At 44.9% G+C, this 288358-nt stretch overlaps 2 protein-coding genes across 2 annotated transcripts; both read right to left on the reverse strand.

The window, feature by feature from the left end:
* Nucleotides 1-36289: 36289 nt before the first annotated feature.
* ORC5 (origin recognition complex subunit 5) lies at nucleotides 36290-153113 on the reverse strand. The gene is made up of 14 exons (XM_082259410.1): nucleotides 152994-153113; nucleotides 140992-141084; nucleotides 122536-122739; nucleotides 121074-121148; nucleotides 105119-105230; nucleotides 100569-100699; nucleotides 96644-96692; nucleotides 80637-80727; nucleotides 73650-73702; nucleotides 72916-73028; nucleotides 70546-70593; nucleotides 40256-40366; nucleotides 39074-39186; nucleotides 36290-36427 (listed from the first exon to the last, which is right to left on the reverse strand). Exons 1-14 carry the CDS (start codon nucleotides 153102-153104, stop codon nucleotides 36382-36384), a joined length of 1350 nt encoding a protein of 449 aa, XP_082115536.1. The 5' UTR covers nucleotides 153105-153113; the 3' UTR covers nucleotides 36290-36381.
* Nucleotides 153114-198067: 44954 nt separating this feature from the next.
* TRAM1 (translocation associated membrane protein 1) lies at nucleotides 198068-266921 on the reverse strand. The gene is made up of 11 exons (XM_082259670.1): nucleotides 266688-266921; nucleotides 239512-239575; nucleotides 236243-236361; nucleotides 225223-225339; nucleotides 222599-222657; nucleotides 218876-218960; nucleotides 214394-214464; nucleotides 212773-212877; nucleotides 211142-211285; nucleotides 205654-205802; nucleotides 198068-199405 (listed from the first exon to the last, which is right to left on the reverse strand). The coding sequence occupies exons 1-11, from the start codon at nucleotides 266808-266810 to the stop codon at nucleotides 199332-199334; spliced, it is 1110 nt and encodes a 369-aa protein (XP_082115796.1). The 5' UTR covers nucleotides 266811-266921; the 3' UTR covers nucleotides 198068-199331.
* Between the last annotated feature and the right edge of the window lie 21437 nt (nucleotides 266922-288358).

Here is a 288358-nt window from a genome sequence, read left to right on the forward strand (position 1 = left end):
TTCAGACCCATGTCCTGGTCTGTCCATGTCCCGGGAAAAATCATGGGAAATTGGCTTTGTCCCCCTTGATAGCCGAAGTTTCCGGCTCTGAAAACATGACCGCGGGATCTCCCTTTGGCTAGCAGGTCACTTTCCTGTGTACAGTGGAGAGGGGAGGGGCCTCTGACCCAAGCAGCTAATCATTTCCTCTCTTCAGTGTACAAGCAACTCAGTTCAATTGTACACTGAAGCCGATTAGCTGCCCAGGTCGGAGGCTCCTCCCCTCTCCACTGTACACATGGAAGACACCTGCTAGCCAGAGGGAGATCCCACACGGGCACCACAGAGCTGCCGCCTGCGCCCCCCCCCCCCTCTCAATTATGAGCTGAAGCACCAGCCCGCCTCTGTCTGAGCTCCATGGCCCCAGGATAATCCACTTCCTTCTGCTTCTTTTGCTGCTTCCAGAGGCCGGTAAGTAGCCCACAAGGTCATAGAGAATGGTGCATTATGAATGTGCAGAGCTTTGGACATCAGTGGGTACAGAGAGCACTGACACTGAACACTGACACAGGAGTAAAGAGTGCAATCCCAGCACAGTATGCACCAAAACAGAATACACAGAATACAAGCAGTGTGTGGCTCATTGTGTACAGGACACAGTGTGTGGCTCGATGTGTACAGGTTATGCTGTGTGTATAGCATAGAGTATGTGGCTCAATCTGTTCAAACTACAGCATGTGGCTTGCTGGGTAAAGTATGCAGGCAATGGGCGACTCAAGTGTACATCATACAGTGTGCATCTCTATAATTACAGAATACATAAAATTAGTGGCTCAAAGTGTACAGCATGAAGTGGGTGGCTCGGTATATACAAAACACTGTAGGTAGGTACTAGGTGTGACCATACAAAAAATGTAATATTTAAAAATAAATAAAGTGCAAGGTGTAAATAAGTACAATAAAATCTAATTATACCAGATAGTATTTATTTATATTTACATATTTTGTATGGTCACACCTGAGCACATTTGACACTTCAGAATTGCAGGGAATTGTGATACGAATTTTAAACTATAGGCAGAAGTAGTGCAGCTGAATGTTAGAATTATTCCAACTCTGCTACTTTGGCCTTAAGTTTCAAATTCTCTTTTCAATTTTCTGTAATTCTCTCTTTATTGAGAAGACCCTATAATCTGATAAGTAGGCAGAGATTATGCCCTCCAGGCATAAACGCCCACTGCACAACCCAGCACATAAGTTTAGTTTAAAAGCAGTGAAGACAACAGAACCAACCCCAAACAGAGGAGCGGGTGCTGCGTCTGTCGATGGACATCTGAGAAAAAGATTTTACTGTAAGATCTTACAAAAATCTTATTTTCTCTATCGTCCATCGACAGACGCAGCCTCATCTCCATAAGCTTAGTGGGACATCCCAAAGCAGTATAGGCATTAAGGGTTGGCAAACAGGAAACAGGAACAAACACTGTTGAACAGCAAAGCAGACATGCAGTGCACTGGTTAATATAGACTACCTGTGATGACCTGGGTGGGGCAGGAACAGGAAGTAGAGGTGATAAAAAGGAACCAGAAGTGCAGTCTGACCTCTAATACAGACATGAAGGGACAGGTAAGCTTGCCAAACTCTATTGCAAGTCCATGACAGTACCCCCCCCTCTTACGAGGCCTCCCCCTACCCCGCCTGGGCCCGGGTTTAGAGGGAAACTTCAGATGAAACCTTTTTAACAGACGAGGTGCAAGACCTCCGATGCAGGAACCCAAGACCTCTCCTCAGGACCAAAGCCTTTCCAATGAACAAGGTACTGAAGAACACTTCTACAGAGTTGGGAATCCAGAACTTGACTGACCTCGTATTCCTTAGGAATGGGCAAAGGCATGAGGAGACCAGCAGGAGCTGGTGTGGAGGATTTGGACTGAGCACAGACATGACAAGCCTTGACATAGTCTTTGACCTCCGAGCGGAGAATCTTAGCTCTGAGCTCAGTGGGGACAAAGGTCTTACCAGGCGGAATTTTTTGAGTCCAGGGTGGTAGAAAGGGCAACAATGCATGAAGTTGAGATGATCGGCTCAGGTTCAGGAGTGGACTCCTTGTCCAAAGTGTCAAAGGAGGATGAGGTGGGGAGGAATCACCTCATCTGATTTCTTACAAAACACATCCCGGTAATCGCTGTATGCAGCGGGAAGGTCAGAAGATACCGATGTGGTAGCAACCAGAAGTCTCTCCTTTGGAGTCATCTTGGAAAGGCATGACAAGAGACATGAGGGGCCCCAAGCCAGGATCTGCCCAGAGACCCAGTCCACATGGGGAGAATGGAGCTTTAGCCAAGGAAGGCCCAATACAATGGGAGTAGAGGCTTTGGGTAGGATGAGAAAGGATATCCACTCCTGGTGGAGAATCCCCACGACATCCTAATAGGTAGTGTCTGGAAGTGAATAGGGCCCCCTGGAAGAATAGTGCCATCGATTGCCGAAACTACTAACGGCGTAGAAAGGGGTGAAAGGGCGAGCTTCATAGAAGAAGTTCTCCAGTCCATAAAGTTGCCGGCAGCCCCGAAATCCAGATATGCAAGGGTTGATTGGGGAGAAGTGCTTACATGAAGGGACACCAGAAGAAGACGGGAAGGCGATGCTTCTGGGTTCAATATTCCACCTTCTAAATGTATTACCCGAGCGTTTCCTGGGTGAAGCGAGCAAGAGTCACGAAAGTGGCCCTTGCCTCCACAAGAGAGGCATAAGCCCAAAGTTATGCGCCTAGCATGTTCTTCGGGGGTTAGTCTGGTTCAGCCCAGCTGCATAGGTTCCTTAACAGGCAGAGGATGCTCCGCGGAATGATTTGAGGGGAGCTCACACTGGCTAGGACCTAGGGAGTGCTGGCATCTTTTTTCTATGGGCTGCATAGGTTCCCCAACAGGCAGAGGATTCTCCATGGGATGAAGTGAGGGGAGCTCAGACTGGCTAGGACCTAGGGAGTGTTGGCGTTTTTTTTTCTATGGACCTCTCCTGAAAACGAATACCGATCTGGTTGCATAAGGAGATGACATCGTCCAGACCGACTGGAATGGTTCTTCCCGCTAATTCGTCCTTCACTCGGTCAGAGAGACCCTGCAAAATGTAGCGACCAGGGCCTCATTGTTCCAGCTCAATTCAGCTGAGAGGATACGGAACTGGAGAGCATATTGTCCCACTGAATGGGAAAAGAGCACTTGCCACTAAAGAAACCCAAGCCGGCTCCTCAAAGATGTTACGAAAGAGGTTTAAGAAGTCGGACAGGTTGGAAACTACCGGATCATTCTTCTCCCATAGGGAGGCAGCCCAGGCTAGAGCTTCACCGGAAAGGAGGGAAATATAGGCTACCTTTGCCCGATCTGACCGGAAGTTTTGCGGCTGAAGCTCAAAATGGATGGTGCATTGGCTAAGAAACCCCCTGCAGGCCTTGGAGTCTCCAGAAAAACAGATTGGAGGAGGTAGTTGCAGCGAATGCAAATCTGCGACAGGCCCAACCACTGTTTGCTCTTGGGGTTGCGGATTCGGGGTTCCCAACGAGTTCTGAAGCTGTTCAAAGCTGGAAGCCAGATCCTGTAGGAATCGCATCACCTGAGTTTGATTAGCTTCTTGCGTCTCGAGTCTGCGAACTAAGCCCTGTAATGGATCGTTTGGAGGGTGCGGCACGTCGGCCGGGTTCATGGCTGTTCAAACTGTTGGAGGCAGGGGCGCAGCGCCAGGTAGTGAACCCGATAGCAGACTGCTGCGGATGGAGCGGAACGTGAGCCCAAGATTCCCCAGGGCACGGAGTCTAAGACCCAGCAGGTGTTCACCAGAGCCTCTAGTGGTGAGGATGGACTTGGCTGCAGCTGGCCCAGGTCGCGGCCCCTGGGGTCCCCCAGGTCACGCTCCGTAGGGAGAGAAGGGAAGCAGCCACTCAGGACACACGGAATGGTGATAGGTAGGGATGCACCAAAATTTCGGCCACCGAAATTATCGGCCGAAATCTCATTTTGGCCGATAATGGGTTAACATTGCTGAAAATAAATATGGCCGCCGTGGGGAAGGAGGAGGGCGCAGGGCAGGTTTTAAAAGTCCCGCCTCTGGCCGGCCGTCCGCCTCTCAATGACGTCCCTACTACGATCTGTGCAATATGAATGTGTCACGTCAGTTCTGTTCTCATTCACACATAGTCGTGCTGAGCTGACAGGGATGGATCACATTAGTTCTCTCTATAGCGGCCGCTCGCCCCGCCCCCCCTGCCTGGTATGTCCATTCATTAATGCACAGATCGTAGTAGGGACATCATTGAGAGGCGGTGCCGCTGGCCAGAGGCGGGACTTTTGAATGAAGGACACCCGAGGAGGGGGACGCTGAGGCAGTGGGGGGGGGGGGAGATGGGGGGGGGAGCTGAGGCAGCTTACCAATGGTATTTGTATTATGAAGCATGAGGGGTTAATGTATTGTCACTGCTGGTCACTCATCTATTAGTGACTGACCAGTGGCAGGTAATTAACCCCAGTATCAGTGTTAATTAACACTGGTTGCACTGATACTGGTTGCACTAATGCAGCACAAAAGGGTTAATTAACTGCCACTGGTCGATCACTAATAGATGAGTGACCAGCAGTGACAATACATTAACCCCTCATGCTTCATAATACAAATACCATTGGTAATTAAATTAACCTCTTGCCAACCCATCACAGTACATATACTGTGACAGGGTGGCAGTGACAGGTGTACGTCACTACCTGTTTTTGGTGTATGCCCCTGTTATCCATTTTACATTTTTTTGGGGGAAAAAGCAATTTTCGGTTTCGGTTTTCGGCCAAGGGCATCCTGCATTTTCGGTTTCGGTTTCGGCCCAAAATTTTCATTTCGGTGCATCCCTAGTGATAGGTAAGCCGAGGTCGGGGTAACAGGCAGACAAGGGTAACCAAGAGACAGGCCAAAAGGTCAGGGTAACAGGCAAACAGGAATAGTCATAGTCAGAGACAAGCCAAAGTCGGTACACAGAAAAGTAGATCAAGCACACGGCAAACGGGAAACAGGAACAAACACTGTTGAACAGCAAAGCAGACCTGCAGTGCACTGGTTAAAATAGACTTCCTGTGATGACCTGGGTGGGGCAGGAACAGGAAGGAGAGGTGATAAAAAGGAACCAGAAGTGCAGTCTGACCTCTAATACAGACATGAAGGGACAGGTAAGCTTGCCAAACTCTATTGCAAGTCCATGACAACGACCAAATCGCTGCCTTACAAACTTGTACAACAGAGGCCGGATGGCGAAAAGCCCAAGAGGCACTCAGTGCTCTAGTAGAATGTGCCTTCACAGGGAAAGGAGGAACCTGAGCCTTGATCGAATAAGCCTGAACAACCGTCTGCCTGATCCATCTTGAAATGGTCGCAGCGGACGCAGCCAAACCTTTGCGAGGATTGTCTGGAAGGACAAAGAGAGTCCGACTTCCTGAAGGACTCAGTAACCGTCAGATAAACCCTTATCGCCTGAACCACATCCAGAGAGGGCAAAGCAACTTCCTTGTGATGTTTAGGCTTAGGACATAAGGAAGGCAACACAATGTCTTCATTCAGGTGAAAATCCGACACCACCTTAGGAAGAAAGGACGGATTAGGTCGGAGGACCACTTTATCCCTGTGGACCACCAAATAAGGCGAACGACAGGACAACGCCGCCAACTCAGAGACTCTGTGGGCAGAAGTGATAGCCACCACCAAATAAGGTGAACGACAGGACAACGCCGCCAACTGAGAGACTCTGTGGGCAGAAGTGATAGCCACTAGGAAGGCAACCTTCTGCAACAAAGAAAGCAGAGAAATCTCCCTAATATTCTCAAAAGGAGGCTTTTGAAGAACAGACAAAACCAGATTAAGATTCCCACGGCGGTAATGGCGATCTCCTCGGAGGGGCCAGATGAGTAGCCAATGGACGTTGGAAGTAAATAGCCAAGGTCGACACCTGGTCCTTGACAGTACCCAACACCAAGCGCTGCTCAACTCCTTTTTGTAAAAAGGCCAAAACCCTAGCCACAGAAAACAAGCGAGGGTGCAGATGCAGTGATTCACACCAAGAAATGTATGATTTCAACGTTCGATGATAGATCTTCCTAGATGTCGACTTCCTGGCCGAATCAGAAAGACCTCTATCCCTCAACACCTTGCTTTCAACAGCCAAGCCATTAAAGGCAGCGACTGTAGGTCCTTGAGATAGTAGATCTTCCTGTAGAGGAAGACGCCATGGAGGATCCACGACCATTTTGATCAGCTCTGTGTACGAAGACCGCTGAGGTCAGTCTGGTGCCACCAGAACGACTGGAATGCCTTCCATCGCCACCCTGTGAAGAAACATTGGCAGGAGAATGAGCGGAGGGAAGGCATAGATCAGGCGATACTGACTCCAAGGAGCCACCACCAGAGCATTAGTGGCGTCGGCCAGAGGATCCCGAGACCTGGCCAAAAAGCTCTGAACTTTCATGTTGAGGCGAGATGCAAACAGATCCACGTCCAGGGTCCCTCACCGGACACACAGGAGATGAAACACCTCCGGATGCAGGGACCACCCCCCGATCCAACACCTGACTCCTCAGGTAATCCGTTTGCCAATTCTCCACACCTGGGATGTGGACTGCGGAAAGAGCCGGAACTTTGTGTTCCGCCCATACCAGAATCTTGGCAGCCAGAGCACTCGTGGTGCCCCTTGATGATTGATGTAAGCCACGGGCCTGGCATTGTCTGACTGGACCCGAATCGGAGAGCCATGTAGCCGACTCGTCCGGAGAAGTAGGCAGAGCTTGATCGCTCTCAGCTCCAGAATATTGATCGGCAAGGAAGACTCTTTTGACGCCCAAGTCCCCTGAGCACAGAGCTTCCCCAGCACTCCACCCCAGCCTGATAGGCTGGCGTCCATGGTGACCACCATTCAAAACAGTGACAGGAAGGACTTGCCATGGCACAGGACAGGTGATTGGATCCACCAAGAGAAAGCCGACTTTGTGAGATGGCTCAACGGAATCTTCTGGTCCAATGACCGAGGATCTTGTTCCCTTGTGACAGAATCTTTCTGCAGCTGTCTCGTGTGAAACGCAGTCAAACGGGACTGCTTCGAAGGCCAAGACCATCAGACCCAGGGCCCTCATGCAAGCCCGCAAGGAGGACTGATTGGCCTCCATCAGCAATTGGACCGCCCTTTGCAACTTCTGAAGCTTGTCCAAGGAAAGGAAGACCCTCGCCAGAGTATAGTCGAGGATCAGCTCCAGATAGGTGACCCGCACAGACGGAGTCAGGGCAGATTTGGTGACCTTGATCATCCACCCCAAGTCCTGATGGGTCCGAATCGTGATGGAGAGGTTTTCCAGCAGATCCAAACAGGAAGCTGCTCGCAACAGGAGATCGTCCAGATACCCCACAATGGAGATACCTCGTCGATGCAACAAGGCCAGAACAGGGGCTAGGACCTTGGTAAAAACTCTGGGAGCTGAGGCAAGACCAAAGGGTAACGCCACAAATTGAAAGTGCTCCTCTGCCACCGCGAAGCTGAGGAATCGCTAATGTCCCTCGAATATGGGGACGTGGAGATACGCATCTTTGAGATCGATGGAAGCCAGAAAATCCCCCTGATTCAAAGATGCCACCTCCAACCGAATGGACTCCATTCGGAATTTCTGCACCTGCACAAAGCGGTTCAGAGCCTTGAGGTCCAGGATTGGACGCACCATGCCCTCCTTTCTGGGCACGGTGAACAGGTTTGACTAGAAACCTTGAGAGCATTCCTGTTGGGGAACTGGCAGAATTACCCCTTGAGCCAGGAGATCTCGCACAGCCTCCCGCAGATCCTTCAAACGCTTCAGAGACCGGTGAACATTTGACTAAAAAACCTGTCCCCTGGCCCGGACCAGAATTCGATCTTGTTCCCAGGACAAACCAGTTTTCGAACACATTCGTACTGAATGAAGGAAGTCCAGGGTTCCTGAAAGAAGCGCAGACGTCCCCCCACCCCTAAGACAGGTGAGGGCTCCCCTTCATGCTGAAGAGGACTTGTCTACAGCACCGGACTGACCGGCCTTGGACTTGCTCCAGGGTTTCTTAGCACCTCCAGAAGTTCTGAATGGCTTACCTTTTTCTTGCGCCCTGGAGGCACGAAAAAACGTTTATGAGCAGAAAAGGAGGGACCCCACTTAGTAGGGGGTGTCTTACCCTTGGAGGATTGAGGAAGAAGAGTACTCTTCCCACCAGTCAGGCCCTTCCTTATCCAATGAGTCACCAAATAACCTGTCTCCCAGAAAGGGGAGATCAGCTAAGGTTTTTTTAGAAGCTTGGTCAGCAGACCAGCTCAGCAACCAGACCATGCGTCTTAAAACAATGCCCACGGCCGAGACCCTGGCCACCAGTGGAGCTGCCTCCATAGACGCATCACACAGGTACACCAGAGCCTGGATCACCTGGTCCAAAAGTTCCAGCTGTTCCAGAGAACAGCCTCGGGGTCCAAAGACTCCCGCAAACCCCTAATCCATTCCGTCACCGTCTGTGAGACTAGCACAAACACAAAAAAACAGTTTCAAAATGGAATCCGCCAGCACGTGAAGATGGTGGGAAAAGGATTCCACTCGCCTGTTCATTAGATCCGTAAAAACTGGGGAATCCTCCACAGGCACAAGAGTAGATTTGTTTAATCTGGAAACAGGATGGTCAACTTTAGGTGGCACCGTCCAACAGTTGGAAACCTTTTCAGCAAAAGGATACTGACATTTAAAGAGTTTTGGCACCACTAACACATGCTTAACGCGCCACCATTGGTCATTCACAATATCGTGAAAAGTGTCGGGACAAGGGAAAACCTTGCCAGCTTTTGGAGACTTCTGGGAGCCAAAAGCTACCCGCGTCCCTACCGGCATGGGCTCATCAGCCAATTTGAAAGTATCCGGCAATGAAATAATCAGGGCTTCCACCAAAGCGTGTTCCTGTGCTGCAGCTGAAGAAGACAGGTCCTCTTCACCATCTGACTGTGAGGACAGCGACCCCTAAGGAAGGGGAGAATCCGGGGCAATCACATCAGCCTCTGAATCCACAGATGGAGAAGGCAGCGGCCGTTTACGGCTATCAACCTTTTTCATGAATAAATCAACTTTAGTCGCTAGGCTTTCCAGGGCAGCTGAAATCACGGGCGGCAGCAACTGCGATCCGGATTGTCCGGAAGTCTCACAGAGTGGATCTGAGGGTGAAATTTCAGTTTGGGACTCCATAGTGCAATTTGCAAAAAACTGAGTACTGTAGCTCTAATAACGCTGATCGCTGTATCCACCACCGCTCGCAGTGGTCTGCAGGGAGCCCCTTTCAACCAAACTGATAGCAGAAAGTGCAAGGATATGCCCGCAGGGACCCTCAATACTTTACCACCTCAGACACACAGCCTCCTGAATCTTCCACAGTATGGACGGAGAAGCAGGAAGTGACCTTAGCTCAGCAGCAGAAAATAACCACACAGGAAGTGATGTCGCCTGATAGGGATACACTGCCAAGTATAGCACCAGGGCTACACAAACATGGATGCCCATACAAAACAATAGGAAGCTGCAGGGAAAATGGCTGCCCCCTACAAGTCTATGGGGAAAAAATTCCATTGCCCACACCTAAGATGGCGGCCCCCACAGCGCACCAATGCGGACTAGGGACCCACACATGAAGGCCTCAGGAACCACAACAGGGACCAGCAAGCCCAAGGTACCATGTCACCCCCCCCCCTGTTCCTCGAGCGCCAGAGCACTCCAGACACACAGCCCCCGCAGGCACATGTGAGAGGGAAGGACACACAGATCGAGCACCGGGCAGACCATGGGGATCTCTTGGGAGGCACGATCCCATTATCCCCAGGGGAGGGCCCACATCCCCCCAAGGCCAGCAGAGGCAAGGGGGGGAAAGTTACTCACTATACCATGGACCGGGTGGGCTCCGCTCTGGGCAGACTGTACAAGGGGTACTGTCAGAGAAACGGCCATGCTGCAACTGGCAACTCCGCCAGTACTTCCAATGGCCGCAATGGACTCAGGCCATAGACTCATTGTAAGTGAAATGGCTGTGCTGCAACTGGCAACTTTGCCAGTACTTCCCATGGCTGCCATGGACTCAGGCCATAGACTAATTCACTGGCCTATAAAAGGACTCTGCTCAGCCCATCTGATTGCTGGATTGTCTTCAGCTCTTCCTGTGCATGGTTACTTCCTGGATTCCAGTTTAACCCGGCTTGTTCCTGACCTGTCTGCTCTCTCTCCTGGCTTTGACCCTCGGCCTCATCTGACCATTCAATCCTGCTCCAGTGTTTGACCCTCGGCTTGTGTAACCATCCTGGCTCTTTTGCCCTCTGCCTGACTTCTAGTGTACCGATCCCGGCTTGCTCAACGGACTTGCTTCTGCTCAAATCCCCTTGTCTTGGCGCCTGTTTGGACTGATACCTGTGTATGACCCTCGGCCTGGCTTTTACCTGCACATTGCTTGATTCCCTGGAGTTCCTGAGAGTTGTTCCGGATACCCTTGTGAACCTCTACCTGCACTCCACAAGCATCCAGTGCTCCCTGGGACGCGTCACCTCCTGTCCCACTTCCAGGGGTGATTCGCACCGAGCTGCAAGGGAAGCCCTCTCAGCATTTCGGCTTCTACCAAGAAGGGATCTGACAGGTACGCTGCGACTTAGGGCGTTCCAGGTTGTTGTGTCCCGGCAAGGCATCCACTTGCAGGCTCGTCCCCCTCCGGACAAGGGGGCACCGTCGTGGCTAGGCCTAGGTTGGAACTATAACCTGTAGGCCAGACTAGGGGAGACGATATGGATCTAGATTATCCAGTACGAAGCCACAGCCGGCATCGTTGCTTGTAGATCACCAGGCAATTCTTCCCTGAATACTAGCTAGCAAGTGAGTAAAGAGAAATAAAAGAAAATATTCTGAAAATAATAAAAAAAACTAAAACCGGAGTCCCAGCAGGAAACCTGTATTCAAATTTTCCTGCCTAGACTACTCCTGATGCGAGGAGCATAAACCCACTCAGCTGATGGGGATGAGGCTGCGTCTGTCGATGGACGATAGAGAAATGGTGGTTGTTTCAATTTTTTATGTCACAGGGGATTTGCGCAGCGGTTTTATAAACCAAATTTTTTTTTTAAAAAATACACTTTGAATTTTAATGCGAAAAACACTATAGCCCAACTATTTTGAGAAAATATAAAAGATGATGTTGTGCTGAGCAAACAAATACCTAATATGTCATGAAATTATGCATGCTTGTGGAATGGCAACAAACTACGCTACCTAAAAAAATCTCCATAGGCGACGCTTTAACATTTTTTACAGGTCACCAGTTTAGAGTTACTGAGAAGGTCTAGAGCTAAAATTATTGCTCTTGCTATAATGGTTGTGGCGATACCTCACATCTGTGGTGCGAACACCGTTTACATATGCGCACGCGACCTATGTATGTGTTTGCCTCATTGCTTCCAGTCTCCTAGGCCATAGAGATGATTGGTGACGGTCTGGTCCCTGATCACCTCTATGGCCAGCGTAACACCGCTATGCATCAACAGTCGGATCATATGCCAGGCTCTCTGGAATTATGGAAACTCACAACTGCAGCCATGGCCCCGGTATAACACAATGACATACATGTACATGACATCAAGTGGCTAAGGCCCTGTTCACATCTAGAGATTTGGGATCGCTAACAGATTCGCTGTGATTCTGCCCACGATTCCAAACCACACTGTAATTTACTATGGGGGAGGCAGCTCATGTGTTCAGAATCACATGTACATGTGAATATACAGGTACACGATTCTGCTCTTCTGGGTCTGGGGCGCATGACCCGCTTCCACTGTGATTGGACACAGCAGGGGCCAATGAGCGGGTCCAGAGGACTCTATGTCTGCCAATGGTTCCTGAGAGAGGCAGAATGGAGGTCTGCCTATGTAAACAAGGCAGATCGCCGTTCTATTAGTAGGGTGATAAAATACCACCAAAAGAAAGCTCTATTTGTTGGAAAAAAGGACATCAATTTTATTTGGGTACAGCATTGCACGATCGCGCAATTGTCAGTTTAAGTAACGCAGTGCCCTATTGCAAAATATGGCCTGGTCGTGAAGGGAGTGGGGGGGGTAAACCTTCCAGAGCTGGTGATTAAGTGATAATTGTGTTGTCATGCAACACTGTACCAAAACAAAATCTATATGATTTTTTTTTTCACACAAACAGAGCTTTCTTTTGGTGTTATTTTATCACCACTAGGTGTTTTAGGGCTCTTTCACACGGACGTTCCGTATGTCCGTAAATCACCCCATCCATTTGCGGGTGATATACGGACATAATGAATGTCTATGGGATTGCGGATGTCAGCGGATGCAGTGTATAGCGGATGACTATCCGCTGACATGCGATTTTCGTCCTTTCAGTTCTGTTCCGTTTTTTGGAACGGAACAGAACCCTATTACTGTTCCGTTTAAAAAACGTAACGGATGCAAAATCAGATGTCAGCGGTGTCATCCGCAATGCCCATAGATATACAATATGTCTGTATATCATCCACAAACAGATGGGATGATATACGGACATACGGACCGGATGACACAAGTGTCATACGTGTCCGTGAAAAAGAAAGTGCCGGAGCGGATCGCAATACGGTCCGCTCCATGTGAAAGAGCGCTTATTGTTTTATTGTACCTGTTATTTTGTACTTTCTGCTATAAAACATATCCAGAAAAAAAAAAAAAGAAAATAAACAAACTTTTCACCAAAATTTAGGTCAACATGTATCCGCTATGTTTTGGTAAAAAAAAAAATCTCAATAAGCGTATATTAATTGTAGGTGCTATAACTTTCACTCAAACCAAACAATGGTACACAGTATTTACTGAAATGTTTATTTTTTAATACTACTAATGGCGGTGATTAGCAGACATCACATGTGATTCGGAACGCACTGTTTTAAAAATCACATGCAATGTCTGTGCGATGCAAATTCAGCCATACAGATTGTATGGCTGAATTTGCATCAGATTCAGACACAACGCACACAGGATCCTTTTTTTGGGTCCGCAGCAGAATCGGATCGCATGGTAGTTCGCACTGTGATATGGGAACTGATCTGGGGGTGTCGTTAACTTTGTATTGATACCCCCAGCGATTTGCATATGGCAGTGTGAACTGCCTGAGATTTGAATGCGCAGTGGATTCGCAGGGTTCCCGCATCGCATATATGTGAACCCGGCACTTATAGAGGGACTGTGATAGTGTGGTGGGCAATCTGACACTAACTGACACTTTGTGGGAAGTAACTGTCACTGACATCACCAGTGCCACTAATAATACTGTACACTGTCACTGTTCTAATGACACTGGCTGGGAAGGGGTAAACATCTCGGGGTAATCAAGGAGTTAAGTGTGTGCCTAACAAGGTGTTCATGTGTGTATTATTTGCTGCTTTTTACTAAAAATATATTTTTTCCTGCTCCCTGTACCCGGAAGGGGGCAAGTAACATACAGGTGTGTCTGCATGAGCTGCGCGTCCGCAATATAATGGGGAAAGGGAAAGCCTCATCAGTGCACATCATTGAAGGAATAAAATTGCCTGTTTGCAAAATTTTATAACAAACGTTTTTTTTTTTTTTATTTCACAATTTTTGTTTATTTAGCAAACAATAAAAAAAACTCAGTGGTGATTATTTACCACCAAAAGTAAGCTCTAAAAAAATGATAAAGATTTTGTTTGGGTAGTGTAGCATGCCCGCGCAATTGTCATTCAAAGTACACCAGCGCTAAAAACTGGCTTGGGCAGGAAGAGGGTAAACGTGCCCTGTAGCCAAGTGGTTAAAACACCTATCCGGCATGCTGCTAACTTAAGCAAGGTCCCAGCTCTGATGTTAAATTGTCCTTCACACCTATCCAGGATAAGTGACCATTTGTAGTGCCATGAAACACATCAATGGTGTCTTCTGAATGTTTGGCCTGTACAATACCTTCTGGAAAAACATTGGTTCTCCAACCATTTTGTTTTGTTCACATAAGCGGCTCTGCAAAACTCTTCTTCTGTTCCATCTCAAGAAATGAAGAAAAGATCTACCTTGCAAAATCCGTCGTGGAAGGAAAAAGACGGTTCCATATTGGTGATTACTGTGTACTCTACAGTGGTGGAAAACTTGAGACAAGCTTTCTCCAGCATAATTTAGAGTAAAAAGTTGGGTTTTGTGCCTGTAGATGAAAAAGTGGTAGATTCACCTGGAAGGATGTATATAGACGATTTCAGGTATCTACAAAGAAATGTGAGGTGGAGGAAGACTTTCTGGCTGGAAGCTGTGTATGTAAGAGAGGACAGGAAGATTATAGACTAATGACAGGAAGTCTGCATGTAGAAAGTAAGAATGAAAGCAATTGACGTGCAGTGAAGATGAAATTAAAACTCGGCAGCACATATTTCCTTCATGGGGCGCACACACAGGACTCAGTGGAATGGAATTGGATCACATGGCAAAAGAAAGCAGATACAAGTCAACAATTCAGAAAGGGGATATATATATATATATATATATATAGAAAGAAATATAGTGGGATTCAAATCTCTACATCAGGCCCAGACAAAAAAAAAAATTGTAATAAAACATACAAAATATAATCCAGAGGGAAGAGGACATATGGGTGGAATTAAAAAAAAGAATGACAAAATCTTAGAAATAAAGTTTTTTGTTTTTCATTTCGCACATAGGAACATACAATAACGGACATGTAAGTTGAATCCTCTCACCACTGCTGCCGAGTCCTCCCCACAACACATTTTCTAGCACTAAGGCTGGCCGTACATGTTCAATTGTCTTGCACAATTTTCTGTAAAGGCCCGTATACACGTGCCGATTGTCAGCCGAAACTGTTCGGCCGCCGACCGATCGGCCGATTTTCGGCTTGTTAGTATGATGCTTCCCGACAGCGCACTTTCGGCCGAACAGAATCTGTCGTGCAAGCATTAAAATTTTGTATGCCGACACCAGAACGGCCGATTGTTCGCCAGTCAGTACAGAATTCGGCCGACAGACAGCAGATTTGCAAGACTGGGCATGCTCAGAAAAGAAAAAAGACAAGGAAAGTTAACCATCACATGACATCACTTCTGCAGTCGGCTGTTGTTGGCCGACAAAATTCGTGTGCAGTCTTTTGCACTTTTCAACAGTCAAGACAGCCCTCGGACAAAAGACGGCCGATCGTTCGGACGACGATCGGTACGTGTGTACGGGGCTTTAGATTTACCAAAAACCATAAAATATGAGGTCAAAACGAAACACCGTTTTCAATTAGGCAGGCCTTTGTACTACATAGTTGAAGGTATATTTAGTGCCGGTTCACATTTGTGCGATCACAGAGATTGCATGTAATTTGTAGCGCACTGCTCATAAAATGCAGTTTGTATGGCAGAATTCGCATCGCAATCACACTGAAACACGCACAGGACCCTTTTGTTTGGTCCGCAGCAGAATCGGATCGCATGGTGGTTCACACTAGTGTGATCCGATTCTTTGCGAACTTTCAGATCGCACTGCGATATGCGATCTGATCTGGGGGTGTCATTAACTTTGAATTGACACCCCCAGCGTATCACATTTGGCAGTGTGAACTGCCTGTTGTGCAGATGTGATGCGGGAACACGCAGTATATTCGCAGCATTCCTGCATCGCATAAATGTGAACTGGCACTTAAAGGAAATTGTAAAGGAAATTGTAAAGAAAATTGTATAATGTATGGTCAGCCTAAGATCAACAGCTGTGAGTGTGAAAATTTTGCACCATTACCTGTCTTCTCCATTCATGAAACTTACTGGGGGTTAATTACTAAAACTGGCATAAAACAATCAACTTCCAGATTTTATTGCCAATTACCAGAAAACTACACTGGGTGCAACTCCTGTCAGCTAAGAACAAGAAACGGAGGTTACAATTTGCACAGTCACCAAAATTGGACAATAGAAGATTGGAAAAACGTTAATTGGTCTGATGAGTCTCGATTTTGGGTGCGACATTCAGATGGTAGGGTCAGAATTTAGCGTAAACAACATGAAAGCATGGATCCGCCCTGCCCTGTATCAATGGTTTAGGCTGGTGGAGGTGTAATGGTGTACCACAGTCAGTACTATTCCCACAGCTCCTTTAACCACTTGTTGACCAGCAGGTTCCCACAAAACAGCGTACCCGTATGGCGCTTCACGAGAGCGATCATGGGGGCGCGCCATTCGCCAGCGGGGAACCTGATCTGCGGGGCCAGCAGCCACAATTTCTGCCCGGCCCCCATGATCGCTTTCCGTGGAGACAGAACGGTTGTCTGCTGTTGTAAACACAGCAGACCGTTGTTCTGTCAGCAATCAACACAGGGCTCCTGTGTTCCACCTATTTAGGAACACAGGTCCCTGTGTTGATTCCATAAGCCCACCCCCCCCCCCCAGTTAGAAAACACCCCCTAGGCTATCATTTAACCCTTTGATCGCCCCTGCTGTTAACCCCTTCCCTGTCAGTGTCATTATTACAGTAACAGTGCATATTTTTAGCACTGATTACTGTACTAATGTCACTGGTCCCCCCAAGTGTCAAAAATATCAGTTAGGCCCCTTTCACACTTGTACAACTCCAAAGTTGCGCCGACTTTGGAGTACAACTTTGGTGCAACTTTGACACAACTTTGGATGGGTGCAACTTGGATACGACTTTAGCTTTGACCAGTTTTAGCAGACAATTGTTTTACACAAGCTGCATTGTATAACATTAAGGTATGACTTTCACGGAACTTCTGAGGGTTAACATTGAAGTCTATGACCCTCAAGTTGCATGAAAGTAAATGAACTACTTTGAAGTTGCTGCAACTTTAAGTTGCGCATATATGAATGGGTATCATTGAAAAACATGGGGAACGACATGTCATGCAACTCTGATGTCCAAAGTTGCATGACAAGTTGCACAAATGTGAAAGGGGCCTTAGGGGTCCGATCCGTCCGCCGCAATATCGCAGTCCGACTAGAAATCGCTGATCGCCGCCATAACTAGTAAAAAAATAAAAAATTACATAAAACTTTCCCCTAGTTTGTAGACGCGATAACGTTTGCGCAAACTAAAAAGACGCCTATTTGGATTTGTTTTTACCAAAAAAAATGTAGCAGAATATAAATTGGCCTAAAATGATGAAAAAATATGATTTTTATATTTTTTTTTTATTGGGAACGTTATCTAGCAGATAGTGAAAAATATTATTATTTTTTTTTTTTTCTGAATTGTCGCTCTTTTTTTGTATATAGCGCAAAAAATAAAAATCGCAGAGCTGATCAAATACCACCAAAAGATAGCGCTTTTTGTGGGAAAAAGGACATTAATTTTATTTGGGTACAGCGTCGCATGACCGCGCAATTGTCAGTTAAAGAAACTAAGTGCCGTATCGCAAAAAATGGCCTGGTCATTAAGGGGGAAAATCTTCCAGTCCAGAAGTAATTAATGTTGCTGTAGGCCTCTTGGCAGCCTCCCTGACCAGTTTTCTTCTTGTCTTTTCATCATATTTGGAGGGACATCCAGTTGGTGGTAATGTCACTGTTGTGCCATATTTTCTCCATTGAAGATGACGGTCTTCACTGTGTTCTATGGTATATCTAATGCCTTGGAAATTATTTTGTACCCTTCTGACAGATACCTTTCAACAATGAGATCCCTCTGATGCGTTGGAAGGTCTTTGCGGACCATGGCTTTTGCTGTGGGATGAGACTAAAATGTCAGAACTACAAAACATACTAAAACAGCTGAACTTTATTTGGGGTTAATCAGAGGTACTTTACCCACTTCCCACAAACTGACATACCTGTACATCGGCTTGAAGAAATGGTTGCGATGTCTGAAGCTAGAGGCATCACCCCAGTATCATTTTTTAGAGCCAGCGGTCGGCTTTCTGGAGATATCAGCCGTTATCCCTCCCCTCCTGACACTGCCCTGCCCGGGTCTCCCGCTCCACCAGGGGACCCAAGCAACCAGCCGGCACCTCCGCCAGCTGGTTAGAGTACCGAACGAAGGCAGATTTGGCTTCAATCTGGTCTCTGATCATGTAACCCGGAAGCGACGACACTTCCGGTTTACTCGGCTGCCAACAGCGCCGATTTGAATAAAGTGTCAGTATTCAAAAATGCAGATTTCACCATTTTGAATACTTTGAAATGCAGTGGAGGTGTTTGGGGTTTTAGACCACAGATCCCTCCATAAAGAGTACCTGTCACTTTCTATTACTGTCACAAGGGATGTTTACATTCCCTGTGACAGCATTAAAAGTGATCCGTTTTTTTTTTTTTTTTTTTTTTTAAACAGTGTTAAAAATAAAATAGGAAAAATTTTTTTTAAAGCACCCCCATTGCCGTGAGCTCACGCACCAAAGAGAACGCAAAGTTGCGCCCGCAAATTTAAACGCTGTTCAAATCACACATGTGAGGTATCGCCAGAGCGAGAGCAATAGTTCTAAGCAAAAGCTCCTCTAACTCTAAACTGGTAACTGTTCATTTTAAAGCTTCGCCTATGGAGATTTTTAGGTACCATAGTTTGTCGCCATTCCACAAGTGTGCGCAATTTTAAACTGTAACATGTTAGGTATTTATTTACTAGGGTGACATAATTTTTCACAATATACAAAAAAATTGGACTAGCTTTACTTTCCAAAAAAATAGCATTTGAAAAACCACTGCCCGTGACAAAAAATATTGCAAAGACCGCCATTTTATTCTCCAGAGTCTTTGCTAAAAAAATACATATAATGTTTGGGGTTTCCCCCCCCCCCCCCGGAAAAAAAAATAAGATTTCAGTTTGTTTTTCAATTGGGTGGTACAGTTTATAGGTTGCATTAAAGGTGGAAGAAGTTCTGAAATGATTTACCTTTGTCTAATTTTTTTACATCACAGAAACCTTAACAGGGGTGTGTAGACTTTTGGCACTTTTCCACTGCAAGTACCGGCTCGGCTCTACTCGGCCCTGCTTGGCCCTGCTTGGCCCGGTTTGCTTTTCCACTGCTGGTACCGCATGGTACGGTGTTGGAACGGTTCAGTACGGTACGGTATGGTTTGCTTTTCCACTAAAGTAGTACTAAAGTTAAGTGGGTGGGATAACAACGGGGTGGGTGGGATTCTCTGACCAATCAGTGGCTAGTAGTGACTGCATGCAAAGGATTGTGGGATATGGTACCGGGTATGGTACCTCTTGGAACCACAATCGAGGTGGTACTGTTTTTGAGAGCCGTACCGTTTGGTTCCATGCAGTGGAAAAGCGCCGCCGTACCGAACCGTTCCTACACCATACCATGCGGTACCAGCAGTGGAAAAGCACAAAAGCGAGCCGAACCGTTCGGTTCCATGAAGTGGAAAAGCGCCATTTGTTATCCATTGTACATACTACCTCTACTCATTCTCCCACAAAAAAAGTTGCAACCTGGAAATAAAGACACCCAAATATGTGACTAGAGTTTTAGTAAAACTATACAAATCTCCAAAAATGTTCCTTGTAGCAAACCCTTAGTCAATCATGATGGCTGCCCACTCGCCGAAAAAAAAAAAAAAGAAAACAACGCCGCACATGGCAGATTTCAGACAGTAACACTAGCCGACTGACAGCTCCGTGCGCGGTCAGCAGCTATATCAAGGGAGGTCCAGAGATAGTGGTGAGATAAATTGCCCAAACATGGCCATACTTCGGCAATGATGGAGGGGTCCATTCCCCGCCCATTTGCTTACATGACTGGGGATTCCTGGCCATGTAAGCAAACGGACCAGGTGACATCAGTGGTTGGTAAGAACACAACAGCGGAAGCATCCGCTGCTTCCTTAGCAACCATAGACAGATAGAAGTTGTCCCTTTAATCCATGCCGTACACCCTAAACTTTTGGATTGACCACTACGCTCATCCCTATTCATTATAGGTATGTCTTTCCAAAGAAACAGACACAGAGAGCTCAATACTTTAAGTCCAGCTGTAATAAGTACAGCAGACAACACCTGAAAGACATATGGTGGCATAGGAAATGCAAGAAAGCAGAACAAAAAAAAAAAAAAAAAAAACAGGGCAAGCAGAATAAATAAAACTAGGTCAACAGTGGAAGAGTAAAAGTAAGCAAAAAGAGAAAATATAATATGGAGAGCACAGAATGGGAAAACTCTCAGGAAGGAAAGAAGTAATAGTAAAAGGCAAAACAGGATGCAAGGTTATCTGTAAGGCCTCAATAACACCGGGAGGTACATCTGAGCATGCATGCTTTTTTTTGCACGTTCCCACATAAAGGTGCCAGTGCGATTTTTACTGTGGTATTATGCATTTTGGCAGGTGTGAAAGGCAATGCTGGAAAGCCTAACTAATAATCACAAAAATAGTCAATAGGTTAATACCTACTCACTCTCAAGAAATCAAAAATTAATCTACAGAGTTATACTCGTATGGCAAAAAACATATATGTAGAAAAAAAGGGCAAGTAGAGAGAGATGCCCAAAAGCACCAAAGCATGCAGAGTATAGAAGTATATGACATAGAATTTTCCAGAAAAATACACCCACAAAGTTCCAAATATAAAATATAAATGTAATGAATCAAGGAACAGGGGAGCTAAAATTGAACAACAGACCTTCCACCACACCATCCAAAAAGTTGACTACATAGTCACTAAAAAACACACACACCCCATACACCAGCTGCGATTAATCACTGATACAAAATCGCAAAGGACCTAGAAATGTAAAAAAAATAGGGTCCAGTTACTGGGCAGGGTATCCCCACTGGACAGCAGCAACAATGGGGGTGGTGCTGTCCTCATGTACTCAATGCCCAAAACTGGAAGGAGAGCAAGACTGGTGGGACACGTCACGCCAGCCACCTGCTGCTGTTCACCTGGAACTGGGTCTGTGAGGTGCATGGGAGAGCTCCATCAGAGGACTGTGCTACATGGGAGATCATTTCCAGTGATTTGTGCTCGTATCAAGCGGTTATTTAGGCATTGACTGTGGGGCCATTCAATCTAGCCTTGTGGTTGGACTCTATGTTTGCATCTTTGGGATTTGTTCGCCGCTGCATCTTGGAGTGGGGCCTGAGGTATGGAGCGATAGCTTGAAAAGGCATCAAGGTATTGACTGGGCGGAGCCTAACGGCGGCCCGGCGACTGCACGTGTCTGAGCCAGCTACACACCATCCACTGCCTGCTCACCATCGGAGCCCCTGCCGGGTTACACTACCATCAATAGCAGCTTGGATTATCACCTGCTTCTTTCTATGGTGAATGTGAAAAGGATCTCATCCGATTTTTTTCTTTTTTGGGACATTTGTTCCTAGACTTCCGGGTCGTCAGCAACTTCAGATCATGCGTGGTCTTTCGTATCTGATTTTTCACGGACGTACTGCATACACATTAAACAAAAATTGGTCGTCTGGGGACGGACGATAAAAATTTTGGTGTTTGTCCCTCCGTTTTTTTTCATTGAAAATGTCGGCATCGGCTGCTGAAAGTTGTGTACACACTAGCCGAAAATTGTACGATTTTACCTCAGATGGGAATTTTTGGCAGATTTTCTACTAGTGTGTACCCCACTTAAGACTATAGGGCCATACACACTATAAGATTTTCTGAAGACTTTTTCCTTCAGATTTACCTTTTCTATGTAGTTCAAGGGCCTGCCAGATTGCATACAAATTGAAAGTGTTTAGGTTTGACCTCATATTATATGGTTTTAGTAAATCTAAAGGAAAATGTCTTCAGAAAATCTTATAGTGTGTATGGCTCATTAAGGTCCATCTGCTTCACTGAATTGTGCTTTTCCCCATGCAGTCCCATTTACTACAGCTGACTGATCGGTGCTGTGAACGCTCCCAACCCTTTGTAACATTTTGCATCCCATTGATTTATTCAGATTGCACCATTGACTGCTTATTATTACAGGTCTTCTGTGGGATTCATCTGCCTATGGGGAATGTTACCAAGTCTTCCTATTATTGCCTTCTTTGCTGATTTACTGTATGGCCCATGTATACTTTGCATCAGTTCCCCATATTTGCATGCTGGTGGGATCAAGGTGTTTCATAGACACTCTATAGTCAGTGCTATAAGCCTGATTTTGGCTGCTCCTGTATGAGCTGTATAAGGATTGTCAGTCCTTTTGAGCCTATTCATATATATATATATATATATATACACACATATGTACATATATGCCACATATGTACAAATATGTTTGCGTTTTTTCATGACACCCCTGTGTCCCACTGGTCTTGCTCTCCTTCCAGTTTGGGCATTGAGTACATGAGGACAGCACCACCCCCATTGTTGCTGCTGTCTCGTGGGGATACCCTGCCCCGTAACTGGACCCTATTTTGCTTCCTTTTATTTTTTTGACATTTCTAGGTCCTTTGCAGTTTTGTATCAGTGATTAATCGCAGCTGGTGTATGGGGTGTGTGTGTTTTTAGTGACTACGTAGTCAACTTTTTGGGTGGTGTGGTGGAAGGTCTGTTGCTCAATTTTAGCTCCCCTGTTCCTTGATTCAATAAATTTATATTTTATATTTGGAACTTTGTGGGTGTATTTTTCTGGAAAATTCTATGTCATATACCTCTATACTCTGCATGCTTTGGTGCTTTTGGGCATCTCTCTCTACTTGCCCTTTTTTTCTACATATGTGTTTTGTCATACGAGTATAACTCTGTAGATTCATTTTTGATTTTTTGAGTGAGTAGGTATTACCTATTGAATATTTTTGTGATTATTAGTTAGGCTTTCCAGCACTGCCTTTCACACCTGCCAAAACGCATAATACCACAGTAAAAATCGCACCGAACACTCATGTATTTCCTAGATGCATGTGGAAAGCCATTAAGAATTATGGGCACCTGCATGTGTCTGCAAAAGGACAGCGCATATTTGTGCAGTGTAGGAAAAATGCACAATTCTGCACCGTACCTGGTGTGAACAAGCCCTGAAGGTTTTCAGTTATTCACATTGTGGTGTCATTGACTTGTTCTGTAATGTTGGTGACATTATGCCACTCATACAAAGTAGCTTCCTCAGTTCAAATAAGTGTCAAGGACATGCCCCAATTTTTCTCGCCATACAAGTAACTCAGTCACCTTAATCCAATCACCATATGTTTTTCTTTTAGACAATCTGCATTTTCTTTGACACATCCCTTGGTGAACAGTAGAATATTGCAACTACCAGTGCCCATCACAATTGATCAAAATCCATCCAGTGCTGTTCTTAGTAAATCATTTTGATTGGTTGCTATGAGATTTGAACAGTTTACTGAATAATCCCTATAGAGCAGTGGTTCTTAACCTGGGTTCGATCGAACCCCAGGGGTTCGGTGAGTCAGTCTCGCGGGTTCGGCGGAAGTCATTTCTGAACTGGTCTCTGAAAGACAACAGCAGAAGTCACACTGATTTGCAGTAAATATTCATTATTATGTTTTTGTGTGAAAATCATGTTTTTATGGTTTTGTTCTATGTTCTTAATGGTTTTGTTCTTTAACCACTTGCCGACCGCCGCAAGTAAATATACTGCGGCGGTCAGCCCCTCACAGGCAAAGTGACGTATATAAACGTCACTAGCCTGTGAGGCTCTGGGGAGCTCCCGCGCGGTCACGGGCCCCCCGCACGTGTGACCGGCGGACCCGATGTCCGCCGGTCACTCGGCGGTCGTCGGGGGAGAGGGAGAAAGTCAGGCGGCTAGTGTAAACAAGCCGCCTGTCAGTTCTCCCTGTGTAGAAACAATGATCATACGGTTCTACTATGTAGGACCGTTGATCATTGTTCCTACAGCTCAAGCCACAGCCAATCACAGTTAGAAGCATGCCCCTAGGGACACACACAGCCCCTCCCTCTCAAAAAAAGTTAACCCCTTCACTGTCAGTGTAATTTTACAGTAACAGTGCATATGTATAGCACTGATTACTGTAGAAATGTCACTGGTAACCCCAAAAGTGTCAAAAATGTCAGTCAAGGGTCCGATCTGTCCGCCGAAATGTCGCAGTACCGCAAAAAAAATCGCAGATCGCCGCCATTACGCGTTAAAAAAAACAACAAAAATGACAAAATCTTTCCCTTTGTTAGTAAACGCGATAACTTTTGCGCAAACCAATCAAAATACGCTTTTTGCGATTTTTTTTACCAAACATATGTAGCATAAAACAAATTGGCCGAAAATGTAAAAAAATTTTGATTTTTACATTTTTTTGGGGGGAATTTCATATAAAAAAAATGTGAAAAATATTGTTATTTTTGCAAAATTGACGCTCTTTTTTGGTTATAGCGCATAGTCAAAAAATCGCACAGGTGATCAAATACCACCAAAAGAAAGCTCTGTTTGTGGGAAAAAAAGGACGTCAAATTCGTTTAGGTACAGAGTCGCACGACCACGCAATTGTCAATTAAAATCACGCAGTGCCGAATCGCAAAATACCCCCTGGTCGGAATGGGGGTAAAATCTTCCGGGGCTTAAGTGGTTAATGGTTTTGTTCATTTTGTGCACCTATGTATAAATATATACCTAAATATATACCTCTGTTTTGAATTTGAAAAAATCATATTTTATTTTTCCAATTAAGAAGGGTTCGGTGAATGCGCATATGAAACTGGTAGGGTTCAGTACCTCCAACAAGGTTAAGAACCACTGCTATAGTGTATGAAGCAATATAGGGATGTGTTCCACCATAAAAAAACACAGTGAAGTGCTTATAGAATACCAACTAGGACAATTCTCCCCATTACAAGTTTTTTTTTTAATCTTGCAAATTAAAAGTGGAATTTTACCCATAATAACTTGATAAAAAAAAAAAAAATGTTATTTAGCAGGAAACATACATTTCACAATAATAAATATGCTACCTAAATTAGTGTGTGATGTTAATTGCCTCCAGCATTGCTCCTGTTTCTTCCTGCTGGAGGCTGCCATTTTCCTGAAGCCCAGAGCCCATGAGCAGCAGTAAAACTTTAGACTATCAGTAAATCGGCTTCTAGTGGCTCCAAATCTTTGGCACAGTGCAAAAAAAAGAGAGCAATTGAGCATGTGCAGAGCAGGGTGAGACAGTGTATTATCGGATTTTAAACAGTACAGGCACTTATTTTAAATGTTTTACAGGTCTTAATTTTCACTTAAAGTTCCACTTTAAGCAAAAAAAAATAAAAAAAATTATAAACTCCTCCTCAGTTTTATCCTACTTGCATGACTGCAAAATCAGGTACAGCAGATCTTTAAATGAGATAACCCAGTTATGATATTTTTGTTGAACTTAAAACGAAGTGTTGGAGCAGTGGATTTAAATTCAGTATTTAATTTTTGGTCCTCTTTTTGTCACTAAACCAGGTACCAAACCCCCCCCAGAGTACTGAGACTTTACAGGCAGGCTCTGCCTAAGGTAGGTCATACATGGATCAAATTTAGCAGTCCTGGGAGGCCCTGTTGGCCTCCACAAACTTCAAATAGCAAATTGTATGAGCAGGGACAGTGACTGCAGCCAATCTCAGCAGTCACTGTTCGGGTATCATGAATACCAAAGCTGGCTTATAGCCGCCTGTATGGAGATGCCTCTCCTCACTCATCAGGCCAGCATGACGCTGGTAGGGACCTGCATGTGCTCGAATTCCCACACAACATGACTTCATGTTATACCTCTTTGCAGCCATATATTTGGGCATACGACACTATCTCTCTACCCACACTAGATAAACACTTGGGCACTTCACGTTCACACCACGGCTTCACTCTGTGCACACATTGGGTGATGGCTGCACTATGATGCACTTGTTACGTCTTTTTCATATATTTTTATGTTTCAATCGCTGCACACTTCCCATGGATTTGGTTTCTTATTCTGATCCACATGAATACTATGTCTACATTTATTTCATTATTATTTATTTTAACAGATATCTGTGATTTATCATTTTTATATTCTATCCAATACCATGGGAGATCACATTTCGGGCTACCCTTTTCTTGCGCGTCCACTCTACAAGAGGGTCCATATCTACCTCAGCTCCCGGACAGAACGATATCAGCAACAACATATTGGTGGAACAGTAGCCTTATGTAAGTCAGTAGGATTGGATAACAGTCCTCTTTTTTTCTTATTTACTTTATATTTTGATATTCTAACTAACCATTAGATTTATTTCTATGTTCATCTCTCTGTAGATACTGAGCATCAGCTCCTGAAGAAGTGATTCGTATAACGAAACATGTTGAGCTTTACATGATGCAGCCATACTTACTTATTAGAGATTTCCAGATGTAGCTACATATATATTATATCCACCAGTAGCGGAACTATCAGAGTCGCAGCGGTCGCGCTTGCGACCGGGCCCTGGAGTTCCGCCACTGTGGGGGGGCCCGCCGGCCTCCGCTCTTCTACCGTGGGGGGCCCGCCGGCACCTGCCAGTTCTGGATGTGCGAGTGAGTGCCTCCCTCCCTCCTCAGAATCAGTCAGATAGTTGTGCCGCGCGGGGGGGGGGGGGGGGAGAATGCTGTGGCCGTTTGTCAGGAGGAGGCTGAGCTGAGCTCTTACTGTGATGAATGAGAGAGCCAGCCAGCCAATCCATGTAGAGAGCAGGGAGTAGAGAGGCGGAGTTTCACAGGCACTGGAGAGTCAGCCGTCCAGAAGGGGGTGGATCTCTCATCCACATGTGTTTCACAACATGCATCCCTGGACGGTGGAGGCCCTTTTCGTGACCAGTGAATGAGGGAAATCGACTGAAGGACATGTAAGTGTCAGTGACAAATTGCTAACCTCCACCACTGATCTCAACCACCACCATTGCTGCCTCTTACTGATCCCACACTACAGATTTCATCCCTATACCCCCCATCACTTCTACAACAGAGATCCTTGGTGTGGGGGATGGGTGGAGATGGGATCAGTAAGAGGCGGAGGAGGTTGGCACCACCACTAATCCCACCCCTCCTTAACCACTGATTCTCCCCCCCCCCCCCCCCCCCTCACCACCATCACTGATCCCCTCACCACCATCACTGATCCCCCCCCCACCACTGATATCACCCCCCCACCATTGCCGCCACTGATCCCCCCCCTCCATCACTGATCCCCTCACTACCATCACTGATCCCCCCTCTCACCACCATCACTGGTCCCCCCCTCACCACCATCGCTGATCCCCCTCCCCCCCTATCCCCCTCTCACCACCATCACTGATCTCCCCCTCCCCATCGCTGCCACTGATCTCATCTCCCCTCCCCACCATCGCCGCCACTATTACTGGTCCCATTCCCTCCTCCCCACCAGTCCTGCCACTGATCCCATACACCCCTCTCTCCAACAGCACTATTACTGGTCCCATTCCCCAGGTCATATTTTACCGATCCCGAGGTGGAAAAATCAAAGAAATTACATAACATTAACCACTTAAGGACTGCCCACCGCAGTTTTACTGTGGCAGGCAGCCCCTCCTGCGCAAACTGACGTAATACTACGTCAGGCACTCGCCTGGTGCTAGGGGCGAGCGGGGATGCCAATTCACGGGGGCCTGCAGCCGTGATTGCCGCTGACCACCCATGATAGGTCCCCGCTGAGAGAGAAGGACGTCGGATGTTGTAAACACATCTGACCGTTCTTCTTCCTGAAATGATCACAGCGCGCCTGTGATCCTTCTATATAGAATCACAGGTCTCCATGATCATTTCACAAGCCCCTCCCCCACAGATAGAAACACTCCCCTAGGCTTACATTAAACCCCTTGATCACCCCTCGGTTATCCCCTTCCCTGCCAGTGTCATTATTACAGTTATTACAGTTATTACAGTAACAGTGCAGCACTGATTACTGTAGTAATGTCACTGGTCCCCCCAAAAGTGTCAAAAATGTCAGTCAGGGGTCTGATCTGTCCGCCGCAATGTCGCAGTCGCGCTAAAAAGTGCAGATCGCCGCCATTACTAGTAAAAAAAAAAATTACATAAATCTTTCCCCTAGTTTGTAGATGCAATAACTTTTGCACAAACCAATTAAAATACGCTTATTGCGATTTTTTTTTTTTCGAACAAAAATATGTAGCAGAATAGAAATTGGCATAAAATGATGAAAAATTCGATTTTTAATTTTTTTTTTGGGGGGGGATGTTATATAGCAGAATGTGAAAACAAAAAGTGTAAAAATCATGCTTTTTTTGGGGGGGCCCTTCATGATTTCTTGCACCTGGGCCCTGAAAGTTCTAGTTACGCCTCTGATATCCACTACCTTTGGATATCATCAAACTCCTGCCAATTGCAACTACCTCATTACATAGAGTTCTACCATCTCATGGTTCACATATTGGCATACGTAATTTGCTGCTACTTTCATATATATATGAATTGCATTTTATCTTTGTACTTTCACATGATCGTATTGATATTTGATATGTATATACTGTTGTGATAATATATGCCATTAAATTCTTGAGATGTATTACATAGACTATTGTCAGTTGCCTCACTCAAAGTCCCAATTTCCCCCTTTTTTATTGTTCAAATTTAGGGATGGAGGTACACTTGCACTTCATTTAAAGTCCCACAACCCCCCTCTTTCTTCTTGTATAGCTGGCATGGAAGATTCCTTCATCCTGTGGGCTGAACAAGAGAAATACTAATGTGTACGGCTAGCCCAAGTCCACTAGTTCCATCTTCCCTTCTAGCTCTGCCTTGGCTACAGTTCTGCAAGATAAAAGCAGGACTTTACAGAGAAAAAAGGTACCGCATACCCTGTCCCTCAAAGGCACTCCTAGCTGAATGTTCCTACTACACACACAAGCAGGATCCATTTGGGAGAAAGCCAGTTGATGCATCCACTGCAAGACCTAGAGGAGTTGGGGGTAGATCCTCCACCCCTCCCTTTCATTCATACTTTTTTAAAGCGGAGTTCCGGCCTCAAAATCGACATAATCGATTTTGGGCCATCCGCTTGCTTTTGGTCACCTGAAAAAGAAATGGATGGTTACGATTTTTTTTGTTTTTGTTTACTTACCTTGGTATTGAAGAAAAATATACTAACCTTTCTTCCACTTCCTCCCTCTGCAGCCGCGGCCGTCACTTCCTCTTTGCATTGATTCCTGGGAGATGAACGTCATCGCTCCCAGGAATCAATGCGCCTGTACTGGCCCTGCTCGTCACTTCCGGTGCGAGCGCTCATTTCCTGCTAAACAGCTTCTGGGCATGCCCAGAAGCTGTGGAGGGATGACGCGCCCTCACCAGAAGTGACGAGCGGGGCCGATGCAGGTGCATTCTGGTAGAAGAGGACGCGCTGGCTTCAGCTGCCCACATCCGAGATGGCAGCGCTGGAGAAGAAATTTTCAAGGTAAGTATTTCTTCTAAAAGGTAAGTGCGACCAGGGACAGTACAGAGGCTATCCATTTTGGAATGTACTAGCCCTGACTGTCCTAGGGGTATTTTTATTGAAAAAACATTTTCGTGACCTGAACTCCGCTTTAAACCTCTTCCCCTCCCCTCTTTTTTCTACTTCTTCCTTCATTTCTTGCTATCCTCTCTCCCTCTCAACCAGGCAGATCTACAGTGCATTGAATAGGTATTCATACCCCTTGAAATGTTACACATTTTGTCATGTTACAACAAAAAACGTAAATGTATTTTATTGGGATTTTATGTGATAGACCAACACCAAGTGACACATAATATATGAGGATCTGAAAAAAAGAATTGTTGCTCTACATAAAGATGGCCTAGGCCAGTGATGGCGAACCTTGGCACTCCAGATGGTTTGGAACTACATTTCCCATAATGCTCAACTACAATGCAGAGTGCAGGAGCATTATGGGAAATGTAGTTCCAAAACATCTGGGGTGCCAAGGTTTGCCATCCCTGGCCTAGGCTATAAGACTGCCAAGACCCTGAAACTGGGCTGCAGCATGGTGGCTAAGACCATACAGCGGTTTAACAGGACAGGTTCCACTCAGAACAGGCCTCGCCATACTCAACCAAAGAAGTTGAGTGCATAGGCTCAGCGTCATATCGAGAGGTTGTCTTTGGGAAATAGATGTATGAATGCTGCCAGCATTACTGCAGAGGTTGAAGGGGTGGGGGGTCAGGCTGTCAGTGCTCAGACCATATGCCACACACTGCATCAAATTGGTCAGCATGGCTGTAATCCCAAAAGGAAGCCTCTTCTAAAGATGATGCACATGAAAGCCCGCAAACAGTTTGCTGAAGACAAGCAGACTAAGGACATGAGTTACTGGAACCATGTCCTGTTGTCTGATGAGACCAAGATAAACTTATTTGGTTCAGATGGTGTCAAGCGTGTGTGGTGGCAACCAGGTGAGGAGTACAAAGATAAGTGCGTCTTGCCTACAGTCAAGCATGATGGTGGGAGTGTCATGGTCTGGGGCTGCATGAGTGCTGCCGGCATCAGGGAGCTACAGTTCATTGAGGGACCATGAATGCCAACATGTACTGTGACATACTGAAGCAGAGCATGATCACCTCCCTTCGGAGAGTGGGCCGCAGGCCATTATTCCAACATTATAACAACCCCAAACACACCTCCAAGACGACCACTGCCTTTCTAAAGAAGCTGAGGGTAAAGGTGATGGAATGGCCAAGCATGTCCCCAGACCTAAACCTTTTGAGCATCTGTGGGGCATCCTCAAACGGAAGGTGGAGGAGGGCAAGGTCTCTAACATCCACCAGCTCCGTAAAGTCGTCATGGAGGAGTGGAAGAGAACTCCAGTGGCAACCTGTGAAGCTCTGGTAAACTCCATGCCCAAGAGGGTTAAGGCAGTGCTAAAAAATAATGGCAGCCACACAAAATAGTGACACTTTGGGCCCAATTTGGACATTTTAAGTTAAGCGCGTGCTCACTTTTGCTGCCAGTGGTTTAGACATTAAGGCTCCGTTCACATCTAGGCGTTTTGGGGCGTTTTTCTGCTCTAGGATCAGCTCTCAAAACGCCCAACAAGACAAATCCTATTCATTTCAATGGCCCCTGTTCACATCTGAGTGTTTTGACGCTGTAAGCAAAACGCCCAACGCTCAAAAAAGTACATGAGCTTCCTTTTGGGCAGATTACAGGCGTTTTCCATTGGTTTCTATTCAATCTAAAAACGCCTACACAAAAAACGCCTGTAAAAACGCCTGTAAATCGCGGTAAAAAACGCGTGAAAACGCTACGCTCAGGTGTGAATGTAGCCTAATGGCTATGTGTTGAGTTATTTTGACAGGACAGTAAATCTACACTGTTATACAAGCTGTACACTCACTACTTTACATTGCAGAAAAGTGTCATTTCTTCAGTGGTGTCACATTAAAAGAAATAATAAAATATTTACAAAAATGTGAGGGGTGTACTGACTTTTGTGTGATACTATAAATAGCAAAAATGACACCTCCAAATACATTCTGCAACTGCTCCTGAGTATGGTGATACCAAGTGTGAGTCTTTTACACAGCCTAGCCACATACAGAGGCCCAACATGCAGGGAGAACTGTCATTTCCTGACTACTCATTGCACTTTTGTGAGGCACTGAAACACTGTAGTGGCACAGATGAGCACTGGCATGGCCTGGATGAGCACGGACGTGGCATTAATGTGGAACGGATGACATTGATGGGGCGTGGATGAGCACTAAGGAGGCAGGGGGTGGGCACAAATAGGTATTAATGAGACATGATTGAGGCACAGATGGGCATGACTGAGGCAGGTGGGAGTGGTCTCTCTCCACTCCTCACATGCTGTACTGATCAATGTATACAACATGCGAGGAGAGGAGAGAACTGAATGAGACATGCGCCGGTTTGTTGACAACGGAGCTGTCAGTCGCCCTTTACAACGATCCGTGATGCGGAGAGAACGGACACCTCTGTGTGCTGGCCACAGAATGTCATTGCACATCCTCACAGAATAGGCTGACTGCCCTGTAAACGTCATTTGGCTATGGCCCGGTTGGCTAGTGGTGAATAACATTTAATTACAATATGACTTGTGTGGCAATTGTATATGCTATTTTTTTCCCCCCCACTTGGCAGACCTTGGCACTTAGCAGTGATGGCGAACCTTGGCACCCCAGATGTTTTGGAACTACATTTCCCATGATGCTCATGCACTCTGCATCGTAATTGAGCATCATGGGATATGTAGTTCCAAAACATCTGGGGTGCCAAGGTTTGCCATCACTGGTCTACAGTATTCAACATTTGTGGTTTATTTGTGCTTCTTCAAAAGAGCTTGAACAGAACATCTTGAATACTAAGTCTTCTTTGAAATGTTCCTGATAAGAGTCCATGGAGATACAGTATATCACCGACCTTGTATCTAGTTGCGGTGATGAGTCTTGCTATGGAGAATGACCTGGGATATGAACCCATCTTCCACAACCTCACCTTAGTAGCCGAGCTTGGCTATTCCTCACCCAGTTTTAAGCATCCTAAACAGCTGTTTGTTTCAAACTACATATGAAATTATCATTTACACCTGCTTGGTATAAATGGTGAATCATACACCTGACTACTCCTACAAAATCCCTGACTTTGTGCAAATGTACTAAGTGTATAAGTGTAAGAATTGACACCGATATAGGTTATTTTTCGGTTTACTCACTTAGCATTTTTTTTAAAATTGATAATAATCAATTCAAATATATTTACAAAGTAATCATTCTTGCTTTACTGTATTTATTCACACTCACACCAGCCTAAATCTTTTGGATAGTACTGTAGATATTCCCACAACACAGCAAGGAGGAGAGGGGATTTTTCTGCCCATTTTTTGTTTTGCAGCGGGTCAGTCAGCCTCAGAAGTGACTTCTATGTACCTCCCTTCTAAGGTTAAAGCAGCAACAAACCCAAAAAGCAAACAAACATTTACCATATTGCAACTTGCTAATTCTTAGATTTGATAGCAGCATTTATTTTATTTTTTTAGGGTTGGTTTCCATCTAGTGATCTAGCCAGTATATCAATTGTTCTTCAAAAGAGCAAGCGGTCCTGTAGATCTAGCAGTTTAGAGTGATGAGACAAACCATTTACCACTGATAGGGGTGCTTACAGTACAATGATTTTCCCCCACCATCCAAAAAAAAAAAAAAAAAGTGCAGTGTGAGCTTGAGTTTGGCTTCAGGTTGTACGTGTATCTAGATCTACCAGTACATCTAACAATTCCCCTCCCCCTAGAGTGACAATGCTGCTGTCCAAAGCGGTCCCTTATTACTTATTGGTGATGGTATTTCTAAGAGCCTTTCAGGACAGCAGCTGAAGAGCGCGCAGCTCCACCCAATTTTCCCAGGAAACACTGCAGGCCTTTAAAATCCCTCCTCTTCTCCATGCCTTCAGTTATAGAGCAGCCCCCCGGCCTGCTGGAAAACAGAGCACATAACAAACAACCTTAAAAGACCACCAAGTCATATTTTAGGAAAAGCCAGAGAGGGTAGCAGTTGGAAGTTCTGAAAGGCTTTTGGAAATACTGTCACCACTAAGGCTGGCCATACATGTTCAATTATTGTTGTACAATTTTCTGATAGAGTTACCACAAACCACATAATGTGAGGTCAAAGCTAAACAACACTTTCACTTGTATCCAATTAGGCAGGCCTTTGTACTACATACTTGGAGGTAAATTTCAAGAAAATTGGACAGAAAATTGTAAGAAAATTGGATCATGTATGACCAGTCTAAGTCTAACTAAGGTTTTCCTAATTTGCCTTTCAGGACAGCACCTGGAGAGGATAATCGAGAAACTTATCCTAGGGTGGGACCACTGCTGCAGCACCTTCCTGCCAAAGACCTGATCTGCAGCCGACAGTAAGTCCAGCCCGAAGCGCCAAAGGAAAGTAGAAAAACTGGACCAGGGAGCTGCCTTGTAGGTGAAGCACCGACCCTTTTCGGCCCAGGAAGCCACCACTGACCTTGTAGAGTGGGCAGCAATACCCTTATGAGGTTCTTCCCCTTGGGGGCTTCTTTGATTGCCCATTTAAGCCACCTTACCAAAGTACTCTTGGAGGCCTTTTCTCCGGTGCAGAATCCCATGAAGAGTGCATTTGATTTCCTGAATTCCTTGGTTCATGTTCGATATTGCACCAGAAATCTTCTCACATCTAAAGTATGAAAGGTCTTCTCCTTAGCATGAGCTGGGGCCAAAGAAAAAGTTGGCAATACCATTTCCCCAAGTACGATGAAAAGCCAACTGCAACACCCTACGTGCAGAAATAATAGCCACCAAAAAGCCCCTTCTGCTCTTAGGACAGCTAGTCCTTCCTTCTCCTCAGCCAGCCCGCCCCTTCTGCTCTCGGCGCTGCTTCCCGGGCTTTTTTAAAACAAATTTGGTCAGTTCCAATGGCACTTGCGAGGCTGCATATTTGGACATTGCGCTTGCGAGGCTGCATATATGGACACTGCTGGTGGGCTGCATTTATGGACACTGCTGGTGGGCTGCATATATTGAGGCTGGATATACGGACACTGCTGGTGGGCTGCATATATTGAGGCTGGATATACGGACACTGCTGGTGAGGCTGCATATATGGACACTGCTGGTGAGGCTGCATATATGGACACTGGTGAGATATCATTTGATTTAAAAAAAAAAAAAAAATGTTCCGAGTTCAAAGCTGTTTATTTTAAAATTTAAGCTTTTTTCCTGAAATTTCTCTCCAAATATTTGGGTGCGTGTTATACGCCGGCGCGTGTTATACGCCATTAAATACGGTAGATCCTGACGAACGAAAGGACCTCTTATGGTCCAAGAAGAAAGGGCCACGTTTGCGACGAGACTCTTTGCTCCTGATAGTCTATGGAAGAAGAGTACTCTTACCTCCAAGTAAGACCTTTAAAGATCTCTTCCATAGAAGCTCTGAACAGGCAGTCTCCCACAAAAACGGGAGATCTGTCGATACCTTCTTGGAAGTCTGGTCCGCAGACCAATATTTCAGCCATATCATGCGACAGAGAGTCACTGCTGTCACTGACACCCTGCAGGCTACAGGGGCCACATCCAGAGAGGCATCACAGATATAATGCAACCCCTGGACCAACTGGTCCGCCGAATCCGAAGAGAAAACGGCCCCCCCTTCCAAATCCTGGCGCAGGAGCTTAGCCCATTCCATTAAGGTTTGGGAAACCAAGGTTATGGCAAAAACTGGCCACAGAATAGAACCGACCATGGTAAAAAAGGTATCGGACCAGAGATTCATCCACTGGGAGCAGGGTGGCTTTATTCAACCTGGAAACCTAAAAGAGTCCACTACAGGTGGCACTGTCAGTTTCTTCAACAGGGACTCTTCAAAAAGATACCTTCTAGCAAAGCGTTTAGGGACCCGAACAGTGCGTTTTGGGGAACCCCACTGACTTTTGACAATGTTGTCGAAATAGGCCACTTTGACACTTTAGAAATTTGGAGGTACGAAAAATTGTACCTGTGCAGCTAGCTGACGCAGCAGTAGCTGCGTTCTCCAATTTCAAAGTTTCCCGCACTGATACAATCGGTGCATCCACCAGCACCTTTTAACGCGCAGCTGTAGTGGAAGAAAAATCATCCTCACTCCGGGCGCATGGATGCAGACCCAGTAGGGTGACTCACGTCCGTAGTGACCAAATCAACCTCAGAGTCTGAGGAGGCAGAGGACGCAGGTGAAGGCGGAAGATGCTTTTTGCTCGTCCTATTTTGGAGGGCCATATCTACCTTGGACACTAGCGACTGCAGGACCGCCGTCAGGAGTGTCCTACTCCTGTAGGGGGCAGCATAGACCCAAGAGTCAAGAAGAAATGGAGCCGTGGCCATCAGTGAACGAAAGAGAAATGACAGTTTTTCTGGTTTAGGGCATGTATTCATTTACACAACCTAAATATACATCGCAAGAAGGTTTTTAAAATAGAAATTGCATAATCATACCTGTTTTTCTGCTGGTTAAACCAGCTTCATGGAAGTAAAGTGGAATATATTACATTGCACATAAAGTCATCAGCAATGACACTAATTGCAAGTGTGATGCTAGCCCTATAATTGTATGTCATTTTTCTTAAATCAACCTACCATATTATGGAAAACAGAAGAACAGTAATTACATACATAAATGGATGTATGAAGTGCACACTACACAGAATGATACATACAGTCATCAACAAATCTGTACCTTAAATACATGATTCTAATCTCTGCAATAGGATTTCAAAATTCTCCTGTCATTAAATAATACATTTTCGTATACTCTGCTACTTTTACATGAATGTAGAAGAATTAAAATGTAGGCACACATAACCGAGATACTAGTGTTTTTGAATAGTTTAATTACAAACCCATAGAACACTATCAGATAATGCAGTCTACTGCGAATACACATTCATAGCATGGAAATGCATGGTTCCCTTCCATATTCCTCCAAAGGAAAGCCTTTGTCATAGAAAATCATACAAGTACCTAACAATATCAAAGTTCACAGTCCTAAAAAAAAAAAAAAAGAATTAGGAGGGAAAAGAAAAGTCAAGATAGAATCATAGCAAATCGTCACTTTAAGGAAAAAAATAGTACTGATCTAATCAAATTTGTATAGTCCTTTTGAGTAATTTCACTCTTTTTATTGAACATAAAACAGCGAATAACCAAATTGCACAGACTATTTAAAACACAGTAGTACATGACTGCAGAAGTCCTAGATTGCAGTTATGGGTGTTCTGCCTGTTGAATGCAAGTGTTAAAAATGCACTTTACAATATTTTAGATTTACCTGCCATTTCCCCACATGTACTGAAGATATAACTTTCAAAATACTGGTCATTGTTCAGGGTAGGTTATAATTTGACTGATTTGTGTGTTTTTGCAGCTGGTTCTTACTGTATATGTTCCTAAAACTATATGTAATCAGTTTTAACAAGTTTGAACCGAATGGGCAGATAAGGCAGTGTGGGTGCAATCATTTCCACCCACCTAAAGTGGTTGTTAAATCAGAACTAATATCTTCAATTAAAAAAAAAAAAAATAAATACAGCAAGCAGGCAGAAGAGACATACAATGTCGTGCAATAAAAAGAAAAAAAAAAAAGAAAAAATGATAAAAAAAAAATCCACACTGCTCCCCTGCTTAGTTATCTGTAGATTGTACACTGGGCTGCGCAATGCTTGTGTGCTGGGATGTCTGCGCTTCTGCGCATTTGCAGAATACGGTCATCCCTCAAATAAGATGGCCAAAGACTAGCACTCGGAAGACGACTGGGAGTCAGACCGTTGAAGCAGAGGATAGGTATTGCTGGCTTAAGTTTTAACTGTATTGTACTAACTGCTATCTAAAGGAAAGCAATATTAGGTCTAAAAAAATATATATCTATGTATCTATAATATATTGTTGTTTACCAATAACTAGATATGGTGGCAGCATTTGTTTTATTTAATTGCCTTTATTTTTCACCTTGCAATCCAGCCAGTAAATACATTTCTGTCTTAGGGTGTTTCTGCCCTGGACAGAGAAGCAATGGAGACACCTTTGTACTGCAGCACTGCTCATCTGGGGAGAGGGTAGTGTAAGATTCACTTTACTAACAATTTTAAGGTAATTTTTCAGCACAATGACATTTTTAGCACACTAACTCAACAGGAGGCGAGGTGGTATCTATTCAGCTACTCACCACCTGTCAAACGCCTCCGAAAAGCAATTGAACAGATCTTTTTTCAGAGATGCTGCAGTTTAGAAGCAAAACTTAGCCTCAGTTTTTTTTACTTGAAGTATAAAGTTTTTATCCAAATAAATACCAGCTGACCACTGTAAGCTCCCATGTTAGTCTAAATCCTCAAACGTTTACTTTGCTTGGACAGGTTGGTCTGTTAAAGGAAGCTGAAAATGAACAGACCTACTGGCTGAATCATAGGGTGAAAAAGTAAAAAGCCAAAAAAATATATAAAACTAATAATACAGCCACATATAGGAATTGGTAAGCTGCAATAAATCACATTTTTTTTTTTGGCTAAATTCTGCTTTAATTTACACATGGCCATGTTCTGTAGTCACCAGCCCATCCAAGAGACATGCTCTAGAAATTATTGGCAATATACTGGAAAGGCATTTTTACATCCCTTGGCCGATTACGTTTCTGTATGTTTCTCTGTTCTTGATAAATAATTTACATTCCAAAAAAAAAAAAAAAAAAAAAAAAAAAAAAAAAAAAAAAAAAGCTTATAATCATGTACTGATGCGCTTTAAAGTGAAGCCTACAGTATACAGTTCATTTTACTTAATTTAAGATTCCACAAATTATAAATCTGTTGTATATGTATTTGTACTATATGTATACAATCTTTACAAACAAAATGTAATGCATGACAAAGGATTCCCAAAGCGCTATGGTTTTGCCAAGACCGCAAACCAATAGTTGATTGCTTAACAACCACCTTTATCTAAAAAGAAACCCCAGATTGAGCAGTCTTATAAAAGGCATCGGTCCCTTTTTTCAGGGTTCTGTAAATAGGAATATTTCAGCATTGTTTTAGCAAAACTACAATTCTAAAATCTTTAAGTGAGACTAGTGCGCCATCTTCTGGCTATAATAGAAAAATGCATGTAATAATTATGTAAAATATTTTATAGTTATCTGACCAAAATAAACATTTATTTTTTAGTCAGGAACATAAAAAACAGAAAATATGTAACAAAATTAATTTAATTTAAGGGTCCTTTCACACAGCACAGTCCTTTTTTCTTCCGTTCGCGGATGAAAAACTGACATAATGTAGGTCTATGGGATTGCGGACGTTAGCAGATGACATCCATTTTTGCGTCCGTTCCGTTTTTTAAATGGAAGAAAAATAGGGTTCTCTTCCGTCTCAAAAAACTGAACTGAACGGACGCAAAACGGATGTCAGCGGATTGTCATCCGCTAACGTCCGCAATTCCATAGACATACATTATGTCCGTTTTTCATCCGCAAATGGATGGGAGGAAAAACGGACATACGGAACGCCTGTGTGAAAGGACCCTAAGACTTTTGAAAAGCTGCCTGTAAAACGGAGTTATCACACATTGCTATATATTTTTTACTTCGTGTGGACTCACACTAGGTAATATTTATCATGTTTCATTTACAGTTAGGAAGATACCTACCTGGCCACAGCCCTAATAAAATCCAGAGATACAGTACATTTGTATTTTGGTCCATCCAGCTGATCATCATGACCCACCAGGGTTAACAGCTGAAGCGTCACAAGAGAGGAGATCTAGTAACATAAAAATAACAGTTTAAAAATAATTATAAGAACACTTGTACACAGGATGTAGTACATGTAGCACTGTCCCCGTAGGGCTTGCAGTATAATGACTTCTTGGGCCTCTTCTGATTACCTGCAGACAGTCACCTAGGGAACAGTTCACACATCCCTCCTTACTCCCGATGGCTCGTCACACAAACAGTCCAGGGGTTTTGGTTTTTAGTGTTTATTTAGGAACTTGGATGGGAGAAGGGAATAGCGGGATTCCCCAACTAACTATTCACAATGGATAAAGACAACTCTCACTTGGCCTCACCAGATTGCTTGTGGAAGCAACTCCACTGATTAATCCATACTGCCACATGTATGGAAAGGGTTAAGTCTCCTTGCTATTTTCTCTCCAGCAATAGACTTGGTGAACTTACATTATCGTCAGGATACTCACTAGCATCCCCTTTACTGACACCCATCCACTGATTCTTTTAGCTGCAGGGGTGGCCCTCCTCAGGTCAGGCACCTTGACAGATCTGTACTCACTGTACTGCAGAATCAGATCCTCGAGCAGATGTGTTCCTGGCTTTTATACAGTATCCCAGCATGCACCGAGGCACCTTCCCTTTGCCAAATCACCAGGGTTGTATCAATAGCCTGTGCACTCTTTCTTCAGGTTTTTCAGGTTTCCTCCCACTGTCCAATATGCCTCCCTATTGGACCAGTGTGAAACATTCTGCAGACAGAACAAGTTGCACCTGAGCACAATGAGCAGACCCCACTACCAGATCCTGCTCTCTGGTAGGCAATATAGATTTACCTGCAGTCCTTCTGGTCAGCATACAGGACTCAAAACTATACTTTCTCTCTAGCACCTACCTAGAAGGGTGGTACATACATGTAACAGCACAAGCCTACTGAATAACATTCATAGATAAAGTAACTGCTCTATTCATTTTTTGCGGCTTTGCTGTTTAGAATTTCCATTTGAACAGCTGTGACACCACAGTCAGCTTAATTCTAGTTTCCACACATGTTCAAAGAACTGTTAAACACAGATGTGTTATTAGACATATTGACAGCATACCTGGCAGAAGATGTTTGCAGTTGGAGCAACCCTACTGTCCACTACGCTGTACAGAATGGCCAGAAGTCTATCCAGAGGAAAGGGCTTGGGACCAAGAAGATGGTTGCTAGTCTAACAAGAAAACAAAATATACGATTATGGAATACAGGTGCAGGAAATGCAGCCTAAATTTGTTGGCTCGGCATAATCATCAAGAAGCGATTAGTCATAAAACTCTGATACTATGAATATACTGTATAAATACATCTGGTTAAAAAAAAGAAAAAAGACCAAAAAACACACAATATCAAAAATTACCTGCTGTGTCAAAGGTGGAGCGGAGCCCCATCCCTGTGCTACCAAAAATTCTAAGAAAAATTATCTTTTTTTTCTGGTTCTGGACATGCTACAGAGTTGAAACTTCACAGGTATACTTTTTAGATCCCCCAGACACTAAATCCAAAAAAAGTCATGCCTGCCTCCAAAGACGCCCAAAAAATGCCCGATAAATGCCTGCAACAAAAACATCCAGGTGGAGCGGAGCCCTATCCCTGTGCTACTAAAAATGATCTTTTTTTCTGGTTCAGGACCATTTTAATGGAAAGTCGGATCACAAGTCGCTTCATATAAGATAAGGAGGCGACTCCCATTGAAGTCTATGGGACAAGTCGGATATAAGTAGCCTTAAAGTAGTACAGGACCCTTTTCTGAAGTCGGAGCGACTTCAGTAGTGCCAATTAAGATGGCATTCATTGATTAACATTGCTTTTGTTATGTCAAGCGACTTGGGGCGACTTGAGGGCACACAAGTCGCCTCACAAGTCGCGGCAGTGTGAATGGACTCTAAATGTACAAAATATCGGCCGATACGTTGTGACCAAAATATCAGTATCCGTATCGGCCCTGAAAAAAAACATAGTCTATCCCTAGTTCAAACCAAACATGAAGTATCGCCGCAATTGTTAAGGCATGAGCAATAATTTAACCACTAGACCTCCTCGTAGCTCTAAACAGGTAATCTGTAAACATTTTTTAAATTTCGCCTGTGGAGATTTTTTAAGTACCGTAGTTTTTCGCCATTTTAACCACTTTACCACCGGAGGATTTTGCTGTCTTACGTCTGGGCCACTTTTTGCGATTCTGCACTGTGCGACTTTAACAAACAATTGCGCGGTCATGCAACACCGTACAGAAACGAAATTTACATTCTTTTTTTTCCCCACAAATAGATCTTTCTTTTTGGTGGTATTTGATCACTTTCTGATCGATTTTTAATTTTTGCGCTATAAACAAAAAAAGAGCGACAATTTTGAAAAAATAACAATATTTTTCACATTTTTTTTCTATGAAATCCCCCCCCCCCCAAAAAAAATGCAAAAATCAAAATTTATAATTTTAGGCCAATTTGTTTTCTGCTACATATTTTTGGGAAAAAAAAATTGCAATAAGCGTATTTTGATTGGTTTGCGCAAAAGTTATTGCGTTTACTAACTAAGGGACAGATTTCTGTCGTTTTTTTTTTTTTAACGAGTAATGGCGGCGATCTGCGATTTTTTTTGTGGGACTGCGACATTGCGGCGGACAGATCGGACCCTTGACTGACATTTTTGGGGGTACCAGTGACATTACTACAGTAATCAGTGCTATAAATATGCACTGTTACTGTAAAAATGACACTGGCAGGGAAGGGGTTCATTTTATTGGTGAGGGAGGGGTTAATGTATGCCTGGTGCTTACTGACGTGTGGGGGGAGGTGACTGAGTGACACAGGGACAGATCGCAGGTTCAGCTATGCTGAACCCTGCAATCTGACACTGCCTATCACTTAGGAGATCCGCCCGCTTTGTTTACACAAGCGGGCGGATCTCCAGACTCGATTCCCCGACGATCGGGAAAGAGCAGCGGCTGCTCCTCCCCTGGCGCGCCGCCGAGAGAGGGGAATGTCTGGCGACGTAGGTCTACGTCGCCAGACGTTATCGAACCACTTTGCCGCAGTAGAGCTCTAGTGAGCAGCGGTAAAGTGGTTAAAGTGTGACATGTTAGATATTTATTTACTCGGTTATACAAAATTTTTGTTTAGATGCAAGTTATACAAAAAATTGGGCCAACTTTCATGTTTTTTTTTCTAATTCATTAAAGTGTATTTAAAAAAAATTAGTTTGAAATACAGTGTGACATAAAATATTGCAATGATTTGGGGGTTCCAAGTGTATTTCTAGCAAAAAAATCGGATTTTTGTAAGATCTTACCGTAAAATCCTTTTCTCTTAGCTCATTGACAGACGTAGTCTTCTTGATTCACAAGAACTGGGTTATGTTGTCTCCGCAGGAGTAGGACTAGGCAGAAAAGAAAAGACGTTCTGGCTCCACCCTAGGGGCAGTCCCAGAGGGTATATCCTCCCTCTCTCTGCTACAAGGCATCAGTTCTGTCACAAAGCAGCAACAGAGAATTTAACCCAACCCAACTCAATGATAGAGGGGCGGGTACTACGTCTGTCAATGAGCTAAGAGAAAAGGATTTTACGGTAAGATCTTACAAAAATCCGATTTTCTCTGTCGCTCATTGACAGACGTAGTCTTCTTGATTCACAAGAACTGGGACATCCAGAAGCAGTGCCACAAATGAGGGGTGGGATTGACAGAAATCAAAATCCAATCTAGAAGGCCCAACCGGAGCCAACCAGAAGTATCAAAGGACTCATCGAGTAAACAGATGAGACCTACCCCACAAATCCTCGAGGTAGACCAACAGTCTCCTCAAACAGTGGTCTGCAGGAACCTTGCGGCCAGAAGAGGCATCTGACGATGCCATCACATAAACCTTATACAATATTGTAAAGGTATGAATCGACGACTAAACAGTCGCCTTGAAAAACTGATGCCTTGTAGCGGAGAGAGGGAGAATATACCCTCTGGGACTGCCCCTAGGGTGGAGCCAGAACGTTTTTTCTTTTCTGCCTAGTCCTACTCCTGCGGAGACAACATAACCCAGTTCTTGTGAATCAAGAAGACTACGTCTGTCAATGAGCGACAGAGAAATACTGATTTTTACTTGTAAACAACAAACATCAGGTTCAGCAAGTGGTTAAACAAAAAGTATAGAAGTCCCTTTTTTTCCCCTCAAATATGGCTGACCACTTAACACCAACTCTAAAAAGATTAGATCTAAGTGCCAAAATAAAATCTCATGGGAGTTTTAAAGAAATAACTGCATTTAGCTAGGTGTACTACAAAAGACCCAGGCTCCTAAAAAAAAAAAAAAATAAATAAATAAAATGAACGTTGCTTCCTTTGCCAGCAGACAGTGCAGTGCATATTGAAAATATATAAACTACAGCAGTAATTGGAGAGAAAAAACATCCTAGACATGCAGGGATAATGTAATTCAAAGCTCCCTTTCTTTATTTTTCTAGCGAGAAGCCGTGACTAAGCCAGCAAGGGGCGGTTTTGGTCATTGGGTATACCAGTGAAGTTGATTTGCATATTAGGAAAGTTGGCAGATCTCAGTAGAAACCATAATTACTACAGTATTATTTGTCCATGCTTACAAAATGGTCATGCAAATATACATTTTTTTTGTATGGTTCTACAGTTCTGACACACTTAATGGGACTGTAAAAAATTAGCAACCATTAGTATTTACCCCTCATTTTATTTTTGATCAGGAATCTAATGTAGGTCCAAGTTCCAGTACCTGCTCTCACTCTTCTCAAAGGAATGATCAACATACAACTTCAAGACAAGATTGTTTAAGCACTGCTTTATCATTGATCACTGTCCCATACAGTACTCAACAGTTTAGCAGTTTTCCTAATGCCCAATAGTCTACAATGGTACCCAAGCAAACAATGCTTGGGGGCAGAGTACATGAGGCATGCATCTCATCCAGGTAAGGAAATTAAATGAGTACCTATACCTACATTGAGGACAGAGATTATATTTATGATAATGCAGCCCATCATTTTACAAAGTACTACTGACAGAACTGACGCAAGGCCTACACTTAGTATATTGCATTAGTATTTTTTTTCTACAGGTTTACCCATTTACATAGTGTTATAATAAAAATAAAAAAATAATTTCCCTTTTTATATTTCATGTGGCTAGAGCATCCATGTCCTGCAACTTAGTTACTGTGTTTTTAAAATTGTAGGATGTGCTGTATTTGGAGTGTTTATGCATGTTAAGCATGCTCACTGAAACGAATAGGAAGTGCAGTTTTATTGCACTTTAACCAGGAAAAAAAACAGGTTCTGAAAAGGTCTCTCACTTTGTATAATGAATGGCCAAAAACAAAAATCTCCTACAAATCCCAACAATATTGTTCATAAAAGCGCATAAAGTGTATAAGGTACCTGATAGATGGCAATCAAGCTTAACCCCTTGCCGACTGCCTAGGGTACTATTACTGCGGCAAGTCTGCTCCACTATGCAAAATCACGTACCTGTACGTCATTGCGTGCAGGACCTCCAGGGGGCACGCAGGCGCCCCTGGAGGCGCGATCGCCCGCTGATTGGCTAGTGGCGGAGCCAATCAGCAGATCCGGTGGCCTGAGTGTCCACCAGCCAACTGCGATCATTACGGAGAGACAGAATGGCAGTCTGCCTACGTAAACAAGGCAGATCGCCATTCTGACAAGGAGGAAGACAGATCTTGTGTTTCTGCTAAGTAACAGTGAATATTATTTTTAGCACTGATCACGGTAATCATTCCACTGGTCCCCAAAGGTGACAGTTAGGGGTCCGATTTGTCTGCCGCAATGTTGCAGTCCCACTATAAGTCACTAATTGACAAAAAAAAAATTCCATAAAAATATTCCACTGTTTATAAATGCGATAACTTTTGTGCAAGCCAATCAATATACACTTATTGGGATTTTTTTTTAACCAAAAATATGTAGAATACATACTGGCCTAAATTTATGAAGAAATTTGATTTATTGGATGTTTTATAGTAGAGATTAAAAAATAACTGTATCTTTGTCTTTCTGTAAAATCCTTCTCTGAGGTTCACTGACAGACACAGCTTCAATTCTTCAGACCATTGGGCTTATGCTCGCGCTCTCTAGGAGTAGGACTAGGCGGATACCTTTTTGGTTATGCCCCTGGGGCAGTCCCAGAGGGTATATCATCACTTCCTGCTGAAGGACACCTGTTTGTAACAAGCAGTGTCAGAAGAACAAAACTCAACCCCGGCAGAGGGGCGGGTGCTGTATCTGTCAGTGAACCTCAGAGAAATGGATTTTACAGTAAGACAAAATTCCTGTTTTCTCTTTATTTTACCGACAGCTTTAATTATTTAGACTATTGGGATGTCCCAAAGCAGTGTCAATATGAGGGGTGGGGGGGGGGGGAAACACAGCAAACGCAGAATTCCCAACAAGGCTAAACATAGCCAACCAAGCAACAAGGGCTCAACCAGGAACAACTGGAGCTTACCACCAGGAAAAAAATTTCACCCTCAAGAAGCAGGAAGCCTCTGCAACCGCAGCCTGCAAAACTTTGCGGCAAATCCACCTTATAAAATTTTGTAAATATGTGTACAGACGGCCATGTAGCTGCCTTGCACACCTGAACCACTGACGCCTGTTGACGTAAGGCCCAAGAGGCACTAAGCGCCCTTGTAGAATGCACTTTAACAGGGAAAGTAGGAACCTGACCCTTAATGGAGTAGGCCTGCACCACCATCTTCCTGATCCACTTGGAAATGGTCACAGGAGATGCGGCCTGCCCCTTACAAGATCCAGCCATAAGAACAAAGAATCTGATTTTCTAATCGGTTCAGTCACCGCCAGGTATAACCGAATCGCTCTGACTACATCTAAAAAATGTAAGACAATTTCCTTAGAATGATTCGGCTTTTGTCTGAGGAAGAAACCCCCCGTGCTGAAACTGAATCCAGCATCAGACCCAAGTAGTCCAGCTTTGTGGACAGAGACCGTGCTGATTTCTGAAATTTCAGTGTGCACCCAAACTCCTGCAGGGTGCACACCATAACGTCCAAGTCGGCTTCTAGAGCCGAGGAAGACTCTGCACACAGAAGCAGATCTCGTCCAGGTAACCTAGTATCGCAATCCCCTTCTGCCGTAACAAGGCCAACACTGGGGCCAAAACCTTTGTGAACACATTAGGAGCTGAGGCGAGACTAAAGGGTAATGCCACGAATTGAAAATGCTCCTTGCCCACGGCAAAACAAAGAAAACGCTGATGCCAGACATATATTGGAATATGAAGGTAAGCGTCCTTGAGATCAGAAGCCAGCAGATCTCCTTGATGAAGGAAAGTTACTACTGTGAAGATGGACTCCATCCGAAATTTCTGAACCCGCACAAAGTGGTTCAGAGCCTTGAGATCCAAGATCAGAGGAACCTTGCCTTTCTTCTTGGGACCTGTGAACAGATTTGAATAAAAACCTTGGAAACGGTCCGACTCTGGAACCGGCACAATAACTCCTTGTGCTAACAGGTCCTGCACTGCTCCGTAGAGGCCCTGTAACTGATCTGGAGACAGGGGTAAGTTCGAAGCAAAGAACCTTGCCGGGGGCAAGGACCAAAACTCGATCTTGTAACTGAACCAAATCGGTTCATGGACCCATTTGTACTGAATGAGCAAGTTCCACGGATCCGGAAAAAAACAAAGACGTACCCCCACCCCAGACACGGGTGAGGGTGCCCCTTCAGGCTGAGGAAGGTTTGTCTGGGGAACCAGAAGTGCTCACTTTGGACTTACCATTCCAGGTTCTCTTGGAGCTTCCGGCAAAGTTATGGATGGATCTCAATCCTTTTGCTGCGAACCAGACAGACGAAAAGGGCTGCTTGTGAGCCTAAAGAAGGGACCCACGAGGTTCCTTGCCCTTAGTAACCTGCGGAAGTAAAGTACTCTTGCCTCCCGATAGACCCTTAATATCTCTTCCACAGAGGCAACAAACAAACGGTCACTTACAAAAGTAAGTTCAGTCAGCACCTTTTTAAAAGCCTAGTCAGCCGACCAGTATTTCAACCAGATCATCCGACGAAGGATCACCGCTGTCACAGAAACAAGGATGCATCATAAATATACTATATCAACTGATCTTCCAGCTCCGAAGGGTGTTGACTCCCCATCCAGATCCTGGTGCAAAATCTTAGCCCATTCCATTAAGGTCTGGGATACCAAGATGATGGCAAACACCAGTCTCAAAATGGAACCAGCCACAGTGAAGAGGTACCAGACCAGAGCCTTAGCTCTTTTGTCCATGGGGTCCTTAAAAGATGGGGAATCCTCCACCGGCAAAAGTGTGGCCTTATTTAGCCTGGAACTGAGAGTCCACCAACAGTAGAACAGTTAGGTTCTTTAGAAGAGACTCCTTCAAAGGGATATCTTGTAGCAAAATGCTTCGATATACCAACCATGCATTTCAGGAAACCCAACTGACTAGTGACAATCTCGTCAAAATAGGCAGGAAAGGGAAACACCTTGTTCACCTTGAAAGATTTGCTGGTGCCAAATTGCACCGGCGTGGCCGACTAAGCAGCAACAGAGTCCTCCAACTTTAAAGTTTCCCGCACTGATCTAATCAGGGCCTTCACCAGCCCTTTTTGATGCGCGGCTGCAGAAGGCGATGACTCATCCTCACTATTAGAGCACTCATCGTACATGGAAGCAGAGCCAGTGGGCTTACTCATCCGTGGCAGCCAAATCCACCTCAGCATCTGAGGAAGCAGAGGATACAGGTGAAGGCTGGGGGTGCTTCTTTCCAGGTCTCCTTTGCAGGGCCATATCTACTTTGGCTACTAGCGACTGCATGGGAGACTGAGACCCAGTGGGTCCACCAACAACTTCCAGGAGTGGATCGGGTGGTGAAACATGCTCCATGACTAAGGGGTTAAACGAAACCGCGCTTAATTTTTTTTGTTTTTTATGGGAGGCCCCTCCCCCCCCTGTGCACCACAACAATCAGCGCACCCGCTGCACTCATATATATACACACACACACAGCAGAGGAAGGAATATATACTCCCAGAGACTCACCACCCTACCTGGAGAGCGCCAAAAACAGTCTGCAACACTGCAGGAAGAGGAAACGCTGACCTGACACTGGAGGCTCCCACAGCTCAGCACTGCATCCGACTACAAAAAAAAAAAAATGTCCACCAATGAAACTCTGGGGAAATCAAAAACGTTGCCGCTGGAATACACAAACATGGCCGCTAAAGCCAGGAATACAGAGACCACGGCAAAATGGTGGCACTGCACGGGAACCCTGGACCCCACGGAAAAATTCAGACCCCAGGTACGGACATCCCCTAGAGAAGGCCAACAGCGGCAGCACCCACCGCTCCTCCAGCCCAGCACCATGTAGCCCTCCCGCCCAATTTCACCCATGGCCGCAAAAAGGGGCCGGGGGGGGGGGGGGGAAGGTAAGGGCACAAACTTAAGGGGGAACCCCGCAAAGGAGAAGGGGGAAACACAAGGGGGGAGGAAGGACCCTGGGGGCCCGCGACCAGCCCAGCTATTCCGCAGGAAAAGAGGGGGGGGCACTACTTACCATACCACGGACACAAGGCGGGTGCCACTGCCAGCCAGGCCTGGATTGACTAATCGGGAGCACCGGGAGAATTCCCGGTGGGCCGGATTGGTCGAGGGCCGTTGTCATTTCTTAGTGAAGAGGACACGCTAGCAGAGGCAACCAGTCCCAGGATGCTCACTAAACTCACTTCCAGTACATGCTGCTCTTCAGGCCTCATCCCGCTCCAAAAACACGCCCCGGGCCGCTCAGCACTGCCGATAATTGGCTCGCAGGCGATACACTTCTAGTAGGAGGCGTGTAAGAAGAGATGGCACCCTTTAACAGGATGGCTCAGAGAGTGATTGTAGAGCCATCAGCTGTGTGGAGACGATGGAAGAGACAGGAGCTCTGGCCACTCCTCCCTCTGGGGAATTCAGCTGAGGGGCGGGGCCACACATCACTGCCTCGGGTGAGGGAGCTGGAGGCTACGGAGTGCAGAGTCACCCCGGAGGTAGCCAGCCTGACCTGCCTTGTGTGTAGCAGCAGGTCAGTGTGTAATAATGACAGCAGTTTAGTGTGTTGTGTGGTCTAATCACCAGCAGGACTGACTGAGTGTTCCTTCCTTCTTTCCCAGTGCCCTTCTAGCAGCCGCTATTCCCCAGTACAGTGAGTCCCACTCAGTGTCATATATAGGGAATAGCACTAGCAATAGTTATTCCCTATATATATATATCTATATCTCTATCTGATATCTGTACACTAAGGGCTTATCCCCAACACTCACATCTGTACACTTCAGCTGGAAGAATGTCTCTTAGTCCCAGTTCACACATATGCAATGCGGGAAACCTGCGAATTCACTGCGGGTTCCCGCAACGCATTCAAATTGCAGGCAGTTCACACTGCCATATGCAAATCGCTGGGGGTGTCAATACAAAGTTACCGACACCCCCAGATCAGTTCACATATCGCAGTGTGAACTGTCAGTTCAGACATGAATTGGATCGCAAAGGTGTGAACACACCTATCCAATTCTGCTGCAGACCCAAAAAAGGGTCCTGTGTGAGTTGTGTCCAAATGCGATGCAAATTTAGCCATACAATCTGTATGGCTTAATTCGCATCACACAGACATCACGTGATTTTCAGAGCAGTGCGCTGCGAATCACATGCAATGTCTGTCATCACACTAATGTGAACCGGGACTAACATTGGTGGTCAAGTAAGGGTGTTGAAAAAAAATCGTATAATCAATGCATTACAATTCAGCCTTAAACAATTCTCCATCAATACAGGGAACAGCTGAATCACAATTGAATCAATGACGTCATTCTGGGGCGCCCCTGTCAGAGTGCTCCCCTTCCTCCTCCTGTCCTTGTGTATGTCACACAGAGCGACGATCTCCTGCTGTGTCACGGAACTTGGATCTGAATTGTTCCGCAGTGCTGTAACAAAGTCCCACATCCTAGACCGTCTCCTATGATAGACAGCACACTGATCCAATGCTAGGAAATTGAATCAGTGTGTATCATAGGAACCAGTCTAGGAGGTGGGACTTTGTTGACAGCGGCCGGCGGGCAATTTAAATTCAAGCTCCGTGACACAGGGAGAGATCACTGCTCTGTGTGATTCAGGCACGGATAAGGCTGCATTTGATGGGCAATGATAAGCCGCATTTGATGGGCACTAATAAGTTTGCATTTGTTGGTACTGGTGAGGTTGCATTGATGGGCACTAACAGACTGCATTTGATGGGCACTGGTCAGGCTGCATGTGATGGCCACTGATGAGCTGCATTTGATGGCACTGATAAGCGTCATTTGACGGGCACCAATAAGGCTGCATTTGATGGCACTGGTGAGGTTGCATTGATGGGCACTGGTGGGGTTGCATTTTATGGGCACTAATAAGGCTGCATTTGATGGGCACTGGGAAGGTTGCATTGGTGATCACTAATAAGCTGCATTTGATGGGCACTGGTGAGACTGCATTTGATGGGCACTAATAAACTGCATTTGATGGGCACTGATAAGCTGCATTTGATGGGCACTGATAAGCTGCATTTGATGGGCACTGATAAGCTGCATTTGATGGGCCACTGGTGAGGTTGCATTGATGGGCACTGATAAGCTTAATTTGATTGGCACAGATAAACTGCATCTGATAGGCACTAATAAGGCTGCATTTGTTGGCACTGGTGAGGTTGCATTGATGAGCACTAATACACTGCATTTGATGGGCACTGGTGAGGCTGCATTTGATAGGCACTATTGATGCTGCATTGATGGGCACTAATAAGCTGCATTTGGTGGGCACTGGTGAGGCTGCATTTGATGGGCACTGATGGGGCTGGGTTTGATGGGCACTGATAAGCTACATTTGATGAGCACTGGTGATGTTTCATTAACCACTTTACCACCGGAGGATTTTGCTGTCTTACGTCCAGGCCACTTTTTGCGATTCGGCACTGTGCGATTTTAACAACCAAAAAAAAGTAAAAATCTAAATTTTTTTTACATTTTTGGCCAATTTGTTTTCTGCTACATATTTTTGGTAAAAAAAAAAAAAAAAAATCGCAATAAGTGTATTTTGATTGGTTTGCGCAAAAGTTATTGCGTTTACTAAGGGAAAGATTTCTGTCATTTTTGGTGTTTTTTTTTTTTAACGCGTAATGGCGGCGATCGCCGCTGCTCCTCCCCTGGCCCGACTCCCGCTGTGACTGAACACAGCGGGAGCGAGCCTCCGGCGGCGCGCGCGCCGCCCACAGGGGGAGGAGTCCAGCGACGTAGGTCTACGTCGCTGGACGATAACGAGCCACATTGCTGCAGTAGCAAGTGGTTAATGGGCACTAATAAGCTGCATTTGATGAGCACTGGTGAGGCTGCATTTGATAAGCACCGATAAGACTGCATTTGATGGGTACTGGTAAGGCTGCATTTGATGGGCATTGGTGAGGCTGCATTCATGGGCATTGATAAGCTGCATTTGATGGGTACTGATAAGCTGCTTGAGTTTGAGCCGGGAAACATGGACGGGGGACACAGGGGGCCCCATGATCCCCTACTGACCGGGGGCCCCATGAGCTGTCAATCCGCCCCTGAGCCAAACTGCATGTTTTAGTGAACATGAAAGGATTAGTTCATCTTTTCCAAAAAATGCCAATACAGATAAGGGGGGGGGGGGGGGGGGGTAGTAGATAAAATTAAATTGTAAAGCTCTGACTAAAGATGAATAAAGCCCTTGTCATAGGTATAGGTAAAGGCCATTTATATACCTCCTGAAACCTGACTAAAAAACTCCCAGAGATGGTATCCCGCCTTGTTGGTAAGACACGCCCAGCTGTTACTGTTCACTTTCACCATCACATGAGTGACCTTTTAGCTCACACCTACTGCACTAGGGGAGAAAAAGCGTGGAGACGGAGCTTACCATTATGATGGTGGAGGTGGACAGCTGGGAGTGTTGTAGCAAAGTCTTAGCAACAAGGTAGGATGAGATGATGCCATGTGTGGGAGTTTTTCAGTCAGGTGAACTTAAGTGGGCCGGTATAAGGCATGAAACTCCAGGGCTGAAAATGAGTCCCACTCCGGCCCTGCTCCCAGCAGTCCACCACATGTTGGAATGGGGGGTGCTGCAGCATGAGGTACGCTGCCACTTTGTTAGTGACTATTGTCGTGACGAGTTGAACTGGTGTCCTTAGGCAGGAAGTGATGGTATATCCTCTGGGACTGCCCCCCAGGGGCGTAACCAAAAAGGTTTCTGCCTAGTCCTACTCCTAGAGGGTGAGAGCATAAGCCCAATGGTCTGAATAATTAAAGCTGAAGTGTATCAGCGAACAAAAGTTTTTTTTCAAATTAGTCGTTTTTTTTATTTATTAGTACAAAAAATAAAAACTGCATAGGTGATCAAATACCACAAAAAATAGCTCTATTTGTGGGGGGGGGGGGGGGGGGGGACTTTAGTTCTATTTGGGTACAGAGTCGCACGACTGCGCAATTGTCAGTTAAAATAACGCAGTGCCATAGCAAAAAATGACCTGGTCATTAAGGGGGTAAAACCGTTCAGGCCTGAATTGGTTAAAGCAGAACTAAACTTTCTCAATCAACATTGCCTATTTTTAATCCTTATGCTGCTAGCATTAGGTAATACAAAAGAAAGGTATATCATATTTACTGGTTTTAAACTTTTTTTACATTTGATCAGTTACTTCCCAGTTTCCAGGCCTAGGCAACATGTCATACATCCCAGGAGTCTTTAGAAGGGGGGGTTTATTCAGCTAAGCACACTCCTGCCTCATGCCTGAACTATTGGCAGATGGATTCCAGGAAGCTATATCAATGGATTCCAGGATGCTAAATCAATCACCTGCCCTTATTCGAGATGACCAGAAATGGAAGGTGGGTGTTTTTGAAATTGATTTTTTTTAACAAAATAAAGCATGGAGACATGGATGGATTGAGTTTGTACTGGATATTAAAAATTAAAAAATTTAATTTTTGTAAGAACATACCTTAAAATTATTTTCTCCGAGTCCTCTGACAGACGCAGCTCTGGAAGTTTCTTCACTAATGGGTTATGTGCGCCCTCTTCAAGAGTAGATAGGCAGTGAAAGCTTTCACTAGGCATGCCTTCAGGGGCCGTCCTATCCACATGACCCCAAACACACCTGAACATAGAATCATTTTCGTAGCAAAGCAGTGAAGGAGACCACAACCAGCCCCAACATAGAGGGGCGGGAGCTGCGTCTCAGAGGACTTAGAGAAAATAATTTTACGGTAAGTTCTTACAAAAATTTAATTTTCTCTTACGTCCTCTGACAGACGCAGCTCTGGAAGTTTCTTCACTAAAGGGACGTCCCATAGCAGTGTAGGCATGAGGGGTGGGAAGAAGGCAACCAACAACTGATCACATATCAACAAGGCTAAAAAACATAGCCAACAGGGCAACAGAAGCTCAACCATTCCAACAGGAGCTTACCCCAAAACAAAAATTCACCCGTGAAAGAGAACACTCAGTCTCTTCGTTAAACAGCAGCCTGCAAAACCTTGCGGCCAAAGGAAGCATCCGAGGATGCCATCAAATCAATCTTGTAGAATTTTGTAAAGGTGTGTACAAACGACAAGGTCGCCGCTTTACACACCTGAGTAACAGAAGCCTGATGGCGAAAAGCCCAAGAGACACTCAGCGCTCTAGTAGAATACGCCCTCACAGGGAAAGGAGGAATCTGACCCTTCAATGAATAGGCCTGAACAATAGTCTGTCTGATCCATTTTGATATGGTTGCAGCAGACGCAGCCGAACCCTTACAAGATCCCTCAGGAAGGACAAACAGGGAATCAGACGTCCGAAAGGATTCCGTGGCCGAAAGGTAAACCCTGATCGCCCGAACCAAACCCAGCGAATGCAGGGCAAATTCTCTAGGATTCTTGGGCTTCGCACAGAGCGAAGGCAACACAATATCCTCATTAAGGTGGAAAGCCAACACCACCTTGGGGAGAAAAGATTGGTTAGGTCTTAGAACAACCTTATCCCTATGAACGACCAGATTAGGCGAACGGCAGGACAGAGCCGCTAATTCAGAAACCTAGCGAGCAGAGGGGATCGCTACCAGAAAGGCAACTTTCTGAGACATCAAAGGCAGAGAAATTTCTCTAATATTTTCAAAGGGAGGTCGTTGTAGAATGGACAAAACCAAGTTCAGATCCTACGGAGGTAAAGGGGACCTCCTTGGTGGAGCTAGATGACGCACCCCTTGAATAAAGGTGCGAATCAAGGAGTTAGTGTGTCAGTTGTGGATTTTTTTTTAACTGATTCATGACAAATGTTCCCATACATGTGTAATAATCTCTCTCACCCACAGGTGGTTAAAGTCCCTTATATAAAATGCCGCATATTCAATGAGCCATGTGCAGCCATGTGTTGATGACCTCACTCACAAAATGACTGAGGAGTGGTCAAGAGGAATGACCACATTCTGTGGATGGTCTTTTGTATACAGACTATAAAAAAAAAAAAAAACTGAATTTTTGTAAAATCTTACCGTAAAATTCCTTTCTCTGAGTCCTCCGACAGTCTCCGCCCACTCACAAGTTTTCACCAATGGGTATTGACCTTTGCTCCGTAGGAGTAGCTAGGCAACAAGAATTGTTAATACAAAAGCTTTTAGCATAGACACACCCCTAGGGGCTGTCCCCTCAGTCAATACCTCCCTGCACCAGCATTCCCAACTCAGTTTGGTAGCATAGCAGTAAGAGTACACAAAAACCCCAAAAGAGGGGCGGGGAGCGGCGACTGTCGGAGGACTCAGAGAAAGGAATTTTACGGTAAGATTTTACAAAAATTACGTTTTCTCTTACGTCCTCCGACAGTCGCCGCCCACTCACAAGTCTTCACCAATGGGATGTCAAAAAGCAGTGTAGACATGAGGGGTGGGAGACGCAACCGTAGAAAGGCAACGCAGTACCCACAACAGAGAAAGGAACCTTACCACAGTAAGAGAACCAACTGGGCAACAGGAAAACATGCTCAACAGGAGCAACAACCCAGGAAAACAAGTAACCCAGGGGTAAAACACCCCAATATCCAAGGGCCCACAAAAACAAGGGTCCATAGGAAACTGCCGCACTGAGAACTTTACGGCCAAAGGAGGCATCAGCCGATGCCTGAACATCCACCTTATAAAACTTTGAGAAGGTGTGAACGGACGACCAAGTCGCCGCCTTACACACCTGGGCCACAGAAGCCTGATGACGGTAAGCACAAGACGTACTCAAAGACCTGGTAGAGTGCGCCTTCACAGGGATGGGAGGAACCTTCCCCTTCAAGGCATAGGCTTGCTCAATGATCTGTCTGATCCATTTGGCGATGGTCGCAGCCGACGCTGCCATGCCCTTCCGAGGTCCCTCAGGAAGGACAAAGAGGGAATCCGACTTGCGAAAAGATTTAGTGGACGACAGGTAAACCCTGATCGCCCGGACAACATCCAAGGAATGTAAGGCAACCTCCTTCGGGTGCTTAGGCTTCACGCAGAGCGAAGGCAAAACAAATGTCTTCATTCAGGTGAAATTCCGAGATCCTTTTCGGAAGAAAAGATGGGTTAGGCCGCAGGACCACCTTATCCTTGTGGACCACCAGGTAGGGAAAATTGCAGGACAAAGCCGCCAGCTCCGACACCCTGCGAGCCGAAGTGATCGCCACCAAAAAGGCAACCTTCTTGGATAACAGACAACGAGATCTCCCTGATCTTTTCAAAGGGAGCCTGTTGCAACACGGACAGAACCAAGTTCAAGTCCCATGGAGGTAAAGGGTCCCTCCTAGGAGGGGCCAAATGTCGCACCCCCTGAACAAAGGTGCTAACCAATGAATTAGACGCCACAGGGCGTTGAAAGAGAACGGCCAGCGCAGAAATCTGACCCTTGATCGTGGCCAACGCCAAACGCTGGTCCACGCCCGTTTGAAGGAAAGCCAACACTCTCGACACAGAGTATGAGCGAGGGGGAATACCCCCTGGACTCACACCAGGCAAAATATGCCTTCCAAGTACGGTAGTAAATCTTCCCCGAAGAGGCTTTTCTAGCCTTGATCAAAGTGGGAATGACCTCAGGGGAGAGACCCCTATCCTTCAGGACCTGGCTTTCAACAGCCAGGCCGTTAAAGCCAGCGACTGTAAAGCAGGATGGAATATCGGTCCTTGAGACAGAAGATCTTCTCGAAGTGGCAGACGCCACGGAGCGTCGACCGCCAGATTTACGAGGTCTGCGTACCAGGACTGGCGAGGCCAGTCCGGCGCCACCAGAATCACCGTGTGCGGTTCCGAGGCTAACCTGTGAAGAAGCCTGGACAGCAGCTGAATCGGTGGAAAGGCATACATCAGACGATACTGATGCCAGGGCGCCACTAATGCGTCCGAGGCGTCTGCCCGAGGATCGCGCGTCCGTGCCACGAACCTTTCCACCTTGTTGTTCAGACAAGACACGAACAGGTCCACATCCGGGGAACCCCACTCCACGCACAACATCTGGAAGACATCCAGGTGAAGGGACCATTCTCCCTGGTCCAGGGTCTGGCGACTCAGATAATCCGCCTGCCAGTTCACCACCCCCGGAATGTGAACTGCCGTTATCGCCGGGACGTGCGTCTCGGCCCAAGACAGAATGTCGGCTACTTCCCGAGCCTCTCGGGCACTCCTGGTGCCCCCTTGGTGGTTGATGTAGGCCACCGCGGTGGCATTGTCCATCTGAACCCGAACTGGACGGCCCCGAAGCCGGTCCGTCCATCTCAGAAGGCAAAGCTTTATCGCTCTCCATTCCAGAATGTTGATCGGAAGGGAGGACTCCTCCTCCGACCAAGTTCCCTGGGCGGACAGAACGCCCAGAACACCACCCCAGCACGACAGGCTGGCATCCGTGGCGAGTACCGTCCATATTAACGGACGAAAAGACTTGCCCCCTCGACACCGCCGGGGACTGGAGCCACCACAGAAGATCCCTTCTGGTGTCGTGGCTCAACGAGATCCGCAGATCCAGGGATTGTGGCCGCCCGTCCCACTCGGCCAGAATCTCCGCTTGGAGACCCCGCGTGTGAAACTGGGCAAAAAGGGATCGCCTCGAAAGACGAGACCATTAAACCTAGACATCTCATGCATGTCCGGAGAGACGAGTGCCGGTTGTCCCTGAGGGACCTGACCTCGTCCTGAAGAGTCCGAAGTTTGTCCTCCGGCAGGAAGACCTTCGCTTGGACAAAGTCCAGAATCATTCCCAGGTAGGGAAAACGAACCGAAGGACACAGAGTCGACTTCGGAATGTTTATGGTCCAACCGAACTCCTGCAGAGTCCGCATCGTGGTGGACAGGTCGGTCACCAGGCTCTGACTGGCGTTTGACCTTATCAGGATATCGTCCAGATACCCCAAGACAGCAATGCCCTGTGCTCTCAACAGGGCCAGAACTGGCGCCAGCACCTTGGTAAAAACCCGCGGAGCCGAAGCGAGACCGAAAGGTAACGCCACGAATTGGTAGTGATCCTCCGCAATGGCGAATCGAAGGTACCTCTGGTGACCCTCGAAAATGGGGATGTGTAGGTACGCATCCTTCAGATTGATGGAGGCCATGAATTCCCCCGGACTCAGGGCAGCCACCACTGAGCGCAGGGATTCCATGCGAAACTTGCGAACCCGCACAAAGCGGTTCAGAGCTTTCAAGTCCAGAATCGGACGCACTTTGCCCTCCTTTCTGGGCACAGTGAACAGATTGGAGTAAAACCCCCGAAATCTGTCCCGATGAGGCACCGGGACCACCACCCCCTGGGCCCGCAGGTCCAGCACCACTAGGTGCAAATCCTGCAAGCACTCCGGAGACAGCTGAAGATTTGAGGGAAAAAATCTGCCCGCCGGCCGAGAAATTCGATCTTGTAACCAGATCGAACGATTTCCTGAACTCATCTGTCCCGAATGCGGGCCAGCCAAGGTTGTAGGAAACCGCGCAGACGTCCCCCCCACCCCAGAAACGGGTGAGGGCGCCCCTTCAGGCGGAAGTGGTATGGGAAGCTGAACCGGACTGGCCGGACTTCTGCTTCCCCGCTTCTTCTGGGAGCCTTGGCCTTTGAAGGGCTTGCCCTTGGACTGCGACCGAAAGGCACGAAAGGACCCCTGAGAGGGCCTAGACGAGGAATTCCGTTTTCCACGGAAAGACTTATGCTTGTAAGACTGGGGCAGGAGAGTACTCTTGCCCCCCGTAACCCCTTTTATCAGGGTATCCAAAGCCTTGCCAAAAAGGCGAGATCCCACGTAGGGAAAATCCGCCAGCGTCTTGCGAGAAGATTGGTCGACCGACCAATTCTTCAGCCAGATCAGACGATTCAGTATCGCCACGCTGGACAGGCGCGCAGCCAAGGGAGCTAAATTCAAGTCCGCATCGCACAAGTACATGACACCCTGATGGATCTGGTCCACCATAGCCAACGTGGTAGGTGAAGCGGAATCAGCGCCTGAGCATCTTGCTCCAATCAGCAACAGCCTGTGCCGCCATAATGGAAGCAAAAATAGGCTTCAGCATAGAACCAGCCACCATATAGGCATGACGGGCAAGAGACTCTATTCTCCTGTCCGTAGGGTCCCGGAAAACCGGGGTATCCCCAGAAGGCACCGCAGTAGCTTTGTTCAAAACGGCTACTGCGTGATCCACCGGAGGCGCCACACACCAACGCTCGTCGGTGGCAGGAGCAAACGGATAAAGCAATTTAAAACTTATTTGGCACAGGAAAGGGCTTCTTTAAATTGCGCCACTGTTCATTAACCATATGGTGAAATTCAGCAGGGCAGGGAAAAACCTGCGCTGATTTGCGAGTCCTCTGTGTCCCAAAGGAAGACATCCTAGCAGGAGGAGTAGGCTCATCCTCCAGGTGCAAGGTGTCCTTTATGGAAGCAATCAGCTCATTCATGAGTGCAAGCTCTTCAGGCGAGCCAGGAGGAGAAACATCAACCCCCTCCACCTCAGGCTCCCCCTCAGACCCCACAAGGTCCAAAGATGAGCGGGACCCCGAGAAGGGCACGCCAGCCACAGCAGCCACATCGCCCTCTGAATCAGAGGAAATGGATAACCTGGCCCTTTTTGCGGATCGTTCAGCCAGCAGCATCTGCACCTGAGACACTAAGGAAGCCACTACAGTGGTCAGATCGGCCCCCTCAGGGGGTGCAGCAACCCCCTGGTCACTCACCAGGGCGGGGGGAAACTTGCTATCCTGAGAATCCATGCCCAGTACAGAAAAGTATAAAGGTACTGGCCCTTTAATACCACGGCGAGCGCAGCCCACCGCACACTGCTGTATGCACTGACCCCGCAGGGATAGACAATACTGAGCAAGGAATGACAGGACAAGAAGGTAAAAACCTGGAGAGAGCACACCAGACTGCTGCCACCGATCGCTGTTCCCAGAGAAAGAGGAAGTGATGCAATGCTGACTGACTGATATAGCCTATGGAAGGCTCCAGCAAAATGGCCGCTCGGCCGAGGGAAAAGGCTACAATAAAATGGCGACGCCATGTGCATGATGAGTACCGCCCGCCAAAATGGCGGCGAATGGCGCCAAAACACGGCGCTGCATAGGGACAGGGCCGGTCACAGTATACAGGCAAATAAAATGGCGGATCGCCACAGCGACCGCCGCACACACACGTCTGCACACAAACTGCACCCAGAGCATAATAAACAGCAGAGCAGGATGCCCCCCCCTCGCAGCCCACAGGCAGTGCAGCCACACAGGGATCTGACAGGGAGCCCGCAGTTACACAGACATGGAGGGTAATACACAGCCACAGACTGACACCCATACAGAAGGTCCCCACACAGAAGGTGCTTACCGTACCAGATGGCGTGGGGAGCCGTCTCCAGCGACAAACCGCTATCAGGGCAGACAGGGAGTGCCGCAGCCAGGACGCTTGTGGACCGCAGTCATGGCGTCCAGTGAGGTAGGCACCTCACAGGCAGCATCCCTGCAGCGAACAGGGATGGGTCGTTCAATGTGCCAGGGTAAAACCTAAGCTGAACGCTCGATGGCAGGCTGGGGATCCATCTGGCTCTCAGCCCTGGGATCCAGGGCGACCAGTCCGAGACCCAGCTCCGCATGATGATTCTTCATCAGAAGATCCCTAAACTAAGGCTGACAAAATAACAGCTAGCAAGGAAAAGAGAAAAATACTTGAAATAAAATCAAAGAAAGGGTAGAAGGCTGAGACTGAGCCCCAGCACAGGATAGCCAGCTACTCCTAAGCTAGGCAAGATCAAACTGAGTTGGGAATGCTGGTGCAGGGAGGTATTGACTGAGGGGACAGCCCCTAGGGGTGTGTCTATGCTAAAAGCTTTTGTATTAACAATTCTTGTTGCCTAGCTACTCCTACGGAGCAAAGGTCAATACCCATTGGTGAAGACTTGTGAGTGGGCGGCGACTGTCGGAGGACGTAAGAGAAAAGAGTAATTAGCATGAGAAAAGGCCTCTTTGGGTCTGATGCAGCCAGGATTTCTCAATGCCTTGCTTTCTCCAGAGATCCATTGGAAGCTGTTGAATTTCAACTATGTCGCTTTGTTTAAGACGTGGTCATTTTAAGCGTATTTCTGCTGTTTACAGACTGTAGGCTGTTCATTTGTTAGGCATTGTTATATCTGCCAGTCTTGTATTATGTTCCTAATATTGTAATAGTTTTGTATGTACAGATTGCTTTTGTATAGTAAAAGCACATTTATACACTGCAGAGGTCTGAGCTTCCTTGTTTATACAGCAAAGTAACCTTGCTAGATAGCAAAACAGTTAGTCACCAAGGGACGTTGGAAATAAATGGCTAAGGCCAACACCTGACCTTTAATCGTGCCTAGAGCCAAACGTTGCTCCACTCCTTTCTGCAAGAAAGCCAAGACCCTCGCCACCGAAAAGGAATGAGGATGCAACCCTTGCGACTCACACCAGGCAATATACATCTTCCAAGTACGATGATAAATTTTCCTGGAAGTAGCCTTCCTAGCTCTCAACAAGGTAGGAATCACAGCATCAGAGAGACCTCTGTCTCTCAACACCTGGCCTTCAACCGCCAAGCCGTTAAAGCCAGCTACTGTAAAGCAGGATGGAAGATCGGTCCTTGAGACAGCAGATCTTCTCTCAGAGGCAGCCGCCATGGAGGCCCGACGGCCAACCTCACCACGTCTACGTACCAAGACCAGCGAGGCCAGTCTGGCGCTACCAAGATCACCTGTACCATCTCCACCGCCAACCTGTGGAGGAAGCGAGACAATAGTTGTAGCGGAGGAAAGGCATAGATCAGCCGATAACGGCTCCAAGGCACCACCAGTGCGTCCACGGCGCTGGCCAGAGGATCTCAAGCCCTGGCCACAAACCACTCTACTTTTCTGTTTAGACGAGATGCAAACTGATCCACCTCCGGAGTTCCCCATCGGGCACACAGGAGGTGAAAGACCTCTGGATGCAGGGACCATTCCCCCTGATCCAGAGTCTGACGACTCAGGTAATCCGCCTACCAGTTCTCCACCCGTGAGATGTGAACTGCGTAAAGAGCTGGAACGTGCGCCTCGGCCCAGGTCAGAATCTCAGCCACTTCCTTGGATGCCCGAGGACTCTTGGTGCCCCCTTGGTGATTGATGTAAGCCACAGCCGTGGCATTGTCGGTTTGAACTCGAACCGGGAGAACCTGTAACCATAGGCGCCCAATGGAGCAGACAGAGCTTGATCGTTTGGAGTATCAGGACATTGATCGGTAGAGAAGACTCCACCGTCGACCACGTTCTTTGGACGCAAAGTGTGTCCAGTACTCCACCCCAGCACGTCAGGCTGGCATCCGTGGTGATCACCGTCCACAACAGCGACAGAAAGTACCTGCCCTGGCTCAGAGGGATAGAAGCCACCACGAGAGCTCTGACCGAGTGAGACGGCTCAGATAAATCATCCTGTCCAAAGACTGCGGATCCTTGTTCCACTTGGCAATAATCTGCTTGCAGAGGTCTCGTATGAAATTGGGCATCGGAGGCCGACAACATCAGCCCCAGAGCCCTCATACAGGTCCGCAGAGAGGAGAGATCGTTGTCCTTCAGGATCCTGATCTCGCCCTGCAAGGTCCGGAGCTTTTCCTCCGGGAGAAAGACCCTCGCTTGAGATCATGCCCAGATAGCTCAGTCGTACAGACGGAGTCAGCGCAGATTTCAGAAAGAGTGACACAAGAGCTTACCCTTAATAGGAGATCGTCCAGATAACTGAGGACCGCAATCCCCTTGAAGAGCAAAGCCAACACTGGGGCCAAAACCTTGGTGAAGACCCTGGGAGCGGAGGCTAGACCAAACAGTAATGCCACAAATTGATAGTGCTCCTCTGCCACCGTGAAACGGAGATACCGTTGGTGGCCTTTGTAAATAAGGATGTGCAGATATGCATCTTTTAAAATGGATGGAGGCCAGAAAGTCTCCTTGTTGTAAAGACTCCACCACCAACGGAATGGATTCCAACCAAAACTTCTGTACCCGCACAAAGTGGTTCAGCAATTTGAGGTCCAGAATTGTACGCACTTTGCCCTCCTTCCTGAGCACCGTGAACAGGTTAGAGTAAAAACCCCGAAACCTGTCCGGCTGAGGAATCGGGACAATAACGCCCTGTGTAAGGAGATCCTGCACTGCCTCCCTGAGCTCGGCCAAACGATCCGGAGACAGATGGAGATTTGATGGGAAGAACCTGTCTGCTGGGCGAGATCGAAATTCGATCTTGTACCCTGTACAAATCAATTAGTGAACCCATTTGTCTGGGATCAGAGACGCCCAGGGTTCTCGAAAATGACGCAGACGACCCCCACCCCTGAACCGGGTGAGGGCGTCCCTTCATGTAGAGTTGGACTTATCCGTCGAACCGGACTGACCGGCCCTGGGCTTACCCGACCAAGACTTCTTGTTTCCTCCGGAGACTCTGAACGGTTTGCCTTTTTCCTGCGCCCCCGAGGCACGAAAAAGCCCCCGGTGAGCTTCCAGTCCTTCCAGTTTCAAAAGACGCGCCTCTGGCCGGCGGCCTGCCTCCCTGTGATGTCACTACTACTACAATCTGTGCATGAATGAACTAACACACCGGGCGGGAGGGCGGGCGAGCGGCCGCTAATAGCCATAACTATGTGAGCGCTTCACTTCCCTGTCAGAGGAGATACCCGCCTGACAGGGAAGTGAATAGCTCACATAGTTATAGCTATTAGCGGCCACTCGCCCGCCCTCCTGCCCGGTGTGTCAGTTCATTCATACACATCGTAGTCGTAGGGACATCATTGAGAGGCAGGCGGCCGGCCAGTGGCGGGACTTTTCAAACCTGCGCTGCGCCCTCCTCCTTCCTCACGGCGGCCATTAATTACGGCATTTTTAACCCATTTTCGGCCGAAATGGGATAGGCCCATTTTCGGCCGAAAATTTTGGTGGCCGAAATTTCGGTGCATCCCTAACATATATATTTATATGCTATAACATATGATGTTTATCTTATACTTCATTATTTTGTAACATGAATATATTGTGATACTTACAATATATACCAATATTTGGTACGATAATGTAATGCAGCCTAAAATCAGTGACATGGTCCTTCATGCAGTACACCTGTCTCCCCCGATGCAGCGCCCAGAACGGTAAGCCCGGGTCGCGCATGCGCGGCTGCCACAATTGAAGCCCTTCCGCCCTGATGTATAGGACCGCGATGCGCTGTACTGCGCATGCGCGGCCCTAATAAAAGACGCCAGGAAACCCTGGAGAGTGCCATTCTTCTCTGAGCAGAGGAGGAGAAGCACCTCCAGGAGGACCCACTACCAAGAGGAAACATTGCATGTCTGGACCCACTAGCCACCAGGTACTTTCTCTACTTTTAGAAGGGGATCACAAATTGCAATCTTAGCAATCCTAAGACTTACCCCACAAATGTGTTCAATCTAGATTGGCCTAAACAACCACAGATATTGAACCAGGATCCCTTTAAACGGTCCAGGCAAAAAAGCAACCACTAGCAACCAAACCTATGGGAAATGGAATAATTAAGAACTGTATACATCTTGTATTCATTCAGATTGGCAAGTATTACTGCATAAAACGGATTGAGGAATTGATTCCTCAAACCGTCAGCATAAGAGGAGATTTATATGGAAGTCCCCCCCCCCCCCAAGTAAGAATTTACTTATCAATCACAGCGAATGGACTATTTATAACCCCTTACACAACTTTACTGAAATTACTCTTATCTGGTGTCCTCCAACTTTTAGGGATTTTGCTGCTGCATAGGAGAAGAGTGTTATGAAGGTACCCTATAAATCCTGATTTTAGTACATCTGCACTAAGTCTTTATGCCTAGCTACTCCTGCGGAGCAGAAGTCAATACCCAACAGTGATGACTTAGAGGCAGCAACTGTCAGGGGACGTAAGAGAAAATACAATTGTAAGTGATCTCTGTATAAATACACTAAACCACTAACTATGTCAACAGAAATACATACATCTAACAATGATTTAATATACTCAGATATGGTGAAATCCGTGAAAAAAGGCAAGAGCCGAAACGCGTAGGACTGGGATGTCCTCTGTAGAATCCAGAAATCGCATAGATAACAGAGCATTCTAAAAAGTCACCAATCTCACATATGTCACTCCTATTCTCTCACCACTCACCCTTGGGCCACTTGCCCAAATGAAGCACAGTTTATGATCTATGTTACCACTAAATAAACTAATATTTTTTTTATAAAAATCGCATTATACTTTTTACTCATTTATCACCGCCTTAAAAGTCCCATTTTCTCCGTTGGCTTGAGGAACCAACAAATGTTACAACCAGTGATAGTGAGTAAAGAAAAATAAACAAAAATGGCTCAAAAGAAATAAAAACGGAGACCGAAGTCCCAGCAGGGAACCAAGGTCCTACTCCTAAGCTAGGCAGCAAGAAACTGATTTTATGAGCAGGTGTGTCTGGTGTCATGTGGATAGGACGGCCCCTAAAGGCGTGCCTAGTGAAAGCTTTCACTGCCTAGCTACTCCTGAAGAGGGCGCGCATAACCCATTAGTGAAGAAACTTCCAGAGCTGCGTCTGTCAGAGGACATAGGAGAAATAGTGTTTTCACTTTGTGGTCAGATACAGTTTAGTTCCTTTTTAATGTGCTTCTAAATGTTAAAGGAATTTTACCTTCATTCTATCAATAAAGGTAAAAAACTGTGCTGCAGCCTCCTAGGCCTCCCTAATACTTACCTGAGTCCCACTGCAATGTGCAGGAGAGCCTCGGTTCTCCTGAGAACTCAACCTCCTCATTGGCTGAGACAGCAGAGGGAGCCATTGGTTCCTGCTGCTGTCGATCACTGCTGGTGAGCCACGGCTGTGTGTGTAAATTGACACACAGCAGCAGTTAAGGAGCGAGTCTGCTTGGGTGATCCCACAGCAAGCTGTTCGCTCTGGGGGCACTTGGCAGGAGGAACAGGCCAGGAGCGCCAGTGGGGGACCCAAGAAGAGTAAGATCAGGGCTGCTGTGTGCGATACCACTGCACAGATCAGGTAAGTATGACATGTTTGTTAAAAAAAAAAAAAACCCTTGTACACGGCTGTACAATTAAACGTGTTTGCAACATGTGCAAAACAAGAATCTCAATTCATCACTTGTTACAGGAAAATAAAAAAAATTGGGAATTGTTTACATGGCTCATGCTCCTAGTGCTCGAAAATGGTGATACAAGAGGTGACGACATGTAGTCGAACAAGGCTAACAGAAAAGATTCTTGAACAAAATTAACAGATTGTAGAAAACCCTATTGAAATAGCTATGATTTAAATTACCAAAAAAGGTTCTACTTGACCAGCACACAATGTAGATTTTGTTCTATATGAGCAAAAGCTAGCAAAGGGAGTAGGGGGGAGTTTGGGAGGGAAGAAATGGAAGGCAGGTCAGTTTAGGAGGGGAATGAAAATGAAAAAAGGCAATGCAGAATGGGGCGAGGGGATAGATGGGTGGGGCTAGTGGCTGATCCTGGGTTGGTTCCTCTATTGGCATATCATAGAACACCACAGTTTAAAGAGGAAGTAAACCCTCTTCTGACACTTTTAACTATAGGTAAGCCTATATTAAGGCTCCTAAATGTACCGTTTAGGAGATATTTACCTTACATGCAGCCAGTAACGTCACTGGCACATGCGCTCTGAAGGAACGGCCGCTGGTGCGCTGTTCCTTTACATTATTAAGTGTTCTTGCACTTAAGTGTTCTTGCATGCCAAGACCACTTACTGTTATCTCACATATATATTCTTATTATAGCCAAATTTACCACCCTAACTCCTCCTACAGTTTTTACACTAATATACCGAAACGTGCGGACTGGTCCCCGATTGGTGTGCTATTACTTTGTGAAACGTTTCGCCGAATGGTTCACGAAATATCTGCATTTTTGTGGCAAAATTGATCCCATAGGAATGAATGGTGGAATGTTCAAAACTAGAGTGGGAGCTGAAAAAATCAGGACATGATTTCTAAACTGCCACCATTCCCTCATTTTTATCTACACAAATCTTATATCAAAACGTTCAGCTATCCCTGCTGCCACTAAAAATGTCCATGGCTAAGCCATAGTCCTGATATTTTCACAATATGAACATTTGTTTGCAACTCACACTGCCCATTGACAGTCATTGAAACTCCGCTCTAGCCACCTCTAAGGGAAATTTTTAAACTGCGACTGTGCCTTCATTTTTAATATTTCAGAGACATTCTATGCATCAAAATGTAGGTCTGGGTCTTGTGATTCTCACAATATAAAGCTCTTTGCTGTAGGATTTATAGTTTGTTTCCAACTGCCAAAATTTCTTAACTGCTGCCACTCCCCCACACACCCCACATTTACTTCACACAATTTCCCTGGAAATTTTACGATTTCTAGTTATCAATGCTATCAAAGTGCTTTCAAATGTGCTAAATAGCAGCAATACAAAATATCTTACATAAGCAAACCCTTATGTACAAAGAAAGAACATCCATCATATATGTGTGAACCACAATAAAGTGCAATGTGATCGAGAATATATATTATATTATATATATATATATATACATATATACACACACATACATATATATACACACACACACACACACACACACACACACACACACACACAGTATCTCACGAAAGGGAGTACACCCCTCACATTTTTGTAAATATTTTATTATATCTTTTCATGTAACAACACTGAAGAAATGACACTTTGCTACGATGTAAAGTAGTGAGTGTACAGCTTGTATAACAGTAAAAAATTTGTCATCCCCTCAAAATAACTCAACACACAGCCATTAATGTCTAAACCGCTGGTAACAAAAGTGAATACACCCCTAAGTGAAAATGTTGACATTGGGCCCAACGTGTCAATATTTTGTGTGGCCACCATTATTTTCCAGCATTGCCTTAATCCTTTTGGGCATGGAGTTCACCAGAACTTTAGAGATTGCCACTGGAGTCCTCTTCCACTCCTCCATGCAACTCCCCAGTGCCAAAAGCACTCATGCAGCCCCAGACCATAACACTCCCACACCACCATGCTTGACTGTAGGCAAGACACACTTGTCTTTTTACTCCTCACCTGGTTGCTGCCACACACACCTGACACCATCTGAACCAAATAGGTTTATCTTGGTCTCATCAGACCACAGGGCATGGTTCTAGTAATCCATGTCCTTAGTCTGCTTGTCTCCAGCAAACTGTTTGTGGGCTTGCTTGTGCATCATCTTTAGATGAGGTTTCTTTCTGGGACGACAGCCATGCAGACCAATTTGATGCAATGTGCGGCGTATGGTCTGAGCACTGACAGGCTGACCCCCCACCCCTTCAACCTCTGCAGCAATGCTGGCAGCACTCATATGTCTATTTCCCAAAGACAACCTCTGGATAGGACGCTGAGCATGTGCACTCAACTTCTTTGGGCGACCATAGCGAGGCCTGTTCTGAGTGGAACCTGTTCTGTTAAACCGCTTTATGGTCTCGGCCACTGTGCTGCAGCTCAGTTTCAGGGTCTTGGCAATCTTCTTATAGCAGAGGCCACCTTTATGTAGAGCAATTCTTTTTTTTTCAGATCCTCAGAGAGTTCTTTGCCATGAGGTGCCATGTTGAACTTCCAGTGACCAGTATGAGAGAGTGAGAGCGATAACACAAAATTTAACACATCTGCTCCCATTCACACTCGAGACCTATTAATACTAACAAGTCACATGACACCAGGGAGGGAAAATGGCTAATTGGGCCCAATTTGGACATTTTCACTTACGGGTGTACTCACTTTTGTTGCCAGCGGTTTAGACATTAATGGCTGTGTGTTGAGTTATTTTGAGGGGACAGCAAATTTACACTGTTATTCAAGCTGTACACTCACTACTTTACATTGTAGCAAAGTGTAATTTCTTAAGTGTTGTCACATGAAAAGATATAATAAAATATTTACAAAAACGTGAGGGGTGTACTCACTTTTGTGAGATACTGTACATTCCAAAGTGCTAGTGCAAAAAATGATATGCATTTCATACAAAAAGTCCAATAAAATTGTGATGTGATAAACTCGGGCAGATCCACTGCAAGCTGTTTGCACCGACTTCAGTGTATCACCACCAAGACAAATCCCATACCATCTGCTTACCAAAAAATATGACTTGATAAACATATGAGCTCATGTGTGCTTGTTATCTGCCAGATATTTGCAGCCACTTCACTCGAAAAAGAGACAATGCAGGTATAATAGCTTTCTCCCAAAAGTGGCCTTTTGCCACTCCATCCAGTCAAATACCAACCACAGGAAACTCTTTATATGCAAAGAAATAAATCACTCTATAGTGTATTAGCAGGAGAAACTGTGCTGCTTTATTTAAGTACTGTACTAACAGCAAACTTTACTAGGCTAAAGAGACAAATATAATTGGCTTGGTAATGCACTAGATCGTGATTTTTTTTTTTTTTGCACATACAGGGTTTCTTGTGGTTGGTACTGGACTGGATGGAGTGTGGAAAGACCGATTTCGGGAAAAAGCTATTATACCTGCATTGTCACTTTTCTGAGTGAAGTGGCTGCAAATATCCAGCAGATGACAGCACACATGACCTCAATTTTAAGGAGGACGACACCTTTTTTGGTAAGCAGATGGTATGTGCTCTGTCTTGATGATGGTACACTGAAATTGGTACAAACAGTTTATCACAATACAATTTTATTTTATTTTGTATGAAATGTATGTATTTACTGCACTAGCACTTTGGAATGTACATATTTTAATTATTCTCAATATCTATCAAATTGCACTTTAGACACTTTTATATGAGCAGTCCAGTTGGATCTGTCTGTCTCTTTTTCAGGCAGACCCAATTGGACCCTCCATTCTCTTCTATGAAGCAGCAGGTGTAATCCAATCCGGTCCAATAATAACAAATGGAATGATGGATTGGATCAAATTGCAGTTGGGTATACACAGACAGCAAGGTCAGGGCTCTGATCCACTCTGCTCAGCGGGGATCAGCTCACAGATCTCCTGCTGAGCAAAATGGCGTATACCCCCCCCCCCCCCTTCATGTGTCTTCTGTTCTGTCCCCATCGCCTTTGCTCTGACTCCATGCAGCTTCTCTAAGAGAAGGGTCCCCATGTACACGCAGTGGGCTGTACACTAAAAATACACACAGTTATCTAATCCATGCCCTACTTTCCACAAAGGATCGTCATCTATGCTATTCCATCTCCTGTGCCTGATGGCCCCGCCCCTTGGTCTCATATGGCTCCTCCCCCTGGTCTCCCAGGCTCCCTCTCATCTTAATTACCTCCAGTTCAGCGGGATTTGTATATGTAATGGACTTTGTTGGGGGGGGCTATGGGGAATGGTGGCAGGAGATTGTAGCGATAGCTGGAGGGAGAGAAACATACAGCCAGGGAGAGGAGGAGGGGATGGGGGAGCAGATGGAAATGGGTGGAGGCAGCTTTGAAGTTCACAGTACCGAGAATGTGCTGCCTGTCACTGCGCGCTGCTGTGCTGAGGGAGGTAAACGGAGCAGGGGGGAGAAGCCCTGGCTCTAGCGCCCCCCCCTCTCCTGGCGCCCTCAAGCGCCGGCTTGACTGCCTTATGCTGGTGCCGGCCCTGCTCATGCTACCAAATTTTCTCCAATATTTTACATATCACCTAGGAGCAGGAAGCAAGGAAGTGGACAGCATTGACAGTATAGCTTTAGAATACATTTTATTATGTCTGAATGGATTACAAATGGTGATTATTAAATGTTCCATAAGAATTAAATGGTTTATATGAAGTCATTACCTTTTCATGTTTTTTCAGGAAGTCCGTTTTCTTAATTTTTCCATGATGCTTCAAATAAAGAAAAAAAAAAAGTTAATTTTTGCCATTTGGTATCAGAGGAACTGGCTGTTATAAAGGAGCCTCCGGGAAAAAACACATTCAAGGATGTCAGCCTTCTCTTGGTTTTACTACCAAAAGAGTTGCTGACATGAAACCGTAAAGTGTGAAAAGTGTAAACTCAACACGCTTGTTCCAGGCCACGTAGTTACCAACTAGGGAAGTCATGAAGATGTCCATATACATAAAAAAAAAAAAAAACAGTAAGGCCAGGTTCACATCAATGCAGTTTGCTTTTGATCCGTTTCTGCACACACTTTTTTATGCTTTTTTTTGGCCAATTTGTTGTTTGGTGGATTAAGAAATGCGAAACGCAAATAGCTGCGAAAAACAAACTACATGCAGCTGCATGCTTTTCCACTGAAGGCTATTGAATCAAAAAGCACAGTTTTGCGTTTAAAAAAGTCCCGGTCGCTGTCCAAAAATGTCTGCAAAGTGCATAGATCTTAATGTGTCCCACAGGGATCCATGTTAAATGGACTGAAGTACATTTCTAAAAAAGCACTAAAAACGAATAGGTATGAACCAGGCAGCTCCTGCCTTTCTATTCTCACAGGAGTTTAAAAGAAAATATTGTGTGAATGTATTAAATCTGCTAAATATCATTGGCTACAGCAGGCATTCAATTTTACCCTTTGCAGAAAGTGCTTCTAATTGGATTTAAGCATTGTTTAAATGTTATATCGATCCCCTTTCACAGACAGCCAATGCTATTAGGACACGTGAGGTGTTCATTAAAATAACAGATGGGTTAACAGGCAAATAGACGGTGCGCTTTGCAAGTGCAGTTGCACTCATTTTCCCCAGAGCTTAATGAATGTGGTGAAGCTCTGCTGATTTCCATCATTCAATCAATCACATGCAAGCAAAAATTATGTTTTTTTTATTTTCCCTTGCACGCAACTGGATATTCTTTACAAGTGAAGCTTCACCACATTCACTAAGCTTTGGGAAAAAAAGACTATAACTGCACTTGCAAAGTACAGTCTATTTGCCCTTATAGTACATCAACCCCAGTGCGTTATTTTTTTAGCGCAAGTTTGTAATTACTGTTGCATTATTTACCTTAAAACTATTTTTGGAGGTACCTTTCACATTTTGCACGTTTGTCACTGGACGGGAGCCTATGACTATGCAAAGTAGCCATAAATTCAGGTGCTTTGTGGGAGCTTTGGGCGGTGCTGAAGATACATCAAAAGCCAGCAATACATGGATCAAAGTTCAGCCGGTTCAGGAGGAACTAGCTAAGATTCGATCCATCTATGGGCAGGCTAATTGTACCCAAGTCGATCCATCGATCGACTTGGGTATAACCAGCCTGTCCGATTTTTTTTTTTAATGAGATTACGGCTGGCAGCTATAGGCGCTAACAGTAAACACTGTGTTCTGATGGCCAGGAAGGCTCCACGCACCCTCCTGGTGGCAGAACACCATAGCGCTGCATGAGACATTCCCCCATCTAGCATTTTTCTTTCCTTCCACCCATGGTGGAGGGAAAGAAAATCAAATAAAGTATAGGCTGCTTTAGGTTTTCAGCTATTAAAGCTTTTATTTGATAAACATTTCCCCAAAGGTTAGTTCAAATTGTTTTTTTTATGCTTCTACAGATTTCCTTATTTGATAAAATGTTTTCACTGTACATATGTCTTGGCAGTAATCCTCTGCAAGGCCTTGACTAGCTGTCTCAAGTGTGCATTAGTATGGCTAGATATTTGGAGGAATATCACTGAAAAGTATGTATGACGGAAAAAACAAATTCTCAAAGGACAATCTGGTTTCTAGAGAACAATTAACTGTAAACAAAAGATCACTGCAGACATTAGAAGGATCCCTATAATGACTGGGAGTGCGTGCACTGTAACAGATCTCATGTTATTAGAATCTCACTGCTTTGTTTTTCTAGATGTGTGCATACTGAATAAGGCCAGCCATAGACGGAGCTCGACTTTCCCTATCAACACTGATTGTGTTGATGGGGGAATTGAGCGATTTTCTTTCCTGGGAATACCTCTCGTGGAGCAATTGTGTTCTATAGCAATAATAGCATGTAGATCCTTACAGGCTGGCTGTACCAAAGTAGATCAACTTGGGTACATTTAACTTGCCCATACATGGTTTGAATCTCAGCCAGTCCCTGCTGAACTGACCAAGATTTGAACCGTCTATGGCTTGCTTAAGTGCTACAAAAATGGGATCTACCAGTTCACACTCTTTTACACTCCTATAAGCACTAGTAATTACCTGTTTATATAAAAAGGTAATCCAACAACATACCTTGAGGAAAAACCTTTTGTCAGTCCTGGCAGGGTTATACGAGGCTAAATATCCAGCAATTAGTAAAAATTTGGAGTAATAAGGCAGTTCCACATGAGCATGGGCAGACAGTCCTAAGAGAATGGATCACAAGCATTAATTTTCATTAATTGTACAGATTTTTTTGAAGGTGCAGTCAAAGTAAAAAGTTATTACAAGGCAGTGTATCAATTCACCCAATATGGATATTACAGTATTAGGTGAGCTGATTTATCTGCTGCTTCTTTCATCTCTAAAAGACTCCAATCTACCCATCTTCGAGCTTAGCTCTGCTACCCCGTCCCTGCATTGGATTCTCCCTTCTCCTGCTGTAGTAAATAATCCCCCTGCCCATATACAAGGCAGGAAACAATGCAGTCTGAGCTAGTCTGGCTGTATTGCAGGGTGTTCTCAACCTAAGATGTTTTCTAGCACTGAGATGCAAAATGGTGGATATTAAAGAGTAGCTTAGAAGAGGAGAGGAGTAAAGAGGACATAAGCAGTGTGATACGATGCTTTCATTTCTCAATAAGCTGGGCAGTGGTAGTGAGGTGACACAGGAAGCCGCAGAGCTGCAACAATGCATAATAGTGTCACCATTACAGCAATCACGGTGTGCGAACAATAGCTGGGAATTACTTTTATTTTGACAGGTTGAATAATCTACAAGTTTTCAGCTGTGTACTTAGTGCTTAGATTGAAGGATAGATAGATACCTTTGAGTTGTGATGCTTCTCTGTCCTCCTGCTGTATCCTTTCCCACTGTGAACTGTGGATGAGGGAAAAAAAAAAAAAAAATGGTTGACGTGCCTTCAGTGACTGAAAGTGATATACATTAGTTAGACTGCGATTTAGAGGTTTTTGTTCCTAGATAGAGATGGATGCTTAAATTCCTAGAAACCGTACACTAGCGTCATTCCGAGCAGAGATGCTGAAGTGGAGGATAGAGAGTCATATATTTAGAAAAATAACCTATCATCCAGCGGAGAAGCAGAGACTCAGCATTAGGAGAGCCTAATCTAATTAGACTGAGTGATCGGTGCATGACTCTAGCTCAGATCCTGATAAAAGCGAGCGCTTTCCAACCTTGAACAAATCCCTCCCTTTGCTTTTCTAAGAGGTATTAAGTGCTTCTAATGCAAAAATAAGCCACGGCAGCCAAGCTAGAAAAAACCTCAATGGAAATAACAATGGAAATAAAATAAATTTAATTGAAATTCATTATGTAAAACAATCGGGGCATATTGGCATCTTATAAATGTATTGGTATTCTTACCTTCTTAATTATCAGCTACTAGTTCAAGAACGGCCCTCTTCCCTGGCCCGCTATACCCACACACTGACTAACCAAGTCATGTAAAAAAGGGCATGTTCCCTCTCAGAAGCTCAGTGGGAGGAACTGTACTACAGTGGACTCTAGAAAACCTCTTGCCAGAAGTTAATGTTGAAGAATCTCATTTTTTTAACCCCTTTGCACCTAAGGGTAAAAAAATTTTAATGCCCAAGGCCAGTTTTGCAACTTTGACATGTGTTATTAAACCTGTACATATCACAACTACTTTGTGCATTCAGGTGGACTATTACCTTGATTCTTTCAGGACAAACTGGGCTTTTACTTGGTGGTAAATGGTAATGATAGCGCCTGATTTTTTTTTTATTTTTTCTTTTTTTTTTATCTAAAAAACCTGGCCCACGATAGTAAAAAAAAAATGTTTTTCTTTAAAATGTAACTGTATATTTCTTATTACTGACATAACCCACCGAAGAACAACCTAAAATAAATTCTTCTGCTCCTGACGATCACAGCGATACCAAACTTGTGTATATTATTTGCAATAGCAATACAGCCCAGAAACAATGTGCGCATTTTGCTTTTTTTTTATCCTGCCGAAAACACACAGGACACTGACACAGATTCTAATGAAAAAAAAAATCCTGTTCAAAAAATACTAACCCTGACCCAAACACTAACCCTGGAGCTGATCTAGAGCAAACCTTGATCTAGGTATTTCTTTACACTTTTTTTTTTATTTCGGGTCTCTGCAAGGACAAAAAGGTCTCATCCATTCAAGAGACAGAAAACACAGGGGCAGGCTTCACAATGACTGATTACTGTGACAGCCAATCTGAGGCTATCACAGCAATCAGGTGACCCAGAAATGGACTATCCGGGTCCCAATCATTAGAATGTGTCCCAGGTCTCTCCCTGCGCAAAGGAAGATCCGTAAATATGCGGCCCCACAGAAAAAAAGCCCAGTCCAGTGGGGCCACATATTTACATACGGTTGGCGTGAAGGGGTTAATGGTTTTTATGGAATATAAAAAAAGCACAGGGAAGAAGAAAACATTTAAAAAAAAGTATTCACAATGAACCTTTTAGGCTTTGAACATATTGGAATGACGAGTCATCCTGATGGTTTATAACTATTAACCACTTCCGGACCGCCCGCCGCAGTTTTAAGTTGGTACTTTGATGTTAAATAGCTGGGTTAGAGCAGCAGATAGCTGCCATAACCTCTGTATTTTTTTAAACTGCGGGCGGTTAACATAAGGGTGATCCCAGCGGCGGATTCGCCGTGGGATCACCACCCTTATGGGTGGCGGGATCACGCGTCACTTATCACTCAACTCTATGGCCTTGGAGCACCAGAGCGATGTCATACGTCGTTTCCTAGCAACCGATTTAAAGAGCCCATTTTTTTCCAAGATCAAAAAAAAAAAAAAAAAAAAAACTTTTTTAGTGTAGATGTGAGATCTGAGGTATTTTTGACCCCAGATCTCACATTAAAAAAGGTCCTGTCATGCTTAGTAATATTACAAGGGATGTTTACATTCCTTGTAATAGGAATAAAAGTAAAAAAAAAAAAAGTGATAAAAATAAAAAAAATAGGAAAAAAAAATAGAATCTTTGTAGGAACTAATTATTTTCCTCTGACAGATGTAGCCACTTCATAGCTTTCTCACAAATGGGTAATGCGCCACCTACAGGAGTAGACTAGGCAGTGAAACTATTCAGAAAAACTTTTCACTAGACATACCCTTAGGGGCTGTCCCCTCAGACATTACCCCAGACACATCCAGCTTACTAATCCGTTTCGTAGCAAGCAGTGAAGGAAAAAGACAACCAACCCCAATAGAGAGGCAGGGGCTGCATCTGTCAAGAGGACTCAGAGAAAATAATTTTACGGTAAGTTCTTACAAAAATTCAATTTTCTTTTGCGTCCTCTGACAGACGCAGCCACTACACAGTTTTCTCACAAATGGGATGTCCCAAAGCATGAGGGGTGGGAAGAAACGCAACCAAACGACAAAGATCCTTTAAGGCCAGAAAAAACATAGCCAACAGGGCAACAGAAGCTCAACCAACAAACCATGCTGGCCAAGGACTGAGGGTCCTTGCTCCATTTGGCAAGAATTTCTGCCTGCAGAGTCCTGGTGTGAAACTGAGCAAACAGGATGGCCTTGAAGGCCGACACCATCAGTCTAAGTCTAAGACCATGGCCAGATAATTAAGACGCACTGACGGGGTCATTGCTAACTTCTGGACGTTGATGGTCCACCCGAACTTCTGGAGAGTCTGAACCGTGACTGTCAGATCGCCCCACAGAGTGGCACACGAGCTTGCCCGTAGCAGGAGATCGTCCAGATAACCGAGGACCACAATCCCCTTCTTGAGCAGCAGAGCCAGCACAGGGGCCAAAACTTTGGTGAAGTCCCTGGGAGCCGAAGCTAGACCAAAGGGTATTGACACAAATTAAAAATGTTCCTCCGCAACTGCAAAGCGGAGAAACCGTTGGGGACCTTCGTAGATAGGGACGAGCAGGTATGCATCCTTTAAATTGATGGAGGCCAGAAAATCCCCTTAATTTAAGACTCCACCACCAACCGGACTGATTCCATCTGGAACTTATGCACCCGTACAAAGTGGTTCAGAGATTTGAGGTCCAGGATAGGACGCACTTTGTCCTCCTTACTAGGCACCGTGAACAGGTTTGAGTAGAAGCCTCGAAACCTGTCCAGCTGAGGAACCGGGACAATGGCGTCCTGTGCGAGAAGATCTTGCACAGCCCCCTTGATCCGGGGACAGGCGGAGATTCGATGGAAAGAACCTGTCTGCTGGACGAGATTGAAATTTGATCTTGTACCCTGTATGAATCAGTTCGTGAAACCATTTGTCTTGAATCAGATGTCCAGGTTTCCTGAAAGTAATGCAGACGTCGTCCTAACCCTGAGCCGGATGAGGGCGTCCCTTCATGTGGAGGAAGACTTGGCCGCTGCACCAGACTGACCGGCCTTAGGCTTACCTGACCAAGCCTCCTTATTTCCGCCGGAGGTTTTTCTTTTTCCTGCGCCCAAGGCATGAAAAAGCCCCCGGTGAGCCTTGAAGGAGGGACCCCGCTTACTGTGGGGCGCCTTGCCCTTCGCGGACTGGGGCAGAAGAGTACCCTTACCCCCTGTGAGACCCTTACCCATTTCATCCAAGGAGTTACCAAAAAGGCGTCCCCCCCCAAAAAGGGGGGGAATCAGCCAGATCATGCGGTGAATTGCAATCCCCACCGCAGACAATATCACGACCAGGGGAGCCTCATCCAGAGCCGACGCGCACACAGATACACCATGACCCACCTCCATCCTGGTGACGCACACAGATACACCATGGCCTGGGCCACTTGGTCCGTGAGCTCGATGTGAGCCGAGGGAACCGACTCCGCCAGTAGGTTGCTCTTAAGCACCTTAAGCCATTCCGTGACCGTCTGAGAGACCAGCACAGAAGAACACAGGTTGAGGAGCGAGCCCACTACCAAGTGCTGGTGGCGGGAAAGAGATTCCAGGCACCTGTCCACTGGGTCCTTCAACACCGGTGAGTCCTCCACGGGAACCACAGTGGATTTATTCAACCGGGACACAGTGTGGTCCACTTTAGGTGACACCGTCCAACGAGTGGAAATGGCGTCTGAAAAAGGGTAGCGACGCTGAAAATGCTTAGGCACTGCAAGCATGTGCTTAATGCGTCGCCATTGCTCATTCACGGTCACGTGAAACTCCTCGGGGCAAGTCTCCCTGATGGAGCGAATCAGTGCTTCCACCAAAGCGCGTTCCCGCGCTGCAGCTGAGGAGGACTTGTCCTCCTCGCCGTCCGAGTGTGAGGACAGGGATCCCTCAGGGAGATTAGTGTCCGTGGCAACCACTTCTGGCTCAGAATCAGAAGATTGAGAGGGCATCGGCCATTTTTTAATAGGAACTTGTGACATGACAAGATCAACTTTGGAAGCCGGAGCTTCCACGACTGCAGACAGGGATGCTAGGGAATGAGATCCGGATGACTGTCGCCTATGGGGATTCTTAAGTACCAATGTTTGTCGCCATTCCTCGAGAATGCGCAATTTCGAAGCATCACATGTTGGGTATTTACTCGGTGTAACATTATCTTTCACATTATAGAAAAAAATTGGGCTAACTTTTCTTATTTTTTAATTAAAAAAAAGTGATCTTTTTCCCAAAAAAAATTGCATTTGTAAGACCGCTGCGCAAATATGGTGTGATAAAAAATATTGCAACAATCTCCATTTTATTCTCTAGGGAAACATGTTTTGCCACGATCATGACCTTTTCTTTTGTGGTGAAAAAATGGATGCGGGCAAGAACATCCTGGGGTTTGGATTCGGAGAGGTAGGATGGTTTCGGAATTCTATGGGCCCGGTCAATTTCCAGGTCGCGGCTCGTAAGTTCCGGCAGGACTGATCGCATTAGGGCCTGTATGTATGTAACCAGGTCTTGCGGTGGAATTGTTTTCGGAATGTAGGGGAATTTAATATTGTTCCAGCGGGAACGGTCTTCCTGGTCCACTAATTTAAGTTTAAGCATCTGTATTTCACCTTCCTGTTCATTGTAAACCTCAATGATCTCAATATGCGCTGTGTAAAAGGTCAGACATTTTAGTTTCTACACGATGCAGGCATCTATCCTGCGCTTGTAGTGAGTTGCTTAACCGTTTGCCGACCGCCGCACGACTATTTACGGCGGCGGTCAGCCCCTCACAGGCAAAGCGACGTTGCTAGCCTGTGAGGCTCTAGGGAGCGCGCGCAGCCGGAGGCGCTCTCCCGCGCGTGTGCCCGGCGGACCCGATGTCCGCCGGTCACTCGCGATCATCCGTTACACCGGGAGAAAGGCAGATGGCGAATGTAAAAAAAGCCGCCTGTCATTCTCCCTTGTGTAAGAATGGTGATCATACGGTTCTACTATGTAGGATCACTGTTCTTACACATCAAGCCACAGCCAATCACAGTTAGAAACATGACCCTAGGGACACACATAACCCCTCCCTCTCATAAAAAGTTAACCCCTTCACTGCCAGTGTCTTTTTTACAGTAACAGTGTATATGTATAGCACTGATTATTGTAGCAATGTCACTGGTAGCCCCAAAAGTGTCAAAAATGTTAGTCAAGGGTCCGATCTGGCCGCCCCAATGTTGCAGTCCCGCAAAAAAAAAAAAAAAAAAAAAAAAAAAAAAAAAAAAAAAAAAAATCGCACAGGTGATCAAATACCACCAAAAGAAAGCTCTGTTTGTGGGAAAAAAAGGACGTCAAATTCGTTTAGGTACAGCGTCGCACGACCACGCAATTGTCCGTTAAAGACACGCAGTGCCAAATCGCAAAATAGGCCCTGGTCAGGAAGGGGGTAAAATCTTCTGGGGCTTAAGTGGTTAAAGAGGTAATTGAGGCTGAAAGGTCAGAGTATAGGGTATGTTTGAGTGACATCAGCATGTTCTTCAGGGTGATTTCAGATAGCGGCTGGTCTGTGGCAGGGAATGAGTCAAGTGGTGAAGGATGTGGGGAGGTCGAGTTGGAGGTGGCAGTGAAGGGTTTAATATGCTGACTGAGGTCTGTGTCCTCTCTGCGGGGTTTAGATTTAGCAGGGCTGGCTGTGGTAAGTGTAGCAGGGGGAGGACTCACCATCCAACGTTGTGAAGGAGAAGGAGTGTTGCTGCTGCTGACTGAAAACGAATCCTGCTTGTGAGGAGAGGAGCCGCTCTGTCTGTGTGAGCCGTCGGCGCCATCTTGCCCTTGGCTCGAGTCTGACAAGGGGAAGACGTTTGTGAGCTTCTGGGGCCCTTTTTGGAGCTTCCTGCACCTGGGCAGTATCCTGGAGGGCGGTGTGGATCTCCTGGGGCGGTGTAGGGACACTTGTGCCTTCGGTTAGAGCCGCTGTTAGCTGGGGATGTCACGGAGCTGCGGTTTCAGGCTCCGTGCCCCTTCTTTATATTTTTTGTTGTATCTTTTGTACATTATTTGTTATATCAATTGTATGTTCATAATATAATAATACAATAAAATATTTTGAACGAGAAAAATATAAAAACTAAACCAAATTTTTTTCTTCGTTTCCGAAAAGAAGTCATAACAGACGCAAAAGGAAATCTCAGAATTTAGGGAAATCCACTTTTACGCAGTTACAAAAAATGTTCTATTGAAAGATTTCTTCCTCTGCCTATTCCAATGACAAGTGAAATCTGTATTCTCTCATATTTACAGTCATAGTGACAACAGTCCCCGGCAAAGGCAGCAATAAAAAAATGACAGGTATTCTAAATCTTCCCCATCACAAAAAAAAAAAAATAATCTCTAGCATAAATGACTCTTTATGGAATAGGGTCATATAAGGGTTATTGATCATGGAAATTACAATAAATTTGGGTTTATACCTTGAAATCTCACGGAGATAAATAGTCTGCATGGCCCTCTTCAAATGTGGCTCAATGTTTCGCCACAACTTGTGCGTATCGCCTTCCTTTGCTGAAAGTATATAAACATATTAAATATAACGGTCTTGCTACTTCGATAGTATTAAGGTAAAGGCGAGTTCATGCAGACTCTCGAACCAGATTCTGCCTCCCTCTGTTGCAGAATCTTGCAGCAAGGAGTTTAACCTCCTTAACTGTATTACCCAGTATAATTGGATTTTTCCTAAATTCTTACCAGTAAAATCAATTTCTTGGAGTACATAACAGGACACAGAGCAGACCATAATAATTACTATGTGGGTTATACGCCACCTATAGGTGATTGCACACTAGCAAACCAAAAAGAGGAAGTTCCCCTCTATATAACCCCTCCCACACAGGAGGTACCTAAGATTTGTAGCAAGCAATTAAGATCCCAGAAAAGAGAGAAGGGACCTCTGTGTCCCATGATGTACTCCAATAAATGGATTTTACAGGTATGAATGTAGGAAAAATCCAGTTTTCATTATTGTACATCATGGGACATAGAGCAGGCCATTATAATTACTATCTGGGATCTCCCACAGAAATGCCCTTCTAGGGTAGAGAGACCGTGATCATGAAGAACGCCAACAGACAAAAGGACCTATATCGCTGCTTGCAGCACACTGGGGCCAAACGCAGTATCCTCTTGGGCTCAAACATCCACCTGATAAAATCTCGTAAATGTATGCAAGACCAAGTAGCGGCCTTGCAAATCTGAGCCATAGACCCTTGATGATGAACTGCCCATGAGGCACTTACCCTCCTGGTAGAGTGGGGCTTCTCTATTTAAAACCATAAGCAAATAATCTGGCGGATCCAAAGGGAAATGTTGGATTTTGAGGCTGCCTGCCCCATCTTGGGCCCTTCTGACAGCACAAAGAAAGAATCGGTTTTCCAAATCTGAGCTGACATCTTCAGATAGACTGACAGTTCTTACTACATAAAGAAAATGTAACAAATTCTCTTTTGCCAAACAAGGATTTGGAAAAAAAGGAAGGCAGTGTGATATCTTGATTCAAATGAAAGCTTAAACTACCTTGGGTAAAAAAGCTGGGTGAGGTTGCAACACCACCCTGTCCTGGTGTAGGACTAAAATGGTCCCTTAAAAGACAGCCACCAACTCAGACACCCTACTAGCCAAGGTTCCTGCAACCAAAAGGGCCAGAGGAATATGCCTATTGGGCTCAAAAGGTTTCTTCTGAAGGGGCAGCCAGTACCAAAATTAAAATTCAAAGGACACAATGGTGGCCTGACTTGTGGAACCACGCAAATCACCCCTTGTAGAAAAGGCCAAACTAAAGAATGTGAACCAATCGGCCGAAATCTGACCCTTAATTGTTCCCAAAGCCAGCTTCATTTCTACCCCCAACTGTGAAAAAAAAACAAACCTCTCCAGATGACATTTGCAGGGATGCCACTTTCTGGCCTTGCACCAGGAAATTTAAGATTCCCAGACTCTGTAGTAGGATGTTCCTAGAGTCCAGCTCAGAATCTTTGCTCGTTTACTGTATTTACATTTGTTATACTTATATGCATATAATATATATATATATAATATGTTATTACCATTTTTACTACCATGGCTTTTGTACACGTCTCATTCAAAGCCTCAACCCTTCCTTTTTTATACATATTTAACCGGGATGGAGATGTTCATTCATCTCATCTAAAGTCCCAAAAAAAAAAACCCTCTTTTTTGCTATGCAGCACAGAGATGGAGACGTGTGACCATGATTTGCCTTATACCCTCTGACTAATAGTGATTTACCATTCATGGCTTTCACTAGTCAGATACCTCCTTTTTTATTAGGTGGTCTTACTAATAATTACCAACATACATAGTCTTTTAGGTTTGACAACATCCTTATTTAATTTTCTTTTTTACATTTGCTTTAGTCTTTGATACTTTTTTTCCATAATCTTGCAGTCATGGGGACCACTCTTGCTGGGATGGTTTGACCCTCTTGTCCTCTGGAGCTGCGACGCACACCGTGACTCCTCCCCTTCTCCCTAGCCTATCTGGGCGTGGTCGATGGGGTGGTCGACCCGCTGTGCGTCGGCGCCACGCTTCACGCCATATCTGTGATGCAATTTCCTGGCGCCGCGGGATTGGCTGCATATTTTCCATCTGGCGTGTTTTAAGGTACCCTTCCGGAGGTTGATCGCCAGCTGGCGTCCACTCCGTAGAGGTATGCCTCCTCTCTACACGCCTGTGTGGCGCTGGGTACGCTGAGGGGACTGATGGCTGACACTCCCGGCGCATCTTTCTCCAGGATTCCCACTCCAACTCTTGTTCCATTGTCCCATGGATTTGGCACTCTTCACGATACTACTTCAGCTATAACCTATGGTATGTTAGCCAATATGGCTACCTCCAAGTATTTTTCTACACACCGATCAAACTTTTGTTTTCCTCACGGTGTTATCCTGGGAATTCGTTTCTTTATCTTCCTCTGTTAACACCCTCCCACTTTTATTTCTCTGGGGCTACTTTGTATCTGTTCTTGACACCATTTTCGCATTATTCTCATTTCGGTACATACTAGGATCATTTTTCTATATATATAGTTTTTGACTCTATGCTATTCAGCGATACTCTGTATGAACTCCATTATTAGTCCACCTACTAGTCCCTAGGTATGTCCTAACACCATCCTTTCCATTGCTCCACACCCTTTTTCTCTCTTTTTTCCCCCTCTATGCTCTTTCTTTGTTCTTTTATTCACATGCGCCATGTTTCATGCCTGTTTCCGCCCCTTCCTTTGTGTCCCCACAGCTCCCGGTGAGACTGTTTGGTCGACCATTGCCAGCACCATGTACCCATATGACTTGCCACGATTTGAGCTGCCCTGTAAGTAGATCTGGGTGGAATCTTTCCATTTTTGATTTTATTTCTGGTACATCCTTTTATTATTTTTTCTGTTTTACTTCTTTTTGCATTCTTTGCGATATATGTATATTTTTTTTTATATATACATATATTTTTTGCAGATTCGCATCATACGCTCCTGATGAAGTGGAATACCAGTCCACAGAAACGCGTCGAGCCTATCTTGATGCAGACCATTACTTATATTATGGGTTACTCTTACATACTTATTCTGTACAATTCTGACCAATGTATTGTGCAATTTCGATGTAGGTCTGTACTCCAGCTCAGAATCATTGCTCTTTTACTGTATTTACATTTGTTATACTTATATGCATCTATATAATAAATATGTTATTACCATTTTTACTATCATGGCTTTTGTCACACGTCTCATTCAAAGTCTCAACCCTTCCTTTTTTATACATTCCTAGAGTCCTGACGTGTAGCAGATTAGAAACCACCAGACCAGAGACCCCTCAGTCCTTTAACCTTCCTAGCGGTATTCCCGAGCGTGACTCGGGGTTAGATTTTAGAGCCAAAAGCGGTAACCCCGAGCCACACTCGGGGTAGCGCTAGGAAGATCACTGGATCCTGGTAGAGGTTTTACTTACCTTTTTTCCGGGATCCAGCGAAGAATGCGGGCGGTATGCGGCGGAGCTTCCTCCCGATCGTCTGCGAGCCCCGGCTTCCGTCTCCGGCGACGTGACAAATTCGAATGTAAAACACACCAAACACACTGATGCCATTCAAAATAAAATAAATTAACATTACATTGCCCCCCAGTGCCCTTTCCTGCAGTTTTACTGTACTTTTTATATATTATATATATATATATACACACACACACACACACACACACACACATACATAATTCTTGTGAATGAGCAGCCCAAACCAACTGTATACATTATAATATATATATATATATATATATATATAATGTATACAGTTGGTTTGGGCTGCTCATTCACAAGAATTACATGCAAAATAATGGTACCGCTTTCAGCACCTAAAATCCAAAAGAATCATACCGCCAGGGAGGTTAAAATCCAGGCTTCAATAGCCAAACCGTCATTTAGTGACTGTAAAGCAGGATGGAATATCGGACCTTGAAAAAGCAGGTCTGGACGGAGTGGAAGCGGCCATGGCTTCCCTACTGCCAACTTTACAATTTTTGCATTCTAATTCCTTCTGGTTTTCCTTCTACTTGGATCTTGCGCAAAAGCCACGGCAGGAGCTAAACCGGAGGAAAAGCATACATCAGGGAAAACCGACCCCGCATCTGCTTTGATTGCGAGCGGATCTCTGGTTCTGAACACAAATCTTGTTGTTGAACCTGGATGCCAACAGATCGTGTCCGGGGTACCCCACCACTGCAAATTGATGAGAAAATCTCAGGATGAAGGGAATGTGCCCCTGGAAACAACTATTGGCAACTTAGAAAGTTTGCTTGCCAGATCTCCACCCCCGGAATGAATAGGGCTGACAGAAACGGCACACCTTTTGGACTGTCTGACTTTTGGCGCCCCCTTGGTGGTTTATATAGGCCACAGACATGGCGTTGTCAGATTGGATCCTGACAGAGCATTACTATAGTCTGGCAGTCCAGAAGCCTAGAGCCAGACAAGCTACCCGAATTGCTAAGATATGATATTGATGTGCAAACTCTTTTCCATCAAAAGGCCACTTCCCCTGGACCGTGGCTTCTTCAAGAAATGACCCCCCCCCCCCCACAGCCTGAGAGACTGGCGTTCGTGGTCACTACCTTCCAGACTACCGGTAGAAAGGATTTCCCTTTCTCCAAAGTTCCTGCCTACCAACCACCAATTGAAACTGTCACACTCTGGGGGACAGGCACATGTGACAATCCAAAGCTTGGATCTTTTTATTTTTATTCCAAGCAGACAGAATATTGCTCTGCAAAGGTCTCAAAAGAAATTGCGCATAAGAAACTGCCACAAATGAACATACCATCTTCTCTAGCAACCTCATGAAAAGGCGTATAGAGGGGTACTTTTTCCCTCCTACGATCCAGATGAGATTCCTCACAGTCTCGGCCTTCGCCGGAAAAAACATTTTTGCCTAAACTGTGTCCAATATCTGACCCAAATACTCTTGGCACTGAACCGGCTGTAAGGCCGATTTTTCTAGGTTTAGAATCCAACCAAGGTGTTCCAAGGACTGAACTGGCAGGGCCACATTTTGCCCTATGCCTGAAATGGATTGATCCTTGAGTAATAGATTGTCCAGATTTTCTACTAACGATATTTCCTGAGATCTTCGCATCGCCAATACCGAAGCCAGGATCTTTGGGACTACTCAAGGGGCTGTGGCTAGCCCAAATGGGCAATGCCACGAACTGAAAATGATGCTCTTCCACTGCGAATCGCAGAAAACTTTGGAAAGACCGGTAAATTGGCACATGCAGGTAAGCATCTTTGATGTCTAAGGATGCTAAAAATTCTCCTCCCTTCAGAAAGGCAACTACTGAACGAATTGACTCCATGCGAAAATTGACTCAGAGCGAATATTTAGAAACAAATTTAGGGCCTTGAGTGGGGGGGGCGCCCCTTAAGATGGGCTTAGAGCCTGCATTGGGAGGCCTCTGGCCCCAAGGCTTTTTCTGCCCTTCTCCTTGAGGTTTACCTCTAGACCAAGACATCTGAGGCCGTCACAACTGCCTTGAAGCCGAGGTACTAGATACCAGAGTGCTAGAAATCTTAAAAGATGACTGTTTATTCCTTGTTTTAACTGGTAGGAGTGCATTCTTCCCCCCTGAAATCCTTTGAATATAATTATCCAAATCCTCCCCAAATAGACACTTCCCATGAAAGGGGAAAGCAGCCAGTAGCTTTTTGTAAGGTAATTCCACAGACCAATTTTTTTAACCACAAGATCCTGTGCATGTGCACAGATAACAGAGCAAAACATGAAACCTGCTGTATAAGGGCATCTACTGCGAAGCACAAGGCGTAAGGTAAATATGCCAACTCCTCAGCAGATTCTCCTTGAACAGTGAGACTCTTAACCAACCGGTTAAAATGGTCCTTTAAAGATTGGAAAAATAGAGTTTTTGTAAGAACTTACCGTAAAACTCTTTTCTCTTACGTCCTCTGACAGTCGCAGCCCAGTCCAATCAGCCTTCACTATTGGGTAATGGCAACCTCCGCAGGAGTAGCTAGGCAGTGAAAAAGTGAATACAACCAGACTTTTACACTTGACACACCCCTAGAAGCTGTCCCACATACATGACCTTTGCTTGGACTGAGTCCAGGACCATCCCCAGATAAGTGAGACGAACTGATGGGGTCAATGTAGACTTCTGAAAGTTTATGGTCCAACCGAACTCCTGGAGCGTCTGAACGGTAACCAACAGATCGCTCGTCCAGGTAGTCGATGACTGCAATCCTCTTCATGCGCAGCGAAGCCAACACTGGAGCCAAGACCTTGGTAAACACCCTGGGAGCCGAAGGGAGACCTAAGGGTAAGGCCACAAACTGAAAGTGCTCCTCGGCCACTGCGAAGCGAAGATACCGCTGATGACCTTAGAAGAAGATCGGGATGTGCAGATATGCATCCTTTAGGTCGACTGAGGTCATGAAGGCTCCTGGACTCAAGGATGCCACCCCCAAGCGGACAGACTCCATCCTGAACTTCTGCAACCGCACAAATCGGTTCAGGAACTTGAGGTCCAGAATCGGACGCACCTTGCCCTCTTTTTGGGGCACCGTGAATAGGTTGGAATAATACCCGTGGAACCTGTCCCGCTGAGGAACTGGCACAATCACTCCTTGGGCAACCAGATCCTGCACCACCCCCTTGAGATCTTCTAATCAGTCGGTGAACCCATCTGTCCCGAATCTCGGACAACCATGGTACCTGAAAGTAATGCAGACGTCCCCCCACCCCTACAACGGGTGAGGGCGTCCCTTCAGGCGGAGGAGGACTGGGCCGCCAAGCCAGACTGACCCGTCCTGGACTTACCAGACCAGGGTATCACGTACCTGGTGAAGACTAGAATGTTGTGGAGGCCTCTCTTTCTCCTCCCGCCTGACACTCCTGAAGGTGGGAACAGAGTGTAAGGCAAGGAGTGGCACGAGTGCCGTAGCGGCTAGCTGGTGGTGTTCACTCCGTAGGTGGGTACAGCTGGTAGTTGCAGTCCTTGGAACAGGGTGCAGTGGCAGCTTGGCACCAAAGCGTGGGAGCAGTAGCCAGCGGAAACCGGGCAGTGAGGTACAGAATCAGCAAGCAAGTCCAGAAGATAAGCCAAGGTCGATAACAGCCGGGCAGCGCGGTACAGGGTAAGCAGGCAGATCAGATCCATTTAAGCAAGCCAAAATCAGGGTAGGAAGCAACAGAGCAGAAGCACGGGCAGAGGCAAAGTCCAAAGGCAGGCCGGGTCATACACAGGTGAGAAGTAACAACAGATCAGGTCTCAGAACCACGGGAACAAGCTGAAGACCATTCAGCAACTGCTCACAGTACTAGAGCAGTTTAAATAGGCCACTGGGAGCCAAATGCTAATTGGTGAGTGCAGGTGTGCAACGTGCACGGGTGTGAGCCAAAGTCCGTACTGGCCTTCTGGTGGAGGAAATCCGGTTTACCTTACACAGGGTTTCTTGGTCGCCCCGGGGACCTTGAAGGATTTTCCTTTGTCCTGTGACCCTGAGGCACGAAATAACCCCCGATAAGCCTTGAAGGAAGGACCCCCTCCAAGGGCAGGGCTGCCTACCTCTAGAATTTTGGGGCAGTAGGGTACTTTTACCACCCGTAAAACCCTTGATCAGTTCATCCAAAGTATCCCCAAAAGGTTGATTCCCCATAAATGGGACATCTGACACAGTTTTCTTGGAGGCGTGATCAGCCAGCCAACTGTTTAGCCACATAATGCGACGGATAGCGACCTCCACCGCAGACAGCCTTGCGGCCAAAGGAGCCTCGTCCAAAGCCACATCACATAGATGCAATACGGCGTGGGTCATTTGATCCACCAGATCGAGGGCCGCAGGGGGGGCGATTCCACCACCAGGATGCGCTTCAGCTCCTTGAGCCACTCGGTAACCGCCAGAGACACCATCACAGAAGCGAAAACCGGTTTGAGTAGGGAACCCGCCAACAAAAAGATATGGCGGGAAAGCGTTTCCGTGCGCCTGTCTGCCGGGTCTTTAAAAACCGGGGAGTCTTCCACGGGCATTAATGTGGACTTGATCAATCTAGAAACCGTATGGTCCACCTTAGGCACCACTGTCCAGCGGTTGTCAACTGCATCCAAAAGGGATAACGGTACTGGAAGCGCTTAGGTACTGTCAGCATATGTTTTATGCGACACCATTGTTCGTTCACTGTGTCCTGAAACTCCTTGGGACAGGGAAGGGAAAAACCTGACCCGACCTCTGGGCCTTCCGGAACCTGAAATAAACCCGCTTACCTGACAGAGGGTTCTTCTACAATATTTAAGTCTCCCTGACAGAAGAAATGAGTGCATCCATCATCGTTCCCGCGCCGCATTAGAGGGAGACTCCTCCCCATCTGAATGCTAGGACAAGGACCCCTCCAGGGGGGACATTGTCCGGGGCAACCAGGTCAGGCTCTGAGTCAGAAGACTGAGAGGGCATCAGCCATTTTTGAGTAGTGCCTTCTGACATCAACAGATCCCCCTTAGATGCTAAAGTCGCAAGTGCAGCAGATAAGGAGGCCATGGAAGAAGATTCAGGTTACCCTGAAGCCCCAACCAGGCCTGGAGGGAATTTGCTGTCCTGTGAGTCCATGTGCACACAAAAAAATTTGTTGGGACACTGGCCCTTTAAATCGGCGGTACCCGTGGTTCCCACTGCAAATCCACACTGCTGATAGAGATCCCCTGTAAACTTAACTAGAGCAGAGAAAGGAAAGTATTGCAGGGAAAATGCCAGGGAAAACAGCAAAAATCAACCCCCAGTGTCACAGTGTACTGTACCAGACCTCCACGTGCTGCTGCAGTGAAGAAAGGGAAGTGATGTAATGCACTAAGGCCGCCCCAGCCTTGCCTGTCTATCAGTAAGGGAGATGAGAGATTAAAGATGGCCGCTGCCCTCACACAGCAGCTGCCCAAATCCAAGACAGCGCCAAAGGGCAGAAAAAAAATGGCTGCTGCCCACACAGTGAGGCTAGAAGCCTGCCATTACCCAAAAGGTTCGGCGCCAAGTTCTGACCGCACAAACACACTGAGCACAACGGGGATAGCTGCCAGGGACCCCCCAGACATGAAGCAAGCCCCCACACTCCCCCACGCACTCTCTCATCAGCGCACATAGTGCCCCCAGCGGGGCCGGCTCAGAAAACGGATGGGCATGTGGATATTACAGAGACCACAATGTCTGTCATCACCTAGAAGTGGGCCCACATAACACCCCCGCAGACTGTCCCAGGACAAGGGGGTAGCATCACTCACCATACCACGATTCGCAGGCTCCTCTCCAAGACAGGAAACACCTCCCACCCTAAGTGGGGGTGCCATCAGCCAGGAAGGGACGCTAGCAGCCCAGGCCGTACCAAAGTAGTGACATCCCGGCGAAGAGTGGCACAGTCGTGGCGAGGCCTGGGCGCACCGCAGACCTGCGACGCTCAGTGGCAGGCTGGGACACTATAAGGGTCTATATTACCCAGTGCGAGGCCCAGCTCTGCTGTCGCTTGTAGTCCTCCAGGGATCCCCCTGACTAACTGGCGATAGTGAGCGAATGAAAGAAAATAAAACACTTCTAATAAAAAAAAAAAAAAAAAAAATGTAGAAAAACTGAGACGTAGGTCTTAGCTGGGTAACCTAGATCTACTCCTAAAGCTAGGCAGCAAAAAAACAGAGCATGAGATGAAGTGAGCAGGGTAATGTATGTGTGACATCCCCTAGGGGTGTGTCAAGTGTAAAAGTCTGGTTGTATTAACTTTTTCCATTGCCTAGCTACTCTTGCGGAGGTTGCCATTACCCAATAGTGAAGGCTGATTGGACTGGGCTGCGGCTGTCAGAGGACGTAAGAGAAATTCCTACTGCCACCACAGCCAGCTGTGCTGCAGATCTGGCAATAGTAAATGAAGCCCTTAGTAACATAAAATTCAAATTTTTTTATCTGCAGGATTCTTAAGAACCTGGGCATTGTCTACTGGACAGGTTAGATTTCTATTCACAGAAGAAATTGCAGCATCAACCGTTGGCAAACTCCATATCCTTGTAAATGTCTCCTCCAAAGGATATAAAAGATAGGGTTTTTGTTCCTCACAAAAGGTTCTATCAGGGTGATCCAAGTCAGTATATACCATCTGCTCCAATAATGGGTGTAACGGGAAGGCCCGAACTTTGAAGAGGCCGCAATGAAAAAAAGTCTCAGAAACCTCTACAGGGGGCAGGGCCGATCCTAGGGTCACAGACGCCTGGGTGCAGAAATTTTTCTGGCGCCCCCACATGGGCGTGGTCATCTTACTAACTCCTCCCCTTTACAAATGTTTCTATGGCAATGGCTCAAACACAGAGATGCTCCCCTAAGAAGTCTATCTTATCTCTTAACAATAAACAAATTACAGCAAGAGAAGCAGAGAACTGGAGGGGGGGTCTCTCTAATGGACACAGAGGGCATCTGTTAGAGAGTCTGTTAGACAGAACCCCCAGACAGGAGATGGTAAGAGACTGCAGGCTTGATACAAGAGATGGTCAGAGACTGCGGATATGATACAAGAGATCAATGCATTGTTGCAGCCTCATCAGTGCCCACCAAATGCAGTCTACCAGTGCCCACCAAATGCAGATTACCAGTGCCCACCAAATGCAGCCTACCAGAGCCCACCAAATGCAGCCAACCAGTGCCCACCAAATGCAGCCAACCAGTGCCCACCAAATGCAGCCAACCAGTGCCCACCAAATGCAGCCAACCAGTGCCCACCAAATGCAGCCTACCAGTGCCCACCAAATGCAGCCTACCAGTGCCCACCAAATGCAGCCTACCAGTGCCCACCAAATGCAGCCTTAACAGTGTCCACCAAATGCAGCCTTAACAGTGCCCACCAAATGCAGCCTTAACAGTGCCCACCAAATGCAGCCTACCAGTGCCCACCAAATTCAGCTTACCAGAGCCCACCAAATGCAGCTTACGAGTGCCCACCAAATGGAGCCTTAACAGTGCCCACAAAATGCAGCCTACCAGTGCCCAACAAATGCAGCCTACCAGTGCCCACCAAATATGCAGCCTACCAGTGCCCTCTAAATGCAATTTACCAGTGCCCACCAAATGTAGCTTACCGATGCCTAGATTACAAAGCTGTGATCTCCCGCTGTGTCACAGAGCTTTTGAATTTCCCAGGCAGCCACTGTAACAAAGTCCCGCCTCCTAGACCAGGTCCTATGATACCCATACTGATTTAATTTCCCGGCATTGGATCAGTGTGCCGCCTATTACAGGAGCCAGTCAAGGGGGGCGGGACTTTGTTACAGTGGCCGCCAGGCTTTTCATACTCAAGCTCCGTGTCACAGTGGGAGATGCCCATTATGCAGTGGCGCACCTAGACCATTTGGCACCCAAGGCGGATCCTATATCTGGCACCCCCCCCCCCCCTCCAACTTTAAAATGTAAAAAACACCTACAAAAAATTGTAATGTTTTCAATAATATTTATGGCACACATTTCACACCCCCCATCACAGTGCCCCCTGCAGTCTGCCCCCCCCCCATCTCTCTAATCACAGTTCCCCCTTTTGCACTCTCTACCTCCCCTGCACAGTCCTACCTTTGGCATAAATAGATAGCTAATATTATTAGAAATGTGTTTAAGTTTGAGTAAGAGATTGGAGACATGCTAAGGGAGATGGTCAGAGACTGCGGACATGATACAAGAGATGGTCAGAGACTACAGACCTGATACAGGAAATGGTCAGAGTCTGAGGATATGATACAAGAGATGGTTAGAGACTGAGGACAGGATACAAGAGATGGTCAGAGACTGAGGACAGGATACAAGAGATGGTCAGAGACTGCAGACATGATAGAAGATAGAAGAGCACTAGGGGGGCCGGAGAGCACATGAGAAGCAGAGAGCACTGGAGGAGCTGAAGGGCAGGGGGGAATGGGGGGGGGCTGGAAAGAATTAAGGGGGGTTTGGAAAGCATTGCAGGGGGTGGAGAGCACTGGGGGGGGGGGCAGGGAAACCAGGGGGATGGAGGAGCACGAGGGGAGGGGGGAACTGGAGAAAACTGGGGGGAACTGGAAATCACTGAGGGGGGAGACAGGGAGCACAGGGGGGTGGAAGATTAAAAGCACTGTGGGGAGCTGTAGAGCACTGGGGGGGGGGGGGGTAGGAGCACTGGGGGGGGGGTAGGAGCACTGAGGGGGGGGGTAGGAGCACTGAAGGGGGGGTTAAGGGCACTGGGAGGCCAGCAAAAGAAATTGTATAGGAGGGGGATGGGGCAGCTGCATATGGAGGAATTCATCTTTCCCTATTCTTCCTGCAGCGGCTGAGAGGAGAATAATCAGACAGACATTCAGCGGCTGCAGGAAGAATAGGTAAAGATGAATTCCTCCATATGGAGCTGCCCCATCCCCCTCCTATACAGCACACACACTCGGCACTCACCTTCTTCCCGCTGCGGCTCCGCGCCCTGCCCCACGAGCAGCGCGGACTGAAGGAGGTGCCTTCTTCACACTGAGATGCGGGCAGGACACCGGCCGTATCCACCCCCGCCCGCTGGTGCGGCACGGCCGCTGGAGGAGGGGAGGACTCTGCCACTGGAGCTTCGGCGCCCCTCCTGCGCCTCAGCTGTGCACCCACCAAGGATCGGCCCTGACAGGGGGGTAACAAAATCGGACCATCTCTGTAAGACTGAATCAACAATCTCTGGGACTGAAAATTTGAAAATGCCTAGTCAGATACAGACTCCCCAAAAGACTAATCTTTAGCCTGACCTTCCTCCAGGTCATATAAGGCTACTTCTTCCACCATCCTCCGCCCACTTCTGCTACAACACAGGGGGCTCAGGAGTGGGGGGGGGGGGGGGTCTTTCATGCCCCTCCACCCCCCCCCCTATTAGAAACAGGAGCAATCACACCGGCTATTTTGCCCTCTAGGCCAGCAAATGCTTATGCCAAATCGTCCTTTGTGATGTAGGCAGAAGCACTGGAAGTAGCTACAATGCCTGACTAACGTAATGGCTCAGATGGGCCAGTCACCTCTGGCCTTTTAGGGGAGGTTAACACAGTGGAAGCGCAACTAGGATCCTCTAATCCTGGCTGTGGTGCACTTGCTCCCCTTTCTGCTCTGCCCCCCCCCACTCCTTTTTTTGGGAGGACATTGCTCTAGGCAACAATAATTGAGGTACAAACCCTTGTGCACTCAATCTCTTATGCCAAGCTGTACTCTGAGGCTTCTAGCAGCTGTCACAGCTCAGCTTACACACCTGTACCAGTGCCTGTCCATGCCTGCATCCATACACCCACAGTGACTCACGTGCCCAGCAGAAGCCTGCTCTGTGTCCCATCGGGCTACCTCGCAGGAGCCCCACATGCAGGGAACACTTCCTTTAATATGGCCACTTCCAGCCCTTACTGCACCTGTGCAGCATCCTCCGTGCATGGTCGCTTGCCTGCTCCACATGCACGCTTGCCGTGCACACCTCCAGGGGAGGCTGCTTTCTCACTTGTGCGTGCCCTGGTCAATGCACTTATACAGGGGAGGAGCTGACAACCGTAGGAGTCGTCGGGCGTGAGACTAGGTGCCCAGGCCAGGAGTCTGTGCCGCACGGAAACCTTTCCATTAACTGTGGAATGAAAGATATGCAAAGAATGCATACCACAGCCTGGACACTGACACCTAGTGTGGAAACAAGGCAAGGCACCCTGGTTACTGTTAACCGCTTGCCGACCAGCCGCCATAGTTTTACAGCGGCAGGTCGGCGCTGTACATCACTTAGCGGGACCGCTGGTGGGGGCACGCGTACGTGCCGACTGACCACAGGGGGAGCCGATCAGCGGGCCTGGCGGCCGCACAGCTCCCGCGGTCGCACCCCGTGGAGACAGAACCGTTCTGTCAGTAATGAACACAGGGATCCTGTGTTCCTCCTATTTATGAACACAGGTCTCTGTGTTCATTCAGCAAGCCCGTCCCCCACGCAGTTATAAAAGAACCCCCTAGGGACACATTTAACCCTTTGATCCCCCTGGTGTTAGCCCCTTCTCTGCCATTGTCAGTACAGTAACAGTGTAGTACTGATTACTGTAGTAATGTCACTGGTTCCACCCAAAAAAGTGTAAAAAATGTCAGGTGTCCAATCTGTCCACTGCAATGTCGCAGTCCTGCTAAAAATCGCTGCTCGCCGCCATTCGTAGTAAAAAAAAAAAAAAAAGACAAATCTTTCCCCTAGTTTGTAGACGCGATAACTTTTGTGTAAACCAATCAAAAAATAACCAAAAATATGAAGCAGAATACATATCAGCCTAAAATGATGAAAAAAAAAAAGATTTTTTTATTGGGAATGTTATATAGCATAAAGTAAACTTTTTTTTTTTATAGTGCAAAAAAAAAATAAATACATTTTTGCAGAGGTCTTTAAATACCACCAAAAGAAAGCTCTATTTGTGGGGGGGAAGGACATCAATTTTATTTAGGTCCAGCATCGCACGACTGCGCAATTGTCAGTTAAAGGTAACGCAGTACCATATTGCAAAAAATGGCCTGGTCATTAAGGGGGTAAAACCTTCTGGTCCAGAAGTGGTTAATAGTGCACAAATATTTTCCATAGAGAAAACTTACCAATCCCGCCGCAGGACTCTGGATTTTAAATCTTCACCCATCACGGTGGGCCCTGTCTCTTATGGACTTTCAAGGATCAGGTCCACCATGTAATTTTTGTGGTCCACTCCTTTGGACCTGTATAGCACCCTGGTGAAATACCTTTGGAATTTTTCTTTACCAAGGATCTGATACCCATATGTAGAGGGGCTTCCTGTCTTTTTGGTTTGCCAGTGTCCATTCACTTATAGGTGGCGTATAGCCCAGATATTATTATGGCCTGCTGCTCTGTGTCCCGTGATGTACGATAAATAAAAATACTAAAGTTGAACTCCGGCACAAAAACATTTAACTATATTCCTCAATAGCACAAAATATATACAGTAAGTCCACTTGTGCACACCAAATGACTTTGTCAACCCAGGTATTACTTTTTAAATTTGAAGTGACACCACTGTGCTGCACATAGTCTGTGCACAGAGCAGAGCTTAGGAGAGACCCAGCAAGCTCACCCACTACAAGTTGCCTAAAGAAAACTACCGAAAGGGGCAGATACAAACTAGTCATCCTGCATAGGGAGAGAGCAGCAGTCTCCTATGCAGGTTGACTAGTTATTGCAGGAAGTTATTGCGCAAATTTTCTCACTAAATTTTTACACAGATATGGAAGAAATACACAAAGCACACCAAGATTTAAGAATAGACATGCCTAAATTTTGACAATATTTGCCTATTGTGGAGTTTGAGAAAAAAAATCGAACCCATCACTAAAATCTCATGTAAGCTTTAACATGTGAATGTAGTTCTAAATGGTACTGTTGCGCTTTCTGAGCTCTGAGGTGTGGTTCAGGTGTGAATTTCAGGCTCATTGAGTAAATTGGGAACAGTTCTGAATTACACGTGTTCAGTTGTGTTTAGTTCAGAATTTCAGCACGGATTGCTCTATGCACTGGCCAACACAGAAATTGCAGCTGTGACAAAAAAAAAAAAAAAAATGGTCCTGAGGTTTACAAATTCGTATCAGAACCACATTAAAAAAAACAAACAAAAACAAACCACACACCTGAACCGCTGAACAAAAGCCTTTTCATTTACGGTGAAAAAGGACATCCAATTTGCATCGGACATCTGTGAACCCAGCCTTAGAGTGCTTTTATCCTATACCTGAGCTAAGACATTTTCTCCATACAGGAAACCTGCTGAAAACTCTGAAGATGAATGTATTGGCCCAACCAGGCCAGCTGACCATTATTCCACATATCCTACTCTGAAGGTCAACTCTAACAATATAAAATAATTCTTGATAGCAATAATAAAATTACTTAAACTTGCCTTCTCCTTTCATCACTGGTCCACAAAATTTTGGAAAGTTCAGAGCAGCCTGCAAGAAACGCAGAAAAAAATGCGTACAAAACAAATATAAAAACCCAAACAGAATAACTTCACTGTTGTGTTAGAGACGAAAAATTGAAATATCTCACTCATAACAACCAATCACTTTCCTGGTTTTATTTTCTAGCCAGAACAGAAAAATGATCCAAATTTTGACTTGTTATGCCTCCAAATAATAAGGCTAACCATGGCCAGTGTTTCAAAGCAATCTAATTTTTATTTGGAAAGATGTGCAGCACAATGATTTGAACAAACAGTTTAGAGGGAATCGCAGTCATTCCAGTAATCTTTACACCAGTTAGATGAACAATAATGACATTTGTAAACTATCCTTCATGTAAAAAAACAGAGGCATAAAGCAAGGAACAGTCACTGCAGCTGAATCTCTCACTGCAATTTAAAACAAATGTACCAAGAAGATACACCTCCAGTAAATGTTTGGTGAATGTCACATTCACTGACTTTTAAATATGTATCTATGAAGTACACTTGACATAACATAATAAATGAATACTCCAACCAGGGGAAAAGTAGATAAAGTGTTAACATTTTTCCCAATGATTTTTATTGAAAATACGTTTTTGACAGACAATAAGGTTCTTACACAAGTATCATTTCAACAAAAGGGTTACAAGAACGGGTGTCACATCAGTACATTTTGGTCATTGCACAACTATACCATAGCAAAGTTGCAAACCATGACCGTCCCTTTCCCTAAGAACAAGGTGAAGAAGAAGACTCAGGAGATGCCTAGAACTCCCTATAAGCATAACATTGTTGAGAAGAGGAAGGAGGAGGAAGGAAGGAAGGAAGGAAGGAGGGAGGAAGAAGGAAGGAAGGAAGGAGGGAGGAAGAAGGAAGGAAGGAAGGAAGGGAGGAGGGAGGAAGAAGGAAGGAAGGGAGGAAGGAAGGAAGGGAGGAAGGAAGGGAGGAAGGAAGGAAGGGAGGAAGGAAGGAAGGGAGGAGGAAGGAAGGGAGGAGGAAGGAAGGGAGGAGGAAGGAAGGGAGGAGGAAGGAAGGGAGGAGGAAGGAAGGGAGGAGGAAGGAAGGAAGGAAGGGAGGAGGAAGGAAGGGAGGAGGAAGGAAGGGAGGAGGAAGGAAGGAAGGAAGGAAGGAAGGAGGGAGGGAGGGAGGCAGGGAAGGAAGGAAGGAAGGAAGGAAGGAAGGAAGGGAGGAGGAAGGAAGGAAGGAAGGAAGGAAGGGAGGAGGAAGGAAGGGAGGAGGAAGGAAGGAAGGGAAGGAGGGAAGGAAGGAAGGGAGGAGGAAGGAAGAAGGAAGGAAGGGAGGAGGAAGGAAGGGAGGAGGAAGGAAGGGAGGAGGAAGGAAGGGAGGAGGAAGGAAGGAAGGAAGGGAGGAGGAAGGAAGGGAGGAGGAAGGAAGGGAGGAGGAAGGAAGGGAGGAGGAAGGAAGGGAGGAGGAAGGAAGGGAGGAGGAAGGAAGGAAGGAAGGGAGGAAGGAAGGGAGGAGGAAGGAAGGAAGGGAGGGAGGGAGGGAGGAGGAAGGAAGGAAGGAAGGAAGGAAGGAAGGAAGGAAGGAAGGAAGGAAGGAAGGAAGGGAGGAGGAAGGAAGGAAGGAAGGAAGGAAGGAAGGAGGGAAGGAAGGAAGGAAGGAAGGAAGGAAGGAAGGAAGGAAGGAAGGGAGGAGGAAGGAAGGGAGGAGGAAGGAAGGAAGGAAGGAAGGAAGGGAGGAGGAAGGAAGGAAGGAAGGAAGGAAGGAAGGAAGGGAGGGAGGGAGGGAGGGAAGGAAGGAAGGAAGGAAGGAAGGAAGGAAGGAAGGAGGGAAGGAAGGAAGGAAGGAAGGAGGGAAGGAAGGAAGGAAGAAAGGAAGGAAGGAGGAAGGAAGGGAGGAGGAAGGAAGGGAGGAGGAAGGAAGGAAGGAAGGGAGGAGGAAGGAAGGAAGGAAGGAAGGAAGGAAGGAAGGAAGGAAGGAAGGAAGGAAGGAAGGAAGGAAGGAAGGAAGGAAGGAAGGAAGGAAGGAAGGAGGGAGGGAGGGAAGGAAGGAAGGAAGGAAGGAAGGAAGGAAGGAGGGAGGGAAGGAAGGAAGGAAGGAAGGAAGGAAGGAAGAAGGAAGGAGGGAGGAAGAAGGAAGGAAGGAAGGAAGGAAGGAAGGAAGGAAGGAAGGAAGGAAGGAGGGAGGAAGGAAGGAAGGAAGGAAGGAAGGAAGGAAGGAAGGAAGGAAGGAAGGAAGGAAGGAAGGAAGGAAGGAAGGAAGGAAGGAAGGAAGGAAGGAAGGAAGGAAGAAGGAAGGAATGAGGGAGGAAGAAGGAAGGAATGAGGGAGGAAGAAGGAAGGAAAGAAGGAAGAAGAGGGAGGAAGGAGGAAGAAGGAGAGAGGAGAGAAAAGGAGGAGAGAAAAGGAGGAGAGAGAAGAAGGGGAGAGAGGGGGAGGAGAGAGGAGGAGAGGGAATCCTGCGGAGGGACTCTTGTGTAATGGAACCATTACATAAAGCCACAATAAAAACACATTACCCAGTAATATCTAGGCTTAGTGCAACATTAAAGCCCACTGTCAAATGTGTGGCAATCCAAACCAGAGCAAAGTGAGAAATTGCATGGTATCAGAGAGGGAGAGGGGGAGAGGGGGAGAGGGGGAGGGGGAGGGTTTCCATGCTCGGGTTATGGTGATTTTGGCTGCCAAAATGATAAAAAAAAAAAAAATGGAGGGTCCTAAGATGTCTGGGCAGTTCACTGAATAGATCAGAAAATGAGACGGTCTTAAGTTTTCGGGTATATTTAATCCAGTCACAGAGTAAAAAACAAAATTAAAAATTCTTATCCAAAATGGTTTGACTTTCGGGCACCCCACCAGATGGGGAGCACTGTGCCCTCCTGGCCACACCTCCTGAAACAGAGAGGAAATTGCACCAGAGTAGATTTTAGCTAGCCTGGTCGGAACGAGGTACCATTGTGACAATACTTTATAATTCACCTCCACCCAGGAAGTGATTAGAATTCCCTTAGACACCGTGGGTCGACCACATGGACCAAACGTTCTCATTCATAGTCTCCCCCAGGTCCGCCTCCCAGGCTAATTGATAGTCGAGTTTGGAGCCCTGATCCGTTAACAAAATATACAACTTTGAGGTACTACCCCACATCCCAGGACTGCTCAGGAATTTGTTTTCATAAAAGATTCTAGAGGTGAGGTCCCCCCTGATCTCGACATAGTGTTTGTAAATAATAGGTAAACTACTCCGTCGGGGCATTTCCAGAGAAACTCAAAAGTAAGGCCTCTTTCACACGGGCATTCCGTATGTCCGTATATCACCCCATCCGTTTGCGGGTGATATATATGGACATAATGCAAGTCAATGGGATTGCGGATGTCAGCGGATGACATCCGATTTGCATCCTTTCAGTTATGTTGCGTTTTTTGGAACGGAACAGAACCCTATTTTTCTTCGGTTTAAAAAACTGAAAAAAGACGCAAAATTGGATGTCAGCGGTGTCATCCGCTGACATTCGCAATCCCATAGACATACATTATGTCCGTATATCATCCGCAAACGGATGGGATGATATGCGGACATACAGATCGGATGACACAAGTGTCATCCGTGTCCGTAAAAAAAAAAAAAAAAGTGCCGGAGCGGATCGCAATACAGTCCGCTCCATGTGAAAGAGGCCTAAGTAGGCTTTCATCATCTAACTTCTGTCTGTGCTAGGCTAAAATGGTGATCAGTTAGAGAAAAGGAAATGTGCCTGGTATGACAAGTAAGCTTTTCACTGACCTCATCAACTCTATAAAAAGCTCTAAAATATTTAACTAGTTCACAGTAAAACAATTTAGAGTTTTCCTTTCAATTGACAAATCAAAATGTGGTTTATAGCTATAGGAATTGTGCTTTTTCAGATAAAACATCTTACCAAATGTCGGAGTTCCTTAATGTCCCTGCACACAGTATAGAAGACACCCAGGAGAATATTGATGTACGAGGCATAGAACTCTGGCGAGTACTCCTCAGGATAGTCACTGGATAGAATCTTTTGTAGTTCCACTATAAATGGGAAGTATAGAATGATAAGTTCATGTTACAAAGCACATCCCAAGCAACAGGTAAAATCTTTTAATGCCATAAATGTGATCTGCTTTTCATTCACAAAAGCTATATTGAATTTTCAAACATCAGGTTTATTATCAAGGTGCCAAGGTCTATATTCAGTTAGAATTCAGATAATACATGTACATTTTATAAGAGGAGAAAATAGTTCTTAGAATAATCATGAAACAAGTGGATATGGTGATAAAAGAACAAATTGAAGTCTTTAATAAAAGGTCTATAGAATCCATTAGTGCATTTACCAGTGTACAGAGATTCTATTGTTAATATAGATTTTTCTTTACTGTCTGTATAGTGTAGCGTTACAATATGAATGATAAGGAGAGAGTAAAAGAAAATGGATTACGTAAAACTATTAGCAAACCTGAGTTTGGGGTTTCCTTTTAATGATTGCATACGAGAGAAAAAGGATAAAAAACAAAAAAAGGAAGAAAAAAGTAAGAACCTTCAGAAGGGACTAGAGATTGAAATTTGGAAGCGAAAGGTACAAGTGAGGCAGATTGGGTTAAGAGGGCAGGGTGGGATATGGGGAGAATGAATAGGGGTGAACCAAGCCATGGGTACTGGCCGAACGTGCACACAATACAATGCCCTGACTCGTAAGTTAAAGTGAAAGGAGGGAGCAATTGATAATCATATGGTTGTAGCCAAACCAGGGTGCCTAGATTTTGCAGAATTTGGAGTGGGTGTCGTTAAGTACTGCCATGAGATTTTCAAGGTACCAAAGTTCGCAATAGTCGCTGTTTAACTTCAGGAAATTGATATTTGGCCTTCTGTGCCTTTTGCCTGGCTGCAATGAATACAAATCCCACCCACATTTGTTCTGCCTTAGATAAGTGACGTATTGGTATATGTAGCAAGGCTTCCCAAGTATTCTGTGTTCGGTCACAGTGCAAGACAGTCTGTACCACATTAGGTTGTATACTGGAATCCAGATGCCTTTAACTCTGGGGCAGTGCCTCCAAATATGTGAGATTGTACCATGTTCTCTACAGCCCCAAAAACAAGAGAGTGAAAAGCCCAGAGTGACCCACTTTTCTATGGGATGAGATAAGGCAGAGTATTTTTAACTGAACCTTCTGCAGTAGCCACTGGTCCTATCATCTTCAGGGCTGGAATATGGGCAGAGACTTCTACATTATTAGGTAAAAGAGGTAACCATTAGTCATGCATTGTATGTGATGACTTTGAAGGAGAGGGATGGCACCCAAAAGTATTTGGAGACCAGCAAAGAGTGGCTTTAGGGCACCAGTCATTAAAAATTGGAAACAGCAGGGATGAAGACTATAGGATCCTGGATTAAGGTAGGTGTAGCGGTGGGCAGAAGAATTATTTTTTTGTTTTGTTGAAATTAACAGTGTGTAAGGCTCCATTCACACTTGAGTGTATCAATTTACTGGAGCTTTTAGGGCTTTTTTAAAGCGTTTTAGAAGCATTTTTACAGCCTCAGGCATTTTTGTTTAGCCATCAGAAAGCACTTGAGGGAGGAGAGGTAGAGGAAATTAGGGGCTGGACAGCTGCTATTTGAGCAGAAAACGCTCGTAAAATGCTTAAGTCTATAGGGCCAAAAAAACACTTGTAATCTGCCAAAAAGAGGCTCATGTACTTTTCTAAGCTTCAGGTGACAGAACACTCAAGATGTGCACAGAGGCCATTGAAATGAATGGGACTTGGCTTGTTGAGCGTTTTAGAGCTACAAGCTGAAAATCTCTCAGGTGTGAACGGGGCCTAAAGCTTGTCTGCTTAATTAATGTATGAGATTCTATGCCCCACAGGGGGTGCGCATTGAGGTTGATTTTCACAGGAAGGGCAGACAGCATGGTGTCCTGTGGCTGGACAGGGCCAGACTTGCACTGGGTGTTGTATGCTAGTCTTAGCTGAATTCAAAGTAAAATTTAATTTCTCTATGCTGGCAGAACGTGTCAGATTTTGGCTGCATACCGCACTAAAAGGAAGCTGAAAGGTGCTTAGAACTGCTCAGTAGAGATGAGGAGCTACTTTCTGTATCTGGGACTGTTGGGACATATAGTTTCAAATTGTCTGCGCTGCGGTTCTGAGCTGCGGCCATACCCCCACAGCCCCCTTCCAAGAGCACATGGACTTTACCCTACTGTGAAAAAGGCTTTAACCCCACTGTACCAAACACTGCTCTGCCCATGAGCCAAGGGCTTTAACACTGCTGTACCCAACACTGCTCTGCCCTGTGCACCATCACCCCTTTGCTGTCCCATATTGCTGTGCTGAGAAGCACTCTTCATTGCTGTGTCTGTTTTTTACTGTGAACTAATTTGCCTACTGCCTGTACCTTGAGCCCCCCAATAAATGCCCGCACGTTGAATTCCTTGTGATTTGCCTGTGTGCTCTCTCTCTGCGCTCCTAGTTCGTCACAGTAGATAATACTCTGTTTGACCTTGTCTCCTATACAGATCTAAAGCAGAATTCCAGGCCTATAACTTTCATTTTATTACAGTATATTCCCTAATAGCTACAAAAAATATAAATATACTTTGTGAGCATCAAATGCCCTTAGACACCTAGATTCTTGTAAAAATAGCAGTGACCTCATCGATGTGTCGCACCTAGCCTGTGCAAAGAGCAGAGCCCTCCTGCATAAGGAGAAATAACAACAGTGACTAGTTTTAATATAGGAAAATGTTCACACTGGATTACTGTCAGATCTGAAAGAAATACACAACACACCAAGACTGAAATAAGAATAAACATACTTTTATTCAGACAATCTTTGCTTATCCTGGGGGTTCAGCTTTAAAGTGTAATTAAAGTCTGCAGATAGTCAGCTCCACTGCAGCAATGTGGCGCTGACATATTCTCCCTATCTTCTTCTAGGTGTTGGATTTTTGGCTGTCTTATTTGGCTGGCAGGGGGTGACGCAACTCCCTGCACATGAGCACAGGAGTTCTGTCATTCCAGCCCCAAGACATGCTGAGAATTTTAAAGAAGATTGTGAACATGCAGGCTAGCTTGTTTTATTGCATGCCTCTTCTGCAATAAAGAGCCTGCCTGCTCAAAATGCAACTTTACTTTAGTTTTAGGTTCCCGCATTTTTCTGTAACATGTGCTGCTAGGTGGGACTCCAGTTTCTTGTGCAGTACCATCTTATGTCAGTCAACAAGGACTGGGTACACCTGGTGAGTAAATTTACGAGTATACGAGTCAGTAAGTATATGAGTAATATGAGTTCACAGTCCCATAGCCAGCAAAACTAATTGGGCCCAGCTTAGGATACAGTCATGTTCAGCATTATCAGCACTAACCCTGTTTTCCTGCAATTCTTGATTTCATGTCAGCTGGGATGAGATGGGTTACATAGTAGTTGAGGTTGAAGAAAGAATAGTCCATCCAGTTCAACCTGTGTAGGCGCGCATGGCCGTAATCATCTCTCATACCCCTTAATGTTCTGATCCTTTAGATGCAAGTCCAAGAGTCTTTTGAAAGTAGCCATACTTCCCGCAAACTACCTCTTGTGGTAGAGAATTCCACACTTTTGTAGCCCTAACAGTAAAGAACCCCCTGCATTGCCTGAGGTCAAAACGCTTCTCCTCTAATTGCATTGTATGCCCTAGAGTCCTCATGCAATCCTTGCGACTGAATAGCTTTTTTTCTATGCTGAGATCACCATTGAGGTATTTATAAATTGCTATCATGTTCCCTCTCAGGCGTCTCTTCTCCAGGGAGAATAAATCAAGCGATTGCAGACGCTCTTCATAATTAAGGTCCTTCAATCCCCTAATTAGTTTAGTTGCCCTTCTCTGGACTCTCTCCGGCTCCAACACATCCCTTCTGAGGACTGATGACCAGAACTGGACAGAATACTCCATATGTGGTCTGACCAGAGTTTTATAAAGTGGTAGGATTATAGTTTTATCTCTGGAATACATCACTTTCTTTATGCATGCTAATATTCTGCCGGCTTTGGCAGCTGCCGCTTGACATTGCATGCTATTGCTTAGTCTATCCTCTACCAAGACTCCCAGATCTTTCTCCATTTTTGATTCCCCCAAAGGTTCCCCCCCGAAGTGTATTGTGCTTTTATGTTTTTAGTCCCCAAGTGCAAAACCTTACACTTCTCCACATTAAACCTCATTTGCCATGTCGTTGCCCACTCTTATTTTGTTCAGGTCATTCTGTAGGATTCCTGCTTCATGCTGTGCAGTTATTGCCCTGCCCAATTTTGTGTCATCTGCAAAGACTGATATAGAAATACTGATCCCGTCCTCAATGCTGTTTATGAACAAATTGAAAAGGGTTGGTCCCAGGACTAACAAAGGGTAGATATGTGTTGTGTCAAAAAGCAATAAAGCATGCATGTATAATGCAAATAAATGAGGAAAATACCTTTGCTGTAGTCAGTAAAGTAAATGGTTATAGGCTCAAAGCATCCAGTGTTTGGTCGGAAGGTTTCCCAAACTATTTCAGTCAGGAATATCACCGTCACATTACTCTGGGTCTACAAAAAAGGGAAAGAGGGCCAAATATTACCATTTTTGAGATATACATTATACACACAGGACATATACATGGAAATAGAAGAGCAGCACTTTGAGATAAACTCTCAAATTTTATAAAAATGACTAAAATATAAAAACTAGTATTAATCTCCCAGTAGGGCTGCTCAGGCCATCCACACACAGAGCAAATTTCTTTCCTGCAACCCGTGAAATTTGCTTGATTCTGGGAATCCCTCCTACCGGGCCATTATCTTCTTCCGCCGGGAGAAGCCAGGGATCATCACTAGCAGCCGCTTGCAATAATCGCAGGAAAATCCTGCAGGCTGGTTGTACCCAAGTTGATTGATCAACTTGTTACAATCAGCCTGCCCATTAACTGTTCAAATCTCGGCTGGTTCCTGCTGAACTGGCAGAAATTCGAACAGTGTATGGCCGGCCTTAAGCTTAACGGACAATTAGCAAACCTATTGTTTTTGGTAGGCCAAAAGATTGTACAACACAGTGCCCAACTGATCAGATAAATTGAATGGCTTGTTTAACCACTTGCCGACCGCCTGCCACAGATCTACTGCGGCAGGCTGGCTCGGCTGCACGAACCGCCGTACCTGTACGACGGTTCGCGGAAGCGCTCCTCGGAGCAGGCATGCACCCACCCCTACTAAGCAGCGGAGATGCTGATCCATGGGGCCACCGGGCACCCACAAATTGCTCCCTGCTGAGAGAGAACGATCCTCCTATTTAGGATCACAGGTCTCTGTTGATTCCACAAGCCCCTCCCCGCATACAGTTAGAAAACACTCCCCAAGGCTCACACTTAACCCTTTGATTGCCCCTGGGTTAACCCCTTTCCTGCCAATTATTACAGTAACAGTGCATATTTTTAGCCCCGATTACTGTAGTAATGGCATTGGTCCCCCCAAAAGTGTCAAAAATGTCAGTTAGGGGTTCGATCTGTCCGCCGCAATGTTGCAGTCCCGCTAAAAATCGCAGATCGTTATTACTAGTAAATTAAAATGAAAAATCTTTCCCCTAGTTTCTAGACGAACACCTTTTTTGCACAAACCAATCAAAATACACTTATTGTGATTTTTTTTTTTACCAAAAATATGTAGCAGAATACAAATTAGCCTTAAAGGATGAAAAAATTAGATTTAATTTTTTTTTTTTTTTTTGGGGGAATGGTTATATAGCAGAAAGTGAAAAATATTGTTTTTTTTATTAGAATTGTTGTGCTTTTTTTGTTAATAACGCAAAAAAAAAAAAAAAAAAAAAAAAAAAAAACGCACAGGTGATCAAATACCACCAAAAGAAAGCTCCATTTATGGGGAAAAAAGGGCATCAATTTTATATAGGTACAGCATCGCACGACCGCGCAATTGTCCGTGAAATAAACGCAGTGCCGAATGGCAAAAAATGGCCGGTCATTAAGGGGGAAAATCCTTCCGGTCCAGAAGTGGTTAAATAGACGCTCACACTACATAGTTGATAAATGGATATTTTACAGATTACAATTTGTTTGGCTTACTGCAGGCCTGTCATAGCAGTGCAGATGTCTCACCAAGAGCCAACAGACTGTGGGACAACAGCCTAAGGTTGTTTGCAATGTTCAAGACCTGCCATGATCTTTTTTCAAAAAGCAGAAAGGGAAACATTTGTATATAGTAAAGTACGACACATTTAGAAGATCTCTCTGTGCTTAAGACTTAACAGAGAAGTACGGGTTTCATTAAAAAACATTTTTACTCACCTGGGTGGATGCAGCATCGATCCAATGCGGCATCCATCCCCTGCTGCTTCGAAGACTAAGAACTGAGCGATCAAAGACCACTAATCGTGTAGTTCTCAGTCACCAGTGAGCTGGTGGCTGTCAGTCACTAGCTCACGGCTCTGCCCTTCCAGAGCTCACTGGAGTGCTTGGTTGCAGAGGAGGCAGGCTTTAGCCTGCTGCAGCCTTAAAACAGGTCACAGGAGTGCAGAACAAACTGCAAAATCGATTTGGCCATATTTCTCATTTAAAAAGCTTACAACACCCTCCATTTGGCCTAAACGAAGACACATTTGGTTTCTCAATTGTTTCAATAATGCTTGTAGCTACTGGATTGTTTGCAACCAGCATACTATATATTGCTTCCTTTGGACACTCCCTCCCCTTTAGAAAGGGCATCTGCACAATGTATTGGCAATGACGGCACAAATTAACAAATTTCACCAAATTTCACCATATATCGCAAAATGGCAATGGCTAAATATGACCAACTGGATGATTTTTTTTGCCACAAAGCCACAGTAACATTATCCTTCGTTGAATGGCTTAGAGAAAAAGCGCACAAAGCATGAGCAGGCCATAACATAACTGCAAAAAGATTTTGGAAAAAAAAAAAAAAAAATGTATATTCTTTGGTGGAACCATCAAAACATGCTGAAGAAACGAAACCACCAAGACCTTTTCTTCAAAATGCCTTCAGTTGTGCAGGTCTGACCAGGGAGTTAAAGAATACCCACCAAGGAATTTTATTTTTTTTCTACAAAATCTCTTTGCAGTTATGTTATGGCCTGCTCATATGTACAGTAAATGTTTGCTTTGTGCGTTTTTTTCTCTAAGCCACTCAACTGAGGATAATGTTACAGTGGGTTTGTGGCAAGAAAACATCCAGTTGGTCATATTTTGCCATATATATATATATATATATATATATAAATAGATATATATATATATATATATATATATATATATATATATATATATATATATATATTAACACACACACACACACACACACACACATACATACACAAAAAATTAATAGAACACTTTTTGATAAGAGTATAGCATCAAGTCAATTAAACTCCTGGGATATTGATCAGGTCAGTTAGGTAGCAGAGGGGGTTGTTAATCAGTTTTAGCTGCTTTGGTGTTAATGAAATTAACAGGGGCACTAGATGGGCAACAATCAGATGCCCTCCACAACAGAATGGTTTTACGGGTGGAGGCCACTGACTTGTTCCCTACTCTTTTCTGAATGTTTTTCACTTGTTTTGCATTTGGCTAGGGTCAGTCTCACTACTGGTACATCAATAAGGGCCATTGCCAAAAGGTTTGCTGCATCTCCTAGCATAGTATCAAGAGCATGGAGGTGATTCCAGGAGACAGGTAGTTACTCTAGAGAGTTGGACTGGGCCAAAGAAGGTCCTTAACCCATCAGCAGGACTGGTATTTGCTCCTTTGTGCAAGGAATAACAGGATGAGCACTGCCAGAGCCCTACAAAATGACCTCCAGCAGGCCACTGGTGTGAATGTCACTGACCAATCAGAAACAGACTTCATGAGGGTGGCCTTAGGGCCCAATGTCCTCTAGTGGGCCCTGTGCTCACTGCCTGGCACTGTGGAGCTCGATTGTCATTTGCCATTGAATACCAGAATTGGCAGGTCTGCCACTTGGTATCCTGTGCTTTTCACAGATGAGAGCAGGTTCACCCTGAGCACATGTGACAGACGCAAGAGGGTCTGGAGAAGCCATGGAGAACATTATTTTGCCTGTATCATCATTCAGCACGACCCGTTTGCTGGTGGGTCAGTGATGGTCTAGGGAGGCATTTCCATAGAGGGACACACAGACCTCTACAGGCTAGACAATGGCACCCTGACTGCCATTAGGTATTGGGATGAAATCCTTGGATCCATTGTCAAACCCTATGCTGGTGTAGTGGGTCCCTCCTGGTGCACGACAATGCCTGGCCTCATTGTGCAAGAGTATGCAGCCAGTTCCTGAAGGATGAAGGAATTGATACCATTAAATGCCCCCCAAGCTTGTCTGACCTAAATCCAATAGAACACCTCTGGGACATAATGTTTTGGTCCATCCGATGTTGCCAGCTTGCACCTCAGGAGATCAGTGATGCCCTGGTCCAGATCTGAGAGGAAATAACCTAGAACAGCATCTGTAGGTTGAGGATTTTCTTTTCCATCAAATGATGTGGCATCCTTTTGTTCCTAACACATTACCCAGTCCATATCAGTATAGATATCCAGCATGAGATTTTTCCCCATTCAGATCTGGTGTGTTTTCTCTGACAGGTCTGTCTCTGCACAGTGAGGATCAGCAGAGCCATCCCCGCTGAGCAAGCAGAGTCTGTCAAACGGACCTGCCCCGTGTGAAAGAGGCCTAACAGCTTCCGATACGGACATTTCCTGGATCTTACCATTTATAAAATAGTCATCAACAACACAATCTTGGGGACTCAGCTATACCGCAAGTCGACAGACAAACAATTTGCTTCATGAGCATACTGCACACCCCCCCAGCACTAGTCCATGGAATTCCATATGCCCAGATGCTGTGTGTAAAAAGAAGCAGCTACAACCCCAACACAGCTGAACTACAAATTGACAATATAATGGAATGATTTTCTGAACGGGGCTTTTCAGGAAAACTCCTCCACAAACAGACAATGAGTAATGAACGCTGGGGAGTCCCAATTGTGTTCCACATCCCAAAAAAATCGAACTTTTTTTTACAACTTGTTACTCAGGAGAGAGCCATACAGTAAAGGATGGTGTCAATTCCCGTTTGCAGATCGTTTCAAGCGATCAAAGCTTAACATTAGCCAACACACCTCCCCCCATCATGAGCTATCGGAAGGGAAGAAAGTTGAAAGATCTCCTCATGCACCTAGAGTTACCACCCATTACTAAAACATTCACCTGGCAAACCCGCCTGTTACCGTTGTCCAGATTGTACCACATGTTGCCATAAGCTTACTGGTCAATTATTTCTACACCTGCAATCGGGCAAATGCATGTATATCAAACACAGATTTCTAGTACGTCAGTATATGAAAGTTACTTGCTTCACTGTCCCTGCAGTCTGTATTCTGTAGGCAAGATTATCACATTTTTTAGGGATCGGCTTAACAACTACAGATCTGCTATCTGGTCGGCAATTGCTTCTCAGACTTTTAACCAACCGGTGACACACCAATTGTTGGAACAAAACCATTCTATACCAACTTTAAAGTGCATGCTGACTGACCATCCTCCACCCTTACCTTGAAGGGGGGCACTATTGCCTACTGTTACAAAGGAAAAGGATCTATGAATTACAAACTTTGGCCTTAATGAACAGCTAAGCCTTCAATTGCTTTCTAGGATATTTTGGAACTTCTGAATGACTACCTATTGGTGCTTTTGGCACCCTGATTCTTGGAGATTTGATAGGCAGAACAGTTAGCAGTATACAAACTCCCTGTCTAGATGTACATCCAGGTGAAGGCCTTCTTTACACACGTGTTCTGATCTCTGGCAAGGCCTTTGACAACGTCCTATTTGCGACGAAACGCGTCAGAAACGCCCGCACGTCGATACGCTTACTCTGGCTACCTGAATATTCCATGCGCTGTTGGTGGACATGCGAGTTGCTATTTTTACTTTGCCTTTGTATATACACAGGTCCCTCTCAGGTATCAGGAATAGGAGACGGAAATCACCACGTGCACCAAACAAAGATGTCCTCTTACCAGAACCAATTGACCACCGGTTAGGGTAGGTCAAAATAGGCATATGTTCAAATGATTCCCTGAAACAGGCAAAGCAAACAAATCAATGCAGGTAGCGATTCCAAGATTCCACTCGGGTGTAAAGCCTTACATGACCCATATACCTCCAAAGATAGAGAACAAAATCCAATAGCATAGTAAACTTCTTTATTACAGGTCCCTCTCAAAAAATTAGCATATTGTGATAAAGTTCATTATTTTCTGTAATGTACTGATAAACATTAGACTTTCATATATTTTAGATTCATTACACACAACTGAAGTAGTGCAAGCCTTTTATTGTTTTAATATTGATGATTTTGGTATACAGCTCATGAAAACCCAAAATTCCTATCTCAAAAAATTAGCATATTTCATCCGACCAATAAAAGAAAAGTGTTTTTAATACAAAAAAAGTCAACCTTCAAATAATTATGTTCAGTTATGCACTCAATACTTGGTCGGGAATCCTTTTGCAGAAATGACTGCTTCAATGCGGCGTGGCATGGAGTCAATCAGCCTGTGGCACTGCTGAGGTGTTATGGAGGCCCAGGATGCTTCGATAGCGGCCTTGAGCTCATCCAGAGTGTTGGGTCTTGCGTCTCTCAACTTTCTCTTCACAACATCCCACAGATTCTCTATGGGGTTCAGGTCAGGAGAGTTGGCAGGCCAATTGAGCACAGTAATACCATGGTCAGTAAACCATTTACCAGTGGTTTTGGCACTGTGAGCAGGTGCCAGGTCATGCTGAAAAATGAAATCTTCATCTCCATAAAGCTTTTCAGCAGATGGAAGCATGAAGTGCTCCAAAATCTCCTGATAGCTAGCTGCATTGACCCTGCCCTTGATAAAACACAGTGGACCAACACCAGCAGCTGACATGGCAACCCAGACCATCACTGACTGTGGGTACTTGACACTGGACTTCAGGCATTTTGGCATTTCCCTCTCCCCAGTTTTCCTCAGGGTCCGGCCACCTCTTCTCATTGTGCAGCGTTTTCTTCCACACTTTTTCCTTCCCACAGACTTCCCACTGAGGTGCCTTGATACAGCACTCTGGGAACAGCCTATTCGTTCAGAAATTTCTTTCTGTGTCTTAACCTCTTGCTTGAGGGTGTCAATGATGGCCTTCTGGACAGCAGTCAGGTCGGCAGTCTTACCCATGATTGCGGTTTTGAGTAATGAACCAGGCTGGGAGTTTTTAAAAGCCTCAGGAATCTTTTGCAGGTGTTTAGAGTTAATTCGTTGATTCAGATGATTCGGTTAATAGCTCGTTTAGAGAACCTTTTCATGATATGCTAATTTTTTGAGATAGGAATTTTGGGTTTTCATGAGCTGTATGCCAAAATCATCAATATTAAAACAATAAAAGGCTTGCACTACTTCAGTTGTGTGTAATGAATCTAAAATATATGAAAGTCTAATGTTTATCAGTACATTACAGAAAATAATGAACTTTATCACAATATGCTAATTTTTTGAGAGGGACCTGTAATAAAGAAGTTTACTATGCCATTGGAGTTTGTTCTCCATCTTTGGAGGTATATGGGTCATGTAAGGCTTTACACCCGAGTGGAATCTTGGAATCGCTACCTGCATTGATTTGTTTGCTTTCCGGGGATTTGCCTGTTCCAGGGAATCATTTGAACATATGCCTATTTTGACCTACCCTAACCGGTGGTCAATTGGTTTTGGTAAGAGGACATCTTTATTGTTTGGTGCATGTGGCGATTTCCTTCTCCTATTCCTGATACCATCTCCTGGTGCTGGACTTCTTGAGATCTGACCTTTTGGATTATATCTGCATTTTTGTTGGACTATACATTAAGCAGTGTGGTTTACCTTTATGCTTGATATTGGTGCTGTACCACTATCACTTATTCTGGCAAATTCTTTGATTGGATGTGCTAATTGTATCGTTTGCAGGTTTTGCCACTTATACAGTGGGTATATAACCACCATCTTTTAACCACCACCTTTTAAAATAGTCACATTTTGTGGTTTTGTAGCCTGAAATGAAGACACAGATTTTGGTTTTATTCAGCTGCATTTAGGAGTGCAACTTGTAACATCCAAGTAAAAGATGACACCAACATGTCAGAAAAAATAAAATCAAAAACAGATTAACTGAGTTAGTAAAAGAAACCCCCCCCCCCCCCCCCGTCAGTGTTTTGTTGGACCACATTTTGCTTTAATTACAGCCTTTAGTCTGTTGGGATATATGTCTCTACTAACCACTTTTCTGTGCAGAACTGCTAAAGTTCAGTTACATTTGATGGGGATGATGTGGGCTGCAGTCTTCAAGTCAGTCCACTGATTTTTAATGGGGTTTAAGTGTGGGTTCTGACTAGGCCATGCAAGGACATTCACCTTTTTCTCCTCCCGACCACCTTAAAATGCACCTTGACGATTGAGGCCACATGGAAAAAACTGGATTACTGTAAAAACTGGATTTTTGTAAGAATTTACCATAAAATCCTTTTCTCTGAAGTTCGACAGATGCAGCTCCATCTTCATTACTAGTAGGGTTATGCTTCTCCCATCAGGAATAGGCACTAGGCAGGCAAAAAGCTTAACCACACCTATGGGGGCTGTTCCTGCAGGCATAACCCCTCACACTCTGCTATCCTTAATCAGTTTAGTTGCAAGCAGTGTTTAGTAGACAAAAAACCCCATACACTTAATCCTCCAGGGACCATACTCCCGAAGCAGAGAACCTGCCGAGGACTCCTCCCCACACGGACAAGCTGGCATCCGTGGTGACAATTGTCCAGTAGATGGGGAGGAAGGATTCCAGCGCAAGACTCCCCAGGCTCCCGGCCCAGTCGGATCCGCAAGTCCAGAGAGTTTGTATTCCAGTCGCCTTCGAGAAGGATTGCCTCCTGGGGGATCCCAAAGAGGGATTGAGCGAAAGGGACCGTCTTGAAAAAAACACCACCATCAGTCCCAGAACTCGCATGCAGGTCCAAAGGGAAGACCATGTGTGGGACAGCAACAGTCGACCGCAGTCTTAAGTGACCAGAGTTTTGACCCCAGAGGGAGAAACACCCTGACCAAGGACGAGTCCAAAGTCAGGCTCAGAAAGACAAGTCTCATGGAAGGGACCAGGGATGATTTCTGAAGGTTCAGAACCCACCTAAACTCCAGAGTTCTCATGGTGACAACCAACTTCGTTGTCAGCACCGTAGGGGACTCTAAACGGAGAACCAGAGTGGCCAGGAAACCAGGGCTGATATGCCCCGCTGCCGCAACAGCGCCAGGACCGGAGCCAATACCTTCGTGAAGACCATAGCAGAACAAGCGAGACCAAAGCGTAACGCCACAAACCAAGAGATCCTTGCCCACGGCAAAAAACGCACAACCCGTAGCTGTCCAGAACATAACGGAATGTGAAGGTAGGCAGCTTGATGTCTATAGAGGCCATTAAGACCCCTGATGTAGAGAAGCCACCACCGTATGGACCAAACCCAACTTGAATTTGTGATCTGCACGGAACCATCAAAAGGACCAGTGGGTCCAGCTTGTTGAACCAGAGCCTGAACTGCCCCCCAGTGCGCCTGTAAGCGATCCGGAGATAGCTGTACATTGGAAGGGAAAAACCTTACCGGAAATAAACGGATTGAAACTCGATCTTGCAACTGGACCGCACGACCTCCTGAACACAGTAGCCTGGGATCCGGGCCAGCTGCAGGTCCTCGACTGGCAAGAACTTTCCCCAACCCCACAGATGGGAGAGGAAGCACCTTCAGGCCTAGGAGGCCTTGTCCGCAGGTCTGGAAAAAAACAAACAACACAAACAATCTCATGTATGCCAGACCAGGGTCATCTGGAACCACGCGGAAGTCTGGAAGGACTTTGCCACCTCGACTGACCCCGAGGGAAGAAGAAACTGTTTGTGAGCTGAAAGGGAGGAACCCCGACTGCGACGAAGGCCCTCACTTTTGACAGCCTGTGGAAGAAACAACTCTGCCTTCCAGCGAGACTCTTACATGTCATCCAGGGCAGCGCCAAACAGGCGATCCCATTGAAAAGGGAGATCCATTAAGACCTTCTTAGAAGATTGATCCGCAGACCAACACTCCAGTCAACCACCGCAGAAAATGACAAGGTGACTATACAAAAGAGCCTCGACCAACGTGGCATTGCAAACAAAATGCAGCCCCTGCCCCAGCTGCTCCAACAGCTCCCCCAGGGCAAGAGGGACAAGCCCCACACCAAGTCACAGCGTTGGGACTCCGCCCATCAGGCAGAGTCTGCGTGGAAAGGGCAAAACAAACACTGTTCCCAGTGCAGCTACACCAGAGAGCATAGAGCGCAGGCCACAGCCCGCGCCATCCTAGCCCCCCCCCCCCAAGTCCTTAAAGGACGGGGATTCCTCCACCGGAACAATGGTAGCCCCATTCAGCTAGAGACCGTACGTCCACCAAAGGGGGAACAGTCCTCTGTACCAGAGACTGCCCCAAAAGGGCAACGTCTAACGGCCGCTTAGACACCCCAGGGGGAACGTCTCAGACTGTCCCCTCCTAAATGAGCAGCCACTAAAAAGAGCAGCTCCAGATGACATGCGAGTGCCAGATACCACCTGCGCCCTAGACGCAGCCACCGCTGCGATCCCCAAATTGCAGGGTGCCATGCACAAAAAACAGCCAGTGTGCCCACCAGCACCTGTTGCGGCAGGGGAGGTGGAAATGTCATCCTCATCATCCAAGGAGACAGGGCGCGAGGTTACAGACCCAGCAGGGAGGCTCATGTCAGGCACACGTCTGCGGCGGCTGAGCCAGACTCCGATCCTGAGACATCAGATGAGGCAGGGGTAGGTGGAGAAACGTTTTAGCCTACCTACCACCACCCCCCGGGCCCAAATGCGTCCTGAACTGCCGAAAGGCATCGACGGACAGTGGAGATCCGCCTGCAGGGCCTGCAGGGTCCATACTTAACATGAGGAACCCGCCAGCAAATTGTCAAAAAATCGGATTTTTGTAAGATCTTACCGTAAAATCCTTTTCTCTTAAGCTCATTGACAGACGTAGTCTTCTTGATTCTCAAGAGCTGGGTTATGTTGTCTCCGCAGGAGTAGGACTAGGCAGAAAGACAAAACGTTCTGGCTCCACCTTAGGGGCAGTCCCTGAGGGTATATCCTCCCTCTCTCTGCTACAGGGAATCAGTTCTGTTCTAAAGCAGTAACAGAGAATTTAACCCAACCCAACTCAATGATAGAGGGGCGGGTACTACGTCTGTCAATGAGCTTAAGAGAAAAGGATTTTACGGTAAGATCTTACAAAAATCCGATTTTCTCTATCACTCATTGACAGACGTAGTCTTCTTGATTCTCAAGAGCTGGGACATCCAGAAGCAGTGCCACAAATGAGGGGTGGGATTGACAAAAATCAAAATCCAATCTAGAAGGCCCAACCGGTGCCAAACTAGAAGTTTTAAAGGCTCATTATAAACAAAGAATGAGACTCAAAAGAAAAATTTCCAACGGAAAAAAACCCTCGAGGCAGACCACTGGTCTCCTCAAATGGCGGCCTGCAAAACCTTGCGGCCAAACGAGGCATCAGACGATGCCATTACATCAACTTTATAATGTTTTGTAAAGGTATGCACCGACGACCAGGTAGCCGCCTTGCACACCTGGACCACTGACGCCTGATGGCGAAAGGCCCATGACGCACTAAGCGCCCGAGTGGAGTGCGCCTTAACAGGGAACGGGGGCTCCCGACCCTTAATAGAATAAGCCTGTACCACCGTCTGTCTGATCCATTTGGAAATGGTCGCGGCAGATGCAGGCAACCCCTTTTTGGGTCCATCCGGGATCACAAAAAGTGAATCCGTCTTGCGAAACGAGTCTGTCGTTTTTAAGTATACCCTGATCGCCCGGACCACATCCAAGGAGTGTAAAGCAAACTCCCGAGGATGACTAGGCTTAGGATACAGGGAAGGAAATACAATTTCTTCATTCAGATGAAATTCTGAAACCACTTTTGGTAGGAAGGATGGATTCGGACGAAGAACCACCTTATCTCTATGAACCACCAGATATGGGGAACGACAAGATAATGCGGCCAGTTCTGACAGAAAAAAACTGATTCCCTGTAGCAGAGAGAGGGAGGATATACCCTCAGGGACTGCCCCTAAGGTGGAGCCAGAACGTTTTGTCTTTCTGCCTAGTCCTACTCCTGCGGAGACAACATAACCCAGCTCTTGAGAATCAAGAAGACTACGTCTGTCAATGAGCGATAGAGAAATTACTTTTTTTTTTTAAATAAAAAACGGGCCCACAGCGCTACAGTGCCCCCCAGAGGTCAGGCACGCGTTAAGGGACCCCCACAGAGAGGGAGAGACTACCCTCAAGACTCCCTGTCCTTCAGGCACTCCCACCGGCCTTCACAGCAAAAATCAACAGCAAAATGGCCGAAAACAGGTGTACCAAGATGGCCGCCTCCATAGAACCAGACAGAGGCTACAACAAAATGGCGGCCCCGTACGGGAATCGGGACCCACAAGAGGACCCCCCAAAGGCCCATCCACTTCAGAAAAACCCCAAGCCCCCCCCCCGCCGATCGTTGAGCACTGGATGGCGCACTCCCCCGGCCCTCGATGCGGCCTGCACACTTGGCCCCAGGCTCAGGTAGGCCCAAACAGTCCCCCACGTGGGGAGGGAGGTAGGGGGGTGGTCGGTCACAACAGGGCAGAGGGAAACCCAGGAGTGTGAGGGTCCGACTGTCCCAGGGAGAGGGCCCGCGTCCATCCCAAAATCAGCCGGGAGGGGGGGGGGTGGGTGCGGGACATTTACTCACCATACCGGGAAACACAGGCGGGCGCCATCTCTTGACAGGACCCCACATCACCAGAGTAGGGGGGCTGTCAGCCAAATAGGAACGCTGCGACATTGGTCTCAACCCTGTTGTGTGAGTCCTGGCGAGACGTTTAACTATGTCGCGGCCGACCCAGCCCGGAGCTGAAGTCTGCACACTCTCAATGGCCAGACTGGGGTGACCACTGGATATGGGGGTCCAGTCTGTCGCCCAGCCCGGCATAATTGCTTGAAGATCTCACAGGAAAAAAAGTTCCGGAGAAAAAAGGCTAGCTAAAAAAAAAATCTATGTAAAAAATAAATACTTTAGCAAGGAAATAGGTCCTTACTCCTTGCTAGGCAGAAAAAAACTGACATCCTATGCAGGAAGAGAGAGGGTGTACCCTCCGGGACTACCCATAGGCGTAGCCAGAACTTTTTTCTGCCCAGTGTCCTACTCATGTAGGAGGCAGTATTACCCTACTGATATGCATCAGAGACTGCATCCGTCAATGAACGTTCGAGAAAATCAATTCCCCCACCCGAAATAAGAAATTTGATCTCGGAGTCTGATATTTACCAGATTCAACCTCTAATATTATATACAGTATATCTCTTCTGTCTATTCTCAGAGTGGCACAAAATAAAAAAATGTAAATACCGCGCTAACTTAAAACAGCTGCTAGCACAATCAACTGACAAAAAAGTGGTGTAGAAATAGGTATTAAAATAGTGCAGCGCTAGTGTATAAACTAGTGAACCCAATGCTTGATGTAACAAGATGATGTATAACTACACACTAAAGCATGGGTGTCCAACCTTTTGGCTTCTCTGGGCCACATTGAGTGTAGAGAAATTTTCTCGGGCCACATATAAAATATAAACTATAATTAAGGTATATAAGTAATAAAACGCCGCCGAGCCCTTCCCGCGCTGCTGCCCCCCCCCCCCTCCAAGCACTAATTTAACACAACTAGAGGATGATCCCTTCCGAAGCAGCCTCTGCCTACAGTTAGTTGTAAGCCGCTGTGGGCGTGCCCCCGACCCGACTTCCTTCTTCCCCATAAAAAAAAAAAAAAAAAAAACTAACTGTCAGGGGGCAGTGGGCTGCATTGCCTGGGGCTCTGGGCCGCATGCGGCCCCCGGTTGGACATGCCTGCACTAAAGCTATAATAAAACATCAAAATAGAGTCCCATATAAAGATAGTGTCCAAAACAAGAAAACTGATGTAGTCCAACCAGAAGATAAAATAAATGAGTGTTGATCAAAACTGATGGATAATTAACATTGAGAAGGAATTGAATCTAGTGGACCTAGCATATGGAGAATTCTGTATAGAGTTTAAAGTCCAACAGATGTATAGAGGATAGAGATGGAAATAAAATCTTTTCCACCACTTGTAATGCGATATATATATGCGCTTGCCACAAAATATGGACTCGCATTACCTTACGGTAAGCAAGTCAAATGGGCCAGTATCTCTAGAATAGAAGTCCTCAACCAGATAATGTGCATCACATACATTATATATATATATATATATATATATATATATATATATATATATATATATATATATATATATATATATATATATATATATATATATATATCTATCTATAGTGATTTTATTCATTTTTTTTAAATATGTAGATCAAAGTTTGGCCTAAAATTATGAAGAAATTTGTTTAATTTTTTATTGGATATCTTTTATAGCAGAAAGTAAAAAAAAAATTGATTTTTGACTTACTGTAAAATCCATTTCTCTGATGTTCAGTGAGGGGAACAGCTCCTCATCTTGACTAAGTGGGTTATGCGGCCCCCTACAGGAGTAGGACACTAGGCAGGAAAGAACTTGACTAGGCTTATGGGGCAGTCCCAAGGGGTATACCCCCACTATCTGCTATAGATACTCAGTTTTGTTACAAGCAGTGTCATGAGGGGTGGGAACAGCAAGAAAAAAAAAAAAAAAACTACCTAAGGCTAAAAATATAGCCAACCAGGTAACATGGAGCTCAATCATAAAAACAAACACTGGAGCTCGTCTGAGAAAAAAAATTAAAAACACCATCAAAAGAGGACCAAATCCTCTAAACAGCAGGCTGCAAAACCTTGCAGCCAAAAGGAAGCATCCGCAGATGCCAACACATCTACTGGATAAAACTTTATGAAAGTGTGCACAGATGACCGGGTAGGCGCCTTGCAAACCTACATCACTAATGTGTGATGACGGAAGGCCCAGGAGGCACTAAGCGCCCAAGTAGAGTGTGCCTTAACAGGGAAAGGAGGAACCTGACCCTTAATGGAATAAGCCTGAGCCAGTCTGTCTGATCCAACTGGAAATGGTCGCAGCAGAAGCAGCCAACCCTTTGCAAGGTCCATCCGTGAAGACAAATAGTGAGTGTGACTTCCTAAAAGACTCCATAGCTGCCAGGTACACCCTTACTTCCCGAACCACATCCGGGGAATGCAAGGCAATTTTCTTAGGATGCTTAGGCCTGGGACACAGGGAGGGCAACACAATGTCTTCATTCAAATGAAAACCAGAGATGACCTTTGGAAGGAAGACTGACATGGATGAAGAACCACCACCTCCCTGAAAACCACCAGGTAAAGCGAACGAAAAGACAGCGCCGCCAGCTCCCACACCCTGCATGCAGAAGTAATAGCCACCAAAAAAGGCCACCTTCTGGGACAAAGTAAGCAGGGGAACCTCCCGAATGTTTTCAAAGTGAGGCTTCTGGAGAACTGACAACACCAAATTAAGGTCCCACAGAAGCAATGGAGACCGCAGTGGACAAACCAAGTGTTTTCACTCCCTGGAGAAAGGTACACACCAAGGAGTGTGTGGCCAACAGACGTTGAAATAAAACCCCCAAAGCCGAAACCTGGCCCTTGATGGTACTCAAGGCCAGGCACTTCTCAACCCCTCGTTGTCACCAAAAAGGAGCCATGAACTCTGAGCGATTCACACCAAGCAATGTACATCTTCAAAGTACGATGGTAAATCTTCCTAGTAGATTTTCTAGCTTTTAACAGCATAGGAATCACCAGGTCAGACAACCCTCTATCCTTCAGCGCCTGGCTTTCAACGCTTTGGGTTTATTGATCTGGTTACTTCCCTGTTGTAGCGTCCTGAGAAAGATGGACCAAGCTTCAAGCTTTTGAAAATGTCGACAATAAAGAGTGGCCATTTTGATAGATAGAAAGATCAGTTTTATTTATTTTTTTATGCTGACAGTTGATCCTATAATCAATCTCTCATACGGCAATGAGCTGTAGTATCTACATTGGAAGGTTTAATTGCAATTTTCTAATAGCATCTGGTTGAAGAGGTGGGCAAAATCACAAGGGTATTAAGAAATGGATAAAAAAAATGAATCCTGACAATACGGATATATAACAGAAAAATGCATGTTGCTTCACAAGCCTTGATAAAGCAGGCTTTTTCCTTTAATATCACTGTGATTTTGTTACTTATTTACACCAACTGGCTGAGAAGCGTTTACCTACCAGTTCCTGAAGTCTGAGGAACGCAGGCAGAATGTTTGCCTCCATTTCCCGAAGGAGTTCCGCTTTATCGAAGACCTAAAGAAATCAAGAGCATTATGGTAACATGAGACACTAACACAAATGAAAAATGTAAACTGCTAAAAAATATATATATTCTATTGGGTCTGTTGCCTGTGGAAAGATGATGATTAGTTTATGGCAGCGCCACTTTGTCTGCTACAGCTCTCCACGCAAACACAGCCAATCATTTGGTTGCAGAGTTAGTTTAAAAAAATGGCAGTCCCAAATCTGCTAGAGCACTTGAAGTGGTTCTAAAGGCTAGACTTTTTTTACCTGCATTAGGGGGAAAAAAAAATGTTCCACTAGTTGTATTGCCCCCTCTCCTCCCTTTATACTTACCAGAATCCTCTCTCCATCCAGTCCTGTGCCCTTCTGCAACAGCACTAATCTCTCTCCTCACAGGCTCATAGACAGTAGCTGTTAGCATCAGCTGCTGTCAAACAAATCATTTGAGCAAAGAGTTGGGATCGGGCTGGGCTGTGTGTCAATGGATGCATACAGCCCACCTTAGGAGCGAGCCTGCAAGTGTGCCACCATACGAAGGGGCTGCCTATGGTGGCACAAAGAGGAGGAGCCAAGGGCACCAGCAGGCGACCCCAGGAAAGGAGGATCTGGGCTGCTCTGCGCAATGCCACTGCACAGAGCAGGTAAGTATATCATGTTTATTATATTATAGTGAAAAAAAAAATACCCTTTACAAGCAGTTAATACGGAGGGACGAATCTTGTGCCCCAAGGTCTTCACACGGGAGAGCATGCATTAAGCTACATTCAAGTTGGATGGGGGACTCACTCCTGAGCTATTGGGTCCTGAAAGTGGAGAGACTTCCCCGCTGTCAAAATACGATTAGTGTTGCCGGCTATAGTGTTCATTGTTTGGGAAAAATCAGACAGGCTAGTTGTACAACCAGCCTGCCCATCCAGGGATAAAAATTTGGCCAGTCCCTGTTGAACTGGACAATTTTAGATCCATGTATTGCTGGCCATACAATATTGATTTTTTTTTTAAAAATGGGACAATTCCCCCATCCACACACTCGAAGTGGATGGGGGAAGGTTTCCCATAAAGCTATTGTATTCTGACAGTGGAAGACTTCCCCACTGTCACAATACAGTAATCAGTGTTGCTAGCTATATCAGGCAGCACTGATCGTTTGGGAAAAACCTGACAGGCTGGTTTGTACACAAGTGGTTTAAAAAAGATAGACTTGCGTACAACCACCCTGCCCATACATGGATCAATAGGCGGCCAGTCCCTAATGAACTGGCCGAATTTCAATCGGTGTATGCCCCCCTCCCCTTAACACACAGTGCCTATAAGGAGGCCCTAAATCAGGAATAAGGGAGACAAAGGTTTATTTGAACAGATAACACTGGCACACTTCACATGTCAATATACTCACAATGTAAACGGTTTCATTCCCAAATCCTTGACTTGAAATTGCCTTCTTATACAAGCGGATGAACTCGTTAAATGTGTCACATCTCTCATAGGAGGAATACTCATTGTCAGGAGCTGGGCGGTGATTGTACAGCTGATTAAGTATTTGTTCAAACAGTAACCGTGACGTGAAGCACTCCACACAATTTACAATGGCATATGGCAGCTGTAAAACAGAGATTGCACATAATTACTATGAAGTATACATTTACTAAACTCACAGGTTTCTAGCAGATGGCTTTATGAATCCTTTTATCACATTTCAAGATAATTTGACAGGCTACGCTTACAGTATAATGCAAAATATTAGGCTATGGTCAAATTTATAATAATTCCTTTTATGCATTCATTTCATCAATGTTTCTGCAATCCCTGAAAACTCATCTTTTCAGAAAGGCCAATCCTGCCTCCACCTAACAAAACTTATTGTTCTCCATCAGATCATCCCCCACAGCCATTCCCTTTTGAATCACTAAACTCTCCATCTTAGATTGTAAGCTCTAATGAGCAGATATTGTAAAAACATCCACTAAAGACACTATGTAGTATATATTTTGTAAATTTTTCAACAAAGATTCATACAGCTTTACCCAGGATTCACACATTTTGCAATTTATTCCAAGAAATATGTGAATCTTAGGTAGGGATGCACCGATCCGATATTAGGATCGGATATCGGCCTCGATACTGGCAAAATAGCCAAATCTGGGATCGGTAAAATGAACAGATCCACGGGCAGATCCGGTGCTGCTATGTTCAGTTGTATGTTGCATTGTAAATTCCTGTTTGCAGGATTTTGCACTTTATATTTTTTACAGGTTTACGGTTTGATTACTATTGTATGTTCAAGCAATAAACTTTTTTTTCTTGTGGCTACATTTATTCTTTTTAATTTTGAGTTTGACTTGGATTACATAATATTTTAGATTTTGAATGCACAATTGTTATAACAAAACAATAGTACCAGATCGGTATCGACAGATACGCAAAGCCAGGCATCGGTATCGGGACTAGAAAAGTCAGATCGGTGCACTCCTAATCTTGCGTAAAAGTTGGGTGACTCGTGTGAATTATACTCAGACCCATATTATATGTGATATGCAGGGGGATGAAGCAGAAAACTCTTTTGTTTCTTTGTAGGTACTGTAACAAATGTAAAAAAAGAGGGACTGGGGGTGCAAAGCCTTGTTTACCTAAACGTTAGTAGGAGTAAAGGTCCACTCTACACAGAATTAATGTTAGCTCTGAAAAGACTGGGACAAGCCTCGCTATATCTGCTGCAGACATTGCACTAGGGACAGACAAAACACTTCTGTGCTTCATGTTACTGCCCAGGAGGATAATTATCCAACAGCTCCCTGTATACTATGTGCCCTGCTTTCCCTTCCTCCTTGTACAAGCATTTATTTTTTTAACACAAAAATATTTAGGGGAACAAATGGCATGACTGAAATTGCCATAAGCTCAAGAAATTCTGCAACACTGGTTCCCCAACAACAATGTACTATTGATATCCCTTTCTGTAAACACTCATCGGCTATTATTATTATATACACCTGTTCAATTGCTTGGTAACACAAATTGCTAATCAGCCAATCACATGGCAGCAACTCAATGCATTTAGGCATCTAGACGTGGTGAAGAAAACTTGCAGAAGTTCAAACCAAACATTAGAATTGGGAAGAATGGGGATTTAAGTGACTTTGTTTGTGCCAAACGAGCTGGTCTCACTATTTAAAAAACTGCTGATCGAATGGAATTTTCACGCACAAACCATCTCTAGGGTTTACAGTGAATGGTCTACAAAAGAGAAAATAGTGAGCGGAACTTGCGCAAACGGTTCGAGATAATAGAAAGGAAAAGCTGAGTTAGACTTACCGATAACTTCTTTTCTGAGAGTCTTCCAGGACAACCCATGCGACCTAGGGCTCCTACCAGGACAGGAAACACATTAACCCCGCCAGATAAAAGGAGGTCCTCTAGTCCTCTCCTTCAGTATTTTGAGAACTGTAGGACGTTCCTGTAAAACAGTGGCCCTCAACTCCGGTTCTCAGGGCCCACTAACAGGCCAGGTTTGCAAGATAACTAAATTACATCACAGGTGATCTCATTTGCTGCTCAGTGATTGCAGTATTCTAGTCTGCATCTCCCCAAGGGAATACTTAAAATCTGGCCTGTTAGTGGGCCCAGAGGACCGGAGTTGAGGACCAATGCTGTAAAACATATGCATAATACAAGAGATCACCGGGTGGGAACCCAGCTGTCCTGGAAGACTCTCAGAAAAAATAGTTAACAGTAAGTCTAAAGCTGGATACACACTATACAACTTTTGCTGTTAGAATTCCTTTAGATTTACCTTCAACTATGTAGTGCAAGGGTCTGCCTTATTGCATACAAATTTAAAGTGTTTAGGTTTGTTCTCATATTGTATGGTTTTGGAAAATCTAAAGGAAAAAAATCTAAAGAAAGTTGTATAGGGTGTAACCAGCTTTTCTCAAGTCATCTTCCAGGACAGCCCATGAGACGATGAGCCAGAACTTACCAGTTTAGGGAGGGACCACTGCCTGGAGCACCTTTCCGCCAAACCCCTTCTCCTGGGAAGAGAGGAGGTCCAGGCGATAATGTCAAACAAAGGTCAAAAAATTAGACCAGGTGGCTGCCTTACATATTTGTTTTGATGAGGCACCAGTCCTTTCAGCCCAGGACGTGTACAAGGCTCTTGTTGAATGTGTGTTGACAAATGGTAGAGAAACATTCCTAACTCTATAGGCCTCAGCAATTGTCTGCTTTATCCACCTGGCTATGGTGGCCTTAGAGGCTCCATTACCCTGGTGTGTCCCAGAAAAAACAAATAAGGCTTCAGATTTCCTAAAGGAAGAGAGGAGAACGACTAGCTCTCAAGAACTTCACCCAGAACCCTGAACTTATCATAAAACCCGCAGACAAAAGGTGGTGGCATTATCATTCAAAACAAAACAGAATAGATCACTGAAGCCCTCAGACTACTTTCTGATAGAAACACTTACCTGAAACTGCCCAAAGATCCACTACCCACTTTCAAAATTGAGGCTGAACTACTTATCACCAATGCCAGTCATCGACACATCATTGAACCTAAGGAAGCATCATTCCTTAGGAGAGACTATTACAAAACAACCTATTTTTATCATCTGCCCAAAATACACAAACATTCCAAACTACCCCCGGGCAGACACATAGTTGCATCAATGGACAGTGTCACTAGCGGCTTTTCCCAGTATGTTGACATCTTTCTACAACCTCTTACCCAGTCCCTCCCATCGTACATACGCGACTCCACCCATATCATGGAACTCTTGGGACCATATACCTGGGAAGAATAATAACTATGGCTGTCGATGATCGATGACATCATTTGGGATGGCCCACCCACTACCATTAATGACTTTGTCCACCACTGCAACAATAACCCCCTTCGGCCTATCCTTTAACTCTGCTTGGCATTGTGCGCATCTAGCTTTTTTGGATCTTGAACTAGGCCACCATGGTGGCCCCATCTTCTCCCGTAACTACTCCAAACCCACTGCCGGCAACTCATACCTACACTATGGACAGCTGTCACCACCAGTTATGGGTCAAAAACATTCCTAAAAAGATCAGTTTTGCCAGCTAAGACAAAACTGCACTAGAGACTCTGATAACATCACCCAAACATCACCCAAAGCAACCATCTGAAAAATAAATTAGTGGACAAAGGTTACCCCAACACACTGATCGAACAATCAAAAAAAACGAAGAGATTTCCAGTCACACTGATCGAACAAGCCTACAACACCTACCTCCCCGGTAAACCCCCCAAAAAAGAAAATCTCATGCCAGATTCCACAATCAGATTACCAGAATTCATGGACGACACAAAAAAAAGGAAAGTATTATCTCTAAACATTGGGGAATCCTCAAACAGGATCCTCTCCTCCAATATTGATAAACCCCAGATCACCTACCACAGGGCCCCCTATTAAGAATAAAATCGCACCTAGCAAACTAAAATTTCCCACACCCAACCCACTCTGTCTTGTACCACTTAAAGGGATGTCCTTTGCAAGACCTGCAAATTTGTACAACATGGTCAAGTCATTCTCACACAAAGACAAAACATATAACTTTGATAACTTTCACAATAGTTCTACTGACCACGTAGTCTACTGTCTTTCTTGCCCATGCCCACTCCTATATGTGGGACGAACCATTTGCCACCTAAGACAGCATTTCGGTAGATATTGACGCTTTATCGAGACTGGCTGTGATAAACACAGCGTCCCTCGCCATTTCTTGTTCCACCAACAATCCACTGCTGGACTACGTGTTTGGATTCTAGAATCCATCCCCAAGCACTTACCAGCAGCAGAGCATTTCTCGCTACTATGTGAACGAGAGACGTTCTGGATATATACCTTAGATTGCCTCAACCCCAATGGGTTAAATGTGGAACTTGATATCAACACCATCCTATAGTCCATTACTTATCTTTCCTGCCATCACTACTTCACCTAACCTTGTTTTGTGACCTTTTTCAGGTTTTCTTATATTGTATGTTGTAAGTATAAACTATTCCCCCCCCCCCCCCATTCCATACTCCACACTTCTCATGTCCCCTTACATCACATGATGCCTTGTAAGATAACAACTGTATACCATATACATCCTCATGGAACACCATCCTTTACATACATGGTCGTTTAGTCAATTCACCGAGTATACCAGGTACGCTGACATCTATTAAGGTCCACATCCCTATCCCTAGTTCCTCAACATAGCTATGCCAACCACGGTGATCTGATTCATGTAATGGTTCATACATCTTCTTTCCACTTATGTATTCGTATCACCACTGCGATTGTTGCTACTATTTCTGCTAGTATGGTTTTTATCCCCCCATTTTTGCTATTCTTACCGCCATTGTTGTTTTTGTTTTTATTTCCCCTTCTCTTGGTCCATTTGTACCAACGTATTACCCCCTGTTTTCCTTGTATGGTGTGGCCATCAATATTACTGCAGCCTCCAGCCTTCTCATGTAGCAGATTGCCGCTTTAAGTCTAAGTTTACCTTCACCATTGCCGCCTTAAATGTACTCACACGCCCCCCCCCCCCAGTGGACTATAAAGACTGTCCTCTTCCTCTCAGCCTTGACACTTGAAAAAGGAGTGTGCATGCCCGACCCGGGTGTTCGCGCATGCTCCGAAACGCGTTGTGAGCCCAGTTGCCATTCTTCCTGCTCCTGACGTCAGACGCTGCCGGCCGCCGCACAGTGTCCCCGCCTGTCCACCCGGAAGACGAAAGAGCGGCTCTCTCAAGTCTCCCTGGACCTGCCGGACACCGCCGAACACCACGGACTGCCATACCATCCTCCCGGAGCCTGACTTATCTACATGCTCATTCTCGAACCTCCATGTGAGTTACTATGTTTTTATCGCCATATTAAAACTTTTATTACACTCAGAGGCGCTTTCCTCCCTTCCTTTATTCCTACATGCAGAGTTGACTTCACTCCACCGGACAGCCTGCCCTGAGTGCCTTCCATCCATCCCTGGAACCATCCTAGACACCCCCCCCCCTTCCCCATTGGACTCTCAGATAGTCCATTTAATGCCTTCTTTTTCCCAGGGACTTGCACATGGACTTTTAATCCCCCCTTGTGCCTTGTATACTTTTGATGGATAATTGTGTCTTGTTTACATACACTGACACTAATTCGTACCCACTGCAGCAACGTTGTTTGCACTACTTCTGAGCACCAACACCCCATATACTGTTATCAGATTTCCTAAAGGTCTTGGTAACCTCTAGGTGTGTGAGAAGAACCCTTCTGACATCCAAAAAACTAAAATCCCTTTCTAGCTCATCTTTTGGAGAAATACAAAAAGGTTGGTAACACAATGTCCTGTGATCTATGAAAGGATGTGGCTATCTTTTGCAAAAACCCTAGGTCGATTTTTAACACTACTCTATCGTCCAAAATTGTAAGGATTTTGAGGCGAGAGCCTGCAATTTGCTGACCCTGCGAGCTGACGTAACTGCGATCAGGAACACAGTTTTCAATGTGAGAAATATTACTGACAAATTCCTCAGGGAATCGAAAGGAACAGTCACTAAGGCCTGAAGGACAAGAGATAGGTCCCAAGTAGGACACGATCCGACCACCATTAGTTTTGACCTGGCAATAGCCTTGGAAAACCTCACTATAACAGGCTTTTCCAAAAGGAAGTACTGAAGGAAAAACACTAAATGGCCGCAGCCTGAACCTTTAAAGTACTAAGGGATAGACCCTTGTCGGCACCCTCTTGAAAAAATTCCAGATTAGATGGAACAAAAATCGGGAAAAAAAATCTTTTATTTTCAGACAACCAAAAGTTTTTTCCAAATTTTGTAGTCTATAGGTCTTGCTACAGGCTTCCAGGAACTAACTAGGGTCTTCACAACCTTCACTGAGATCCCCTGAGAGCTTTGTATCTGCTTCTCAGATACCACGCCGTTTAGTTTAAGGATGCCACCTGAGCATGAGATACCGGGCCCTGAGGCAACAGGTACTGTCTCATAGGGAGAGTCACTGTAGATTTTGAGGCTAGTGCCTGCAGGCGTGAAAACCATGGCCTTTTGGGCTAAAAAGGGGCTATAAGGATCAAATTGGTGTCTTCCAGAAGAAACTTCCGGGGGACTTCCAGGATTAGTCTTATAAGAGGGAAGGCTGGTCCCTTGGGTCCAGGGAAAAGAATTGGTTTTGCTGTTTGTTTGGGCTGCAAAAAAAAGGTCCACCTCTGGGGAACCCCACCTGCTGGTAATTTTTCGCAAACATTTCTGGGTTGAGGGACCAATTGTGCCGACACCTGGTAGCAGCTGAATTAATCTGCCAAACAATTCTGAGTTCCTTTCAGATAAAGTGCAGAAATTGAGATTCACTTCAGCCCAAGATAGAATCTTTTGGGCTGTGAACTGCAAGGTCTGACTTCTTGTACCCCGTTTGTTGAGGTACGCTACTGATGCAATGTTGGACCGAATCTGCAGATGGTGTCCTCTTACCTCTGCCTGAAAACCCTCTAAGGCTCTCTGCACTGCCAGAAGCTCCCTTTGATTTGATAATGCTCTTGCTTCCACCGGGGACCATTCTCCCTACGTCATCTCGTTTTGAAGATGGGCTCCCCATCTAAAAGAGCTTGCATTCCTTGTTATTTTCTGAGATAATGGACAAACCCATTCCAGCCCTCTGGTCAGATGAAGTGGCGACCTCTACCACCACAGGGCTTTCTTTACTTTGGAGGGAATTTGTACCTTCGAGTCTAAAGAACTTGGGGACCCGTCCCAGTTCCTTAGAAGGAACTGAAGAGGATGTTGGCGGAACCAGCCGGAAAACAAGATGTCATGAGGCCTACGATCTTGAGACATCTTTGAGCGAGACCCTCTGGTTGCCCATGCATGGATACCATCATTTGGAGTTGTTTTTGAAACCTTTTGATCCAGTGAGGAAATCTCATACCAGAGATCTGTCACTCTTTGGGAAGGCTTCAGAGAAAACGTCTTTGTTGACTATCCAGCATAACGACTGGAGGAACTCCTGCACTGTCTGGAGATCCCTCTCTAGCTTCTGACACGAATCTGCCACTACCAGGAGGTCGTCCAGGTAGGGGATGATCATAATTTTTGTCTTAACGGGACCAACGCTTCCCCCAGGACCTTTGTAAAGATGCGTGGGGCTGATGAAAACCTGAAGGGCAGCGCTTGGAACTGGAAACGCTGTATCTCCGATCCCAAATTTTTTGCTAGCCGTAAAAACTGTTGGTACGCTGGGTGAACAGAGGATGTGCAAGTAGGCATCCTTTAAGTGCAGCGTTGCCATAAAGCACCCCGGGTAAAGCAGATTTCTTACGGAAAATATTGATTCCATGCGAAAGTGCTTGTATCTGATCCAGTGATTTAGAGAACGAAGGTTCAATATCAGGCGGTAAATCCCTGAGGGCTTCTTTATCACAAAGAAATGGGAGTAAAAATCCCTGACCTGCCTTTGGAACCAGGACCAAAATGTTCTGATCTACTAAGTATCTGGAGATTCAAGGCAGTAGCCTTTACTCAATCTCTGGGCAGGCTGGTGACTAACAATCTCTCAGACGGCTGGGAATCGAATTCCAGTCTGTTCCCCCTGGTCACCAGATCCAAAATAAATGGGCTTGAAGTGATCCCCTTCCACTGTGGGAGGAAGGCCCTGCCATGGGAGTCAGTCATTGTACATTGGCGAGTTGTTAAGGCGGGTTAGACAAGACTCCTACCTCTGCCTTTGTGGCCAGTGCAATGGTTCTTGAGTCTGGCCTCCTCCTCCTCAAGCGGACCCTGCTGTCTGCCCCCCTGCCCTCGAAAAAAAAACGTCAAAGTTTTTAATTCCTAGGAACAACTTCTTTGCGTCAGCCGCCCATTCCACAGCTTCTTGTAACCCGGTGCCAAAGAGATGGTCGCTTGTTAGAGGAAGACTACACAGGGGCAACTTAGAAGAAGAGTCTCCTGACCACGTTTTAAGCCAGAGACTTCTTCTGGCTGAATTAATCAAAACCGAGGTCCTAGCTGCCATCCTAACCGACTCAGCACATGAATCAGCCAAAAAACCTACCACCCACAAATGAAGTGGGAATGATTTAATGATCTGATCCCTTGGTGTCCCATGAGACAGGGGAGCCTGTATTTGTGAAAGCCATAAATCAAGGTTTCTGGCTACACAAGTAGACGCAAAGGCCGGTTTAAGGCCAATAACGGATGCCTCCCAGGCCCTGTGCAACAAGATATCCCCTCTCTTATCCATGGGGTCTCTAAGCGTACCCATGTCATTAAAGGCTAGATCCAAAATTCTTGGAAAATTTTGAAAGAGGCGAGCCCAACCTAGGATACTTGTTCCACAGCAGCGCCGTGTCATCATCAAAATGAAACCTCCTTCTCAGGTTGCTGGAATAAAATGGTTTCCTTTCAGGATTCTCCCATTCTAATCTAACTTTATCTACAAGGGAGCTGTGCACAGGAAAAACCCTGGCCCTCTTATGCATTCCTTCATACACAAGATCGTGTTTTAATAATTGAACCTTCTCTTCAATTTCAAGAGTAACATAGACCGCCTTTAACAATTCATCAACGTCTTTTTTTATATAAACATTTTATAAAAATTTTCTTTAGCATATAAAAAACACAATATACACCGTTATACAGGAAGAGAAAAAAAAAAACATTCCTATATAACTATCACGTGAGCTTCTATACTGATATCCCCCCTCCTTCCCACTCTCCCAAAAAAAGAGAAAACAAAACAACAAAATTAAAACACCCCCTCCTTTTCCATTCTAGCCCTATTCTCTATCATACCCTTTCTCTCTTGTACATCATCATAGTTCCCAACCTTGATGCTGACCTCTTAGGCCCAAATTTCTCTATTGTGAAAAAAGATAGGTGCGCTAAACAGAATAAAATGAAATTGACCCTACTACTGTGTAACAAAACAGTTGAGTGGGAGTGTTATAAACACAAATAAATAATTGCCAAATAGTGAAATCAAAAAGTCCAAAGTGTTCTAGATGTAAAAATCAATTAACATATAAGTGGTCCAATGACCAGTGAATGTCCACAAAATCCAACAAAATGGGTTGTCTCCACCGTGTGACTTCAAAATAGTGATAGTGAATGGTTGAGTGCTGGAAATCAAATCTAGTGCCGTTAAAACGTTGTGAGCAGAGTGACTCCCACCATCACCAGGCTTTCCTCCTTACCGGACAGATGTATAGTAAGGTGCAAATAATATTCAATTGAAGCCGGCTGTAAGGAAGAAATCTCCCACTGCAATACCACCCTGTGTCAAATACACCTAAGGGCCTCTTACCAGATGGTGTAAGAAATGCACTGGAAAAACTCCTCTTAAGATCTAAACTCAATCAGCTGGCTGGATACAGGTGACCAACTCCACGGACATATATGTCTCATTCTTCTTATTCACTCTGTTGATGAGTTTTGAGAATGATCTTCCTCTGGGCCGTTCCCAGTTCTAGGTCTCAGTAATTCCTCTGCGCTGGTGACTCTCCACGTGTTGTTATTTTGGGCAGAAGAATATTCCAGACTGCAGTGGGATTCAAAATTGCAGTCAAAATCCTGTTTGGGTCTAGGGCCATTGTATGAAAACGCTTCCCTCATAATCCATGATATATTCCAGGTGTAGAAGTTCAGAGGATTGCTGGACGAGGTCTTCACATAATGGAAACCTCTATCCCCTTAAGTGCCTCTGCTTTGCAGTTTAGGGCCCTCATGAGGGATTCCACTAGAATTTCTTGGTCTAATTGCTCCTAAGGTACTGGTCTTCCGCACAGAGAATTACCCTGCTTAAGGTCATCACTTCCCCATCCCTGGTAACCCTGCTGACCCCTGTCTAGGGCTATCAGGTCCTTCTTCTGCCAAGCGGGAATCTGCTGACATATAGCGCTGTATGCCTCCTGGGGTGGTGGTGGGTTGGTTTGCTTTATTAGCTTTTACTTTGCCCATCTTTAAATTCCAGATGATCTCGGATCAAGGAAAAGCAGCGTGTAAAAAATAAATAATGTATTCACTGCTTCTCTGCAGAACAAAGGGAGCTCAGACATGGTAAATACAGGAGAATGTACCTTGTAGTAGAAGGAGAGCCTTCAGTGTAAAACAACGAACGGTTAGAAAGTATAGCAGCAATAGTCCCTTTAAAAGTTAGAATTTATAAAAAGTCATATGTCTCGGTTTGGTGTTTTTAACCCCAATGGCTCCAGTAAATATGTCACCTATTCTCACATTGTAAGGGGGGTCCCCTAAGATGGGGTTGGAACTTGGCAGGGAGATGGTATATCAAGCTAGATCAGCAGATTGTCCCCCTCATACACTCACAGTCCCCTTCAATTAGGGCCCTCCTTAAAGCAGGCTTACCACTCTTAGGAGGTGGTTCAGGGAGAGCAGGATATCTCGCGGTACACTCCTTCACATGGAGGACCAGCACTGATGCAGCAGCATAGGAGTCCATAGCCAGGGTCGCAGTGGCGGCAGGAAAGGGAGCCAGGAGGACCAGGTGGCAGCAGCACGGAGCTCCCGACCGAACCTTCAGACGGCCGGGCGGTGACCTCCTTCGGTGTGTACCACTGCGAGCATCAGATGGCGGCGACCAGTGTTCAAGCGGTGGTATGCCTACTCCGTGGGCATCATTACGTCATGACATCAGGACTCCTCCCAGCATCAACATCTTCTAGTGACAAATTGTACCTAGAGCCCCTGATGGATTCCCTATCCTTAGGCTCTTCCCCCGATCCCTCCTGTGAAGAATAGGGAGAAGCAGACTCCTCTCCTGGATGCTCACATTCCACACCCTGTGGCAGAGCTCCAGCCATGGTTCTAGTCTGCATTTGTCAATAAGGGTCTAAAAAAAAAAAAAAAAAAAAAAAAAAAAAAAAAAAAAGGTATAGGAAAGCGCATCTCTAACTGAAGAAAGCATTTTTTCAGAGGATATAGCTGGGTCATCCTTCACTAAGCAGTCTATCCAGAGCGGCAGACCACTTTACTCAAACTGCACATTTCCTTTTGGGTGGTTGCGCCTGGACCTTGTGCGGAGCCTTGGTCTGCAAACAAATCATAAAAGAAAAAAGAAGAATCACACCACCCAGGTTTCCAAACACACCCCAGTGCAGGAGAGAGGAAAGGTGCCCCTTCACCAAGCCCCACACAGCTATGGAGGAGAAAGCCCCACAGGATATGCAAGAGGGAAGAGTTTCCAGGTTTATCTGAGAGGTGCTGGTGCCAGAGCCTGCGTCCGCTGCCTGAGCAGTTACTGCAGAGGAATCTATCCTGCTCTTACTGTGTTCCACCGCCTCTGCTGGGTGTCACAAATGACACCAGCCGCCCAGCCATCTCCTATTCACGCTTTAAGGAGACTGAAACCAGTGTCTCCGGCACCTGTAACTGGAAATGACCTACGCCCCCTCTTTTGGGCCAGGGTGGAACGCAGGAGCTCCGCCCCTTCTGCCCTACACGCCGAAGCTGTGCACAGGACACCCTTTGAATCGGCAATTCACTCTCAGCCACGCTGCCTGCAAGGACGCTGCCACGCTGGGTTGGACAGACTCCCTCCTGCTTCCCCGGACGCCATCAGCAGTCTTGGCCTGTCCCAGGCACTGAGGACAGGAGAAAAGCAGCCACCACTAACCTGCAGGTATGAGGTACTCTCCTGCCTGGAGAACTTTCCTACCGAAAGTTTGATCTTGACTGGACAGACGGTCAATGAGAGTGCCTTACGAAGGTCTTAAAGCTCGACCATGTCGCTGCCCTGCAGATCTGCTCCGGCGTAGCCCAAGCTCTGGTAGAGTGAGCTGCGATACCCTCAGACCGACGTAAACATTGGGACTGGTATGCCAGCGAAATGCCCATTTTAATCCATCTCGCTATAGAGCTCTTATTAGCTTGATGACCTCTGTTTTTTTCCTGAGTATAGAACAAGGAGAGAGGATGTCTTGCGCCAGTCTTTGGTCCTTTCCAGATAAGCAATCAGGATTCTCCCGACGTCTAATTTGGAATAAGTTTTCCTTTTGTTGTTATGGAGGTTAGCTGGGAGAGAAGGTAGGATGATGTCCTGTGACTTATGAAATGTTGAGGGGACTTTTAGTAGAAAGGCTGGGTCAGACGGGAGGACTATTTTGTCTAATAGGATCGTACAGTATGGTTACAAGATTGACAGTGCTTGAACCTCGCTGGACTCTCTTGCTGACACCAATACCACCGTTTTTAGTGTTAGTGTTTTGTCTGTGTTTTAGAAGAGTGGGTAGATCCCACGAAGGGTATTTTCCTAACTTGTCGGTTTTTACTTTTTATCGATAGGAGAAAGCAATTTATGAGCGGATCTTCCACTAGTCTCATTAACCAACTGCCATCCGCGCTATAGCCGATAGACGGCTACAGCGTGGACTCACATTTCCGGGAGGCCGTCTTTATACGGCCTCCCAGTGACAGGCTCCCCGCGCGCTCCCGCGAGCGCGCATCGGGGAAAATCTGTGTTGGCCGTGTCCCTTGGACACAGCCAATCACAGATCGTGGTAAATGGCCGCTGTGTAAACATATGAGATCATCTCTCATCGCCAGCGCTCCTTCCTCACACGGAGACTGCAGTGTGAGGAAGGAGGAGAACCGATCAGCCGCCGGGGACACAGTGGAATGTAATCAGGGCACCGATCACCAGTGCCCTGATTACTACATAGGTAAAAAAAAAAAAAACAATGTGCCCACAGTGCCCACAATCAGTGCCCATAGTGCTGCCAGTCAGTGCCCATCAGTGCCTGCTCATCTAGACACTGATGAGCACTGACTGGCAGCACTATGGGCACTGAGTGTGGGCACTGATGGTGCTGCCCATCAGTGCTCATCAGTGCCGCCCGCCAGTGCCCATCAGTGCCACCTCAGTGCCCAGCAGTGCGGCATATTAGTACCTCCTCATCAGTGCCAATCAGTGAAGGAGAAAAACTTTTTTTTCTTCAAAATTTTCTGTCTTTCTTTTTTTTTTGTAAAAAATAAAAAACCCAGAGATGATTAAATACCACCAAAAGAAAGCTCTATTTGTGTGAAAAAAATTATAAACATTTCATATGGGTACAGTGTAGCATGACCGCGCAATTGTCATTCAAAGCGTGAGAGTGCTGAAAGCTTAAAATTGGCCTGGATGGGAAGGGGGTGAAAGTGCCCGGTAGGCAAGTGGTTAAGTTAGGAGGACAGTGCTGCGACCTGCACTTTTATGCGATAGCTTGCTGTCTGCACCGTCTTGTAGGACGTCCAAAATGGTTGGAATAATTATTTTCCCACAATCTCCTCCTTTCAAACGCCAAGATACAAACTTTTTTTCGAACCTTCTCGTAAATCGCCTGGGTGACTTTCCTCCTGCTGGCCAAGATGGTATTCACCACTTTGTCTGATAGGCCTTTGTTCTGTAACATCCTTTCAGGAGCCAGGTTGAAAGCTTCAATATATTGACGTTCAGATGCGGGATTGGCCCCTGAGTTAGTAGTCCTGTTTTGCATGGCAACGGGAGGGTGTGGCCGACTGCATCTTAAATGGCTGAACCATGCTCTTTGATGCCAGTAGGGGAGTGATAAGGATGACCGTGGCCTTCTTCTTGATTTTTTGGATTATCCTGGGGATTAGGATCATCGGGGAGGAATGCATACCATAGTGGGAACGACCAATCTTGTACCAGGGTATTTTCATCCCCATGTTTCTGTCCTTGGGGAGAGGGAAAAGAATCTTGTTGTGCTTTGATGTGAATGGGTCTACCGAAGGTGTCCCCCAGAACTGCACGATCCAAATCGAAGGTTGCCTGGTCTAGGGACTATTCTGTGTGTCTTACTATGTTCCTGCTCAGGTAATCTTCTAGGACGATCTCTTTCCCTTTCAGGTGTATGGCGGATAACGACTAAGTTCGCTTCTGCCCACATCAGGATCATGTCTGCAGTAGACATGAGTTGAGGGGATCTGGTGCCCCCCTGTCTGTTTATGCATGCTACAGTTGAAGCATTTTCTGTTTGTATTTGGACAGGTGTGTCCTTAATCAGTGCCTAGAAGGATTTTAGTACTAACTGTACTGCTTCCATTTCCCTCATGTTCTATGTCGTTAGAGACCCGTCTCCAAGTACCTTGGGCCAGATGTTCTGCCAAGTGTCCTCCCGAGCCTGAGGAGCTGGCATCTGTGGTGATGTGGATCACATTTGTTTGTGTCCACACGCGCCCCAAGCACCCCTGGCTGTATGTGTGTGGTTTTAGCCACCACTGCAGTGACAATCTGATTGCTTGTGGGATTGTGATGCAGGACCCCATGGATCGCAGTTTCCCATCCCACTGTGCTAAAATGAAGTTCTGTAATGGTCTTGTGCCTACAAGATTGTCAGTATAGAAGAAGTCATGAGGAGACTTCATGCTTTTTCTGATAGTGACCGCGTTGGGGAGACATAAGATCTCAACCCTTTCCATTAACCTTACCATCTTGTCTTGAAGTAGAAAAATCTTTGTTTTTCTTGCATCCAACACATACCCTAGGTAATTTACCTTTTAGCTGGGGTTTAGGTAGAATTTTTGTTCGTTTGATATCCATCCTAAACTTTTTAGATAATGGTACTCGAATGGAGGTCGTCTGTCAGGGTTTCTTTTCTGTTGGCAAAGAAAGAGGAGGTCGTCCAGGTATGGTACGACTCCTATGTCTTTTTTTGCCTTAGGCCCTTCAGTGCCTCCAGCAGGATTTTAGTAACAATTCTGGGTGCTGACGAAATGCCGAATGCAAGGAGGTGTATTGGAAATGCAGGGTGGCTTTTGACCACTGTATCGCAAATCTTATGGTGCCCTTTTATTGGTATGTGCAGGTAGGCATCCTGCAAGTCTACCGTTGCCATGAAGGCTTCCGCCGGTAGCAAGTTTCCTACCCAATAGATAGACTCCATCTGGATCTTTTTGTATTTTATTTTCTTGTTGAGGGGTTCAGAATGAGCCTGTATTTCCCGGATGGTTTCTTCCTGGTAATGGTGTGCGAGTAGAAACCTTCGCCTAGTTCGTCCTGTGGAACTGCAGAAATGACTGTTAGGTGGTTTTCCAGGGAGGACAGAAACCCATTGGTTTGTCTCTGGAAAGTGAGGCCACCAAGAATCTGGTTGGGGGGGGGGGGGGGCGGGGTGCTGGAGAATCCTATGTTGTAACCTTGTTCCACCGTGTGAAGGACAAACTTGTTTGTGGTGATTTCTCGCCATCGTGTGTAAAAGAGGAGAGTCTGCCCCCACCTGCTGAATGTCATTGTCTTTTGGTGTTGGGCCTGGAAGGCTTCACTGGGGGTATCCCCTTCTAAGAGTTTTTGCAGTTGGTTTAGCCATAGCAGCAGAGTTCTTGCAGTGCATGTGAATGCAATTGCCGGGTTATGATTTGATGCTCCTGCTTCCCATGCTCTCTTTAGCTGCGATTATGCTTTCTTACCCATCTTACACATGGGGTCTTTTAGGGTACCAGAATCTTCGAAAGAAAGATCCAACTTGTTTGCTATTCTTGCTAGTGATGAGTCTACCTTGCGGCATTTGGCCCAAGTTCTTCCGCAAACGGGTACCTGCGTTTTATTGCTGATGGTATGAACAATCTTCTCTCAGGTTCTTCCCATTCTTTCTTTATGTCCTTGGATTGATGTACAGGGAATGTCCTGGGTTTATTTGGTTGCAGTCCCTTGTACATTTCGTCATGTAAAGACAATTCTGTTTTTTGTTCTTTCATTCCTAGTGTGTCTGCAATTGCCCTCAATAATTTCTCGGTATCCTCTGTCAGAAAGAGTAAACTTTGTGAGTCTTCCTCTTCAGAATCTGAGCATAGTCCTAACTCCGGTTCAGAGGCAGAGGATTCTGAACTTTTTTCATGGTCAGACCTGCCTGGTTTTTCTTTGCTAGTGGATGGGGTGACTGCCTAACTGGTGGCAGGGTTGCTTGCTGCCGCTACTTTGGTTGGGTTTTTGAGGTTTTTAAAATCGCTGTGCGCAAGGGGTTAAAAGGTGTCCCACATTTACTTTTTGAAAGTGGATATAAGCTCTTGAAAAGGACCCCTGCGACTCTTTTGCTACCGGGTTGCTGATACATTTTTGGCATAAGGGTTTCATTCAATCTGACGCTAATTTGTGATCGCATGAAGTGGCATGCCTTGCTACTGGTCCTGGCTTTTCTCTGATCTGTGGCTTTTGTCTGCAAGTAAGAAAAAAGGACCCAGCGTGAGGAATGTGTAGCCTGCTGCATACCACTACAATGCCAAGGGGAATAGTGGTTAGTAAGAGGTGTCCTGTGCATACTCTGGCTTACCTTGGTGCTGTCTTGCAGGATCTGCAGGGCAGGGGGATGAAGATTCTGACATGATTAGCCCAGAGAGCTTCCCTCAGGTGCTCTTTTTAAGGCTTCCCTGCCCCCCTGCTCTGGCCCCGCCCTCAGCCGCCCTGAAAGCGCTATGGGTGGACACATACCTCTCCATGTGTATGTGTCCTGAAGAGAAGTTGTATCCAGATTGTTGACTGCGCTGGAGGTGCTTCATTGCTGTGCCTCATTTTGCTGTCCCCCCTCTGCGTTCCAATGCCCACAACAAAGATGGCGCCGGATAAAGTGCATCACTGGAAGGACCGCCCACCAGAGGGACACGTTCGACGTCCCGAACCAACACCATCTTGCTACAACCCGTCTAACACCTGCAGGATGAGGAGAGGAGAGGATGGCAGCCCGCAGACACTCCGGGAGATGCTGCACCCCAGAGGGGGATTTAGGGAGGCATCCCCCCCAATGGGAGCGAAACCTCAGGCGGATGGGATCTCTGTGTGGATCCCTGGAGGCCCTGGCCTGAGTCGCCTGACCCCCTCAGAGGCAAAAACCAAGCGGTTTCATTCCTCAAACCCAAAGTGTCACTTACAAATCAAGTTGATTTACTTTCTACTTTTACCCTAAAAGTTACTGGCTTTCCCTGTCACATGGTCATTAAGTCTGCTGATGGCAAGCACATTTCCTGCGGACTCCTACACTGGATTGAATAGTTTCTGAATTCTACCTTGAAAGAACCTTATGCTGCCATTGACAAACTCTTCTTTGGAAATGACTGAAATCAGAGGCTTTTTGCTGATCCCAAGGCTTTCAATAAGCCTAGAAGAAGCATGTAAATAAGGAGTTTTGACTATTTCTGCTTCAAGTCAGAACAAAACACTGAAGCCAGAGACAGAACTATTTTTAAGGCAGTATTAAACCCAAAAGCAAACTATTTTGTTGCAGCTTACCAACTCCTAGATATGATGGCGGCATTAGGTTTTCTTTTTTAGGATCTCTTTCCCTTATTTATATCGGAGGATCCAGCCAGTAAGTCTGTTTTTCAAAAGGACAAACTGTCCTGCAGATGTGGCAGTCATAGAGATGAGACAAACTATTTACCACTGACAGGGCTGCTTATAATGACCAGCTTTTTATTCATGTAAAACGTTTCACCGAAAAGAAAAAAAAAAAAAAAAAAAAGAAAAGAAAAAACACACTAATGGTGTAACTGCTTATAAAGTGTTAGCTGGAGTTTTGCTTCAATTTGTTAGTGTATCTATATCTGCTAATGTATCCAACACTGTGCTCATTAATCCAAAGTGGAGGCTCTCTGATACAGGAGTCGTGTTACTAGCCAGATTACCAGGTAACAACAGAAGGAAAAAAGCCTAAGAGAAAACAAACACAGCCACCATATCTAATGATTGGTAGGTTGCAATTTTGGTTTTGGATTCAAAAGCACTTTAACATTTTCAGAAGGAAGCTAGGCAGCCCCAGTACATTTTTCTTTTAAAAACTCTCCACAAACATAAGTACTAGAGATCACAATGGTGAGAGAGTTTTAGGCTTACCTCTAGAGTGCGCAGCACTGTCTTCACAATGTATGTTTTCCCGGTGCCCGTGTGACCGTAGATGAAAATGGATGGAAAGCTTAGATGAGAACGCTAAAAATGAAGATACAATTTAGTGACTAAGATACAATTTAGTGACCAAGATAAAATTTAGTGACTATAATACATTTCAGAACCTAGTTAAGGGAAGGGTTGTAGATGAAGACAAACTGACATATTCAGTGTTGGAAGGCAGTGCTCCAAAATAAAGTAAACCTGTGCCTCGTTCAGGCAAAGCAACAGAGTCACTTATTGCCAAAATAATACCTTTGCCTCATACTCCTACCATTCAGCCTCCAGAAGGTTCCCTACTGCGCATGCATAAGGCGCTTTGTGAATGGCCTGGCGGCGGGGGAAGGAAGAGGGGGAGCCGAGTGTCCGGGTACCCGTTCCCCTCAAAAGGGGTACCAAATATGACAGCGGAGGGGGAGGTTGCAGATAAAATCCCCTTTTAGGTGTCACGCAATGCTGTACCCAAATGAAATATATATATTTTTTCCCCCCTTCTTTTTTACACAAATAGAGCTTTTTTTGGGTTGTATTTGATCAACAATGGGTTTTTAATCACTTCCATTTCTGCTACTCTGCTCCTACATGTAAAAATAATAGTTTTTGCTAAAAAAATTACTCAGAACCCCCATACACATATACATATATACAGTCAGGTCCATAAATATTGGGACATCGACACAATTCTAATCTTTTTGGCTCTATACACCACCACAATGGATTTGAAATGAAACAAACAAGATGTGATTTAACTCCAGACTTTCAGCTTTAATTTGAGGGTATTTACATCCAAATCAGGTGAGCGGTGTAGGAATTACAATAGTTTGCATATGTGCCTCCCACTTTTGAAGGGACCAAAAATAATGGGACAGATTAACAATCACAAATCAAACTTTCACTTTTTAATACTTGGTGGCAAATCCTTTGCAGTCAATTACAGCCTGAAGTCTGGAACGCATAGACATCACCAGACGCTGGGTTTCATCCCTGGTGATGCTCTGCCAGGCCTCTACTTCAACTGTCTTCAGTTCCTGCTTGTTCTTGGGGCATTTTCCCTTCAGTCTTGTCTTTAGCAAGTGAAATGCATGCTCAATCAGATTTAGGTCAGGTGATTGACTTGGCCAGTGCATAACGTTCCACTTCTTTCCCTTAAAAAACTCTTTGGTTGCTTTCGCAGTGTGCTTCGGGTCATTGTCCATCAGCACTGTGAAGCGCCGTCCATTGAGTTCTGAAGCATTTGCCAGAATATGAGCAGATAATATTGCCCGAAACACTTCAGAATTCATCCTGCTGCTTTTGTCAGCAGTCACATCATCAATAAATACAAGAGAACCAGTTCCATTGGCAGCCATACATGCCCACACCATGACACTACCACCACCATGCTTCACTGATGAGGTGGTATGCTTTGGATCATGAGCAGTTCCTTTCCTTCTCCATACTCTTCTCTTCCCATCACTCTGGTACAAGTTGATCTTGGTCTCATCTGTCCATAGGATGTTGTTCCAGAACTGTGAAGGCTTTTTTAGATATTTGGCAAACTCTAATCTGGCCTTCCTGTTTTTGAGGCTCACCAATGGTTTACATCTTGTGGTGAACCCTCTGTATTCACTCTGGTGAAGTCTTCTCTTGATTGTTGACTTTGACACACATACACCTACCTCCTGGAGAGTGTTCTTGGCCAACTGTTGCGAAGGGTGTTTTCTTCACCAGGGAGAGAATTCTTCAGTCATCCACCACAGTTGTTTTCCGTGGTCTTCCAGGTCTTTTAATGTTGCTGAATTCAGCGGTGCGTTCCTTATTTTTAAGGATGTTCCAAACAGTTGATTTGGCCACACCTAATGTTTTTGCCATCTCTCTGATGGGTTTGTTTTGGTTTTTCAGCCTAATTATGGCTTGCTTCACTGATAGTGACAGCTCTGCATATCTCCTATTGAGAGTTGACAGCAACAGATTCCAAATGCAAATAGCACACTTAATGAACTCTGGACCTTTTATCTGATCCTTGTAAATGGGATAATGTTGGAATAACACACGCCTGGCCATGGAACAGCTGAGCAGCCAATTGTCCCATTAATTTTGGTCCCTTCAAAAGTGGGAGGCACATATACAAACTGTTGTAATTCCTACACCTTTCATCTGATTTGGATGTAAATACCCTCAAATTAAATCTTAAAGTCTGCAGTTAAAGCACATCTTGTTTGTTTCATTTCAAATCCATTTTGGTGGTGTATAGAGCCAAAAAGATTAGAATTGTGTTGATGTCCCAATATTTATGGACCTGACTGTAATATATATATTATATATATATACACATATATAGATAGATATTTTTTTTAGCAGAGACCCTAGGGAATAAAATGGCGGTCATTGCAACTTATGTCACACAGTATTTGTTCAAAAAATTTTCAAACGTGTTTTTGGGGAAAAAAAAAACTTTTTTTTTTTTTTTTTTTTTTTTTTTTTTATTAATAAAACAACACTTGAAGCACTGGCCCTAGAGGACTGCTGGATATAACACTTTCTGGATTCCCCTGGGTTACCCATAGCAACGGTTTGCAGAATTTTTCACTTTAAGTACTTGGCTCAGTCAAAGATCAGTCCAGGGGTTGTTGTTTTTGTGGTTTTATTTAGAACTGGGATGGGAGAAGGGATGAGTGGGATACTCAAACTGTTAACTATTCACAATACCGAGGACATCTAACTTGAGAGTGCAGCAAGGCCGCTGCTTCATCCTGCCACTTGAACAAAGATGAGATAACCGTTGCTATGATACTTTCTTCAGGGTTCTCCCCTAGTACCCCCTTTCTCTCTGTGCTAGCTGACAACCGTCCACTGACTCTACACTCCGGAGTGGTCCCCTTCCTGGGTAAGTTCCTTTGTACTCACAGACACTTTTTCCAGATTCATTATCTCCCCAACTCCTGCAGTCAGCTTCTCCTGGATCTCTGGGTTCAGCCTCCCATGCACTGGCTCACCAGGCCGACTACCCGTGACCATCACCACTTGTTGCAGAAGAGGAGGCAGCCGCCACCCTCTTTCTGGGACCTGGCTTCCCGCCCAAAGACCTCTGCCCCATGTGCCCATAGCTTCTTATACCCTGTCCCATAATGCACCGCTTGTCTGTGCCAACCCACTGGGACAGTTACAAAAGCCTGTGTATCATTGGCCAGGTTTCCTCTAGCATCCAACATGCCTCCCCTTTGGAACTGCTGGGGACACTCCCTGAGACCAAATGAATACACACTGGGCACACTGAGCAGGCCTAACTATCAATCTTGCTCCCTGATAAGCAGAGCGCATATAAGTTTTGCCTGTTGCTCTGCTGATAAGCAGACAGAGCCAAAAACTACTCTGCCTTCCTAGCACCTAACTAGGAGGGTGCTACACACTTTTTTGTATAAAATTTTTGTATAATGTGAAAGATGATTGTACGCCGAGTAGAGAGATGCTAAACATGTCACGCTTTAAAAATGCGCACACTCGTGGAATGACGCCAAACTTTGATACTTAAAAATCTCAATAGGCAACGCTTAATTTTTTTTTACAGGTTACCAGTAGAGTTACAGAGGAGGTCTTGGGCATGAATTGCTGCTCTCACTCTAGCGTTCGCGCCGATACCTCACATGTATGGATTGAACGCCGTTTACATATGTGGCTGCGACGCACGCATGCGTTTGCGTCTGCGTGTGAGCACGCGGGGACGGGGGCATTTTAATTTTTTTTTTTATTATTATTTATTTCATTTTTACACTTTCCCTTTATTTATTTTTTTGATCACTTTTTAAGCATCCCTTGCAATAGGAATAGTGCATGACAGGTTCTCTTTATGGAGAGATCTGGGGTCAATAAGACCTCAGATCTCTCCTACAGAATGGAAAGCTTCAAATAAAAAAAAAAAAGTCTCTATGGTGTACTTCCGCCGGCCGCCGATTCCTTCTCCGGCTCGCCGATCGCACGAGCGAGCAGGTAGAAGCACCGGAGGGTGGTGAGGTGAGGATTTTCCCTCCCGCCGCCTGTAAGAATAATCAAGCCGTTATGATTGTTCTCATGATGAAGGGAATCTCCAGCTAAAAAAAAAAAAAAAAAAAAAAAAAAAAAATGGGACCACACCAATAAGTGTATATTAATTGGTTTGCATGAAAGTTCTGGCATTTAAAATCTATGGGATATATACTAGAATTTTGATTTTTTTTTACCAGTAATGGTGGACTGCGATTTGGCAGCGGACAATCTGACACTCTCTGGGAACTGACTGACATGGACATCACCAGTGTCTAAAACAGTGATCAGAGATAAGAACACACACTGTCACTGCACTAATGACACTGGCTTAACATCTAAATCGAAATAGAAACAGGCAGCGACGTACCAGTATGTCACGGTGCCTGTAGCTGGTGCCTTGCCGCAGGATATGTACTCTGGTGGGTCAGCAAGCAGTTAAAGAAACAAATCACAATCCATCAGAAATTGGTTGCGTCGAGAAAAATTTTTTATCATGCTCCTTCAAAGTTTCTCCTAACCGCAGTCAAAAATGAACACCAATCTGACCTTATTAATGATTAGAAAATTGAATGAACTTTCTTAAAGTGGCTGTGAAGTCAGTAGGTTTTTAATCTTCATGCAGTAGCCCCCCTCATACTTACCTGAGCCCCCTCTCTATCTAGCGATCCAGGACTCTCTCTCCTGATTGACACAGCTGTGGAGCCATAAGCAGTTATCCAATCGGGGAGGGGTTCTAACCCCAGCTTCTTGTCGGAGTGGATACGGCTGCTAGCTGTGGGGAAACTCAACAGGAGGAAGGGCCAGGAACTCCAGCCAGGGACTTGAAAAGAGGAGGATCTGAACTGCCCTGTGCAAAATAACTGAACAGAGCAGGCAAGTATATTTGTTATTTTAATAGAGAAAAAAAATAAGATTTTTTTGTAAGACCCTACCGTAAAATCTTTTTCTCTGATTTCTATTGACAGACACATCCTCATCTTCATGAGCTGTGTGGGTTATGCTGCCAACTGCAGGAGTAGTCTAGGCAGTATGTTCTTACAATGTTTTTACATATACACGTCCATGGGGCTGTCCCTCCAGACATAACCCTCACAGACACAGCCCAGTACATCAGTTTAGTTGCAAGCAGTGAAGACAAAAAAAAAAAGCATCCCCATCAGAGGGGCGGGGGCTGCGTCTGCCAATGGACATCAGAGAAAAACATTTTACGGTAAGATCTTACAAAAATCTTATTTTCTCTATCGTCCATTGACAGATGCAGCCTCATCTTCTTGAGCTGTGTGGGACGTCCCAAAGCAGTATAGGCATGAGGGGTGGAAAAAATGCAACCAGAAAGGAATGCAAATTCCAAAAGGCTAAACCTAGCCAACTGGGTAACATGAAGCTCAAACAAGTATGAGCTCACCCAGGTAAAAGACCCCCAAGAGAATAAGAAAAAACATTCTCTTATGAAACAGCAGCCTGCAAAACCTTGCGGCCAAAAGAGGCATCCTAAGAATCAAACAAATCCACCTTGTAAAATTTCCTAAAAAGGTGTGTACAGACAACCAAGTCGCTGCCCTACAAACTTGTAGAACAGAGGCCTGATGGCAAAAAGCCTAAGAGGTACTCATTGCTCTAGTAGAATGCGCCTTCACAGGGAAAGGAGGAACCTGACCCTTGAGTGAATAAGCCTGAACAACCGTCTGCCTGATCCATCTCGAAATGGTCGCAACGGATGCAGCCAAACCTTTGCGAGGAGTGTCCGTAAGGACAAAGTCTCATTTTCTAAAGGACTCCGTAACCGTCAGATAAACCCTCATCGCAAGAACCACATCCAAAGAGTGCAAGGCAATCTCTTTGGGATGTTTAGGCTTAGGACAGAAGGCAACACAATGTCTTCATTAAGATTAAAACCCGACACCACCATAGGGAGAAAAGATGGTTTTGGCCGGAGGACCACTTATGCCTTGTCGACCACCAAATAAGGTGAACGACAGTATAGCGCCGCCAACTCAAACTCTGCAAGCAGAAGTGATAGCCACCAGGAAGGCAACCTTCTGGTGACAAGGAAAGCAGAGAAATCTCCCCAATATTCTCATAAGGGAGGCTTTTGAAGAACAGACAAAACCAGATTGAGATCCCACGGTGGCAACGGGGATCTCCTCAGAGGAGCCAGATGACGCACCCCCTGGATGAAAATGCGAATCAAGCCATTATTAGCCAACGGACGATGGAAGTAAATAGCCAAGGCCGAAACCTGGCCCCTAATAGTACCCTACGCCAAGCGTTGCTCAACCCCTTTTTGTAAAAAGGCCAAAACCCTAGCTACAGAAAACAAGCGAGAGTACAGTTGCAGCGATTCACACCATGAAATGTAGCCAAGATGTTTAAAGCCAGCAACCGTAAAGCAGGATGGAAGATCAGTCCTTGAGATAGTAGTATCTTCCTACAAAGGAAGACGCCATGGAAAATCCACGACCATTTTTATCAGCTCTGCGTACCAAGACCACCGAGGCCAGTCTGGTGCCACCAGAACAACCGGAATGCCTTCCATCGCCATCCGGCGAAGAAACCGAGGCAGGAGTACAAGCGGACCAAAAGCATAAAATCAGCTGATACTGGCTCCAAGGAGCTACCAGTGTGTCTGTGGCATCGGCCAGAGGATCCTGGCCACAAACCGCTGAACTTTTCTGTTGAGACAGGACGCAAACAGAAACACGTCTGGCGTCCCCCAACGGACACACAGGAGAAGAAACGCCTCCGGTTGAAGGGACCATTCCCCTTGATCCAACACCTGACGACTCAGGTAATCCGCCTGCCAATTCGCCACACCCGGAAAGTGGACTGCGGAAAGAGCCGTAACATTGGCCTTTGCCCATATCAGAATCTCGGCCACCTCCTTGTCTGCCAGAGCACTCTTGGTGCCCTCTTGATGATTGATGTAAGCCACGGCCGTGGCATTGTCCGACTGAATCCGAAACCAGAGAGCCGCGTAGCCAACTCGTCCAGTGAAGCAGGCAGAGCTTGATCGCTCTCAGCTACAGAATATTGATCGGTAAGGAAGACTCCTCTGATGCCCAAATGCCCTGGGCACAGAGCTTCCCCAGCCTGACAGGCTGGCGTCCATGGTGACCACTGTCCAAAACACCGGCAGGAAGGACATGCTCTGGCAAAGGACAGGAGACTGGAGTCACCAAGAAAGAGCCGCCTTTGTAAGATGGCTTAAGTGAATCTTCTGATCCAACGACCAAGGATCTCTGTTCCATTTCTCCAGAATCTCCTTTTGCAAGGGTCGAGTGAGACTGAGAAAACGAGACTTGTTCGAAGGTCGACACCATCAGACCTAGGGCCCGCATGCAAGCCCGCAAGGAGGACTGATCGGTCTACATTAGCAACCTGACTGCTTTTTGCAGCTTCTGAAGGTTGTCCAGGGGGAGAAAGACCGTCGCCAGAGCAGAGTCAAGAGTAAGCCCCAGATAAGTGACCCGTACTGAAGGCGTCAGAGCAGATTTTTTTTAAATGGATCGTCCACCCGAATTCCTGAAGGGTCTGAATCGTGATAGAGACATTGCCCAGCAGATCTGAGTGGGAGTCTGCTCGCAAAATTAGATCGTTCCACATATTGAGACACCACACTGATGTAACAAGGCCAGGACCTTGGTAAATACTCTGGGAGCCGAGGCAAGACCAAAGGGTAATAGAAAGTGCTCTTCTGCCACCGCAAAGCGGAGGAATCCCTAGTGTCCCTCGAAAATGGGTACGTGGAGATACGCATCTTTAAGGTCGATGGAGGCCAGAAAATCCCCCCGATTCAATGATGCCACCACTGACCGAATGGACTCCATTTGAAACTTCTGCACCCGCACAAAGCTGTTCAGAGCCTTGAGGTCCAGAATTGGGCGCACCTTGCCCTCTTTTCTGGGCACCGTGAACAGGTTTGAATAGAAACCTTGAGAGCATTACTGCTAAGGAACATTCACAATCATCCCTTGACACAGGAGATCTTGCACAGCGTCCCGCAGAGCCTTCAATTGCTCTGGAGACAGGTGAAGGTTTGACTGAAGAAAAAAAAAAAAAAAAAAAACCTGTCCCCAGGCCGGAACCAGAAATCGAACTTGTACCCAGAACAAATCAGCTAGCGAACCCAATCGTCCTGAATGAAGCAAGTGCAGGATTCCTGAAAGAAGCGCAGGCGTCCCCCCCCACCCCTGCGCCGGGTGAGGGCGCCCCTTCATGCTAAAGAGGACTTGTCAGCAGTACCTGACTTACCAGCCTTGGGTTTGCCCCAATGCTTTTTAGCCCCTCCAGAAGCGCTGAACGGCTTACCTTTTCCTTGCGTCCTGGAGGCACGAAAAAAAAACAAGTTTGTGAGCAGTAAAAGAAGGACCCCGCATAGTACGGGAAGTCTTACCCTTGGAGGATTGAGGAAGAAAAGTACTCTTCCCGCCAGTCAAGTCCATGATCAACTCATCCAATGAGTCGCCAGACGCTCTCCCAGAAAGGGGAGGTCAGCTAGGGCATTCTTAGAAGCTTGGTCAGCCGACAGCTCTTCAGCCAAACCATGCATCTCAAGGCAATGCCCATGGCCGAAAACCCTGGCCACCAGGGGAGCTGCAACCATAGACGCATCACACAGAAACACCAGAGCCTGGATAACCTGGTCGCAATCCCCTAATCCACTCCATCACTGTCTATGAGACTAAAACAGACACAAAATACCTGTTTCAAAATGGAACCCACCAACACGTGAAGATGGCTGGAAAGGGATTCCACCCGCCTGTCCACCGGGTCCATAAAAACCGGGGAAATCCTTCCACAGGCACAAGGGTAGATTTGTTTAATCTGAAGACAGGATGGTCCACTTTAGGTGGCACCGTCCAATGGTTGGAGACCTTTTCAGCAAAAGGATACTGGCATTTAAAGCGCTTTGGTACAACTAACATGTGCTTAACGCGCCGCCATTGTTCATTATTTCACAATATCATGAAAAGTGTCGGGACAAGGGAAAACCTTGCCAGCTTTTTGAGACTTCTGAGAGCCGAAAGCCACCCGCGTACCTGCCAGCGTGGGCTCATCAGCCAATTTAAAGTGTCCCATACTGAAATAATCAGGGCTTCCACTATAGCGTGTTCCCGCGCTGCAGCTGAAGACGACAGGTCCTCTTCACCATCTGACTGCGAGGACAGTGACCCCTCAGGAAGGGGAGCATCCGGGGCAACCGCATCATCCTCTGAATCAGAGGACACCTCTGTAGACGGAGAAGGCAACGGCCGTTATGGGTTATTAACCTTTTTCATGACTAAATCAACCTTTGTCGCCAGGCTTTCCAGAGCTGCTGAAATCGCGGCCAGCGACTGCGATCAAGACTGTCCGGGAGTTGCACAGAACGGATCTGAGGGTGAATTCACAGTTTGGGACTCCATATTGCCAGTTGCAAAAAACAGAGTACTGTCGCTTTAAGAAGCGCCGATCGCGGTTCCCACCACCGATCACATCGGTCTGCAGAGATCCCCTTTTAACTAAACTAACAGTAGAGCATGCAGGGATATGTCCGCAGGGACCCCAGTACTTTACCACCTCAGATAAAGCATCCTCCTGATCGTTCCAGCAGCATGCAGAATAGACAGGAAATGACCTCGTCCAGCAGCAAGAAACCGAGCACAGGAAGTGATCTCGCCTGAGTGTAAAATCACACTGCTCAGTGCATCACAAAGGCTACACAAACATGGTTGCCCATACAGTTTCAATAGGAAGCTCAGGGAAAATGGCTGCCCCATACAAGTCTATGGGGAAAAAAACTACATTGCCCACACTTAAGATGGCGGCGCCCAACACGAGCCATGCGGCCAGGGACTGACACTAAGAAGGCCTCAAGATCCACAACAGAAACCAGCAAGCCCAAGGTACCATATCACCCCCTTCCCCCAGGCGCCCCAGACACATAGCCCCCTGCAGTGACAGGGAAGGGGGGGGACACAGACCTAACACCGGGCAGGCCAGAGGGATCTTTCAGGAGGTACAAATCCTATTATCCCCAGGAGAGGACCCACATCCCCCTAAGGCCAGCAGGGGCAAGTGGGGGGCACATTTACTCACCATACCATGGACCGGGTGGGCCCGGCCCCGGCAGACTGCCTTCCACCCCAAGTGGGGGTGCTGTCAGCCAAAGGGAATGCTGCGACTCAGGGAGTCCCAGGTCGTTGCGTCCCGGCGAAGCATCCGCTCGCAGGCTCGTCCCCATCTGGGAAAGGGGCACCATCGTGGCTAGGCCTAGTGCAGGACTATAACCTGCCCACGCTCATAGGCCAGGCTGGGGGGGATCATAGGGATCTAGATTATCCAGTGCGAAGCCCCAGCCGGCATCTTTGCTTGTATATCACCAGGAAATTCTTCCCTGAACACTGACTAGCGAGTAAAGAGAAATAAAAGAAAATATTCTGAAAGAATAAAAAAACTGAGACCCAGCAGGAAACCTAGGTCCTACTCCTTCTCTAGGCAGAAACAAACTAATGTGCAGGGCTGGGTCTGTGAGGGTTATGTCTGGAGGGACAGCCCTGTGGGCGTGTATATGTAAAAACATGGTACTAACATACTGCATAGACTACTCCTGCCGGTGGCAGCATAACCTACACAGCTCATGAGGATGAAGATGAGGCTGCATCTGTCAATGGACGATAGAAAAAATAAAGACTTTCCAATCACTTAAAGGATTCGGTTCACCTTCCCGCTCAGGTCAAATAACGTGCATGTATTTTTTTTTGTTGTTGTAAGAGCCCGGAAAGCAATGCACCAGCCATCAGCAGGTCACTGATGCCATGCAGGTCTCCTGCAGACCTGTCAGTATATCTGCTTGCTTGTACCTGAGGCCGGTCCAACTTACCCTTTAAAAAGAAACATTTTGAACAACATTCTACAAGTATTTGGCCGGCTTTAGTTTAGAACTGTCTCAATGCCTTAGGAAAAAGGAGTGAATGGAGCTGCGCTCTTTAGGCCCCTTTCACACGGGCTTTCCGATCTGCCTGTCAGTTTTCAGGCTGACCGGATCGGATGCTCCATGCAGCCCTATGGAGCAGCGGACACCCGCTGCTATCCGATCCAATCCAGTCTGTGAAACCTGGACAGATGGAAACCCCTTTTTTCCATCAATCTGGAGGATCAGATCGGGTGAGAATGGACAGGCTGTCCGTTCTCATCCGATCTCCCATAGAGGAGAGCGGGGCTCTGACAGCTCCGTTTCTACACACACAGTGGAGACGGAGCTGTCATCCACCTGCTCAGCAGCGATCGGCGGATTGATCCCCCGCTGGGCAGAACGGGCTCCATCGGGCGCACCGCCCGTGTGAAAAAGGAGCCTTACTCTTGTTTTTACAGATTTCACTTTTATTTTTTTTTTAAACAGATTTCACTTATTTTAAAATGTATAATAATTTGTATTACCTATTCACCTAAAATTCCAATTTATTCCATAAAGGTTCTACTTTTAGCGCTAATGCACACCATCTCATTGTGGTAATGTGCATAAACTCACATTACATGTATAGGTGTGATGGGGTACCATATATTTGAATTGGACCCCAAATAGGTCTTGCCCACAGACGTGAATTGCAGCGCTTTTTTTGGCAGTGCAACACAAGCTAGTGCACTGCAACACACATCTGCCACAAGGTGTGGAATCAGAATCAATGGCATTGCACCAATACATTTACTGATCCTTGGCACATACTGCCATGAAGCATGTTACCGCAACAAGAGGTTCTAAAACAGGCCCTAAAACTGGAGAAAAAGTGTGAAAAATTTTAGTACGGTCATATCACACAATCTCATTCCTGCAGTAAAGTTTGCAGTGCTCAGAATGAATTTTAAATGTTGTTATAGACAACATACTTCCTTTCTATAAATTATCCTCTAGTTCGTAGAAGAGAATATTAAGCAAAGTTGAAAAGAAAGCACAGGAGCAGAACAATCACCTCTCCGAATATCGCCAGCAGTGTTGATAACTGGGGATCCCGGCAGAGTATGTGTTTCTCCAGTTCCTTCAGGTTTTTCTCTGGATATGGAAGTTGTTCTAATGAGGTCATGGTTCACTTCCACATATTCTCTGTAAAAGAACACAAAGTTTACATACAAGACAATAAAAAGGGACCTAGAAAATAATGTTACTCCTGCTAGTACTTGTGGTCTTGTAGCCAAAGATGTATTCGGCTCTCTAAAGCCAGATAATGTGACACTCACAAAATAAGTTAAAACGCATGCACCAGAATTCACATGCAGTGAATGTTTGGCAAATGTCACATTCACTGCTTTATAATGTACATATGCGCCATAATTCATCAATTTTTTCAACATCTCTCTTATTACAAACTAAATGTGTGTAGGAGCTGGTTAGGGCTGTACATCAGCCAGAACATCAGATTTATGTGGTGAGCATGACCAGCTGTGTGGCCCTAGACATGGACTGTGTCCAGGAGCCAACGTCTGCCCCTAACTGCAGGCAATCCTTCCAAAAGCGGTTACATCCAAACAGCCAATAATGGTGTCAGCCCATCAAGGGCTAAGCAGGTTTCCCATCTCTTACACAAACCCCTTTCTTCCCAAAACACCTTGCACCAGCAACAAATATAAAATAATTCCTTATATCAGCCTTTATCAAATTAAAGGATAAGTTCACCTTTGTAAAAATAATAAATGCACATTTTTTTTTAATGAATGTGTGTTACAGTAACAATTTCAACAAAATGCTCAACATGAGCACCATAGCAATAAAATACAGTTAAACTGACATTCAAGTTGTTTGAAAATGTATATTCAGCTTGCTTGGATCACAAAATAAAAAGATATAAAGCAAACAATGAGTCACCGTTTTATTTCCCCAGGTATTAGAATTCAGACTTCTCAAAGTTATCCAACGGTTATTATACTGTACGTCTGAGTAGATGGGCTTCCTAATTAGTGGAAACGGTAAGGGTAGATGCACACCAAACATCCCAAATCCTATTATATTTTGTTGGGCACCCTCTGTGTTCATATACAAGTTTTTCACATGGCATTGTTTAATTTACCATCTTTATCCATGTATGAACAGATGGAGGTTTGGGTTGAATCTATTAGAGTGCAACGGCTTTCCTAGCCAGAAACATTTCTTTCAATAAGACTGATACATCTGCCACTGTTCCTCATCTAGAATACCCAAGAGGCATTTTCTAGGAGTGCATGGAAAGGTAACAATAAGACTGAGGACAGAAGATCTTTCACCTGTTTCCAGTAACGAGCTATGACCGGGCATACCCAAATTACATGTGCAAAGTCAGCTTTTGTGCGATTTCATCTCGTACAGTAATGCCCCGTACACACGTTCCGATTATCGTACGACAAAAGTTTCGTAGTTGTTGCAGGATACAAAAATTGAAAGCAACTCTGCGTACAAACCATCAGACTTTCTTCGTACGATTCAGTGACCAGGTGTATTTTTCGTAGCTACGTATCGGAAGTGATCTATATACGTATGACCCCTGCGTCGTGCAACGTCATCTGACAATTTCCGATCGTATGGTATACGCCTCCGTGTAGAGCTCTACTGTCAGGGTACCAATAGCAGGAGGGCTCTAGGACCCAGTGTCCGTCAGAATAGGAGAAGGGCTCTAGGACCCAGCAACTCTGTCAGCCCCTTACCTGGGCCTTTATAAGGAAGCCAGCCCTTCTCTAATTGCTGTTTGATCTTCAGCTTCTACCAACATCCTGTTTCCTGTGATTCCTGGTTCCTGACTCGGCTTGTTACACCTTCATCTCCAGCTTGCTTCCTGACTTTGACCTCGGCTTGTTTAACGGATCTCCTCTGCCTGCTACCTGTCCAGACCTTGGCTACCACTTGACCTTGTCTCCTCCGCTACCCACCTGGCATCGAACCTTGGCTTGAATCAACCACCCTCTGTCTCAGCGATCCTAAGTACCTGCTTCATCTCACAGGTGTCACCTGCCTGCAGTAACCCCGCAGCACCACAGCGGTATCCCTGAACCCTTTTCTGCAAGCAACTCTGTAGGCGACCTGTGCGACTTTGGGCCTAACTCCTCCTGTCTCATCTCCAGGGGAGTTTGGCACTTAGCTGCAAGGGAAGCCCTCTCTCCATTGGCCTCCAGCACTTGATACCTGATATCTACAAGCCAACATTCGGTCGTTCGAGTGCTAGTGTGAAGCTATATCCTAATAATGGAGGACCAGGCACTTCCAATTGCCATCTTGGGTATAGTTGCTATACGGAAGTTGCTTCAAAAGAAGAAACAAAAAAGGAGGACATGGTCCAAACAATGGCTTCGTGATAGAGAAAAGTATTCTCACATGACTCTTCTCAAAGAGCTGAAAGAAAATAATCCTGATGATTATAGGAACTTTCTCAGGATGAATGATGAGTGTTTCCAGACATTACTTCAACTTGTGAGACCATTCATCCACAAAAAGGATACACCAATGCGGGAAGCTATTAGCCCTGAACAACGGCTAATAGCAACATTACGCTTCTTGGCGACAGGGAGAAGTCTGCAGGACCTCAAATATTCGACGGGTATCTCTCCCCAAGCACTGGGTCAAATAATTCCAGAGACCTGTAAGGCTATTATTGCCACTTTACAGCAGCAGTATCTTAAGGTACAGTGCCAGTGTCCTCCATATCCTGCTTTCTGTTTCTGTATTTTATTAATATTATTTGTTAATATTTTTTTTTTTTTCTTACAGTTCCCCACCAATGCACAGGAGTGGAACGAAATAGCCAATGCGTTTCAAGAGCATTGGAATTTCCCAAATTGTGGTGGAGCCATTGATGGGAAACATGTGCGAATTGTTCCACCTGCTAATTCTGGATCTTTTTTTTATAATTACAAAGGTTTTTTTTATCATAATTATGCTTGTTGTAAGGGGGGATGGGTGCGCTGATAGTGTGTTGAAGCTGCTCCCGGTATTCAGTGCTTTTGAATATAGATAAATGTATATGTGGTGTGGGGTGCGCTAAACAACAAATAAATAATGAATATATAACATATATCTATGTGTGAACCAAATCAACAAAAGTAAATATATATAACATATATCAATCTGTGAAGCCAATTAATAATGCAAATCAATTGGTGCATAAACATAAAAGTTCATAAGTGTCCATAAATATTTTGCAGGTGAGTAGAATTGTATTCTATCCGAATAATACGTGTATCCACCACCGAGTGAAATTCATCCTTACCAAACGGAAATAAATAAGGTGCAACTATATTTTCTTGTGCTGAAAAAATATCCAATCTCCTTGTGAACAAACACCACGTGTAAATCACCAAGAATTAGCCTCTTACCAGATGGTAATAGGTATGCACTTGTTCAGTGAAACCACCGCCTTGCTTCCTCTTTAAAATCCTGAAGTGGGATGTAGAACCGCTCTACCTTTCTTTCTCCACTAGATGGCAACGAGTACCAGCAAGAAACACAGCCTCATCCTTCTTTACAAGCTCACAAAACCACCGTGTATTAAAGGAAAAAAAGGGCTAATAGTGTATTACCCTTGAGATTTATTCAAAAAACAGTTGATAATGCACTTACAATTAGATGTCTTGTATTCAGCATAAACATAGGCATACGAATTCCTGCAAAGGCTTGCGGCCGGCTGCAGCACGGACCGCAAGTTGTGTGTGACGTGTGCGCCTCCTAATCTGACCGGTTTCTTCCCATAGGACTTCTACTGAGACAGGAGTACTGGCGCATCGTCACTTCCGCTTTATTTATACAGGTGGAAGCAGATTGTCTAACTTCCGGTGTCTGCAGAGCAGGTAGTATAAAACATTGATCCATAGCACATCCTGGTGACACAGGAAGTAAACACTTCACTTCCTGTCTGCACAGGAAGCAAACACTTTACTTCCTGTCTGCAGAGCAAGTGTCTGCAGAGCAGGTATGCTTTGGAACTTCTGGCTGATAGCAATTTAAGGCAAATTACTTAAATATGGGTAACTTTCCTTGTGTTAAAAGGAATGTATAAAAACATACTTTATTATTTGTTAAAAACAAATGTATAAAAACATCGATCTATGGCACATCCTGGTGACACCGGAAGTAAACACTTTCCTTCCTGTCCTACAACACACTGCTTTAGGAGCGTAGTGGGAAAGGGGTGACACCGGAAATATGTGTATAATAAAATGTATTGAACTATATTAAACCATATGCTCCAATACAAATTTAAAATAAATGTTAAAAGATAACTAAAATATAAAACCTGCCAAAATATATGTGGGGATCAACAGTTATTAATGTGTGCGTTTATGTCCCACTCTATGTTGAGTCCCCGGGGTCTGGAGCAGCCGAGCTCATATATCCAGAAGGTTTCCCTCCTGGATATAGACCTCCTCAGATTGCTCCCCCTCCAGTGTGGTGTATATTTCTCAATAACGATGATTTTTAACCTCTTGGGATTTTTTCTGTGACATTGGGCGAAGTGTTGGGATACACTATGCCCAGGAAAAGCTTTGTGTATGTTGGTCAGATGTTCTCCAATACGTATGGCGGCAGTACGTATGGTTCTTCCAACATACTGGTAATTTACAGTGTGAGTGCAATTACCAGTATGTTGGAAGAACCATACGTACTGCCGCCATACGTATTGGAGAACATCTGACCAACATACACAAAGCTTTTCCTGGGCATAGTGTATCCCAACACTTCGCCCAATGTCACAGAAAAAATCCCAAGAGGTTAAAAATCATCGTTATTGAGAAATATACACCACACTGGAGGGGGAGCAATCTGAGGAGGTCTATATCCAGGAGGGAAACCTTCTGGCTATATGAGCTCGGCTGCTCCAGACCCCGGGGACTCAACATAGAGTGGGACATAAACGCACACATTAATAACTGTTGATCCCCACATATATTTTGGCAGGTTTTATATTTTAGTTATCTTTTAACATTTATTTTAAATTTGTATTGGAGCATATGGTTTAATATAGTTCAATACATTTTATTATACACATATTTCCGGTGTCACCCCTTTCCCACTACGCTCCTAAAGCAGTGTGTTGTAGGACAGGAAGGAAAGTGTTTACTTCCGGTGTCACCAGGATGTGCCATAGATCGATGTTTTTATACATTTGTTTTTAACAAATAATAAAGTATGTTTTTATACATTCCTTTTAACACAAGGAAAGTTACCCATATTTAAGTAATTTGCCTTAAATTGCTATCAGCCAGAAGTTCCAAAGCATACCTGCTCTGCAGACACTTGCTCTGCAGACAGGAAGTAAAGTGTTTGCTTCCTGTGCAGACAGGAAGTGAAGTGTTTACTTCCTGTGTCACCAGGATGTGCTATGGATCAATGTTTTATACTACCTGCTCTGCAGACACCGGAAGTTAGACAATCTGCTTCCACCTGTATAAATAAAGCGGAAGTGACGATGCGCCAGTACTCCTGTCTCAGTAGAAGTCCTATGGGAAGAAACCGGTCAGATTAGGAGGCGCACACGTCACACACAACTTGCGGTCCGTGCTGCAGCCGGCCGCAAGCCTTTGCAGGAATTCGTATGCCTATGTTTATGCTGAATACAAGACATCTAATTGTAAGTGCATTATCAACTGTTTTTTGAATAAATCTCAAGGGTAATACACTATTAGCCCTTTTTTTCCTTTAATACACGGTGGTTTTGTGAGCTTGTAAAGAAGGATGAGGCTGTGTTTCTTGCTGGTACTCGTTGCCATCTAGTGGAGAAAGAAAGGTAGAGCGGTTCTACATCCCACTTCAGGATTTTAAAGAGGAAGCAAGGCGGTGGTTTCACTGAACAAGTGCATACCTATTACCATCTGGTAAGAGGCTAATTCTTGGTGATTTACACGTGGTGTTTGTTCACAAGGAGATTGGATATTTTTTCAGCACAAGAAAATATAGTTGCACCTTATTTATTTCCGTTTGGTAAGGATGAATTTCACTCGGTGGTGGATACACGTATTATTCGGATAGAATACAATTCTACTCACCTGCAAAATATTTATGGACACTTATGAACTTTTATGTTTATGCACCAATTGATTTGCATTATTAATTGGCTTCACAGATTGATATATGTTATATATATTTACTTTTGTTGATTTGGTTCACACATAGATATATGTTATATATTCATTATTTATTTGTTGTTTAGCGCACCCCACACCACATATCATAATTATGCTTGCCATAGTGAATGCGAATTATGAATTCATCTACCTTGATATAGGTAAAAATGGCCGTAACTCTGATGGAAGCATCCTTAATCAAACTGAGTTCTATAAGCGTTTGCTGCAAAGGACACTAAACCTACCATCCTGCTCTGAAACCTTTGAAGGGCTTAACTTTGTTTTTGTTGCAGATGACGCATTTTCCCTCAATCAGCATATTCTGAAACCTTTCCCCATGCGCAATCTGACCAAACCTCAGAGGGTCTTTAACCACTTAAGCCCCGGAGGATTTGGCTGCTAAACGACCAGAGGGCATTTTGCGATTCGGCACTGCGTGACTTTAACGGACAATTGCGCGGTCGTGCGACGCTGTACCGAAACGAATTTGGCGTCCTTTTTTTCCCACAAACAGAGCTTTCTTTTGGTGGTATTTGATCACCTGTGCGATTTTTTGATCACGCGCTATAAACAAAAAAAGAGCGTAAATTTTGCAAAAATAGCAATATTTTTCCCTTTTTTTTATATGAAATTCCCCCAAAAAAAAATGTAAAAATCAAAATTTTTTAATATTTTCGGCCAATTTGTTTTATGCTACCTATGTTTGGTAAAAAAAATCGCAAAAAGCGTATTTTGATTGGTTTGCGCAAAAGTTATTGCGTTTACTAACAAAGGGAAAGATTTTTGTCATTTTTGTTGTTTTTTTTTTTAACGCGTAATGGCGGCGATCTGCGATTTTTTTTGCGGTACTGCGACATTGCGGCGGACAGATCGGACCCTTGACTGACATTTTTGACACTTTTGGGGTTACCAGTGACATTTCTACAGTAATCAGTGCTATACATATGCACTGTTACTGTAAAAATGCACTGGTAGTGAAGGGGTTAACTTTATTTGAGAGGGAGGGGCTGTGTGTGTCCCTAGGGGCGTGATTCTAACTGTGATTGGCTGTGGCTTCAACTGTATGCAGAGTGATCAATGGATCTACATAGTAGATCCATGTGATCAGCTCTCATACAGAGAGGAGAATGACAGGCAGCTTGTTTACACAAGCTGCCTGACTATCTCCCTCTCCCCCGCCGATCGCAGAGTGGCCGGCGGCGATCGGGTCCGCCGGTCACGCGCGCGGGGGGGTCCGTGACCACGCGGGAGCGGGAGCGCGCCTCCAGCGGCGCGCGCTCGCTCCCTAAACCCTCACAGGCGAGCGACGTAGACCTACGTCACTTTGCCTGTGAGGGGCTGACCGCCCACGTAGATAGTCGTGCGGCGGTCGGCAAGTGGTTAATTATCGTTTGTCCCGGGCACGCAGGGTTGTTGAAAACGCATTTGGCATCCTTGTAAATAGGTTTCGTATTTTCCTCACCTCTATTAATTTAGCCTTATATAAAATAGATTCCCTTGTTTTGTGTGGTTGTGTCCTTCATAATTTCCTCTGTAAAAATTCCCAGGGATACATGTCATCTTTGCCATATGAAAGAGACACAGATCTCCAATGCCAGGCACCAGTAGTCATGCTGACCTTCATGAACACATGGAAGTACTCACCTCCCTAAATAGTGGACATCCACGACTTCCGACCCAACCTGCACGTCAATCTCGCCTGGATTATATGGAATATTTTGTTGGAAGAGGAGCAGTTTCCTGGCAGGATGACATGTGAAGGCCACAATGTCACTATTATTCCTGAATTTTCAAGTAGCCATCTTTTTGTACATTATACATGAATAAATTTATTTTTTGGTGTGGACTAAATGTCTGTGTCTTTTTATTTTTAAATATTAGTTTATACAATATCCGATCTAGTCAGATTATATACACATAACATATACAGAACATATACAGTAATAGCCATATTAGCTTCATGAGTGTGTCCTAAATTTAGGATTACAAATAACATGCGAAATTATCATGGGTGTATGTATGTGTGTGTAATATATATGTATGGTGTGTATATATATATATATATATATATATATATATATATATATATATATATATATATATATATATATATATATATTATGTGACAGGAAGTCAGGTAAATCTGTGGATGTTGTCACAGACAGGAGATACATTTCAACCTGGTTTAGAAAATTCACCAATTACTATAGGGTGTCGGCTGCAGGAGGTAAGGACATTAATTGCCTCATCCTGAACAGCTGATGTCTTTCAACGTCCTAACATCTTTCTGGCTATCTCTGCAGCCGACACCCTATAGTAATTTGCAAATTTTCAAAACCAGGTGGAAATGTATCTCCTTATCTCCTGTCTGTGACAACATCCACAGATTTACCTGACTTCCTGTCACATTATATATATATATATATATATATATATATATATATATATATATATATATATATATATACACACACATACATACATACATACAGTGTGAGTGTGAGTATATATATATATATATATATATATATATACACACACATACATACACACAAACTTTTTGTACATTTGTCAACTACATATATATGTCAAAATGAAAGTGTTTTCAAACCCACCAAAAAACATGAATAATAGATATATACACAATTATTTGAGGGGTGAGACAGGCATGATGCATAATGCATGACGGGGTAGCCAGCCGACATTTCGTTTGGGAACACAGGCTGCAGGAAGACGGATTAAAGTGAGATACGTCTAATTAGAAACAGTTGTGTGAGCGGTGGGGCGTGGCCGATGCACACATGCCTACTCTATAAATTAACGAGCAACGCAACGAACGTTCCTGTACGTCACACATCTTTAATCAATTGTTTTGTCACCCCGCGATCGGATTGCTGTTGGACCTGTCTCACCTAAAAAAGGTAAATTAGCTTGAGCTAAAAGGAACTTTTTATTCACAAGAAAAAATTAACAAATGTCATGTCTTTGTTTGCCGTTTGAAAGTTCGGTATGTTTGCAACATAACTTGTGTTTATTCAGCTGACACAAACTTTAGCTAAAATTAGTTTGACAATACATCTATATCAGGCTGAAATGCAAAAAATTTATCGAAATGTATAGGCAGATGCCATGTTTATGGAGGATAAAATCTAAAGATTATTCAGACAAAAATAAAAGACATGAGGCACTCACCAAACTTGTGGAGCTATGTCAAACCATTAGTAGGTCTGCAGACCTTAACTATGTCCGTAATAAAATTGCAAACCTGCGTACAGTTTTTAAAAGGGAAACTGAATAAAATACATGAAACCCAAAAATCAGGAGCAGGAACTGATGATGTATATGTTCCTCGACTCTGGTATTTCGAGAGTTTGAGATTCCTAACGGAACAGGTGGATGCCAGAACATCCATTTGTACCCTGTCTAACCTCCCTTCTCTACCATCCACCTCAGCATCTGGTGATAACCCTATGTCTCCTGAAATGGTGTTTGACGACAGGGAGGACATACTCCAGACACAGGTACCTTATGAATACATTTTTGGCCTTTAATTGTTATTCCTAAAAATAATCCATGCATGCTGTTTGCAGGTAACATTGATGCTTGGGTTTAATGTGAATATGAACTGCATTTTAAAAAAACAAAAAAATATCCTTTTTATTTTAACTGACAAACACACAGGAAGAGAAGCCAACAGAGGACATTACAAATGAGCCAACTCCCATCATAACGGAGAGCACTCAAATTCCACCTGTGGCTAGACCTCAAAAGAGGAGGAGAATTGAGGATGACACCTCCTCTTTTCTTACCAAGGCAACTGCTGCTCTGGAGAAAAAGCCTGATGAAGCGGATGCTTTTGGGATTCTGACAGCCAACAAGCTCCGCAGAATGTCGGAGGAACAACGGCAATATGCTGAAAAGTTGATGCTGGAGACCATGCATAGAGGCATTCGAGGGGAATTGAGGAAAAATACCCGCATGACCGATTCTACTGCACCATCAGGGCCATTACAACAGCCCAATCCACACCCCAATCCACCCCCAAATCCACACACTGGTCATGGATCTATGCAACATGGTGGTCAATGGCCATACATGCAGCCTGACCATCAACAGCCATCTTGGCCACACGAATATCATTATACCCAATTATAATTTCAAATATATTCTTTAGATTTTTTTTGTTTACATTTGTGTTTTAGTGAATTTTTGATGTAATTTTTTCTTCAAAATAAACTCCTATGTGTTAATCAAGCAATATCGCCATCTTTATTCTTAAGTGCCATTGATTTGGTCAGTTCACTCTATCAAAATGCCTGTTTAGGAGAGCAGATTGCCCGTTATAGTGAGGTGGGGGGGGGGGGATTTCACTGATAATCAGCACATTGATTGTCAGTGCAGATCCATTGGGGATGGCCACAAGAAACAACTGAGTTATCTGTGATTGCTCACAATGCCTGTCAATGGTTCCTCATCAGTGCAACTTCCATGTTAAAAATAGTCATACAATACAAAATCAGAACAAGCTATACCTCTATTTACAAAATTCAAACACAAACATAAATTAAAAGTATAAAACTTTTATTTATAAAATAAAGAACATTGGAACCAGCAGTGTTCATTTTTTTTTGGAAATTTTTAAAGGGTATTTTTTTAATATAAACTATAATTTGTGTATAAATCTTTGAGCTAGGCACAACAGGTGCTTGTCTGTAGACTTTCCACCACTCAAACAACTTTACACTTTACCCAACATGTCTATGACGGTATTTATTTTGGTCGTCACAACTTGGCATCGATCAATAATTGATCCAATCTCTGCCTTGCAGGCTATGAGCTCATTCATCAACAGGCGTGCACTGGAACCGGTGAAATGCTGTTCGGCATCAGTCGCCATGTCTACTTCAAAAACAAAACAAAAAAAAGGATGGTAAGGTTTGGTATCTGTGGCATGCAAAAATCCAGAAACATTGGTGGTATTATCAGCTTACCAGTGCTTGTTACATTTATCAGATCCAAAACCACCACCTGGTCTTCTGGATTCTGTGTCTGGCTGCTCTGCTGGGTGTCACCAGTTGTGTCACTATGTTCTTTTGGATGTTTTTTTGTTTTATCTCCTGTTCAAAGATGAATAAGAAACATCAAAGCACACATGGTATGTTAAGTATATGTATGCTAAGTGGATGCATTAAAGTGCGTTACTGCATTGGCTCTACAAGCTCCTATCTATCTACCCTGTGTACTGTAAAAATAGGCCCACACAGTAGACACATTACACTTTACACACACTATACTAGTACGATTATTCGTAACGAACAATATAACCATCCCCAAAAAAAATATATACCATGGTGCCTAAAAATATGTATATTCAAACAAAATAATAAATACTCACTTTTCTTTAGTCGTTTTTTAATCTTCATGAACTGATCCTCCTCTCTCAATTTTAGATCCGACCAACGCTTGCGGAGTTGGTCCTTTGTCCTCCTCACCCCAAATTTACGATGCAGAACATGGACCACCTTCTCCAGTATCTTGTCTTTCCTGGCATTAGGCCTCGAGTACGATCCCATTCTCACATCATAATCCTTGCTGATCAGGATGTCCACCATCTCATCAAAGGACATATTAGAAGCCTTTTTTTGCTCCTAGGCCTTGAAGCCTGTCTTTCCTCCCTGTCAGAGCCGCATGACACATGTGTGTCCTCATCCATATCCGCCATATTCATTCTGCCACAACAGGAGGGAAAAGGGGCGGCCCATATATCATAGTAGGTGTACAAGATTATTGTACGAACACACGTTCCATGCAACGGAACGTTCGTCTAGGTTGACACTTTTTAGGGTTAATTTAAAAACACGCTTAGGATATAAAGTCAACTTACACATTACATGTTCTTACGATTTTACATTCGGTCGGTCTTTACGAAACACATTGGAAACATGTTTCGCAAGCAATATACATTCCCGCAAAAAATAACCTGCACAGTGAATAATTCTAGTGCAAATCAAGAACAATAGCAGGCAGCCTTTACATTTATTGATTTTATTATAAGTAACGATGAAACGCTAAGATACATTGGGATAGCATACACACAATTTTCGGTTCGAATGTTTGCAAGGTAGTGTTTACTTTCTCACATCTACTTCCGGATTATTGACTATTTCCGATCATGCGTGGTATTTGTCGAACGACTTTTAGCGTACGCATACTGTACTGACGAGTCGATTATCGTTCGAGAAGATGTCGTACGACAGAAGTTTTCATGTTTGTCCCTTCGGATTTTGTTGGATCAACGGTCATGATCGGCTGTCGAAAGCTGTGTACTAACGATCCGATTATCGTGAGACTAGGTCGAAAGCGAGGTTTGTCGTACGATAATCGGAAACGTGTGTACGGGGCATTAGACGTGGGTATGCGATTCATAGCATGCAATCTCACCAGAGTAAGGTAAGACTGGTGTATCATGTATAGTTGTGTCAGCTTGTTATTAATTGCTGGAGACACCTGTAAATGAGAGGCACAAGCCTCTTCCCAATCCTTCTCAGCTAAATCTGGTAGGATTTGTTGCCATTTGGATTAGCAAAGTGGATTTTTGCTAATAGCGTAATTTAAAAGATATAGACTTCAGATAGGAGTCCACCAGAACCTTGTGACTTTAAAATGCCTATGAGTGGGTAATTAAAAAAAATGGAGACATTAGTCCCAAACTGAGCATGCAATGTGTGCCTAAATTGAATGGATTTGTAAAAGTTCGTATGGGGGAGGTCAAGTTTCTAGTGTAATTCAACAAAAGATGAAAACAGTGCCTTTATAGATATCCTCTAGGGCAGTGATGACGAACTTTGGCACTCCAGATGTTTTGGAACTACATTTCCCATGATGCTCATGCACTGCAGTGTAGGTGAGCATCATGGGAAATGTAGTTCCAAAACATCTGCGGTGCCAATGTTAGCCATCACTGCTCTAAGGTATTTAAACCTTTTTGTTCTCAGAAAGAGTAGTCTGAAATGTAACAGATGAGGAAACATGGGATTGTGCCAAGTAGGGAGTGTAACCTCAATGCCCCTAATTTCTACAATTCGCTTAGACTCTCTCGACACCGCTGTAGCCAAATTCAAAATCAGCAAGCATACTTTTTCTAGGACTCTTTGGTGCTTCCAAAGCTATTAACAGATTATTTCAATTTAAGGACATAAGCTAAATGTGACCCCGCCACCGTAGGAGAAACAGGCGACAGCCAATCAGTTAAATGTCGTAATTGTCCTGCTAAAAATAATAGTACATAGCATATGGAAAGATACATGTTAGGGCAAGGCCGATATGCACTTTCCCCGATATATCGGTCCCGGAACGAACTAGCCGATATAAATGATATTTTTGCGACGTCATTCTGCCTTCTTAGGCCGCCTCCTTCGCCTTGGACAGCCTCGTCTGGAGTCAGGACTAGTCTCACAGGAGTGTATCACAGCCATATATACCCACAGCAGCATGGTGTCAGCCAGCCACCCACAGCAGCATGGTGTCAGCCAGCCACCCACCCACATTCACAGGCCCTGTACCAGACAGCCAGCCACAGGCACTGTACCAGACAGCCAGCCACCCACCCACAGGCCCTGTAGCAGCCAGCCACAGGCCCTGTACCAACCAGCCCCCCACAGGCCCTGTACCAGCCAGCCAGCCACCCACCCACCACAGGGTGCTAGCCAGCAAGACAGCCAGCCACCACAGGGTGCTAGCCAGCAAGACAGCCAGCCAGCCACCACAGGGTGCTAGCCAGCAAGCCAGCCAGCCAGCCACCCAGCCAGCACAGGGTGCCAGCCAGCCACCCAGCACAGGGTGCCATCCAGCCACCACAGGGTGCCAGCCAGCCACCCAGCCACCACAGGGTGCCAGCCAGCCACCCAGCCACCACAGGGTGCCAGCCAGCCACCCAGCCACCACAGGGTGCCAGCCAGCCACCCAGCCACCACAGGGTGCCAGCCAGCCACCACAGGGTGCCAGCAAGCCAGCCATTAAGCATTAAACAAAAATTAACATGTTCAGTACCAGATTTGTTTCAAAAATCGTCTTCATTTTTCAAATCTTTAAATGTACAAAATATTGGCTGATACCGATACATTGTGACCAAAATATCGGTCTATCCCTAATACATATAGACACTTCGGTAAAAGGACCAATTTAATGAAGTTAATTCTGCCTGCTACTGATAAAGGAAGTTTAGCCCACATAATAAGTTTAGTCCTAACCACTCGCATCAGGGGGTCTATATTAGCCTTTGATGCCTCAGACGAGATAATGTAATTAACATTCCCAAAAATTTAAAAGAGGTGACAGTTTTTAGAGGGGTTACAACGCCACACTATAAAATACCTGAGGTCGGAGAGGCATCAGAGCAGACTTTTGCCAATTAATTTTTAGACCAGAGTATGTACCGAAGAGGTCAATGATTTGCATTGCAGCACTACAAGACCCCGAGGCATCCTGTAGATACAAAATGAGATCTGCAAAGCCAAGGTCTCTATAGCCACCGCAAAAAGAAGCAGTGACAAAGGACATCCCTGCCGTGTACCCCTATAGTAGAATGGATGTAGATAATAAGCCATTAACCAGAAGCTGGGAGATGGGAGTTTGCATATATTATAGAAACCCATTTTTGAAATTGGTCACCAAAGCCAAATGACTGCAAAGCTGTTAATAAAAAGGGCCATTCAATTGAATCGAAGGCTTTGGCTGTGTCCAAGGAGGCCAGGACACTAGATTCAGGCAGGTAATCTCTAAGTTGGACAATCAGTTGTGTTCTACGAATATTACTAGAGGTAGACTAGGCATAAAGCCAGTTTGGTCTGGGTGCATAATGCTCAAAATAGCAGAATTAAGTCTTTTAGCTAGAATTATTGTAAGTATTTTGTAATCCATTTTTAAAAGTGAAATTGGGCAATATGAGGCACAGTCAAAAAAGGATCCTTATCGGGCTTCGGTATAAGTACCGCCGTGGCAAAATACATAGACGGTGGCAGTCTCCCCTCCTGAAATGCCTTGGAGTATATTTGCAACAAGGATCAGATCTATCAATATATCTATTATAGACCTCAAAAGGCAATCCATTGGGCCGAATGCCTTCCCTGAAGAAGCAATGCACATCTTTCTGCAGGTTAAAAAAAAATAAATAAAAAAAAAAAAAAAAAAGCCATTTGTTTATTTTACTAGAAGCCAGCAAAGCATGCAGCCTCAATCAGATTGCAGGTGCAAAGCAGGACACCCAGGATGTAAGTTGGAAACAAGATACAATATACCTATGCTCAGATCCCAATAGCTTGTATATGCATATAAACTACCAGGTGCTAAAGGGGTGTGACCACATTAACACTAAAAATACTGGATCAACCCTCTGCACACTGATATACCCTTTCAAACTAACTTTGCAATACAAATTGGAGAGCTGCACAATAAGGCCTCATGTACACTGCTACTTGTAAAAAAAAAAGTTTTGGCGCAGTTGGGCGTTTTTTTCAGCAGCCCCTGAACCCTCCTCTATGTTATCTTATCTGTCCATGTACACAGGGTCCTTTACAGTCATTTAGAGGCAGTTGAGTACAGTGTCGTTTTTTTGGAAAGCAATTATTTGCGTTCAGGATGTTCAGAACGTGTGTTTACCGGCGTTTCAAACGCAAAATGCAACCGACCGCCCGCGTTTAGCGCTTGCGTTTTTACTGTTTAAAGGGGAATGATTTTTTGACCTCTAAAAACGGATCTGAGCACATATGCCCACTAAACGCGTCTGCAAATGCGACACAACAGAAGTTTTAAACGTCCTTTACAGCATTCAAAGGACTTTTTAAAAGGGCCCGTGTACATATTAGCCTTAATCGTTGTGATCTTGATTCAACCCCCCTCACGATCTTAATCTGGCATTTTCACGATTCATGTTAAAGCGGAGTTCCGGGCACAAAAATCGATATTTTTTTTTTGTGCCCGTCCGCTAGTTCTGGATAACCTGAAAAGGAATTGGATAGTTAGGTTTTTTTTTTTTTTTTTTTAAAACTCACCTTGTAATTGTAGATCGTAAATACTCACCTCAGAGTACTTCCTCCCTCGGAGCCGCGGCTCACCCCGTCACTTCCTGCCTCGCGATGATTCCTGGGAGCTGAATGTCATAGCTCCCAGGAATCAATGCGACGGCACCGGCCCGCTCGTCATTTCCGGGCGACGCCGCATTCCCCTGCTAAACAGCTTCTGGGCATGCCCAGAAGCTGTTTAGGAATGCGGCGCCGCACCGGAAGTGACGAGAGGGGCCGGTGCGGCGCATTATGGGAGACGCGGAAGAAGACGCAGAAGAGAACCGCGCCGGCTTCAGCTGCCCACAAGAGAGATGGAAACGCTGTGGAAGAAATTTTATAAGTAAGTATTTCTTCTAAAAGGTAAGTGCGAACCGGGACAGATCAGAGGCTAGCCATTGTGGAATGTACTAGCCCTGACTGTCCCGGGGGTATGCTTATTGAAAAATGACATCTGTGCCCGGAACTCCGCTTTAAAGAGGTTGTAAACTCGTACAACTTTTTTTTTTTTAAACCTGTAAGACCTGTAAGAGAACCTGTAAGAGAAACACATAATGAGCTAGTATGCATCGCATACTAGCTCATTATGAAATACTTACCTTAGAACGAGCCCCCGCCGTGCCGCCCGCTCATCTGTATGACGGGCGACATGTCCAGTCGCCCGTCTTCCGGGATCGCGGCATTCGGCCATCTGATTGGCCGGAGCCGCGGTGACGTCACTCCCGTGCACGGGAGCTGACAGTCACGGCACGGGTCTCTGAAGAAACGGCACCAGCGGCCGTTCCTTCAAAGCGCATGCGCCAGTGACGTCACTGGCTGCATGTAAGGTAAATATCTCCTAAACGGTACATGTTTAGGAGATATTTACACTACCTATAGGTAAGCCTTATCATAGGTTTACCTATAGGTAAAAGTGTCAGAGGAGGGTTTACTTCCTCTTTAAAAGTTCATGTTAAAAAGTGCAAAGCCTCTGCTCAGAGCTGTGAAAAAAAAAGCAGCTGGCAAAGTTTATAACATTGCTTGGCAGTTGGCACTAAGATGAAAAGAAACATTGTATAATTTGGTTCTTTTAGATCAAAGGGATGAACTTCGGTCTGTAAATGAGGGCAATTTAACCACTTAAAGACCAAGCCTTTTTCTGACAGGTTGATTACAAGTTAAAAATCAGTATTTTTTGATAGAAAAAATGACTGAACCCCTCAAACATTATATATATTTTTGAGCAGAGACCCTAGAGAATAAAATGGCGGTTGTTGCAATATTTTAGATCATACTGCATTTGTGCAGCAGTCTTTCAAAAGCAATTTTTTTGGGAAAAAAAAACACTTCAAAACTAAACAGTAATGTTAACCCAATTTTTTTTGTAGAATATTACGCTGAGAATTGTGAGCCTTATTCTAAGCAGAAAAATAGTGATTCTCATTTTATCCAGAATCATGCAGCACAAAAAATAGGGATATTTAGTTCACACATAGTGCTATACATGTTTATGCTGGCCAACTTTATCAAGAGCGGGACCCTTTTCTACTCATCACCAACGTAAGAACTCATTCACAGGGACGTACATATCCTATGTCTTTTTCCACACAATGCACAGATGTTCCAAGCACCCGCATGCAGGAAATCGCCGACCTCGGCGCGACATGCACGGACTTCATATAATTGAAGTCAATGCAAGTCGCCTCCAGGTCGCCCCAAAGTAGTACAGGACCCTTTTTCTAAGTCGGAGCGACTTGTGTAGTTCCTATTAGAACGGGTCCTGTACTATTCAATGGCGAGCGACTGACCGCGACTTGTCAGGCGACCAAGTCGCCTGACAAGTCGCGCTAGTGTGAATGGACCCTTAAGATGCAGGGCAGCATGATATAGCCTCTGGACAAAAACAGTTTTGCAGGGGGGGGGGGGCCAAATACGGATTACTTTGACGCAGTTGGCCAGATTAAACATGTATAGCAACATACGTGAACTAAATATCACTATTTTTAATTGCAAAGTTTGCTTGAAAGAGTATAGCAGTGTGTATTTTTAGTGTCTTCTGATACCTTGTTAAGACACACTGACAGAAACAGACAATAAACTACCAGAGCACACAACAGCAAGCCTACATCTGCTAAGGCTGTCAGTACTTGTAGTTCTCACATTCAGAGAAGAGGGAGAAGATCCCCGACTCGCTGTCCCTGGAGGCGGCAGGTCAGGGAGTGGATGCAGGAGCATGTTCAACCCTAAAAAACGGGAGTAACATGTTACATGTTCCCAAAGGTGAACTTATCCTTTAACACGGAGGAACCCTTTAAATAGGTCTAGGTTTCATATAACATTGCATAACCTAAATCAATGGAGATAAAGCACATGGGACATTAGCATAAACAGTAAGTTGTGGCTATAGGAATTAAGAAAGAAATGTCGCCTACAACTTTAACACCCAGGGTTTTTCCAACAATAAAATTTAAATAATTATAAAAAACAGAAAAATATGCAGGCCATAAAAATAGTAGTGCTCCCCCAGGCCTCATTCACGCAAGAGTACCTATCCAAGGGCTGCCTCTGCCTACATGCAATGAGCAAGTGATCCATACATCTGCATGCAGGCACACTGTCGGTCTGTGTTCAGGGACATGGACCTGCACAACTGTTATGGTTCAGTGGTTGTGTCCATGCTGTCCTGCATATTAATAGTCATGAATGGGACTTCCTGCAGTGGAGAAGGGGGCTCCTAGGTTGGGGTCAGTGGAGAAGGGGGCTCCTAGGTTGGGGTCAGTGGAGAAGGGGGCTCCTAGGATGGGGTCAGTGGAGAAGGGGGCTCCTAGGATGGGGTCAGTGGAGAAGGGGGCTCCTAGGATGGGGTCAGTGGAGAAGGGGGCTCCTAGGATGGGGTCAGTGGAGAAGGGGGCTCCTAGGATGGGGTCAGGGGAGAAGGGGGCTCCTAGGATGGGGGGGTCAGTGGAGAAGGGGGCTCCTAGGATGGGGGGGTCAGTGGAGAAGGGGGCTCCTAGGATGGGGGGGGTCAGTGGAGAAGGGGGCTCCTAGGATGGGGGGGTCAGTGGAGAAGTGGGCTCCTAGGATGGGGGGTCAGTGGAGAAGGGGGCTCCTAGGATGGGGGGGTCAGTGGAGAAAGGGGCTCCTAGGATGGGGGGGTCAGTGGAGAAAGGGGCTCCTAGGATGGGGGGGTCAGTGGAGAAAGGGGCTCCTAGGTTGGGGTCAGTGGAGAAGGGGGCTCCTAGGTTGGGGTCAGTGGAGAAGGGGGCTCCTAGGTTGGGGTCAGTGGAGAAGGGGGCTCCTAGGATGGGGTCAGTGGAGAAGGGGGCTCCTAGGATGGGGTCAGTGGAGAAGGGGGCTCCTAGGATGGGGTCAGTGGAGAAGGGGGCTCCTAGGATGGGGTCAGTGGAGAAGGGGGCTCCTGGGTTGGGGTCAGAGGAGAAATAGGGGCTCCTAGGATGGGGTCAGTGGAGATGGGGGCTCCTAGGTTGGGGTCAGTGGAGAAGGGGGCTCCTAGGTTGGGGTCAGTGGAGAAGGGGGCTCCTAGGTTGGGGTCAGTGGAGAAATAGGGGCTCCTAGGATGGGGGGTCAGTGGAGAAGGGGGCTCCTAGGATGGGGGGGGTCAGTGGAGAAGGGGGCTCCTAGGATGGGGGTCAGTGGAGAAGGGGGCTCCTAGGATGGGGGTCAGTGGAGAAGGGGGCTCCTAGGATGGGGGGTCAGTGGAGAAGGGGGCTCCTAGGATGGGGGGTCAGTGGAGAAGGGGGCTCCTAGGATGGGGGGTCAGTGGAGAAGGGGGCTCCTAGGATGGGGGGTCAGTGGAGAAGGGGGCTCCTAGGATGGGGGGTCAGTGGAGAAGGGGGCTCCTAGGATGGGGGGTCAGTGGAGAAGGGGGCTCCTAGGATGGGGTCAGTGGAGAAGGGGGCTCCTAGGATGGGGTCAGTGGAGAAGGGGGCTCCTAGGATGGGGTCAGTGGAGAAGGGGGCTCCTAGGATGGGGTCAGTGGAGAAGGGGGCTCCTAGGATGGGGTCAGTGGAGAAGGGGGCTCCTAGGTTGGGGTCAGTGGAGAAGGGGGCTCCTAGGTTGGGGTCAGTGGAGAAATAGGGGCTCCTAGGATGGGGTCAGTGGAAAAGGGGGCTTCTAGGTTGGGGTCAGTGGAGAAGGGGGCTCCTAGGTTGGGGTCAGTGGAGAAATAGGGGCTCCTAGGATGGGGTCAGTGGAGAAGGGGGCTCCTAGGATGGGGTCAGTGGAGAAGGGGGCTCCTAGGTTGGGGTCAGTGGAGAAATAGGGGCTCCTAGGATGGGGTCAGTGGAGAAGGGGGCTCCTAGGATGGGGTCAGTGGAGAAGGGGGCTCCTAGGATGGGGTCAGTGGAGAAATAGGGGCTCCTAGGATGGGGTCAGTGGAGAAGGGGGCTCCTAGGTTGGGGTCAGTGGAGAAGGGGGCTCCTAGGTTGGGGTCAGCGGAGAAGGGGGCTCCTAGGATGGGGTCAGTGGAGAAGGGGGCTCCTAGGATGGGGTCAGCGGAGAAGGGGGCTCCTAGGTTGGGGTCAGTGGAGAAGGGGGCTCCTAGGTTGGGGTCAGTGGAGAAGGGGGCTCCTAGGATGGGGTCAGTGGAGAAGGGGGCTCCTAGGATGGGGGGTCAGTGGAGAAGGGGGCTCCTAGGATGGGGTCAGCGGAGAAGGGGGCTCCTAGGTTGGGGTCAGTGGAGAAGGGGGCTCCTAGGTTGGGGTCAGTGGAGAAGGGGGCTCCTAGGATGGGGTCAGTGGAGAAGGGGGCTCCTAGGTTGGGGTCAGTGGAGAAGGGGGCTCCTAGGTTGGGGTCAGCGGAGAAGGGGGCTCCTAGGTTGGGGTCAGTGGAGAAGGGGGCTCCTAGGTTGGGGTCAGTGGAGAAGGGGGCTCCTAGGTTGGGGTCAGTGAAGAAGGGGGCTCCAGGTGTAAGATAACTGGTAGCTGAAAAGCTCTCCAGTGTCTTCGGTAACTTACCGGATAGGTAGCCATGGCTCATTTCTCATGGAACCCCTACAGACCCATGGAGGATACCGAACATGTCACAATGCCGAGAGATATGTGAGCCTCATAGTCACCGGATAATAACCAATGGCCGCCCTCCCTCCACCGGGTCATGTCACCCGGCCAGTATATTATACAATGCATACAGCCGGCTCTGCTCTCCATGACATTCCACACAGCAATACCCAACTCACGGAGGACCGCCTCCCACCTACACACGGAGCTCACCCTCCGCCAGAACTACTTACCGCAACAGTGTCCCCCTGTACTCCGCTCCCCCGGCAACAACTGCTCTGTACACAGCTGGGCGGACATGTGTCACACTCCCGCCACCAAGACAACTCCGACCACTCCCCTTCCCCCTCCTCCTCTCATAGTGTGTCACTTCCTCCACACAGACACACACTTCTCACTACACTGTACAATACTTCATTACATTGTGTGTATCCTGTGTACAATACTTCATTACACTCACTGTGTGTATCCTGTGTACAATACTTCATTACACTCACTGTGTGTATCCTGTGTACAATACTTCATTACACTCACTGTGTGTATCCTGTGTACAATACTTCATTACACTCACTGTGTGTATCCTGTGTACAATACTTCATTACATTCACTGTGTGTATCCTGTGTACAATACTTCATTACATTCACTGTGTGTATCCTGTGTACAATACTTCATTACACTCACTGTGTGTATCCTGTGTACAATACTTCATTACACTCACTGTGTGTATCCTGTGTACAATACTTCATTACATTGTGTGTATCCTGTGTACAATACTTCATTACACTCACTGTGTGTATCCTGTGTACAATACTTCATTACACTCACTGTGTGTATCCTGTGTACAATACTTCATTACACTCACTGTGTGTGTCCTGTGTACAATACTTCATTACACTCACTGTGTGTATCCTGTGTACAATACTTCATTACATTCACTGTGTGTATCCTGTGTACAATACTTCATTACACTCACTGTGTGTATCCTGTGTACAATACTTCATTACACTCACTGTGTGTAGCCTGTGTACAATACTTCATTACACTCACTGTGTGTATCCTGTGTACAATCCTTCATTACACTCACTGTGTGTGTGTAACCTGTGTACAATACTTCATTACACTCACTGTGTGAATCCTGTGTACAATACTTCATTACACTCACTGTGTGTGTCCTGTGTACAATACTTCATTACACTCACTGTGTGAATCCTGTGTACAATACTTCATTACACTCACTGTGTGTGTCCTGTGTACAATACTTCATTACACTCACTGTGTGTGTAACCTGTGTACAATACTTCATTACACTCACTGTGTGTATCCTGTGTACAATACTTCATTACACTCACTGTGTGTAGCCTGTGTACAATACTTCATTACACTCACTGTGTGAATCCTGTGTACAATACTTCATTACACTCACTGTGTGAATCCTGTGTACAATACTTCATTACACTCACTGTGTGTAACCTGTGTACAATACTTCATTACACTCACTGTGTGAATCCTGTGTACAATACTTCATTACACTCACTGTGTGAATCCTGTGTACAATACTTCATTACACTGTGGGTATCCTGTGTACAATTCTTCAGTACACTAATTTTCTGTATCCTGTGTACAGTACTTCATTACACTCCTTTTGTGTATCCTGTGTACAATACCTCATTACACTAATTTTGTGAATCCTGTGTACAATACTTCACAACACTCACTGTGTGTATCCTGTGTACAATACTTCATGACACTCACTGTGTGTATCCTGTGTACAATACCTCATTACACTCATTTTGTGTATCCTGTGTACAATACTTCATTACACTTATTTTGTGTATCCTGTGTACAATACTTCATTACACTCACTGTGTGTATCCTGTGTACAATACTTCATTACACTCACTGTGTGAATCCTGTGTACAATACTTAATTACACTAATTTTGTGTATCCTGTGTACAATACCTCATTACACTCATTTTGTGTATCCTGTGTACAATACTTCATTACACTGTGGGTATGCTGTGTACAATACTTCATTACACTGTGGGTATGCTGTGTACAATACTTCATTACATTCACTGTGTGTATCCTGTGTACAATACTTCATTACACTCACTGTGTGTATCCTGTGTACAATACTTCATTACACTCACTGTGTGTATCCTGTGTACAATACTTCATTACACTGTGGGTATGCTGTGTACAATACTTCATTACACTGTGGGTATGCTGTGTACAATACTTCATTACATTCACTGTGTGTATCCTGTGTACAATACTTCATTACACTCACTGTGTGTATCCTGTGTACAATACTTCATTACACTCACTGTGTGTATCCTGTGTACAATACTTCATTACACTCACTGTGTGTAGCCTGTGTACAATACTTCATTACACTCACTGTGTGTATCCTGTGTACAATCCTTCATTACACTCACTGTGTGTATAACCTGTGTACAATACTTCATTACACTCACTGTGTGAATCCTGTGTACAATACTTCATTACACTCACTGTGTGTATCCTGTGTACAATCCTTCATTACACTCACTGTGTGTATAACCTGTGTACAATACTTCATTACACTCACTGTGTGAATCCTGTGTACAATACTTCATTACACTCACTGTGTGTGTCCTGTGTACAATACTTCATTACACTCACTGTGTGTGTAACCTGTGTACAATACTTCATTACACTCACTGTGTGTATCCTGTGTACAATACTTCATTACACTCACTGTGTGTAACCTGTGTACAATACTTCATTACACTCACTGTGTGAATCCTGTGTACAATACTTCATTACACTCACTGTGTGAATCCTGTGTACAATACTTAATTACACTGTGGGTATCCTGTGTACAATTCTTCAGTACACTAATTTTCTGTATCCTGTGTACAGTACTTCATTACACTCCTTTTGTGTATCCTGTGTACAGTACTTCATTACACTCCTTTTGTGTATCCTGTGTACAATACCTCATTACACTAATTTTGTGAATCCTGTGTACAATACTTCACAACACTCACTGTGTGTGTCCTGTGTACAATACTTCATGACACTCACTGTGTGTATCCTATGTACAATACTTCATTACACTAATTTTGTGAATCCTGTGTACAATACTTCCTGACACTCACTGTGTGTATCCTGTGTACAATACCTCATTACACTCATTTTGTGTATCCTGTGTACAATACTTCATTACACTTATTTTGTGTATCCTGTGTACAATACTTCATTACACTGTGTGTATCCTGTGTACAATACTTCATTACACTAATTTTGTGTATCCTGTGTACAATACCTCATTACACTCATTTTGTGTATCCTGTGTACAATACTTCATTACACTTATTTTGTGTATCCTGTGTACAATACCTCATTACACTCATTTTGTGTATCCTGTGTACAATACTTCATTACACTGTGGGTATGCTGTGTACAATACTTCATTACACTGTGGGTATGCTGTGTACAATACTTCATTACACTCACTGTGTGTATCCTGTGTACAATACTTCATTACACTCACTGTGTGTATCCTGTGTACAATACTTCATTACACTCACTGTGTGTATCCTGTGTACAATACTTCATTACACTGTGGGTATGCTGTGTACAATACTTCATTACACTCACTGTGTGTATCCTGTGTACAATACTTCATTACACTGTGGGTATGCTGTGTACAATACTTCATTACACTCACTGTGTGTATCCTGTGTACAATACTTCATTACACTGTGTGTAGCCTGTGTACAATACTTCATTACACTGTGTGTAGCCTGTGTACAATACTTCATTACACTGTGTGTATCCTGTGTACAATACTTCATTACACTGTGGGTATGCTGTGTACAAGGGTGCCATGTTTGGACATGCACTATGGAGAAAAATGTTGACCGTGCAGTATATGACAGCGGGACAATTTTCATAAATAGTGGAGAGAGTAATCCTGGAGGAGATTCTGTGAAGAGAAATGTTGACCGTGCAATTTATGACAGCGGGACACTTTTCCAAGGCAGTATGGCGAATGTTATCTGTACACGTTCTATCAAGAGGAATGTCGGCCATGCAATGCCGGACAGCGGGACAATTCTCCAAAATAGCAAGGGAGATCATTTGGTCTGGAGAGATGGAGGTGCAACTGAGGCCCAGGTACAGACAAGGAGGGCGGATGTGTGTGGATTGAGGAGTATGATCTGCTGTACAGTGATCCCTATGCTGGCTGAGCTGAGTTGGAGCGGCAGTGAAGAGGTTACTGTACCACGCGGGAAAGCGCGCGCTGAAGAGATCTCCCTTGCAGGAGGAGCCACCACCAGAGAATCAGCTAATCTGGAGTTGTGGGCGGAGACGCCGCCCACGAACAGCCAATCTGGAAAGAGGAAGGGAGTCTACAAATTATTTCTGCTTTCGGATGTACATATTTATATATATATATATATATTTATTATTATATAAAGTTTTGAATGTAGTGTTATGAGGCCACCATCGCCATCATCAGCACCATGATATTATATACTGAGCTGCATGCAGGAGAAATCAACAATTAGGAAGACAAACTCTGGTTAATGCAGTAAAGAACACTTGCTGTGTATTGCATTGTTTTTCATGAAACATAAACCAGTGTTCTGCACTATGGTCTGATTTTGTTTTGGGAGACACATGTGGAAGCCTTCACCTGTGACAGCAGAGAGGAATAAGGAGTGTAGAGGACCGGGATTGAGATATGTCGCCGAGATAATAGTGAGACAATTGCCTTCATATAGAGCGATCTGGTAAGAGGCTATACCTATTATCTGAATATTTCACGGTGACTTCCTGGAACCCCCAAGACACTACTGGGTTGACTATCCGCCCTTGATCTCTTCCTCTATGGTAAGGGGCTAATCCCCATTTAGGTGGTGGAACCCATTGCACCCTACAGACCCAGGGGAACCCACTGTGTGGATTTCATCACAGCCTGTGTGGGAACAATTGGGACTTTATGCACCTCTTATAGGTCTATGGACTATACACCTAGGTGGCAATCACCGAATTATTGGACACTTTCTTTGAATACTTTTGCGCACCTTTCGGTTTATGTTGGTATCACTATTATTGGTTTATCATCACCTATTTACCACAATATATTTATGTTTATGCACTAGGGTGCATAGTACTCACTGTACACCCATTTTAGTGCACATCAACCCAGGTACACATCACTGGTATAAGGTAGACACTCATTCTAGTGTCATACTTATTCCCTGATTTGTGACACAAGTGAATTTTAGCGCACCTGATTTCTTTATTTCAGATGTACAGTGCCTTGCGAAAGTATTCGGCCCCCTTGAACTTTGCGACCTTTTGCCACATTTCAGGCTTCAAACATAAAGATATGAAACTGTAATTTTTTGTGAAGAATCAACAACAAGTGGGACACAATCATGAAGTAGAACGAAATTTATTGGATATTCCAAACTTGTTTAACAAATAAAAAACTGAAAAATTGGGCGTGCAAAATTATTCAGCCCCCTTAAGTTAATACTTTGTAGCGCCACCTTTTGCTGCGATTACAGCTGTAAGTCGCTTGGATGTCTTGGATGTATGGATATCTGTAAGAAATGGCTTTCTTCTTGCCACTCTTCCATAAAGGCCAGATTTGTGCAGCATACGACTGAATGTTGTCCTATGGACAGAGTCTCCCACCTCAGCTATAGATCTCTGCAGTTCATCCAGAGTGATCATGGGCGGGGGCGTGGCCGGCCACTGATGTGAGAGCAGCGCGGTTCCGGAGCTCTCTCCTGCTTGCCCTGATCCTTCATTGATCCTGGAGAACCCCGAACCGCTACTCACCTGATTCCGGCGCCTGTGTACTCCTGTTCCCACGTTGCATCGGCGGACATGGTGAAGATCGGTCCCCCCGGTCCAGAGGTGCCTGGATTCCAGCCGTCGGCCTCCCTCCTCGAGGGGTCCCAAGATGGCGCCGGCCCGCCACGGAGCTCGAGTCAGCCTGCTGCAGCTGCACGATCCTCGCAGCCATCCACCTCTCTCTCCCAGGGAGGTGCTGTGGGGAATGGTGACTCTTCTTCCTCCCACCGGCATGAGACTGTGAGTACTCTTCTCTCCCCCTCCCTGGGCCCCCCTGGTGATGCGGTGGTGGAGGTGAATAGGCCTGAGCCATCCCTTGCTGCCATCATGGATGCCATCCGCCACTGTCAGGCCTCTCTCACTACCCAAATCGAGTCTGTGAGGATGGACTTGACGTTCCTGAAGCAGGATGTCCATAACCTCCGCCATAGGGTGGGCAATGCGGAGCAACGTATTAGCGACCTGGAGGATGCCCACTGCCCCTTGCAGGCCTCTGTGTCCGACTTGCAGAGGGGTCACACGGCCACCACTGATAAGATTACTGACATGGAGGATCGCCTCCGCCGTAATAACCTCCGCTTTCTGGGATTTCCTGAAGGGGCGGAGGGAAAGACCCCCGAATCATTTATGGAAAAGTGGCTCCTTGACACCTTTGGAAAGAAAGTTTTTTCTCCTCTATTTGCCATTGAACGGGCGCACAGGGTGCCTTTACGCCCCCTACCACCAGGGGCACCACCTCGTCCTCTTCTCATTAAACTCCTGCATTTCCATGACAGGGAAGCTGTGCTATGGGCCTCCAGGGAGAAGGGTCGTATCTCCTATAATAATGATGTCATCTCCATCTTTCCTGACTTTTCTGCAGCCACCCAAAAGCAGCGAGCCTCCTTTATGGCAGTTAAGAGGCGGCTGCGTGATCTCCAGTTGCCATATAGTATGCTTTATCCTGCCCGCCTACGGATCATTTCTCAAGGCAAGGCTCATTTCTTCCAGGATCCTCGGGAAGCCGCACAGTGGGTGGACTCCTTGGGCCGTGGCTCTCCTGGCCGCCAGGACCGTCGGTCTCCTCCCAGATGAAGGACTGTCTGTCTGCTGGCCGTATGGTTGGGCTCTGGGCTTGTCCTGGAGCACTTCATGGACCCCCTCTCACTTGATTCTTTGGGACAGATGAGTATTCCTTTTGTCTGGGGGTCGGGGTTTCTATTTTTCATTTTTTTCTGATGGGCATTTTTGGGATGGGGGCTCCCCCCTCATCTCCTTCTGTTTTTTTTTGTTGTTTTTTCTCGTTTATCTACTGCAGGACGAGCAGATCCACCTTTCCCTGCATTTGACTTCCTTTTGTTGTTATGGGCTACAAAGCTCTCAATTGTTGGAGTTTGAGGGCCGGGTGGGTTAGGGTGGGGGGAGGGGATGTTTGTTACTGTTGCCCTCCGCAACCTGCGGGACTTGGTGGGTTTCTCATTTTTGGTTTGTTTGTTTGCACCATTCTGCTCCACAGGGTCGGTACAGTTTGTCCTTTTTTTATTTTTGCTATCCTGTTCTCTCCTCATGCAATACAGTCGATCTCGTTTAATGTGTTATTGTGGTCACTCTTATTATGTCTTATGCATACTCTTTTTTCTGGGCTCCTCTCAGATGCTGGTTATGCTTTGGCTCTTCGAGGCTTGCCTGTTTTTGGGCTGGCCTACGGGGTGCTAACGCTGATTTTTTGTATATTTCTATGTCTACTCTACGTATAATTTCATGGAACGTCAGGGGGCTAAATTCTAAAGTGAAACGATCTCTGATGTTTGAATATTTAAAACGTCCTCATGTTGTTTTGTTGCAGGAGACACACCTCCAGGGGTCCAGGGTTATGGCCCTTAAGCGGGCACACGTGGCGTATGCGCTGCATTCTACCTACTCTTCCTATGCCCGTGGCACGTCCATTCTAATTGCCAAGTCTGCCCCGATCACTATTAAACATCTGAAGACGGACCCCTCGGGGTGCTTTGTTATCCTCATTATTGAATATTTGGGTAAACCTTATACCCTGGTGAATGTTTATGTCCCCCCGCCATTTACTAAGTCATTCTTTGACTGTGTTTTGGGTTTGGTTTTGGAAATTGGCGGAGGGCCCTCTTATTATGGCGGGTGACTTTAACACAGTCCTCGACAATGCTTTGGACCGATCTGGGGCTGCTTCTTCCCAACATACCCCCTTGCGCTCTTATTTGGACAAATTGGACCTCACGGACGCCTGGAGGTGGAAACATGGGGGGATTACTGAGTTCTCTTGTTATTCGAGCTCACACCACACTTTATCTAGAATTGACCTCTGTTTTCTCTCTCGGGAACTGCTGGGTCCGCTCTCGGGGATCAGGTACCTCCCTCGGGCGGTATCTGACCATTCCCCTTTACTGGTGGACCTTGCTTTGGGGTCCCCACCTAACTATAAACTGTGGAGACTGAGCCCCCTGTGGCTGGCGGACCCCGCGGTAACTGATCAGGGGCTCACGGAGTTGAATTCCTACTGGGCGCTCAATGGACAGGAGGGGTCGGCATTGCTGACCTGGGATGCCTTCAAGGCCACTATGCGGGGCACTTTCTCGTCTGCCATAGACCGTGCTCGGAAGGCACGTCAGATCAAGTTGGTTGACGCCGAACGGGCATTGCATGCGGCTGAACGGCAATACTCTGACGGCCCCTCCTCCCAGAATCACGCCGCCTGGCGGGCCAGAGCCCGTGATTTGGATCTCGTCCTTATTGAACGCACCCAGAAAAAACTGTTGTATCAGAATCAAAGAATTTTTGAACTAGGGGATAGAAATTGGCCTATTGGCCTACTTAGCTAGGCCGGATTTTCAGCCATGTATCATTCCCCGGGTCACCAGTCAGGCCGGTGTCATTGCGGAACAAACTCCTGATATTCTCCATAGTTTTGTTGAATTTTATTCCTCTCTATATCGCACCCAGGCTCATTACACTATTGTCGAACTTGATGATTTTCTGTATATTGATTTGCCCGCACTGTCGGTCGACCAATCTCGCTTCTTAGACTCCCCTTTGACGACAGATGAGATTGACAAGGCCGTGGCTACGTTTGCTCACAATAAGACACCTGGCTTGGATGGTTTCCCCATTGAATGGTATCTTCACTATAGGGAGTTGTTGGTCCCCCATTTGTTGAGAGTGTTTACTTGTGCTCTGAAGGTAGGACGTCTGCCACCCTCTATGACGGAAGCCCTTATAGTACTCATCCCGAAGCCGCGCAAAGACCCTCTTCTCTGTGAATCATACTGTCCGATTTCACTTATTAATACAGATGTGAAGATCTTGGCCAAGGTCCTTGCGAGACGGCTGAATACGGTTGTCACGGACTAGGTCGGGGCGGACCAGTCAGGCTTTATACCTGGCCGTTCTACCTCGATCAACTTGCGTAGACTTTTTACCAACCTTCAGACGACTCATGCTTCCGTGGGGGCCAGGGTTGTGGTAGCCCTGGACACTCACAAGGCTTTTGATTCCGTAGAATGGCCTTATCTCTTGGAAGTGTTGGCGGAATTCGGATTTGGACCGGGGTTCATAAAATGGGTAAAACTTCTATATTATCTCCCTCGTGCCCGCATCAGGGTCAATAATTATGTGTCTGACTCCTTTCCTATTTTTCGGGGTACCAGGCAGGGGTGCCCGTTATCCCCGTTGCTGTTCGCCCTGGCCATTGAGCCCTTGGCCACGCAGATCCGCCAGTGTGAGGCTGTTGCAGGCTTTGTGATCAATGGCTTGGAAGAAAAGGTTTCACTATACGCGGACGATATGTTGATATATCTAGCGGATCCATATCAATCCCTTCCCACTCTATTGTCCATCATTGACCATTTCGGTCACTTCTCGGGTTTTCGGGTGAACTGGAGTAAATCTACTCTGTTCCCCCTGGATCCCCAGGTTTTGCCCCCTTAACTCACTTCTTGCCCTCTCCAGGTGGTGGATCGGTTTAGATACTTAGGTGTTGAAATTCAACTTCCCTTGTCTCGTTTCCTCCCCAATAATCTGGATCCTTTGGTCGCCCGACTTAAATCCTCTTTGCAGCTCTGGTCCCAGCTTCCTCTCACGGTTTTAGGTAGGATTAATATTTTTAAAATGATATTCCTTCCCCGATTTCTGTATGTGTTGAGTCACTCCCTGGTCTATGTCACAAAACGTCGCTTTCAGGTCATTGATTCGCTCCTCACTTCATTTATCTGGGGGGGTCGGCCGGCACGTGTGGCCAGAGACGCTCTGCAGTTACCCGTTCTGGTGGGAGGATTGGCGGCGCCCAACCTGCGCCTTTATTACTTGGCCTCCCAGCTGGCACACGCACATTGGTGGTTCCATCCTGAGGACAATCATGCTGCGGCGGCCTTGGAGGCGGCTATTTTTACATCCTATGAATCTCTACAAAATTGACTGCACCGTAGATCTACTATGGGCAGGCCGAACACTGCACTTATTTCTGTCACTCTACGGGTTTTTGCGGCTACCACATTGGGCGACACCGACCCTCCGGGGTCGTGTTCCCCTAATGCCCCCCTTTGGCATAATCCACGGTTTCGGGAGTTTTTCGGTCGGGACGACGGTATTTTTTGGGCCCGCTTTGGGGTGAAGTCTGTTGCTCACCTGTATGTCCGGGGAACCTTCCGGTCCTTTGCGGACATGCAGTCCCCTTTTGCTGTGCCATCTACGGCTCATTTTCGATACCTCCAACTGAGACATGTGGCGGCCGCACAGTTTGGCCTCCGGGATGTCTCGCTGGAGCCATCCCCCTTGGAATATCTCCTTTCTGACTCTTCACATGAGAAACTGGTCTCTACATACTATCGTAGGCTTTTTCATTCTAAGTCTAAGCGCTTGGCGGTGGTTGAGTCCCAGTGGCGTGAGAACGTCCCGGACTTGACGGAGGAGGTGTGGCATGACGTCCTTCCTGAACAAATCCCGGTTGTAATTTCCTCCAGGGATAGAGTCATACAGTTCAAATTCCTGTATAGAGCTTACTACACCCCCCAGTTCCTTCATAAAATCGGTAAATTATCCTCCCCCCTCTGCTCTAAGTGTTCTGATGGTGAGGGATCCTTCTTCCATATGTTTTGGGATTGCCCCCCTATCCGCACCTTTTGGTCAGGGGTGACGGCCTTTATAAACGATATCTCTCAGTTATCCAATGTTTGTAACCTCCTTCGTTGTCTACTAGGGTATGTGGATGATGAGGATGCCCCTGCTCGCACAAAACTATTTCTGCGTTTGCTCTTCTTCTATGCTAGGAAAGCTATTGCTCTCCGTTGGAAATCTTCCACACCCCCTGACGTTCCATTTTGGATCTCTATTGTTAATCAGGCTCTGCCTTTGTATAAACTGACGTATGAGGCCAGAGGCTGTCCGAAAAAATTCCGTAAAATCTGGTCTTTCTGGGTAGACTTTGACCTTACTGCCTCCTTGGTGTCTGACACTACCTAGGCGATGTCTAAAGTGCCTTCTTTTGCTCCGAATGTGTTGTTATCCATTGCATATGATATTGTGTTACCCCCCTAGGGGTTCCTTGCTGTGCTTCTTTTACCACGATTACTGTGTAGTCTCTGTACTGTTGTTCTATTTTGCCAGATGATTTGAGAGGATGCTTTGTATGTTATGTGTATCCTCTCTTTTATGCTGTACTGCCATTTTTCTTTTGGTGTACTGTGTTTTGTTTGTTCAATAAAAACCTTTAAAAAAAAAAAAAAAAGAGTGATCATGGGCCTCTTGGCTGCATCTCTGATCAGTCTTCTCCTTGTATGAGCTGAAAGTTTAGAGGGACGGCCAGGTCTTTGTAGATTTGCAGTGGTCTGATACTCCTTCCATTTCAATATTATCGCTTGCACAGTGCTCCTTGGGATGTTTGAAGCTTGGGAAATCTTTTTGTATCCAAATCCGGCTTTAAACCTCTCCACAACAGTATCTCAGACCTGCCTGGTGTGTTCCTTGTTCTTCATGATGCTCTCTGCGCTTTAAACGGACCTCTGAGACTATCACAGTGCAGGTGCATTTACACGGAGACTTGATTACACAGGTGGATTTTATTTATCATCATTAGTCATTTAAGTCAACATTGGATCATTCAGAGATCCTCACTGAATTTCTGGAGAGAGTTTGCTGCAATGAAAGCAAAGGGGCTGTTTCAGTTTATTTGTTAACAAAGTTTGAAATATCCAATAAATTTTGTTCCACTTCATGATTGTGTCCCACTTGTTGATTCTTCACAAAAAATTACAGTTTTATATCTTTATGTTTTAAGCCTGAAATGTGACAAAAGGTCGCAAAGTTAAAGGGGCCCGAATACTTTTGCAAGGCACTGTAGCTGAGAGGGAGACATGTGTGTGGAGGAGCAAGATGGCGAGTGCCGGAGTGAGTCGGAAGGCAGAGACTATCCCACGTGTTGGCGGAGATCTTGCGGAGCAGACTGGAATGCAGATGTCGACCCTGTGGGACACTGGGGTGCATCTTGCGCCCGATGGAGGGCTGGCGTTGTGTACTGGAGCAGGCGTGGAACATTTGGGCCTGGTATGTAGCCAGTGTCTGAATGTCACCATGCAGCTGCAAGTGTTGGGCCAGTGCGGGCACTGTGGCAATCTGCTGCTGAGGGAGGAGAGGAGTGATGGTCAGCCCAGAAGAATGAATGTGTTGTGGAATACTGGGGTCACTCGTGTCCTGTCGGCTTCTGAACCGAGAATCCCTGTGGGCAGAGGAAGGGGAGTACTCAAGATGTTGCTGTGGCTGGGACCAGTAGCACCTGCTGGTAGGTAGTACAGTGTGCCAAGTGAAGGAGACAAACATTACAGAGGCTATGTGCATTGAGGTAGTGAGGGCCAAGGAGGGGCCACCTGATGCATGAAAGACTGCAGTGGCAGATACCAATACCGCTCTAACAAAGGCAGAGGAGAGTGGATGGCCTGCGGTGGGAAAGACTGAGTGTGAGCAGTGAGGAAGAGGCCGGGGCCATTGACGTGGGATCTCCTAGCTTTCAGCATCGCTATGGATCCGTGGAGGAGGGGATTGATGTCTGAAGGTCAGAGAAAGAGACCGAGTGGGACTGGGGGTCGGATTAATGGAGCAGTTTGGCCAGTCCTTACATTCCTGATGAGGAGACCAGGGATTCTGTGGTACATGAACAGTGTGCCAAGAATTTGGGGTCTATCCCCACTTCAAACCTATGCCCAGGCTAGGTAATAAAACGAGGCCTATGCCTCCCTCATCATCAAGAAGGAGACCCTGTAATTCCCCGCCTGGGAGAGGCAACAGACAAACCCTTCCCAGGTTCTCTAGACTGCAACGGCTGATACAGAGAAAGGTGGCCTTGGAATATGGATATGACTATCCTTATACTCCTAGGGAGATCATGCTGGAGATTGAGGCCTGGAGAGGGGCTTGGTGTGACGAGGCTGTGTGGGACTTTCTTTACATCCCGAAACCCCACCGCAACCAGTCAAAGCCTGAATTGTGGTAAACCTTTCAATCTGTAAAGACCAACTGGAACTTTGGGCGGGCTATCTACATTGACCGCGTGGAGGTCCACCACCCAAACGGATCTGGCCAAGCTTGGTCCATCCGTGTCAGAGACTCTGAGGGGAAGATTGTCTGGAATTTCTCATCCAGATTACTACTGCTGAGTATGCAGGATGTTACTCTTCCAATGGAGACTGTGTATAAAGTTTGTGGAGGAAGAAGAGGGGCTGGAGAGCCCGAGTGTAAAGTGCGCAGTTGTTGTTCAAAATGCCATCTTTGTTGCTAAAGGGCCAAAGCCCTATTTCCAATACCCCTTTCTCTTCTATCCTTGCAAAAGGGATTGGGAAATCTACAACTGCCACTGCTGGGTGGTTTCACTAAAGAGGGCCAACCCTCCAATTTTACAAAAAGAGACCCTTGTTAAATGAGGACTCTAGTGATATTATGACAGTGCTAAACTGGAGATCCTTTGGCCCATTGGGCGGGATCATTTACCACCTCAAGTTAAAAGGACACTCTGCAGAGTAGTTTGGGCCATCGGGCTGAAGAGGAGAATCTTTTACAGAGAGACTTTTTCTACAAAGATACTTTGTGAAGATTCTGTTGGGCCAACGAGCCAGTAAAGGAGCTTTGTGCTGGTTGCTACCTCAGGAGAGCAGGTAGTGGCCTGGGGTCTCTATGGTGGGCGATGCCCGAGTGCAAGGGGCCCCTGAAGAGAATGTTAACCCCCGCAAACCAGAAAAGCTTGCTCAGGCTCCAGCAAACAACTTGTCCCAAAAAAGACATGTTGCCTTCAGGGCCGTTTTTAACACAGGGCAAAGGGGGCAGCTGCCCCGGGCCCAACCATTGTTGTGGGGTCCAAAACAGCTGCCCCTTGAGCCCGCACTGCCCACAAATAGCTGATTAGTGCTTTTGGTAGGGCCCAAGAAAATTTTTGCCCAGGGTACAATCAATACTAAAGACAGCCCTGGTTGCCTCGGTGCTACAGGTGGGGAAGGACACTGTGAGCATCAGTTGGATGGACTCCACATTTATTCAAGAACTTGTGGGCTTGACTGAAATGGAAAAAAGTCAGTGCCCGGGTGCTTAAGGGACTGTGTCTATTTCAGTCACAAATTGTGACCAGGAAGAGAGATAGTTAGCTTGATAGGGTTTGGTTGTCACCTGTCCAGGAGTAACAGCTGAACGCCGTGTCAAGTCTGGCAGAAGCTACCAGAATGTAAAGTTAGGGACTTTTGGGTGAGAAAGTCGCCTCTGAGGGAGAAGGCAGTCTCACCAGTTCAGATAGAAATGTTATGATGTGCTAACTTTGTTCTTTCTTTGCAGGTTTGCATTGGATATCCGGGTCTGGCTAGGCCCATAGTTTGCAGTGTGAATACTGTATTTAGTTAGTTAGTTAGGATGGTATGTTTCACCCACTAAGGCAGATTTTTGTTTGGCGGGGGATGCATTAGGTTAATGCACCTTTGTGTATAAAATGCTTTTGTAAATATCTGTACAGTATATTTACATTTTTCTACGTAATTTATTACTATGTACATTTGTTATATTGCACTTTGCTTAACAGGGAGCAGGATCTGTGAGTTAGGTCTGCTTAGTGTGCCCAGTGTGTGATTCATATGGTCCTAGGGAGTGTCTACACTGTGCCCAATGGTGAGGCACATTGAACAGTGGAGGAAACCTGGCCAATGAGGACACAGGATTTGATACAGCCCCAGGGATTAGCACAGACTGCTGTCTTGGTGCATTGTGGGGTGTGGTATAAAAAGCCAGCGGCACATGTGCACAAGGTCTTTTGGCTGGAAGCAAAGTCCTGGAAGGAGGGTGGCATCTGCCTCCTCTTCCAAAGTAGCTGGTGTGTGGTCACAGGCAGTTGGCCTGGTGAGCCAGAGGTGTGGAGCTGAACCCAGAGGTCCAGGAGAAGCTGACTGGAGGAGTTGATGCATTGAGTTGAGCCACTCCGGAGTAGTGTAGTTAGTGGACGGGTGTCAGCTGGAGGAAAGGAAAGCGGGTGCTAGGTGTGTGCCCTGAAGAGAAATACCTAAAGGAACATTTACCTCAGATTCATCTAGCTGCAGGTTCTTCTCAGGCAGGCGTTCTCAATCAGATGGCCGCAGCATTGTGAATAGATTGATTGTTGGAGTATCCCACTCATCCCTTCTCCCATCCCAATAAAAAAAACCACAAACACAACCCCTAGACTGTTTATTGACTGAGCCAAGAAAGTAAAGGGCTAAGATTTCTACAAGCAGTTGCTACGGGTAACCCAGGAGAATCCAAAAGTGTGTAAAACCAGCAACCCTCAAGGGGGCAGTGCTACAACTTCATGGCACTGTGTGTATCCTGTGGACAATACTTCATGGCACTCACTCTGTGTATCCTGTGGACAATACTTCATGGCACTCTGTGTATCCTGTGTACAATACTTCATTACACTTGTGTATCCGGTGTACAATACTTCATTACACTAACTGTGTGAATCCTGCGTTTCATCACACTCACTGTGTGTATCCTGTGTACTAGGAATCGACAGATTATCGGCAAGGTCGATATATATCGAGGGCCGATATTTACTTTTGCCGATATATCTGTATCAGCCCCGGAACTGGCTGATATTGCAGATATTCCAAATATTGCCTTCACTGGGAAAGGCGGAACCTGACCCTTCAGCGAATAAGCCTGAACAACCATCTGCCTGATCCACCTGGAAATGGTCACAGCAGACGCAACCAATCCCTTACGAGGTCCCTCGGTAAGGACAAAAAGAGAATCTGACTTTCTGAAAGACTCAGTAACCGCCAGGTAAACGCTGATAGCTCGAACCCCATCCAAAGAATGCAAGGCAATTTTCTTAGGATGTTTGGAACAGAGTGAAGGCAGCACAATGTCTTCATTCAAATGAAAATCAGAAACCACTTTAGGGAGAAAAGATTGATTTGGTCGGAGTACCACTTTATCTCTGTGGACCACCAGATAAGGTGAACGGCAGGACAGCACTGCTAATTCAGACACCCTGCAGGTAGAAGTGATAGCCACCAAAAAGGCAACCTTCTGAGACAAAGAAGGCAGAGGAGTCTCCCAAATGTTCTCAAAAGGATGCTTTTGAAGAAAAAATACCAGATTTAGATCCCACGGAGGTAGCAGGGACCGTCTCGGATGAGCCATATGGCACAATCCCTGAATGAAGATACACATCAAGGCATGCGTAGCTAACGGGCATTGAAAATATTTCACCAAGGCCGACACTTGGCCTTTGATAGTGCCCAAAGCCAACCGCTGTTCAACCCCTTTCTGTAGAAAAGCCAAAACCCTAGCAACCGAGTGCACCTTCAGCGATTCGCACCATGAAATGTACGATTTCCACGTATGATGATATATCTTCCTGCGAGTCGACTTCCTAGCCTTCAGGAGCGCAGGAATCACAGAGTCAGAAAGACCTCTGTCCCTCAACACCTGGCTTTCAACAGCCATGCCGTTAAAGCCAATGACTGTAAATCAGGATGGAAGATCGGACCTTGAGACAGCAGATCTTCCCTGAGAGGAAGTCTCCACGGAGCATCGGCGACGAACCTTACTAGGTCTGCATACCAAGACTGGTGAGGCCAGTCTGGAGCCACCAGAATCCCTTCCACCTCTATTCTGCGTAGAAGCCTCAGCAGAGGAAAGGCATAAATCAGCCGATACCAACCCCAAGGAGCCACCAGTGCGTCTGTAGTGTCGGCCAGAGGATCGCAAGATCTGGCTAGGAACCTCTGCACCTTCTTGTTGAGACAAGAAACAAACAGATCGACCTTGGGTGTCCCCCACCTGACAGACAGTAGATGAAACACCTCCAGGTATAGGGACCACTCCTCTTGATCCAACACCTGACGACTCAGGTAATCCGCTTGCCAGTTCTCCACACCTGGGATGTGCACAGCAGAGAGGGCTGGGACAAACTGTTCCACCAAAGCCAAAATTTCGGCCACCTCCCTGGCTGCCAAGACACTTTTGGTACCCCCCTGGTGATTGATGTAAGCCAGTGGTCCTCAACTCCGGTCCTCGGGGCCCACTAACAGGCCAGGTTTGCAAAATAACTCAATTACATCACAGGTGATCTCATTTGCTGCTCAGTGATTGCAGTATTCTAGTCTGCATCTCCCCAAGGTAATACTTAAAATCTGGCCTGTTAGTGGGCCCCGAGGACAAGGGTTGAGGACCACTGATGTAAGCCACAGCCGTGGCATTGTCCAATTAAATCCAAACCAGACAATTTTACAAATGAGTCGTTCAGTGGCTCAAACAAAGCTTCATTGCTCTGAGCTCCAAAACATTTATCGGTAGTTTGGGCTCTTCTACTGTCCAGGTTCCCTGGGCACAGAAGTTCCCCAGCACCCTGCCCCACAGTGTTAATTTTGTTGACTAAAACCGACTAAAAGGTTTTCGTCGACTAAATGAACACTATTTTAGTCGACTAAAATACGACTAAAACTAAAATGGCATTTTAGTCAAAAGACTATAACTAAAACTAAATCGAAATTTGCTGCCAAAATTAACACTGGTGGTCAAAGCTTAATACCATAAATAATAACATATAAGATTTTTCACTCCAGGACCAGCAGTAGTATATAATGAGTTTGGAAATTGTAGAGAAATGCTTAAATAATGCATTATAAATTACAATTGAACTAAACCCATTCGATTATAGATGACTAAAAGGTACTGGAGTTTTAGTCGACTAAAAGGTACTGGAGTTTTAGTCGACTAAAAGGTACTGGAGTTTTAGTCGACTAAAAGGTACTGGAGTTTTAGTCGACTAAAAGGTACTGGAGTTTTAGTCGACTAAAAGGTACTGGAGTTTTAGTCGACTAAAAGGTACTGGAGTTTTAGTCGACTAAAAGGTACTGGAGTTTTAGTCGACTAAAAGGTACTGGAGTTTTAGTCGACTAAAAGGTACTGGAGTTTTAGTCGACTAAAAGGTACTGGAGTTTTAGTCGACTAAAAGGTACTGGAGTTTTAGTCGACTAAAAGGTACTGGAGTTTTAGTCGACTAAAAGGTACTGGAGTTTTAGTCGACTAAAAGGTACTGGAGTTTTAGTCGACTAAAAGGTACTGGAGTTTTAGTCGACTAAAAGGTACTGGAGTTTTAGTCGACTAAAAGGTACTGGAGTTTTAGTCGACTAAAAGGTACTGGAGTTTTAGTCGACTAAAAGGTACTGGAGTTTTAGTCGACTAAAAGGTACTGGAGTTTTAGTCGACTAAAAGGTACTGGAGTTTTAGTCGACTAAAAGGTACTGGAGTTTTAGTCGACTAAAAGGTACTGGAGTTTTAGTCGACTAAAAGGTACTGGAGTTTTAGTCGACTAAAAGGTACTGGAGTTTTAGTCGACTAAAAGGTACTGGAGTTTTAGTCGACTAAAAGGTACTGGAGTTTTAGTCGACTAAAAGGTACTGGAGTTTTAGTCGACTAAAAGGTACTGGAGTTTTAGTCGACTAAAAGGTACTGGAGTTTTAGTCGACTAAAAGGTACTGGAGTTTTAGTCGACTAAAAGGTACTGGAGTTTTAGTCGACTAAAAGGTACTGGAGTTTTAGTCGACTAAAAGGTACTGGAGTTTTAGTCGACTAAAAGGTACTGGAGTTTTAGTCGACTAAAAGGTACTGGAGTTTTAGTCGACTAAAAGGTACTGGAGTTTTAGTCGACTAAAAGGTACTGGAGTTTTAGTCGACTAAAAGGTACTGGAGTTTTAGTCGACTAAAAGGTACTGGAGTTTTAGTCGACTAAAAGGTACTGGAGTTTTAGTCGACTAAAAGGTACTGGAGTTTTAGTCGACTAAAAGGTACTGGAGTTTTAGTCGACTAAAAGGTACTGGAGTTTTAGTCGACTAAAAGGTACTGGAGTTTTAGTCGACTAAAAGGTACTGGAGTTTTAGTCGACTAAAAGGTACTGGAGTTTTAGTCGACTAAAAGGTACTGGAGTTTTAGTCGACTAAAAGGTACTGGAGTTTTAGTCGACTAAAAGGTACTGGAGTTTTAGTCGACTAAAAGGTACTGGAGTTTTAGTCGACTAAAAGGTACTGGAGTTTTAGTCGACTAAAAGGTACTGGAGTTTTAGTCGACTAAAAGGTACTGGAGTTTTAGTCGACTAAAAGGTACTGGAGTTTTAGTCGACTAAAAGGTACTGGAGTTTTAGTCGACTAAAAGGTACTGGAGTTTTAGTCGACTAAAAGGTACTGGAGTTTTAGTCGACTAAAAGGTACTGGAGTTTTAGTCGACTAAAAGGTACTGGAGTTTTAGTCGACTAAAAGGTACTGGAGTTTTAGTCGACTAAAAGGTACTGGAGTTTTAGTCGACTAAAAGGTACTGGAGTTTTAGTCGACTAAAAGGTACTGGAGTTTTAGTCGACTAAAAGGTACTGGAGTTTTAGTCGACTAAAAGGTACTGGAGTTTTAGTCGACTAAAAGGTACTGGAGTTTTAGTCGACTAAAAGGTACTGGAGTTTTAGTCGACTAAAAGGTACTGGAGTTTTAGTCGACTAAAAGGTACTGGAGTTTTAGTCGACTAAAAGGTACTGGAGTTGTAGTCGACTAAAATGTACTGGAGTTGTAGTCGACTAAAATGTACTGGAGTTTTAGTCGACTAAAATGTACTGGAGTTTTAGTCGACTAAAATGTACTGGAGTTTTAGTCGACTAAAATGTACTGGAGTTTTAGTCGACTAAAATGTACTGGAGTTTTAGTCGACTAAAATGTACTGGAGTTTTAGTCGACTAAAATGTACTGGAGTTTTAGTCGACTAAAATGTACTGGAGTTTTAGTCGACTAAAATGTACTGGAGTTTTAGTCGACTAAAATGTACTGGAGTTTTAGTCGACTAAATACAACTAAAACTAAAACACTTGCAGAAGACTAAAATGGGACTAAAACTAAAATGCCATTTTAGTCCTAAGACGAAAACTAAATTGAAATTTGCTGCCAAAATTAACACTGCTGCCCCAGCCCGATAGGCTGGTGTCCGTGGTTACCACCGTCCAAAACAACAGGAGGAAGGACTTGCCTGGGCAAAGTGCTGGAGAGTGAAGCCACCATACTGGAGCAGATCTGGTGTTGTGGCTCAACCAAATCAAATTGTCTAAAGACTTTGGGTCCTTGTTCCATTTGACCAGAATCTCTCTTTGCAAAGGTCTGGAACTGAGCAAACGAAAATGCCTTGAAGATTGATACGATCAGACCCAAGGCCCGCATGCAAGTTTGCAGAGAGGACAGATTGTTTGCCAACAACAACCGGATTGCCCCCTGCAACTTTTGCAGCTTGTCTGAGGGAAGAAAGACCCTCGCCAAGGCTGAATCCAGAGTCAGGCACAGATAAGCCAATCTCAAGGAAGGTATCAGGGCGAATTTCTTGAAATTGATGGTCCACCCGAACTCCTGCAGGGAGCTGACAGTGATCGTCAGGGGGCCCATCAGGGCTGAATAATTGTCTGCTCTCAATCGAAGATTGTCCAAAAACCCAGTACCGCAATCCCCCATTGACGCAACAATGCCAACACCGGGGCCAGTACTTTGGTAAACACCTTGAAGCGGAGTTGAGACCAAAGGGTAACGCCACAAATTGATAATGCTCTTTTGCTATGGCAAAGCGAAGAAACCACTGGTGTCCAGCATAGATAGGTATGTGTAGATATGCGTCCTTGATATCTATGGAGGCCAAAGTCTCCCTGGTGTAGTGATGCCACTACCGTTTAAATGGATTCCGCGCGAAACCTCTGTATCCGCACAAAGCGGTTCAGAGCCTTGAGGTCCAGAATTGGATGCACTTTGCCTTCTTTTCTGGGCACAGTAAACAGGTTTGAATAAAACCCTTGAAAGCGTTCCTGAGAGGGAACTGGCACAATCACCCCACGCGACAGCAGATCTTGTACCGCCTCCCGTAGATTCCTTAACCGGTCTGGAGATAGGTGCAGATTGTATGGGAAGAATCTGTCCGACGGACGAGACTGGAATTTAATCTTGTACCCTGATCAGATCAGTTCATGAACTCATTTGTCCTGAATCAGGGAAGTGCAAGGTTTTTGTTAAACTAGGCAGAAACTAAACAGGCTGCTGCAGCAGAGTTTGTGGGGTTATGCCTGCAGGGACAGCCCCAATAGGCGGGTAAAGCTTTTTCCTGCCTAGTGCCTATTTCTGATTGGAGGGGCATAACCCAATGGTCTAAGAAGATATGGAGCTGCGTCGGTCGATGAAAAATAGAGAAAAACATTTTTAGGGTTACCGGTTTAGAGTTAGAGGTCTTAAGCTATAAATATTGCTCTCGCTCTAACCATCGCGGTGATACCTCATGTGTGGTTTGAACACTGTTTACATTTCCGGGCGCGGTTTACGTAGGAGTTCTCTTCTGCGAGTAAGCATGGAGGGATGGGGCACTTTAATTTTTTTCATATTTTATTTTACACTGTCTCTTTACTTTACCTGTCACAAGGACTGTAAACATCCCTTGTGACAGTAAAAGGCTGTGACAGGTACTCTTTATGGAGCAATCTAGGGTCTATAAAAGCCCTAACCCCTCCTCCACACTTGAAAATATTCAAAACCACAAGATCAACGTTTTTGAATACTTTTGATTTTTGAGAACTGGTGCCATTGGCTCCCGAGTAAACTGGAAGTGATGTCATGACGTCGCTTCAGGGTTAACATAACTGTGACCCGATGGGACAGGAGAACCAAGGCGAGCGGCAGAAGGTGGTGGGGAGGGGGCGACATCCCCTCTGGTGGGGGGACATCCCCTCCAATTGCATGTAATAACAGCCAAGCGGTTGTCATTACAAGAGAACCGACCATTGGCTCTAAAAAACGGTACAGAGGTATTTACTCCGGTACAACCACTTGAAGCCCATGACGTACAGGTTTGTGATTTGGCGCCAAGTGGTTAAAGCGGTAGTATCCCACTTTTTGACACTTTTACCTACAGGTAAGCCTATAATAAGGTACAAATAATATCTCCTAAACCGGCATGGTTTAGGAGATATTTGCAGTGCATGCAGCCACTCGCGCGAGCGGCGCATGCGCTCTGAAGGTCCGGGGGGACCTTCAATTTTGTTTGCCGGGAGCTTGCCGGAAAGCTTGCCGGGAGCATGCGGGGGAGTGACGTCATTGCGGCTCCGGCCAATCATCGCGCCGGAGCCGTCTCTTTCGGCCAATCACCGCCGAACCCGGAAGAGACGGCGAGGGATCATGGCAGCGCCCGCAGCGATGTCCGGGGGTCCGTTTCGGGGCTTCGTTCTAAGGTAAGTTACACATAATGGGCTAGTATGCGATGCATACTAGCTCATTATGCCTTTGTCTTGCAGGTTTTTTTTTTTTTAGGGTTTACAACCGCTTTAAGCATACAGCCAAGGGCTGTTTTTAGTATCTAACCACAGAAATGAGAGAGCAGGAGGAATGATTGTTAAACCTACATGTTTTTTTGTGGGGATAGTATCTGGACAAAAGAATACACAATGCTTTGTGTAACCTAAGAGGTGATTGCTAAAGCTATAGGTGGTATTACTATTTTGTGAGTACAGAAATCTGAGTGAACAATGCTGTGAAAAGTATAGGACGGGTGATCGCTAAGACTACAATTGTTCTTTGTATATGCATCTGGAAGTAAAACATCGATATTGGGTGCAGAAGAGATTGTAGCGATCCCTACGGATGTGAGAGGACATCTAAATATTTAGTGGTTTGTAGGTCTTCCCATTATACTTTCTTATTAGGATGCCAGTAGCAGCTTCAGAACTACATCCAAAAGCAGCCTTCCTGTACCAGTCCCGGAGTCCCATTGGGTCAGCAGGGGGCCCAACAGCTTTCCTGCATCTTAACTAGGATGCAACGCCAAACCTAGCCCTACCCTTCAGTGGATGGTTGGACAATAGAATACTGACAGTGTAGTGAAGACATGGTTTCAAAAAACATGTGCCTCTAAAGTGTCAGGGACATGAAGGGGTTTCCCTTCCTGTGTTGCTCCTGTTCATTCACAAACTGAAGCAAAGTAAACAGACTTTACTATGCTTCAGTTATGAATGACAGGAAAGAAAGGGGTCGGTAAACAACACAACAATCGCCACACAACACCAACATTGTAGAGATACATGTATGTGTCTCTTCCTTTGATGCATGCCCCCCCCCCCCCTTAAAAAAGCTAGCCATACATGTGGCAACTTCCTGGCACTTACAATCACTCATGAGTTGAATATACTGTATGACAGAGTGCTTGCCTGAAACCAAGCAATATACTACCTATGAGTTTGATCGAACACCTGAATTCAACAGATAGAACTGGGATATAAATTGACAACCAATACAAGGTATTGAAAAAAAATATCAAAACCAGAAAAAACAAAACGGGAGTTTCTTAGAAAGCGATCACATTTTTTGCAAGGTTGGATGGAGATAATTTCAGTCCTATCTTCGTGCTCTTGGTCAAAACCTCTAAGTTCTACAAACACTCAGGATTCCGAGCTCCATATAAATTGGTTGAAACAGAAGAAAATTGTGTGGGCAATTTAAGTCCTCCTGCTCCATCAAATACAGCCATTGCACATAAGCACAATTACATTTTTTGTTTTATTGTTTTTAATCAAATAAGAAAAAAACATTGGCTTATAAAAAAACTGAAGTGAAAATACATGTATCACAGCATTTACATCTTTTAAACATTTCAGTTGGCATATCAAAAGAGTAGGATGCTGGAACTGTACAACAGGAAAAGGACATTTTTACCAATACTCTCTTGCAGTTTTGCAAAAATGTTAAAAAATGACTCCAGTTTTTGTACTTTTTTTCCCCATTATTATTCCTTGATTGTATATCTTGATACATTCGGCTTTGACTTTGTTGATATAATATGATGCATTGGATAAATGGGGAACTGCCCCTCCCTGACTAAATCAAGTAGGGCACACCCCTAAATTACTTGTGGCAGCCCCCTCCATTGGGAGAGATAAGCCAATCTTTTTCTTTTTGAGAGTTTTTTTTTTTGTGTTAATTTCAAATGTCCAATCTGATTATAGACACTCCCCTGTGTAGGGTCGCCATCGCTCGCAAACCTCTAATATATACAATAATAGGACTCTAAGATCTTGCTCTCATTCTAGTGTGGGTGGAATGATATTTGGCTATGAGAGGCAATGGTACATAGAAATTCTACTGTATTCCATGACCAAACTATAATAGATTTTACCAGTGGTGGTGCTGCCGATAACCATACAATTACAATTCCTGACAATGTAGGAGCTGCAGATGGGGGTAAAATCTCTGTTTTACTACACTGAGGGGACCCCTAAGCAGATAGAGGGTTTCCACTTAAACTGGAAATCCCCTAAAAGGCCAAATATTATTTTGTGCTATTTAGCACTGAATTTTGATTGTGACAAGTCTAGCATCAAAGAAATGCTAAAAATGAAAATATTAAAAAAGAAAAAAGAAAAAGGAAAAAGGAAAGACACCCTGTACAGTCAGAAAGTATACCTGTCACCAATTACGCAAGAGGCAGCCAATCTGTGTGCTGAACCAATGCACACCCCATCAATTCACCAGAGGCCATAACATGACTGTGGCTTGAGGTGCCTCAAAGAATAATGTCACTAGTGAATGGATAGGGTATGTTCCTTGATCGTTCCAGCTCCTGAAGAGGCCACCTCTCCCGTGTATGTGTTGCAGGTCATGGCATATGGTTGTTTAGAAACACGCTGCATTATTTATTGTAACAGTAAGAATTCTAGTGCTGTGGGGCTCTGTACAGCACAAGGCAACTTCTCTTTGGGAGCAGAGTACATCAACTGCAAAATGACTGTTTTTTTTGTTTTCTTTTTAGGAGTGTTTCTCTTTTCGGCTGCGGGGAGAATCTGCTCCATTAGAGGTTACTGTTCCATTAACGCCATTTTCTGGAAAGAGGAGAAAACAAGTTGAAATACATAGATTTTTTGTACCATTAATGACAATTAACCCCTTCCCACCGACAGTCTCTTGGCCCTTTAGGAGTTCTAAAAGCCGGGAGGCAGAAATGGGCATTCGGGTCATGTGGCTGCTGTGATTGGCTGTCACATGATTGGAAAACTCCCAATCGCAAGAATGCAACAGGAGCTTACCGATCCTTACCGGCAATCGTGCTGGGAGTGGTAAGTTGTAAACACAGGGCAGCATATATGTTGTCGCTCGGCGTCAAGGCCCACCCGCCAAGAGGCCACATATATGCGTACCACCGCCAAGGGGTTACAGAGTTCATGACGTTATTGCTTATATACAGTAGTTTTATATAAAATTGGTAAGACACACAATCTACGACAATATATTATTTGCATTAAAATGATTTATATGCACGTGTGTAAAAAGAAAAAAAGAAGAAAAAAAAAAGTAAAGATTTTTGTATTAAATGGCTTTTGGCAACTATAAAGTTGTTAAGACATATTTGCTTTGTAACTTTAAAAAAAACATTTCAGACAGAGGATAACAACTGCCTTCCTCCCCAGAATCAAGCAGAGCTAACAGGCCACCCCCTCCTATGTGTTCCTACTAGCCAGTAAGGCCATCCGCCCATTACTGTATGAAAGCATCTTCAATTGTAGGCATTCAGTGGGGCTGGAGAGGCCATCTGAAGGCACGTGTGCCTGACTTGCTCTGTGCTTGCAATTTACTGCTATTAAGTTTTTTCATGGCACGAACATGTTCATATTTCAGGGTAACTCCACTTTCTTGGGCGGAAAAAAAATTAGCAAAAAAAAAAAAAATAGGGTATACAATGGCGGCACAAGTTATATTGTAATTGAAGGTTATTAACAATTACCTTTCAATCTGTGGCGCTGTAGTTTTCTGTGAAATGCAATCCAATATGGCCACCTGGAGGCGTTCTATACACAGATAGTGTACAGAACGGCCCCCAAAAATGTAATTTCCTGCTTGGGTGATTGGCCTAATTATTTTCTCAGAAGTCTGTACTAAGATACATGCCAGATTTTGAGCATGCCCTGCAACAAAAATGTAATCTTTGGTGGGATACTCTCAAAGGGAAATCATGACTAAAGGGATGCAAACTTTGCTACTTTCCTCATTAGAGGCCTGCAGGTGCAGCAGCTGAGAATTATAAAACCACTCTCCTACAGATTCACTCTGCAAATGGATACAGGCAAACAGCTATTATTTCAGAATAACAAAAAGTAAGAATCTGCAACACAGTTATACATAATCTCTGCAATGCACAAAGATCACCCAGAAAGGAATGTTTTTTTTTCTCAACAAAAGTGGTGTTATTTATCAAGCATTCCATTCTGTGTATGTGATGCAAACTTGCAAAAGAGAAAAAGCCCAACTGAGGTAATCGATTTAAATAAAGCGGATCTTCAGGTGGATAGTAAGAAGTAAATTAATCCAGTTGTGTATTTATTAAAAAATCATGTGTTTAACTTAGCATCAACATGTGTAACCTCAACAGGAAGTCAAGCCCTAGGGATGACATCAGCAAGCTGCTGTTCCTTCATTGTCCACCAATAAGCTGTACCAAGCTATAATACCTAAAGCCTGACTCTGGGTGCCCCCAATCAATTTCCATATTACCTCCCCCTGCAATTTTTTTTGACACTGCTGGAACAGTTAAAGGGCAAAAATATATAAACCTATTATAAGAAAATTTTATAGTACGGTTTATTGAGGCCCCGACTAGAAATGATGCTCTGTTGGACCTGGTAATCTCAAACCATGCAGAGCTTATTAATAATATTCATATAAAAGGATATCTGGGTAGCAGTGACCATAATATGATTTAATATACCGTTAGCTGTAAACAAAACGCATACAGGAAATATAAAAACCCTTAACTATAAGAGAGCACATTTTCCAAGGATGAGGGCTGCACTCCAGGACTTACACTGAGAGTGAATATTGGCATTGATGAACACAGAACAGAAATGGGAGTCTTTCAAAAAGACTGTATGCAAACTTACTGCAAAGTATATTCCCATGGGCAAAAAGTTTAAAAGGCTAAAAATAAAACCTGTGTGGCTCATGACCAAAGTTAAAAAAGCAATAATAAGAAAAGAGATTTTAAATAATATAAAAATGAAGGAACACTATCATTGTTTAATTGTTATAAAGAATATAACAGAATATGTAAAAAGGAAATCAAGGACGCAAAAATTCAAAATGGACAGATTGCAAAAAGATAGTAGGACAAACCCCCATAAAAGTATTCAAATCTAATAATAGTAAAAATGTTAGGTCTGAGCATGTAGGCCCTTTACAAAATAATCTGGAATGGTTGACTGGGGACAAAGAGAAGGCAAATTTATTAAATACTTTCTTCAGCTCTGTGTATACAAAGGAGCATAAGGGAGCTCATGACCATAATGAGGAGAATATTAAAAAAAACCGCCCCAAATGATCAACAATGGCTATCAAAAGTGATATGATCCTGAAATATTTAGACAGAATAAAGGTGGAAAAAATGACTGGACCAGATGGCATCCACCCAAGCATCCTAAAGCATTGAGCGCTGTATATTCAAAACCTTTGCTTCTAATTTTTAGGGATTCGTTAAGGACTGGAATAGTACAAATGGATTGGCGTAGGGCCAATGTGGTGCCTATATTTAATAGGGATCAAAGTCTTCGCCAAGTAACTATAGACCTGTTAGTTTAACTTCTATAGTCTGGAAGATATTGGAGAGAGTTTAATAAAAGACCACATAGATGAGTTCTTGCTAGAAGAAAATATTTTAAGCAACAGACAGCATGGATTCATAAAAAGACAGAAGTTGCCAAACAAATCCGATTTCTTTTTATGAGGAGCTAAGTAAAACGTTGGACAGAGGGGTGGATGTAGTATACCTGGATTTTGCAAAAGCATTTGACACAGTTCCTCACACATGGCTGATGTGTAAGGCAGGGCTTGACAAATTTGCCTAAAATCTAGGAGCAAGTTAAAGTTAGGAGACATTTTTTTTTTTTTTTAAACCAACAACCAAACTATTAAAAAAAAAAAAAATACAAAATTTACACATAAATACAACTAGAACCCCGCTCTCCTCTATAGGGCAATCGAATGGAAACAGACCGTCTGTGTTTCCATCCGATGCCATCTGATCCGATCCACGGGGTGGATAGAAAATAGAACCACTATCCGTCTGTTTTTGGCGGACAGGATCAGATGGCAGCAGATTACCGCTCCACAGAGGAGACTGAAGGGTCCGATCAGGTCTGCCTGAGAAACTGACAGGCAGACCTGATCAGACAGCCTGTGTGAAAGGGGTCTTCGGCTGTGTAACATGGCAGGGAGATGATAAAAAAAAAAAAAAAAATATAATATATATATATATATATATATATATATATATATATTTCAATAATTAAAAAAAATATTTTTTAAATAATTAAAAAAAAAAAAAATAATAATAACCACGCTCTGTCCACTTACCTTTAAGCAAAGGTAAGTGGACAGGGAGATGAAGCCTGCAAAAACTTCCATCTCATCTCCTCTTGGGAAGGAGATGGCCAGGCATTGAGAACAGGCAGTGGAAAAAGGCATTAGTGACTGCTTGTGAAACTCACGGCCACCACAAGAGGGCGCCAGTTCCCCGTTGGAAGCCTCTCTCATCTCACAGAAAATGGGCGAAAAGCTGGGGCCTCAATTTTCGGACGGCGCGGTAGTCTGTGCACTGGGGGAGGAGGTGGGGGGGGGGGCGCAAAAGGGACAGGACACCTCCTGCAGGACACCCCAGGCGCCAGGTCGCTAATTCTAGTCGCCAATGCGACCTGGCGCCCGGGCTTTGTTGAGCCCTGGTGTAAGGTAAAGTCTACAGGCTTGGAAAGATCAGTTTGTAAATGGATAGAAAATTTTATTTAAGTGGTTAATGATTCTTACTCTGAATGGTCTAAGGTTATCAGTGGTGTACCCCAAGGTTCAGTGTTGTGACCCTTACTTTTTAATATTTTTATAAATTATATAGGGTCTGGGATTAAAAGTACCATTTCAGTCTTTGCAGATGACAGTTTGCAGTGGAATAACTTCCTTACAGGATGTCTCCAACTTACAAGCTGATCTCAATGCACTGTTTCATTGAGCAACTATGTGGCAAATGAGGTTTAATGTTGATAAATGTACAATTAGGCACTTGGGGGCTAAGAATATGCATGCATCATACATACTAGGGGGAGTAGAACTGGGAGAATCCATAGCGGAGAAGGATCTGGGTGTTCTGGTAGATCCTAAGCTTAAAAGCATGCAATGCCAAGCTGCGGTTTCTAAAGCAAGCAAAGTCCTTTCTTGTATTAACAGAGGCATGGACTCCAGAGAGATAGATATAATTTTGCCCCTGTACAAATTATTAGTAAGGCCTCATCTGGAATATTCAGTTCAGTTTTGGACACCAGTTCTCAAAAAGGATATCGGGGAACTGGAGAAAGTGCAGAGAAGGGCAACCAAACTAATAAGAGGCATGGAGGAGCTTAGCTATGAGAAAAGATTAGCTTTATTCTCTTATAGAGGAGATTAAGGGGGAATATGAGCAACATGTATAAATACATAAGGGGTCCATATAGTGACTTTGGTGTTAAGTTATTCACTTTGAGGCCTCATGTACACTGCTACTTGTAAACGGATGTTTAGGAGCAGTTGGGCGTTTTTTTCAGAAGCCCCTGAACCCTCCTCTATGTGATCTTATCTGTCCATGCACACCGAGTCGTTTACAGTGATTTTTGGAAAGCAATTATTTGCGTTCAGGATGTTCAGAACGTCTGTTTACTGGCGTTTCAAATGCCAAACGCGACTGAACGCGGTCACCTGCGTTTAGCGCTTGCGTTTTTACTGTTTAAAGGGGAAGGATTTTTTGACCTCTAAAAATGGATCTGAGCGCAAACGCCCGCTAAACGCTGCTAAACGCGGCCTGCAAACGCGACACAACGGACGTTTTAAACGTCCTTTACATAGCTGTTAAATTCCAGCGTTCAAAGGACTTTTGAAAACGTCCTGTGTACATTAAGCCTAAGGTCAACACAGAGGACAAGGGGGCACTCTTTATGTCTAGAGAAAAACAGATTTAGTCTCCAAATATGGAAAGTTTTCTTCACATTAGAGCTGGGAAAATGTGGAATAGACTCCCTCCAGTGGTGGTTCTGTCCAGCTCACTAGATTGCTTTAAAAAAGGCCTGGATTATTTTCTAGGTGTACATAGTATAAATGGGTACTAATTTTTGTAGGTAAAGTTGTTTCAGGGAATATCCGCTTGCCTCTCGGGGGATCAGGAAGGAATTTTTTTCCCCTGCTGTGGGAAAATTGGATCATGCTTTGCTGGGGGTTTTTTTTCGCCTTCCTCTGGTTCAAATGTGGGTACAGGATTGTGTATATGGGATTGTATGGTTGGGTTTTCTTTACTGCTTTTTGTTTTTTAATTGGTTGAGCCAGATGGACGTGTGTCTTTTTTCAACCTGACTATGTAACTGTGTAACTATGAAGGGTGCGGTGGAGGCTGGGCCATGACAGCTTGCACTCAAAGTAGAATACGGAGGATATCTTGGGGCAAAAAGGAAGTGATGCTGGGGACTGCTAAGGTTTGAAGGAAAGTATTGCAGCCTAAGTGGTTTTTCTTTTATTTTTGTACAATGCCATAAGGCCATTTTAACCTCTTCACGCCAGCCGTACACATATATGCAGCCTCTCGGCGGATGGGCCTTAACGCAGAGCCGCCACATATATGCGACCTTTTGTAAACCACTTGCCGTGCTGAGTGCGCTTCCAGCATGGTAGCTGGCAGGGATCAGTAAGCTCTCGATGCATACTCGTGATCAGGAGCTTTCCGATCATGTGACCACTGTGACAGTCAATCACAGCAGTCACATGACATGAATGCCCGCCTCCACCTCCCAGCTTTTAGAACTCTTAAAGGGCTGGGAGGCGGTTGGCGTGAAAGGGTTAAAAACAAATGCTGGGAGCTGGGCTTTAACTGCAGTGCTGGGCTTTAACTGCAGTGTTGGGCTTTAGTCTGCAGAGTGGTGCCATAGCAAGTGTTGGTAGACAATGGAGTCTGCTTAACAAAACTGTCTGAATAGAATCCGAAATCCTTTGACAGGTAAAAGTTTACATATATGAATTTGTGTTTTTAGCTGTTTGCCTGGAGTTCAGCCTAATAAGAAATGTAAAAACCCACCTTTTCCTTTCTTGCCCTTAGAAGGAACAGTTCTCTTCCTCTGGGAAGGCTGTGGGGATAAGTGCTCTCTCCACCGTCTCAGCTGGAAATTAATGAACTTCCACATCATAAATGCCTGAGTTATGCAAATAGATGCCAGCACGCTGATTCTGAAATATAATGAGGAAGTTAATTATAGATCATATGCTTTAGGAGTTCATTTAATCAGGTAACAGTCTTCCACTTTCAGGAATAAGATATGCATGGGTCTAGACTTTTCCAGTGTTGTTCTGGTACTGCGGCAGCGGTTGGCATTTCATAACTTGTAAATGAAATGATGGGCGTACAAACATACGAACAAAAATAACGAAAAATAAGTTATCTGTAGCAGTTAAAAAAAAATCTACCTACATAGTTATATGGTTTGCAAAACAGATTTGCAGCAGTGAAGGGTGCGAGATGCAGCAACTGTAGCAATCTGTAGCTTGGTCACTGACCTTTTGCAGCATTTGGAGCAGGCTGTAGAATCATAGTTACACATCTTATTTCATAAGGCTGCTCATAAACATTTCCCACTAGCAATTGATAACTGAATAGACCAGCAACTTTGTAGCTTGCTACAAATTGCTGCTGAAAATAGATGTGTAGCTGTACAAATCTCTGCCACAAAGCTGTTGGTGTCAGAGAGCCCCAAGATCTCATATACAAGGGTGATCGTAAGATGCCTGGTATATTCCCCTACAAATTGTTAAACATGCTTGTGCTCTAAAGTTATGCTCTCATGTTTATGCAGCTATCATAGCAGCTTTAAGAAGCAGCAATATTCAGCAGGGAGAATATTTAAAGTGCAACTGAAATCAAAAAGTGAAGCCGTTATAGAAATGTTAATTTTTCCTAAACAGAATCCTGTACCTTTTCCCATCTGAAAAAATAGCAGTAAGCTTCCTGGCATGTGAGGGCATATGGGCACTCTAGTGCCTATAGCTTCATAGCTGAATATATGTATAAATACGACCTAGGGCATTGCTGCCTGACTGCTAGTCTCTGGAGATTTGGAGTGAGCCTTGGTGAGGTCACCACTGTACTGCTCACTGTTATCCTTGCTGGAGGCTTTGACTTAAGGATGAAAACTAGAGATGCACCAAAATTTTGGCGGCTAAAAATGGTGTTATTGTCATTTTGCCGATACGAGAAAAAGGTAAAAGGTAAAACCTTGGACAGAGGGGTGGCTGTGGACGTGGTATACTTGGATTTTGCAAAAGCGTTTGACACAGTTCCCCACACATGGCTAAAGTCTACATGCTTGGAAAAATTGGTTTGTAAAAGGATATAAAACTGGCTAGAAGACAGAATTCAGAGAGTAGTGGTTAAGGATTCTTACTCTGAATGGTCTAAGGTTATCAGTGGTGTACCCCAAGGTTTAGTGTTGGGACCCTTACCTTTTAATATCGTAATAAATTATATAGGGTCTGGGATTAAAAGTACCATTTCAGTGTTTTCAGTGTCATCCTTACAGGATGTCTCCAACTTACATGCCAGCCTCAATGCACTGTTTAATTAGGCAACTATGCGACAAATGAGGCTTATTGTTGATAAATGTAAAAATTATGCACTTGGGGGCAAAGAATATGCATACATCATACATACTAGGGGGAATACAACTAGGGGAATCCATACTGGAGAAGGATCTAGGGTTTTTGGTAGATCATAAGCTTAATATCATGCAATGCCAAGCTGCGGTTTTCAAAGGGAGCAAAGTAATTTTATGTATTGAGGTATGGACTCCAGAGAGAGGCAGATAAAATTTTGCCCCTACACAAATTAGTAAAGCCTCATCTGGAATATGCAGTTCAGTTTTGGGCAACCGTTCACAAAAAGGATAAATCGGGGAACTGGAGAAAGTGCAGAAAAGGGCAACCAAACTATGAAAAAAGAGTAGAGGAACTGATCTAATATCTTGTACTGTCCCCTTTGGCAAGTATCACAGCTTGTAAACGCTTTTTGTAGCCAGCCAAGAGTCTTTCAATTCTTGTTTGAGGTATCTTTACCCATTCTTCCTTACAAAAGTCTTCCAGTTCTTTGAGATTTCTGGGCTGTCTGTCATGCACTGCTCTTTTAAGGTCTATCCATAGATTTTCAATTATGTTGAGGTTAGGAGATAGTGAAGACCATGGCAAAACCTTCAGTTTATGCCTCTTGATGTAATCCACCGTGGATTTTGAGGTGTGTTTAGGATCATTATCCATTTGTAGAAGCCATCCTCTCTTTAACTTCAGCTTTTTCACAGATGGCATCAAGTTACCATCCAAAATTTGCTGAAATTATATTGAATCCATTTTTCCTTCTACGCATGAGATGTTCCCTGTGCTACTGTCAGCAATACAAACCCAAAGCATAATTGATCCACCCCAATGCTTAACAGTTGGACAGAGGTTCTTTTCATTAAATTCTGTGCCCCTTCTTCTCCAAACGTACCTTTGCTCATTCCGGCCAAAAAGTTCAATTTTAACCTCATCGGTCCACAGAACTTGTTTCCAAAATGCATCAGGCTTGTCTATATGTTCATTTGCAAAGTTCAAACGCTGATTTTTGTGGTGAGGACGTAGAAGAGTTTTTCTTCTGGTGACTCTTCCATGAAGACCATATTTGTACAAGTATCTCTTTATAGTGGAATAGTGTACCACAACTCCAGTGTCTGCCAGATTTTTCTGGAGGGATCGTGCAGTCAAACGTGGGTTTTGAATTGTTTTTCTCACAATCCTGCGAGCTGTTCTGTCTGATATTTTTCTTGGTCTTCCAGATCTTGCTTTAACTTAACTGTTCCTGATGACTGCCATTTCTTAATTACATTCCGAACAGAGGAGAGGATATTGACATCTGAAAACGCTTTGCTATCTTTTAAAAGCCTACTCCAGCTTTGTGAGCGTCAACTATTTTCAGTTTCAGTTTTCTAGACAACTGCTTAGAAGATCCCATGGTGCTGATTGTTGGGGCAAGGTCAGAGGAGTCTGGGCATTTAAAACCTTTGAGATTGACATCACCTGGTCTTCCCAGACGATGATTGAGAACAATCCATGACACTGGCAGGTCTCAGCCTTGCAAAGGGGCAGTGCATGCTATAAATTCTGCAGGGTGCCCAAACTTTTGCAGACACCATTTTTTTGTTTTCTGTAATTTTGAAAGTGTCAATGATGGAAATAAAATCTAACTTTTATTGACATATTATAAGAATGTCTAATCTGTAATTTGATGCTTTTTTTTAGATTTTTCCATCTTTCCTTGGCTTCTTTATGCACATTAATACATTTTTTTACCTGGGGTGCTCAAACTTTCGATCACCACTGTACATATAATAACAGGATACTAACATTTTTTTTAGGCAAAGTTGATCCAGGGAATATCCCATTGCCTCTCGGGGGATCAGGAAGGAATGGTTTACCCCTGCTGTAGCAAAATGGATAATGCTTTGCTGGGGGTTTTCACCCTCCTCTGGATCAACTATGGATAGAGAATTGTGTATATGGGATTGTATGCTATATTTTTTTTTTTTATTGGTTGAATTAGATGGACTTGTGTCTTTTTTCAACCTATGTGTCGATAATGGCGCTGAAAAGGAACTCAAATTTACCATAATTTTACTGTGCTTATGGTGTGTTTTTCATAGGTGATGTGTCTCAAAAACCACATCAAAAACTTAAAACGGGTGCGTTTATTGATGCATTCTTGCTGTGTTTTCAATGCATTTCAACAGTGAGGTGCTTTTTTGGTGTGTTTTTTTTTAACTGACCAAAAATGGAGCAAGCTGGATTTTTAACATCAAATCAGAAGTGCAACAGACCAGTGTGAACACATACATAGAATTTAAAGGTATACATTTTTCTTGAGCTTTTCTTGTGCTAAAGGTGCCAATAATGGCTGGAAATAAATTCATATTCATTAAAATTCATGATATAAAATCAAAAAGTTCAATACAATTATATATAAAAAATACATCGTTTTTTAAAAACCGGTCATTTTCAGTTTCGGGTTCTGCACCAAAATATCCATTTGGTGCACCTCTAATGCAAACTCCCCAAGATGGCCGCCTATATACAGAGACACAGTACAAAACAAGATATGGCAAGTTGGTACAACTAGTTGGGAACAACCAGCTGCAGGAAGACCACAGGCAACACTGGTGACTAGTACTTTTTTTTTTTTTTCGAGAAAATACAAAGGAATTCTCTGCAGGACAAAAACAATTTACCATTGTTCACAAGAAATATTTATACTACATTCTACCCTGGCATTTCACCAATTTGTGTTAAAATCTACAGCTGCTACAAACAGACTAATCATGTGACTAAACTGACAGTAGGCATTGCCAATTAGCAGTCAGCTTTGAAAAGTGCCGGCATTATATTGTTTCTCTTCTGAAGATATTAATGTAGTAATTGGAATCTGCAATAGCTTGCTCAAGTCCTTGCAATGTATAGATTTTGCCTGCGGGACATTTTATCCCCCCCCCCCCCCCAAAAAAAAAAAAAACTGGAGTTTCACTTTAAATGCACTAAATGCATTAACTCCATTAAGAAAATAGCAAAAATCAGTATAGCCTTTGTTTTAGTGATTTCGTGTTCTACTTGAATGACAGAGCTACTTTATTCCTATGGCTAATCCTACTTTGCAAACATTAAAGATGTGCTAAGATCAGACTGTTTTGCCCAACTCACCTTAAGGAAAAGCTATACTGAGAGAAATGGAGTGGCAACCTCATTATTTAAAGCTTTAATCCCTGGGACACTCCAGGCATGTAGGAGCTAATACAAGATACCTGCATCCAGCACTCCCTGAAGTGTCGTATGCTGAAGATTTTGTTGATGTATGTAGATTTGTAAGAGCAAAGACTGGAGGTATCAGGGAAGGATTCATTCTATTCTTTTTCAAGCTATTTTTTTTCCCTTTGCACATCGTCAAAAAAAGTTGAACTGCTGCAGTCAAGCTATGGACAGCCAAACATTTACATATGCCTAACAAGCAATAAATGAGCTTTAAAAAAATCTCTCACTGACTTCTGTAGATGCATGTCATATCTCACAAATGATGCAGTGAAGTAGTCCAAGTCAGGTCTCAGCACTTTACTTTAGCCTTTCTCTGTTCGGTTTACATTTGAGATTAGAAGACTGGAAGGCTTATAAGTTACTGCTGGGTAAGCAGATCTTCTGCAGCAACAAAAGCATGTTAAAAAAAATTATATTTATATATATATATATATATTTTTTTTTTTTTTAAATGCCAACAGCATGGCCACCTATCTTGCCTAAAGCTAACCTCCTGCAACGGTTACATCTCAACCTGTAAATGTCAGCATTGGCTCCTTTTCACACTTTTTCCAAAGCTTTTGGGAGCCTCCAGATCAGCAATGCCTCTTTACCTGCCAAGCTGTCCCTTATAGAAGGGAACTGTGAACAATACACAGTACACAAGTGATAGTAAAAACACGAAATGACCACAAACATAGGGGTTCTACCTGATTGCTAGAATATTGAAATTTCCAGAACTGATGTCCAAAACCTGGTTCTCTGCTCGAGCGAGTCCAAATCCAACAGTAAGGACAGATAGTATAAGTGTAAGAAGACGCCCCAGGACAAACAGAATAGCCCACAATGTAAACCTGGAAACAGAAAATCAGAGTTAAAGAAACACAAATTTCCTGACACAGTAGATAAACTAAACATGATCAGGGGAAACCAAAATAAAACACAAACAGTGGACAATTAATTGTATTTGTTTTATGGTTGTCAGGTACATCAACTGATAATGGAAAAGGGATCACAGAAGTTAGGTGCCAAGAATTTATAGATTGACTGGCTAGCTGGCTCCATGGATTTGTCCAGCCTTCGTTAACTGAACTAGAATGGAAAACTAAGGATAAAGAAACACACTAAGTTTTAAAAAAGTTTGAACAAAGAGAACCTCACTCAGATTCAAAAAATAGTTGCTCTCTAACAACAGTGCCTGTCACTAATTATGTTACACCGCAGATCAATGCTTTTGTACTACCAAGTACCGGTGTCACCCACTTACCTATTCGAAAAAGAACTTGAACTGTGTAATAAAATAAATGGCAGTGATTTTCCTCTAGAATTTGTTTACTTTTATTTTATGTTTTTTTTTTGTTTGGTGAAAACAATGTGTGTTTATGTAATGCTGCCTGCTGTACCATGTACTTGTATGAGAAAATATCCTGTTCTCTTTGTATTGCTTCCTTTATGTGAAATCCCCAGTGTTTCTGCTAGTCCCCTTGCTTTTCTATTTAAAACTGACCAAACTAAGCAGGAGAACACATCGTGGGCATTTCTCCAGCTATGCTGAGAACTCCGTGTACTCTCCTCCAATGATCAGACCTGTCCTGACATGCCCCCGCTGCACAGCCATTTACTGATAAGCTCAGTGTGCTGCTTCACCTCCCCTGGAGCACTTTTGCAGCTGAGAATAGAGGGAACGTGATCACTTATGAAAAAGGTGTTCATAATGTATTTTATCTTTTAGAACTATACAAAATGTTTTGCCTTTAATTTCTATTTTAAACTGAATAAGTTGTTTAACAAAGTGATTGTTTACAATCAGTTAAAGGGCCAGTTTAAATTATGGGTGTGCATTCTGCATCGCATGGCACCTCAATAACATGTGATTTGGTGCAGTGGGTCTTTGAAAAGGAGAACATGCACTACTATTTGCTCTAGTTTGATTTCAGCGCATTTAAATGAATGGGCTGAAAACCACACCGCACAGAATCGAACAGGCATGCGGATCGCGTTCCTGTGCGATTCAGGTGTGAACTAGCCCCAAAACTGCTTGTGGACAGTCAAAAATTCGAACTGCAGTGTAGACTTCAACTTTGTGTATATTTTTATTTATATATATATATATATATATATATATATATATATATATATATATATATATATATATATATATATATATATATATATATATATATATATATATATATATATATATATATATATATATATTGAAAAAAAGGTCTCTACCCCAAGAAAGAAAATAAAATAAATCATGGCTCTTATTTCAATGCCAACATTACCCATGTGTTGTTTTTATTTGTTACTGCAATTATGAAGTGGTATTGACACCTACCCTTTCTGATATTTCTCATTACTGAAGTAAAAAAGTCGAGAGATGTGAAACAGAAACTCTACGAAGTAATGAAGAACCAGCAGAACAAGGCCAAGGTGGGTTAAGCTGTAAAATACACAAAAAGAAAATGTATGGAAACACATGGATGTTTATCAAATAAAACACATTTCATAATGACCATAATAATATCAAACATAGGTCTGTAATGTTATACCGATACATGCATTTCAGAGACATCAGGTCAGACAGTGACCACATGCAGATGGTAAAGCTAAACTCCTGATCTTTTTTTTTTTTTTTTCCAGAAATACAGGAGCCGTTGCCTTGACAGCCAGAATTCTAGCATTTTCACCAAAACACAAGTTTCATATAACTTGGTTCTGATTTCATTTAAAGGCTAACTCCACACTTTCCACCATGTTACATCCAAATTTATGTAACCTGGTGAAAATGGGACCCTGACAAATCCCCCCTCCCCCAACAGAGATCTGTGAAGGTGCTGCCACCATGGCAGATGGACTGGTAGTTCTCAATGGAACATAAGTGCAGTGATCACCCCACTCGTAGCCCATTGATGCTTCCTCCAGCTCTTTAACTGAAAGTCTATACCTCAGTATGAACAGAGAGCTGGAGGAACAGTCTGAAGTAGCTTGACATTGCATCCGTGATCTACTGATCAAAGTTTCAATGTTTTGCATGGCGATTTGCAAAAGAAATATTAAATGCACACTTTTTTTCCTTGCAAATATATGTGCGTTTTTTTTTTTTTTTTTTAAAGGTGGACTTGGCTTTTAAAGGTAACCCTTAGTAATAATCTGGAGACTGCTATTACAGACCTCTCCAGGAAATGCTAGTTATCCAGCTATCCTACTGTTAAAATGACCTCGGTCCTTTCTGAAGCACTGAACTGCAGCATGTATGGAGATCAAGAGAGGCCAATCTGCAGGACTGAGTGCCATCAATTGGCAAAACCGGCCATAACAATTGACTTTCAGGGGGATTGAGGGTTTTGCTTTAGTATAGATCCTCAAAAGGTGTGGGCTGATCTACCTCCTAGATGGTCACCAACCTAGAAATCAGATTTTTCAGAATTCAATGGCTGAAAATTAGTTTCAGGTCATTGAAATATTTGGTAGTGAAGGGCCCCATAGCAAGTCAAAAATTGCAGCTTCCATATTCATACCCTGACCAGTTACTCTAAATAAATGAGGCTACAGGAAAACATTCTAAAGAAAAAGGGGTTCCCAGAGGAGAGCAGTGAGCTGCCGAGTATTGGTTCATCTGAGGTACAACACTGACACAGTCAGATAAAAATCACAAAATGTATAAATCGACCATACAGCCTGCTAAATTAACCTATTGGCATACATCACAGCGTGCCGATTTTTGCATATCATTCTTAAAGGTTAAGTTCACCTTTAGTACCATGTTACACCCATATTTAGCAATATATAACTAATGCAGAAGCCCCACTCAATCCCCGATCCCCGGTTCTGACAGTGGGATCCTCTCTTCGCACCTAATTTCCCAATACTGCTCGTGTAGATTTACAACCTTCAGCTTCATTTTAGTCCGGTTATCTTCAGATGAGAAAAATTATAGAACTCATAAGTATACTTACTTTAATACATATGCGCCTATAATATGAAAGAGATATAGTCCAATATACACCAGCTGACGAGGTATATCTTCCTGAAAGGCAGAGAATTCACTGTGAACATCCTAGTTATATTCATGTTTCCTTTTTAATTCAAGAATATGTATGAATTCACATATGCCCTGCCTGCTAAAGGTCCACAAAAAGCCTGAATATCCCGACATGAACCTGATCACTGCCTAGCTTGTGAAGAGCTTCTCCACCTTCAGCAAGCAAAGTGTTCCTGTGGTGCATGGTATAGTTCACAAGTATAAACAGTGTTTTAGAAAAGCTTTAAAAATATGGGGCTTTAAAAAGTATGAATTTGTCCCCAAGTGCAAGGCTTTGCACACATCCAAATAGTTTAAAATGACTATCCAGAAGGCAACATATAGACCATAGCAATATGGCACCATCACTATGTAGCCCCATCAAAGAAAATGATTATATTTAACATAGCTATGGTGTTGCGATTTTGCTCCCCATTTTCCAAAGTCCCACAGGCATATTGCCACATTTGTACCTGCATACAAGGCACCTGTGCCTGGTGGTAACGAATTCTAAAACCTGCACTTTCCATGCTGTTGGCTTTTTTGATGACCCTTAGGGTCCTTTCACACGGGGCGGACCGTTTTTAGATCTGCTCCGGCACTTTTTTTTTTTTACGGACACGGATGACACTTGTGTCATCTGGTCCGTATGTCCGTTTATCATCCCATCCGTTTGCATGTCAATGAGATTGCGGATGTCAGCGGATGACACCGCTGACATCCGTTTTTGCGTCAGTTCCGTTTTTTTTTTAAAACGGAAGAAAAATAGGGTTCTCTTCCGTTCAAAAAAACTGAACTGATCGGAAAGGACGCAAATCGGATGTCAGCAGATGGTCATCCGCAATCCCATTGACATGCATTATGTCAGTTTTTCATCCGCAAAAAAATGGGATGAAATACGGACATAAGGAGCGCCCGTGTGAAAGGACCCTTACAATGTTGCTATGTTTTCAAAGCGTTCCTTCAATAGACTCAATGTGAACAATATTCCTGTAAGTTATAGTTAGTATTCAAATATCAAAATAAAAAAAAATTGTGTAAAGTCAGCGCTAATACACAAAAATCAGCAGCATGTAAAAAGTGCAAATATACCAACACTTGAATAAATAATATAAAAAGTAATGCAGCGCTGTAAAAATGAAAAAACAAAAAACTGAAATTCATAAAAAACATGAAAATAATAAAGTGTACATAATCATAAATTAATGTTCATAGCATTAAATCTTTGTGATGAAAAGGTGCTCAATGTGCTATATATTAAATCTAAGTGAATTTATCAAAGCATAAAAACACAAATATAATGAAATATCCTACATAATAAAAAAACTGTCAATAGAAATCAACCCAAGTGAGAAGCAAAACGGTGCTCTGTTGCCAAGTGGAAAGAATATATCTTCGATATCACCCGTGCAGTTTTTGCCTTCACCAAATAGTTAAAATGCAAACTCACCAGAATTGCTGTCTAAATTATAGGACAGCAATTGTGCCTTCAGCTGGTGATATATTTCCTCTCGAAATGTCACTGTCAGATTGGGAGATCCATTACATTTGTCAATCATCAAACTTGATGATATGCCTGAGGTCCAGCCGCCATTCTAAGCTTAGTGTGGCGGCACCAGATGGAAGTGTATTTTGCACTATTAAATCCATTTGCACTACACTGGACCTTTGTTTTTTTTTATCCGCCACGGTTTTTTTGCCTAGGGATCTGGTATTTTGATGTTATGAGTCTAGGAGTTTTATCTCATTGTATTTTGGTTGTTTTATTTTCATTTATATATTTTTCAAATACTACATTGAGTATTTTCTCTTGTGCTTGATGATTGACCTCGTCTGGCTGGCTGAGACATCCCTTAGGGCAGGGCTCAAAATTTCAAGTCCTGAGCTACTAGCCAGGCCTTAAGGGTTACTCGCCACTACTTGCCCCACCTAACCCCTACCCTGCCCCTAAATTTTTTTAGAAAATTACACTGTTAAATGTTTTTGCATGACTGCAGAAGTTGCACAAATAAATATTAATAACAACAGTGTGATTGTATGTGCGTTTTACCTGGATTTTAGGTGCATTTCTATTGAATTCTATTACACAGTGCATTTTCTGAAGCCGCATCAAAGATGCAACATGCAGGACTTTAAAGCGCTTTCATGAAAACGCACTTTGTAATAGAAATTCAATAGAAATGCACCTAAAATCCAGGTAAAACGCACATACAATCACACTGGCCAAACCACAGTTCACCAGTTATTAGGGATAAGAGAGTGAATAGGGGGGGGGGGGGGTCTGGGTTGTAAGAATATATGTTAAATGTTAATGAAGAGCAGAGAGAAGGGCTGTAGAGAAAGTGCTAAGGCTGTATTTTGGGACAGGACAGGGTCATGGCTGCTTGGAATGCTCAGAGCTGGGACCAGAGGCTGCAGGACATAGAGTACAGATTTATGGAGAGGACAGCTGAAAGATAGAAGTATATGAAGGGTTAATGTGAACAGAGGAGTACAAAAATTGCTGCTGACTTATCATTGTGCAGGGAAGATAAAGACAAGTGCGAGGAGACGGACAAAGTGAAAGTAACCTGGCCGAGTAGAACAAACCAACAGGGGAGGGGAGCTTGGAAGGAGAGAAGTGATTAAAGGCTGCAGGAGAGATAAGTGGCTGGAACGGAGGAGTCCAGAAATCATGCATTGTGCTGCTGCAATAACAGGAGGGAGAATGACATTCACTCCTGTCAGGCAGGTGAAGGCAGAAGCTCCTAGAGCGCCCCCTCCCCCCCTCATCATAGATATGGACACTGCCCACCCCTGCACGTCCAGACAGTGTTCTGTCTCTTCCTCTCCTTGCTCGCATTCAATGATTTTTCACTCGCAAAATGCGAGCAGGCGAGTGAATAATTTGAGGGCTGCCTTAGGGCCTCATCTTGATGATTGGGAGATCCATTATATTTGCAAATCTGACAGTGACATTTCGAGAGGAAATATCACCAGCTGAGGGCGCAATTGCTGTCTTATAATTTAGACAGCAATTCATTCTGGTGAGTTTGCATTTTAACTATTTGGTGAAGGCAAAAACTGCACTTGGCAAAAGAGCACTGTTTTGCTTCTCACTTGGGTTGATTTCTGTGGACACTTTTTTTTTTATTATTTAGGATATTTTTTATGCTTTGATAAATTCACCGTTACAGATTATATAGCACATTAAACACTTTTTCATCACACAGATTTAATGCTGTTAATATTCATATACGATTATGGACACTTTATGATTTTCATGTTTTTTTTTAATAAATTTCACATTTGTTTTTTCATATTTACAGGGCTGAATTACTTTTTATATTATATAGAGTTAGTAAACTTCTCATGCTTCAATGTATGCGGACATCGATCGCTTGACCACTGAAACAGATTTCTAATGTTCACCAGCCATGCTGAAGTGGCGTTTTTGGCTGTTTAAATACACCCTGCATGTTCCCTCCTGAAAACGTCATGTACTGTGTACACCTTTGCTGTGTAGGCCTGGGCTATAAATGGGCCCAGCACCATTCCCTTCACCTCCTGAGAGTGCACACCACATTCAGTGTACTACAGTGTGGGCAAATCTCAGAATTACATAACTTTACCCTTAAATAATCATCTAATTCTGCATGATGTATTCATAAAGACATGCTGACAGATAATTCTTACGTTAGAGTTTTACTGTGTGTGATTCTATGGCTTTTCTATTGACTCCTAAGGATTTCTATTAAATCATTTATTGCTCAGAGTGGTATGCTGAGCCTTTCACAGAAGTTAGTATGAAATAGAGAGAAAGAGCTTTTAGGCCAATGACAACCTACTGTTCTTAGTGTCCAAAAAAAACAATTGCAGAGTGCTTGCAATTCCTCAGTCTCTTTTTCTTAGATTGCCTGCCTCAAGAAAGATTGCTGGAATTTGGATCTATAGGATCTGATTTTTGCCAATTACTACACAAGGATGAAAGAGACGCATTATAAATCTTCCTCCTGGCCAGCTTTTAAAGCCTCGTACACACGATAAGAATATCGGATGAATGATCTTGTTTTGGATGCAAGTTTCATGTCGAAAATCAAGAAGTTGGTAAAAATATTAAAATTCTCGTACAACTTCAGAAGTGATGTAATGTATTGTAATGTATTCTTTCATTTCTAAACATGTGTGGTGTTGTTGGCACAATTTTCTTTGTACAAATACAATACCAATTACACGAAAAATGTTCCCTCTGTTAACATACGATAAAAATCTTCGTGTTTGTCCCTTCGGAGATTTTCGCATGAATGGTTGCGTTTGGCTCTTGAAAGCTGTGTACTAACGATCAGACGGTCGCTCCGAAAGCGGTATTTTTCGTCCGATTTTTTCATCGTGTGTACTAGGCATAATTCTTAGCGATAAAGTAAACATTATAAATTACCTTTTTTGTTTTCTGGAAATAAAGTTCAGGGAAGGCATGGAACCAGTAGGCCAGTTGTGAAACATAGAAAAACTTCATCTGGAATCTGCAAATAAAACCCATTAAAAATAGATTGTATTTCAATTATGAATATATAAGAAAGAGTGTAAAACAAGACAACATAGAAAACTTTAGTGCACTATACTGAAACACAAAGTATTGCCATTCTGTAAAGGAAGAAGATCAGCTGGAATCTAAGTTCTCCTCTCTACTTTTAGGTATAAAAGATAATACAAAGATTAACCAAGGTCAGTTTGAGCTTTGCTTTTACTCCTACATACAAAAAAAAAAATTCTAGTCACATACATGAGACCTAGTGCTCCATGGCCACCCACTTAGGCAGTTCTATTCTGAGAATCATGTTACTTGTGAAGTTGTGAACAATGGCTCTTGAAGACCAAACAAATTTAACAAAAGGTCAAGACTAAAAATAAATAAATAAAAGCAGTTTAAAAAAAATTCTCTAAATTAAATAGGTTTTAAAAAGCCAACGCCATAAAAAAAATTACATTGTTGAGTGGGCCTGGTAAACTAAGTTACCGGTTTATTTCTAAAAAAACTGCCCCTTTAAAGCTGCCAACAGGTATCACAGAGTAGTTTGCACAAATCTGCTAAAAAATTCAGTATCATCTACTTTGCCAAAGCTGGTCTGACCGGGCAAAGCTTCAGCGTTTCCGGACAGATGCCTGTTTGTATAAGTTGGTCTGCTTCCTGCAGCTTTCCTCGCATTTCCAATAGCCAGTGAGGGATACCATTGTGATGATGGGCCAATAGGATCACCAGGAAGTCTCCGAGCATTTGCAAATAACCTAGTATTTAAATGAAGCGGCAGATACAGAATGCTACTTTCTGGTGCCTTTGTGTCCTAAACATCAGCAGTTTTAACCCCTAATTGTGATTTTGTAGGAGTTAATATGATCTAGAAATATAGCACCCACCCTGGAGGAAAACAAAGGTGTTCCTCTTTCGTGGCTTGATTTCTGGGATCATTCATTTATTTTACATCGTGAAAAATCAATTAGGAGAGTTTAAAAAGGATCACTTAGTTCTTGCTTAAAGCTGGTGGGGGACAGCTGCAGCATTAGACCGATACCGCAGCATGGAGGGGAGTATGTATTTTTTGTTTTTTTACATACCCCATACATTTCCTTCAGAGGGATTTCCCAGCACTGCAGTCCCAGAGACATAAGGGAAAAGAAAAAGCCACAAAAAAACATTTCTAAAGCCTGTTTTACACTATTAGAACTTCACTCAAAATTTTTAATTTTAAGCATGATCAATTTTCTAATCGTAATGCCCCGTACACACGTACCGATCGTCGGCCGAACGATCGGCCGTCTTTTGTCCAGGGCTGTCGTGTCTGATGAAAACTGCAAAAGACTGAACACGAATTTTGTCGGCCAACAACAGCCGACTGCAGAAGTGATGTCATGTGATGGTTAACTTTCCGTGTGTTTTTTCTTTTCTGAGCATGCCCAGTCTTGCAAATCTGCTGATTGTCGGCCGAATTCTGTACTGACTGGCGAACAATCGGCCGTTCTGGTGTTGGCCAACAAAAATTTTAATGTCTACACGACAGATTCTTTTCAGCCGAAAGTGCGCTGTCGGCTGTCGGAAGCATCATACTAACAAGCCTACAATCGGCCGACAATCGGTACGTGTGTACGGGGCTTTATTAAAGTCAAAAAGATGTTAGTCTTAACCGCAGTAATGAAAAAATTCAAAGTAGAAATATGGGAAAAAAATTTGTTTTGAATGAACTTTTTTAAATGAACTTCTAATAGTGTATGTGGTTTTCATTAGGTAAAGTGCAAAATAGAATGTTAAAAGCAAACAAAATTTTAAACTACTTTTGATTTACATTTGTCAAGCCGTCAAATATACTTAGAATTTTTGTACAAATTTTGATCTATGCACCTATGTTCTATGTTGATAACCATTTGCCTTGGTGGAAAACTGGACTTGTAGTTTACGACGCGGCTGTGTGAGCTCAGCACCACACAATCAGGAAGATCAATGGACTACGAGGACGCTCACCAGTGCCCTCGCAGCTCTTTGAAAACTACAAGCCATCAACTGCAATGGCTGAAAGTACCTGTAGGCATTCATTCACAGGAAACTGTAAATGAATTATGTGGCCATGTGGGTGGAGCCCTGCATGGCTGCGCTGTCTTCAAATGGTGACAGCAGGTGCGGGGAGAAGATCCCTGGCCCATTGTCACAGGGAGGGGGGAATTGGGGGGTAGAGGCTACAGATGCTGGAACATAAAAATGGGTGGAATATGTAACATGTTCCTAAAGTGAAGTTATCCTTTAAGGTAGGGGTGGGGAACCTTTTTTCTGCCAAGGGCCATTTGGGTATTTATAAAATCCTTCGGGGGTCGTACAAAATTAACAACTTAAAAATGTACCTGTTATATTTAGTCAAACATTTAATTACCTCACCCCTAAATTGATGGCTGCAACTGCTTCTGTTTGGTGAGGTGTGTGATGTTAGCTGGTATTGATGATGTTGCTACTTGGAACTGGTTTTCCATGTTTGCGTCGGTCAGTCTGGAGTGCAGTCGACTCTTTGTGGTGGTAAGTTTTGAAAAGAACTGCTCATGGGTACTGCTGGTTGGTACTGCTGGTGGGTATAGCTGGCTGGTACTGCTGGTGGGTACAGCTGGCTGGCACTGCTGGCTCAGGCTGGTACTGCTGGCTTGTACTGTGCTGTGGGTACTGCTGGCTGGTACTGCTCTGGGTACTGCTGGCTGGTACTGCTGTGGGTACTGCCGATTTAGGCTGGTACTGTGCTGTAGGTACTGCTGTGGGTACTGCTGGCTCAGGCTGGTACTGTGCTGTGGGTACTGCTGGCTGATACTGCTAGCTCAGGCTGGTACTACTGGCTAGTACTGCTGGCTGGTACTGCTGTGGGTACTGCTGGCTCAGGCAGGTAGTGCTGTGGGTACTGCTGGCTGGTAATGCTGTGGGTACTGCTGGCTGGTACTGTGCTGTAGGTACTGCTGGCTGGTACTGCTGTGGGTACCGCTGGCTGGTACTGCTGTGGGTACTGCTGACTCTGGCTGGTACTGCTGGTTCTGCTGTGGGTACTTCTGGCTATGGCTGGTACTGCTGTTGGTACTGCTGGCTTTGGCTAGTACTGCTGTGGGTACTGCTGGCTCTAGCTGGTACTTCTGTGGGTATTGCTGGTACTGCTGTGAGTACTGCTGGCGGAAAATGCTGGCTAGGAGAAGTGTAGCGTGTAGCTGCGCTGGAGGAAGAGGCGATGTCTGTATTGGTCACAGGCGGAGAGCATTTGATATCACTCCGCCTGTGACTCACTCAGACTGTCAGAATGGAGCCGGAACTATACAGGAAGCATCGGCTCAGTTCTGACAGATCAGCTGAGACACAGCCTCAGCTGCACGGAGGGCCGGACCAGATGACTTTGCGGGCCGCATACCGCCCTCGGGCCGTAGGTTCCCCACCCCTGCTTTAAGGGAAATTCGAAAGAACGTACTGCTTGTGAGAACTCTATCTTTACCAAAACTCTGAGCAATTCAACAGGAACAAATATCCTGCACAATTTAGAGACAACCACAGTAGATCTCTTAAAAAAAATAACAAAGGGGCCAGAATCAGCTGGACTGAAATGGTATTTCGTTTTTTTTTAACGACATAAAAGACAAAGAAATTACTTACGGGAAGTAGGTGTGGGGGTAGCCTTTCCATAAACTTGTTGGATCTGCGAAATAATTCTCCTAAACAGACAATGACCATTATAAATACAACTATAAAGAAATATTACCAATAACAACAGCACAGTTACATGTTGACTGAGCATCACAAAACCTTTTTTTGCGGTAAATTAGGCTTCATTCTTTAATCATTAAAGCAGTATCCAAACATTCTAATTAGTGGTTGTGCAGGTAGCTATTTTGCTGAAAATAACATTACTGTTCAGAAATGGTCTCTATGGCAACTAATGCCACAAACACTGCACGCTCTTCAGTTTAGGAGAATGACAGGGAGTTCGATCTATTCATTCTTAAGAGGCCATCACAGCACTGCTTTGCCCATATTATTCGATGATTAATGGCACACTGCTAAGAAAACAGTCCGGATTATATTGTTGACATATGTTTAAGCCTTGCTAAACAGAATTTCCCCTTTCATTTTCACCAATATTAAATGCAAGACCTCCCTGGAAGCAGGATGCATCTCTCATACAAAGCCATAATGAAAATACCAAACTGGCAATTGGACTTGTAAATGATTTATTTCTCACTATGTAGAAATAACCCGGAATGATGTCACCATCATCTGTTTGCACAACATAATTTGCACAGAAATTTGGTGGATGAGGTTAGCACCACTGGAGTTGCCAATGATAAAAAGCCAGCATATTACTCAACTTGTCAGTAACCACACAATGCTAAAATTATCTGCTTTGGGTGGAAGTGTCCTTAAAGTGGAAGTATACTCCGCCATTAAACTTTTGCCTACAGGTAAGCCTATAAAAGGGCTTACCTGTAGGTAAAATGAATATCTCCTAAACCTGCACGGTTTAGAAGATATAAGCGCTGCATGCAGCCGCTGACAGCAGTGGCGCATGCGCTCTGAAGGTCCGGCGGACCTTCAGAGCTCTTTGCCGGCTCCTTGCCTGAAAGAAAACTCCTGCGCATGTCATCGCAGCTCTGGCCACTCACAGCGCCGGAGCCGCCGAACCCAGAAGAGACACAGAGGGAACATGACAGCTCCCCTGTCTGGCCGACCGTGTCGGGGCTTTGTTTTAAGGTATTTCATAATGAGCTAGTATGCGATACATACTAGCTCATTATGCCTTTGTCTTGCAGGTTTGTTTTTGTTGTGAGGATACAACCGCTTTAAGGGTAGTTTCACACAAGCAGACTGATCAGGTCCACCCTCCAGTTTCCTCTATGGAGCGACAGGTGTCAACGGACATCTGTCCATTGACACCTGCTGACATCAAATCCTTTCTGCTAAAAACAAGACAGATGGGGATCTCTTTCACATCCCTCTGGTGGAATGGATTGGAAGACAGCCGGGTGTAAACAGACAAGCAGTTCATTTACATCCAACCGCACAAAGGAGAGCGGGCTGTGGCTGTGTCTGCTCTGCATAAGCATAGCAGACATGGACCAGCCATCTACCTGCTAAGTGGGGATCAGCGAACAGATACCCTTCTGAGCAGGCGGATTTCAATGGAGCCCGCCCGGTGTGTAAGGGGCCCTATAGTTTTTGTTTGTTAAAAAACAGGTGGAGCTGCCAGTTGTAGATTATGTAGAAAAGCCACATGCTCCATGGCCATTTTTATGAACCAGTTTACCCAGATGCTTGGCTACATAATATTAGATAGCCATTGCGAACTGCATAACACAAACTTGGTAAACTGCTTCTAAAAATGTATTAAACCTCAAGAACAAAAATCGAATATATAGCAGCTCACCGGTACTTAGATGTGGTGGCTGCATTTGTTTTCTTCCTTTTGTTATTCCCCTTACCTGGCAATGCAGTCAGTAAAATACTTTTTGTCTTACGGTTACAATAAATGCTTACTGTACTGTATCCTCAATGCAGCAGCATTGTCACCCTAGACAGGGCCACAAAATACCTTCCCTCTATTTTCAATAACCTAAAGGGGAGGTGTTGTGTAGAACACAGAGAGAAGTGGGAAAAGTGCTAACTGATGAGTGCAGCTGAGAGCACAGGAAGTTATTTGCTCACAAGATTTCTATAATCTTTTATACAGCATGACTGGAACCAATCCTCTATGTGGATTCTGCAGTGCATCTGACCTTCTTTATGGTTTGCTTATGAACGCAACAGGATCCCCAATGTCAGAAAAGCAGATGGTTTAGCACACGTAAGAACACATCAATTTTCTTGTTCATTAAATTTCCCAGGAAGCCACATGGCCCCATGCATAAGTCCAGGCTTATCCACAGATATCTTTTATGTTGTCCAATCCAAGGTCAGAAATGAATGAACCAATCTCAAACATACAATGCAACAAAATTAACCATAAAGGATATTGCCTATCTGGTGGAGATGACTCAAGTACAGTTTTGTAGGTGGAGGTAGGGTAGGCTTCCCTGATAAATTCGTTTTCTATTCTAATAATAAATGAAAACACACGTATTCAGGGAAGCCTACCCCACCTCTACCTAAAAAAAACATACTTCACTCACCCCCATTAGATTATCCCCTGCAGCTATTATAAAAATACTGGGGGAAAAAAAAAAAAGTGTAAAAAAAAGAAAAAAAAAAAAAAAAAAGGACAAGACAGGCCTGAGTTTACTTACTGAGACAATGATGCTCGTCCCCCAGACACAAGAGAAGAAGTAGAAAGCACTCAGCTGCCCAGACTCATTGAACTTGCTGTGTTTTGTCTTCGAGAAGTGCATGCGCCTGTTAATTTTCTGAAAGAAGACAGCTTGATTAGATAAACAATTAACATCTCATTGAGCGGTGTATATCCTGAATGATACGCAAGTTCTCAAGAACAAATCAGTGAAAACTGTTAAATAATAATTTTCAAAAAGTTGATGGCAGATGATTAGTGACACCAAGGTTGAAATATACGGCAAGAATGACAAAAAAAAAAAAAAAAAAGAGCCCTGTTCACATCTGTGCGCGTTGAATGCATTGCATGATCAGTGCCTTGTGTTTTAGACATGTTTATTTGCTTTACCACTGATCTCTAACACAATTGGTGAAAAACACTTTTCAAAGTACCCAATTTACAATACACCTAAAACGTGTATATGTAAACGGAGCTGTAATCTTGTGGTACTCCCACAATCCAATCACCCCCCTCCTTCAACTCTTAAAGCTATTAAAGGGAAGCTTTACAATTTACAAAAAAGTCAAATTAAAGCCCAACTACAGGCTCCAGACTGTGCTGCCCCCTTTAAACCACGGTTGCCAGCCTTATAGTACATCTGATCAGCCATGGAACCCTAGGGTTCCTCCAGAGGTTGCTAGAGGTTCTTTGGGTTGTGGCTGATTGACCTCCCTCCCAACTGCTGCACAGTTTGAGTCCAATGGTAGTTGGCAGAGCCAGCAGCATGACACCCAATGACCTCCAATAAATTGTTTTTGGCAGGGGTTCTCTGAGACCTCAAATTATTTTAAGAGTTCCTCTGGGGTATAAAATTAGAGAAAGGCAGACAATTCTACCTTCATGGACATCATGGGAGCAGAGGTTTTTTTTTTGTCAGTTATTATGACATGCTGACCAATGGGGGACACACACTGGTCCTGACTGCTAGAAAGGGGTACCCAAAAGCAGGAAAACTGGATTTTTGTCTTACCGTAAAATCCTTTTCTCGGATGTTTATTGACGGACACAGCTCCTTATCTTCTGGACCCTTGGGTTTATGCTGCCCCCTACAGGAGGACACTAGGCGGAAAAAAGTTTGACCCAAATACCCAGGGAATATACTCCCACTTCCTGCTTTAGGACTTCAGTTTTGTAACAAGCAGTATCAGAAGAACATATAACCCAACTCAATAGAGGGGCGGGTGCTGTGTCCGTCAATAAACATCAGAGAAAATAATTTTAGGGTAAGACAAAATCCAGTTTTCTCTTTCATTTATTGACGGACACAGCTCCATATGTTCTGGACCTTTGGGACATCCCAAAGCAGTGTCAACATGAGGGGTGGGAAGAACACAGCAATAAACCCTCAAAGAGGACTAATCCTCTCCAACAGCGGCCTGCAAAACCTTGTGGCACAAGGCAGCATCCACAGATGCCAACACATCCACCTTATAACATTTTGTCAAAGCATGCATGGACGACCAGATGGCCGCCTTGCAAACCTGCACCACTGATGCCTGATGACGGAAGGCCAAAGAGGCACTAAGCGCCCTTGTAGAATGCACCTTAACAGGGAAAGAAGGATCCTGACCCTTAATGGAGTAGGCCTGCACCACCATCTGCCTGATCCATCCGAAAATGGTCGCAGCAGACACGGCCAGCCCTTACGGGGTCCATCCGTAAAGACAAACCGGGAACCTGATTCAGAGTGTCTGTGGCGTCGGCCAGAGGAAATATCAAAGAATCCTGCAAGCTATTATGATCAATACTATTTCAATCAAGCCAGCTGCAAGCACTGATCACCATTTCATACTAAAGTGTAGAGTGCCATAATAAAACAAACCTTAGTGCTGCGCTACCTTCCTATGAATCTCTGCACATTCCTGTTGAGACGAGAGGCCAACAGGTCCACATTGGGAGTCCTTCACCAGAGAGACAATTGATGAAACACCTTCGGGTGGAGAGACCATTCTCCCTGATCCAACGTCTGCCGACTGAAGTAGTCTGCCTGCCAAATTCCCACCCCTTGAAAATGCACAGCAGAGATGGCTGGAACAAAGTTCTGCCCACCTTAGAATGCTGGCTACTTCCCTGGCTGCTAGGGCACTATTGGTGCCCCCCTTGATGATTGACATATGCCACAGCCGTGGCACTGTCCAGTTGAATCTATAACGAGCACCCCTGCAGATGATTTGTCCATTGGCTCAGACAAAGCCTGATCGCCCATATTTCCAGGATATTGATCGTCAGACGACTCCTTCAGAGTCCAAACCCCCTGAGCACAATCCGAACCCAAGGCACCTTCCCCATCCATAGTGATTGCTGTCCATTACAGGGGCAGAAAGGATTTCCCCTGTCAAACAGGATAAGATTGGGTAGAGCATGTGGATTCTTGCTCCATTTGGCAAGAATCTCCTTTTGCAGAGATCTGGTATGGAACTGAGCAAACAGAATTGCCGCGAAGGTGGAGACCATCAGGCCTAGCACTTGCATGCAGGTCCTGAGAGATGACCGCCGGTTGGACAACAGGCACCGAATCGCATCCTGCAACTTTTGGAGTTTCTCCTCTGGAAGAAACACCCGGGCTGAGGCAGAGTCCAGGGTCAGGCCCAGGTAGTCAAGTTTGGTGGACAAGACCAGAGCAGATATTTTGGAAATTTAGTTTCTACCCCAACTCTTGAAAAGTTTGCACCGAAAATTTCACATGGTCTTGTAAGGCAATCAGAGACTCTGCTAGCAGAAGGAGGTCATCCAGGTACCCCAGTACCGCAATCCCCTTCTGCGGTAGCAGTACTAACACCGGGGCCAAAACTTTTGTTAACACCAGAGGAGCTGAGGCGAGACCAAAGGGTAACGCCACAAATTGATATGCCCGACATAGATTGGGATATGAAGGTAAGCGTCCTTGATGTTGATAGAGGCCAGAAAATCCACTTGATGGAGGGATGCCACTCCTGTGCGAATGGACTCCATCCAAAATATCTGAACTTGCACAAAGCAGTTCAAGGCCTTGAGGCCCAGAATTGGACGGATCCTTGTCTTCCTTCCTGGGAACAACAAATAGGTTTGAATAAAACCCCTGAAAGTGTTCAGATTCTGGAACCAGTACAATGTCCCCTTGTGAGAGCAGATCTTGTACTTCCCCAAGAAGATCTCGTAGGCGATTTGGGGACAAGTACAAGTTGGAAGGGAAGAACCTTGCTGAAGGACCGAAACCTGATCTTGTAACAGAACTGAATCAACTCGGATCCAGAAAGAAGCGAAGACGTCCCCCCACCCTAGATACGGGTGAGGTGAGGGCGCCCCTTCAGGCAGAAGTGGGCTTGACTGTGGTCCCGGAGGAACACGCTCTCGGCTTACCAGGCCAGGGCCTCTTGGAACCCCCTGCAGGGAGGATTTTGATCCCCGATCCTTAGATCCTGAGGAACAAAAGGATAGAGACGAAAAGGGCTACGTTTGCAAAGAGCCTCTTTGCTCCTGGTAGCCTATGGAAGCAGAGTACTCTTACCTCCTGTAACACCCTTAATGATCTCCTCCAGGGAAGCTACGAACAGGTGGTCTCCTACAAAGGGGAGATCAGTCAGTACTTTCTTGGAAGCCTGGTCCACAGACTAGTATTTCAGCCATATCATGCGGCGAAGAGTCACAGCTGTCAGGAACACCCTGCAAGCTAAGGGGGCTGCATCCAAAGAGGCATCACAGATATACTGCAACCCCTGGACCAACTGGTCCACCAGCTTCTGCCAGGTCAGGAGGAGGTTGTCGCCTTCCAAATCCTGGCGCAGAAGCTTAGCCCATTCCGTTAAGTTCTGGAAAACCAAGGGTATGGTAAACACTGGCTGCAAAATGGAACCGGCCATGGTAAAAAAGGTATCGGACCAGAAATTCAGCTCTCTTGTCAAAAAAAGTCCTTATAGGACAGAGAGTCCTCCATTGGGAGAAGGGTGGCTTTATTCAAACTGGAAACCTGAGATTCCACCACAGGTGGCACTGTCAGTTTCTTTAACTGGGACTCTTCAAAAGGATACCTTATAGCGAAACTCTTGGGTACCCAGACAGTGTACGTTGGGGGGAACCCCACTGACTTACGATAATGCTGTCGAAATAGGTGGGAAAGGGGAATACCTTTGCCACCTTTGAGGCTCTGCGGGTAGCAAAGTGCAGCTGCGCTGCCGACGCAGCTGTATCCTCCGTTTTTTTTTTTAAACTTTCCCGCACCGATACAATCAGTGCATCCACTAGCGCCTTTTCATGCGCGGCTGTAGTGGAAGAGGATTCAGCCTCACTATCAGAGCACTCCGGGTACGTGGATGCAAACCCAGTAGGGTAACTCGCGTCCACAGCGGCCAAATCAACCTTAGAATGTGAAGAAACAGAGGATGCAGATGAAGACAGAGGATGCTTTTTGCTCGTCCTATTTTGGAGGGCCAGATCTACCTTGGACACTAGTGACTGCAAGACCGCCGCCATAGCAGACAAAAGTGGACTGGGACCCAGAGGGCCCCGCAGCCTCTGAGAGGGGGTCAGGTGGTGACACCATCCCCAGGGACCCCATGGGTTTACCTGGGGACCGCCAACAAAAATGTAGAAATTGCTGTAGGGTACCCCCCACGCTGCACCAGCGGCACCACAAGTACCAGCGCACCAAGTTACTGATATAGCAGAAAGAGGGAGCCTTTAGCACCCACAGGGATGCACCACGCCCTACTCGGGTACAGAGACTGAGTGCCAGGCTACACGCCGTGTGGTATTCAGAGAGAAAGAAAAAAGTTCAGGAACTGACACTAGAGGCCCATCGCAGATTCATCGCTCCACAAGCTCCAAAAATATGGCCTCCGTGTGATAGCATTTGGAAACTACAAGAAAATGACTACACAAACATGGCCGCCAATAGAGAGAACAGCCATCCATGGCAAAATAGCGGCACCTGGGACCCCTAGGTACATTTGTACAGCAAGGGGGGCCCCCCAACACAAGCTCGACGCGCCCAAACATAACAGGCAGAGGAGGGGCCAACGTCCACCTCGAAAAGCCACCAGAAGGGAGGGGGGGGGGGCACTACTCATCCCACCTTTGGACCTGGTAGGCACCGCTCTAGGCAGACCGCCGCTCCATCTTGGAATAGGGGTGCTGCGGGCCAGAGGCACGCGTTGACTCAGGTTGTGACCAGGGCTACATGTCCTCATGAGGCGTTAACTCGCCGGCCAGCCCCCGTCCAGTGGGACTATGTCGCAGCCGACCTAGCAAGCCAGACTGGGAGACCATAAGGATCTAGAACATCCAGCCCATAGCCCAGTCCAGCAGTTGACTGTAGTTCCCACAGAAACAGAAAACAATAAAAGAAGCTAAAAAATTCCATTTAAAAATGAAAAAATGCTAGCACCAGAGATCACAGCAAGGAACTATGTCTTTACTCCTGACTAGGCAGAAAAAAAACTGAAGACCTATAGCAGAAAGTGAAAGTATACCCCCTGGGATTGCCCTATAGAAGTAGTCAAACTTTTTTCCGCCTAGTGTTCTACTTCTGTAGGGGGCAGCATAAACCAAAAGGTCCAGAAGATTTGGAGCTGTGTCCCTCAATGAACAAAAGAGAAATATATTTTAACATGAAGACTTACTGCTTTTTCGTAATTACATTGCACATGTGGACAAGAGAAAATACATTTGTTTTTGGTAAAAAAATAAAAATAAATGTATTATGAACTGCCTGCATTAAAACTTCCAATTAAGCCTCATGTTCCCTTCCCTAATAAAAAAAAAAAAGAGAACCCAGATTGGCAGACAGCATTTATTGAAGATTGAGATTGAAATTGGATTCTTTAACCACTTCCCCAACGTCGGCAGGGATGCTTACTCCCTCCCCGGGGGCGCATAGCGTGGCGATCTGGGATGCGGCGAGTCCCTCAGGACACAGCCCATCCCCGATCGGTGTAAAGAGCCAAATTAAAAATGGCTCTTTACCATGTGACCAGCTGTGTCCTATCACAGCCGGCCACATGCACTGTCCTTGTACAAGGCACGTAGAGGGGCGATCGGGGATGGAGAGTGTCACTATGACACAGTCCATCCCCGATCAGGGTAAAGAGCCAACGAAATTGGCTCTTTACCACCGTGTCCAATCACAGCCAGTCACAGAATGTCAACAAAACCACGGTAACTAGCTGTTGCTGTGTTCTCCTCAAACAACGATCCTGTGTGAGAAGATTGCGGTAACAGCTAGTTACCGATTACAGGCCACACTAAAACACACTGATTGCCCCTCCCAATAAAGAGGACCTGTCACTAGCCCATTAAAGTACCTGTCTCCAGCCCATCAGAGTAACCCAGTACCTGTCTCCAGCCCATCAGAGTAACCCAGTACCTGTCTCCAGCCCATCAGAGTAACCCAGTACCTGTCTCCAGCCCATCAGAGTAACCGAGTACCTGTCTCCAGCCCAGAGTAACCGAGTACCTATCTGCAGCCCATCAGATTACCCGAGTACCTGTCTCTAGCCCATCAGAGTACCCAAGTACCTTTCTGCAGCCCCTTAGAGTACCTATCTGCATTAGATGTGTAATTTATGCTCCTAAAACACCTGACGGTGCTCCTTGCATGTTGGGCCTCTGTGTGTGTGGCCAGGCTGTATAAAAGTCTTACACATGGGGTATCACCATACTCAGGACGAGTAGCAGAATGTATTTTGAGGTGCAAGTTTTGCTATGTGCATGCTATGTTTTAGAAATATCTTATAAATTGACAACTTTGTGTAAAAAAAATAGGTTTTCATTTTCTTTCCACATTTTCCAAAAATATGTGGAAAAAAAATGACATGCTCAAAAGACGCATTTATGCCTCATATAATATACATTGGGGTGTTTGCTTCCCAAAATGTGGTAATTTTGTGGGTAATTCCATTGTTCTGGTGCTCCAGGACCTTCAAAAGTGTGATAGGTCGTTAGGAAATTATGTCTAATTTATGCTCGTAGAACACCCGACGCACGGTGCTCCTTGTATGTAGGGCCTCTGTATGTGGCCAGGCTGTGTAAAAGTCTCACACGTGGTATTGCCATACTCAGGAGGAGTAGCAGAATGTATTTTGGGGTGTAATTGCAAGTATGCATATACTGTGTGTGAAAAATAACATGTTATGACAATTTTGTGTAAAAAAAAAAAAAGAAAAATAATTATTTCTTCATTTTCCCAAGAATTGTTGGAAAAAATTACAACTTCACAAAACTCACCATGCCTCCTACTAAATACCCTGGAATGTCTACTTTCCAAAAAGTGGTCATTTGGGGGGTATTTTTACTGTCCTGACATTTCAGGGCTTCAAGAAATGAGACAGGTCATCGGTACATCAGATGCGATCAATTTTCAATGATTGGTACCATAGCTTGTAGACTCTATAACTTTCAGAGACTAAATAATATCCACTAATTTGGGTTATTTTTACTAAAGATATATAGCAGTATAAATTTTGGCCCAAATTTAGGGGGAAAAAATACTTATTTGCAAAATTTTAGAATAGAAACTAAAATAACTTTTTTTTTTTGATTTTCGCTCTTTTTTCACTTACATCGCAAAAAATAAAAACCCGGTGATGATTACATATTACCAAAAGAAAGCTCTATTTGTGTGAAAAAAAATAAGAAATTTGATTGGGTACAGCGTTGCATGACTGAGAAATTATCATTCAAATTGGTGAGAGCGCTGAAAGCTGAAAATTGGTCTGGGCAGGAAGGGGGGTGTAACTGCCCTGTATGGAAGTGGTTAACAACAGTGTTGGAAAAGAGAATGTTGTTCAAGTTACGTTCAATCTTGGACAACTCCTCCCACCCAATCCCCAATACGCTGGTCAGTCTGCGGAGTACCATCACTGACAGATTGTTACAACCAAAATGCACCACAGAGCGATGCAGGAAATAGTTTTTGCCTGTGGCAATTAAGTTACATAATTCTTCTTTGAGAGGGCTGGAGGTGAAGATTTAGATCTGGTGTATGATCAGGATTTTGTGTTTTTATAGTATGTTGGTAATTATTTCGGGTGGCGTTAGAGAAAGTGGTGTATTATTTGTATTTGGTAGTTTCATTGTCTGTTATTTTCATCTGTGTTATTTATTCTGTGTTGTATTTTAATTGTATAGATGTTTTATTTGTAGTGTAGTTTTAATTTGTTGTTTTTAGTGCTAATGGCTGTTATTGGTAATTTTGTTGTGTTTTTGTATCTTGTTCAGATAATTGTTGTGATCTTGTGTTGTCTTTGTTAAAGGGGTTGTAAAGTCCAAAGTTTTTTTTTTTTTATCTTAATGCATTAAGATAAAAAGCCTTCTGTGTGCAGCAGCCCCCCACCTCAGCCCCCCCGAATCCTTACCTGAGCCCATCTCTATCCAGCGATGTCCACGAATGCCTTGGCATTCCCGGGACCCTCCCTCCTGATTTGCTGAGACACAGCAGAGGCACCATTGGCTCCCTCTGCTGTCAAAGTCAGTCAGCCAATGAGGAGAGAAAGAGGGTGGGGCTGGGCTGCAGCTCCATGTCTAAATAGGACTCTCTAGTAGGGAGGGGCCAGAGTAGAAGAGGGACCCGAGAAAAGGAGGATCTGGGCCACTCTGTGCAAAACCAACTGCACAGAGGAGGAGTTAAGTAAAACATGTTTATTATTTTTATTAAAAAAAAAAAAAAAAAATTATTTCCCAATTCTGAGTGTACTTCTGTTTTTTTTTTTTTTTTTAATAAAACAGAAGTACACTCAGAATTGGGAAATAATTTTTTTTTTTTTTTTTTTTTCTTTCAAAGCATTTTATTAGCGTTTACAGAGAAAAAAAATAGGCGGTACAATATTGGAGTATGTAAGCAAATGTGGAACAACTGCCAAACAATAGAAAATAGGAGAGATCACAATGGTTTAAATCTATGTTACTGATAGTATCAAGTTGGATGACATTTCAATATGACATCACATGGAGAAATAACAGAGGCTGAAGAAGTTTTGGTTCTTGCATTATTCATTGTTGTGAGACGACTGGGTAGTATAAAGTAAGTGCTAGTTTGTGTGATTTTCTGTCAGGTGTTTGCATTCACTCTTGACAGGGTATAGGGACGTGTGGGTAGGGTCAGGTTCTGGAGTAAGGTTTAGTTTAAGCAATTGAAAATAAGTCGAAGTTAGTAGCACTTTTCTATTTTATTGTATCGTTGATAAGGGCGGAGGGAGGGTGAGGGTGTAGCAAGAGGAGTGAGGTGAGAGTTTGCGGTATTTAGGGTGAGGGCGTGTGTGAATATGTTTTTGTATGCATATGTTGAAATAGGAGAAAGAAAACAGGTAGTTCTGAAAGGGTTATCCTATCCATCCTCGTGTTTTGGTAGCCTTCAAGTGGGTAGGTCAGTCGTGTCCTGTTTTGGGGTAATTGGACTGGGTAAATTGTTTAGAAGCGAGTCCTGGTAGTGTATCCAGCACCCCCAAACCTGGAAGAATTTGGGGAGATTGTCAATCACTATACTGATCATTTCTTCCATTTGTGCTGTTTGTCTGACCCTTTGATACCAGTCCCCTAATAAAGGAGGGGTTGGTGGATCTCCACTTAGCTGGGATGCATTGCCTGGCGGCATTGACTAGATGACAGGCCAGTGACTTGTAGTATGTATTCCATGGTAGAGAAGTATGGTGTAGCCAGTATTGCTCTGGAGTAAAATCTAGTGTGTATGTGGTTATTTTGGCTATTTCTTTGTGTACCCTGGTGCAGTAATCCTGGAGTTTGGAGCATGACCACCAAATATGTAGTATTGTTCCTGGTTAAGTGTTACATCTCCCGCATAAGGGAGAGTTCAAGGGAGAGAATTTGTGGATGAGCGTGAGAGTCCTATACCAACCTGAAAGCAATTTGTAATTTGCTTCTTGTGTTACGTTTACTGAACTGTTATGTGTGTGGGCAAGGATACTGTCCCATTCCTCGCCTGAAAAATTAATGTTCAGCTGTTTTCCCCAGGTTTGACGGATTTTATACACTGTTGGATTGTTTCTGGTGAATAGTAGGGCGTAGTCGGGATATTATGTGTCTTTATGGGGTAGTTCTGAAACAAATGGTTTCAAAAGGTTTAAGTGGATGTCTCCATCCAGGTGGAGGGTTCGGGTGCTTGAAAGAAATGTCTAAGCTGGACATAGGTCCAGAATGAAAAAAAAGTGGAGTCTTTGGACATACCTTGTAGAGTCTCATAGGATAGGAAGGAGCCGTTATGAAAGAAGTGTTTAGCCAGTACCTGCTCATGAGGCCATAAGTCTAATAAAAAATTGTTGAATGAGCCAGGGGAGAAATCTGGGTGTTGTCTTAAAGGGGTAAGTGGTCATGGGTAAGAGAAGAGGTCATGTGAAATACAAGCCAATTGAAAGCATTTTAAGGTAGGTCCTGCCGTGGGATGATCGTTGAGTTCTTTAGGAGTGTGTTGTGGGTGGAGCCAAGGAATCTGGTACATTGGGATCTCTGTGTGTGCTTGCTCCAGCTGGACCCAAGCCTTGTTTTCCTGATTAGAATGCCAACCTACTGTCCTAGCAAGGTGTGATTCTATGTGAGATTTGTGAATATCAGGTAATCCTATGCCACCATTAAGTTTGGGTTGGGTAAGCAAGGTATGACTGAATCTGGGGCGTTTGTGTCCCCAAATTAAGTGAGTAAATATATTGCGAAATGATGCGAATAAGGCTTTAGGTAGTTGAATAGGTATAGTCTGTAGGGAATACAGGAGGCAGAGAAGTATGTTCATTTTTAGCGGCCCTCCCAAACCAAGAAAATAGCCCTTTGTGCCATTTCTGTAGGTCGGCTTGAATGTCCCTCAAGATAGGTAGATAATTTAGTGTGTAAAAGTCATGAAGACACTTTGGTAATAGTATTCCAAGGTAGGTGATTGAGCGATTTTGCCAAGTAAAGGGGAAGTTATTTTTACAAGCGATAATGTCATTGTTCAGGAGTGTCAAGTTATCAATGATTAAGGTAGTTATTTGAAAGCAATAAACAAAATCTGTACTTACATCTAGGACATATTCTTGTATGACAGCATGTAATATTATTGCCACAAGCATATAAAAGAAAACCGTTGCCACGTCTTTGATACCGTAGTGATAAAATGAAACTGGTTCACCTAGAACACCTTAAAAACAAAGAAACAAAAACCAAATCAATGTCCTAAAATTAAAAACCAGAAACATCTACATGGCTAGGAAGTGATGGATACCCTTTGATTTTCACATCATTATAGGACACAGTACTGATGTGGAGGTTGGAGCCACTGACCACTCCTGTGGAGGACACAGGAGATCGGCAGTCCCGGGAAATGCTGGTTTCTTAGCAGACTTCAGAGGAAGACTTCTTTGAATCTGGTGGAGCAGTCAAAGGGGAGGAATATTTGCTCTCCTTTTCAGAGCGCTTTGTGGCCATTAAAATGCCAAGGACGCTTTAACATTCAGCCTAACCGAATATTATGGGCCTGTGTCCTACCTAATATTATGCCTGTGTCCAACTTTGTCCAAATACATCATGCTGATTGACAGGGCAGACTACAGATAGCAGAACCCGGAAACCCTATTGTGTCATGGAGTAGTTTTTTTCTTTTTTCCAGGCTCACATCTGTACAGCTAAGACCAGCTGAAAAGGAGACGGAGTGGACAACTCAAGTTTTCTTTGCATTTTGTTAACATGTTCAGGAAGATCACATACATATTTTTATTTCAGAGCAGTCATTTTTCTGAAAATGCAGTAAGATTATTTTACTATGTCAGGAAGTTAGAAGCAAAACAGATCTATGTAAAATTCTTCTCAATATAAGAAAGCAGATAGATGTTTGTGATATGCTCTCAGTTAAAGGCAATCAAAGACTGGGAACTTTTTATCAATCTATCATAAGTACTGCTATTTACCTGTAAAAAAAAAAATTACCACTTGACACATGTAACATCTGCTATTTAACATCATCTGAAGTGCTGCCAAAAGCCAAGGACGTTAGAAATATATTTAATGTAAGAAGGATTAGGTAGAGTGCATTTATTAATACAGCAAGCATAGGTAAAATATAACTCCGAGACATGCAAAAGTAGAAGACACACAGGAGTTTGCAGACTCAAGCAGTGCTGGGAGAGCTATGATCATCCAGCAATCCCATGGGGGAGAGTACTGTCCTAAGCCTGAAAGTTTATCAATAGCTGGAGGGACTCAAGCATTCTCATTTTTGATATTGGAAAGTTTTCTAAACGGCAGGGATGAATATACATTTAATGACGTTGAGTAGGGGATGCTTTGGGTGGGGAATTAAAAAAAGGTGATATACTTAGCTTAGCCCTCACTGTCTTGGAAGCTTGTGCTCTCCTTTGCTGTCTGATACTCTTACATTGGTCCTGACCATTAATGGTCAGGTTGATGCAAAGAGCTGTGACTAGACAGCAGAGGAAGGAAATATCTAGCTATCATAATTAGGCAGGCCTTTATTCATTTATTTGGCTTAGTTATTATATAAAGTTCTATTTAAAGCAATAGTGGAAAGTGTCAGTCCTGGTAGATCACGCTAGGATAAACACAAGCTGTCTCTTTAAATAGAACACAGCACACAGATAGCATCTAGTTTCTATTCTCGAACTTTTCTTTTGGATAACAAGATAACATGGATTTATTTACTGCTTGCAACGGATTTCGTAAAAGCCCTTTAAAAAGCTGGTCATTAGGGAGCATTAGAGCTGCACGATTCTGGATAAAATGAGAATCACGATTTTCGTTGCTTAGAATAAAGATCACGATTTGTTTACGATTTTCGGTGTAACATCTTTATCATTATACAAAAAACTTGGGCTAACTTTACTGTTTAGTGTTTTAGGCTCCATTCACACCTGAGCGTATCGTTTTCAGGCGTTTTTTGCAGGTGTTTGGAGGCAGGCATTGACATCTAACAAAAACGCTTGTAATATGCCAAAAAAGAAGCTCTTGTACTTTTCTGAGCTTCAGGCGTTTTTCTTCAGGCGTCAAAACGCTCATATGTGAACAGGGGCCATTGAAATGAATGGGATTTTGCTTGTTGGGCAATTTGAGACTTCAGCTTGTAAAACGCTCAGGTGTGAACAAGGCCTTACAGTGTGACATAAAAGATTGCAATGATCGCCATTTTATTCTCTACGGTCTCTGCTAAAAAAAATATATCTAATGTTTGGGGGTTCCAAGTAATTTTCTAGCAAAAAATACTGATTTTAACTTGTAAGCAACAAGTGTCAGAAAAAGGCTTAGTCTTTAAAAGGTTAAATTGCCCTCACTTACAGACAGAAGTTTGATCTAAAAGAACAAAATTATACAATATACAATACATATAGTTATCTAGCAGCCTTAGGCCCCTTTCACAAACGGAGTCCGCCGTTCCCCCGCTGAGCAGGCAGATGACAGCTGTGTCTCCGCGCTGTGTGCGGAGACACAGCTGTCAGGTCCCCATGCATCTCCATGAGGGAATCGGATGGGAACGGACCGTCTGTCCATTCTCATCCGATCCGATCCACAAGACGGATGGAAAATAGGGTTTCCCTCTGTCCGGTTTTGACGGATCTGATCGGATGTCAGCGGACATGTCTCCGCTGACATCCGATGCCCGATAGAGATGCATGGGGCGTCCCTTCAGATCCGCCAAAAAAACTGACAGGCAGATCTGAAAGGACTCTCTGTGTGAAAGGAGCCTCAATGCTGATAAACATTTGCCAGAGGAACCCCCCCCCCCTTTTTTTTTTTCTTGACAGCTGAGAGTGACCAGAGAACAACTATGTAAGAAATCGAGGACATGCGGTTTTAATATCATGAGGAGGGGGTGAATCGAGATCGTGATTTTTTAATGATCAAGCGTGCAGTGCAGCTCCACCCCAAAGTGAGGAGAAATTCCACGTCTAATAGGTGTCAACAGAACAGGCAGCCCCTCGCCCCATCCACAATGGTCCCCTGGGGAAATCGTTAGATCCTACCAACAAGGACACAAACCGCAACAAAATCCTGACAGAGGCTCTAAACTACAAAATTTTGGCTGGCATTATACAATGATATGAACCTACAAGGGTTTAGAAACATATTGCCAACAGGAAAACAAAGTCCACAATGTTACAAAGAGCCAGACCCAAAAAAAAAAAAAAAAAAACAACATAACAAAACAATCTCCACAATACAACCACAGCTTGTCAGCATTCAACAGCTGAGAAAAGCTATTTGTTATGTTCATATGATCTATTTATAGATTCATTCATTAATTCATTTATATTTAGCAAATATGTTTGAGAGAACTTACCTTCTACTGGAATGGTGACATTATACTGTAATGTGACAAACATAACTGCCACTTTTGCTGTAATCTAGAAAGAAAAAGAACTGGTATAGGTTAAAAGTGCATAATAATGAAAAAACAAAACTATACATGTATATATACACACACGTATATAAGAGAACTGGATTATGTTAAAAGTGCACAATATAAAAAAAAATTATATACATACACAATATAATATATATATATATATATATATATATATATATATATATATATATATACACACACACATATACAGTATATATATATATATATATATATATATATATATATATAATCTCTTACAATGTGTCTGTACCCACCCCCTCTCTAGGTCGTGATGACTGACTACAAGAAAAATGCTGAGATCACTAGGAAAATGTACTAAATCGTGAGAGCTAAACATTTACCTAAAGCTGCATTTTTAAAAATTAAAATGCTAGCAATCTGTCTTTATATTAAATATATTTATTTCATTTTTAATTTTGGCCTAAAAGTTCCTCTTTGAGGAAAGGGAGTTATTCTGTAATCTTAGCACAGTTCTTCTAGAGTGACAATGCTGCTTCTCCATAGATACATTACAGCGAGTAGGCGTTATCAAGTGGCAAGAAGGCTGTATTTATCCTTGAGCTAACCGTCTCTGGTCATTTTTACAGGATTTTTTTTTTTTTTTTTTCGTGTGAGCGTTTTTGCTTTAAAGTTTTCTTTTAATTAGTTTTAGCAAACGGAAAACGAATTACTAGGGAGAAAAAAATCAAATAAAGAAAGGCACCCAATACATTCATTTCCTGGACATTCTCAATGAAGTCTTTTGGGAACAAAAATGCTTGAAGCTTGTAGCTCAGAAGCAGCTCATGTACTTTTGGAGGTACGAGCTTCAAGCAACACTATGCTCAGTTGTGAACAGGTACAACTGAAAACCATGGGATCTAGGACGTTTTGAAACTTTGAACTATAAAACGCTTAGGTGTGAATAGGGCCAAAATCTGGGATTTGCAGATCACCAGAGATACAGTGGCTGTAAAGGCTAAAGGTTTTCAACCGTAATGCATTCTCTACATTAAGGTAAAAACTATTTAGTTGCAGCTCCTCTCCAGCTCCCCCTCCACCAAACTCGATCCAGCCTCGTGCCTGACACTAGTGGTGCTGGCTACCAAATTGTATAGAGAGTATAGAGCATGGGTGTCCAACCTTTTGGCTTCTCTGGGCCACATTGAGTGTAGAGAAATTTTCTCGGGCCACATATAAAATATATACTATAGTTAAGGTATATAAGTAATAAAACACCGCCGTGCTTTTGCCGTGCTGACACCCCCCCCCCCCCCCAGTACTAATTTAACACAACTAGAGGACGATCCCTTCCGAGGCATCCTCTGCCTACAGTTAGTTGGAAGCCGCTGTGGCCGTGCCCCCGACCAGACTTCCTTCCTCCCCAGCAAAAAATTAAAAATAAATTGTCAGGGGGCAGTGGGCCGCATTGCCTGCGGTACTGGGCCGCATGCGGCCCCCGGGCCGCAGGTTGGACATGCCTGGTATAGAGTATACTCTAGATTGTCTAGAGCAGTGATGGCGAACCTTGGCACCCCAGATGTTATTGAACTACATTTCTCATGATTTTCAACTTCACTGCAGACTACATGAGCATCATGGGAAATGTAGTTCCAAAACATCTGGGGTGCCAAGGTTTGCCATCACTGGTCTAGAGTATAGGGGTGCTGGCTCTCTCACTCACTCTTCACTGGACTCAGTGAGAGCAGTGGGAGCCATTGGCTCCTGCTGCTGTCAATCCAATCACAAGGGAATAGGGGTGTGACGCCGAGATGCACTGTGTGTGTCTGTCAATAGACGCACTCAGTGTGGCTCAGGATCAAACCTGCACGAATACCTTCCAACAAGCGACTTCCTGGGGGATGGGGGCAATACTCCCATAACAAGCAGCTTGCAAAGGCAGCAGGAGCCAAGAGTGCCGACAGGGAAGAGGAGGATAATTGCACACAGCAGGCAAGTATAAAATGTTTGTTATTTTAAAAACATACCCTTTACAATTACTTTAAGCCCTTGTTCACATTGGAGTGATTTGACATGCATCCAAGGAGAAAAAGTGACCGCACTCAGAGGAAAATGAACTTGAAGTATTTATTCCCATTCATGAAAAACACCGGTGCATCAAACAGACATGGACACGGTTAACGCGTTTCACGACAGGGTCACTTACTCATATGAGTAAGCGACCCACAGAGTCGTGAAGCGCGTTAACCGTGTCCATGTCTGTTTGATGCACCGGTGTTTTTCATGAATGGGAATAAATACTTCAAGTTCATTTTCCTCTGAGTGCGGTCACTTTTTCTCCTTGGATACTGGATTACTGGATGGTGGATCCGACCAGCACCTGGGTATTCGTGCCTCACCTGAGCGGCTTTTCCTGTGCCATTTAAGGGATTTGTCCTGCACAAGTCGCAGCCTATTTCCAGCAATGGTACTGCTCCAATCAGTGTGACATAGACTTTGCGGCGCTGCACCGATTTGCAAAAGTTGTTCCTGCACTACTTTTGCAGATTTTGGGTGCGACATCAATAGACATCTGTACATAAAGCCACATAGATGTCTTTTAAGTAGCACCTGAAATCACGCTGATTTTTTACCTTGAAATCGTGCTACTTCAAGTGAAGTAGCACAATTTCAATGTAGCATCAATGTGAACCAGGGCTAAACAAAGCAACAAAAAAATGGAAAGCTGAGAACTAATCCAGCCACTTATTTGTAATAATAGATTCATTTCTGCTCTCGGGTTTAGATATGGTTCATAATCAACCACTGTGTTATAATTTCCACAGAAACATGAAAAAGGTTTAATATCCAAAAAAAAAAAAAAAAAAAAAAAAAAAAAAAAACAAAAAGAAAACATAACTCCCAGAAGGGATGCTGCATATTTGAGTTTTTTTTTTTGTTGCTGTGAACCAAACTTCTTCCTAGCACTGCTGCTGAGACAAGTAGATGTGTGCTGCCACGTTAACATCGCTGAGCAATTCTAGGCACTGAGCCAGCACAGCACGCTGCAGCCGCTGGAACAGATACGATATCCCACATGTACAGGCCACCCAGAGCCTGCTTTCCATGTACTAGAAAGCCTGCAAGCCATAACTTTCCTTTATCCACACTTCATTTTGGATCTTTCAGTGCCCATCGGCACACAATGCACAATTAACCCTGCAATGCAGGAGAAAACAGCTTACGCAGGCTTCACTGACAGACGGAGAGGCGTTCAGTTATTTGGCACTTGGTTAAACAGGTGAGTAAGCAGAACCTTCGTATCAAGCTAGCAGCAATTTTGGCAGTGAGATAGGCAGAACACACCTAGAGAACCTCTTTGTCAACTGTGTCCTGCAGGGCCGAATCCTATCATAGTCACACTCTGCCACTTTCTAGCCAAGGAGAATTATTCCACAGATATGACTTGCTTACCTCTACAAATTTACACTCCTCAGACTCCGATGGCTTATAAAAAGCAATTATATACCAAATCAAATAATCAGATTTTGCACTGCATCAGTCTGGCAGAATAATTACTTCTAAACGGTAACGGGTTCATGGCATTACACTTAGATGGGAGACTTGGGACCCATTCACACCAGACACAGTGGGTTGCATTTAGCTGCAGTTGGATGCATTTTTGACTACACTCTAATTGCTCAGTCTAAAATCAAGGTAATGCTATGGGCATAGTTCACATTGCAGTAAAAAAAAAAAAAAAAAAACACACGCAAATGCATCAATGTGCACATAGAAGCCCAGGGAAAGAAAGGGGGAAGTGACCTTAAATGCAGACAGAAAAACGTGCGTCAACTGCATGTAAAATGGGCATCAACTGCAGGTGAATGCGCATAAAAACACACAGCAAATGCATGCAAACATGCAAGGAAAAGACGCGCAGTATATGTGCAGTTTCTAGTGTTAATGGGCCCTTAAGCTGGCCATACACGGCTCGATTTATGGCCGAATCCTGCTGAATGCAGATGGCCCTGCAAGTACCACACAGATCACCCTATGTGAATTTAAAAATAGACTGAACCCAGAGAAACATTATTGGCCTAACAGTGATGCAGAAGCATGATCAGATGCAGTCACTGTTCGGATATTTCGCCAGCCACGGTTGTTGGCAGCTGTCTTAACAATAGTTGGTAGGGGAGATTCCTTCCTCCAAACTGTTTAGCAAAGATAAGGGAATGGATTTAATTTTTTTTTGTTCAAGGAGAAGTTCACTTTTGGGAACATGTTACATGTTCCACCCTTTTTAGGGTGGAACACAAAACACGTGCCCACTGCTGCAGCAGTTTCCCGGCCCGCCGCCTGTTCGTTCTGTGAATGAATTACCTACAAGTACCATCAGTCTTTGCAGCTTGTAGTTCTCAATTATCTACTAGGGCACTGTTGACACTTCCCGTCAGTGTGCAACTGCCAGCCTGTTCAAGCAGACCGATACGCAGGAGTCCTGCATGCAGACCACCTGTGATCGCTTCTTGGCCTTTTGGCTAAGATCAAGTGTAGTATCTGTTCTTATCAGTTGGTATGGGCCTTAGCTAGTACCAGTATGACCGAAACCCGGAGCGCTCTAAACATTGAGGTATGGGGAGTAGGTCATCTGGGAAAGCATGTGGGGCCCGCCGCCTTCTGATTCGAATGGGTTGAACTGTCCTAACCAGTTTGAAGGGGGCAGGAAAGCCGGTCTGACTGGGTGGCCGGTGGAACTGCTCCTGGATGTAATGGGCTGAGGAACAGGATGGCGAGGGGAGGGCTTTCTCTCCTGGGTTTTGATCTGGCTTGGTGGCGGGCCTGTCCCCAGTTGTAGGTAAGCTCTCTCTAAGCTGTCCAGGTTCTGATGTCTGCTGGTGGGGATAGGCTACACTCGGTCTGGCCGGGGGCTGAGATTGGAAAAGCCCGTAGTGTAAGTGCCCCTGGGGTGGCAGCCCAGGAGTGCCTTAATTTCTCACTGGTGAGGGGCAGCTCGCTGTGAGTTTTTTCGGCACCTTGGTCACTGCACTATGCACACCTTTTTCGCACCTGCCTCTTGGGACAGGCCTTTTGGCTTGCACCAGAGGAATTTTTTATTCCGGCTGGAAGGCCTGCCTTGGTTCTTCACATGGCACCAAAGCACTTTCCCCACTACCCCTTCCCCACTTCTTTGTCTTTTTCTTTGGAGTCCGTCCCTGCACTGTCACCTTTGTTTTCTTTATTTGCACAGACTGGAGTGTGTGGGTCCTCGGGCCCAGCCTTAAGTCTTGGGAGGGGGTGGATATGGCCTTTTGGCTTAGTTCGCCCTCTCCCATGGGGTCTCCCTTCGGGGGAGCCCTACTTAGTACTCGGTGGGGGCTGTTTCGGCAGTCCCCCTGAAGAACGGGGTCGGTCTGGTTTTGGCCAGACAGACCATGAGTACCTTATGTCCCTGTCAGGAGTCTTGCGCCCCGGGGGATTGAGGTTTCGGGTCCTACCTCTTCGGAGGGAAGACCATTCGATTTCGCACACCCTGTGCTTTTTTGTGTTCTCACCTTGTGTGTGTGCACTTTTTTATGCACCGGGTGGAGTCTTTTGAGTGTGTTGCACACGCTACGGGCTTTAAAAAAAAAAAAAAAAAAAAAACCTGTGATCTGTTGATCGCGGGTGCAATGCTTTGCAGGTTTCTAGTAAAAAAAAAAAATAAATAAAATTATATAATATATATATATATATATATATATATATATATATATATATAAAAAATATATGCAAATTTTTTTACCTGCAAAAAGATGTGAATTTTTTTTTCTACAAAGGTTAACTTGCAGGCTGAAAGAGAAAATTAAGGATGTATGGCTAGCCTTAACTTTCAGCACAGGCTAAAACTTTTTGGGTGGTGGGAAATGTATCTGAAGTTCAAAAAGCCACTGAATTGGTATGCGTGAGAAGCAATTCACTGGGAGCTTGTTCTTAGCACAGGCACAGCTTCAATGCTCACAAAACACATGTGCACTGCCATGGGCTTTTTACAGCACGGTGTTGAGTAATTCCAACACGTTCCAGCCTGCTTTTCTCCTACGGGCTTGAGCACATGGTCACTACTTTTGCCAAACAAGCTGCAATAAAATGAACTAGGTGTTGGAATTATGTTTTATTTAAATGTTATATAGTCATGCTTAATTGAATGATTGGAGTTATGCTTTAAACAGTTTACCTTTACTGAAAATCTCTCGCTTTGTAACAGACATTTTTACTGTAGAGGATGATCTCCTCAAGACGCACCATCTCTCTGGCTAGCTTAACGACCGTTACCCAGAGGAGGTGAAAACAAGTGGGGGAGAGACGGAGTGTTAGGGGTGTACTGATTTAAGCCATAGCAACACATGTGCTGTTGAGAAGTTTTTGATGGAGGCTCTATGTGAGTGTTGTCAGCTACTCCAACACAAAGTATCGGGCAGATTATCACTACACTAGGAACCGCTTTTTTTCATCCAAATGATGGAAAAATCCCTAGGTAAGGGAAAACTCCCAGATCTGCCTAAGCCCCCTAGAAAGGTCTTAGAGAGAAAAAAAAATTGTTGTGTAACTTTGGTAAAATGCCAATATCAGCTGCAAAAACCAAATCCTGAAAATGTAACATGTAAAGACTATGTTGCACGGACATCCCCGTGGGATTATTATGTAAATTCTTGGGTAGCTAATCTGTCAGGATATACTAAATTAATGCATAGTTCAAACCCCTAGCCCAGAGATGGCGCAAATGAGTTTCATTTGAATATGGTGAAGGGTCTGTGCCTGGGAGACAGGGAAGCTTTCCGATGGTTTGACCCGGATCCAGAAATGGGATAAAAAGTATTTGATGGCAGGAGGATTAAACTGGTTAAAATATGCATTGGGATATGTACCTTCAGGACCATCCCAGGCAGAAAAAAAAAAATTGAATAATCCTTTCCTTTTAGATACAATCGAGCTCATTGCTCCACCCCTGGGGCCCCTTAATTATACACCGATATACCCACAATTCCCTTTTAACATCACAGTTAATAGCAGAGGATGAGGACGCAGCAGTGTTTAGACTGCGTGCAAATCGTCCTCAGCCTCAGCATCCAAGGACCGCGCCCGTACAGCAGGATGACAGGGATGGGGTTTCCCCAGCAATCAGTTCAGACAGGTAGGTAGTTCTGCAGGAGCCGCGGCCTCTAAGGTGTGGGACGAACAAAGAAGGGGAGCCCAAAAAGGTATAGTAACATCATCTACTGAGGGGTGGGGGGGGGGGGGGGGGAATCGCAGCGAACACAGAAGGGAGATTTGTTAGTCAGGTTCCCTTAACCTAACCTAGTACTTTCAGTAGTGGTACCTTAATTAGGCCGAGTGCCTCTTCCCCCATTGTATGCCACTTCCCATCTGCAGACTTAATAGCAACCTATATCATGGTTGGAAATTATGTTATGGTTAAACTGATGGGACATGCAATACTGCATGGATGTTATCAAGAATATTAATAACTTCATAGTCCCAGTTGCACAGATTGTCCCAGATGTACCGTCATTGATTACCTCTAATCCCCGTAAAACTCAGTATTACACTGGGTTGGACCTGTCGAGTGAGAGACATAACTACTACTGAGTTTCACATTTGACGGATGCCAGCTTACCTGGCAGAGAATGCATCAAGGCTACATAGACTCACCTGCGGGGTACTCTGTGGCCCTTGGTGCATCCTTACAGGGTTGGTCCCCACCCCATGGTTCTGTGTTGCTCGAGTATGTGGATGATATTCTTTTGTGGAGCCCAAGCAGAGAGGCATGTAGGCAGGTAAGTAGATCTCTGTTAGAATACCTGGGTAATGAAGGACACAATGTGGCAAAACACAAAATGCAATATTGCCAGGAATCTGTTCAGTCTCTGGGTTTCACGTTAACAAAAGGCACACGCAAAGTGAGTCACTCTAAGATCCAAGCCATTCTGGGTCTGCCTCTCCCAGCTACTAAGAAAGACATGCTATCCTTTCTTGGTATGTTAGACTACTGCAGGCAATGGATACCTGACTGTTCTTACTATGATCACATACTCAGAGCAGCAACTAAGGTCGAGGCACCCGACCGAATTGAGTGGACCCAAGAGCTGACAGATGCCTTTAAAACCTTGAAGTCCTCTTTAGTTTCCTATCCTGCGCTGGGCTTACCGTGTCATATGTCACCTTTTCATGTGTATGCTCGAGATAATTGTATAACCATGGAAGTGGTGGTCGCCCAAGAACACGGGGGGGGGGGGGGGGGGAATCAATGAGACCTGTAACCTATTTTTCCAGAATGGTTTTTCTACCCGTACAAGGCATGCCGACGTGTCTATGCGCACTTGCTGTTTGCGCGATAGGGGTGGAAACATCTGTCAGTAAACATCTGTCAGTAACACTGGGACATGAAACTATTTTACATACTACTCATTACATACATGCATTAAAAAGTTTTACTACTCAACACATGACAGCCCAACGAGTATCTATTTATGAAGTTATTTTGACTTCGACCAGTAACTTGTCTATTAAATACGCTTCCCAAACTTCAGGCCCCATAGCCATTCTTAATGGAATGCTAGGTGTTAAGGGTGAAGAAGATTCCCCACCAGAAGAACATGACTATGTACAGGTTATTCATGAGAATACCACACCCAGAGCAGACATGATGCAAGATCCCCAACCCGGTAGTATAGACATTTTTGTAGATGGCTCGTGTACTAGACCAAATTAACAACACATACTTAACTGAGTATGCTGTAGTACAAATCCCAGATATTGTGTGGGAAGCCAAAGCCATTCACCATTGTTCAGCACAAGCCGAGTTGATTGCTTTAACCTGTACAAGTCAGTTATTTAAGGAAAAGATGTAAACATTTACACGGATTCTAAAATAAATATGCTTTCGGTGTGGTACATGATTTTGCCAAAATCTGCCAAAGAAGAAGGTTTGTAGCAGCTGATGGTAAGGGAATTTTACACGCTTCATTGGTGAAGGATTTGCTGGAGGCCATACACAAACCTCGTACTGTTGCAGTGATAAAATGTAAGGCCCAATTCTAACGACCCTGTTGCTCTAGGTAATGCTTTGGCTGACAAAAATCGCCAAAGAAGTTGCTTTTATTGCCCATGCTGATTCCCTTGCCCCAAGAAATCCTACCTTTGTCCTAGAGCCACCCACAATTCCAGAACATCAGTTGTTGAAAGAACTACAGTATACAACCACTGAGGAAGATTTAGAATACTGGAAAATAAAGATTTGTCCTTAGACCAAAAAGGTCTTCTGACAAAAGAGGGGGTCATGGGCATACCTCAACATAGTGCACCTATCATTATAGCGCAGTTTCATGGTATAAGACACAGAGGACAACAGTTAACAATATAGGAATTGAAGAAAAGGTTTTGCATTAAAAATATCAAACGCAGAGTCCAGGACCAGTTGAGTAGATGCATAACATGTATTAGGAGCAATACACAGGGTGCTCAACATGGGAAACATGATCATTTGCCACCACCCCAAGGTCCATTTCAAGAATTGCAGACTGATTTCACACACATGCCTAAAGGTAGTAGGAATAGAACGAAGTATCTGCTAGTTATAGCAGATAAGTTTAGTAAGTGGCCAGAAGGTTTTGAAATAGGACGCACTTACAGAAGCCAAAATTTTGTGTAAAGAAACAATCCCACGGTGGGGTTGCCCATTACCCATTGATTCGGTCAAAGGTCCTGCATTTACTTCTAAAATTTTGCAACATATTGCTAAATTAATGGTGAATAATTGGAAGTTTCATATTCCAAACCATCCTTAGAGTTTGGGGGGGGGGGGGGGGGAGGAATAAACCATACAATTAAAGAAAAATTGCGAAAAGCTACAGGAGGCACATGTTCGGTTGGAGGCATACTTGCCAGCAGTACTGGCAGAAATAAGGATGACTCCTAACAAAACTACTAAAGTGTCTCCTTTTGAAATTTTGATGGGAAGACCCTTTCCCACACCTTGGACAAGAGGTCCAATGGTATTAATGTCAGGTGATTTGGAACTGATTCAGGAAGTTGTGAATCGTATGCAGCTTTTGAATGGCATCTACGATGATGGGTCTCTTTCTTTTCCTATCCCTTCACAGGAACCAACACATCCGTTTAATCCAGGATATCGAGTAGTGGTTAAAGCACTCCACAAGCACAAGTTTACAGATCCACCGTATGAGGAGCCAACCGTGGTGTGACTGCTGTAACAAGAACCGCAAGCCGATTTTCAAGCCTGGATTCATGCTTCAAGGGCGAAAAAAGTCCCAGAGTATCCTAAGATACAAGGCACAAAGAGGGTGAAGAAATCCCTGAAGTAGACGAGCAAGAGAGTGAAGCAGGTGCACAAGTCTGTGAAACAGATTAATCAGAAGACACAGGGCAAGCTGTTGATTCTCAGTCCCCAGACATCTTGGAGGTTCTTCCTCTTGATAGGCTCTCACTGACAGTTTTCTTTACTGGTATGGGTGATTAGTACCTGTTACTATCATCCACAGGACTTACCTTTCTGTCCCAAGAACTGAGCAACACAACAGGACTCACTATCGACCAGCAAGAGACTTTACATGTAGATACCATATCTCTTACTGATAAGATGCTGTTGTTATAGTTCAAATATAGCGATGCACAAAAGTCAGGGTTTGATAAACGTTGGGTTTGCAGTAACTTACACCCTAGTACAATGAGGATTCCTTTAATGGATGCGCCTATAAACATAACTTCTTTTTTGAATGGCACCCCGCAGTAAGTATGCAAGACATAGCAGGACTCCAGGTAAATGAATCAAATTTCCTTTCCTATAATCACTCAAATTTACCCACCAAGCTGGTGTTTTAGAATAGGAAATTAGTAAAATAGGAGAGAGGAAATGTGTCAGAAGTCACAGTTCAACATATCTTTAAACCTGGATCTATCTTCTGTGTTTAATATTTCTAGCAAAGACTAAAATGCCACAATTTGGTCCATAATGAATGAAGCACACCCACTACATATTTCAACTGGTAGGGTTTTGTCAAAACTTACTTTATCTAGTTATTCTGACCAAGTAAAAATAGGAGCTGGGCTTGCGCCCTTTCACATTAGGTAATAGTTTGTTTATCTGTTGTGGTAAGGTATAGTTACCCATGGATCCCTATACAAGAGAGGATGGTGCTGTAGTGGTGTGCCCCTTTATCCAGATGTAGGTGCAAGTCCCTTTAACTCGATTCCCCACAATCCTCTGGGCTCCCAGCATCCCCTGAGTTCCAGGACACGCCCAGGGAGTATAAATGCCAGCTTCGCCCAGCTTCCTGTGCTCAGAGAGATCCTGCCTGATGGGACAGCAGTGACTTGGCAAGTGAGCTGTCCCCAGGTGCTGGGTCCTCATTCGATCAGTCTGGTGTGTCGGCCACCAGCAGTGAGCACAAGAGCACGCAGCATCTATCCAAGCCCCAGTCACTGGAGAGGACTCTGTTACAGTCCATGTGGAGAAGCTGTCCAAGCAGTGGGTTGGTCATATCTACGGCCCCCAGAGCCTCCTGACCAAAGTCAGCATCAGCAGCGCCTGTGTGAAGTCTGTGCCAGCAGGAAATCCCCTCAGCTCACAGTCTGCTGAATGAACGATCAATCTCTTGGAACACGTGAGAATCTTCAGATCTTTATCCTATCAGTAAACTGAACTCAGAACACTCTGCTGCCATCTAGTGGCCATTACTAGAACTGCAATAGAATTGTTTTTACATGGTTTATGAATGTTTCTCCCTTGCTCATATTGCTGTTTTGTACTGCAAACCCCTGTTCACATGATCTCCGGTGTAATCTACGTTCCACATTGTTAAGTAAGGTAGAAATTGCACATCACCACTGGTCTGATCATTTGGCTGATACCGTTACATAACAGTGCTATCTTGGCCTCTCTGGTTCCAATTATTGAGATAATTGGGAGGGGGGGTCCTCGCCATGTATTATAAGCAAGTAAACATCCAAAATATCCCCTTAAACATGTAAATAGGAGAATACTCTTTAATAAAGGGGACAGGGCATGGGCATGACTCCCATCATGGACAGCATGGGGAATTGAGTAAATTAAAAGATTACACAAGTATTAAGTTATAATGGATGAGGTATTAAATAAGACGTCAGATGACATTGCCCTGCTCCACAGGTGTCAAACACAAGGCCCGGGGGCCAAATGCGGCCCCCCAGGCCATTTCATGTGGCCCTCGCACCTCTCCTGCAGCTGCAGAACCCCCTTGTCTGGACACTCACCTTGTCTCAGTAGTCTGCAGCAGAGAGGACAGAACTCCTTTGCCAGATCCTGTCCTCTGTGCTGCTGCAGAAAGGCTCGTCTTTGCCCCCCCCCCTTTTTTAATAGTCTGCAGCAGAGAGGAGGGCAGAACTCCTCCTACAGATCCTGCAACTCTCTGTGCAGCCACAACATCACCTTGTCTCTGCCTCCCCTGGTCTCAGCATTCAGCAGACTCTGTCTAAGCCCTCCTCTGGTAGTCCTCCAGACCTTGCAATTTCTTCTTCCCTGATCCACCACATCTTCTTCCTGGCAGTAGCAGGGTGCATTGTAAGGGGGTGCATTGTGATATAAGGAAGGGTGGGGGATCTTGACTTCTGATGGTGGGGGGTCTTGACATCTTATGTAAGGGGGCGTGGGGTGCTCTGGACATCTAATCTTACAGATATAACCGGCCCTTTGAGGGAAGCCATAATGCTGATGCAGCCCAAGATGAAATTGAGTTTGACACCCCTGCCCTACTCAATCGGGAACAAAGAGTCTTACGGAAACAGTTGTTAGATGAGCTGGCAATTGAATCTATGGGAGCTGCAATTACTGGTCTCTGAAGTAACAGAAGATTGAGTGTTGTACATGGATTCCTAATACAAGCATGGAAGTGCCTGATTATTATGAAGTAATTGATCAACACCGAAAGGAGATAGAAGGACTTCAGGCAGAAGCCAGGAAAATTGTTAATGATGGGTGGAATCCTTGGGAAGTTTTGGATCTGTACCATCATGGTTTAGACAAGCTGGAATTGTAATTTTAATGTGTTTATTGCTTTAACTCTTTATATATTTGCTTGTAAAGATAGGCCAATGCATTTATAGGAAGGCAACAAAAGAGGATACATATTGGAGACAAGATTTATAGCTGTCACTTATGTGACAAATAAGAGGGAATGTTGGAATTATGTATTTTTTAAATGTTATATAGACATGCTTAATTGAATGATTGGCGTTATGCTTTAAACTTTTTAGTTTTACTGAAAATCTCTCACAAAGACATTTTTGCTGTTGAGGTTGTAAATTGCCTCCCATTGTTTCTAAGTTGTGAGAATATTTTTTGGTTGCATAGTATTTTGCTATTCTGAGATATTTCTTTCCTGTTATGTATACATCTGTTTCCTACTATGTATAGGTTATGTCCATTGTGCTTAAATATTCTATTTATATTTTTAGTGGTTCTGGGAAACTAATGTTACATCCCCTTTATGAACTGTATACAAGCGGTCCTGACCCGAATGCCGTTGAACATAGACTGAAAGACCATACCTGTCTGGATGTCTTATTTCCGAGTGCTCGTAAATTCTTTACAGGTTGAAGGGAGGCTGGCCAGCAGAAGTGTACCAACCAAGGGGTATTAACTTTCACTGGGCTCTTATTTTATTTATCAGTGCACACCAATTAGGTCTGCACGATATTGAAAAAAAAATATATTGTGATATTTTTTTTTCAACGATATATATTGCGATATTGAGAGACCCGTCAATCCAGGCTAAAGTCAACAATTACCTTACAAGGGAACCTGGGACAGCCAGGGTTAATGTTACTGTAGGGATGGGATGAGTTTTGCAGTAACCCTTCTTCTGATTGTATATATTATATATACTGCACTGGGAGTCCGGGACAGCCAGGGTTAATGTTACTGACACTGTAAGGAAGGATGCTGGGAATGGATGGAAATCGAAGCATGCAGGCAGCAGCACAGCCTTCTAAATTTTAATTGCAGATACAGGGCAGGCCAGGGTTAATAATACTCAATACTCTCAGTGACAGTCAGTGACAGTGTGGAATCGGATTATTCAGTCTCTCATAATCGGAACTCACAGTGGTGGTAGGAACGGAGGACTAGGAGCCGGTAAAAGATCACAGCCGCATACACTGACTCACTCCACTTCCGTGCACTGCAGCCCACACGTTCAGTCTCCGCCCTCAGCTAGTTCTCTCAATGGCACAATGAACCAATCACGCCATGAGTAGCGGCACAGCGAACCAATCAGGTGTGCAGGCACGCGTGATTGGTTAGCTGTGCAGCTGCTCACGGCGCACTGCTCACCACTGCAGTGTGGGACGGCTGTGAGTCCTCCTCCGAGTCCCGACTTCTCCCTGCCTAACGGATGTCTGTGAGTCCTTCTCCGAGTCCCGACTACTCCCTGGCTATGCAAAATATCATGACTTTGGCGATATGAATATCGCCCACGTCCGCAGAACGATAGTCGATATCATATCGACTATCGTTCAGCCCTAACACCAATGCAGGACATTGGTGTGAACTGGCATCACTGAAAAAAATGGCTATTTTTCTTGACCTTGCATTGGAATTGGGTTCAGCATCACAGCCCCATTGAATGTGGATGAACAAACCCCAAGATAAAAGAAAAAATAAACTAAGGCTATATATACACACCAATATATATGCACTTTAGATACATTTATATGAGTCTTATGTGAGCCTAGGAAGCTGTGATGATGACATGACCAATATCTCTCTACAATAATCAGCTATTAGTGCATGGTATATACACTCACCGGCCACTTTATTAGGTATACCTGTTCAATTGCTTGGTAACACAAATTGCAAACTAGCCAATCCAATGGCAGCAACAATGCATTTAGGCATCTAGACGTGGTGAAGACGACTCGCTGAAGTTCAAACTGAGCATCGGAAAAGGGACGAAAGGGAATTTAAAGTGGTTGTAAACCCTCAAAAATACCCAGTGAAGTGAAAAGCCTCAGATGATACACAGAGATGAAACAAATCTCCCTACATATGTTTTACATGTATATCTGCTTTCTTCAGTTTGCTATATTCTTTAGAACGTGCACACCGTGTTAGAGATTTTTTCTACCTGTTCAGCAGTGGGTGTGGATTCTTGGCATATACTGCGTTGACAGCTGATTTGAGGAAAGGCACACACCCCCACTCCACATAGACAGAGGAAAGAAAAAATGTGCAGAGCTGTGCTGTGAATAGACCAGCTTTCTGCTGATCAATTTATAGCACACACCCCAACCCAAATTTCAGGCTAGTTTTATCTTGGTTGTCAGAAGTTATCATGCTGATAAACAGAAGAACAGAGCAGCAGAAAGACATCACGGATGTGCAGCCAACAAATCTACAGCAACTGCGTGATGCTATTATGTCCATATGGAACATAATCTCTGAGGAATGTTTCCAACACCTTGTTGAATGTATGCCACAAATAATTAAGGCAGTTCTGAAGGCAAAAGGGGGTCCAACCTGGTACAAGCAAGGTGTGCCTTTAGCACTGGGAGAAAAAAGGCCAGCACTAACAGCCAGTCAAGCTCAACTGAACTGTACCTGTGCTGAAAAGGAATATGCCAACAAGAGAAGAGAGAAACCTCATCAGATGGCTATCCTTCACTGTACAATAACAGGCTGAAGTCAAGGACCTGACCTATTGTTAATTTGTAGATGATAAAGGTCTGGTCACCAACCTTCCTGTGCTAACTGCAGGACAAGATTACAAGTCTTTTGGCAGGTAAAACCCATGTCATACATGTAGTCACCCATTTGCCTGAAGTCAGGTTCCTGATCTATATGAGAAATCTTGCTGTCTTGAGCTTACTGAACAATCTGAAAGCAAGGTTGAGTCACTGAACTTCTTACATTAGCAGGAAGTCATATCAAGTAACTCATTTCAGTTAAACAATGAGCTGCCTGCTGATAAACTGTTCTGCATTGGAGAAGTGAAACGATCACACTGCATGAATATACATTAACAGGACACGTCATCACATGGTAAACTGTAGCTTGCTGTATTAGATAAAAGGAGAAATCTTCTTTGATGACAGCTGTTTCGGCAAAGGGAGTGTCCAGCTAGATTTGCTGAGACAAACACTAGGCTGCCATTTCTGATCTCTCTGTTATAGAACTGTAACAAGTATGCAGATGGACGACTCCATCCGTGTTCCACATCAGTGGTGCACAGTAGCTGGAGGGTCAGCATAACAACCAGGAAAGTAACATTTTATATGGCCGCCTACATTGGCCATTATTTTTTCTGTGAGTCTAGGCTTGCCTAAACTGAAAGCTAGCTTTATAAAAGTCCCAAACACAATACGGTCTTCATGTGCTCTGACCCATCAGCCATAATCTCGTGTTGAGTGCAAAGGGACAACTGTCACAGCTGTTACATTAAAGTGTCTTCAACTAAATAAAGAGGAACTCTAACTAGCCTTTCTTAAATAAATCACAGTATTAGCCTTTGCGATTAACACAGCCAAGATACCCAAAAATTGGTGTACTAATTTAGTTTAATGATCCATATATGCACACACACAGCTGTCTGGTGAACATGGTAGCAGTTTAATCACAGTCCTCACCAAAAATGAACGGCTGACTCCATGTTTTAGTAAACTTACGTTTGTTCGGATAAGGTGGTCCAAATGAACAATTTCCTTTCCTAACACAGGCAGCTGCATTTAGTGCTGTATAAGCTGTATGTAGCATCAGCTCCATACGGTACCAGGTTTCAGGATAGGGATAAGAACTGCCTGTCCCACTCTCCGAAACAAATTTGAATTGGGCTAAGCACGGCTCAGCCATTCACAGGAGGCTTTAACCACTTCCCCCCCAAAATTGACTCTCTTGTACGTCCTTGGGGTTCAGTGGAAATACTGGGATGATGCCTGCACCTACAGGCATCATCCTGGTATCATTTTGTTCAACTGGTGATTCCAATTCAGGCAGAAGTGATCCGAGTGGCTAATTAGCCGCTCGATTACTTTTGCAGGTGGTGGGGTCGCAGAGGCCGGCAGCGATGGCTGCCTGGTACAGAGAGAGAGAAACGAACGTCATTACTTTCTCTCTGAAACCCTGGAAACCGGGAGCGACGTGTATTCATCACTCCCGATTCTGCACCCTTGTTTACCTGGCCACCAAACTCAGTCTAATCGGCTGCATTGGGGGGGGGGGGGCAAAGACCCCAAATCTCTCCATAAGGAGGACCTGTCAGGGCCCATGCTGTCACAAGGGATGTTGTTCATCCCTTGTGATAGCACAATAGCTGATACAAAAAAAAAAAAAAAAGTGTAAAATGTATTTATTTATTTTAAATAATAAATTAAAAAATAATAATTTTTTAAAGCGCCTGGTCCCACCATGCTTATATGCGAATGTGAACGCAGACGTTACTCCCGCACGCATATGTAAACAGTGATCACACCACACACGTGAGGCGCGAACGTCAGAGCAATAATTCTAGCACCAGACCTTCTGTGCAACTCTAAACTGATAACCTGTAAACCGTTTAAAGCGTCTCCTATAAAGAAGTTTAGGCACCGTAGTTTGCTGCCATTTCACGGGCAGATGCAATTTTAAAGTGTGACATGTTAGGTATCTATTCACTTGGAGTAACATCATCTTTCACATTATACTAAAAAAAAAAAATGGGCTAAATTTACTTTATTTATGAAATTTTTTTTTCCAAAAAAATTGCGTTTTGAACTCGTTGCAAATACTGTGTGACATAAAAAAATTGCACTTTATTCTCTAGGATCTCTGCTTACAAAAAATATATATATATATTATATATATATATATATATATATATAAAAAAAATTATATATTTATTTATATTTTTGGGGGGTCCTGAGTAATTTTCTAGCAAAAAAAAAAAAAAGGAGATTTTTACATGGACTGAAGTGTCAGAATAGGGTTGGGAAGGAGGTGATTAATGAACAAATGCAAGGCTTCCATTGAAGGCTAAGGTTGAAATTGTGAAGTCATCCACCCACCTCAGCCAATTAGAAGAAGCCTTGTATGCATCCTTTAAATACAAGGCTTCCTATGAAAGGCTGAGAAGCTCTTTTGTCTTATTTACTTTGATAGGTTTTAATGCACATTGCTCTTTTCAGCATCAAATTTTCCTCCAAAATATAAAATTTTCATCTTTGGCCTTTTTAGGTATAAGCTGCAGATTAGTGGACAAATCTGGTGGACGTGCCATCTTCCAAGGGTCCAGCCAGGGTGCAAGATGTACTTTACACAACAGATGTGTGAACGGGAAAATCTCAAAACTACTCTTTCAGGTCAAAGCTGAAAATATTTAGGTCACTATTGATTTTATCATTTTCAAAGCTCAGATCATCATTGGACTACACGAGTGTAGAGATTTGGCCATTTGCACCATCCATACGACAGATGGTCTCAGGATTGGTTCCAGACAGAACAGTAAATCTCTGGTGCACAGGTTATTTAATAAGCATTCAGATAACTCCCAGGATATACTTTCCAAGTTGTTAATATACACAAAAAATATATATGATTTTGTGTGGACCCTTTTTTACACAAACTTATAAGACTATTAAAGACCTCTAGCTAAAAGAAGTTTGATATAATCCAACTGGATTTGTTCTGTAATGTTGAAGACGTTTTGTAGCTTATCCAAGCTATTTCTTCAGTTCTAATGAGAAACATATCTCAGCATTTATATCCACACATGTAGCAGACACCTTAATTCGATCACCATGGAATGTGCAGATGTTGACTGTCCAAGAACACCCCCACCCTATTATTGGATCATCAACGTCAACAAATCTCTAAGTTGCTCATGTGGAAGTTAGGTTATATGTCATGTGACCTGAAGCCAATATGTCAGCTCACTGGATCAGTAGGTTAAATGTAAGCATACTGTCCTTTACTGCCTTGTCATATAAAAACTTCCAGTTTCTTTTTTACTGTTTCAATAACTCATGTTTTTCTTACATTTTCTCCAATTAGTTTAACATTTTGACTATAGCTGCCCACACACAGTGATAATGATCTGTCAGACGAACAAAATGAACTGAAAGCTAGGCCCTTACCAATTCATACCTAAACATTATATGCAAATTGTATCCAATCATGTACAACTAAAAGGCAACCATAGACAGTAATAGGTGGCCTGACATGCAGAAGTGATCCAAATGCTGTCAGGTATTTCAGGTATTTAGGTTGGTCACCAGGGCCCACGTGCGGTGAACATGCTGAACGAAGATTGGGTGGTGCTTGGCACACACCTTCAGCACTGCATTAGAAGGGCAAAAACAAAATCAATTAGTTGGTTCCAAACTAAATCCAGCTATTGGCATCTAGTGATACCCAAAAACATTAAAACTTAACTGATGGATTCAGAAACAGTCAGTCGTTGTGTACATGCACCTTAAAATTACCCATAAGTTAGATAACCGTTGCCAAATCTGTCTGCTCTCTGCTAGATCCGGTGACATTCTCACACCTGTGAGTGTCCACAGACACCACAGTGGACAAGCATCAGATGCTTTTCTCCATCAAGTGCCCATGTGAAACCAACCCTAGGCTAAAGTTAGTTTCACATTAAAGGAGAAGTATGGCCAAAGCTCTTTTAGTTATACTTCTCCTGTAGGGCACAGGAGTGCAGTTTGTTCTGCACTCCAGTCAACCGTTGTTGGTTGACGTCACTCAGATGGTCTATGCTTGGGGCTAATCCTGACATATAGTCGGGATCCATACAGATGCCTGGAAAGGCAGCTGGATCAGTCATCTGCAGGGAGACTGAGCCAGCCGATCCCGCTCCCTTCTCAGCCCAGCACTCCAATGAGCGCTGGAGGGGCAGAGCAGAGAGCTGGAGACTGACAGTCACCAGCTCTCTGCTCATTGAAGACCAAGAATTGAACGCTCTTTGATCACTTATTTCTCAGTCTTAGAAGCGGTGGGGGACAGATGCAGCATTAATGCTGCATCAAACTAGGTGAGCATACATTTTTTTTAATGAAATCCAAACTTGTGATTTAATATCCTGCTCCCCAGCTGCTCCATGAAGTCACTGGGAGTGGGAAAAGTAAATGATACTTCTGGAAATAGAAAGGCATAGGACTCACTCCCTTTCCTTGTGACAGCCATGGTGTTTGGTGACTGGCACAACATTGTTACATTGGGGAAGTAAGCTCTCAGAAGTGTAACTCAGAACATAATCCTGGCCATACATTATACAATTTTATTATTCAATTACCTTTAGATTTACCTTCAACTATGTAGTGCAAGGGCCTGCCTGACAGCATACAGATTTAAAGTGTTTAGGTTAGCCTCATAGAATACGAGTTTGATAAATCTAAAGGAAAATTGTTCAAGAAAATTGTGCAAGAAAATTGTATAATGTACGGCCAACCTTAAACAGAGTTTCCGTTCCTTTCTCCTGGGAGCTGAACAGAGGGGCGGGGGAGTGAAAGAATAATAAGTATGTGTGGGGGTATAAAGGTGGAACTAAAAATTAAGAAAAAAAAATGCATGCAGGCAGGCTCTGCCTTTTTTACATTAAAGTGGAGTTCCGGCTTCAAATACCTTTTTTAACTAAAAATACTCCTATAATACTAATCCATCTCCCTTTACAGAACCGCTATTCTCATTCTTACAAGGTGTACAGTATTGGATATCAGTCAAAATCGTACTTTTAAAAATGCTGTCTGAGCGCGGCCATCTTAGATGTGGGCATCTGAAGCCGCAGTGTAATCTGCTGCGTCGTCCTTCCTGATTCCAGGGAGTGTTCTGGGAGTTCTTCCTGATTCCAGCCTCCTGGGAGTGATGACAAACCGCTCCCAGGATGCAATGCAAAGGAGGAAGTGATGTCGGTGGCCGTGGCCACAGAGGGTGGAGAAGGAGGAAGTACAATCAAAAAATGCCCTGAAAATAAGGTAAGGGACCCTCGAAAAAAATTGAAAATGCCCAATTGTTGATCAGCATAGCGAGCACTCCAGGAATCACTAAAGTTGAAAAATTGGCCGGAACTCCACTTTAAGAGCTGGTTCACACTACCGTGACCAGAAAGTCGCCCCATGAAGGAGCGACTTTTTAGCGGGACTTTAGTGCGACTTGTGCACTACTTTGAAGAGACTTAAATGATAGGCGACTTTGTCTGTAGGGAATGCCTGGGTAAACTTTTTCTTCTTCCTGGAAAGTCTGATCACTCCCATTGAAGTCTATGTGCACAAGTCGGATAGAGGTCGCCTTGAAGTAGTACAGGAACCTTTTCTGAAGTCGGAGCGACTTCAGTAGTGCATATTAAGACGGCTCTCATTCATTTACATTGAATTTGTAATGACAAGCGACTTGGGGCGACTTGAGGTCGCACAAGTCGCGTCCCAAGTCGGAGTAGTGTGTACCTGGTCTAAAACAAACTTACCTGCTTTTTTGTAAACCTCTTTAGAATGTATAGTGAGCTGTGCTGGTGCAGCTTAGTGTACATTCCTGCCACACCTCGGTGCTGGAATTATTTTGTATGCGTATGGGCAGCAAATACCCGTGCTGGCTAATCAAGGTGGCCGAAGACCTCGCATCTGAAGGAAGCTTGAGAGGGGCTTTTGGTACCGATATGGGAGCTCACCGACGTTACATCACGGGAACGGAGGGGTTTGCTGACTTTAGTTCCACTTTGAGATGAACCTATTGCTTTGCCCTGTATGGTCAAATCACAGATTTTTGATCAAGAGCCCAAAGCGATTATGGTAATCCATTGTATAGTCACTGTAAAGAAAAGCTCTCTGCCCTACATAATAAAAGACTAAGCATGGAAAGGATGGACTGTTCATTCAAAGCAGAAAATATATAACCCAGATTACATAAAGGACACCAATTATTTTCCAGCACCATAATATACTGTATACGCCGTCTGTTCTAGACCCATCTACCTCACACAAAATTCCAGGCTATACTGCTCAGTAACTGATAGTGAATGTCTGTAAATATGCTCGTCATTCAACAAACACAGAAAGGTTATTTTAGATATCACTACACTGTTGCAAAATCTTTTATGTTCATCACATCCCATTATGTTTCACTTTACAAATCCTCAAAAGTACCCATATTGCCAATTGGGAAGTATGCAATACAGACAGGCAGGCCTTGTTTGTACAGAGTACACATTCCAGCCGTAGCACATAAAGGGGTGTGCGCACACTTCACACGCTGGAGACCGATGGATGGCTGAGAAATAACACGTAAGCAATGTGTCTGTTTTGAGCAGGATAACACGTGTAAGCTCAGCTGGCATATTACATTACAGGACACAGAGACAACAACATTACATGCTCCAATAAGAAGCCTGGAGGATAGCACACCACCGGAAGGAGGACTGGGTATACTGCTAGAAAAGCCTGGAGGACACACCACCGGAGGGAGGACTGGGTATACTGCTAGAAAAGCCTGGAGGATAGCACACCACTGAAGGGAGGACTGGGTATACTGCTAGAAAAGCCTGGAGGATAGCACACCACCGAAGGGAGGACTGGGTATACTGCTAGAAAAGCCTGGAGGATAGCACACCACCGGAGGGAGGACTGGGTATACTGCTAGAAAAGCCTGGAGGATAGCACACCACCGGAGGGAGGACTGGGTATACTGCTAGAAAAGCCTGGAGGATAGCACACCACTGAAGGGAGGACTGGGTATACTGCTAGAAAAGCCTGGAGGATAGCACACCACTGAAGGGAGGACTGGGTATACTGCTAGAAAAGCCTGGAGGATAGCACACCACTGAAGGGAGGACTGGGTATACTGCTAGAAAAGCCTGGAGGATAGCACACCACCGAAGGGAGGACTGGGTATACTGCTAGAAAAGCCTGGAGGATAGCACACCACCGAAGGGAGGACTGGGTATACTGCTAGAAAAGCCTGGAGGATAGCACACCGCCGGAGGGAGGACTGGGTATAATGCTAGAAAAGCCTGGAGGATAGCACACCACCGAAGGGAGGACTGGGTATACTGCTAGAAAAGCCTGGAGGATAGCACACCACTGAAGGGAGGACTGGGTATACTGCTAGAAAAGCCTGGAGGATAGCACACCACCGAAGGGAGGACTGGGTATACTGCTAGAAAAGCCTGGAGGATAGCACACCACCGAAGGGAGGACTGGGTATACTGCTAGAAAAGCCTGGAGGATAGCACACCGCCGGAGGGAGGACTGGGTATAATGCTAGAAAAGCCTGGAGGATAGCACACCACCGAAGGGAGGATGGGTATACTGCTAGAAAAGCCTGGAGGACACACCACCGGAGGACTGGGTATACTGCTAGAAAAGCAATGCTGGAGTCTGCAGTTTCCTAGCCGTTGAAGAAATACAGGGGGAAAATATCACATTCTGTAACCTACGTAACATTAGAAAAGAAACTTATAACAAAAGAAGCAGAGAAGAAAGATTGGAGTTGAACAGCATATGGCTGCAGTGTGCTATGAGTCAGGCTGTGTACAAATCCACGTGTTCAAAATTTAAACAAGTAGTTTTTTCTATGGAAAAAGGAAAGATCAAATGGCCAAAAACTGGAAACATCACCTTATGATTAAAAGGCTGGGATCTGCTACAACTCCGCAACAGTTCAACTGTCAAATGTTACAGCTGATGCTGCTCAAATCCGCTGTGTCACTGGAAAATATCACACAGTGTACATCCATCATCAGACTGAGGGATGCCTCCATCCATGTGAAGACAATGGTTATAGGGGAAACACAAGCAACTGACAGCTAAGAGGGAAACTAGAGAGCAGCAAGCTCCTTAGTGTGCTGGCTGAGAGGGATTGACAATCAGTTGTTGTCACCGATATAAGAAGAACATTACACCTAGAAGTTGGGCCATTCAAGTAGCTATGGTACTGCTTATTAGTATACACTGCCAACAAGGGACACCCCAGGCTGGCAGTATTTAGTACAGGTGAGGGTATGGGCCTCCCAGGCTTGCAGTACTCCTGGGTATTGGACCCCCCACCCCTCCGGACTGGCAACATGCCTGCGTATGGGGCCCTCTACAATACCAGTACACCTAGATATGAGGTTCCCTGACTGGCAGTAGGCCTGGGTATGGTGGCCCCCAAGGCTGGTAGACCTCCTGGATATGGGGCCCCAGATTGCCAGTCCTCCAGGGTATGGTGTCCCCAAAGCCGGCAGTACACCTAGCCATGGGGAGCCCCTGGCTGGCAGTACACCTGGGCATGGAGAACCCCCCCGGGCCTGGCAGTACACCTGGGCATGGGGAACCCCACAGACTGGCATTACACCGGAGTATGTGCCCCCCAAGACTGGCAGTACTCCTGGGAATACTGCCAGACTAGCAGTACTCCTGAGTATGCCCCCCTAGACTGGCAGTACCCCTGGGTATAGGTTGATCCCTGAAAACTCACTTATCCAGGGAAGCCTACACCAACTCCACCTAAAAACTGTACCAGAGTCCCCTCCATCAGCTCATCCCCACACCTATTACCCTTTGTACCAACTCTTCCTTTCTTTTACTTGTAAGCTCCATGAGCAGGGCCCTCCTATTCCTTCTGTACTGAACTGTATTGTTATTGTACTGTCCTCCCACTACATTGTAAAGCGCTGCATAAACTGTTGGCGCACTATAAATCCTGTATAATAATAGTAATAATAATAATGGGGCACCCCAGGCTGTCAGTACTGCCGGGCATGGGGACCCCCAGGCTGACAGTCCTCCTGGGCATGGGGTCCCCCAGGCTGACAGTCCTCCTGGGCATGGGGTCCCCCAGGCTGACAGTCCTCCTGGGCATGGGGTCCCCCAGGCTGACAGTCCTCCTAGGAATGGGATCCCCCAGGCTGACAGTCCTCCTAGGAATAAGGTATTCCTGACTGGCATAACTCCTAGGTATGGAGCCCCCCAGACTGGCAGTACTTCTGAGTATAAGGTCTCCCTGACTGGCAGTACTCCTGGGTATGGGCCCCCCCAGGCTGGCAGTACTCTTAGGTATTGGACCCCCAGGCTGGCAGTACTCCTGAGTATAAGGTCTCCCAGGCTGGCAGTACTTCTGAGTATAAGGTCTCCCTGACTGGCAGTACTCCTGGGTATGGTGCCCCCCAGGCTGGCAGTACTCCTGGGTATGGCCCCCCCAGGCTGGAAGTACTCCTGAGTAAAAGGTGTCCCGAGTATAAGGTCTCCCTGACTGGCAGTACTCCTGGGTATGGCCCCCCAGGCTGGCAGTACTCCTGAGTATAAGGTCTCTCTGACTGGCAGTACTCCTGGGTATGCCCCCCCCCCAGGCTGGCAGTACTCCTGGGTATAAGGTCTCCCAGGCTGGCAGTACTCCTGGGTATAAGGTCTCCCTGACTGGCAGTACTCCTGGGTATAAGGTCTCCCTGACTGGCAGTACTCCTGGGTATAGCCCCCCCTGACTGGCAGTACTCCTGGGTATAAGGTCTCTCTGACTGGCAGTACTCTTAGGTATTGGGCCCCCAGGCTGGCAGTACTCCTGAGTATAAGGTCTCCCAGGCTGGCAGTACTCCTGAGTATAAGGTCTCCCTGACTGGCAGTACTCCTGGGTATGGCCCCCCCCCAGGCTGGCAGTACTCCTGAGTATAAGGTCTCCCTGACTGGCAGTACTCCTGGGTATGGTGCCCCCCAGCCTGGCAGTACTCCTGGGTATGGCCCCCCCAGGCTGGAAGTACTCCTGAGTAAAAGGTGTCCCGAGTATAAGGTCTCCCTGACTGGCAGTACTCCTGGGTATGGCCCCCCCAGGCTGGCAGTACTCCTGAGTATAAGGTCTCTCTGACTGGCAGTACTCCTGGGTATAGCCCCCCCAGGCTGGCAGTACTCCTGGGTATGGCCCCCCCCCAGGCTGGCAGTACTCCTGAGTATAAGGTCTCCCTGACTGGCAGTACTCCTGGGTATGGTGCCCCCCAGCCTGGCAGTACTCCTGGGTATGGCCCCCCCAGGCTGGAAGTACTCCTGAGTAAAAGGTGTCCCGAGTATAAGGTCTCCCTGACTGGCAGTACTCCTGGGTATGGCCCCCCCAGGCTGGCAGTACTCCTGAGTATAAGGTCTCTCTGACTGGCAGTACTCCTGGGTATAGCCCCCCCAGGCTGGCAGTACTCCTGGGTATAAGGTCTCCCAGGCTGGCAGTACTCCTGGGTATAAGGTCTCCCTGACTGGCAGTACTCCTGGGTATAGCCCCCCCAGGCTGGCAGTACTCCTGAGTATAAGGTCTCTCTGACTGGCAGTACTTTAAGGTATTGGGCCCCCAGGCTGGCAGTACTCTTAGGTATTGGGCCCCCAGGCTGGCAGTACTCCTGAGTATAAGGTCTCCCAGGCTGTCAGTACTCTTAGCTATTGGGCCCCCATGCTGGCAGTACTCCTGAGTATAAGGTCCCCTGAGTAAAAGGTCTCCCAGGCTGGCAGTACTTCTGAGTATAAGGTCTCCCTGACTGGCAGTACTCCTGGGTATGGTGCCCCCCAGGCTGGCAGTACTCCTGGGTATGGCCCCCCCAGGCTGGAAGTACTCCTGAGTAAAAGGTGTCCCGAGTATAAGGTCTCCCTGACTGGCAGTACTCCTGGGTATGGCCCCCCAGGCTGGCAGTACTCCTGAGTATAAGGTCTCTCTGACTGGCAGTACTCCTGGGTATAGCCCCCCCAGGCTGGCAGTACTCCTGGGTATAAGGTCTCCCAGGCTGGCAGTACTCCTGGGTATAAGGTCTCCCTGACTGGCAGTACTCCTGGGTATAAGGTCTCCCTGACTGGCAGTACTCCTGAGTATAAGGTCTCTCTGACTGGCAGTACTTTAAGGTATTGGGCCCCCAGGCTGGCAGTACTCTTAGGTATTGGGCCCCCAGGCTGGCAGTACTCCTGAGTATAAGGTCTCCCAGGCTGTCAGTACTCTTAGCTATTGGGCCCCCATGCTGGCAGTACTCCTGAGTATAAGGTCCCCTGAGTAAAAGGTCTCCCTGACTGGCAGTACTCCTGGGTATGGGCCCCCAGGCTGGCAGTACTCCTGGGTATGGGCCCCTCCAGGCTGGCAGTACTCTTAGGTATTGGGTCCCCAGGCAGGCAGCTCTCTGGGTACAGGACGTGCTCCCCCATATGTTTAGCTCTCAGGCCCCTCTTACCTCGAACATGAGCCCGAGCAGGAAGAGCATGGCCAGGCAGGAGACGATGTCGGCATGGTTCTGGATGATGAACTCATGGCTCAGCACCGGCGGGGTCTTGCTGCTCTTCTTGCGGATGCCCATGATGACGGATGGCGCCTGTCTCTCGCACTCAGCAGGGCACAGACGAAGCTCTGCCTCCTCCTCCTCTGCCTGGGATGACGCCGTACACACTCACTGTTCTCACCACGTCAGCACTCCGGGGAGGAGCTTCGCCCTACAAGGCTTCCCGTGACCACAGACACAACGGATGTGTCGCGCCATGTTTGTTACTGGAAACCCCTCACTCCTGTCCATGCTGGCAACAATGAGTTTTCCAGATTCTGTGCAGACACAAGTCCCAGCCTTCAGGAATGTGTACACACCACAGAAATGGCGGAATACCCACAACCATTGCATGTGATCAATTGCTGAACGTTTGTGTGTATACTGTATGGGTTACATTTCTAAACATTCGTCTTCATAACTGTATCTCCTATTTCACATTAGTGATGCAATATCGCCTAATAGACTTTCGTGTAAAACACGCTGTGACAACTTTGCTGCCAATACTGTTCACAAATGCAGTCTGCCAGTAATATAGATGGCGATTTAGGTCGTGACGTCCCCAAATAGTGAGACGTCGCACTCTGGAGTGTGTTGTGGATAGAGGGGGCGGGGTTTGTGTGGTCCAGTAAGGATGTGGTTGTACGCGGTTGGCTGGCTGTTCTATCACGTAGCTGTGTGTTCCTCTCACTGTGTGATGTGCTGGGGCGCTGTATACAGGGGCGTCCTGATGATAGTCCTCTATGGACCAGGAGGGATGACCACTGTGTACCGTCCACAGTCTTCTGGTCCGTGTGTGTGGAAAGCCCAGGGCCCAACCCAACCTCCATATTAAATAAATACATTCCAAACTACATGTATGCAAAGTCTGCCGGCTATAGCCTGTCCTGTGTCTGCATGCTGCAGAGAGGGACCCTCAATGTGGAAGCAGTGGGCTCTCTGCAGTAATCCTGGGAGCTCTTAAGTGTTCGGGGGATTAAGATTTGGGTAGGGCAAGGAGAGGGGCCAACACTGTCATACCTAGTACATTGCCATGAAATGCAATGGTTTCCAGTAGCACACATTATTATTATTATAATACAGGATTTATATAACGCCAACAGTTTGCACAGTGCTTTACAACATGAAAGCAGACATAATAAATCTATTCAATACCTGTGTACCCCTATCCCAACCCCCCTGTCACTTTTGTGTACCTCTACCCCACCCCTGTCACCTCTATGTACCCCTATCACACCCCCTGTCACTTCTGTGTACCCCCTATCCCTGAACCCCCTGTCACCTCTGTGTACCCCTATCCCAACACCCTGTCACCTCTGTGCCCCCTATCCCACCCCCTGTCACCTCTGTGTACCCCTATCCCAACCCCCTGTCACCTGTGTACCCCTATCCCAACCCCTGTCACTTTTGTGTACCTCTACCCCACCCCTGTCAGCTCTATGTACCCCTACCTCACCCCCTGTCACCTCTATGTACCCCTACCCCACCCCCTGTCACCTCTATGTACCCCTATCCCACCCCCTGTCTCCTCTATGTACCCCTATTTGACTCCCTGCCACCTCTATCCCACCCCTTGTCACCTCTATGTACCCCTATCTCACCCCCTGTCACCTTTATCCCACCCTTGTTACCTCCATGTACCCCTACCCCACCCCCTTTCACCTCTATGTACCCATATCCCACCCCATGTCACCTTTTATGTACCCCTATCCCACCCCCTCTCACCTCTGTGTACCCCTATCCCAACCCCCCCCCCCCCCCCCTGTCACTTTGGTGTACCTCTACCCCACCCCTGTCAGCTCTATGTACCCCTCCCCCTTCCCCTCTCACCTCTATGTACCCCTTTCCCACCCCCTGTCAGTTCTATGTACCCCTATCTCACCCCCTGTCACCTCTATCCCACCCGTTACCTCCATGTACCCCTACCCCACCCCCTGTTACCTCTAGGCACCCCTTTCTCACCCCCTGTCAGCTCTATGTACCCCTATCACACCCCCTGTCACCTCTATCCCACCCCTGTTACCTCCATGTACCCCTATCCCACCCCCTTTCATCTCTATGTACCCCTATCTCACCCAATGTCACCTCTTATGTACCTCTATCCCACCCCCTGTCACCTCTATGTACTTCTATTCCTGCCCCCTGTCACCCTTGTCCCCTCCCTTTTTAACCTCTATGTACTCTTATCTCTTCCCCCTGTCACCTCTATGTACCTCTAAACCGATCCCTTCTCACCTCTATGTACCCCTATGCCACCCCCTGTCACCTCTATGTACCCCTACCCCACCCCCTGTCACCTCTGTGTACCCCTATCACACCCCCTGTCACCTCTGTGTACCCCCTGTCACCTCTGTGTACCCCTATCCCAACACCCTGTCACCTCTGTGCCCCCTATCCCAACCCCCTATCACCTCTGTGTACCCCTATCCCAACCCCCTGGCACCTGTGAACCCCTATCACAACCCCCCTGTCACTTTTGTGTACCTCTACCTCACCTCCTGTCACCTCTATGTACCCCTATCCCACCCCCTGTCTCCTCTATGTACCCCTATTTGACTCCCTGCCACCTCTATCCCACCCCTTTTACCTCTATGTACCCCTATCTCACCCCCTGTCACCTTTATCCCACCCTTGTTACCTCCATGTACCCCTACCCCACCCCCTTTCACCTCTATGTACCCCTATCCCACCCCATGTCACCTATTATGTACCCCTATCCCACCCCCTGTCACCTCTGTGTACCCCTATCCCACCCCCCCCCCCGTCACTTTGGTGTACCTCTACCTCACCCCTGTCAGCTCAAGGTACCCCTCCCCCTTCCCCTCTCACCTCTATGTACCCCTTTCTCACCCCCTGCCAGCTCTATGTACCCCTTTCTCACCCCCTGTCAGCTCTATGTACCCCTATCCCACCCAATGTCACCTCTTATGTACCCCTATCTCACCCCCTGTCACCTTTATCCCACCCTTGTTACCTCCATGTACCCCTACCCACCCCCTTTCACCTCTATGTACCCCTATCCCACCCCATGTCACCTTTTATGTACCCCTATCCCACCCCCTGTCACCTCTGTGTACCCCTTTCCCAACCCCCTACCCCCTGTCACTTTGGTGTACCTCTACCCCACCCCTGTCAGCTCAATGTACCCCTCTCCCTTCCCCTCTCACCTCTATGTACCCCTTTCTCACCCCCTGCCAGCTCTATGTACCCCTATCTCACCCCCTGTCACCTCTATCCCACCCGTTACCTCCATGTACCCCATACCCCACCCCCTGTTACCTCTATGCACCCCTTTCCCACCCCCTGTCAGCTCTATGTACCCCTATCACACCCCCTGTCACCTCTATCCCACTCCTGTTACCTCCATGTACCCCTATCCCACCCCCTTTCATCTCTATGTACACCTATCCCACCCAATGTCACCTCTTATGTACCCCTATCCCACCCCTGTCACCTCTATGTACTTCTATTCCTGCCCCCTGTCACCCTTGTCCCCTCCCTTTTTTTACCCCTATGTACTGTTATCTCTTCCCCCTGTCACCTCTATGTACCTCTAAACCGACCCCCTCTCACCTCTATGTACCCCTATTTCACTCCCTGTCACCTCTATCCCACCTCCTGTCACCTCTATGTACCCCTATCTCACCCCCTGTCACCTTTATCTCACCCTTGTTACCTCCATGTACCCCTACCCCACCCCCTTTCAACTCTATGTACCCATATCCCACCCCATGTCACATTTTATGTACCCCTATCCCAACCCCCCTGTCACTTTGGTGTACCTCTACCCCACCCCTGTCAGCTCTATGTATCCCTACCTCACCCCCTGTCACCTCTATGTACCCCTTTCTCACCCCCTGTCATCTCTATGTACCCTTATCTCACCCCCTGTCACCTCTATCCCACCCCTGTTACCTCCATGTACCCCTTTCTTACCCCCTGTCAGCTCTATGTACCCCTATCACACCCCCCTGTCACCTCTATCCCACCCCTGTTACCTCCATATACCCCTATCCCACCCCCTTTCATCTCTATGTGCCCCTATCCTACCCAATGTCACCTCTTATGTACCCCTATTCCACCCCCTGCCACCTCTATGTACTTCTTCTTCTGCCCCTGTCACTCTTGTCCCCTCCCTCTTTTACCTCTATGTACTCTTATCTCTTCCCCCTGTCACCTCTATGTACCTCTAATCCGATCCCCTCTCACCTCTATGTACCCCTATGCCACCCCCTGTCACCTCTATATCCCCCTATCCCGAGCCCCCATCACCTATTTGCACCCCTATGCCACCCCCCTGCCACCTCTTTTTACCCCTATTCCGACCCCCTGTCACCTCTATGTACCTCTATCCTGCCCCCCTTTACCTCTATGTATATCTATCTCGCCCTTCTTCACCTCTGTGTACCCCTACCCCACCCACTGTCACCTCCATGTACCCCTATCCCGACCCCCTGTCAACTCTATGTACCCCTATGCCACCCCTTGTCACCTCTATGTACTTCTATCCTGACTCCCTGTCACCTCCATATACCGCTATCCCAACCCCTGTGACCTCTATGGGCCTATCCCACCCCCTGCCCCCTGTATGTACCCCTATCCCACCCCATGTCACCTGCTTGTATTCCATCCCCACCCCTCATCACCTCTATGTACCCCTATCCCCAGCACCTCTATGTATCTCTCCCCATCATCTCTATGTACCTCTACCCCTCCCCCACCCGTCACCTCTATGTATCTCTATCACGTCTATGTTCCCATATACTCAGCCCCTCTCACCTCTATCCTGCCCCCTGCCACCTCTGTTTACCTCTATCCTGCTCCCTGTCACCTCTATGTACCTCTATCCTTCCACCTCTCACCTCTATTTACTACTTTTTTTGAGTCTGCAGTGCAGTGTGAAAAAAAAAGCACCAAGTAAACCAAAAAAATTGCATGTGATTGTGAACGCACATACTGTACTGTACATAAAAGCACATAGGGGTGTGTCAAAAGGTCCCCTCCCAAAGATGAAGGACCTTTTCCTAAATACCCGCAAGACTCCTGATGGGGAGAGAGCACACTCAGGTCTACTTAACCAAAAGGCCCGACAGGCCCCGCTCCTCATGATGAAGCTCACCAGCGAGTACTGGGTGGGAGGCTCCCCCAGAGAGAAAACCCCCCAAGGTAGTGGGGAAAGGAACCTGGTTGCCATATATCCTCCCTTTAGACTTCAGGTTGGGCCAAAAGACCCACACCCTAAATCTTGAGTAAAAGGTGACACACAAAAAAGTGAAAGTGACAAACCCAAAGGGAAATAAATAAAAACTTGCAATGTGCAAGACAATGGCTAGGCCTTACAGCCTGGTAACAAAAATTGCCCCAATGTCAACCAAAAGGCCTAGCCCATAAGGAATTGTGCAGAAAAATGCTGTGGTGTTGTGGCCGAGTGCCCTTTCCCAAAGTGGGGTCCCACACCCATAGTGATACTCAGAGCATCTCTGGGACACCACTGCCAGGGGGCACTTAACAATGTGGGCTTTCTGCCTTCCCAGCCCTGGCCAGACCAGGTAGCACTGCTCAAATCAGGAGGCACTGGGCTCCTTGGAATCCTCCACTAGGGAATTACTCCCAACAATGGGGAGGATCCATCAGGACCCCTATCATACCAGCAGGGATACTATACAGCCATCCATTCCAGCCCTAAGGACATAATAATGGTGGTGCACCCCTACTGGACACTGATAGGAACACATGATACACTTGATCTTAGCGAAAAGGCCTCTATATTCTATTGTTCCTAATGGTGATATCAATGGTCATGTCTGTGTGTTGTGTGTCTCCATTGGAAGTCTGTGTTACAGGTAACAATGCAGGAGCCCAATTTGCAAAATCACAAGATTACCTTTCAGCTCATTTTAACAAGGCTATTGTATCTTGTTACTGCTGTATATGTGTGACCATGTGCATCCTTCACGGTTGTTAATGTGCTAGTGTACATAGTTAGCTAATAGTGCAGGTAAATTGGTTTGGCTAAGAGCCAGGCATGGACTGAATCTGGGGTCGGGGATGAGAGACTCAGGGAGGCTGGATGACTCAGCAAGCAGCATCTCTGGTGCCTCCCCCTGTTTTCTGGAACATTGGAGAAGCTTCCAGATGTAGTGGGTGGAGACTAGGAAGAGCTGCTTGGCATATTGATAAAGGTGCTTGACCAATCCCCAGCACAAAGGGACTGGAAGGGGATAGAAACCTCATAAATAGGCATGAGTCATGCCAGCAGGGGCAGCCGGGTTGAAAATGGAAATGTTGTGCTGAGGAGACTGTTGGTGGCCCTTGAGGGTGCCCCCCTGGTCTGGGGGGGGGGGTGACTTCAGGCCTGGGGCTCGGGTTCTGGAGGGACCCTCTACAACATATGGAGGAATCCTATCCTGGAGGCACAGGAGCAAGTTTGAGGACAGCAGGAGCAGGTCAGCATGTCCAGGGAGTCAGCTGGGTGGGCTAGTGCCTGAAGATGTGGTTCTGGGCTCAGTGACCACAGGAGGAAGTGCTGGAAATGTGTTAGCAGTGTCATCCTATCTTTAAGTATAGGGGCTGCAATTCCCTGCCTGTAATTGACCCTATCTACCATATTTCAACAAGGTGACACAGCTGGAGATCTGCAAGCGAGTGCTGGAGGAAGCAGTGGAGTGTATATAGACTGTATTTAGGAGAAGTTGTCCCTGAAGTTTGTTTGAAGTCAAGTGGGCATCCCATCATTTTTCTGATCCCTGTCCAATTTCTTATCCCTCAATAAATAACAAAAAAACAAAGTAATAGTTTTCTCACTCTGTGGGAACATTGCGGCTCCTTAGTGGGTTCGCTACATTGGGAATATTTTTTGTATCGTATATTACTCACTTTTGTTTGTATCCCTACTTGTTATAATGACACAAGAAGTGACAGCTTTGTTTAAGTGACTATTCTATATTAGAATATGTTGTTAAATTGATTCAGCTAATGAAAAACGTCATTCAGATGGTGGTAAGGAATACATTGGTTAGTACTAAAAAAAGAGTAATGAGGTCAAGTACAGCTGGGAATCTTGTAATACTATTTTGCATTTACTAATCTGAAGGCCATCATGTTCAGCAACCATTCGTTGCATGGTAAATACTTGCCGCTCGCGCTATAGCTGAATGATGGCTACAGCGCCTACCTGAATTGCGTCCTCTTGGCAATGAGCGGCCTGCGCGCTCCCTGTGGAGCGCTCTCGGCTCGCTCTGTGATCCGCCAGTCCATGAGACTCGCCTGATCACAGATCGGAGATCGGGGCGGTCCCGCCTCCTTACCACATGATCACCTGTCAGCCAATGACAGCTGATCATGTGAAGTAAACAGCAGCCGGCGATCAGCTGTTTTTTTTCTCCTCCCACTGTTAGTGGGAGGAGAAAAAAACAACGATCGCCGGCTGCTGTCTGAGGGACATCGGTCCCGAAGAGGAGAGGTATAATTTGTGCCCCCAGTGCCACCTACCAGTGCCCACAAGTGCCCACCAGTGTCACCCACCAGTGCCCACTAGTGCCATCTGCCAGTGCCCACTAGTGCCACCTACCAGTGTCACCTATCAGTGCTCACCAGTGCCACCTATCAGTGCCCCATCATAAGTTGCCCCTACCAGTGCCACCCATAATTGCCACCTATTAGTGCCCATGAGTGCCCATAAGTGCTGCCTATTAGTGCCCTTTAGCGCCACCTACCAGTGTCCTTCAGTGCTGCCCATCATTGCCCATCAGTGCCACCCATCAGTGCCAACTATCAGTGCTGCCTTATCAGTGCCACCTTATTAATGCCCATCAGTGCCGCCTTATCAGTGCCCATCAGTGCAGCCTATCAGTGACCATCAGTGCAGCCTATCAGTGACCATCAGTGCAGCCTATCAGTGCCCAACAGTGCAGCCTTCCAGTGCCTATCAGTGTCGCCTCATCAGCGCACATCAATGAAGGAGAAAAATTACCTGTTTGCAACATTTTATAACAAACTATAAAAACTGTTTTTTGTTTTTTAAAAACTTTCGGCCTTTTTTTGTTTGTTCAGCAAAAAATAAAAACCCCAGTAGTGATTAAATACCACCAAAAGAAAGCTCTATTTGTTTGAAAAAAATGATAAAAATTTCATTTGGGTACAGTGTTGCATGACCGCGCAAATGTCATTCAAAGTGCGACAGTGCTGAAAGCTGAAAATTGGCCTGGGCAGGAGGGGGGTTTAAGTGCCCAGTAGGCAAGTGGTTGAATCCCTAAATCTTTGTGTAGAGGCCAATTCTATTTTTTGGACCATGTTACACCCATATTTGCCATCTGAGAATGCTAGATGCCTGACTGTCTCTGACTTTAATCAGTTCTGAGTTTCTGACCTAGAACAGCAATTTAAGACAGACCTTTTGATGTACACTTATTGTGGATTAGTAAAAATATGGAAGCCCAACTGTTAGCCTAACTTCCTGAAAACTAGCATTTTTATGGCAGTTCCTGTCTTTCTCTTATTAAATATTTCCTTTAAGAGTATGTAAAGCCAACACATTTTCTTCACTTTTGGAAAGAGTAGGGAATGGATAATGCCCCTGTCAGAGTTTTTGCTGCAGCTGTCAAATCTAGACAGCACCATAACTTATGTGCTATATTCAGCAGGGCATGGCCGACGGTGATACCATATTACAGCCTATTGGTATAAATAGCCAGCGCACCAAAAATTAACCAAAGTGTTTAAAAAATGTATTAGGTTATAAATCTTTAAATTATAAAATGCATGGACATAAAGAGCATATTTGGAAAAGGCAGGTATAACCAGTTTTGCGCAAAGTGCCTTTTTCTGGGCTAAGTGTGTGGCCCTTTTAACAGAAAAAAAATCTCATCATCTTCTTATCTGTCATCACATCTTATCTGCTTTGCTCCTTCTGATAACCACTGACTCCAATCATCTTTCAAATACTAACCAATTGTGCATGAGTGAAGACTCTGTCCTTAGAACCCTTCTATGTTTTCTCTATACCTCCTCCCTGTGCTCGTTGATAACCACCCACAGCTTCTAATACCACCTATTCACTGACAAGACCAATATGTACGTCTCCACTCCTCAGCTGACCCCTTCAATCAGCTTACATATGACTAATTTACAGAGTGAAATATCAGTATGGATATCACACCACTTTCTCATACTCAATCTGTCTAAAACTGAGCTTGTAATATTTTCTCCTCCCCAGTCCTCCCTCTGGAATTTAGCATTGAGATCAAGAGCACAACCATCAGTCCCTCAACGCATGCCAGGGTGCAATGTATAAACCTAGGCTTCAAACTCACTTTTCGGCCCAATTGCTAATCACTGGCTAAATCTTGCCATTTTAGTCAAATAACATTTCCAAAGATGAATGCAGCCAAGTACAGGGATATCCTGGACAAAAACCTTCTCCAGAGTGCTCTGGACCTCAGACTGGGCCGAAGGTTTACCAACAAGACAATGCACACAGCTAAAATAACGAAGGAGTGGCTTCACAACAACTCCGTGACCGTTCTTGAATGGTTCAGCCAGAGCCCTGACTTAAACCCAATTGAGCATCTCTGGAAAGACCTAAAAATGGCTGTCCACCAACGTTTACCATCCAACCTGACAGAACTGGAGAGGATCTGCAAGGAGGAATGGCAGAGGATCCCCAAATCCAGGTGTGAAAGACTTGTTGCATCTTTCCCAAAAAGACTCCTGGCTGTATTAGATCAAAAGGGGGCTTCTACTAATTACTGAGCAAAGGGTCTGAATACTTAGGACCATGTGATATTTCAGTTTTTCTTTTTTAATAAATCTGCAACAATGTCAACAATTCTGTGTTTTTCTGTCAGTACGGGGTGCTATGTGTACATTCATGAGGAAGAAGAATGAACTTAAATGATTTTAGCAAATGGCTGCAATATAACAAAGAGTGAAAAATTTAAGGGGGTCTGAATACTTTCTGTACCCACTGTATAATTCAAATACTAACAACAACATACAAAGCCATCCACAAATCTGTCCTGAGCTATGCAACCAACGTTATCTTGACATAACACCCAGATTGTCCACTCTGCTTTTTTCAAGACCTCCTGCTCTTTAGCTCCCTTGTCACTTCCTCCCATGGTTGGCTCCAGGACTTTTTCGAAACCTCTCCAATCCTCAGGAATGCCCTACTCTAATCTGTCGGTTATTTTGCACTCTTCCCAACCTTAGGCAATTCCTGAAAATCTATATGATCAGGAAACTGCACAGTGCTAAGTGATTAGCACTTCCGCCTAGCAGCACTAGGGTTGTTATTGGTTAGAATCCCAACCATGGCACTACCTGCTTGGAGTTTGCATGTTCTCCCTGTGCCTGCGTGGGTTTTCTCCCACACTCCAAAGACATGCTGGTAGGTTAACTGGCTCCTGTCTAAACTGGCACTAGTATGTGTACTGTATGTATGTATGAATGTGAGTTAGGGACCTTAGATTGTAAGTCTAAGATTTTTTGCCGGGTTCCCTTCCAATGCAACGGCAGCACTTTTACTATCAGGGCGACTTCCTCTCCGAAGCGGCATGCGTCTGGTTGCTCAGACGTCTCCGCCCCTCCGGGCGACGGCTGTTTGCGGGCGTGGGAGGGGGACGCCAACGTCACTTGTCGGCGCCCCCCGCGCGTCTGCAGACAGGGGATCTTTTGGCCCTTACAGGTGATGGTCTACAGTTGTGGGGATTCATTACCAATCACTTCCCCTATTTATAGGGAGTTATTCCTCCCTAAATTTAGGGGATGTTCATGGAGGATGCTATTGTGCTGGTTGCTTTCAGGCTGTGAGCACAAACCACGGAAACTTTCTCTTTATCTTCGGGTTTCTATTTGACTCTCTGATCATACATAGGTAATGTATTTGGTCTTCACAGACTCTTCTATGCCTATATACCTTTGTATATATTTTCAGAGTCATGAGCCTGTTTACTTTTTTGATCCATCTATGAACTCGCTATATCTGTGATTTAAATAATACTTGGATATATGCAATATATAGCTCATGCCCCAGATATATTCAATTAATCCCTGTTGGTCCTATTGGCCCTATTTATTTATGGGAATACTTTTTTGATATATATATATATATATATATATATATATATATATATATATATATATATATATATATACGTGTGTGTGTATATCCTCTTATTATTTTTAATTCGTATGGTTTACACACAATATTCATGTCTGCGGACACTATATTCTCCTGGTGCTCTAATTATAGTCATGATTGCCTCTGGTAGTATATAGATTTTTATCTGTATGCTGTGGAGATATTTATTCTCACATGCATATAGATTTACAGTATACTCCACTTTGTTCTAGTCTTTCAGCTGCACTGATTTTTCATTTTTTCAGGTGCACTGATTTTTATCATCTTTTATCCAACAGACTTTGAGGTTTAGCCTTACTTATCCCCATGTGCTGATCTTGTTTTGGGCCTTTTGGATCTTGTTGGAGGAATTGCTGTTTGTGGGGGATTCTGGGATGATTTCTTCTTATGTGTTCATCTCCCCCTGCTGCCAATTATCCTGCCCTTGGTTTTAAACTCTGGCTTCTCCCTGACGAAGAAGCTGAGCTCCGAAACATGTAACGGCCCACCACCCACTCTATTGGACACCAGCCGCTGCGTCCACACCCTGCCTTCAGGAAATCTCATGCCGACCAGGCTGAGACACAGACAAAAGGATGCATCTACAGGAAGCGGATCACCGGATGACCTCAGTGCAACCACTCAGCACAGCGGATAGGAAGACTCCAGACAGATCTTTGCTATGCCCATGTCACATTTACCAAATGTGAGTACTTTTATACTTTTAACCTAATATATACTCAGAGCCTACTGCACTTAGAGGCGCCTTGTCCTTTTATCTTTATCACTGTATATCTGATGGCTGTTCTCCTTTGACTATAGTTCCTTCACGATGTACTGTTGATACGCTCTGTAAATCTGTCTCAATTATAGCTCCCCCTCCCACCAAAGTTCCCTTTGCAACACAACATATTTCACTCTTTGCCTTCTGCTTATTCAGGAAAGGAGCCAAATGCAGTACGCCATAATACTGCTGTAATATTTTACTTGTATTGGAGGTTTCTATAAGTAGCAAAAAAATGAAAAGCAGCTTGATGTAATCTTTACTTTTTTATTTTTGCTTCACCTTGTATTTTAACACAAATTATTGGGCTGCTGTTCCTGTTCTTTTTCCAGCTTGGTCACCGTTTTTTTGTCCGGACAGGCAAGAATCAGCAGCCTGAAATGATTAAAGTGGAGGTAATGTCTGATGTGTTTTCATGTGCATGCATTCTACGAAAGTGTTACTCTTCCAGGTATTTATTACATCGTGCAGAGATCACGGTGCTCCCAGGAGAGTGCTCACATGTTGCTTTCTCCCAAGGACAGCGCTATCTTTGATCAGGCATTGTCCACAGGCTGTATGTACTTTTGGGATTAAAATGCTGGCCCGTAGATAACAGAATCATTTAAATCCTTGTAGCAGAATACTGATCTTTATATTTGTGGCAGTTGATTGTCTCACACAAATGAGCCCCCTGAGGCTGCCTCACCTTGACAGCTGCCAAAAACTTACAGCATAATAACATCTTCTTTGATTTTTTTTAACTGTTGCTTTATATTGTGAAACGTCAGGAGGATATTCATGTAGACTTGTACAGTTACTCCTAGGTTTAATTAAAGACTGGTGCTACATGGGCAATTTTAATTGCTGGTTAGCGAGAGATTTAAAACCTCTTTGACAAGAGCCTGTAGAAATAAAAGCAGGGAATATGAAAGACTTTTCAACAAAGAGTTTAATATCTTCCTTGCAAGGGATCATAGTAGCCTTAGCTCAGTGTTTCTCAACCTTTGATAAGTCAAGGCATCTTTTAAAATTATGCACAATTTTGAGGCACCCTCATTCTGAAATGCAAAAAATGAAACTAAAGCCCCGTACACACGCAACGATTATCGGCCGACCGATCGTCCGACTTTTGTCCAGAGTTGTGTTTTGTTGGTTGGAATGTGCCTAGACTGCACACGAATTTTCTCGGCCAACAAAAATCTACTTCAGAAGTGATGTCATGTGCTGGTTTACTTTCCGTGTGTTTTTTCTTCTCTGAGCATGCCCAGTCTTGCTCATCAGATTTTTGTCTGCCGAAATCTGTACTGACTGACGGAAAATCGGCCGTTGTGTTGACGGCCAACAAAAATTTTATAGCCTGCACACCAGATTTTATTCGGCCGAAAAGTTGGAGTCGGTTGTCGAAAGCATCATACTAACAAGCCGAAAATCGGCCGATCGGACGTTGGCCGAAAATCCCCAGCCAATAATCGATGCGTGTGTACGGGGCATAAGTTTAGCATAACGTGCCAAGATCCACACATGTAGGAAACCCAACAAGATTTATTCTTCCAAAGCAAATACACCTTTGCACACAGGTACTGACTAGTATTGCAATGTTTCTCTCCCCCACTTTGCTAATTTGACCCCAGTACTGATATGCAGGCAGCCAACACCCTCCTTATCAACCGATCATGTTACTGGTTGTTAGTGCACCGGCAGCTGGAAGGTTGTGATGGTGAAAAATGAAAATCTGTGGCTGTGTGTAAACAAAAGGCAGGCTTGATCCACCCACTGACTTGTATACAATTTATAAAATTTTTGTGCAATTTTTAAGGCATTTTGTCAATGCACCCCTGAAGAAACATGAAGGCACCCTGGTTAAAAAAGGCTGCCTTTGCTTTAGGCTGTTGGGCAGAAGTTTCCCCAACAAAAGGAGAGTACATGTAGGAGTATGAGCTAGATTTATACTTTCTGTGCCCCTATGTCAACTGTCTAAGCATCCTTTCACATGGGCTTCCACCTGGCGGACTCCGTTTTGCTCAGCGGGGGATCGACCTGCTATTCCCCGCTGAGCAGGCGGATGACAGCTCCATCCCACTCTCTGAGCTGAGACAGACCTGTCAGATCCCCGCTCTCCTCTATGGGAGATCGGATGAAAACGGACCGCCTGTCCATTTTCATCCGATCCTCCAGACGGAGGGAAAGTAGGGTTTCCATCCGTCTGGATTTCACGGACAGGATCAGATTGGATAGCAGCGGGTGTCAGTGAACATGTCACCGCTGACATCCACCGCTCCATAGTGGTACATGGAGCAATCCAATCGGGTCCGCCTGAAAAACTGACAGGTGGACCTGATCGGAAAGCCCATGTGAAAGTTATAGTACCTCAGATCTCATATGGTAGGCATGGCTGGGGGGGGGGGGGGGGCAGAGAAAATGGATCAGAGACAGTTGGCCCACTGTGTGTGGGAACACCTAGAACAGATTACTAAAACAATAGTGTAAACATTCATCCTACTCTGCCAGCAGTCCAGCTCCAGGTGTATGGTCCAGGAACAAGCAAACTGTAGGTACAATTCCACTAGGAAAAATACATAGCCAAGCATAAAGTGAGAGGAAATCCCTGCAAATTAAGGGAATTCCTTGGAGACCCCCCCCCCCAGGTTTCCAGAAAAAGTGTACCTTTCGAAGTTGCCCCCTCTATTAGTTTTCTGGGTAAAACCCAAAATTTGGGATTTTCACTTTTAATGGCAATGGTAAACAGGACAAATAGAGTATATCTGCTTAATGAGGGCACAGACAGCAAACGTTTTGCCTTAAAGTGGAACTCCACCCAAAAGGGAAAGTTCCGCTTTAAGGACTCGTCCACCCGCTCCTCTTGCACAATTGGCACTGATTTTGACAGGTACCCTGCTCCCACTTCCGTTTGAAGCGCTGCAGTGCTCGGCAACTGATGGGTGGTACTGATGGGCAATGATAGGCACTGGTAGGGGACACTGATAGGCAGGACTGATGATAGGGCACTGATTGGCAATGATAGGTGGCACTGGTAGGTGGCACTGACCTACACTGGTAGGTGGCACTGGTGGGCACTGGTAGGTGGCACTGGTGGGCACAGTTGCTTTTCCTTTTTGGGATTGATGCCCCTGACAGCAGCCAAAAAAAGCTGATCGCTGGCTGCTGTTTACATCACGTGATCAGCTATCACTGGCTGACAGCTGATCCCGTGGTAAGGGCCCGGGACTGGCCCTTTACTCCGATCTGTGATCAGCCGAGTCTCATGGACTCGCTGATCCCAGAGCGAGCCGCACACGCTCCGCAGGGAGCACGCAGGCAGCTCATGCACGGGAGGACGTAAATGGAAAATAAATTAAAAAAAAGAAAAAGAATATACTTTTACTAATCCCACGCTTGGGTAAGTTTCCCCTTGTGGCAAACAAAATTGGGCAAAGGATATGGGAACCTGTTTCTGAGGATACAGTATCTAGGAAACAATTCTACAATCTAAAAAAAAAAACAATTCTACAGTTGACTTGCTCTCCACCTCACATAGACTGACTGAATAATTTACAGTATTTTACACAGTCAATTGTACCCAGGGCTGCTGATAAGTCAGTACAGCCAGCCCTCCTGTACTGGGCCCAGGCCCCATAAGTTCAAAAGGGGGGCCCGGGCACCTGTTGAGCAGGAGGTCTGGCTGGACTGTCTTATTGATAACACAGATCCTGGTCTGCCTCCCCTTCAGCGCTGCCAGCTTCTCCTCTTCTTTCCCCCTCTGGCTACACATGTGCTGTCCAGGCCCCCCTGTGTACCCCTTTCCCCGACCACGTTGCCAGCTTCCCTCCTCTCATCTCCCAGCGGCAGCTGCTGCAGGCACACAGTGGGATGTTTCAAGAAGGAGAGTGGGGGAAGGGGCCAACAAATATGTAATTTACTGGTCCTTTACTTTCCCGAATGAACACTGTGAGTGATCAGTACCAATCACTCATGTGTCCATCAACTGTGGAGCATAGTAAACTATGTTTACTCTGCTTCAGTTTGTGAATGGGCAGGAAGACTCAGAGCGCTTCCTATTCATTTATCTGTGCAGCTGAGGCTACAGAGAAAGGGACTAATAAATCTATGTCCTTAGTCACTTTCGGATGGGGAAAGGGGGCACTGTCAGGAAGGTTTTATAGCGCCCCGTGATTTCTAGCAGCAGCCCTGACCGTACCCCTATATTGTTACACAAAATTGGCCTTTGTAGCAATTCCGGCAGTAATGGATGCATAGCACCCTGATTAATTTCTGGTAGCCTTATCTTAAGCTTCACAAGTATTTGGAGGGTGTGATTTCTTCTCTCAACAGAGTCTGTGGTACAAAGATGGTGGTTGATCCTCAGACATGTATTTTGGGATATTGATTTTTTTTCTCCTGATGATTGCACATTTCCTGCTATTCCTAGATCCATATTTGTGGCCCATAGCATGGGTTTCCCTTGGTGGGTGAGTGGATACATGGAACTGAACAGATGCATCTTCTTTGAGGGACCTACTGACTATCTTCGCAAAGCCATATGCAACTTTGACAATATACTATGGTCTAGTTTGTCTTTTGGTGTAAGTAAAGTGGAACTTCACCCTAAAAGGCTACATTTTTTGGGGGGGAGTGGGTACCTAGTTTTGATAGGTACCTGCTCCCACTTCTGTCCAGGCAATCCAAGCGCAACTTCTGCCCCCCTCTTTTTGCCAGTAGCCTTCTGGGACATGTGACATGTCTCAGAAGGCTGCGGGACCATTCACAAAGTGCAGCGTGGCTCACGTATGCACAGTGGAACTCTGGCTCTTACGCCACAAGGAGTCAAGGCCGGCTTCCCTTAGTATACATGCTGGCGCTGGCTAAGAACCAGGTCCAGTTGAGGACAGAGCTGGATCCTTGGATTTCCTAGTATTGGATTCTAGTATTTGTAACTGCTGACTTTTTTCTTTCTAGATCCTCTTTAACTGCCCTGTTTAAAATGCCACTTGTTGGCCTAATATGTTTGTCATATTTGCAGCGAACTTGCTGTGATATATCCTGTCAATTATGGAGCTGTACCTCTGTTTTCTTGTTAAGTGGAATTAAACCTAAAAAAAAAAAAAACTAAAAAAAAAAAACATAAATAGTAATATATTAATTAATTAACTAAATAAATAATAAATAACACTGATAGGTAGGGTTTTTAGGAGATAAAATACCCTATAGGTTTCCTCTGCCATAAACCCATCTCCCAGCTTGTCGGCATTTGTGTACACCAAGCCACGGATACACAGTTCAGCGTACATTTACAGCATGGCGCGGTGCCGTGACAATGTGAGCCATGTGGGCATGCACGGGAGAGGCATCATTATGGCCAGGCCAACCAAGTGGCCAAAGAGTCAGAACCCTGAAGAAAGACCAGTAGAAGATGGCAGTGCCTGTGGCTGACTGGGAGGCTTGACAGTGCAGCTCTGAAGGGAATCACTAACCAGGATAGGCCCCTTTCACACTTGTGCGACTTGGGACTGCAAAGTCGCATGAGAAGTCGTACCCCATGATTTCCAATGAGTACCATTCATATCTGTGCGACTTCAAGTGGTAGCGACTTCAAAGTAGTCCCTGCACTACTTTGTCTCGACTTTGATGCATTTTGAGGTCCATAGCCCTCAAGATTACACAGGCATTGCTTCAAGACCAGTCAAAATTGCGGCAAAATCATGGCAAAAAATAGCAGCAAAATTGCACGACTTGTAGGTCGCAAAAGTGTAAAGGAGCCTAAGTATGCCATAATATGCTAATATGCTGTGTTTACTAACACATTATGGCTAAAAACTCCCAGGGCCCAAATTCATTTTTTTTTTTTGTGGAGGTTTATTTCTGCTTTAATTGTTTTTTCTTTTCCAACTATTACTCTGCAAACATGTCCTGGAGGACTGTTTCTATGTATTGTTTGTCAGCAAAAAAACGTTTAAAACCACTTGTAAAAGTCATCCTAGCAACTGTTTAGCCACTGGATTGCTTTTACAGGCAGCAGGAGGGGATCTCTATGACCCTGGGAGGCCAGAAGCAACGTCATGATGTCTCTACCGGCTCTGATAGATGTAAACACTGCCAGTTTTTTTCCCTGTAAAGCAGAGATCAATTTTTATGCTTTTCAGGGTAGCAAAGATATCTGGGGTCTTATTGACCCCAGATGTCTCCATAAAGAGGACCTGTCATGTCTTATTCCTATTACAAGGGATGTTTATATTTCTTGAAGTAGAAATAAAAGTGATAAAAAAATAAATAAAAAGTAAAAGGAACAGTGTTAGTCCCCGTTCATACTAAGGCGACCTGTGAGGCGACCTGGTCGCCTCACAAGTCGCCGTAGGTCGCCTTCCATAGGGAAGCTGCGGACCCGTTCTAATAGGAGTGACACAAGTCGCTCCGACTTAGAAAAAGGGTCCGGAGCTTCTTTGGGGCAACCCGGAGGCGACCGCCATAGACTTCAATGTTATGAAGTACGTGGCGGCCGCTCCGAGGTCGCGGCGCGCTGCTCGCACCGCCACCTCGGAGGTCGCCCCCCCAAGTCGGATCGCGGCAATGTGAACGGGGCCGAAAAATAAAAATCTAGAAGTAAAATAAACAATAACAATACAGTTTTTTCTTTTTAAAGCGTCCCCTCGTGCTCACACAAAGAAGCGAACACATACGTAGGTTGTGCCTGCATACGTAAACGGGGTTCGCATCACACGTAAGGTATCGTCGCAAACCATATAGCGAGAGCAATGATTCTAGCACAGGACCTCCTCGGTAACTCCAAACTGGTAACCTGTAAAATTTTTTAAAGCGTAGCCTATGGAGATTTTAAAGGACCATTCCACTAGTGTGTGCAATTTTAGAGCGTGACATGTTAGGTATCTATTTACTCAGCATAACATCATATTTTATGTTTTACTAAAATATTTGATTATATACTGGGTTTTTTTTTGCAATAAAATTCATTAAAGTGTATTTCTCCAAAAAAATTGCACTTCAAAATTGCTGCACAAAAACCGTGTGACATAACAAATTTTAACGACTGCTATTTTATTCTCCAGGGACTTTATTCTCCAGGGACTATATATAATGTTTGGGGGTTCTGAGTAATTTCCTAGCAAAAATATTATGATTTTTACATGTAGGAGAGAAATGCCAGAATTGGCCTGGATGGGAACTGATTAAAAACGAAATAAAAAAAAAGTATCTGATTTAAAAAAAAAGAATATTTATTTGTTAACATAGCTGTTAGGAGAATTTTTCATCTATTTATATTTATTCAACTGTATCATTATAACATAATCGCCTAATCTGCACACTTTTGAATTCTCCTCTATTGTAAGAACCATTGTAGTCTGAAAACACAAAGCAAAATCGGCTTCGCTTTGTTTGTTTGAATACTTGCCACACAAAGGATGGATTCTCAGCTGATATGATCAGTCTTCAAGTATCTTGTGAGACAACAGTTGCATATTTGGTTTGTGAAAAGTGTATGTGGTTTGTCAACAATTACAAAACCGTTTTTAAACAGTGAATGATATCTCGCTGCTGAAGAGCTAGTTGCAGATTAAAGCATTTCTGTAAATAAAGTCATACAGGTCACCACAGTGATATCTTCAGTGTGGCAGTGTAAAATGCATTAAGATATGCAATGAAAACTAAAGGATTAAAATTACATAGTTAGTGAGGTTGAAATAAGACATCAGTCCATCCAGTTCAACCCATGATGTGTGTGTGTGTTAGTACATTGTATACCCATGTATGTTGTGGTCTTTAAGGTGCCCATCTAATAGTTTTTTGAAACTATCAATGCTCCTTGCTGATACCACTGTTTGCGGAAGAGAATTCCACATCCTTACCGCTCTCACAGTAAAGAACCCCCTACGTATTTTAAGGTTAAACCGCCTTTCCTCTAGTTTTAGTGAGTGGCCACGTGTCTTATTGTATTTCCTTTCTCTGAATAGGTTTTTCCATATGCTAGGGTTGCCAGTACAGTATTTGTACATTGATATCATATCCCCCCTCAATCGTCTCTTCTCCAGAGAGAATAAGTTCAGTGCTTGTAGTCTTTCCTCATAGCTGATGTCCTCCATTCCCCAAATTATTTTTGTTGCCCTTCTCTGGACTTTCTCCAGTTCCAGCACATCCTTCCTGAGGACCGGTGCCCAGAACTGGACAGCATACTCCAGATGTGGCCGGACCAGTCTTGTAGAGTGGGAGAATAATCTCTTTATTTCTGGAGTGAATCCCCTTTTTTATACATCCCAGTATTCTGTTGGCTTTGCTTGCAGCGGCTTGGCATTGCATGCCACTGCCAAGCCTGTTGTCTACCAGTACCCCCAGGTCCTTTTCCATCCTAGACTCACCCAGAGGTCCCCCCCCCTAGTGAGTAGCTTGCTTTCTGGTTTCTGGCACCCAGGTGCATTACTTAACATTTTTTAACATTAAACCTCATCTGCCATGTAGTTGCCCACCCCATTATTTTGTTCAGGTCCGCTTGTAAGGTTTCCACATCCTGCCCAGAAGATATTGGCATGCTTAGTTTAGTATCATCCGCAAATACCAAGATTGTACTTGATATCCCCTCCTCTAGATCATTTATGAATAAATTAAACAGGATTGGCCCCAGGACAGAACCCTGGGGGACCCCACTTTTCACACCCGCCAAATCTGAGTACTCCCCATTAATCACCCCCCTTTGCAACCTCCCCTGGAGCCAGATCTCTTTCCAGGCAGTGGCGTAGCGTGGGTTGTCAGCACCCGGGGCAAGGCAAGTAATTTGCGCCCCCTAACCCGCGGGATTTTAGCACTCGAGTCTCTTCCACTAGATTAGTTAAAGAAACCCTTACCCCCTAAGCCCTATATGAATATATACACACACACTTTTATAAATAAATGTAAACAAACATTTAAGCGGTATTAAAGCATTTTTATTTAAATAAACAATTATCAATGTATACCATAGATCCCATTTAGAGCAGGGTCCCCATAGATCCCCCTTTAGAGCAGGGTCCTTATAGATCCCCCTTTACAGCAGGGTCCCCAAAGATCCTACTTTAGAGCAGGGTCCCCCATAGATCCCCCTATAGAGCAGGCCAGGGTCCCCATAGATCCCCCTTTAGAGCAGGGTCCCACATAGAACCTCCTTTAGAGAAGGGTCCCCATAGATCACCTTTTAGAGCAGGGTCCCCATAGATCCCCCTTTAGAGAATGGTCCCCATATAATCTATGGGGACATTTCTCTAAAGTGGGGAATCTATGGGGACCCTGCTCTAAAGGGGGATCTATGGGGACCCTGGCCGGCTCTAAAGGGGATCTATGGGGACCCTGGTCTCCTCTAAAGGGGATCTATGGGGATCCTGCTCTAAAGGGGGATCTATGGCATAGATCCCCTTTAGAGCAGGGTCCCTATAGATCCCCCTTTAGAGCAGACCAGGGCAGGTCCCCCATATAGATCTCCCCCCTTACAGCAGGATGGGGTGAGGTGAGGTCCTCCATATAGATCCCCCCTTACAGCAGGCCAGGGTGAGGTGAGGTCCGGACCCTGGCCTGCTATAGGGGGGGGGGAATCTATATGGGGGACCCCAGAGTGACCTCACCTCACCCTCGCCTGCTGTAAGGGGGGAGATCTATATGGGGGACCTCACCTCACCCTGGCCTACTGTAAGGGGGATCCATATGGGGGACCTCACCTCACCCTGGCCT

This window comes from Pelophylax lessonae (assembly GCF_965119305.1).
Source record: "Pelophylax lessonae genome assembly, chromosome: 5".
Taxonomy (NCBI): Eukaryota; Metazoa; Chordata; class Amphibia; order Anura; family Ranidae; genus Pelophylax; species Pelophylax lessonae.

Coding starts and splice junctions, on each gene's coding strand:
- ORC5 (XM_082259410.1), bottom strand. CDS start 153,104: ATGACCTCATTAGAACAACTTCCATATCCAGAGAAAAACCTGAAGGAA. Junction 73,703..80,636: donor TATCTCCGTGAGATTTCAAG/GTATAAACCCAA, acceptor CCTCATCCACAG/TTCACAGTGGGAAAGGATAC. Junction 40,367..70,545: donor TCCTGAAAAAACATGAAAAG/GTAATGACTTCA, acceptor TTTTCTTGTTAG/ACTAGCAACCATCTTCTTGG.
- TRAM1 (XM_082259670.1), bottom strand. CDS start 266,810: ATGGGCATCCGCAAGAAGAGCAGCAAGACCCCGCCGGTGCTGAGCCAT. Junction 214,465..218,875: donor ATTTCCAGAAAACAAAAAAG/GTAATTTATAAT, acceptor TCTGCCTTTCAG/GAAGATATACCTCGTCAGCT. Junction 212,878..214,393: donor ATAGGCGCATATGTATTAAA/GTAAGTATACTT, acceptor TGTATTTTACAG/CTTAACCCACCTTGGCCTTG.